We start from the raw sequence: 235,742 nt of genomic DNA, 5'->3' as shown, positions 1-235,742 counted from the left end.
GTTTGAAAAGCAAAGGAATGATAGACACAAAATTCAAGGTGGAGATTTCCTCTTACCTAGGGAGGAAGAAAGTAGATGAAAGGGGACATATGATGTTCTGGTTCTTGAGTGATTGGTGGACCCATGGGTGTCGATCATATTTTGTTTTAAGCTGCTCCAGGATTTCTGACCATCAGAAACTGTGTGAGGAAATGTTTGCTATTTTAAGGTGCTACATTTTAGGGTAACTGGTTACATAGGGTTAGAAAACTAATACATACTCTTTGACATACATAGGACATCGAATTTTAAAATAGGAGTGAGAAAACATTCAGAGGTATAAGAAGGAGGGAACGTAGCTTGGAGGCAGGCCAGTTGGAGTAGCGGACACGTGAGGTGGACACGTGAGGGGTCCACAGCCATGACATCCGGGGAACAGACATCCGGCTCCTGGAAGCCGGCAGCACTGATGAGGAGAGGAGGGCAGCCTGGGATCCTGGTGGCGCGGCTGCAGGGCCGCCCTTGCCCACACGAGGGCGCCCCACACTGCCACATCCAGCGGGGCCTGGGGGGTGGCAGGCAAGAGGGAGATGGCTCAGGGAGAGGCCCTTGGGGGGCGGGGCCGAAAGCTTACTGTGATCCAATGCTGAGATCCTCACAAGAGATTTGGAATGTGACAGGGAACCAGAGACCGCCTTCCTGCTGCTTTGGCTGCTCCCTTCTGGCAAGCAGGGTCACACAGATGGGCATCATTTCTGGCAGCGTGTCCAGTGTGTGGTCTCCACCCCTAGCAGCAGCAGTGGGACCCCTGCCTGCTCCCGGAATCACAGCCAAGTCAGTGTATCCTGAACTGAGAACTCAGGTTGCCAGTGGCAACCTCCATTTGCCCACCTTCCTCTCCTGCCCAGGACTAGGGAGCAGATCTCCAGAGACTCAGCCTTACCTCCTCCCCTCCTCCATCCAACCATCCCATAAGCATCTAGCCCCGTCTCAAGTCACTTTGCTCAAAACACCTCGAGTGGTTCCTGTTTCCTGCACTGAACTCCGGCTGATACGACCGTTGTCATCCATATTTTACAGATGGGGAAACCGAGGCACAGGGAAGCAAAGTGGTCTTCCCAGAGCTACACAGCTGGTGAGTGGTAGGGCCAGGCTTGAAACCCAGGTATTCCTGAGCCGCGAGCCCCCTGCACTATCCTGCCTGGTGAAGATGTGTTGGTGTTGCCGGGTATGGGAGGAGACGGGGTGAGCTTTCAGGCTGTGGGCTGAGCTGACTCCCATGGCCGGTCCTGAGCAGGTCCCCATGCTGTCTGTTCCCTCCTGAGAAGCACAAGCAGCTCTGGTTCCTGGGGGCCTGACCCTGAGGCTGGGGCTGACCCAGGTGGGATGTGAGGGGCAGGGAGCTGCCAAGAGCCCAACTGTCTGGGCTCCACGTCAGTCACCTCCCAGGGTTAAAGCCCATCAACAGTGTCTGGAGAAACACTTCAGTGATCAGAGCAAAATCAAAAGGTGAGGATGGTGAGGGAGGTGTCATCGGCCCGTGGTGCAGGAGGCCGACTCTGGTGGCACCACCTTGGTGAACTTGCGATGGTTTGTTCTTATCTGTCCCCCAGGGTTGAATGGAGCCTGAGAGGAGCCTGACAGACTTTTGACCATTTCACTGACTGAGGCCACAGCCCGATGTCAAGCAGGGAGTTCTATTATTATTATTATTTAATTTTTATGCTGCAAGCTTTATTTAGCAATTTATTTGTAATAAAAATGAAGTTTCAAAAAGCCTACTGGGGTAGCATTTGGATGAAGAGCTTAAGTGGAATAATTTAAGCTGTGAAAGGAAGCACAGATGGGACTGTACTTTTATTCAGTGCCTGAGGAAAAAAGAAACATGGATGGAATTAGTGGACCCTAGAGTCAGACGCGACTGAAGCGACTTAGCAGCAGCAGCAGCAGAAGGGCCTCCTAAGTAGTGCTAGTGGTAAAGAACCCACCTGCCAATGCAGGAGACCTGAGAGACACGGGTTCAATCCCTGGGTCGGGAAGATCCCCTGAAGGAGGAAATGGCAAGCCACTCCAGAGGAGCCTGGCAGGCTGCTGTCCATAGGGTTGCAAAGAGTCGGACACAACCCAAGTGACTTAGCACAGTATGGGGTTCCAAATAATAATGGTAGAAAGAAAGTAAACAAATTATACAATTAATAAAACTTACAAAGTTCTTGACTATGATTTCTGACTCTTTTGAAGAGGTCAAACTACAGAATCTCAGTATTAATCTCTTCCATATTCTTTGAGTGAAGATAATTCAAAGCCCACTAAAGGCTTAATGACCTCATCTATCTTATTGAACTCATCTACCAGGGAATCATTTCCTATCCAGAGGCATCAAAATTAAATCCAGATTTCATGACGATCAAGGGTAACCTCCATCAAGAGGTTTTCCCTGACTTGGTCAGCCTATCAACCTCTATGCTTCTAGAGCTATATGGGCCTATGTAATCTGTCCTCTGCTAGCAGGGGATTCTTGCAGTAGGGTTTCAGGCATCTGGAATGTCCTTCCAGCATGTTGAGCATTCTCAGTTTCTTTGGCTAATAGAAACTTGGGTGGGGGAGGTGAGCCACGTACTGCTGGTGGGGAGAAAAATAAACCCAAAAGAAGTGGTTGATGTTTCAGGTGTTTAAAGGACACCAGTCTTAGGCTACCTTGGAGGGCACGTAGCAGGGCAGTTTGTGTGTGAGTCCCCACCCCAGAAGATCCATCTTTTGAGTCTTCATTCACTCATTCATTGTTTTATACCTTTAGCACATACTTGAATGCTACCACAAACCCATCTTTGTCTGCATACCAGAGATGGAATCTTCAGATATTCAAAGTTGGAGCTTACACTCCTGGTGGAACACCTTTTCCTATCTTGTGTTTTCTTTTGATAAATTTTCTTTAGGCATGTAATACTGTTTTCTTCTCAATAATTTTAGATGTGCTACCTTAACCTCTGATTGCCTCTTCTATAATTGGGACCTTAATTCCTGGAGAACTGGGCTCAAGGAATAGGGGCATTCACTTCCTACTCAGTACTAACCCACCACCTTCACTCCAAAGGAGGAGGAGGTTGGGGGGATGGGTGTAGAACATAGATGCCACTTCAGCATTTCTCCAAGGCAGCCCATAGGCCCACGGGGATGTCCTCTGCCCTCATCAGACCTGGGCTTGGGAAACTCTCTGCCCTTGATTCACTTTTGAGTCCTTGGACTTTTGGGGTCCTCCTCATACTGTGATTGTAAGCACCAATTTCCTTCTCTTGCTCCCAAAGGGCAAAAAGCTTCTTATTCAGCATTCTATCTTCCTAGCCCAGCCTGGGGCCTGATGTAATGTCTGTTAACACACGGTTCCTCAATTAAGATAATTTGCAAAGTTTCAAAGTCTAGTTGGTTTATACCATTGGTCTCTCTATACCTATCTCTGTTTTTTTCTTTCCAGGAGAGATGCCATCCTTCCCCTATTTACCTACCCCAATCCAACAATTCAGGGTCAGCTGACAAGACACCTCTTCCAGGAAGCTTCCTCAACTCTCCAATCAAAAGAGGTGTCTCTTTGCTCAAGAAGTTCACACTCTGGTCTGCGTGTTGATGGTGGTTCTGAAAAGCAAGTCCGTGATAGGGGTTATTTATGACACAGGTAATGATCATAGTGAATATCAAGTATTTACACTAGGTGAAGGTCTGTGCTAAGAATTTTACTGCCATTATCTTATTTCATCCTCATAGCAAACTTCTGTGTTTGTTTGTTTGTTTTCTGGCCATGTTACGTGGCATGCAGGATCTTGGTTCCCCAGCCAGGAATAGAACTCGTGCCCCCTGCAGTGGAATTACAGAATACTAACCACTGGACCACCGGGGAAAGTCCCTAATCCTCCTAGCAAGCTTCTAAGGGAGATATGTTATTATTCCCATTTTACAGGTATAGAAACTGAGGCTTAGAGTAGTTAAATACTCTGCCTGGGGAGCCAGAGCTGGGGAGGGCCTCAGCTGGAATTTAGCATCAAAGTTCACTGCACTCTAGCCATGAGGAGACATCAGAACCCTGGGCCTAGAGGGCCTAAAGGATTATTGAGAAAAGTTGAGGAGTATATCAGTCAGGATTGCGCAGAGAACAGAATAACTAAGAGTTACATGAAATAAGCAATTTATGATAGGAATTAAACCATATGTAATTGTGGGAACTGGTGGGAATTATTCCAGGAGAATAAAACTTAAAAAAAATTTGTTTAATTTTATTGAAGTATAGTAGATTTACAATGTTGTATTATGCTGTACAGCAAAGTGATTTAATTATACATATATATATATATATATACACACACATCCTTTTTCACATTCTTTTCCATTGTGGTTTATCACAGGTTTGAATATAGCTCCCTTTGGTGGACAGTAGAACTTTGTTGTTTATCCATCCTATATATTAGTTTGCCTCTGCTAATTCCAGACTCTTAATCTATCCCTTCCCCACCCCGCTTAGCAACCACAAGTCTGTTCTCCAAGTCTGCAAGTCTGTTTCTGTTTCATAGATAAGTTCATGTGTATCATATTTAGATGCCACATATAAGTGATATCTTATGATATTTGTTTTTCTCTTTCTTATTCACTTAGTATAATCATCTCTAGGTCCATCCATACTGATGCAAATGGCATTATTTCATTCTTTTTTCTGGTTGAGTACTATCCAGAGAATAAACCTTTGCTGTCTATCTATTTACTGTTGTTTAGGTCCAGGCTCTGGGATGCTCTGTGTTCACTCATACATTTGAGGTAGCAGACAGCCTGTAAATACCCAGGCTGCTGCTGATGCTGCTAAGTCGCTTCAGTCGTTTCCGACTCTGTGCGACCCCAGAGACGGCAGCCCACCAGGCTCCCCCATCCCTGGGATTCTCCATGCAAGAACACTGGAGTGGGTTGCCATTTCCTTCTCCAATGCATGAAAGTGAAAAGTGAAAGTGAAGTCGCTCAGTCGTGTCCGACTTTTAGCGACCCCATGGACTACAGCCTACCAGGCTCCTCCATCCATGGGATTTTCCAGGCAAGAGTACTGGAGTGGGGTTCCAAATACCCAGGCTAGGCATTTACAACTGACCTCCTGTTTACATTTCTTGGGGTGAGAAAAAGATAGGCTTCAGTCTGGACACCTGCAACTAGCCTATTTGTATTTCCTAAAACAGGGGATAAGAGGGCTCCAGGTTCAATTCAGTTCAGTTCAGTTGCTCAGTCGTGTCTGACTCTTTGCGACCCCATGAATCGCAGCACGCCAGGCCTCCCTGTCCATCACCAACTCCCGGAGTTCACTCAGACTCATGTCCATCGAGTCGGTGATGCCATCCAGCCATCTCATCCTCTGTCATCCCCTTCTCCTCCTGCCCCCAATCCCTCCCAGCATCAGAGTCTTTTCCAATGAGTCAACTCTTTGCATGAGGTGGCCAAAGTACTGTAGTTTCAGCTTCAGCATCATTCTCTCCAAAGAAATCCCAGGGCTGATCTCCTTCAGAATGGACTGGTTGGATCTCCTTGCACTCCAAGGGACTCTCAAGAGTCTTCTCCAACACCACAGTTCAAAAGCATCCATTCTTCGGCACTCAGCCTTCTTCACAGTCCAACTCTCACATCCATACAGGACCACAGGAAAAACCATAGCCTTGACTAGACGGACCTTTGTTGACAAAGTAATGTCTCTGCTTTTGAATATGCTATCTAGGTTGGTCGTAACTTTCCTTCCAAGGAGTAAGCGTCTTTTAATTTCATGGCTGCAGTCGCCATCTGCAGTGATTTTAGAACCCAAAAAAATAAAGTCTGACACTATTTCCACTGTTTCCCCACCTATTTCCCATGAAATGATGGGACCATATGCCATGATCTTCGTTTTCTGAATGTTGAGCTTTAAGGCAACTTTTTCACTCTCCTCCTTCACTTTCCTCAAGAGGCTTTTTAGTTCCTCTTCACTTTCTGCCATAAGGGTGGTTTCATCTGCATATCTGAGGTTATTGATATTTCTCCTGCCAATCTTGATTCCAGCTTGTGCTTCTTCCAGCCCAGCGTTTCTCATGATGTACCCTGCATAGAAGTTAAATAAGCAGGGTGACAATATACAGCCTTGACGTACTCCTTTTCCTATTTGGAACCAGTCTGTTGTTCCATGTCCAGTTCTAACTGTTGCTTCCTGACCTGCATATAGGTTTCTCAAGAGGCAGGTCAGGTGGTCTGGTATTCCCATCTCTTTCAGAATTTTCCACAGTTTATTTTGATCCACACAGTCAAAGGCTTTGGCATAGTCAATAAAGCAGAAATAGATGTTTTTCTGGAACTCTCTTGCTTTTTCCATGATCCAGCAGATGCTGGCAATTTGATCTCTGGTTCCTCTGCCTTTTCTAAAACCAGCTTGAACATCTAGAAGTTCACGGTTCACATATTGCTGAAGCCTGGCTTGGAGGATTTTGAACATTACTTTACTAACATGTGAGATGAGTGCAATTGTGCAGTAGTTTGAGCATTCTTTGGCGTTGCCTTTCTTTGGGATTGGAGTGAAAACTGACCTTTTCCAGTCCTGTGGCCACTGCTGAGTTTTCCAAATTTGCTGGCATATTGAGTGTAGCACTTTCACAGCATCATCTTTCAGGATTTGAAATAGCTCAACTGGAATTCCATCACCTCCACTAGGCTCCGAGTTAGATATTTACAATCAGCCTCCTGTTTGTCCTCTGAAATGTTGAACAACCGACGGGGTAAAAAGCCAGGTTTTGTTTCCTGTGGACGCCTTAAGGTTACAGTCATGGCAGGAACAGAGGGGCTAAACCTTGTTTGAATAAAGGATCAGGAGGTCATGTATTTCCCATCCTTGGGGCAAGGGAGACATTTCATATGTGTCCAAAGCATCCTTGGGGGTCAAAAAGGAGAAGGCACCACTCCATAATATGTGATGCTAATATGTGACTCCAGAGCCCTCTGGCCTGGAATCCATCATGGAAAAAAGTTGCACACACATGTCAGGGAGGGCCTTAGGGTAGGTCAGGTGTGGAAAAAGAAACCAGATTAATTAAAGGTAAACAAAGACCTAAAAGAACTGTTCTATATAAGTAAATGACTCAACTGCTTCACTGCGTTCCTCCTCATTAGGGAAGATGCCCATACCCTTTCTCTCGGTGCGCACCTCTGCCGTGTGTGTGTGTGTGTGTGTGTGTGTGTGTGTGTGTACGCGCAGGGGTGCTAAGTTGTGTCCGACTCTTTGCAACCTCATGGACTGTAGCCTGCCAGGCTTCTCTGTCCATGGAATTTTCCAGGTAAGAACATTGGAGCGGATGGCCATTTCCTTCTCCATGGGATCTTTCCAACTCTGGAATCAAACCTGTGTCTCTTGCATCTCCTGCATTGGCAGGCAGATTCTTTACCACTGTGCCACCCGGGAATCTCTGCCTTGCTTCTGTCTTAACAATTTTTCTGTGTGCTATCCTGCTGTAGCCATGCATTCCGGGACACAAACTCACTCAGAAGGACAATGCAGATAGTGGAGTGCAGTTTATTACACCACAGGCCCAAGGCCTCTTAGCCAAGGACCCCGACCAGTTTTTGTGAAAACCTTATATACCCTAAGTGTCCTTGCTCAAACCCACCTCCCCAAATTCCTTGAAACTAGTCTGGACAAGGTAAAAGAGAGATACGATCAAAGTTAACCCATGATTCATGTGTCACAAGACTAGATAAACAGTGGATATTTATCAATAGGCCTGTGGTCATATGCTCAGTCGTGTCCGACTCTTTGCAACCCTATGGACTGTAGCCTACCAGGCTCCTCCCTCCATGGGATTCTCCAGGCAAGAGTACTGGAGTGGGTTGCCATTTCCTTCTCCAATATCCCGATAAACATAATGGAATTTACCACTTTGTTCTGTTACAGAGATAATTAGCATATTCTTTTAGGCAATGGAAAATCCAAGTACAAGTCCTGAGGCTATTTTATCTGGGGGTCTGGTTTTCCATTGGTATACCACTTCTATAGACACTGGGCACTAAGTTCAGAGTCCACTGGGAGGGTGACCATGCACGTAGCCTAATGTTCGCAGCCTGGCCTAAGGTGGAGTCCAGCTCTGTCTGTTTCCTCCTTCATTCCCCCCTCTTGATGCTCTTAATTCATATTATGAGCATCACTCATAGGGATATATTGCACCCTGGTTCTCCGACCGCCAATTTGGGAGAATGACATCAACCTTTGGGTTACAAAGTTCATAATACATTGTAAAATTCAGGGTCCACAAGGCAGAACTATCAAGTCAACTTATAACAATGGTGAATATAGTTTTCCACCAATCGCCCTTCACCCAAGATAGGACCGAAGTCCAGAAAGGAATCTTTTCATTTGACATTGCTTTTACCTGGTTTTTCATGTCATCTAAAGCAGTTGATACATTGCCAGATAAGTCAGGAATGCATACACAACATTCAACCTTAATTATAGCACAGGTCCCTCCTTGAGCAGCTGTGAGTATGTCCAAAGCCATTCTATTTTGAATTACCGCTTTTCTCATTTGGATTTGCTCTTCATTTAAGGCTTGGATGGCTTTTGTTCTATCTAGGAGGGCCTGTTTTGTGAAATTAGTCAAGGCCTCTACTTTAATCATAATATCTGTTGTCCTGATGCTGCTGCTGCTGCTGCTAAGTCACTTCAGTCGTGTCTGACTCTGTGCAACCCCAGAGACGGCAGCCCACCAGGCTCCCCCATCCCTGGGATTCTCTAGGCAAGAACACTGGAGTGGGTTACCATTTCCCCCTCCAATGCATGAAAGTGAAAAGTGAAAGTGAAGTCGCTCAGTCGTGTCCGACTCTTAGCGACCCCATGGACTGCAGCCTACCAGGCTCCCCCGTCCGTGGGATTTTCCAGGCAAGAGTACTGGAGTGGGGTGCCATTGCCTTATCCGGTTGTCCCTATAGAGGGTAGGAATAAGGCAGCAATATACTAATACCATTGAAACACAGATCTTGTCCACCTAGCATGTAAATAAGGTAGATTTACCGGGACTTGTTGTAGGTTAGGCTTTTGTTACACTGGCATTTATAAATGGAACCCTATGACCCGAGTCTGTTGAGTGTAGGTCTGGCTTACACCCAGAGAACAGGGAGAGATTATGATTGTGTCCCAGAAAAGAGCAGAGTGGTTTAAAATCTCCTTGGTGGAGCGGTGACAGCCACCAGGGAAGTCCATCCATCACAGACAGAGGCATAGCCCCACATACCCAACAGTTGGAGGAATTGTGGAAGTTGGCGTAGGAATGTGCACGTTGATGAGACCAAGCAGCAGGAGTTGATTATGTGGCTTCATCCTCAAGGGGCTCTGCGATCTTCTTTTCCTTCTTCTTAAGGATGGTCTTAGTCTCTCTAGGGTCAGCGGGGTCCCTCTGTGCAGTCCACTCAGGGTTTTCTGGGTCTGCGTGCTATGCTCTCTTCACCCCCGTATGATGGATCCAAGGGGCAATACCTGTAACTTTAACTGCAGTAGGGATAGTTAGAATAACAGTATAAGGGCCCTTCCACCGAGGGGCTAGTAAATCAAGTTTCCAATCTTTGACCCATACTTGGTCACCAAGCGTAAACTCATGAATCTGTTCCCCAAGGGGGAATTGCACCCTTTCTTGTCCAAACTTAGTTACCCGATTTATTACCTTACCCAGTTCCATCTGCTGCGAAATCCTATCCCCCCTTACCTGAGGCAAATTTGTTGACACCTGTTTTATTATGGGAGGGGGCCTCCCATTCACAATTTCGTATGGAGAATAGCCTTGGGACTGTGGGGTCATCCTGAGTCTGAGCAGAGCCGTAGGAAGCAAGTCCACCCAGGAGCAGTCAGTCTCTCTGATCCACTTAGAGAGTCTCTTTAATTGTCCGGTTGGTTCATTCTACCATCTCAGAACTCTGGGCCTATATGCAGTGTGCAGTTTCCATTTAAGGTTTAAAGTTTTGCTTATTTGTTGTACTAAAATCAGCTACAAAAGCTGGGCCATTGTCTGAACCAATGCAGTAGGAAATCCAAATCTGGGAACTATTTCCCTAAGCAGGCACCGGGCTACTTCTGATCCTCTTTCAGTCCAGGTAGGAAAAGCTTCTACCCCTCCTGAGAACCTACATACCATGACCAGCAGGTAACAGTAGTGTCGGTGAGGTTTCATTTCAGTGAAGTCCACTGCCAGGTGTTCAAGGGGCAGCATGCCTTTCAGCTGAATACCCAGAGGTTTTTGTCTGAATACCCAAGAGGCAGCATTAACCTGTGAGCAGGCAGCATGGCCTAGGCAGGTCGCTTGGTGTGTTTGGCTTACCAGAGTGTGTGCCAGCTCCTCCAGTACCAATAATTTGCCACTTGGCAATTCCCACCATCCCTTTTCAGTCTTGACGGCCCCTTCCGCTTTGGCTAACCTGACAGCCATTGCCCTGCTTTATCAGGCTAGTGCCATCAGTATATAGGACCCAACTAGGGTCTGGAACCTTGTGCCCTTCTTTAAAACAAACCCCGGATACCTTACCTCCTTGCAGATCTGTGCCTTCTTCTTCGACACCCAGTAACCTGCTTCCATCAGCAGCCGGAACAGTGCTTTTGTCCCTTTCCAGCATTTTTCCTTGGTCTCGGCAACCAGCAGCAGGTCATCCACGTATTGTAGGAGCCAACATCTGTACTTTTCCGGGTGGAATGAGTCCAGGTCAGAAGCCAAGGCTTCCCCAAAGATGGTTGGGGAATTCTTAAACCCTTGTGGGGGAGTCCAGGTGAGCTGTTGTTTGGTGCCCCTGACTGGATCTTCCCAATTCAAAGGCAAGGATGGGCTGTGATGCTGGGGCAAGGTGTATGCAGAAGAAGGCATCCTTGAGATCGGGAGAGGTGGGTATAGCTGGGGCGGTTCAGCTGGAGCCAGATCCTCAAAGTGTTGGCCAGAGGCTTCTGCCACCAGGATGGGAGCCTGCTGAGGTGGGGGCTCTACGACCTCCGGGAGAGCTGGTGGAGGCGCAGCGGCTGCTGCAGGAACTTCACCTGGCCCTGGATCAGGCATTAAGGCGGCCTCTGGTCCTGGTGGAATACTGGGCCAGCAGGCGCGTCATCATCCAGTATGGGGGAGGGACAGGTCATCCTCATCCAAATCCTGCCAGATCCCAGAGGGAGAAGGGGGATCGGCCTGTCTTCACCTGCCGGTCAGCAAGGCCAAACCAGAACACCACATGGTCCAAGACTGTTTCTCCCTTAAAGTCTGTTCTGTCTTAGTGGGCTTGATCAGGTGTGGATGAAAACATAGATGGGTTAAATATCCCATGTCCCAGGCCGTCTCCAGAAAAGCCAACTCATACTCACTTATGTATCCCCCTCCTTCTAGCCTGACAATTCCGAAGGTGTCAAGAATTTCACAGCAGACGGGACACCTCCTGCGGGAAGGCAGAATATGAGCATACAAGGACCAGTTTCCTATCCTAAAAATCCCCTGGCGATCGCTGGTAATAATTTTCCCTGAGATGGCGTGGACACACCTAAATGACCTTGGCAGATTCCCTTCCTAAGCCCTAGCACGCTCGTCGACCTGTGTACCAAGCAATCATTGCCTGCCTATTCCAGGCTCCTGTGGGTCCGTGCCCCTTCTAGTCCCTCCCAGAGGGTGATCAGGGCCCCTCTTCCACCCTGCTGGGTGGGTTCCTTCTCACCTGAGCGCTCAGGTCCCCTGCTGCCATCCACTACCTGCTAATGTGAAAGGTCTGGGCGTGGAGAAGCAGAATCGTTCCAGAAGGGCAAGGCACCTTCCCCCCTCTAGAAGATTCAAGCTGCAAGGCCTCGGAGTTGCCCCAAATGGGACTTGTCTCTTCAAAGTGAGGAGTTTCCCGGCCCGTGCACCCCACGTTGTAGCCATGCGTTCTGGGAAAAAAACTCACTCAGAAGGACAATGCAGATAGTGGAGTGCAGTTTATTACACCACGGGCCCAAGGCCTCTTAGCCAAGGACCCCGACCAGTTTTTGTGGAAACCTTATATACCCTAAGTGTCCTTGCTCAAACCCACCTCCCCAAATTCCTTGAAACTAGTCTGGACAAGGTAAAAGAGAGATACGATCAAAGTTAACCCATGATTCATGTGTCACAAGACTAGATAAACAGTGGATATTTATCAATAGGCCTGTGGTCATATCCTAATAAACATAATGGAATTTACCACTTTGTTCTGTTACAGAGATAATTAGCATATTCTTTTAGGCAACGGAGAGTCCAAGTGCAAATCCTGAGGCTATTTTATCTGGGGGTCTGGTTTTCCATTGGTATGCCATTTCTATAGACACCGGGCACAAAGTTCAGAGTCCACTGGGAGGGTGACCATGCTTGTAGCCTAATGTTCGCAGCCTGGCCTAAGATGGAGTCCAGCTCTGTCTGTTTCCTCCTTCAATCCCACTCGTTGTTGCTTTCTATATCTAATAATAAACTTTGTTCTTGCATTTACAGTCCTTGCCTCCATTGAGAAATGCATGTTTTACTGGGGGCAAGATCCAAGGAAAATTAGCTTCTAGCCTCTAGCCCTTGCTGGTCTGGTGAACAGGATTCATCAAGGCTACCCAGGTTCACTTCATGGGCAGGAAATTAAGATCTCGCTTCACACCACCACTAACGGCTGCCTCTCATCAGTGATGCCATCCAAACATTTCATCCTCTGTCATCCCCTTCTCCTCCAGTCTTCAATCTTTCCTAGCTTCAGGGTCTTTTCCAGTGAGTCAGTTCTTCGCATCAGGTGGCCAAAGTATTGGAGTTTCAGCTTCAGCATCAGTCCTTCCAATGAATATTCAGGACTGATTTCTTTTAGGATTGACTGGTTGGATCTCCTTGCAGTCCAAGGGACTCTCAAGAGTCTTCTCCAACACCACAGTTCAAAAAATCTTTTCAGCCAGATAAAGCACAGATGTTGAAATCAAACATCTGCATGTTTGATTTCAGAGACCAAACATGAAGATGGTCTCTCATCCAATAATAACACAGCCCTGTCCAGAGCCTGGCTGAGCCAGGAGCCAGAGAGTGGCCAGGTGTTAAGGGCAGCCAGATAAAGCACAGCCCTAAATGGAAGAGGTAAGCCTGTAATCACTTGCTGTGGTGATGTAAATAAGAAGCCACAATCCAGGAAGCAGGGGCTGCGCCATTGCATTTTCCCGAAGTTCATGTGGATCAGCACAGACATGGGGTCATAACAGTGTTGCAGGGAAGAGTCGGTTCTGACTCCAGGTGGGAACTGTTTCTTTGACTTGATTTTCATTGCCTTTGCTCTTAGAATCACACATAATGGCCCACCTCAGAGAACCCTGTCTCTCTGCCGGACTGTTAAAGTGCCTTCACTCAACTCACAGAGAGATTATCCGACCCTGCCCACCCGTAAAATGTTGCAAGAAAGAAGAGATTAACACATCACTTCCACAGGCTGGCCATCCCAGAGATGTTTTGCGAGACGCGGCTCTTTTTCCTCCACGTCCTCACTGCCTCTCCCTGTCTGTTCTGCTTTTTTATTTTAATTCCTCACCTCTTCTCGCTCTGGTTTTATAAGAGAACCTGGCCTCCAGACCCTGACAAGATGGTTATGAGACATTAATCTCAACATTTTATTGGTCAGCTTTCCAAATAGTCGTATTCCTTGCCTCAGCACCTCATCTCTCAGATTTAGTGGCCCATCACTCGGGGAGCTTGAACTCAGTATCATCACTGTTGAGGGAGCACCGAACAAAACTCTCCGGCAGTTTGATGAACTCTGGGGTTGCGGAAGGGTGAACTGTGGAAAGACCTGGATCCTGAGGACTTGAACTTGCCTTTCCCTCCCCCTAGCCGCAAGGAGGCCTGGAGTGCCTGGAGTGCCTGAAGAGGGCCTGGCCCGCCTGAGGTGTCAGAGTAGGAGACCTGGGAATGAAGCCACTGGCAAGGAATGTAACAGTGTGAAAGAGCTAAGGTTAGTTTTATTTTATCTCTCTTGTCTCTAAGTCTGCAATCTTTCCAGCATACCTTTTATCATCCACTATAGCTTCTTGAACTTTCCTTTAAACTGGATTTACTATTCTGCTAGTTTCTTCATTAAGGAGTTACATTAGTCTTTGTCACGTGTTCCTTATACATGCATATGACAGGCATATTTTAACCTTGTCATGGTTTTACTGAGACAGTAGTAGTGTTGAGGGGGGATTGGAAGTGAGGAATGAGACCCCAGGCTAGGGGTGTCCTTAGACTATCTCAAGAATCCTGCTGGGCGAGTAAGGACCTGACCCAAGACTATAGCAGGGAAAACAGGTGAGGAAGGTATGGACAGGGCAGACGCTGAAGTGGAACAACCTGTGGGTGTTGGTCAGTCAATCAGTTCAGTCACTCAGTCATGTCTGACTTTGTGACCCAGTGGACTGCAGCACGCCAGGCTTCCCTGTCCATTGCCAACTCCCCGAGTTTGCTCAAACCCATGTCCATTGAGTCAGTGATGCCATCCAACCATCTCATCCTCTGTCGTCCCCTTCTCCTCCAGTCTTCAATCTTTCCTAGCTTCAGGGTCTTTTCCAGTGAGTCAGTTCTTCGCATCAGGTGGCCAAAGTATTGGAGTTTCAGCTTCAGCATCAGTCCTTCCAATGAATATTCAGGACTGATTTCTTTTAGGATTGACTGATTGGATCTCCTTGCAGTCCAAGGGACTCTCAAGAGTCTTCTCCAACACCACAGTTCAAAGTCATCAGTTCTTTGGCTCTCAGCTTTCTTTATGGTCCAACTCTCACATCCATACATGAGTACTGGAAAAACCATAGCTTTGACTAGATGGACCTTTGTTGGAAAAGTAATGTCTCTGCTTTTTAATATGTTGTGTAAGTTGGTCATAGCTTTTCTTCCAATGTTGTAGCCATGCATTCTGGGAAACAAACTCACTCAAAAGCACAATGCAGATAGTGGGGTACAGTTTATTACACCGTGGGCCCAAGGCAGAGTCTCCTCTTAGCCAAGGACCCCGACCAGTTTTTGTGGAAACCTTATATACCCTAAGTGTCCTTGCTCAAACCCACCTCCCCAGATTCCTTGAAACTAGTCTGGACAAGGTAAAAGAGAGATACGATCAAAGTTAACCCATGATTCATGTGTCACAAGACTAAATAAACAGTGGATATTTATCAATAGGCCTGTGGTCATATCCCAATAAACATAATGGAATTTACCACTTTGTTCTGTTACAGAGATAATTAGCATATTCTTTTAGGCAATGGAGAGTCCAAGTCCTGAGGCTCTTTTATTGGGGGGTCTGGTTTTCCATTGGTATGCCATTGCTATAGACACTGGGCACAAAGTTCAGAGTCCATTGGGAGGGTGACCATGCGTATAGCCTAATGTTCACAGCCTGGCCTAAGATGGAATCTAGCTCTGTTTCCTCCTTCACCAAGGAGCAAGCATCTTTTAATTTCATGGCTGCAGTCACCATCTGCAGTGATTTTGGAGCCCCTCAAAATAAAGTCTGTCACTATTTCCATTGTTTCCCCATCTATTTCCCATGAAGTGATGGGACCAGATGCCATGATCTTAGTTTTCTGAATGTTGAGTTTTAAGCCAACTTTTTCACTCTCCTCTTTCACTTTCATCAAGAGGCTCTTCAGTTCCTCTTCACTTTCTGCTGTAAGGATGGTGTCATCTGCATATCTGAGGTTATTGATATTTCTCCGGGCAATCTTGGTTCCAGCTGGTGTTTCATCCAGTCTAGCATTTCTCATGATGTACTCTGAGTATAAGTTAAATAAGCAGGGTGACTATATACAGCCTTGACATTACTCCTTTTCTGATTTGGAACCCAGTCCGTTGTTCCATATCCAGTTCTAACTGTTGCTTCTTGACCTGCATAGGGGTTTCTCAGGAGGCAGGTCAGGTGGTGTGGTATTCCCATCTCTTGAAGAATTTTCCACAGTTTGTTGTGATCCACACAGTCAAAGGCTTTGGCATAGTCAATAAGGCAGAAGTAGACGTTTTTCTGGAACTCTCTAGCTTTTTCAGTCATCCACTGGATGTTGGCAATTTGATCTCTGGTTCCTCTGCCTTTTCTAAATCCAGCTTGAACATCTGGAAGTTCACGGTTCATGTACTATTGAAGCCTAGCTTGGAGAATTTTGAGCAGTACTTTGCTAGCATGTGAGATGAGTGCAATTGTGCAGTAGTTTGAACATTCTCTGGCATTGCCTTTCTTTGGGACTGGAATGAAAACTAACCTTTTCTAGTCCTGTGGCCACTGCTGAGTTTTCCAAATTTGCTGGCATATTGAGTGCAGCACTTTCACAGCATTATCTTTCAGGATTTGAAATAGCTCAACTGGAATTCCATCACTTCCACTAGCTTTGTTCATAGTGATGCTTCCTAAGGCCCACTTGACTTCACATTCCAAGATGTCTGGCTTTAGGTGAGTGATCACACCATCATGATTATCTGGGTCGTGAAGATCTTTTTTTGTATAGTTCTTCTGTGCATTCTTGCCACCCCTTCTTAATATCTCTTGCTTCTATTAGGTCCACATGGTTTCTGTCCTTTATTGTGCCCATCTTTGCATGAATGTTCCCTTGGTATCTCTAATTTTCTTGAAGAGATCTCTAGTCTTTCCCATTCTGTTGTTTTCCTCTATTTCTTTGCCTTGATCACTGAGAAAGGCTTTCTTATCTCTCCTTGCTATTCTTGGAAACTCTGCATTCAAATGGGAATATCTTTCCTTTTCTCCTTTGCCTTTAGCTTCTCTTCTTTTCCCAGCTATTTGTAAGGCCTCCTCAGACAAGCATTTTGCCTTTTTGCATTTCTTTTTCTTGGGGATGGTCTTGATCACTGCCTCCTGTACAATGTCATGAACCTCCATCCACAGTTTTTCAGACATTATTTTAAATTTCACATATTAGTGATATAATGTATTATCCTTCTCTTTTGGATTTCACTTAGTATGATAATCTCTAGGTCCATCTACATTACTGCAAATGTCACTATTTCATTACTTTTTTATGGCTGAGTAATATTCTACTGTGTGTGTGTGTGTGTGCATATGCTACATTTTCTTTCTCCATTTATCTGCTGTTAGATCCCTAGGCTGCTTCCATGTCTTGGCTATTGTAAATAGTGCTTCTATGAACATTGTGGTACATGCATCTTTTCAAATCAACAGTTTTCATTTTTTCCAGATATATATCCAGGAATGGGGTTGCTGGATAATATGGCGGCTCTATTTTTAGATTTTTAGGGAACCTCCATAGTGTTGTCAATAGTGGCAGTGTAACAGGAGGGAAAGGGGCAGAGCACAACTTTTGAAAGAATGACATAGCCCAAGGACACAACATAAACTGATTAGAATCAAATGGGACCAAGTTGGCAGACAAGACTAGACCTTGATCCTCAATCAACAAGTGAAATGACACACTCAGAGGTGCCTTAACAGTTTCAAAGTACTGTTAAAAGAACAAGGAGTGGGCGGTGGACCAAACCCTGGAAATCTCTGCCTCTTCCCCAAAATAGTTGGAATAATCCTCCCACTCGTTGGCATGTGAAATTACCCAGCCTATAAAAACTAACCAGGCCAAATTTCAGGGCTGTACTCGCCCTCTGCGATGGCCTGCACTCTGTCTGTGTAGTGTGCTTCTCTGTATCTGAATAAATCCACTTCTTACCTATCACTTTGTCTCTCACTGAATTTTTTCTGCGATGAGACATCAAGAACCTGAGTTTCATTAGGTCCTGAAACCAGGTACCGTGGGTTTTGGCTGGGTTTGAGTCCCAGCCACGTGGGTTCAAGTCTTAAGCAGGGTTTTGGCTCAGTTTGAGTCCCAGCCACCTGGGTCAAGTCCCAACCAGGGTTTTGGCTGGGTTTGAGTCCCAGCCATATGGGTTTGGGTCGCTTTGGCTGGGTTCAAGTCCTGGCACATGGGTTCGAGTTCCAATCTGTGGTAAATGGTTTCAGCAGCACCAACCTACATTCCCACCAACAATGCGGTAGGGTTCCCTTTTCTCCACACCCTCTCCAGCACTTATTTATAGCCTTTTTGATGATGGCTATTCTGAGAGGTGTGAGGTGATACCTCACTGCAGTTTTGATTTGCATTTCCCTGATAATCAGTGATGTTAAACATCTTTTCCTGTGCCTGTTGGCCATCTGTATATCTTCTTTGGAAAAATGTTTATCAGGTCTTTTGCCTATTTTTTGATTAGGTTGTTTGGTTTTTTGTTACTGAGTTGTATAAGCTGTTTGTATATTTTGGAAATTAAGCCCTTGTTGGTTGCATTGTTTGGAAATATTTTCTCCCATTTCATAGGTTGCCTTTTTGTTTTGTTCATGGACAATCAGGATTTTTAAATGCTGCTTTAGGTAAAACTGTTTTGATAGACTGGAATGTATTAGAATTTTTTAAAAATCCAGGTGTTCACAAAGTGACATAATAGATCAAATACAGTCATTGGGTGATAAGAAGAAACAGTGTTTCTGGTTCTGCCCTTAAATTTAATCACAGATTATGTACTCTGTTTAATGTCTGTTTTACTTTCTAGACTATAAGACTCTCTGAGGAAACATTCCTTGTGTTAGGCACTATTGTATATTCCCAAGGCTCTATACAGTGTTGGGCATGTGGTTGGCCTTCAGATATTACGTATAAGATGAATAAAGAAACACATAAAATTTTCTTAAAATGCCCCTCCAGCCTCAAATATGAAAAGCATTCAGAAGTATTGGGTGCATTTCTTCCTTTCTTTATAAGTGGGGTGGTAAGGCACAGAGAATGAAACACAGCAACAAGAGAAAAACACCCCAGGGTAAACATCTCTTGATTACACATTTGTAGACTGTCAACATAGGAAGAGACTTACTCCCAGCCCACTTCTCCCTCTGGCTTCTTAATGACTACTGGCCACCTCTTCCCATGACTCAGCCAGCAGGACCTCAGTAACGCAAGCTCTCTTAATTCTTAAAATGGTAAAGCATGGTAGGAAAGAAAGTCCGCAAATGAAGAAACCACGTTATGAATTCTGGTGCCAAGAATAAAGACTGTAAATCAGATTATGAATACACCAGAGACCAGGAATCATCTTGCTCTTTTGGTGCAGGACTTGAATGATTTCTTTGGCCACTGTTCACCCTCCAAGATTACCAAGGACTTGCCTCTTCCATTCTAGTGTTTTTTCCAGAGCTTCCATCCACTCTTGAGTCTGCACCTTCAGCTCTACTGAGGTAGCTGAGTAGAGCTTTCATGCCACTGAGCTGCCATGCTCTTTTGAGAGCAGATGATCTGCTAGGATGAAGGGTTGTGTTGTGTACTTTTTTTTCTTCACTTTCCATTGAAATTTAAAATTCATAGAAAAGTTGGCACATTGAGTTCCTATTCTCTTTACCTAGCTCTCAGATTTTTTTTTAATTTTTTAAAAGCTTTATTTTATATTGGAGTATAGTTGATTCACAGTGTTGTGTTAGTTTCAGGTATACAGCAAAGTGACTTGGTTATACATGTTTTCCTTCCTCTGATGTTAATTTCTTTCATAATCATGGCACATTGGTCATAACTAGGAAGTTAACATTGGACAATCCTATTAACTACAGACCAATTTTTCCATTAACATTCTTTTTTGGTTCTAGGACCTAATCCAAGATACTGCATGTGTTGTTTTACTTATAGCTACCTCCCTGGGGTTTTGTGGGGGTTGGATAATAAACCACATGTAGAAGGGCTTCATAGACCATGAACTTGTGTTACCAGCAGTTCTCTTCCATTATTGTTCTGGTTAACGATAAAACACACACTTCCCTCCCAGCACTGCAGGGTGTGAGTAGATTCCAATTTCATAACTAAAATGACTAAAACGATATGCTGGGCGCTTTAATCCTCACAACAATTATAGTATGCTTCTGTTATGAGACTCAAGAGTTGATATATTCTTAGGCTTCCTAGGCCCTCCAAAAGTGGAGTTAGCTGCCTTTTCATATGCTATCTCATCACAGCACTTATTGTGCCATCTTCCCCACTAGACTAGAAGCTGAGGCTGCCAGGAACTGAATTTTGTTTTGTTATCCCCTCTATCCAGCAAATAGGCACCTGTGCTGTGCTATACTCAGTCCTCAGTTGTATCCGACTCTTTGTGACCCCATGGACTGCAGCCCACCAGACACTTCTGTCCATGAAGATTCTCCAGGCAGGAATGCTAAAGTGGGTTGCCATGCTCTTTTCCAAGCCCAGGGATCAAACCCAGGTCTCCTGCGTTGCAGGAGGATTCTTTATCAGCTGAGCCACCAAGGAAGCCCAAGAACACTGGAGCGGGTAGCCTACACTTTTCCAGGGTATCTTCCTGACCCAGGAATTAAACCAGGGTAGCCTGCAGTGCAGACAGATTCTTTACCTGCTGAAATACCAGGGAGCCCCAAATAGGTACTTAATTGATGCTCAAAAAACGCTGCTTAGATAAATGAATAAATGATCTTTTACCCCTGCTCTATTCTGAAATCTGCTCTTTCCCTTTCAACTTCTTACTGTTTACTGTTTGCCTTCCCCTACCAGAAAATAAGATCCATAGAACACAGACTGCTGAGTTTCACTCCTTAATGAATTTTCAATACCTAGAACCCTGCTTAGAACTGACAACTCAGACATGGTAAATGTCAGTAATATCTGTTGAATGGATGTGTGGAAAGGTAGACTTCCTCCTCCTTTGGCCCATATCATCCTGTCTTTTTATGGTATCACCATATTTTTCTCTGATGCTGATCTCAGTAAGTTAACGTTCAACAATGCTGTGATGTGGGCGAGCACTGACAGCTCTGGTTTCCTGAGTTAAATGGTCACTTGCAGCTGGATGGTGACTGGAGGGGGAATCACAGGAATGCTGTCTCCAGGAAGGAGGCAGTGATGGTTGGCACAGGTGGCCTGTGGACTCTACACCCCACAGCTTTGTCCAGGACCAGGAGAACCATGCCTTGAGGCTATCTGTGCTCTGTGCTCTTCATAATGTTTTTTGGTTTTAATATTTTTATTTATTTGGCTGAGGCAGGTCTTAGTTGTGGCACAAGAGATCAGCATGTAGGATCTTTAGTATCTTTAGTAACAGCGTGCAAGAGCTTCAGGCGAAGCATACAAACCCTTAGTTGTGGCATGTATGATCTAGTTCCTGGCAAGGGATTGAACGTAGGCCCCCTGCATTGGGAACGCAGTCTTAGCCACTGGACCACCTGGGAAGTCCTGGTGCTCTGTGCTCGTGACTTCCATGTCACACTCACCTCCCCTTCACCAGAATGCAGCTCTTAATGATAAACAGACAATGGCTTATAATAATCACTAGCTTTATTTCCTTAGGAGGCAATTTCCTTTTGTCACAACTCTTCTATTTCAAATCTATTTTTCCTGTCACTAATGAAAAGATAACAATCACATTCCCATTAAGGAAAATGGATAGAGGGTAAAAGTCACCATTCCAACACAAGTATGGTTGGAATTTTATGTTTTCCCCTTTTCTTTTGTTCCCCCCAAGAGTATATGATATATGCTTATCTAGTTTGTGTTCTGCGTTTTTCACTTAACATTGTATCATGCTTATAACAGAATGATCTTTCCATGCTATGAGACCTCATAACCATCTATTTAAATATACTCTACACACTGAAGGATGTTCAAATACATTATTCATTTCACTGTCAGATATGCCAAACAAAGTCATCTAAAGAATTTGAAAGATAAAAACTCAAGGAACCTAAATATTTTTGACTGTTAAATGTCAAGCTTAAAAAAATAAACCTCTGGAATTCCCTGTCAGTCCAGTGCTTAGGACTCTGCACTGCGCTTCCACAGCAAGGTACAGGGGTTCATCCCCTGCTTGGGGACCTAAGATCCCACATGCCACACAGTACGACCAAAAAAAAAAAAAAAATCTCTAAAAGTATATGGAGGGCAACACATGAAAAAATGGTCAACATCATTCATGTTCAAGGAAATGTTCCCCAGTACATTCCAGCTAGACAGGGAAAGTTAAAAAGATCAGCAATGCCAAGTGCTGACAAGAATGCAGAATAGCTAGAATTTTCATACATCATTAGTGAGATTAGCAAATGGTATAGCCACTGAGAAAATAATGTGATAATTTCTTACAAAGTTAACCATGCATTTGCCATGACTTAGCAATTCCAATGCTGGGCATCTACCCAAGAGAAATGAGAGCATATGTCTGCTAGACCCCTATGTGAATATTTACAGCATCTTAACTTGTAACAGCTAAAAAGTGGAAACAGCTCAAATGTCCAACTGGTGGATGGATATACAGAGTATGGTACATCTGCACAAAGAAATGGGCTTCCTGGGTGGCTCCACGGTAGAGAATCTGCCTGCCAGTGCAGGAGACTTGGGTTCAATCCCTGGGTCAGAAAGAGCCTCTGCAGGAGGAAATGGCAACCCACTCCAGTATTCTTGCCTGAGAAATCTCATGGACATAGGAGCCTGAAGGGCTACAGTCCATGGGGTCACAAAAGAGTCAGACATGACTTAGCCACCAAACAACAAAACAACAACAAATACTCCTCAACAATAAAAAGCAAAGAATTACTGAAAAATGCAACAACAGGATGGATCATAAAACATTATGCTATTGTGAGGTCAGACACAGAAGGCTGCTCCCGACTGTTTTTACTCAAACACTTCTGACACCAAATGTGTGGGTTATTTTCACACCAACAACCACTTTGCCAATTCTCCAGACACCAAGTGGGTGTCCTACAGTTCAATTCAACTCTGACATAAAGTACCCAGAGTTAACATCAGATTCCACAGATTTAAAGGCTTAGTCTCACAAGACTGCCTTCACTTCAGATTCCATTCTCAAGTCCCAGGTTGCCACCTGTACTTGTGACCAATCAGCTATAAATGGGGAGTTCCCATGACTCATTTGTCAAGGTTGATAATTTGCTGGAATGGATCACTGAACTCAGGGAAACACTTCGTTTACATGCAGTGATTTATTATAAAGTATACATTTCAGAACAGCCAGATGGAAGAGATTCATAGGGCAAAATATGGAGGGGAGGAGTGGCAGGGAGCTTCCATGCCTTAGCTGGGCACACTACTCTCCCAGTACCTTAGGGTACTCACCAGCCAGGAAGCTCTCTGTAGTTTAGGGGGTTTCATTACATAGGTGTGATCGATTATTTTATTGGACATTAATAATTGAACTCAGTTTCCAGTCCGTCTCCCCTCCCCAGAGGTCAGGGGATGGGGCTGAAAGAGCCAACCTTCTAATCATGCCTTGGCCTTTCTAGAGACTAGACCCCATCCTGAAGTTAGGAAGGGTGTCTCCAGCCACCAGTCACTTAATTAGCGTGGAAAAGAGACTCTTATCACTCCCAAGGTTCCAAGGGTTGTAGGAGCTGTATACCAGGACCTGAGGATAAAGATCAAATATATGCTATCATGCCACAGTTACATACTATGTCATTCCATACAGACTTCCCAGGTGGCACAGTGATAAAGAATCCACCTGTCAATGCAGGAGATGTAAGAGATATGAATTGGGTGGGGAAGATCCCCTGGAGGAGGGCATGGCAACCCACTCCAGAGAATCCCATGGACATAGGAGCCTGGTGGCCTATATAGTCCATGGGATCCCAAAGAGTCGACACTGCTGAGCATTCAGGCATAGGGGAAGCAGGTACCAGGTGCTTTAGTTAAGGATAGGATTGATTGCAAAGGAGCAGAAGGGAATTATCTGGGCTGTTCGAAATATTCTACATTGTAATGGTAGTTATTTGACAAAAGAAATTTGTCAAAATTCATTATACTTTATAAAAGGAGTGTGAACAGTATATAGACATACCTTAATACATATGACTTCAAATAAAAGCTATTTCCTTCTGTCACCTTTTGCAAATGTCCTTTGCCCCTAAAAAGTGTGACTGTAAGTGGGTGTAAAGGAAGGAATAAAAGTTCCATCAGTGAACAGCTGGTCTGACTTCTACACAAGTGTCCACTGTCCATGGTAAGCACCAAGAGCAGAACATGATTCAGTAGTATTTTTCATGTATCTTTGGTCCAAAGCTTCTGTTTCTCCCTGATTTTAGCCTTGGAGTTCCTCCTCTTTGGGTCCTTCTGCTGTGCCTTTCAGTTCTGGAGACTGAGCAGCTTGAATAACTTCCTTTGGTTCCATCTCTTTACTTTCCTTTTTCTGTTTCTCTTCTGCCTTTTGTTCTTCAGCCTCAAGTCGGTAATTGAAGCCCATGCCGATGAAGAGATAGATGCCAGAGACAATAAGGATTGTGCCACATGCCCAGTACGTGTATTTATAGTCTCCATATATGTCATTGAGACGTCCTAAGGATGTCCAAAAAAAAAAGTTATGTGGGTGAACAATTATACCCTTTCCCAAATAAAGGTTAAGGATCCTTTCAAAGAGCCCATAAATGGCATATTAGTCTAAAAAGAAACTGCTCAAAATTGTATGATCTTTTGTTTATGATGTAACACTGATTTTGGGGTGTCCCTGCACATTCTGTTATCTTTAGCAACTTGAAAATAATTAAATCTTGGCAAATTTGAATTGAGAAAGTCCTGGAGATCACCTGGAATCAATTCTCTCAATATCCAATGAAAAAATTTGCTCAAAAGAGGTTTAGGAGTCTTGCCCAAGGCCACAGAGCTAATTCCAGTCTCCCAGGCCAATGCACTTTTTCTGACATCAGCATTTCCCAAAGAGTGTTCCTGGGAACACTCACCCTCTGCTAAAACATTAACTAACAGCCATACTTTCCACCATTCTAACCTCAAAACAGGAAGATTCTATCATCATTCCCACTGTATAACATAAAAACTGAAGTACAGAAACTTTAAGGAAGTCATCCAAGGTCACAAAGCTTTAAGTGAAACAAGTTGGCTTTAAACCCAGGGAGTCTGACTCTGAGGCGTGCACCCATAACCTCTTTGCTTCAGGCTACCTCCCTAACATTTGCACAGTCAAGTAAATTTGGAAATGACATATCATAGTCTTTTCTATTCAAGTTTTTATGAGGTCTGATATTAAAGAAACTTATTTAATCCTCGTTATAGTAAAATTTATTAGCAACTCATCAAACTAGTATTAAGAAATAAACTTTGGAAAACTTGACACATATAAAGGCTATCATAACCAATTCAAATATGATTCCATATGGTTTTCCAATGCAGGGCATCACTCACTCAGCAATACTTAGTTTCTATATATCAATACAGCCCTGGGTCTGCTAAGCCCTGAGTTAAGAGACAGCAAAGGCGAAAACAGTTCAGTGGAGAAGAGAAATGTTAATTCAATAACCACACAGACTGTGACAAGTGCTACAGGTGTGTTTGAAGGCAGATAATAGGGGTTTGGGGCTAGCAGGGAGGGTCAGGAAGGCTTTTTTAAAGTGTAAACTTAACCAAGACTTACAGGAGGATAAGAGTTAATCTAGGAGAAAGGAGATGGGAAAAGGATCTGGGCGGAGAACAGCCAGTGCCAAGGCAGGTGGTATGGGGAAACACCAGGCGTGAGAGGGGACGCACAGAGAGCAAACTGGGTGGTAGGAAATGAGGCTGGAGAAGGTGGGCCAGGCCATGCAGGAACCGGGAGCCACAGTAGGGAATTTCATCTTCACCCTAAGAATGCGGAAGCAACTGGAGTGTCCTAAGAGACTGGAGAACAGCTAGAGTGGATATGGGTAAAGTCAGAAGGCTACTGATAGAAGATCAGAGACCAGGATAAGAGCGGTAGTAGTGATGGAGGAAAAAATGAGCGGCTTAGAAAGAGATTTAGGAAGCAAAAAAGAACAGGATTTGGAACCTCCTTGGATACACTGGGTTGGCCAAAAAAGTTCATTTGGGTTTCTGTAAGATCTTATGGGGGAGAGAAGGTGGAAAAGTTTTGACAGGTCAGTAGTGGGTCTTTCATTCTGCGTCCTTCTTAACTTTATAGGGCATAATCTCAAAAACATGCACCACATCCAGAAATGCAAATTATTGTTGTATGTTGTATTACCGATAATTTAAAAATGTAAACTGCTTAGCACTGACTGAGAAAATAATACCTCAGGTTTTATGGTCACTTCTTAGCTATGTGATCCTGGGCAAGTTATTTCACTTTCAAAAGCCTCTATTTCTTTAAAGTGGGAACAATAATAGTCTGACATCATAGTCTTGCAATATATGACAGAATATAGAAATGATTAGGACAGTCCCTGGTATACTGTGAGCCCTCATCTGGTACCTATTGTTATTATTTTAAATATTACTTTTGAAATAAATTCCACAATTAAAAAGAAATCACCAACAGTATTTTAAAGGTGGTTATACATTTTTCTACAATAAATGTTAGGATTTTTTTAAATCAGGAAAATTATTAGAAATACTTAAATTTATAATAGCTCTTTATTCCTCTTTCAGCTTGAGGATTCACTTTAATTCAGTTCTATAAGTATTTGAGCAATTATGCTGTGCCAAGCACTGTGTCAGCCCTGAGGGTACAGAAATGAGGACTATCAAGCAGCCCTCTGACTTCTGCTTTCCATCACCTTCCCAATCTTCTCTGCCTGTTTTATGTTAATAGAACCATAGAAATTGGGAGACATACTGTACCTAAAACTGGTGGTCCCAGGAGGACAGGACAGCACTCCACAATGGTCACCAATCCCACAGCACTGGAGAATCTCTCGGCTCCCACAAGGTCCATCAGCGTTTCAAACAGTACGGCACCAAACCACCCAAAAGCAAATCCAAGGAATCCCGAGTAGACACAGAACCCTATGTAGCTGGAAGATAAAGGTACTAGCATATGACATACTCCGTTCACGGTAATAGAAGCAGCCAAAAAGTACTGAATCCGTGGTCTTACCCACTTTGTGTTGGCTACAAATCCCATACAAGGTCTGGCTACCATGTCAACAAAAGCCAGAATGGAAAGAAGGAAGGCAGCCTTCTCACCAGAGTAATGTTGACTCTTGGCGTAATTGCTAATAAAGACTAAGGGCGTAGCCACCCCAAAAGACATGATCACATTCCCAGAGAGGTACAGCAGGAAGCCTCTGTGCTTCAACAGGGATAGGTCCAAAAGTTTGTTAACTTTTTGAAAAAGTGATTGTTTCTCCTTTGGGGAGTTTCCGCCATTAACTCCTGTCTTTGGATTACCTGCCCCCTTGTTTGTATCACATTTTCCAGCTTCCTGAAGGAATTCTTTAGACTTCTCTTTCTCTGTGGTGGTTGGCTTGGGCCCTATTGGTCTCATCAGGGCTCCAGCCACACAGCAGTTTAGTAGGAGGCCCCCCAGAATTAGGAAGCTTCCTCTCCAGCCAAAGGTAGCAAAAAGAGCCTGGTTGAGGGGGGCCATGGCAGAGAGGAACACAGGGCTGCCTGCCATGGCTAGTCCACTTGCTAATGGCCGCTTCTTGTAGAAATACTTGCCAATCATGGTCAAAGCTGGATTGAAGTTGAAGGCAAGCCCAAGACCTGGAGAGAGGGGAGGAAAAAAGAATCACATACTATCAGAAACATATTTGGAAATGATTAACTAGGGAAAGAATTGACATGGAAAGAGGTCAAAATCATGAGAGGCTATTATAACTAGTGGGTCATGAAGTGGACTATTATCAAATAAATACAGACATAAAATCTCTTTATGCAGCAAATACTAGATTTATACACACACACATGCGTGTGTGTGTGTGTGTGTGTGTGGCATGCCATGTGGTTTGCAGGATCTTAGTGCCCTGAACAGGGATTGAACCCATGCCCCCTACAGTGGAAGTGTGGAATATTAACTGCTGCATCACCAGGCAAGTCCCTAAAAAATGTATATTATTAAAAACAATTCTTTTCACTTTAGCAACGAAAAGAACAATAGAGATTCTTTGTCTAATTTCATAATTACAAATGTATTAGAACTATTGGAAAAGGATAAATAATTGGTGGGCCTACCCTCACAAATAAATAAACATATTGTACAGCTACAGTAATAGAACAGAACACTTACTCAAAATTGAAAAACTGATTTCTAAAAGTGGGAAGAAAGTCCAGAAATAGAACCAAAAGATACATTTAAATTAATAGGGGAAAAATGGATTTTTCAGCTAATGGGGTTGGGACAGTAACTATGCTGATAACCTTTTAAGTGGTCTTCCAATCTTGCTTTTCTACTAGGTAAACCAGGTTAGGATGCTTGCCCATTTCCATCTCTCTAATGACTGCCTGTCCATAACTTTTCACTCTGGATTAAGAAGTCCTATGACTTGGCTCACACCTACCTCCCTGCCCTCACTTCAGTCTGTTCTTTTTGTGCAAAGTGGAACTATTACTCCAGGTTTCCACAGAGCCTTCTTCTGGCTATCATTCAGATCTCAACTCAAAATCACAATCTCCTTCCCTTTAGGGAATATTTGATCCTTCTCTATCAAATTCTGTTTTAAGTCTTTGCAAAGCACTTATTACTACCTGAATTTTTCTTATTTATTCACTTATTTGTTGGCTTGTTTATTGTCTGATTCCCTCCACTAAAGATCAGGAATTTTGCTTGTCATGTTGGTCTCCCCACAGAGCTTGAACCAGTGCCTGGCATATAGTTGGGGACTCAATGAATAGTTGCTGAGTAAATTAATGACATGAAATAATGAACAGGTTGAATAACCACATGGGAACAAATCAAGTTCTATTCCTTCTTTGTGTTATTCAGATATTCCAGATGAATTAAAATATTTAAATATTTAAGAGTTTAATGCAGTAAAAGTATAGATTTAAAAAGATCAGATCAGATTAGATAGTCGCTCAGTCATGTCCAACTCTTTGCGACCCCATGAATCGCAGCACGCCAGGCCTCCCTGTCCATCACCAACTCCTGGAGTTCACTCAGACTCACATCCATCGTGTCAGTGATGCCATCCAGCCATCTCATCCTCTGTTGTATCCTTCTCCTCTTGCCCCCAATCCCTCCCAGCATCAGAGTCTTTTCCAATGAGTCAACTCTTCGCATGAGGTGGCCAAAGTACTGGAGTTTCAGCTTTAGCATCATTCCTTCCAAAGAACACCCAGGGCTGATCTCCTTCAGAATGGACTGGTTGGATCTCCTTGCAGTCCAAGGGACTCTCAAGAGTCTTCTCCAACACCACACTTCAAAAGCATCAATTCTTCGGCGCTCAGCCTTCTTCACAGTCCAACTCTCACATCCATACATGACCACAGGAAAAACCATAGCCTTGACTAGATGGACCTTTGTTGGCAAAGTAATGTCTCTGCTTTTGAATATGCTATCTAGGTTGGTCATAACTTTCCTTCCAAGGAGTAAGCGTCTTTTAATTTCATGGCTGCAGTCACCATCTGCAGTGATTTGGGAGCCCACAAAAATAAAGTCTGACACTGTTTCCACTGTTTCCCCATCTATTTCCCATGAAGTGATGGGACCGGATGCCATGATCTTCATTTTCTGAATGTTGAGCTTTAAGGCAACTTTTTCACTCTCCACTTTCACTTTCATCAAGAGGCTTTTGTGTTCCTCTTCACTTTCTGCCCTAAGGGTGGTGTCATCTGCATATCTGAGGTTATTGATATTTCTCCCTGCAGTCTTGATTCCAGCTTGTGTTCCTTCCAGTCCAGCATTTCTCATGATGTACTCTGCATATAAGTTAAATAAACAGGGTAACAATATACAACCTTGACGTACTCCTTTTCCTATTTGGAACCAGTCTGTTGTTCCATGTCCAGTTCTAACTGTTGCTTCCTGACCTGCATACAAATTTCTCAAGGGGCAGATCAGGTGTTCTGGTATTCCCATCTCTTTCAGAATTTTCCACAGTTTATTGTGATCCACACAGTCAAAGGCTTTGGCATAGTCAATAAAGCAGAAATAGATGTTTTTCTGGAACTCGCTTGCTTTTTCCATGATCCAGTGGATTTTGGCAATTTGATCTCTGGTTCTTCTGCCTTTTCTAAAACCAGCTTGAACATCAGGAAGTTCACGGTTCACATATTGCTGAAGCCTGGCTTGGAGAATTTTAAGCATTACTTTACTAGCATGTGAGAGGAGTGCAGTTGTGTGGTAGTTTGAGCATTCTTTGGCATTGGCTTTCTTTGGGATTGGAATGAAAACTGACCTTTTCCAGTCCTGTGGCCACTGCTGAGTTTTCCAAATTTGCTGGCATGAGATTTAAAAAGATAATTACCTATTATTAGTATTATATCAGGTCCTGCAGGTGGGGCTGTAAATTATTAAAACCTTTCTAAAAGAGTACTTGACCAATCGTATCAAAAACCTTTTCTTCCCCCAGCAATTGCACTTCTACAAATTTATCGAAAGAAAATTATCCTTTTCAAAGATGCATACAGAGGCACTATCATACAAACACTGTTTATTAAGAGTGAAAATACAAACAATCTAAATGTCCTTCAATTAAAGTGAAATAAATTATAGTACATCTATCCAGTGAAAAATAATAGCTGCTAAAGTATATTTACTGAGATGGGGAAACTCTTAATATGTACATGATGTATTACTAAGTAAAAAAAAAACTGGTTACAAACATTTCACATAATCTGGTCAGTTTTCATTCCAATCCCAAAGAAGGGCAATGCCAAAGAATGTTTAAATTACCGTATAATTGTGCTCATTTCACATGCTAGCAAAATAATACTCAAAATCCTTCAAGTTAGGCTTCAGCAGTACATGAACTGAGAACTTCCAGATGTACAAGCTGGGTTTAGAAAAGGCAGAGGAACCAGAGATCAAATTGCCAACATTTATTGGATAATAGAGAAAGCAAGGGAATTCCAGTAAAACATCTATTTCTGCTTCATTGACTATGGTAAAGTCTTTGTGTAGATCACAACAAACTGGAAAATTCTTAAAGAGATGGGAATACGAGACCACCTTATCTGCCTTCTGAGAAACCTGTATGCAGGTCAAGATGCAACAATAGAACTGACATGGAACAACAGACTGGTTCAAAATTGGAAAAGGAGTATGTCAAGGCTATACACTGTCACCCTGCTTATTTAACTTACATGCAGAGTACATCATGCAAAATCCTGGGCTGGATGACTCAAAAGATTGAATCAAGATTGCTGGAAGAAATATCACAATCTCAGATATGCAGAAGATGCCATTCTAATGGCAGAAAGCAAAGAGAAACTAGAGCCTCTAGATGAGGGTCTTACACCTCATCTTTCACCTCAGCCAGAGTGAAAAAGCTGGCTTATAACCCAACATTCAAAAGACTAAGATCATGGCATCTGGTCCCATCACTTCGCAGCAAATACAAGGGGGAAAAGTGGAGACTGTGACAGATTTTATTTTCTTGGGCTCCAAAATGACTATGGAACGGTGACTGAAGCCATGAAATTAAAAGATACTTGCTTCTTGGAAGGAAAGCTATGACAAACCTAGACAGCATATCAAAAAGCAGAAACATCACTTTGCTGACAAAGGTCCGTATAGTCAAAGCTATGGTTTTCCCAGTAGTCATGTATGGATGTGAGAACTGGGCCATAAAGAAAGCTGAGTGCCAAAGAATTGGATGCCAAGGATATCAAACCAGTCAATCCTAAAGGAAATCAATCCTGAATATTCATTGGAAGGACTGATGCTGAAACTGATGCTCCAATACTTTGGCCACCTGATGCAAAGAGCCAGCTCATTGGAAAAGACCCTGATGCTGGGAAAGACTGAGGACAGGAGGAGAAAGGGGTAACAGAAGATGAGATGGTTAGATGGCATCACTGACTTAACGGACAAGAGTTTGCACAAACTCTGGTAGATAGTGAAGGATAGGGAAGCCTGGTGAGCTGCAGTCCATGGGGTCACAAAGAGCTGGACATGACTTAGTAACTGAACAACAATATCCCTTTAAAAAAATTTTACTTTTATTGGAGTATAGCTGAATTTTGTTAGTTTCAGGTGTACAGCAAAGTGATTCAGTTTTACATATACATATATTCATTCTTTTTAAGATTTTTTTCTCTTACAGGTTAGCACAGAGTACTGAGTAGAATTCCTTGTGTTATTGTCCTTGTTCATTATCTTTATTAAATATAGTAGTGTGTGTATGTTCATCCCAAGCTCCTGATTTATCCCCTACCCCTCAACATTTCCCCTTTAGTCACCATAAGTTTTTTCCAATATCTATAAGTCTGTTTCTGTAAATAAGTTCATTTGTATACTTTTTAAAAATTAGATTCCACATATAAGTGATATCATGACATTTGTCTTTGACTTACTTCACTTAATCTCATCCCTTTTTGTTCTAAAAGTTCTATGTGTATAGAAGAATTTTTAAAACAAAAATTTTTGTTTTATTTTTAGAAAGGATATAGAAAACTGTAGAAAAATCATATAGGAAAACTATAGAAAAATCAGTGGATATGGCATCAAAATGTTTTTTAAATAAATCTTATTGGAGTATAGTTGATTTACAATTTTGTGTTAGTTCCAGGTATACAGCAAAGTGAATCAGCAAAGTGAATCATTATACATGTACACACATCTACTCTTGTTTTTTTTTTTAAGATTCTTTCCCATATATGCCATTACAGAGTATTGAGTCGAGTTCCCTGTTCTATACAGCAGATTATTATAAATTATCTTCTTTACACATAGAAGTGTGCATATGTCAATCCCAATCTCCCAGTTTATCCCTCACCCCCCATGTTATCAAAATATTAATGGTAGTTTTCTCTGAACTGTAGAGCTCTGGATGTTGACAGTATTTATATTCAGCAGTTCTGTTTTTTAAATTTAGCTATTAGAAATGGAGTTTTCCCATGTGTGCCCCTTATCCTTTGAAATGTATCTGGCTTTTCTATCAGAAAACTCTTTCTGTGTATCTGACATTCTCTCTTTCTCCAATTTGAGCCAGTGTCTTCTTAGGCAGAAGGGGAAATGAGTGGTTAATGACCTCCCTTTCAACAACTTTTTACCTATCACTGCTATCTTCTTTATAAAAACAAAAAAAAAAGAAAGAAAAAGAATTCTCTTTCACTGTATTCATTCAATAAAAAATAATCACTCATTAAGTGTGATGACTTTTACACTTAATGTAAACTTTCTTTAAAGACTGCTTTTCTAATACTATTAAATTAATGTATCAACAGCTCTAAAACATGGTGACCTAGTAATTTTCTAACAAAGAACTTTCATTTTTCAAAAGAATTGGCAAATGGATGCTATAAATAGTCCACAAAGAAATTATTGCCTGAAAAGGCATTAGTACAACTCACCTACAATAACTCCGATACAAAGGTAAAGTTGCATCACAGTGCTACAGAAGGAAGCTGCAATCAAGCCACAGCCTGACAAGCAGCCACCAAGAATCATGACGGGGCGACTGCCATATTTATTCACCAGGACACTGCTGATAGGACCTACGAGAGAACAGACAGGTTAGTAACAATATAGAGGAGAAGCCCTCCCATCCACACCTGCTCATGCCATTATTGACATGACAGTGTGCTATCCCAGAAAATAAACAGATAGAAGACAGTGCTAAAGAATATTGCTTTCTATCTTTATTTCAGAGTCACAGGTTTGTCTAATGGAAAAAAATATATAGTGTTGATTATACATCTTCTATATACCTAGGACATGTTAGATGGGTTTTAACTGAAGTATGAAAGACCATAAGCTAACTCTTTTAAGGCAGAAGAGGCTGCAAGTACCCTGATTATAAGTGCTTATAGGATTCTTCATATATCTAGGATATCATCCACATATATATAGCAAGTTCGCTTATTTTAAATTTTTTTTAAAATATTTTAATTTATGTATTTGGTTGCTCGGGGTCTTAGTTGCAGCATATGAACTCTTTAAGTTGTGGCATGTGGGATCTAGTTCCCTGACCAGGGTTGAACCTGGGCCCCCTGCCCTGGGAGCATGGCGTCTTAGCCGCTGGACCACCAAGGAAGTCCTTGTTTTAAAATTTTAGATGGAATTTAAACATACACGACTGATGAGATATATGAGCTAGTCTGATCATACTTCTGACTTAAGGGCATATTTACTACAAACTACCTAAAATATTGTTTCTCATAGAAAACAACAGGCCTACAAAATAAGAATGCCTACCATCACCACTTTTCTTCAACATTATACTGGAGGTCCAAGCCAATGCAGTAAGACAGGAGGGGAAAAGGTATAAGAAAAGGAAGAAACCAAAGTATCAGTATTTGTAGAAGATTTGTTTGTCTATCTAAAATTTTTGAAAAAGAAATCTACCAATAAACTACTGGAAGTAAGAGTTTAGCAAGCTTACAGGATATATGATTAAAGTACAAACATCAATTACCTGTCTATACCCAGCAGCCAACACAAAACATATTTTTAAAGAAAGCTATCCTTTATAATGACACTGTTTTATATTATAACTGACCCAACAGAGCACACGATTGCTATGTAACTTTCATTGTTAGAATGAAAAATATGATTCTAATCACATAACTCCAACAACTAACATTTCAATTATTTTTACTGATAAAGATATCAAGAGCAAAAAGTACTTAATATAGAACTTCTGTCTACCCACTGAAAGTTAAAAGAGCAAGCCTTCATGGGTACTTACCTCCAGCATACATGACAGCAAACACGATGGAAGATAACCATGACACTTCGCTGGTGCTGGCTTTAAATATTTCTCCAATTTCTTTGTAAAATACACTAATAGATTTGCCAAATGCACAAGCGAAGCCAATGGAAATGAAAGCTCCAAGTACCACTGCCCACCCCCAGCCTCCATCTGGTGGGGTATATCCAGCCGGACCTCCATTTGATGGTGGCATTGTAAGTAAAGATGAATTCTAAAATCCAGTTCAAATTCAGATATCTAAAGGGTATGAAATAAAAACAGTACAGAACAAGCAGATTAATACCAAAGCACTTCCAGAAAATCCCTTACATTTATGAAATAAATAAATAAAGGCATATAGCCTAAATTTTCTAAATAAAAGGTCAAACATTAGATTCTCATTTAATGGGCTGGAAAGTTATCTCAGTAATGTTTATTTTTCATCCAGACGCTTAGACTTAAGTTTTTTGTTGTTTTACTATTATGTGACTAGAAACTGAAAGTGAAGTCGCTCAGTCGTGTCCGACTCTTTGCGACCCCATGGACACCAGGCTCCTCCGTCCATGGGATTTTCTAGGCAGGAGTACTGGGGTGGGTTGCCTTTTCCTTCTCCAGGGAACTTCCCGACCCAGGGATCGAACCCAGGTCTCCCACAATGTAGACAGACGCTTTACCGTCTGAACCACCAGGGAAATCTCCATATGTGACTAGAAAGATTCCTAAATGATAGCTAGCCAATACAGTTTAAATCTGCAAAATGAATCCTGATATCAGAAACTAGTAGTTTTAAACCAAAGATTTCACTTTTTCTTAAGCCCCAGCATTAGTGAAAAACATAGCTAGAAAAAGAAATTTAATATGATTATGAATTACCAGCAGGTGGGAGAAGTTGAGAGCAGATTTTACCAGTCTAGAGAAACTAAGTTCTCCTTGGATTTACTTAAACCGGATTCTATTTTATGTCAAGACTAACAACAACGATATGTTATCATACACATTTCTGGCTACCCTAACATTACCTGGAGAGATCTAGTACAGTATTGATACTGTATAATAACAATATGATATAAATGATATAAAATGGTTAACAATAACAATATCACATTTTCTATAAAACTCCTAGAGGAGAACATAGGCAAAACACTCTCTGACATACATCACAGCAGGATCCTCTATGACCCACCTCCCAGAATATTGGAAATAAAAGCAAAAATAAACAAATGGGCCCTAATTAACCTTAAAAGCTTCTGCACCTCAAAGGAAACTATTAGCAAGGTGAAAAGACAGCCTTCAGAATGGGAGAAGATAATAGCAAATGAAGCAACTGACAAACAACTAATCTCGAGAATATACAAGTAACTCCTACAGCTCAACTCCAGAAAAATAAATGACCCAATCAAAAAATGGGCCAAAGAACTAAATAGACATTTCTCCAAAGAAGACATACAGATGGCTAACAAACACATGAAAAGATGCTCAACATCACTCATTATCAGAGAAATGCAAATCAAAACCATTATGAGGTACCATTTCACACCAGTCAGAATAGCTGCGATCCAAAAGTCTACAAGTAATAAATGCTGGAGAGGGTGTAGAGAAAAGGGAACCCTCTTACACTGTTGGTGGGAATGCAAACTAGTACAGCCACTATGGAGAACAGTGTGGAGATTCCTTAAAAAACTGGAAATAGAACTGCCTTATGACCCAGCAATCCCACTGCTGGGCATACACACTGAGGAAACCAGAAGGGAAAGAGACACGTGTACCCCAATGTTCATCGCAGCACTGTTTATAATAGCCAGGACATGGAAGCAACCTAGATGTCCATCAGCAGATGAATGGATAAGAAAGCTGTGGTACATATACACAATGGAGTATTACTCAGCCATTAAAAAGAATACATTTGAATCAGTTCTAATGAGGTGGATGAAACTGGAGCCTATTATACAGAGTGAAGTAAGCCAGAAAGAAAAACACCAATACAGTATACTAACACATATATATGGAATTTAGAAAGATAGTAACAATAACCCTGTGTACGAGACAGCAAAAGAGACACTGATATATAGAACAGTCTTATGGACTCTGTGGGAGAGGGAGAGGGTGGGAAGATTTGGGAGAATGGCATTGAAACATGTAAAATATCATGTATGAAATGAGTTGACAGTCCAGGTTCGATGCACGATACTGGATGCTTGGGGCTGGTGCACTGGGAGGACCCAGAGGGATGGTATGGGGAGGGAGGAGGGAGGAGGGTTCAGGATGGGGAACACATGTATACCTGTGGCGGATTCATTTTGATATTTGGCAAAACTAATACAATTATGTAAAGTTTAAAAATAAAATTAAAAAAAAAACAATATCACATTTTACTATTCCTTTTTAATACAAATTCTACCTTCCTATCCATAGAAATTAACTTTTAAATAGCTCACATTCTAACTAAACACTTCAAATATAATTTAGAAAGTGATGCTGTAGTGATTAAAAAAAAAAAAACTCAGAAAGAGTTCTGCTTGAGGAGCTAAAAGACTAAGTTTTTAAAATAAAATTTTTATAGAAGTTTCTAAAACCTTTATAAAATTATAAAATTCCCAGAGTTTGCAAACTTTTGTTAGACTTTTTATTACTCTTATAGATAGTAGTTATAAAAAATAATTTTCTATTAGTTGCTGGTGTATAAAGACACAACTTATTTGTTTAAATAATAGCTTTACAGAGATACAATTCACATATCATAAAACTTTAAACTTTATATTTCAGTGGTTTTCAGTATATTCACAAAACTATCAACTATTATCACTAATATCAAGCATTTTTATCACCCTTGAAAGAAACCCTGTACCCATTAGCAATTTTATTGCTAAATATTATTTTTTTATGATATTGTAAATCAAATTGTTTTCTGAATATCACTTTTGGATTTTTCATTGCTAATGTCTAGAAACTGATTTTTTGATGTTAATTTTGCAGCCTCCAAATTCGCCAAACTCATTTATTAGTTCTAATAGGCTTACCTAAGTATCTGTGGATTTCTCAGGATTTTCTATTTACAAAAGCTTGTAATCTGTGATAATTTTACATCTCTTTCATTGCCTAATTCCTTGGCTAAAACCTCCAGTACATGTGGTGAAAGCAAACATTCTCATCTTATTTCTGACCTTAGAAAGAAAGCTTTCAGTATTTTACCATTAAGTATGCTGTTAGCTGTGGGTTTTTGTAGATGCCCTTTAGCTCAGATGGTAAAAATCCACCTGCAATGCAGGAGACCCAGGTTTGATCCCTGGGTCAGGAAGATCCCCTGGAGACAGAAATGGCAACCCACTCCGGTACTCTTACCTGGAGAAGTCCATGGACGGAGGAGCCTGGTGGGCTACAGTCCATGGGATCACAAAGAGTCAGACATGACTGTGTGACTAACTTTTAACTTTATTAAGTTTGGAAAGTTTCCTTTATTCCTAGTTGTTGAGTATTTTTATCAAGAAGGATGTTCAGTTCAGTTCAGTCGCTCAGTCGTGTCCGACTCTGCAACCCAAGGGACTGCAGCACCCCAGGCTTCCCTGTCCATCACCAACTCCCGGAGCTTGCTCAAACTCATGTCCATCAAGTGGGTGACGCCATCCAACCATCTCATCCTCTGTCGTCCCCTTCTCCTCCTGCCTTCAATCTTTCCCAGCATCAGGGTCTTTTCCAATGAGTCAGCTGTTTGTATCAGGTGGCCAAAGTATTGGAGCTTCAGCATCAGAAGGACATTGGACTGTGGCAAATGCTTTGTTATGCATCTATTGAGATGACCTTGTGGTTTGGGACCTTTATTCTATTAATACAGTGTGGTTTGACTGACTCTTTTAAATTTTGACCCACTTATGAATTCCTGTACTCCTGAGATAAGTCCCAGTTCGTCATGATATAGAACCCATTTTAAATGTTGTTGGATTCTGTTTGCTCATATTTTGTTGAAGATTTGTATGTCCATGTTTACAAGGGATGTGTAGTTTTCTCCTCTTGTGATGTCTGATTTTGGTTTCAGGGTAATTCTGGCTTCAAAAAACAAGTTGGGAGGTGTTCTGTTCTTTGGAACAATTTGTAAGAGTTGTATTTGTTCTTTAAATGTTTCATAGAATTCACCAGTGAAGCCATCTAGGCTTCAGGTTTTCTTTGTGGGTAGTTTTTGTGTGTGTGTGATGATTATGTGAATCTTTTTACTTTCTATAGGTATATACAGATTGTCTATATCTAACGAGTCATTTAACAGTTTGTCTTTCTATAAATGTATTCATTTCATTTAGGTTATCTAATTTGTTGGTCTGCAATTGTTCATAGTATCCCTTTATAATCCCCTTTTTATCTCTGTAAGATTAGTAGTGATATATGAAGAGTTGCTCAGTGGTAAAGAATCCACTTGCTAATGCAGGAGACATGGGTTCAATCCTTGGATCAGGAAGATCCCCTGAAGAAGGGAATGGCAACCCACTTCAGCATTCTTGTCTGGGAAATCCCATGGGCAGAGGAGCCTGGCAGGCTACAGTCCATGAGGTTGCAAGAGAGGCAGACATGACTTACAGGCTAAACAGCAACGATGCCATGAAGAGTTTCAAGAGTACTATTAGAGGGAACAGGCCTCACAAAATCGACCTCACTTCTAACACCAACTGCAAGTTTAGGCATTGGAGGTGCGGGTATGTGGTGGGAGGTGGTTTCACAATCAGGTTTTGCAATTCTACAGGATTCACAGAATTCACTGAAAGCTATTATACCCATGATTTATTACACGGGAAAGGACACAGGTTGAAATTAGCCACAGGAAGAAATGCACAGGGTAGGGTTTGGGAGAGGTTCAAGTGGAGAGGTTTTGATCATCCTCTTTCCATGAAGTCATGGAAGCATCACTTCTAGTCACAATGTGTGACAATACAGAGTACTATCAACCAGGGAAGCTCACCTAAGCTTTTAGTGTTTAGAATTTAATGGAACTTGATCACACACTGCCCACATGACTGCTGACTGTTAGTCTCCAGCTCTTTAGGAGATTGGAAAAAAGACAATATGGCTAAAAGTCCTAGCAAAGACACTCTTATCAGACAGGACTTTTTGGAGGGCTAGAGATCATATTCCAGTAGCCAAGGGCAAAGGCCAAACCTTGTTTTTCATAAGGTTAATTCTTTACTATACCTACTGTATCCTCTTGCATTTCTGACTTCAGTAATTTGAGTCTTTTCTCTTTTCTTGGTTAGTCTGGCTAAAAGTTTGTCAATTTTATTGATTTTTATCAAACAATCAAACTTGGTTTTATTGACTTTTTGTACTTTCTAGTTTATTTCTGTTCTAATCTTTATTATTTCTTTCCCTGTTTGCTTACATTTAATTTGCTCTTTTCTCCCCGCATTTCTTATGGTAAAAGTTTCAGTTATTGAGATTTTCTCTTTTTAAATATAGATGTATACAGCTATTGATTTCCTGCTAAGCACTCTTTTAGTTGTATTCCAGAACCTTTGATATTTTGTATTTGTTTTCATTCATCTCAGTGTGTTTCCTAATTGTTTTTTACAATTCATCCCTTGAACCGCCACTGGTTATTTAGGAATGTGTTGACAATTTTCACATATTTGTTCATTTCACAAATTTTCTTTTGCTATTCATTTCTGATTTTATTTCATTATAATCAGAGAACATACTCAGTCCTTTCAAATGTACTGAGACATGTTTTATGGCCTAATGGATGGTCTATCCTGGAAAATGTTCTGTATGTTACTTGAGAAGACCGTGTATTCTGCTGCTGTTAGATAAAATATTCTATGGATGTTTGTTAGATTTATTTGGTTTATACTCAGTATGTACTTGGTCGTTCAAGTCTTCCATTTCTTAGTTGATTTTCTGCCTAGTTATTTTATTGAAAAAGTGAAGTCGCTCAGTCGTGTCCAACTCTTTGCGAACCCATGAACCGTAGTCTACCAGGCTCCTCTGTCCATGGGATTTTCCAGGCAAGAGTACTGGAGTGCATTGCCATTTCCTTCTCCAAGGGATCTTCCTGACCCAGGGATCAAACCCAGGTCTCCTGCATTGCAGGCAGACGCTTTACCCTCTGAGCCACCAGGGAAGCTTATTTTATTGAAGTTCTGTTGAAATCTTCAACTATTGTTATTGAGTTGTCTATTTCTCTCTTTAATTCTGTCAGTTTTTGCTTTATGTATTTTAGGGCTCTGTGGTTAGGTGTATATATGTTTATAATTTGGAGAAGGAAATGGCAACCCACTCCAGTATTCTTGCCTGGAGAATCCCACGGACAGAGGAACCTGCCAGGCCATAGTCCATGGGGTCACAAAGAGTCAGACACCACTGAGTGACTAACAACAACAACAACATGTTTATAATTGTTATATCTTCATAGTGGATTAAGCTTTTACCATCATAAAATGTCCTTATTTATGTCTAGGTCTCTTTGGTTACTGTTTCCCCCTGCATCTGTATACTCTGAGTCAGTCTGCCTTTGAATCTATAATGTGTCTCTTGTAGATAGCATAAGGTTTGATCCAATCTTCCAATCACTGGTTTTTGATTGGAGTGTTTAATCTATTTACATTTGATTAATGATAAGGTAGGACTTGAGTCTGCTGTTTTACTATTTGTTTTCTCTGTCATGTCTTTTTTTGTTTTTCTAGTCCTCCATCACTACCTTCTTTTATGTTAGGTATCTATTTTTAGTGTGCCTCTTTAATTACCTTGCTGTTTCTTTTATTATGCTTTTGGTTATTTTCTTAGTGGTTGTCCTATGAATTACAATTAACATCTTAAAACAATCTAGTCTGGTTTAATACCAATTTAATTGTAATAGTGTACAAAAATTTTGCTCCTGTACACTATCCCCTTTTGCACTATTGTCTTACAAATGACCTCTTTATATAAGCCTATCAAAAGTTGTATAATTATTGTTTTAAAATTGGGTTGAAAACAAAAAAAAAATGAGTTTACAAAGAAAAAATATATTTTACTGTCTTACTGTATATTAACCAATGAAGTTGCCGTTACTGGTGGAGTTAACTTTTTTCCATGTAGACGCAAGTTATTGTGTAGTGTCCTTTCAATTCATTCTGAAGGACACTCTGTGGTATTTCTTGTAGAGCAAGCTTGCTGGCAAGAAATTCTCTCACTTTTTATCTGGGAATGTCCTAATCTCCCCTTCATTTTGGAAGATAGCTTTGTTGGATATAGAATTTTTGGTTGACAAGTCTTTTTCTTTCAGCACTTTGAATATTTTCTCCCATTGTCTTCTTGCTTCTAAGGCCACTAAAGAAAAATTACCTGTTATTTTATTGAGAGGATATACCCCCCACATCCAAGGTTAGGGGCGGCGGCCGAGAGGAGCTACCCCATGTCCAAGGTAAAGAGCAGCGGCTGTGCTTTGCTGGAGCAGCCGTGAAGAGATACCCATGTCCAAAGTAAGAGAAACCCAAGTACGATGATAGGCACTGAGAGAGGGCATCAGAGGCCAGACAGACTGAGACCACAATCACAGACAACTAGCCAATCTGATTATACAGATCACAACCTTGTCTAAATGAAACAAAGCCACGCTGTGTGGGGCCACCCAAGATGGACGGGTCATGGTGGAGAGGTCTGACAGAATGTGGTCCACTGGAGAAGGGAATGGCAAACCACTTCAGTATTCTTGACTTGAGAACCCCATGAACAGTATGAAAAGGCGAAATGATAGGATACTGAAAGGGGAACTCTCCAGGTCAGTAGGTACCCAATATGCTACTGGAGATCAGTGGAGAAGTAACTCCAGAAAGACTGAAGGGATGGAGCCAAAACAAAAACAACACCCAGTTGTGGATGTGACTGGTGATAGAAGCAAGGTCCGATGCTGTTATGATAGAAACCTAGAATATTAGGTCTATGAATCAAGGCATATTGGAAGTGGTCAAACAGGAGATGGCAAGAGTGAACATTGATATTCTAGGAATCAGTGAACTAAAATGGACTGGAATGGGTGAGGTTAACTAAGATGACCATTATATCTACTACTGTGGGCAGGAATCCCTTAGAAGAAATGGAGTAGCCATCATAGTCAAATCAAAATGCAGTACTTGGATGCAATCTCAAAAATGACAGAATGATCTCTGTTCATCTCCAAGGAAAACCATTCACTATCATGGTAATCCAAGTCTATGGCCCAACCAGTAACACTGAAGAAGCTGAAGTTGACTGGTTCTATGAAAACCTACAAGACCTTTTAGAACTAACACCCAAAAAAGATGTCCTTTTCATTATAGGGGACTGGAATGCAAAAGTAGGAAGTCAAGAAACACCTGGAGTAACAGGCAAATTTGGCCATGGAGTACAGAATGAAGCACAGCAAAGGCTAGTAGAGTTTTGCCAAGAAAATGCACTGGTCGTAGCAAATACCCTCTTCCAACAACACAAGAGAAGAGTCTACACATGGACATCACCAGATGGCCAATGCCGAAATCAGATTGATTATACTCTTTGCAGCCAAAGATGGAGAAGCTCTATACAGTCAGCAAAACCAAGACCAGGAGCTGACTGTGGCACAGATCACGAGCTCCTTATTGCCAAATTCAGACTTGAAGAAAGTGGGGAAAACCACTAGACCATTCAGGTATGACCTAAATCATATCCCTTATGTCTATACAGTGGAAGTGAGAAATAGATTTATGGGACTAGATCTGATAGACGGAGTGCCTGATGAACTATGGATGGAAGTTCGTGACATTGTACAGGAGGCAGTGATCAAGACCATCCCCAAGAAAAAGAAATGCACAAAGGCAAAATGGCTGTCCTAGGAAGCCTTACAAATAGCTGTGAAAAGAAGAGAAGTGAAAAGCAAAGGAAAAAAGGAAAGATATACCCATTTGAATGCGGAGTTCCAAAGAATAGCAAGGAGAGATAAGAAAGCCTTCCTCAGTGACCAATGCAAAGAAATAGAGGAAAACAACAAAATGGGAAAGATTAGAGATCTCTTCAAGAAAGTTAGAGATACCAAGGGAACATTTCATGCAAAGATGGGCTCGATAAAGGACAGAAATGGTATGGACCTAACAGAAGCAGAAGATATTAAGAAGAGATGGCAAGAATACACAGAAGAACTGTACAAAAAAAGATCTTCACAACCCAGATAATCACGATGTGATCACTCACCTAGAGCCAGACATCCTGGAATGTGAAGTCAAGTGGGCCTTAGGAAGCATCACTACGAACAAAGCTAGTGGAGGTGATGGAATTCCAGTTGAGCTATTTCAAATCCTGAAAGATGATGCTGTGAAAGTGCTGCACTCAATATGCCAGCAAATTTGGAAAACTCAGCAGTGGCCACAGGACTGGAAAAGGTCAGTTTTCATTCCAATCCCAAAGAAAGGCAATGCCAAAGAATGCTCAAACTACTGCACAATTGCATTCATCTCACATGCTAGCAAAATACTGCTTAAAATTCTCCAAGTCAGCTTCAGAAATACATGAACCATGAACTTCCTGATGTTCAAGCTGGATTTAGAAAAGGCAGAGGAACCAGAGATCAAATTGCCAACATCCGCTGGATCACTGAGAAAGAAAGAGAGTTCCAGAAAAATGTCTACTTCTGCTTTATTTACTATGCCAAAGCCTTAGACTGTGTGGATCACAATAAACTGTGGGAAATTCTGAAAGAGACAGGAATGCCAGACCACCTGACCTGCCTCTTGAGAAACCTGTATGCAAGTCAAGAAGCAACAGTCAGAACTGGACATGGAACAACAGACTGGTTCCAAATAGGAAAAGGAGTATGTCAAGGCTGTATATTGTCACCGTGCTTATTTAACTTATATGCAGAGTACATCATGCAAAATGCCAGGCTGGATGACGCACAAGCTGGAATCAAGATTTCCAGGAGAAATATCAATAACCTCAGATATACAGATGACACCACCTTTAAGGCAGAAAGTGAAAGAGGAGAGAGGACAACATTCAGAAAACTAAGATCTTGGCATCCGGTCCTATCACTTCATGGCAAATAGATGGGGAAACAATGGAAACCATGGCTGAAATTATTTTGGGGGGCTCCAAAATCACTGCAGATGGTGATTGAAGCCATAAAGTCAAAAGGCGCTTATGCCTTGGAAGGAAAGTTATTACCAACCTAGACAGCATATTAAAAAGCAGAGATATTACTTTACCAGCAAAGGTCTGTCTAGTCAAGGCTATGGTTTTTCCAGTGGTCATTAATGGATGTGAGAGTTGGACTATAAAGAAAGCTGAGTGCCGAAGAATTGATGCTTTTTAGCTGTGGTGTTGGAGGAGACTCTTGAGAGTCCCTTGGACTGCAAGGAGATCCAACCAGTCCATCCTAAAGGAGATCAGTCCTGAGTATTCATTGGAAGGACTGATGTTGAAGCTGAAACCCCAATATTTTGCCCACCTCATGCGAAGACTTGACTCATTTGAAAAGATCCTGATGCTGGCAAAGATTGAGGGCAGGAGGAGAAGGGGACGACAGAGGATGAGATGGTTGGATGGCATCACCGACTCAATGGACATGAATTTGGGTAAGCTCTGGGAGTTGGTGATGAATAGGGAGCCCTGGCATGCTGCAGTTCATGGGGTCACAAAGAGTCAGACATGACTGAGCTACTGAACTGAACTGAATCTTATTGAGGCTTGGTTTGTAATGAGTTGCTTCTCTCTTGTTGCTTTCAAGATTCTATCTTTGTCTTTGTCTCTGAGGTTCTATTCATTTTTCATTTATTTTTTTCCCCTTGGATTTGATAATTGACCGATGTTCAGGTTTACTGATTCTTCTGCCAGCTGAAGTCTGCTGTTGAGTCCCTCTTACAAATTTTTTCACTCAGTTACTATACTTTTCACCTCCAGAATTTCTATTTGACTTTTTCGTTTTTAAATAACTACTGTCTATTTGATGAGATGTTGTTCTCAAATCATTTCTTTTAGTTCTTTAGACATGGTTTTAATTCTTTAAAAAGCTTTGTAATAGCTAATTTAAAGCCCTTGTCTGCTGCTGCTGCTGCTGCTGCTGCTAAGTCGCTTCAGTCGTGTCCGACTCTGTGCGACCCCAGAGACGGCAGCCCACCAGGCTCCCCCGTCCCTGGGATTCTCCAGGCAAGAACGCTGGAGTGGGTTGCTGTTTCCTCCTCCAATGCATGAAAGTGAAAAGTGAAAGTGACGTCGCTCAGTCGTGTTCGACTCTTAGCGACCCCATGGACTGCAGCCCATCAGGCTCCTTCGTTCATGGGATTCTCCAGGCAAGAGTACTGGAGTGGGGTGTCATTGCCTTCTCCAAGCCCTTGTCTAGTAAGTCCAAATGTCTAGGCTTCCTTGGGGATAGTTTCTATTTAATGACTTTTCTGTCTACAGATCATACTTTTCTGTTTCTTTGAATATCTCACCTTTTGCTTTTGTTTTTGTTATTGTTGCAAACTGGACATTTAAAACAATACAATGTGGCCACTGTGGCCGTCTGGTTTCAGATTCCCTTCCTCCCCATGGCTAGTTGTTATTGCAGTTTGTTATTCATGTTGACACTACTACTATTGCCCTTTGTTTAATGAATTTCCTAAATAAATTGTGTGAAGTTTGTATTTTTTGTCATATGTTACTCTTGAAATCTTGCTTAGCTCAGTCATCAGCCAATGGTTGGACAAAAATTTTCTTAAAATGCCTTGAATCAGTCAGTATATCTCCCAGGCTTCACCAAAGGGTTTTATGTGCATGTTGGGGCATGCTTTCAATTATCCAGCAGGCAGCTTACAGTTCTGCCTTAGCCTTCAATTCCTGCTTGTATAGAGCTTCAAGATCAGTCAGAAGAGGGAGATTCAGGCCTTCTCAGGTCTTTCCTAAGCATGGGCCCAGTGTGCCCATGTGTATAACCTTCTAGTATCCTGGGAATATGGCAGAGCTTTTCAAAGCCCACTGTGAACATCTCACTCCCCAGCTTTTGTTTTGAAGTGCTTGGTCAGCTTTTTGTTTGCCCCAGTTGTTTTTCCAATTCAGGCATCTGAGATATTAAGTAATTGCCCCTGGTTGTTAACAAATGTCCTGGGGGAAAAACTGTTTGCACTGGGCAAGCTCTGAATCAGGTCAAAGGCAAGTTCTGGGAGTTAGAGTTTCCATGACTGTCAGACATGTTGGCTAATAATAATTCTCTAAGATTGGGGCTTTTTTGTGAGTTCCAAACAATTCTGTCCCCACAGTGATTACTACACTGATGAGGTTCAGTTGTTTCTTGATTATATTTTCTTTGGATTATTGCAAGCCTTGGGTTAATTTTGAGTTTTGAAAAGTGAGAGTTTGGGGAGTTTTTTTTGTTTGTTTGTTTGTTTGTTTTTTTGGCCAATGTTCTTATTGCTTTTATGAAAGAGGAAAGTTTCAGAAGACCTTACTTTACCATTCCAGAAGCAATTCCACTACAGTTGATTTTTGTATATAGTAAACCCACTCCAGTATGGCTCAATGGGTAGGGTCCACCTGCAATGCAGGAGACATAGGAGATGCAGTTTCAATCCCTGGGTCAAGAAGATCCCCTGGAGGAGGAAATGGCAACTCATTCCAGTACTCTTGCCTGAAAAATCCCATGGACAGAGGAGCCTGGTGGGCTACAGTCCAAAGAGTCCCAAAGAATCGGACGTGACTGAGCTACTAAGAAGTCCCCCTTTATCTGAAGTTTTGCTTTCTGCAGTTTTACTCATTGTCAAACTGCAGTCTGAAAATATTACATAGAAAATTCCAAAAACAAACAACTTAATAAGCTTTACATTGCATGCTCTTCTGAGTAGCATGATAAATCTCACACCATCCCACTACTTCTTGCCTGGGATGTGCATCATTCTTGTGCCAGCAGCTCCATGTTGCATATGCTACCAGCATATGCAATTTTCAGATTGTCATAGTATGGCACTGCTTGTGCTTAAATAACCTTAATTTTATTTATTAAATAAAATTATGTATATAGTGTCTCATCATCAAGAAAAGTATTTACTCCAAAGTTTGCCAAATATATTATCAGATTTGGGAAGTTTCATTCCTAGCTCATTAAGAACTTACTTTAAATCCAGTGACCACTGAATTCAGGTTATTTTTCTCCCATAATACCTTCACAAGGCATTTCTCCTTTTATCTGTACAAATAGTGAGTAACATTTATAGATTTTTATTTTTACATGTTAAGCCACCCCTTGCATCCCTAGAATATGTCCAACTTGGTCACAATATACATCATTTTTTAAAGTATGTTTCTAAGTTAAATTGTTATTTTGTTTGGATTTTTAAAAAATGTGTCCATAAAATATTTGGAAATATAATTTTCCCTTCTCATATTGTCCTTTTCTGACTTAAATATCACTTTTATATTAGAGTCATAAAGTAAGTTAGGAGATGTTTTCTTTTTTCCTCCTCTCAGAGAGAGATTATATAAGATTGGAATGATCTACTCCTTTTAAGTTTGGTAGAATTTACTGGTAATACTATTTGGGCACTTTATTTTTTGGGGGGAGATTTCAAATCTTATCTTCCATTTTCTCAACAATTATAGGTCTATTCATTCCTTCAGCTGCGTTTTGAGTCTATCTTTTTAGGATATTTTTTTATGGCTTCTTCCATTTGTCAAAGTTTTCAAATTACTGTCATAGAATTTTTATATTTTAATCTCTTTATGGATATAGCTATATCCTCTTTATCACTGATTCTTGTGTCTTCTTTTCCCACTTTAATCTCAGGAATTTATCTATTTTATCAGTTATCTTCAAAGAACATTCTCACAAGAACCTCTCTGTCCTGAACAGGTTTTTCCTCCAACTGCAGTATACCCATAAAAAAGAACATTCTTGGTTTATCAATATTTTATTGTACTCCTCTTACTTCATTGATTTGCTATTATTTTTACCATCATTTGTATTCTTCATATTTGGAATTTATTCTATTCCATTATTTATTTATTTTTGGCTACACTGAGTCTTCACTGCGGTACGTGGGATTTCTCTAGTTGCAACGAGTGGGAGCCACTCTCTAGTTCCGGTGCTCGGGGTTCTCACTTTGCAATGGCTTCTCCTGTTGCGGAGCACAGGCTCTAGAGTGTGAAGGTTCCGTAACTGTGACACATGGGCCCAGTAGTTGTGTGGCGCAGGCTTAGCTGCCCTGTGGCATGTGGAATCTTTCCAGACCAGGAATTGAACTCCTGTCCCTTGTACTGGATTCTTTACCACTGGACCACCAGAGAAGTCCTATTTGACTCCTTTTCAAACATAAAGGCTACTTAGCTGACTAATTTTTAGACTGATTTTTTTTCTAATATGAGCATTTAAAACTACAGATTTGCATACTATATAGTTTTATATACAGTACTCTTACTATTGTTTGTTCCAAGTGTTTTAAACATTTCCATTGTTAACCACCCCTCACCGCACCACCCCCCCCAAAAAAAAAACAAAGACTTCCCTGGCAGTCCACTAGATAAGACTCTGTGCTACCAATACAGGGGGCGTAGATCCAATCCCTGGTCAGCAAACTAAGATCCTGCATGCCATGTGCATGGCCAAAAGTAAATAAATAAAATTAAAATTTACACTGTGATTTCTTCTTTGACCCAAAGAAGGGGGTTTTTAATTCTCTAAAGGACATCTTTTGTTTGCTTTATTGACTTGTACTTAACAACACTCTGGTGAGATGATATGGTTGGTACAATTCAGTTTTTTGATCTAAGACTGGCATTTATGGACTGATTTATTAGTTTTTGAAAATATTTCATGTATGCTTAGAAAGAATATACATTTTCTAGCTGTTGGGTTGAACTATTTGTTGAATTAAACTTTTTTAAAAATTTCTAAATCTTTGCTATTTTTCTATTTTCTGCTTCATCTATTAATAATTGAAGAGAAGTATGTTGAAATCTCCTAATGACGATGTTTCTCAATTTTTCTATGTTATACTTTTGGTAATGTTTACAAGCTTAGTTGGCTGATTTTAATCTCTGAGAAACCTGAGGGCCTAAACTGAGGACACTTTCTTCCACAAAGTGGGAGATGCAAATATTTTTCTGGAAGAATCTCCCAGAAACTAGGAACTTTATGGACCCAGATGATTTTAGCCAGGATTCCTGGCTTAACATGGAAGCTATGGTTAGTTTTCCTTTGGTGCTGATCCCACACTTACATTTCAATTACTGGCCCAAGTATGCAAAAAGCACAACCCTATGAAGTTACGTACTGTTAATTTCTAAATCAGAGTTGAGCAAACTGAGGAACAGAAAGGTTAAGCACCTTAGGACATGGCATTCAAACCTAATCAGAACGGCTCCCAAGTTTGTGCTCTTAACTACTAGACCATGTTAGCTCTTACTGTTTTCAGTCTCTCCACACCAAAAAAAAAAAAAAAAGGCCACATGAAAATGGGGACTTTTTATAGTGACATAGCTCTAGTCCTTTGGCATATAATAATAGATACTCAACAAATATTTGATGAACAAATAAAAGAGGAGGCCAATATAGCCAGAAGAGGAAATGAACGCTTAAACTTGAACTACACACAAGCTGCCCTAAATAAACACTGCAAACTCAGAGCAAATCTACTCCAGCGGTTATCTTATCAGCCATGTGATGACTCAATTGCATAGTTCCAGCTACGGAGTCCAAAATCCTGGAGTCATCCTTCTCTCATGTGCCTTCATGCCCCATATTTTATCGATCTGAATAGCTCTAAATTTGTCCACCTCTCCACCCTCACTGCCACTACACCTTAGATAAGGTCACCATCTCCCATGGGTTAATGCAATAACCTAATTGTTTTCCCTACTTTCCACCTTTCGGTCTCCCCTTTTCTTTCTCCACACTGCAAGCCAAGTGATCTTCTGAAAGTAAAGTCTGGTCATTTTGCCTTTTAAACAATTCTTCTCTGGCTCCAGATACACTACCCTTGGAATAATTTATTGAAGCATTCAAAACCTGTTCTAATCTCATCCTTGTTTGCCCCTTCAACTTAAACTCTTCCTGATTTCCACTATACCCTATGCTCTAGCCTGAATAAGTACTTGAACTTCCTCAAAGTGCCATCTTCTCTCATCCTCTGCCTTTCACACACTTCTGTTTCCCTGTGCTTAGTTCTGGTTCTCCCATCACTTTGTTGTTGTTTAATCTTAAAGTCGTGTCCAACACTTTTGCAGTCCCCCATGGACTGCAGCCTTCCAAGCTCCTCTGTCCATGGGATTTCCCAGGAAAGAATACTAGAGTGGGTTGCCCTTTCTTTCTCCAGGCGATCTTCCCGGCCCAGAGATCAAACTTGCATCTCCTGCATTGCAGGCAGATGCTTTACCGCTGAGCCGCCAGGGAAGACCCTCCCATCACTTGGCTAACTGCTGTTTGTCTTTTGGGTCTCATTTTTCCTGAAATACCAAAGACAGGTTTGTCATCTCTGCTGTGAGCACTCATAGTACCCCAGTCTTCGTTCTATCAGAACACCTCTGTTGTGGTATAATCTGTTTGCCCATCTGTCCCATTAAATGCTGTATGCTCTTGTGAACAAACACCATTATCTACTGTGTTCAGCCATATACTTTCATTATCTAGAATAGGTTCTGACAGATACACGGCAATTATATTATTTGGAAAATTAAATGAAGCCCCATTTTATTGGTGAAGATGTGCTTAAAGTTGTTAAATGGTAGAGCACATATCCAAATTCAAGTGAGTCTGGTTCCACAACACATGTACTTTAATGTACAGACCCCCTTCAAAAGGGGAAGATAAAAATTCTTCTGATCATTGGGTTGATAAAATTATCTTATTTGTAATGCTACTAACATTGTAATGCCATTGCTATATTAGATACAGTACTACTAAACAATCACTGTAAACAAACATTAATTTATAATTATATAATTGTAATTTATAACTATGAATTAATGCTGTGATCAGATTAGTGCTATAACAGCAAATATGCTTATCCTATTACATACTTTTTTTCTACTTGAACTAATACTGAATTTGTTTTTACAGTGTTTAGATTATGCCATAAAATCATCTGGTCTACGTTTACCTAAACCTATTATCTACATATTAAGTATTCTTCCATATTCTTCACTAGCCTGTGTCTTTAAACCCATCCTAGTTTGTGTCTGCGTTAATTTTAATCCAATACAAATGCAAAGTACTTTCCTTTTAAAAGAATGGTCATCCTCAATATAAAAAAAGTACTTTATCTATTTTAGATCGTCAATTAAAAACAAATACAAGATATGTAAAATTCTCCTACAGAACTAGTTATCTCTAATAATATGCACACATGAACACAGATATCTAAGACTTATTTTGCAATCTCAATTAAACATACACACACACACACACACACACACACACCCCACCCCGCCAAAGCAATTGTCACACAAACAAGCTGGGGCCTGGGCAAATTTTTCAGATGCCTCCTGTTCCTTCAGGAAGATTTGAGACTTCTTCAACAATGTTCCTTAAGAAACTCTGGCCTTGCCCCAAACTTCCCCAGGGCAGTCTGTCTAGAGAAAACATAATGGAGATATGACCAGGACCAGCAAGTTCCACTAGGCTAGGCCTGTTCTACAGAAGCTCAGACAGAGATTGCTTCAAGTCCTCTAAAGTGATTTGGCAAAACAGCCCTTCTAATATTTAGATATCACCTTCTAATATTTAGAAGATTCTACGTAGCTGCTAAAGCCCAGAAATTGATGAAATCAAATCAGAACATGAAGGCACCATTATTCTAGAGTCTGGTAACAATTACAGATCCATCTCCTTCAGAGATTTCCTATTATTTTGACTATTCATCAGAATGAGTAAGATTATACCATGACATTATCAGAAATATAACTTTCCACCCACTCCCATTCATTGATGGAGACAAACAAGGATTAGTGAAAGTCCTCAAGTAAATATAGAATATGTTGTACATTTTCCCCTGTGTGTTTGGTGAAAGGAAGGAAAAAAAATCAGGCAAAATTCTTGGTTGATATAAAGTCCTAAATTATACAATTGTATCCTCTCTTAATCTCGTCGATTATAAAGTCCTAGATTATACAATTGTATCCTCTCTTAATCTCTTCGATTAAGTGTACAAGTGGCTCCCAAGTCTGTGGTATTCAATCATTTTGCCGTCCCCCTCCCCCCAAAAAAATCTGGAAACTCACACACTGACTACTAAAATGTGTTAAGTTTAATAGTTGCAAATATGTAGTTTCTGGCATATTGTACAGTGTGTTATTTGCGCATTAAATAGATTATTGTCAAAACCTTGGCACTTGAGCTCATTCAGTTTTTGGAAAATGGCCACCATATAACTGGCCAGTTCTCACTATCAGAAAAGGTGCGACCTCATTTGAATTTGAAAGGGAACAGAATATGTCACCCCAAAACATGCCATTTGGCATACTGTTTACTTTGAATTAATATTATTTAAGAAATAGCTGGTATAAGAAGAACACTCTATAACTCGCCACTCAAAAAAAAAAAAAAAAAAGAAGAACACTCTGATTTTCTGATTTCCTTTGCCCCCATGACAGCAGAACATAAGTCTCCCACTGGGAAAGTACACTCCCAGTACCAGGAGGCTAGAAGGCATCCTTATCATCATAGATAGGGAGTTTAGGACTGACAAGGCTGTATAAACATATCTTGTTACTTCTTTACTGATTTGCCACCCAAGCCCATTTTGTCAATTCTTCACAAATGTATTGTTTCCTTGTCTAGAAGGTAAAAAGCTGCCTGCTTAGGTCACTTCTTTGAGTGTCATATTTTTATGGCTCGCATATGTATGAAATTGTTTTTCTGATGTTAATCTGTCTTACATCAATTTAATTATTATTATTAATTATTAGACCAACCACAGAGCTTAGAATTGAAGAAGGGAAAAGTTTTCTTTCCCTACAAAGCAGTGAAAAACATTCCTGTTATAACCTATTCCTGTCTCCTTCCAGATTTCTCTCTCTGAGGCAATGCATTCTGGATGTTTCTCTTTGTTTGGACTGTTTGCCAAACATTTTGATAGCATGGAGCAGCACACCAAAGTAAGAACAGGGATGAGTGAGGTAGCCTTTCTTTTGTAAAGAAGGAGAAGGGAATAAACAAGGACCTACTGCACAGCAAGGGAACTATATCTTGTAATAACCTATAATGGAAAAGAACCTGAAAAAAGATATATAAATATATATATACATATATATATAATATATATGAATCACTTTGTTATATACCTGAAACACAACATCGTAAAGCAACTATACTTCAAAAAAAGGATTTTTTTTTAAAGACAAAGATGAGATTTAAGTCCTGAGGCATCCACACATCTTACAAGAGCTCATTCTAAATTCGAGGTATATTTTGCAAACTGAGGATTTGCAAAATTAGTCCTTAAAACTATACTACCATGTGAGAATGAAGATTACCTGTCCCAGAGCATTGCACCTACCTTTGCTGAAGATAGGATAATAAAATATCTCCAAGATTTCTAAAATTTCCATTTGAGTTATAGAAGCTGTCACATTACAATTCAAAGGAAACAATCTGGGTTCTGAGGTTAAATAGAAATGCTCCATGGCATAAATTTTACAGATTTTTTTCTGAAGTAAGAGTTAAAACAAAAGGATTAAATGTTAATTAATCTCAGAATACTTATGCTTAAATTTACATACACACCCAATGATGGTAGAGCTGTTTGATACAGTAAGGTTCAGTTGGAACAGCTAATATAATACTTATGTAATCCAATTAAACTTTGAGCTTAGTTGCCAGTTATGATTTCTCACAATTTTTTGTATTTATCTTATTTTTAATTTTTTTTTTTTTTTTTTTTTTGGCCACATCTTGTGGCTTACAAGATCTCAGTTACCCAACCAGGGATTGAACCATGGCCATGGCAGTGAGAGCATCAAGTCCTTACCACTAAATAACCAGGGAATTCCCACAATTTGTTTTTTATTTTTTAAGATTTATTTATTTTTGCTCCACTGGGTCTTCATTGTTGAGTGCTGTGGCGAGCGTGGGATACTCTCTAGTTGAAGGTGCAAGGATTTCTCATTGCAGTGGCTTCTCTTGTGGAACACCCACTCCTGAGCCAGGGCTTCAGTAGCTATGGCTCATGGGCTTAGTTGCCCTGTGGCATGTGGAATCTCCCCAGTCCATGGATGGAACCCATGTCCCCTGCACTGGCAGATGGGTTCTCAAGCACAAAACCACCAGGGAAGCCCCTCAATTTGTTTTTTAATGGTTACAATTTTTGGTCACCAACAACTGTCTCATCAGTCTTAACAATAACACTGCCTTGTATTAAAAAATTTATTCCACAGTGTCAAAAGTAAATTTAAAACTGCAAGTATCTTCAGGAAGAAAAAGATTCAGAGAGAAGAAAGTGAATAAAATACAAGCAGTCAAAAGAAAATTTATGGATAAAAAAATTCAAAACCCCGACATGGACTCAACACAATTCTGCCAAATTACCAAATTCCTGTCTTTGTTATTTAAAATGTCTTATTTTGGCATGATTTCTTAAATACCAATTTTCTTCACATTTTAAAAAGGACATAAAAACCTGAAGTAATAGTGAAGAAAGGCAAGTTACAGACTGTGTTCTCTGAAGTCCTTTACACCATGCAGGAGAGTTTTGTTCAGTAGAAGTCCAGATTATAATCTAGACTATAATCTATAAACGTTATTTTCTGCAGCAATCCAAAATAGACTATCCAAAACCTAAATATACTATTTTTACTTATTAATACATGACTGATTTTGTCCCAGGGTTTGAGGCACAAAGGTATTGGCACTTTAAAATAACAAACAAACAAAAATGGCGTTAGGGTTACGGTCATCTACATTACTCCTTTTGAATAGAAATGCTAGTACACCACCGCCAGTATCTACTACACACCCAATTCTTTGAGGCCGAGTTGGGAAAACAAATAATCATAAAGAAGACAGCAGAGAAATTTGTTTCTTTTCTTGAAAAAAAAAAAAAAGTATGAAGGGCTCACAGAAATACTTAACATTATAACTAGCTTCATGATTTTCAATAGTTTTATAGTTTATAGTTAGTTTTATGTAACAGTATCTCATGTGCTTAGTTGTATCCTACTCTTTGGGACCCTTTGGACTGTGGCCGGCCAGGCTCCTCTGTCAATCAGATTTTTCAGGCAAGAATACTGGAGTGGGTTGCCATTTCCTCCTCCAGGGAATCTTCCTGATCCAGGGACTGAACCCACACCTCCTGTGTCTCCTGCATTCTAGGAAGATTCTTAACATGCTGAGCCACTGGGAAAGCCCTAAAATATCTCATAGGTTTTTAAATTTTATTTATTTTTAATTAGAGGAAAATTGCTTTACAATGTTGTGTTGGTTTCTGCCATATATCAACATGAATCAGCCATAGGTACACGTATGTCCCCTCCCTCTTGAACCTCCCTCCTACTTCTCACCCCATAGCACCCCTCTAGGTTGTCACAGAGAACCAGATTTGAGCTCCCTATATCATGCAGCAAATTTCCACTGGCTAATTTTACATTCTCATAGGTAATTGATGTTGTTTTGTCGTTGTTTATTTGCTATGTCTGATGTTCAAGCTGGTTTTAGAAAAGGCAGAGGAACCAGAGATCAAATTGCCAACATCCGCTGGATCATGGAAAAAGCAAGAGAGTTCCAGAAAAACATCTATTTCTGCTTTATTGACTATGCCAAAGCCTTTGACTGTGTGGATCACAATAAACTGTGGAAAATTCTGAAAGACATGGGAATACCAGACCACCTGATCTGCCTCTTGAGAAATCTGTATGCAGGTCAGGAAGCAACAGTTAGAACTGGACATGGAACAACAGACTGGTTCCAAATAGGAAAAGGAGTACGTCAAGGCTGTATATTGTCACCCTGCTTATTTAACTTATATGCAGAGTACATCATGAGAAACGCTGGACTAGAAGAAACACAAGCTGGAATCAAGATTGCGGGGAGAAATATCAATAACCCCAAATATGTAGATGACACCACCCTTATGGCAGAAAGTGAAGAGGAACTCAAAAGCCTCTTGATGAAAGTGAAAGTGGAGAGTGAAAAAGTTGCCTTAAAGCTCAACATTCAGAAAATGAAGATCATGGCATCCGGTCCCACCACTTCCTGGGAAATAGGTGGGGAAACAGTGGAAACAGTGTCAGGCTTTATTTTTCTGGGCTCCAAAATCACTACAGATGGTGACTGCAGCCATGAAATTAAAAGACGCTTACTCCTTGAAAGGAAAGTTATGACCAACCTAGATAGCATATTCAAAAGCAGAGACATTACTTTGCCAATAAAGGTCCATCTAGTCAAGGCTATGGTTTTTCCTGTGGTCATGTATGGATGTGAGAGTTGGACTGTGAAGAAAGCTGAGTGCCGAAGAATTGATGCTTTTGAACTGTGGTGTTGGAGAAGATTCTTGAGAGTCCTTTGGACTTCAAGGAGATCCAACCAGTCCATTCTGAAGGAGATCAGCCCTGGGTGTTCTTTGGAAGGAATGATGCTAAAGCTGAAACTCCAGTACTTTGGCCAACTCATGCAAAGAGCTGACTCATTGGAAAAGACTTTGATGCTGGGAGGGATTGGAGGCAGGAGGAGAAGGGGATGACAGAGGATGAGATGGCTGGATGGCATCACTGACTTGATGGACATGAGTCTGGGTGAACTCTGGGAGTTGGTGATGGACAGGGAGGCCTGGCGTGCTGCAATTCACGGGGTCGCAAAGAGTCGGACTGATCTGATTTCATCTGATCTGATCTGATTTGCTATGTCATGTCCATCTCTTTGTGACCCCAGGGACTGTAGCCCTCAAGGCTCCATGGGATTATCCAGCAAGAATACTGGAGTGGGTTGCCATTTTCTTCTCCACGGGATCTTCCTAACGCAGGATCAAACCCCTGTCTCTGGCACTGACTGGGCTGGCAGACAGATTATCTACCGCTGAGCCACCAGGGATGACTGAAGACTAAAATTTTACCTCTACAATTTACTCATCTTTCTTAAAAGTTTTCATCTCAAATGCAAGACAATTGAATTTGTCTCTTTTTAGTTCTTTCCTGTATATGTAATTGTTTAATATCCATGACTGAGTCTGAACATCATTATAACTGTTACATCTGAGCTCATTACTTCAAAGAAGTAACAAAGTTGTTTTGTAAAGAAGCTGATAATCCACAAAAGACTAATAAATTAAGTATTGTTTGTCTAACATTACTTACACTAAGCACAGATGAATACTTATTGGCAAGGTTGTTTTAAAGGGCCTTTCTGGACACTAAAAACATATCAAAAATGAAATTTTATTATCTCAAAATACTATTATAGGTTAAACTTAAGGGTCCTTAAATGTTGACAATGTAAGTCCTAGACTATTCTATCAGTAAAACAAAAAAATCACTTTATAATACACTTACAGTAATTTCAACAATCTATTTCACTTCCCTTAAAAAAAAAAAAGACATTAAATTGCTAATCTACTCCCCTTCCGGGCTGTTTTCTATATGAAAAATATCAGCATAGTGCAATCACAACAGAGTGAGGTCAAGGGGTGCATTCCTAATTTGCATCCCAAATCTGAGTCATCAGCCTCTAGAGGGGTTACTGGCAACTGGCATGACACCAGCCTATACATTTGAGTGAATTACTGAAGATAAGGTTTGGGGCTAATTTAAATAATGTAACTGATGTTACTGGATCCACAAGAAGAGAGAATTCCATGGGTCATGATAATTAGCTGAAAAATTGCTCAAGACACACTGTTCCATTTAACTATGCTTATGGGAATTTCAAAGACAGCTACTACCTTAGAAACTCACAATAGTGGAGAGAAAGTAAAATAATACAAAATTAAAAATTCACATAAAAGGGAATTCCCAGGTGGTTCAGCGGTTAAGTATCCACCTTTCAATTCAGGAGACCTGGTTCCATCCCGGCTCTGAGAACTAAGAACCCCACATGGGGGAGGAGGGTGCAGCCACAGGGAACTATGCCAAGTAGCCACAATTACTGAGCCTGCTCCAAGCAGAAAGATCCAGCCTTAGGCAACTAAGACCCAAGGCAGTCAAATAGATAATTTAAAGAAAAATCAGTAAAGATTCTCACGTGGTGGTTTAGTCCCTTAGTCTTGTATGACTCTTTGAGACCCCATGGACTGTAGCCCGCCAGGCTCCTCTGTCCATGGGATTTCTCCAGGCAGGAATATTGGAGTGGGTAGCCATTTCCTTCTCCATGGGAATCTTCCCCACCCAGGTAGTAAACCCGGGTCTCCTGCACTGCAAGCGGATTCTTTATCGACTGAGCCACTAAGATTCCCATCAGTTCAGTTCAGTCGCTCAGTCGTGTCCAACTCTTTGTGACCCCATGAATCACAGCACGCCAGGCCTCCCTGTCCATCACCAACTCCCGGAGTTCACCCAGACTCACGTCCATCAAGTCAGTGATGCCATCCAGCCATCTCATCTTCTGTCATCCCCTTCTCCTCCTGCCCCCAATCCCTCCCAGCATCAGAGTCTTTTCCAATGAGTCAACTCTTTGCATGAGGTGGCCAAAGTACTGGGGTTTCAGCTTTAGCATCATTCCTTCCAAAGAAATCCCAGGGCTGATCTCCTTCAGAATGGACTGGTTGGATCTCCTTGCAGTCCAAGGGACTCTCAAGAATCTTCTCCAACACCACAGTTCAAAAGCATCAATTCTTTGGCGCTCAGCCTTCTTCACAGTCCAACTCTCACATCCATACATGACCACAGGAAAAACCATAGCCTTGACTAGATGGACCTTTATTGGCAAAGTAATGTCTCTGCTTTTGAATATGCTATCTAGGTTGGTCATAACTTTCCTTCCAAGGAGTAAGCGTCTTTTAATTTCATGGCTGCAGTCACTAAGCCATGCCAACAAGGTAATGTCATCAGAGTCGGACACGACTGAGCAACTGAACTAACTAGAAGAGTTTAAGGATTAGAACGTTACAGGTGGCAGGGCACGCCACGCCAGAAGAAAAACAACTCCTGCCCACCCACCCCTAGCTGAGGCACAACCCCACTCAGAGATGCTGCAGGCAAGAGATTAACCAACCCTATCAGATTTTACACCCTAGGTCACTCTACTCTTCCTGCCAAAGCATCCCCACGGGGGATGAAACGATTTCCCCCAGATCACCACCCCGGATCACTCTCCCCTAGCGGGTAGCCAGGACACCAGCCTCTCGGTGATTCACAGGCGCTGCCACCAACTAAGCCCCTGGCGGACCGCCCCCATCCCCGTCCCCAGAGACCAAGCTGTCCGCTCCCCAAGGCTCCCTCCCGCCCAGCCCAAGCCGCCAGGGCTCCCGGCTTGCAGCCAACCATCACCCAACTAACCGAAGTCCGCGGCTCCCGGCGCCGCGTGTGCGTGTGCGTGTGCGTGGGCGGGACAGACCCGGATGGCGCTGGGCAGAGCTCACCTCTGCACCACGCGCTCCGCACGCAGCCGGAGTTCTCCAGAGTTCCGCACGCACCGGTTCGCAGCGGTGGAACCGGTGGGTGCCGCCGCCTTATACCCCGCCGCCGGGCCGGAGCTGGCACGCAGTGGGCGGAGTCGGCCCTCCGGGCCACCCCCCTCCCCCCTCCCCACAGGCGCTAACTGCACTGTGGCGCCCTCTCGGCCGCGGGGCGTCGGCTCCGGCCCCTCCAGGTGTTCCTCCGCCACCTCCAGGTCCCACCGGCACACTTGCGTGACGCCAGTGTCCGCCTCTCCCTGAGTCTCTGGAGGAGAAAAGGAGAAAGCCGCCAAGGACGGATGGGGCGTGCCCCCAGGGCCCTGATTCAGGTTTGAGGGGCGATGGTGCGGGGAGGAGCGGGGGACTGATGGAAGTGGGGGACCCGGCGGAGTTTGAATGGATGCCGGTGTACCTTGGACCGCAGAAGAGGCCGAGGGCCAGAGGTTAGGAGGTGGGCTGTGACCTGGCCACTGGTGTTCAGTGACCTCAGGGAAGTCACTCAAAACCCTCAGGGCCTGTTTCCGCTCTTTAAAATGGCAACAGTAATATTGGCGACCTCATTTAGATTTTAATGGTCTTTGAGGGATGGTAGGTACATGGAGGTCGGGAAAGAAGAGCAAGTCAGAGGGTGGCAAGATTGGTCCAGAAGGGTAGGGGTGGGTGTGTGTGTGTAAGAAACATGGAGTAATGCAGAGGCCAAATTTCTGTGGACACAGTATTTAGGACATGATGTAATTATGGTTGGCAGTTTCAGGGTGGGGGGGTGGTGGTGTTGATTATATTACTAAGCACTTCACGTGAACCTTCATGACCCTGTGAAGTAGGTTCTGTTGACAGTTGACAGATAAAGAATCCGAGGCTCAGAGAGAAGCTGAGTAACTTTACAGAAGTCACTGACCTAGTAGTGGCCAACCTTTGAATTCAGACTTCAGAGGCCGATTTTCTCATAAGAGCCTTGGTTCTTAAGCAAGTCCAGATACCAAAGTGTATCTGTTAAAAGTTACATAATTTTTATTTAAGAAATACCAAAAAAGTATGTCGAAGGCCCTTGTCGTCGAAGAATTTAGAAATTCTTCGTGACTGCTGAGATACAAATCAGCCTACATTTGCTGAGCATTTGCTCATGCCAGGACCTGTCCTACTGCTCCTCTCTCTGTCTCTCTGTCTCTCTCTCAGTTCAGTTCAGTTCAGTCGCTCAGTCGTGTCCGCCTCTTTGCGACCCTATGAATCACAGCACGCCAGGCCTCCCTGTCCATCACCAACTCCCGGAGTTCACCCAGACTCACGTCCATCGAGTCAGTGATGCCATCCAGCCATCTCATCCTCTGCCGTTCCCTTCTCCTCCTGCCCCCAATCCCTCCCAGCATCAGAGTCTTTTCCAATGAGTCAACTCTTCGCATGAGGTGGCCAAAGTACTGGAGTATCAGCTTTAGCATCATTCCTTCCAAAGAACACCCAGGGCTGATCTCCTTCAGAATGGACTGGTTGGATCTCCTTGCAGTCCAAGGGACTCTCAAGAGTCTTCTCCAACACCACAGTTCAAAAGCATCGATTCTTCGGCACTCAGCTTTCTTCACAGTCCAACTCTCACATCCATACATGACCACAGGAAAAACCATAACCTTGACCAGACGAACCTTTGTTGGCAAAGTAATGTCTCTGCTTTTGAATGTGCTGTCTAGGTTGGTCATAACTTTCCTTCCAAGGAGTAAGCGTCTTTTAATCTCATGGCTGGAATCACCATCTGCAGTGATTTTGGAACCCAAAAAAATAAAGTCTGACACTGTTTCCACTGTTTCCCCATCTATTTCCCATGAAGTGATGGGACCAGATGCATGATCTTTGTTTTCTGAATGTTGAGCTTTAAGGCGACTTTTTCACTCTCCACTTTCACTTTCATCAAGAGGCTTTTAGTTCCTCTTCACTTTCTGCCCTAAGGGTGGTGTCATCTGCATATCTGAGGTTATTGATATTTCTCCCCGCAATCTTGATTCCAGCTTGTGTTCCTTCCAGTCCAGCGTTTCTCATGATGTACTCTGCATATATGTTAAATAAGCAGGGTGACAATATACAGCCTTGACGAACTCCTTTTCCTATATGGAACCAGTCTGTTGTTCCATGTCCAGTTTTAACTGTTGCTTCCTGACCTGCATACAGATTTCTCAAGAGGCAGGTCAGGTGGTCTGGTAGTCCCATCTCTTTCATAATTTTCCACAGTTTATTGTGATCCACACAGTCAAAGGCTTTGGCATAGTCAATAAAGCAGAAATAGATGTTTTTCTGGAACTCTCTTGCTTTTTCCATGATCCGGCAGATGTTGGCAATTTGATCTCTGGTTCCTCTGCCTTTTCTAAAACCAGCTTGAACATCAGGAAGTTCACGGTTCACATATTGCTGACGCCTGCCTTGGAGAATTTTGAGCATTACTTTACTAGCGTGTGAGATGAGTGCAATTGTGTGGTAGTTTGAGCATTCTTTGGCATTGCCTTTCCAATTAATTCCTACAACAACTGTTGAGAGGAGACGTTATAGTTTGTTCTGCAAATAAATAATCTGAGATTGAGAAGTGGAGTTTGTGGGGTCAGGCTTTGTGCCCTCCCCTCATCTCCTTTGCCTCTGTTCACAGCAAAGTTTTCAGTAAGAATTCAATGCTAGTAGAAGACACTGCAGAATCTATGGTCAAGTACAGCTTATGAGCAGTAATTGTTTTTTATGTTCATAAATGCAGAGAAGGAAGGCATTTCATGTCACTGGAATGGCCAGGACTTAGATCAGCAATGCTTCAGAGTTGTTAGAGTGGCGGCAGCATTCGGGGTAGGTGGTAGACAGATGAATTAGGAAGACAGTGGGAAGCTCTGGCTCAGTGTTGAATTTATAAGGGTCTGAACTACACAATGACAGTGTGAAGAGGTAGATAAGAGGTTCCCAGGAAACTTCTCAAAGGCTCATGAAGCAACAGTATGGTGAGTTCAGAATACAGACTCAGGAGGCAGACTACCTAGTTTTCAACAAAGTACCTTAAGGTTGCTAGGAGAATAAAATTAGGGTTGTGAAGCACTTGGAACAGAGGCTTGTATACAGCAAGTGCTCAATAAGTATTTTTAAAACATGAATAAATAGGAAATTAAGGAATAATTTCATTTACAACAGCATCCAAAAGAATCTCAGTCATGTCCAACTCTTTGCAACCCCATAGGCTGTAGCCCGCCAGGCTCCTCTCTCCATGGAATTCTCCAGGCAAGAGTACTGGAGTGGGTTGCCAGTCTTTTCTCCAGGGGATCTTCTCGACCCAAGAATCAAACCCTGGCTTCCTGCATTGCAGGCAGATTCTTTACCATCGGAGTCCTCAGGGAAGCCCCAAAACACCTAGGGAGTTGCCTAAACTCTTTGCAACCTCTTTAGTTAAAACACTTAGGGATAGATTTAACTAAGGAGGTTGTAAACAGTTTAGGCAACTCTACTGTTGGAAGAAACATCGCCCTATTTCAGATACCATCTGCAAGGTTGGGAGTCTCCAGGGCCGCCCTGACTTCAGACCATCTGGCCACAAATTCAAGTATTCTCATAACCTTGCTTAGACTCAATAATTTGCTACAAAGATTGGCAGAACACACTGAAAGCTATTATATACACAGTCACATTGATTACAGAGAATGGATACATTGAATTGAGGCAGTAGTAGGGCAGCATCTGGGAGGGGTCCACACTGGAAGTTCTGGTTGTCCTCTCCAGGTGGTCCTGAGTGGAGTTGTCTCCTCTCATATATGGCGTGTGAAGTGCTCTGAGAATATTGCCAGTCAGGAATGCTCAATGGTGTCCAGTGCTTGATGAGGCTTCTTTACTTGGGGAGAATTATTGTCCATGTGATTGAACTAAAATCTCTATCCACCTGCTTCCCTGAAGTTTGGGCTGTTATCTTGTGACACTCAGTCCTAACCTTCTAGTCACATTGTTGGCTTTTCTAACGTTGTCAGCTGTACCCTGAGTCATTTCATTAGCCTGACCTATGAAGGGGCCCACCCTGAGACACTTATTAGCATAAAACTATTAAAGTTGGTCTGAGGGACTCCACTATGAATTATACTCCTGTCTCTTGGGAAATTGCAGGGGTGTGGAGGTCATCTCCCTGGAGCTGGGGCAGAGGCCAGACCTCCCTTTCGATGAGGTCAGATTCCTTACTACACAAAAGTGAAAGACTTGCACGCTAAAAACTATTAAATATTGCTGAAAGATACTAAAGAATACCTAAATAAAGTGGAAAGACATCCATGTTCGTGTATTGGAAGACAATATTGTTAAGATGGCAATACTACCCAGCTTGCTCTACAGATTCAATGCAATTCTGATTAAAATCCCAATAGCCCTTTTTGCAAACGTGGAAAATACATATGGAATTGCACAGGACCCTGAATATTTAAAATATTTAAGAAGAACAAAGTTAGCGGACTCACATTTCCTTATTATAAAACTTATTACAAAGCTACAGAGATCAAAACATTGTGGTATTGGCATAAGGATAGATATATAGACAAGAGAATAGAATTAAAAGTCAGAAATAAACTTATAAATCTATGGCAAATTTATTTTTTTCTGACCATTCAATGGGAAAAGAAAAGTCTCTTCAACACGTGGTTCTGGGACAACTGAATATCTATATGCAAAAGAATGAAGGTGCACCCCTACCTTATGCCATATACAAAAATTAAAAATGGATTAACTGATAACCTAAATATAAGAACTAAATTATAAAACTCTTAGAAGAAAAATATGCATGGTAAATCTTAATGACCTTGCATCTGGCAATCAATTCTTAGATATACTACCAAAAGAAGAGTAAAGAAGAAAAAGATAAATTGGGTTTGATCAAAATTAGAAGTCTTTGTGCATCAAAGGGCATTATCAAGAAAGTGAAAAGACAACCTGTAGAATGGGAGAAAATATTTGCAAATTAGGGTCTAATGTCCAGAATACATAAATAACTTGTACAACTCAACAACAAAAAGACAACCCAATTAAAAAATGAGCAAAGGACTTGAATAGGTGTTTTCCAAAAAAGATGTGTTAGTGACCAACAAGCACATGACAAGATACTCAACATGGAGAAGTGTGGAGATTCCTTAAAAAACTGGAAATAGAACTGCCTTATGACCCAGCAATCCCACTGCTGGGCATACACACTGAGGAAACCAGAATTGAAAGAGACACGTGTACCCCAGTGTTCATCACAGAGCTGTTTATAATAGCCAGGACATGGAAGCAACCTAGATGTCCATCAGCAGATGAATGGATAAGAAAGCTGTGGTACATATACACAATGGAGTATTACTCAGCCATTAAAAAGAATACATTTGAATCAGTTCTAATGAGGTAGATGAAACTGGAGCCTATTATACAGAGTGAAGTAAGCCAGAAAGAAAAACACCAATACAGTATACTAACGCATATATATGGAATTTATAAAGATGGTAATCATAACCCTGTACACAAGACAGCAAAAGAGACACTGATGTATAGAACAGTCTTTTGGGCTCTGTGGGAGAGGAAGAGGGTGGGATGATTTGGAAGAATGGCATTGAAACATGTATAATATCATATATGAAATGAGTCGCCAGTCCAGGTTCGATGCACGATACTGGATGCTTGGGGCTGGTGCACTGGGACAACCCAGAGGGATGGAATGGGGAAGGAGGAGGGAGGAGGGTTCAGGATGGGGAACACATGTATACCTGTGGCGGATTCATGTTGATATATGGCAAAACCAATACAATATTGTAAAGTTAAAAAATAAAGAAAAAAAGATACTCAACAATATTAGTCATTAGAGAAATGTAAGTTGGAACTGCAAGATGCCACTCTGTACCCACTAGGATGGTTATAATAATAATTTTTTAAGGAAAATAAGTATTGGCAAGAATGTGGAGAGATCTGAAAATTTGTACATTGCTCATAGGGTTATAAAATGGTATAGCCACTGTGGAACAGTTTGGCAGTTCCTCAGAAGTTAAACATAATATTACCGCATGACCCAGCAATTCTACTTCTAAGTATATACCCAAAGAATTGAAAGCAGGTATTCAAACACATTTTCTATGACCAGTGCATTCTCTTGGCAGAATTCAGTTAGCTTTTGCCCTGCTTCTTTTTGTTCTCCAAGGCCAAACTTGCCTGTTACTCCACGTATCTCTTGACTTCCTACTTTTGCACCCACAAAAAAGTTCTTAATGAACCAGGTTACTACAACGGTGTGGTCAGTCACCCAGAGCCAGACATTCTGGAGAGCAAAGTCAAGTGGGCCTTAGGAAGCACTGCTGTTAATAAAGCTAGTGGGTGCAATGGAATTCCCGTAGAACTGTTCAAAACCCTAGAGGATGATGTCATCAAGGTGTTGCATTCAATATGTCAGCAAATCTGGAAGACCTAGTAGTGGCTACAGGACTGAAAAAGGTCAATCCTCATCCCAATTCCCAAGAAGGAAGTACTAAAGAATATGCTAACGATCAGACAGTTGCATTCGTCTCCCATGCTAGTACCTGGAGGAGGGCATGGCAACCCACTCCAGTGTTCTGGCCTGGAGAATTCCCATGAACAGAGGAGCCTGGCGGGCTACAGTCCATGGGGTCTCAGAGTCGGACACAACTGAGCATCTAAGCACAGCACCCATGCTAGTAAGGTCGTGCTTAAAATTTTTTGCATGCTAGGCTTCAGCATTATGCAAACCAAGAACTTCCTGATGTCCAAGCTGGGTTTAGAAAAGGAAGAGGAACCAGAGATCAAATTGCCAACATTTGCTGGATCATAGAGAAAGCTAGGGAATTCCAGAAAAACATCTACCTCTGTTTCATTGACTGCACTAAAGCCTTTGTGTGGATCATAATAAACTGTGAAAAACTCTTAAAGAGATGGGAATACCAGACCATCTTACCTGTCTCCTGAGAAACCTGTGTATGGTGGTCAAGAAGCAATAGTTAGAACCCTGTATGGAACAACTGATTGGTTCAAGATTGAGAAAGGAGTACGATAGGGCTGTCTGCTGTCTCCCTGTTTGTTTAACCTATACAGTGAGCACATCATGAGAAATGCCAGGCTGGATGAGTTACAAGCTGGAATCAAGATACGTGGGAGAAACGTCAACAGCCTCAGATATGGGGATGATACCAGTCTAATGGCAGAAATTGAAGAGGCACTAAAGAAGCCTCTTAATAAATGTGAAGGAGGAGAGTGAAAGAGCCGGCTTAAAACTAAATATTAAAAAAACTAAGATCATGGCATCCTGCCATGGAAAACTAGTACAGACAGCTTTAATGTGTATACTTCAGGTCCCACAAAACAACTTGTATCTTCTCATAGACAGTGAATATTTCATGAAGAGTAAGGCTTTGGAGTGGGAAGAAGTGAAATTGCTCAGTTGTGTCCGACTCTTTGCGACCCCATGTACTGTAGCCTACCAGGCTTCTCCATCCATGGGATTCTCCAGGCAAGAATACTGGAGTGGGTTATCATTTCCTTCTCCAGGGGATCTTCCCGACCCTGGGATTGAACCTGGGTCTCCCGCATTGGAGGCAGACACTTCAACCTCTGAGCCACCAGGGAAGCCTTGATGGCTCTTTTTCTGCAGGCAATTTGCTGAACTCTTCTAGGCTTCAGTTTCCTCACCAGGTACATTGGAGATAATACCTACAAACCTAATTTGTTGTGAGAATCAAAAGAGAAAATAATAGGTGAAACTGGGAAAGTACTCTGAGAATGTTTTTTTATCATGTTTTTATAAATTATCAGTTGTTGTTTAATTGCTAAGTCATGTCTAACTCTTGCAACCCCATGGACTGTATAGCCCACCGGACTCCTCTGTCCTTGGGATTTTACAGGCAAGAATACTGGAATGGGTTGCTGTTTCCTTCTCCATTGTATCTTCCTGACGCCAAAGGTCAAACCCATGTATCCTGCATTGGCAGGCTTATTCTTTACCACTGAGCCACCAGGGAGGACCAAATTATCAGTAAAGGGTGCTTAAGTGAAACTGAAAGTCGCTTAGTAATATCCAACTCTTTGCAATCACATGGACTGTACAGTTCATGGAATTCTCTAGGCCAGAATACTGGAGTGGATAGCCTTTCCCTTCAGAGTATCTTCCCCACCCAGGGATCGAGCCCAGGTCTCCTGTATTGCATGTGGATTCTTTACCAGCTGAGCCACAAGGGAAGCTGAAAAGGGTGCTTAAGGGGGAAAGAAAATTCAGAAATAAAGAAGGTAGGAAGAGGAAACAGTTTGAGTGAACTGGAGAAAATGATAAAATAAATCAGGTGTAATTCTTACTGTTTTTCCAGATGTCATCCTTATTTTAAGACAGTATAAGATAGGAATTTCAGGGTTGACAGTCAGTTCAGTCACTCAGTCATATCTGACTCTTTGCAACCCCACGGACTGCAATATGCCAGGCTTCCCTGTCTAGCACTAACTCCCAGAGCTTGCTCAAACTCATGTCCATTAAGTGGGTGATGCCATCCAACCATCTCATCCTCTGTTGTCCCCTTCTCCTCTTGCCCTCAGTTTTTCCAAGCATCAGGGTCTTTTTCAGTGAGTCAGTTCTTCAAATCAGGTGGCCAGATTATTGGAGCTTCAGCTTCATCATCAGTCCTTCCAATGAATATTCAGAACTGATTTCCTTTAGGATGAACTGGTTTGACCTTGCAGTCCAAGGGACTCAGGAGTCTTCTCCAACACCACAGTTCAAAAGCATCAGTTCTTTGGCACTCAGCTTTCTTTATGGTCTAAATCTCACATCCATACATGGACTACTGGACAAACCATAGCTTTGAATATACAGACCTTTGTTGGTAAAGTAATGTCTCTGTTTTTTAATATGCTGTCTAGGTTTGTCATAGCTTTTCTTCCAAGGAGCAAGCATCTTTTAATTTCATGGCCGCAGTCACCATCTGCAGATGCTTGGAGATCTTGTACCTAACCTCCCACACTATGCAGATGTGGAAGCTGAAAGCAGAGACTGGAACAGTTTCCTCAAACCTCAGCTAAGGAATGGTTTGACCACGTGAATAGACAAACTTCCTGGACTTTACTGTCTGAAGCATGATCTTGAAGATAAAAGGTATTTCGGCACAAGTATCTTTACTGCACACCAACACAAGAGAAGACTCTATACATGGACATCACCAGATGGTCAACACCGAAATCAGATTGATTATATTCTTTGCAGCCAAAGATGGAGAAGCTGTATACAGTCAGCAAAAACAAGACCAGGAGCTGACTGTGGCTCAGATCATGAACTCCTTATTGCCAAATTCAGACTTAAATTGAAGAAAGTAAGGAAAACCACTAGACCATTCAGGTATGACCTAAATCAAATCCCTTATGATTATACAGTAGAAGTGAGAAATAGACTTAAGGGCCTAGATCTGATAGATAGAGTGCCTGATGAACTATGGAATGAGGTTCGTGACATTGAACAGGAGACAGGGATCAAGACCATCCCCATGGAAAAGAAATGCAAAAAAGCAAAATGGCTGTCTGAGGAGGCCTTACAAATAGCTGTGAAAAGAAGAGAAGTGAAAAGCAAAGGAGAAAAGGAAGGATATAAGCATCTGAACTCAGAGTTCCAAAGAATAGCAAGAAGAGATAAGAAAGCCTTCTTCAGCGATCAATGCAAAGAAATAGAGGAAAACAACAGAATGGGAAAGACTAGAGATCTCTTCAAGAAAATTAGAGATACCAAGGGAACATTTCATGCAAAGATGGGCTCGATAAAGGACAGAAATGGTATGGACCTAACAGAAGCAGAAGATATTAAGAAGAGACGGCAAGAATACACAGAAGAACTGTACAAAAAAGATCTTCATGACTGAGATAATCACGATGGTGTGATCACTGACCTAGAGCCAGATATGGGCCTTAGAAAGCATCACTACGAACAAAGCTAGTTGAGGTGATGAAATTCCAGTTGAGCTATTTCAAATCCTGAAAGATGATGCTGTGAAAGTGCTGCACTCAATATGCCAGCAAATTTGGAAAACTCAGCAGTGGCCACAGGACTGGAAAAGGTCAGGTTTCATTCCAATCCCAAAGAAAGGCAATGCCAAAGAATGCTCAAACTATCTCACAACTGCACTCATCTCACACGCTAGTAAAATAATGCTCAAAATTCTCCAAGCCAGGCTTCAGCCATATGTGAACCGTGAACTTCCTGATGTTCAAGCTGGTTTTAGAAAAGGCAGAGGAACCAGAGATCAAATTGCCAACATCTGCCGGATCATGGAAAAAGCAAGAGAATTCCAGAAAAGCATTTATTTCTGCTTTATTGACTATGCCAAAGCCTTTGACTGTATGGATCACAATAAACTGTGGAAAATTCTGAAAGAGATGGGAATACCAGACCACCTGACCTGCCTCTTAAGAAATCTGTATGCAGGTCAGGAAGCAACAGTTAGAACTGGACATGGAACAACAGACTGGTTCCAAATAGGAAAAGGAGTACGTCAAGGCTGTATATTGTCACCCTGCTTATTTAACATATATGCAGAGTACATCATGAGAAATGCTGGGCTGGAAGAAACACAAGCTGGAATCAAGATTGCGGGGAGAAATATCAATAACCTCACTTATGCAGATGACACCACCCTTATGGCAGAAAGTGAAGAGGAACTCAAAAGCCTCTTGATGAAAGTGAAAGTGGAGAGTGAAAAAGTTGCCTTAAAGCTCAACATTCAGAAAACGAAGATCACGGTATCCAGTCCCATCACTTCATGGGAAATAGATGGGGAAACAGTGTCAGACTTTATTTTGGGGGGCTCCAAAATCACTGCAGATGGTGACTGCAGCCATGAAATTAAAAGACGCTTACTCCTTGGAAGGAAAGTTATGACCAACCTAGATAGCTTATTCAAAAGCAGAGACATTACTTTGCCAACAAAAGTCCGTCTAGTCAAGGCTGTGGTTTTTCCTGTGATCATGTATGGATGTGAGAGTTGGACTGTGAAGAAGGCTGAGCGACGAAGAATTGATGCTTTTGAACTGTGGTGTTGGAGAAGACTCTTGAGAGTCCCTTGGACTGCAAGGAGATCCAACCAGTCCATTCTGAAGGAGATCAGCCCTGGGATTTCTTTGGAAGGAATGATGCTGAAGCTGAAACTCCAGTACTTTGGCCACCTCATGCAAAGAGTTGACTCATTGGAAAAGACTCTGATGCTGGGAGGGATTGGGGGCAGGAGGAGAAGGGGATGACAGAGGATGAGATGGCTGGATGGCATCACTGACTCGATGGACGTGAGTCTGAGTGAACTCTGGGAGTGGGATGGACAGGGAGGCTTGGCGTGCTGCGATTCATGGGGTCGCAGAGGCGGACACGACTGAGCGACTGAACTGACTGAGAGGGGATACAGTGCCCTCTAGTGGCTTTTTATTTTATTGTACAAATCCCCATTCACATTTCTGCAGATAAGAATGGAGATGATGCAAGGTAAGGCAGAGGAACCAGAGATCAAATTGCCAACATCCACTGGATCATACAAAAAGCAAGAGATTTCCAGAAAAACATCTACTTTTGCTTTATTGACTACGCCAAAGCCTTTGACTGTGTGGATCACAACAAACTGGAAAATTATTCAAGAGATGGTAATACCAGACCACCTGACCTGCCTCTTGAGAAATCTGTATGCAGGTCAAGAGGCAACAGTTAGAACTGGACATGTAACAGCACACTGGTTCCAAATCAAGACAGGAGTACATCAAGGCTGTATATTGTCTCCCTGCTTATTTAACTTATATGCAGAGTACATCATGCGAAATGCCAGGCTGGGTGAAGCACAAGCTGGAATCAAGATTGCCGGGGGAAATATTAATAACCTCAGATATTCAGATGACACCACCCTTATGGCAGAAAGTGAAGGAAAACTAAAGAGCCTCTTGATGAAAGCAAAAGGAGAGTGAAAAAGTTGGCTTAAAACTCAACATTCCAAATACTGAGATCATGGCATCTGGTCCCATCACTTCATGGCAAATAGATGGGGAAACAGTGGAAACAGTAATAGGCTTTCTTTTGGGGGGCTCCAAAATCAGTGCATATGGTGATTGCAGCCATGAAATTAAAGACTCTTGCTCCTTGGAAGAAAAGCTGTGACAAACCTAGACAGCATTTTAAAAAGCAGAGATACTACTTTACCAACAAAGGTCTGTATAGTCAAAGGTATGGTTTGTCCAGTAGTCATGAATGGATGTGAGATTTAGACCATAAAGAAAGCTGAGTGCTGAAGAATTGATGCTTTTGAACTGTGGTGTTGGAGAAGACTCTTGAGAGCCCCTTGGACTGCAAGGAGATCAAACCAGTTAATCCTAAAGGAAGTCAGTCCTGAATATTCATTGGAAGGACTGATGATGAAGCTTAAGCTCCAGTACTTTGGCCATCTGATTCAAAGAACTGACTCATTGGAAAAGCCCCTGATGCTGGGAAAGATTGAAGGTGGGAGGAGAAGGGGATGACAGAGGATAAGAGGGTTGGATGGCATCACCGACATGATGGACATGAGTTTGAGTAAGCTCTGGGAATTGGTGATGGACAGAGAGGCCTGACGTGCTGCAGTTCATGGGGTCACAAACAGTCGGACATGACTGAGCAAGTTAATTGAAGTGAACTGAAGCTGCCTTAGAGACGTCGCTTATAGTTATTTTCAAACTCAGAAAGATTTCAAGAAATTTTTTTTCCGCTTTATTTATTTTTTAATTGAAAGATAATTGCTTTACAGAATGTTTTTGTTTTCTGTTAGACATCAACAAGAATCTGCCATAGGTACACCCGTGTCCCCTCCCTCTCAAACCTCCCTCCCATCTCCCTGCCCATCCCACCCTTCTATATTGTCACAGAGCCCCATTTGGATTCCCTACATCATACAGCAAATTCCCATTGGCTACCTATTTTATATATGGTAATGTAAGTTTCCATGTTACTCTCTCCATCACATCTCACCCTCTCTCTTCTCCACTCCTTCTGTGTCCATAGGTCTCAGGCAAGTTTTTTTTTTAATATATAATTTTATTTGTATTTTATTTTTGGCTTGCCAGGTCTTCGTTGCTGCACAGGCTTTTCTTCAGTTGCAGTGAGCATGAGCTGCTCTCTAGTTGCAGTGCGCAGGCTTCGCACCGCAGCGGCTTCTCTTGTTGTGGAGCACAGGCTCTAGGCGTGTGGGCTTCAGCAGTTGCGGCACCAGTGCTCAGCATTTGCGGCTCCTGGGCTCCTAGAGTACAGGCTCAATAGTTGTGGAGCATGGGCTTAGTTGCTCTGAGGCATGTGGGATCTTCCTGGACCAGGGATCCAACCCGTGTAGCCATCAGGGAAGCCCTCAAGCAAGGTTTTTGTTTTTTGGGTTTTTTTGCACTGTGTCTTTGTTGCTGCACACAGGCTAGTTGTAATGAGCAGAGGCTGCTCTCTAGTTGCAGTGCGCAGGCTTCTCACTGCAGCGGCTTGGTGTGGAGCAGCTCCAGTGTGGGCTCAGAAGTTGCAGCGCTCAGGCTTAATTGCCCTGAGGCCTGTGGGATCTTCCCAAACCAGGGATCGAACCCGTGTCCCCTGCATTGGCAGGTAGATTCTTAACCACTGGACCATCAGGGAAGTCCAAGCAAGTTTTAACTTGAGAAATTAGAGGCTAGGATGAGAAATACCATTAAAGGAAAGGGATAGAGGATTTAAGTGCAAAATCAGAAATGGTGGCTCAAATGGTAAAGAATCTGACTGCAATGCAGATTCTATCCCTGGGAAGATCCCCTGGAGAAGAGAATGGCCACCCATTCCAATATTCTTGTCTGGAGAATTCCATGGACAGAGGAGCCTGGCGGGTTACAGTCTGTGGGGTCGCAGAGAGTCAGACACGACTGAGTAACTAATACCTAATGGTGAATACATTGCTCAAATATTTTATCTGGAAAATAAGAAAAATAAATTTGTGTTGTGTTTTCACTGACAAACTCAGTGAAATAAAAAAGGTTCATTTATTGTTTTATTGACATATAATCCTTATAACATAAAACCCATCATTTTAAAGAATACATTTAAGTGATTTTTAGTGTATTCACCACGTTGTGCAATCATTACCACTATCTAATTGCAGAATATTTTCATCTCTCCCCACATCCCCACAACCCCCAAACAAATTAGCAGTTAATTCCAATTCCCCCCTTCTCTGGGTTTCAAAGGTGACTCAGTGGTAAAGAATCCACCTGCCAATGCAGGAGATGCAGGCAAGAGAGGCAGATTCAATCCCTGGGTTGGGAAGATCTCCTGGAGGAGGAAATGGCAACCCACTCCAGTATTCTTGCTTGGAAAAATCCCATGGACAGAGGAGCCTAGTGGGCTACAGTCCATGGGATCGCAAAGAGTTGGACACGACTGAGCAGCTGAGCACGCACTCACCCCTTCTCCCATCCCCTGGCAACTGCTAATGTACTTTCTGTCTATGTATTTGTCTGTTGTGGATATTTGATATAAGTGGAATCATACAGTATGTGAGCTTTTGTGTCTGGCTTCTTTCACTCAGCATGTTCAGTTTTCACCCATGTTATGCATGTATCAATGTTTAATTTCTTTTTCTACCAAAATACTATTCTGTTGTGTAGCTGTATCACATTGTAATTATTTGTTTATCAGTCCATTGGTATTTGCGTCGTTTACACATTTTGACTATTATGTATCGACTTAAAAAATATTCACATCCAAAAAGCTAAGAGTTGCGTTTTATTTACTGGAAATGTTTTGAACTTTAAGCCTGGGAGACAGGATCTCAAGTAACCCTGAGAGAACTGCTTCCTGGAGGTGGAGGGAGGAACCAGGTTATATAGAAGTTTTGCAACAAAAGACAGGTAGTCTGACTGTCAGAGGTTTTTTTTATAGATAGAGAAAACCAAATATCCCAAGTTAAAAATTTAGCACTTTTGTGTGTAGGGAAAGATGCAAGAATCTGGGCTCACTGAAACCTTTCCTTTGGTAGGCACCTCAGCCATCTGGGGCCAGCTTCCTGTTTTCACAGACTGAGCTTCTTTTCCTCAGGGCAGATTTTTTTCCTCTCTTTTATTTTTTATTTGTGGTAAAATACACAAAACATAAAATTTACCTTCATAACTGTTTAAGATATATAGTTCATTAATGTTAACTATATTCACATCGTGGTGCAGCCAATTTCCAAAACTCCAGCTTGCAAAACTGAAATGATGCCTGTTAAGCAACCCCCATTCTCCTCTCCCCTCGGCCACCAATCTACTTTTCTGTCTCTATGAATTTGATGATTCTAGGTTATCTCATATTAATGGGATTATGTAGTATTCGTCTTTTTGTGATTGACTTACTTCACTTAGCATAAGGTCCTCAAAGTTCATCTGTGATGTTTGCATGTGTCAACATTTCCTTTCTTTTTAAGGTTGAATAATATTCCATTGTAGGACTTCTCTAGTGATCCAGTGGTTAAGACTCCACGCTTCCACTGCAGGGGGTACAGGTTCCATCCCTAGTCAATCCACAGCTGCACAGTGTGGCAAAATAATAATAATAACAACAAAATAATAGTATTCTGTTGTGTATATATACCACATTTTATTTATTCATTTCCTTGTCGATGAACTCTTGGGTTGCCTCTACCATTTGGCTTTATGAATAACACTACTATGACTGATGCTGGGAGGGATTGGGGTCAGGAGGAGAAGGGGACGACAGAGGATGAGGTGGCTGGATGGCATCACTGACTCGATGGACGTAAGTTTGAGTGAACTCCGGGAGTTGGTGATGGACACGGAGGCCTGGCGTGCTGTGATTTATGGGGTCGCAAAGAGTTGGACATGACTGAGCGCCTGAACTGAACTATGAACATGAGTGTACAAAGATTTCTTCAAGACGCTCTTTTCCATTCTTTAAATGTACGGTTAGAAATGGAGTAGCTGCATCATATATAAATCTGTTTTTAATTGCTTGAGAAACTGCCACACTGTTTTCCATAGCGGCTGTACTATTTTACATTCCCATCAACAGTGCACAGGGGCTCCAATTTTTCCATGTATTCTAACATTTGTTTTATTTATGTATGTACTTTGGGTGTGCTGAGTCTTCATTGCAGCGCTCTGGTTTTCTCTGGTTGTGGCACACAGGAGCTTCTCTTCATGGAGCGTGGGCTCCAGAGCACACGGGCTCAGTAGGTGCAGTGTACAGTCTCTAGTTGTGGCTCACGGGCTGTAGAGCGCACGGGCTCTCTGGGGTGTGTGGGCTCAGTTGCCCTGTGGCATGTGGGATTCTAGTTTCCCAACCAGGGATCAAACATGTGTCCTCTGCATTCAAAGGCAGATTCTCAACCACTGGACCGTCAGGGACGTCCCCTCAAATGCTTGCTATTTTCTGTTCTGTTTTCTTTTTTATAATAACCATTCAGTTGGTGTGAGTTAGTATCTCACTGTGGTTACGATTTCCATTTCTCTAATGACTAATTATATTGAACATCTTTTTATGTGTTTGTTATCTATTTATTATATGTATCCTTGGAGAAATGCATTATGAATCCTTTGCCCATTTTTGAACTGGATTGTCTTTTTGTTGTTGAGTTGGATGAATTCTTTATATATTCTGGATACAAATTCTTTTTATCAAGATACATGATTTGCCAAAGGATTTATTTTAAATTGTCTTCTATTGAGGTATACTTTACATAAAGTGAAATATACAGATCTTAAGGGAGCAGCTGAATGAAGTTTGACAAATTCATACATCCCTGTAACTCTCATCCAGGGCAAGTTAAAGGACATTTTTGTCACTCCAGGTAATTCCCTTGGGATCCTTTCTGGTCAGGACCCCCATTCCTCTCTACCCAATGCAATGACTTTCTTTATTTCTGTCAATAGTAATTAGTCTTGTATGTTTTTGAAATTTATAAAACAAGTTGTAGGGACTTCCAAGAATCCACATGCTGCAACTAAGACTCGGTGCAGCCAAATAAATTTAAAAACAAAACACCCAATTGTGTAACATGGACTGCTTGTGTCTGGCTTCTTTTACTCAGCGTTACATCTGTGAGATTCATCTGTTATTATTGCATGTATTCAGTTAATACTTTTTATTGCTGAGTTTTAAATTTTGATGTAGTCAAATTTATTTACTCTTTTCTTATGTGGGGGAGGGCTATTGTTGTTTTTTACAGATAGTGCTTTTTGTGTCCTATATGAAAAATGTTTTCTGACCTCCTATTTCTGTACCCCCAAGCTACAAATATATCTTACTGTATCTTCTTCTGACAGATTTATAATTTTAGTTTTCACATTTAGGCCTGTGATGCATATCAAATTAATAATTTTTGTTTAACATGCAGTGAAGTTGAGGGGTAGTTGATGTTCATTTTTTTCTCCCACAGTTACCCAGTTGTTCCAGCACTGTTTATCGGGAAACTTTTTCTTCCTTCATTGAATTGCTTTGGTTGTTTTGTTAAAATTACTATAGGGTATGGTCTATTTTTGGACTCTCTGTTCTGTATTACTATTTGTTCATTCTATTGCCATGACTACCTTGTCTTTCAATATTATAGCTTTTTATTTAGTAAGTCTTGAAATGAGGTAAAGTTTGCCCTAGAGCTTTGCCCTTCTTTTTCAATATTGTTTTAGTTATTCTGAGTCCTATCCACTTCCGTGTATATTTTAAAATAAGTAGTTGATTTCAACCAAAAAAGCCCTCATGGGGTTTTTATTGGAATTGCCTTGAATCTATAAAAGATATGATGAGAATTGTCATCTTAACAGTATTAAGTCTTCTAATACATGAACATGGTATATCTCTTCATCTGTTTAGGTCATTTTTAGTCTTTCAGCAAATGTCTTGTTTTTAAATAGAAATTTTGCACAATTTCATTAGAATTATTCTAGATATTTTTGGTTATTTTAAAATAGCATTATTTTAATTTTTGAGTTGTTCATTGCTAGTAGAAATAAAATTTATTTTGCATATTAAATTTGTATCCTGTAACCTTCCCAAATTCACTTATATTTCATCATTAAGTTTGATGTCAGTTATAAGATTTCATATACAACCTTATTAGATAAATGAATTTCCTCTCAATTTTTAGTTTATGAAGCATTTTAATCATGAACAGGTGTTAAATTTTATGAAATGCATTCTGGATGTTTACTGAGACAATTACATGCTTTTTCTCCTTGGTAAATCACCCTATTTCTTTTTTTAAAACGTCTTTTATTATGGAAAGTTTCAAATGCATATGAAGCGAATAGAGTAAACTCCTCGGCCGCCATACCTAGCTTTCCGTATCATGTGTACCTTCATTAACCTCCACACTTAAACACCCTTTCAGGTGCTTTCCCTTGGATCTCCTCTGTCTGTCACTTTCTAATTCTTTTCATTCCCCATTTTCTCCCTCTTTCACTCTCCCTCCCACCTTGTCTTTCTGCTTCTGCCTCTTTCCTTCCTTTTTCCTCCCCTCCCATCTTTATCTTCCTCTTCTCCTCCCCTTCTCTCTTTCTCGCATCCTCCGCATCTTCCTCTTCTTCTAGTAAAGTTGACAAACTCCTCATGTTACTTAATTAAGATACATGAACTCACATAAAACTCTTTTCTTGTATTCCCTTTTGTAGACTTCAAATCAGCAAAGTTTTCTGTATGCAACGTAATCTATTAGAATCCTACCAGAATTTTATCAAGCACTGAAATATTATACATTAGTCATGATTATCAATTCCATCAGTGTAGTCTAAAATACGGAAGTGCATTAACTGGAACTTAGTTAATTGCACAGCCTTCTTTCTTTCCTAAGACATGTTAGAGCCCTGTGTCATCTTTCTATTTTGGTAAATAATCTGAAAATGAACTGCATATGGCTGTGCTTAAAAAGTTGTGATATATTGTGGAAAAATAGAAGTTACACAGAACCAAAAGACAACCTTTAAGTGTCTTATGTTTTTTGACTTGGGGCCCATGCAAGTTAAGTGAAAAATTTGAAATTTATATGGGGATTTTTGTTGTTTTTGTTGCAGGTTTTACTCTGAAGAGGATAGAATGAAAAACGAGATCAGAAATCAGCTTGTTATGAAGCACATGAGAAAAAAGCAAAAATAAGGTAATTTGGATGTTATATGAGAGAATATCTTCAGGCCTATGCTTATTTTTCAAAATTAAAAAAAATTAATAGCAAAATATAGCTGGAAGAAACAGGATAATAAGGGGTAATAAATTAATTCCCATCTTACTTTAAGAGGAATAACTTTTACTAATAGAAGTCATGTAGAATAGCCAATGAAATTAAATGTGTGAAATCAAATGAAGTGAAGCTTAATATTTTCATTATCTGGGTACTCTTAGTGGTGTTTATCTCATCAAAAGTGTTGATCTGAAGGTACTGTCACATTGTATTAGTAAGAAATTGGAAAATCATCTTTTATCAGGTAGCTTCATTTTTTATATGAAAGATCTAAAAATAGTTCTAAACATACTTGTGCTATTCCAGCCCTTAACATTGTGTGGGAAAACTTAGAGCAGTTAAATTTTGTTTTTCTGGGAGAAGATTGCATTAGCTTATCACCAAATTCCTCCAAACATTTATTTGCAGGTGCTGGTAATACATACCATTTCAAACAATATTTCCACAACAATCATCGATCACATAAACATGTACTTCCATAGCCAGATTCCAGATCCAATAAAAGCACTTGCATTTGTCCTTCTTTCTCCTCTACCCCCAAATGGGAAATAAACAACACTTCAAACTAGGGAGCTACGGGAGACAAGGTGGAGTTGGGCTGAGGGCAGGAGCTGCTGGGCACAGTGATCACATTTCTTCTCCTCCTCTCCCTTTCTCCCCTATCCATTTTAAATTGAGGTAATACAGGTAGAATTATACATATAGATCTTATGCAATCAGTTTAATGAGTGTTGACAATCTTATATTCCTTTCTAACCACCACATGAAAAAAAGGTGAGGAACATTCTGGCACCCCAGCAGGTTTCTTCATGCCCTTTCCAGTCTGTTCTCTTTCTTTCCAAGGAAACACATTCCTGATTTCTCTCTCCACAGACTTGCTGAGGCTGGTCCTGGGCCTCATATATATGGAGTCATACAGTAATGCACTATTTCATGCCTGGCTTCTTTCACTCAGCATGTTTCTAAGATTTATCCATGCCATTGCTGTGTTCAGTAGTATGTTACTTTTAGTTGCTGAGTAGTATTTCATTATATAAATATATTAATACCACATTTTTTCAACATTTTTTTTAACAGTTTTAGGTTTACAGTAAAACTGAGAGGAAGGTAAATAGATTTTCCATATACACATGCATAGCCTTCCCCACTGTCAACATTACTCACCAAAACACTAAATTTTTCCAAAAATGACCCTACCTTGATGTGTCATAATCTCCCAAAGTTGATAGTTTACCTAAGGGTTTATTCCTGGTGTTGTATGTTCTACAGTTTTCAACAAATATATCCATGTATCCATCTTTATATAATATCATACACAATGTTTTCACTGCCCTAAAAATCCTTTGTCTTCTGTCTTTTCATTTCTCCAACACCCCCCAACCCTTTCATATCCCTGACAACCATTGGTCTTTTCACTGTCTCTTTAGTTTTCTTTTCCATGATGTCATATAGTTGGAATCATATAGTATGTAGCCTTATCAGATGGGCTTCTTTTAGTAATATGTATTTAAGATTCTCCCATGTCTTTTCCGGAGAAGGCAATGGCACCTCACTCCAGTACTCTTGTCTGGAAAATCCCATGGATGGAGGAGCCTGGTGGGCTGCAGTCCATGGGGTCGCTAAGAGTCAGACACGACTGAGCGACTTCACTTTCACTTTTCACTTTTCACTTTGATGCATTGGAGAAGGAAATGGCAACCCACTCCAGTGTTCTTGCCTGGAGAATCCCAGGGACAGGGGAGCTGCCGTCTATGGCTTGATAGTTCATTTCATATTAATGCTGAATATTATCTCATTTTCTGGGTTATGTTTATGTATCTGTTCATCTACTGTAGAGCACCTTGGTTGCTTCCAAGTTTTAGCCATTATGAATAAAGCTGCTCTGAACCTCTTTGGGCAGGTTTTTAAGTGGATATAAGTTTTCAACTCTTTTGGATAAATACCAAGGAGCACAATTGCTTGATTGTTTGCTAAGAGTATATTTAGTTTTGTAAGGAACCACCAAACTGTCTTCCAAAGTGGCTGTAGCATTTTGCATTCCCACCAGTGATGAATAACAGTTCCTGTTGCTCCACATTCTCCCCAGCATTTGGGGTTGTCATGTTCTAGATTTTGACCTAATTAGGTGTGTGGTAATACCTTACTACTGTTTTAATTTGCATTTCCCTGATGATATATGATGTGGAACATCTTTTCATGTGCTCACTTGCCATTTGTATGTTGTCTTTGGCCCATTTTAAAATTCAGATTTTCTTATTATTCAGTTTTCAAAGTTCTTTGTCTATCTTAGATAATAGTCCTTTGTTAGCTGTGTCTTTTGCAAATGTTTTCTCCCAGTCTGTGGCTTCTTTTCTGATTCTCTTTATAACTTTGTTTCACAAAGCCAAGTTTTTAATTTTCATGAAATAAAGTTTATCAATTATTTCCTTCATGTTTTACACCACATTTTTAAAAAGTACTTGTTGATTTAATTATCTGGCTGCTCTGTGCCTTCACTGCTGCGTGTGGGCGCTTTCTTGTTGCGTGAATGTGGGCACTCTGGTGGTGGTGCCCGGCTCCTCACTGCCCTGGCTTCTCTGTGGCAGAGCGCGAGCTCTAGGTGCGTGGGTTTTAGTAGTTGCGGTTTGAGGGCTCTAGACCGCAGGCTCAGTAGTTGTGGTGCTTGGGTTTAGTTGCCCCACGGCATCCCAGAGCAGGGATTGAACCCATGTTCCGTGCATTTAGCAGATTCTTAACCACTGAACCTCCCGAGAAGTCCTGCACCACCACTTTTTAAACCCATCCTTCTCTGTGGTGGCTCCGAGGTTAAAGCGTCTACGTGCAACGCAGGAGATCCAGGTTCGATCCCTGGGTTGGGAAGCTCCTCTGGAGAAGGAAATGGCAACCCATTCCAGTATTCTTGCCTGGAGAGTCCCATGGAGTGAGGAGCCTAGTAGGCTATCGTCCATGGGGTCGCAAAGAGTTGGACACAACTGAGCAACTTCACTTTCACTTTCTGTGTTTGTGCTTTTAGTTCATTTCTCATTTGAGACCTCTATAACAAACACTGCTGTGACTGTTTGTGTAGTTCTCTTTGGTAGATACCTAAAAGTATAATTATTAAGTCATAGGGTAAAGGTATGTTTGAGTTCATTGGAAACTACTAAGTCCTCCAAAGTGGTTGTACTGGTTTACCAGCAATGTATGACAGGTCAACTTGTTTCATATTCTTGCTAACATTTAACATTGTTAGAGTTTTTTTTTTTTTTTTTTGACTGTGGCCATTCTGATGTGTAGGAAATGGTGCCTAATTGTGGCATTTTAAATTATATTTTCTTAGTGACTCATGAGGTTTAGTACCTTTTTGTGTGCTTGACATCATATGTATTCTTCTTTTAAACTGAAATATACTTGATGTACTGTATTATATTAGTTTCAAGTATATAATATAGTGATTCAATATTTTTATAGGTTATACTCCATTTAAGGTTATTATAAAATATTGCCTATGTTCCCTGTGCTGTACAGTATATCCTTGTAGATTATTTATTTTGTACATGGTAGCTGTACCTCTTAATTACTTACTCCTATCACTCCCCTACCTCCTTCCCTCTCCCCAGTGGCAAGCAATAGTTTGATCTCTGTATCTGTGACTCTGTTTCTCCTTTGTTGTATTTATTCATTTGTTTTATTTTTTAGATTTCTCATGTAAATGATAACATCCAATATTTGTCTTTATCTACCTGACTTATTTCACTTAGTGTAATATCCTGTATATCCATCCATGTTGCCTCAAATGGCAAGATTTCCTTTTTTTGTTTGGCTGAGTAATATTCTATTGTATGTATACACACACACACACACATATGTATATATGTTGTTGTTTAGTCACCAAGTCATGTCTGATTCTTTTGCCAACGCATAGACTAGCCCACCAGGCTCCTCTGTCTGTGGGATTTCTCAGGCAAGAATACTGAATTGGGTTGCCATTTCCTCCTTCAGAGGATCTTTTGACCCAAGGATCAAACCCATGTCTCCTGCATTTGCAGGTGGATTCTTTACCACTGAGCCACTAGGGAAGCCCACTGTATGTATATATGTACACCATATCTTCTTGTTAATTCATCTGTTGGTGGACACTTTAGTTGCTTCTATATCTCGGCTATTATAAATAGTGCTGCAGTGAATATCAGTGACTTCCCAGGTGGCTCAGTAAAGAAATGGTAAAGAATCCCTCTGCCAATGCAGGAGATCCAGGAGACTCAGGTTTGATCCTTAGGTCGGGAAGATTCCCTGGAGAAGGGCATGGCAACCCACTCCATTATTCTTGCCTGGGGAATCTCATGGGTGGAGGAGCCTGGTGGGCTATAGTCTATGGGGTCCCAAAGAGACAGACATGACCGAGTGAGTGCACATGCATGAATATCAGTGTGCATGTGTCTTTCAAAGGAAATTACAAGTATTCATAAGTTTCCCTCTTAATAGTTCAACATACTCATCACTAACTGCATGCATAACGTGCTCAATCGCTCAGTCATGTCCAACTCTTTGCAACCCCATAGACTATAGCCCACCAGGCTCCTCTATCCATGGGATTTCACAGGCAAGAATACTGGAGTGCTTTGCCATTTTCTTCTCCAGGGGATCTTCCTGACCCAAGGATCGAATCCTTGTCTCCTACATTGGCAGATGGTTTCTTTACCACTAAGCCACCTGGGAATCCCATATCACTATATTTCAATATTTGTTGATAATATTTTTTTCTTTTCAGGAAAATTTAAGTGAATATATTTTATAGTTGTAATTGGTAATATAAACTTATTATGGTCAGTGACTTTACCAGAGTGAACTTTTGGTCATTATAAGAGAAAATTTTGTAACTGGAATATTATACAATAATTTCTTCCTCCATTTTATTTTGTTTGGACAGTACTGAAATGATTGATCAAAATAAGTACTCACAGATATAGCAGATTTTTTAAATATCTCATGTAATTTTAGGAAATTAAATCCAAATTTTGTAATTTAGGTCACTCTTCAGTGACATTAATTCTAAAGCTGGAAGGAAATATATTAAACATTTTTCTTTTCAGGTTGGAATCAAATTGTATCTAATAAGAGTTCAGATTTTTTTTCATATATTTAATAGTTGGGCATAACTAATCTCAACTAATAAAAAATACTAGAAGTGTCTGTAAGTGTTCACTGATTATTATACAACTGATCATTGCAATGTGAAGAAAATTTGTTCCAAAAAAATGAACCTTATACATTTATTGTTTATTTTGTGTGGATGTCCTGTGTTATCTGCTCATGTGTAATATCGTACAATCTGGATTTTTGAGAAGGAGCTACCATCTACCTAGTCAACCACATTTCAGTTCAGTTCAGTTGCTCAGTCGTGTCCGACTCTTTGCGACCCCATGAATCGCAGCACTCCAGGCCTCCCTATCCATCACCAACTCCGGAGTTCACTCAGACTCACGTCCATCGAGTCAGTGATGCCATCCAGCCATGCAAAAAAGCAAAATGGCTGTCTGGGGAGGCCTTACAAATAGCTGTGAAAAGAAGAGAAGCAAAAAAGCAAAGGAGAAAAGGAAAGATATAAGCATCTGAATGCAGAGTTCCAAAGAATAGCAAGAAGATATAAGAAAGCCTTCCTCAGCGATCAATGCAAAGAAATAGAGGAAAACAACAGAATGGGAAAGGCTAGAGATCTCTTCAAGAAAGTTAGACATACCAAGGGAACATTTCATGCAAAGATGGGCTCAATAAAGGACAGAAATGGTATGGACCTAACAGAAGCAGAAGATATTAAGAAGAGTTGACAAGAAGACACAGAAGAACTGTACAAAAAAGATCTTCACGACCCAGATAATCACAATGGTGTGATCACTGACCTAGAGCCAGACATCCTGGAATGTGAAGTCAAGTGGGCCTTAGAAAGCATCACTACGAACAAAGCTAGTGGAGGTGATGGAATTCCAGTTGAGCTATTTCAAATCCTGAAAGATGATGCTGTGAAAGTGCTGCACTCAGTATGCCAGCAAATTTGGAAAACTCAGCAGTGGCCACAGGACTGGAAAAGGTCAGTTTTCATTCCAATCCCAAAGAAAGGCAACCACATATTAAGAAGTTTATATTAAGTATACAGCAATGCATAAGAACTCTTCAGAAAGCTGAGTTTCTGCCAAGGGAGGACCCTAGAATGCCACACTTAAAAATCAAAGGAGGTCCCTGGCAGTCAGATTCAGCTGATATAACAGATTAGTCTTTTTAATCCCTGCCTGGGAACACTCTGCTCAATACTGTCTGCTGTGGTGCAGGAAGCTTTGTGCATAAGGAGGGCGCCACCAGCCTGAGGACTGTCAGAGGCAGGGGAGCTATTGCTAGGGTAGCTGACTTTTTTTTTTGCTTCAGGGCACTAGGCTAGTTGGAATGCCTTGGAGAGTCCAGCTGGAAAAAGTCACAAAACCCATGCAAGGCATCCCAAATAACCACTCTTAAATTAAGGTAGAGGGTTGCCTCTTGAAGAGGTTTAGGACCTTCAGTCCAGGAGTGATTGGCACTTCATTCGATTTTACATGGAGGGGAAGAAAAGAGTTTTTAGGATATTTGAAAACTGCCCCAATGACCTGGTTTCATTGGAATGGGCCCTTTCCTCTTCTGAGGCAGTCATGCTGCAGTTGTGGTATGGCAAGAAGAAAAGTATTTTGGGAATAGGGAGTATGTTAGCTTGGAACATAAAACTCACAAGACCTTGAACAAGTCATATAACCTCAGTTTCCTCATCAGTAAATGGATTCTGTGGCAGGACTGCATAAAATAATCTATGTGGAAGTACCCAACACTAATTCTTAGCATATATTGCTAAATCTGAATAGTCTCCTAAGTAAAATAGATATTCCTTAACACACCAACAGATGCTCTGAGAGAAGGAAGAAAGAAAGCGGGGGTACTTTTGGGGGACTTCCTTGGTGGTCCAGTGGCTGAGACTCTGTGCTTCTAATGCAGGGGGCCCAGGTTCCATCCCTGGTCAGGGAACTAGATCCCACATGCTGCAGTGAAGATCAAAGATCCCGCATACCCCAACTAAGACCTGGCATGGCCAAAAGTAAAATACTTTTTAAAAGGAGGAAATTTTTAATCGAACTATTACAAAATAAACTAGATGGTTCATGTAATTGTAGCTATTATCACTTCACCTTTTAGAATTGAAAGAGATATGAAATATCACCTGAGATAATGCTGAGGTAAATACATGTAACTTTTGCTGTCTTGTGTACTTCTGATGAGGCTTCCCTTGTGGCTCAGCTGGTAAAGAATCTTCCTGCAATGAGGGAGATCGGGTTCGATCCCTGGCTTGGGAAGATCCCCTGGAGAAGGGACAGGCTACCTACTCCAGTATTCTGGCCTGGAGAATTCCATGGACTATACAGTCCATGGGGTCACAAAGAGTCAGACACGACTAAGTGACACTTTCACGTTCACTTCTGATGAGGCCAAGTCACAAGTTGGCCTTAAACATATACAATAGACACCTTTTATTCTTGTCCGACTAACATCCATTCCTCCTTTTTATGTTTATAGCATCTGGTTTTCCTCTGTCATGCTCAGTTCATCAGTCTTGGGGGAGAAGAGTCCGCCCCAGCTCCAGAAGTGGACTTGCCAACCAGGCTTTGCCAGTCAGAGCATTACATGTATGGCAGATCCCATTGATTGGCGACCCTAATTCCCATTCTCAATCCCCTTCTTCCCAGCCTAACTCAACTAGAGAGTCTGGAAGAGCAAAATACTTGGTTTCCACCTCCCTTGAAGGTAGGGGTAGCCTTGTGACCCACTTAGGATCAGTGGATCATAAGCAGAAGTCTGCCAGGTGCTTTTGGGAAAACTTTTGCTTTCTCCAAAGAGGGCCATTTTCTTCCCATAGCATCCTTTTTCCTGCCTAGAACCTGGATGTGGTTTTTTGGAACTGCAGCAGCCATCTTGCGATTAAAAAAAAAAGAACTATAAAAAATGTTAATCCGTTGAATCATCAGCAGTGGCTATCTACTCCACACATCTTTTAATATAAGGAAGGTGAACTTCATTTTGTTTTATCAAGTTTGCTGTTGTCTGCAGTTGAAGGCATCTCTAATTGATAGAATCTCTCCTTGGCTGTACTGATTGATTCAAGGATGGCCGTGTGACTCAAGTTAGAGCAATCAGAGCCAGTGAGACTCAGTTTTAGGACTCTCACTGAACTGTAAGAATAGAAGTTCTCTATCTGTAGTGTTGAAACTCTTTTTAACACTTTGTGACCCCATGGACTATAGCCCGTCAGGCTCCTTTGTCCATGGAATTCTCCAGGCAAGAACACTGGAGTGGGTTGCCATTCCCTTCTCCAGGGGATCTTCCTGACCCAAGAATTAACCCCAGATTTTCTGCATTGCAGACAGGTTCTTTACCATCTGAGCCACCAGGGAACCTGAAAGTAAAAAAAAGATATTAGCCTAGAATGTCTGGCAGCCAACTTGCCCCAACATGGAATCAGCAGGATGAGAATGAAGCCAGTAAAGAGGAAAATGCAGATGAGATAGTGAATTACGATGATATCTTTTGAATCCCTGATCCAGATTTGCATAAACTAAGGCTGCCTCTGGACTTTTTAAATACAGGATGCAATAAATTCCTCTTTGCTCAAACTTGTCTGAGATATGAGTTTTCTGTCACGTATGATAACCTGACTAATACTTCACAACGTATTACCTGTGCTGCTGCTAGTCCATATTTTCTCCTGCCTTCACTGCCGCAGGTAACTAAGAGCAGGGCTTAATATTGATCCCTTTTTAGTGAGTTCCTTCCTCCTTCAGTTTCTCTGTCGATGCTTTTGTGGGTCCACCCCTCCTGTCCATGTATAGGGACAGGCCTCTCCTCTGGGTGAGAAGAGAGGAAAGATCCACACATTTTAGCAGAGACTTTCCAGCACAGGGAAGAACCGTGCACATGTTTCTTCTCCAAAACTCATGAAGAAGTTGTTCAGAGAGGAAAGGGAGACTAGAAGACATTGATGGGAGGAAGGATAATTTGGTTTATTACAATTCAATTGTTTCAACTCCCCCCTCTGCTTACTGTCATGATCATACAGTAAATACGGAAAGAGGGAATTCCCTGGCAGTCCAGTGGTTAGGATTCTGTGCCTCCACTGCCCAAAGTAGAGATCAGTGTGTTTCTCTAGTCTTCAAAATTATATCTGCTGGCAAGCATTCTTTGACAATCAAAACAAAATGATGGTTGAGTCAATTTGATAGCAACAAACCAAGTGTTCAAGGCCAAGGGATAGCAATAGTCTGGTCCATTGTCAGGAGAGTCCTCACCACTGGACTGCCAGGGAAGTGCTGCTGAGTGCTGTGTGTGAATTTGCTGCCTTCAGGCTCTCACACCCACAGCTCCAACAAAACTGCCTTTGCTGATCCGTACACATTGCCAAAATTCAGGGGTCAGTTCTTGGTCTTTTTACTTCACCTGACTGACAGTATGTTGCACAGTTGTTTGGAGTTCAGGTAGTGAGGCTGTCGGGTGTGGACTCTCAAGCCAGCAAACGTTCAAAATTAGAGCTCCAACCACCACAAGCTCTGTAACCTGGATCAGTCAGTCAGTCACTTCGGTCACTCAGTCATGTCCGACTCTTTGCGACCCCATGAATCGCAGCACGCCAGGCCTCCCTGTCCATCACCAACTCCCGGAGTTCACTCAAACTCATGTCCATCGAGTCGGTGATGCCATCCAGCCATCTCATCCTCTGTCGTCCCCTTCTCCTCCTGCCCCCAATCCCTCCCAGCATCAGAGTCTTTTCCAGTGAGTCAACTCTTCGCATGAGGTGGCCAAAGTACTGGAGTTTCAGCTTCAGCATCATTCTCTCCAAAGAAATCCCAGGGCTGATCTCCTTCAGAATGGACTGGTTGGATCTCCTTGCAGTCCAAGGGACTCTCAAGAGTCTTCTCCAACACCACAGTTCAAAAGTGCCAATTCTTCTGTGCTCAGCTTTCTTCACAGTCCAACATTCACATCCACACATGACCACTGGAAAAACCATAGCCTTAACTAGAATGACCTTTGTTGGCAAAGTAATGTCTCTGCTTTTGAATATGCTATCTAGGTTGGTCATAACTTTCCTTCCAAAGAGTAAGCGTCTTTTAATTTCTAGGCTGCAGTCACCATCTGCAGTGATTTTGGAGCCCCCAAAAATAAAGTTAGCCCCTGTTTGCACTGTTTACCCATCTATTTGCCATGAAGTGATGGGACCAGATGCCAGGATCTTCGTTTTCAGAATGTTGAGCTTTAAGCCAACTTTTTCACTCTCCTCTTTCACTTTCATCAAGAGGCTTTTTAGTTCCTCTTCACTTTCTGCCATAAGAGTGGTGTCATTTGCATATCTGAGGTTATTGATATTTCTCTGGGCAATCTTGATTCCAGCTTGTGCTTCTTCCAGTCCAGCGTTTCTCATGATGTACTCTGCATAGAAGTTAAATAAGCAGGGTGACAATATACAGCCTTGATGTACTTCTTTCCTGATTTGGAACCAGTCTGTTGTTCATGTCCAGTTCTAACTGTTGCTTCCTGACCTGCATACAGATTTCTCAAGAAGCAGGTCAGGTGGTCTGGTATTCCCATCTCTTTCAGAATTTTCCACAGTTTATTGTGATCCACACAGTCAAAGGCTTTGGCATAGTCAATAAAGCAGAAATAGATGTTTTTCTGGAATTCTCTTGCTTTTTCCATGATCCAGCAGATGTTGGCAGTTTGATCTCTGGTTCCTCTGCCTTTTTGAAAACCAGCTTAAACATCTGGAAGTTCACAGTTCATGTATTGCTGAAGCCTGGCTTAGAGAATTTTGAGCATTACTTTACTAGCATGTGAGATGAGTGCAGTTGTGTGGTAGTTTGAGCATTCTTTGGCATTGCCTTTCTTTGGGATTGGAATGAAAACCGACCTTTTCCAGTTCTGTGGCCACTGCTGAGTTTTCCAAATTTGCTGGCATATTGAGTGCAGCACTTTCACAGCATCGTCTTTTAGGATTTGAAATAGCTCAACTGGGATTCCATCACCTCCACTAGCCTTCTTCGTAGTGATGCTTTCTAAGACCCACTTGACTTCACATTCCAGGATGTCTGGCTCTAGGTGAGTGATCACACCATCGTGATTATCTGGGTCGTGAAGATCTTTTTCATACAGTTCTTCTATGTATTCTTGCCAACTCTTCTTAATATCTTCTGCTTCTGTTAGGTCCATACCATTTCTGTCCTTTATCGAGCCCATCTTTGCATGAAATGTTCCCTTGGTATCTCTAATTTTCTTGAAGAGATCTCTAGTCTTTCCCATTCTGTTGTTTTCCTCTATTTCTTTGCATTGATCACTGAGGAAGGCTTTCTTATCTCTCCTTGCTATTCTTTGGAACTCTACATTCAGATGCTTATATCTTTCCTTTTCTCCTTTGCTTTTCGCTTCTCTTCTTTTCACAGCTATTTGTAAGGCCTCCTCAGACAGCCATTTTTCTTTTTTGCATTTCTTTTCCGTGGGGATGGTGTTGATCCCTGTCTCCTGTACAATGTCATGAACCTCATTCCATAGTTCATCAGGCACTCTGTCTATCAGATCTAGTCCCTTAAATCTATTTCTCACTTCCACTGTGTAATCATAAGGGATTTGAGTTAGGTCATACTTGAATGGTCTAGTGGTTTTCCCTACTTTCTTCAATTTAAATTTGAATTTGGCAATAAGGAGTTCATGATATGAGCCACAGTCAGCTCCTGGTCTTGTTTTTGCTGACTGTATAGAGCTTCTCCATCTTTGGCTGCAAAGAATATAAGCAATCTGATTTTGTTGTTGACCATCTGGTGATGTCCATGTGTAGAGTCTTCTCTTGTGTTGTTGGAAGAGGGTGTTTGCTATGACCAGTGCGTTCTCTTGGCAAAAAAAAAAAAAAAATAGCCTTTGCCCTGCTTCATTCTGTATTCCAAGGCCAAATTTGCCTGTTACTCCAGGTTTTTCTTGACTTCCTACTTTTGCATTCCAGTCCCCTATAATGAAAAGGACATCTTTTTTGGGTGTTAGTTCTAAAAGGTCTTGTAGGTCGGCATAGAACCGTTCAACTTCAGCTTCTTCAGCGTTACTGGTCGGGGCATAGGCTTGGATTACTGTGATATTGAATGGATTACCTTGGAAGCAAACAGAGATCATTCTGTCGTTTTTGAGATTGCATCCAAGTACTGCATTTCGGATTCTTTTGTTGACCATGATGGCTACTCCATTTCTCCTAAGGGATTCCTACCCACAGTAGTAGATATAATGGTCATCTGAGTTAAATTCACCCATTCCAGTCCATTTTAGGTCACTGATTCCTAGAATGTCAATGTTCACTCTTGCCATTTCCTGTTTGACCACTTCCAATTTGCCTTGATTCATGGACCTGACATTCCAGGTTCCTATGCAATATTGCTCTTTACAGCATCAGACCTTGCTTCTATCACCAGTCATATACACAACTGGGTATTGTTTTTGCTTTGGTTCCATCCCTTCATTCTTTCTGGAGTTATTTCTCCACTAATCTCCAGTAGCATATTGGGCAGCTACCGACCTGGGGAGTTCCTCTTTCAGTATCCTATCATTTCACCTTTTCGTACTATTCATGGGGTTCTCAAGGCAAGAATACTGAAGTGGTTTGCCATTCCCTTCTCCAGTGGACCACATTCTGTCAGATCTCTCCACCATGACCCGCCCTTCTTGGGTGGCCCCGCAGACATGGCTTAGTTTCATTGAGTTAGACAAGGCTGTGGTCCTAATGTGATTAGATTGACTAGTTTTCTGTGATTATGGTTTCAGTGTGTCTGCCCTCTGATGCCCTCTCGCAACACCTACCATCTTACTTGTGTTTCTCTTACCTTGGACGTGGGGTATCTCCTCACAGGCACCCCTCCTGACTTTGAACATGGAGTAGGTCCTCTAGGCCCTTCTGCACCCATGCAGCTGCCACTCCTTGGACATGGGGTTGCTTCTCTGGGTAGGGACCTTTAAACTCTGTGCCTCAAAACGTGGGGGTGATAATAATATCATCTAATTCGTAATGTTGTTGGTACAATTAAATTGTACCAAGAACAGTAGTGGAAGTAACAGTAGTAGTATACTTGCTTGACTTGGCTTCCAGAATCTCGTATTCGCTCATTTTTTTCTGACTTCACTAGCTACTTCTCCTAAACTTTTCCTGTATCCTTCTTATTCCCCTGATCTCTCAGGGTGCCTCGGAGCTCTGTCATTGTACCTCTTTAACTGCATCACTCTCTTGGTGAGCTGATCCAGCCTTATGATTTTAAATACTATCCATGGTGGACACTCTGATGGGCCATCAGATGCACCTTCAAGGAAGGACTTGTGCCCCAGCTGCTAAGGCTGTTGTCAGTGGACAGGCTTCATCTGTCAGCCCTCTCAGGGATTACCTCAGTTGACAGAACCTCCTCGCCTGAGGTCATGTTCTTCTGGAGGTGGTCAACATTTGATAACTGGTTGAGGCAAGAATATCAAGGGCTTACTATCTCAGCCTCACATAGGACAACTCTGACAGCCCATTTCAGCTCCAGAGCTGCTCATGTAGTCATCTCGGGTTGTCAGGCCTGCATCATAGCTCACCTCCCTCCTGCCTTCCAGAGATGTTGATTCCAATGACATTCTCTATTCAACATTCTAAACACAGAAGTCTGCCTTAGAATCTGCTTCCCCCAAAATCCAATGTGATGCTATTTATATGTTGATGACTCTCAAATTTTACATCAACAGTCTAATCTTCTCTGAACTCCAAATGATGTCGTTAACTGCCTCTTTGGAAATTTAACAGACATCTCAAATTTAACATACCTAAAATTGGGCTCTTTTTTTAAACTAATTTTTTGTTGAAGTCAAGGCTATGGTTTTCCTGTGGTCATGTATGGATGTGAGAGTTGGACTGTGAAGAAGGCTGAGCGCCAAAGAATTGATGCTTTTGAACTGTGGTGTGGGAGAAGACTCTTGAGAGTCCCTTGGACTGCAAGGAGATCCAACCAGTCCATTCTGAAGGAGATCAGCCCTGGGATTTCTTTGGAAGAAATGATGCTAAAGCTGAAACTCCAGTATACTTTGGCCACCTCATGCGAAGAGTTGACTCATTGGAAAAGACTACGATGCTGGGAGGGATTGGGGGCAGGAGGAGAAGGGGATGACAGAGGATGAGATGGCTGGATGGCATCACTGACTCGATGGACGTGAGTCTGTGTGAACTCCAGGAGTTGGTGATGGACAGGGAGGCCTGGCATGCTGCGATTCATGGGGTCGCAAAGAGTTGGACATGACTGAGTGACTGATCTGATCTGATCTCATCTGATAGTTGGTTCACAATGTTTCAGGTGTACAGCAAAGTGATTTAATTATGTATATGTAGATGTAGATATATGGAGAAGGCAATGGCACCCCACTCCAGTACTCTTGCCTGGAAAATCCCATGGATGGAGGAGCCTGGTAGGCTGCAGTCCATGGGGTCGCTAAGAGTCGGACACGACTGAGAGACTTCACTTTTACTTTTCACTTTCCTGCATTGGAGAAGGAAATGGCAACCCACTCCAGTGTTCTTGCCTGGAGAATCCCAGGGACAGGGGAGCCTGGTGGGCTACTGTCTATGGGGTCGCACAGAGTCGGACACGACTGAAGTGACTTAGCAGCAGATATAGATATAAGAATATATATTCCTTTTCAGATTCTTTTCCATTATAGGTTATTACAGGATATCAAATGTATTTCCATCACTGCAGGTGGTGATTGCAGCCATGAAATTAAAAGACGCTTACTCCTTGGAAGGAAAGTTATGACCAACCTAGATAGCATATTAAAAAGCAGAGACATTACTTTGCCAACAAAGGTCCGTCTAGTCAAGGCTATGGTTTTTCCAGTGGTCATGTGTGGATGTAAATGTTGGACTGTGAAGAAAGCTGAGCACCAAAGAACTGATGCTTTTGAACTGTCGTGTTGGAGAAGACTCTTGCGAGTCCCTTGAACTGCAAGGAGATCCAACCAGTCCATCCTAAAGGAGATCGGTCCTGGGTGTTCATTGGAAGAACTGATGCTAAAGCTGAAACTCCAATACTTTGGCCACCTCATGTGAAGAGTTGACTCATTGGAAAAGACCCTGATGTTGGGAGGGATTGGGGGCAAGAGGAGAAGGGGACGACAGAGGATGAGATGGCTGAATGGCATCACTGACTCAATGAGTTTGGGTAAACTCCGGGAGTTGGTGATGGACAGGGAGGCCTGGTGTGCTGCGATTCATGGAGTCACAGAGTCGGACACGACTGAGTGACTGAACTGAACTGAACTGAACTGAATAGGTCCTGTTTTTTATTTATATACAGTGTATATATGTTTATCCCAAATTCCTAATTTATCCCTCCTCCCTCTTCCCCTTTGGTAACCATCAGTTTGTTTTCTATGTCTGTGAGTCTATTTCTGTTCTGTAAATGAATTCCTTTGTATCATTATTTTGTTTTTAGATTCAAAAGTGATACATATTTGTTATTCTCTGTCTGACTTCAGTTAGTAGGATAATCTCTAGGTCCATCCATGGTGCTGCAAATGGCATTGTCTTATTCTGTTTTCTGGCTGAGTAATATTTCATTGTGTGTGTGTGTGTGTGTGTGTGTACCACATCTTCTTATCCATTTGTCTGTTGATCGACATTTAGGTTGTTTCCATGTCTTGGCTATTATAAATAGTGCTGCTGTGAACATTTGTACATGTACTTTTCGAATTTCAAGTTTTCATCTTTTCTGGATATATGCCCAGCAGTGGGATTGTTGGATCATATGATAACTCTGAGTTGAGTTTTCCTAAGCAGTCTCTGTGCTGTTCTACATAGTGAGTGTACCAACTGACATTCCCACCAACAGGGTAGGTGGGTTCCTTTTTCTCCACACCCTCTCCAGCATTTATTATTTGTAGACTTTTTGATGATGTCCATTCTGACTGGTGTGAGGTTTTGATTTGCATTTCTGTGATAATTAGCAATGTTGAACATCTTCTCATGTGCCTGTTGGACATCTGTGTGTCTTCTTTGGAGAAGTGTCTATTTAGGTCTTTTGCTCATTTTTTGGATTTAAGTTGTAAAACTGCTCTTAACTTTCTCATTTCCAAAACTTTTCTTCTTCTCCTCCCAGTAAATGACAATTCTTTCAGTTGTTGAGACCAAAAACTGGTAACAGTACTTGATTCTTCTGTTTACTTCATACAGGTGTACCCTAATTCCTGCTATCAGTAAATCCTATCTGCTCTACTATCAAAATATATTATAAACCACTTATCATTTCCATTGCTAACAGCCTAACCTACACCACAATTATCTCTGCTTTGGACTAATTTTATACTCTTCTAATTGAACTCCCTTCTTGTCTTTTCCTCTTCTACATTCTATTTAATTTATCTTTTATTGTGTGTGTGTCAAAATACAGATTTTGTTGTTGATGAGTAGTTGATTTACAATATTGTATTAGTTTCAGGTCTACAGCATAATCATTTAATATTTTTGCAGATTATGTTCCATTATGGTGTTATTGTTTAGTTGCTAAGTTGTATCCAACTCTTTGTGGCCCCATGGACTGTAGCCCTGCAAGCTCATCTGTCCATGAAATTTTCCAAACAAGGGTACTGGAGTAGGTTGCCATTTACTCCTCCAGGGAATCTTCTCTACCCAGGAATCGAACTTGCATACCCTGCATTGGCAGGCAGATTCTTTATGGATGAGCCACCAGGGAAGCACTATATTCCCTTGTAGGTTATTGCAAGGTAATGGGTATAATTCCCTGTGCTATACAATAAGTCCTTGTTGCTTATTTATTTTATATATAGTAATTTGTATCTGTTAACCCCATACCCTAATTTGCCCCTCCCCACTTCCCTCTCCCCTTTGGTAAGCACAAGTTTGCTTTATGTATCTGTAAGTCTGTTTTTCTATGTCTGTGTTTCTGATTTGTATATAAATTTAATTTGTATTTCTAGATTCCATATGTAAGTGATATCACATACATTTGTTTTTTTATCTGACTTATTTCACTAAGCATAATATTCTATAAGTCCGTCCATGTTGTGCAAATGGCAGTATTCATTATTTTTATGGCTGGGTAATATTCCATTGTGTATTTATATAATAATATTATATATATATGTATATGTATATACACACCTGCTACTGCTAAGTCACTTCAGTCGTGTCCGACTCTGTGCGACCCCTTAGACGGCAGCCCACCAGACTCCCCGTCCCTGGGATTCTCCAGGCAAGAACACTGGAGTGGGTTGCCATTTCCTTCTCCAATGCATGAAAGTGAAAGTGAAGTCGCTCAGTTGTGTCCGACCCTCAGCAACCCCATGGACTGCAGCCCACCAGGCTCCTCCGTCCATGGGATTTTCCAGGCAAGAGCACTGGAGTGGGGCATCTTCTTAATTCAGTTATTTGTGATGAGCACTTGGTTTGCTTCTGTGTCTTGGCTGCTGTAAATAGCAGTGCTAAACATTGGAGTGTGTATCTTTTCAGTTTACTGTTTTCATTTTTTCCAGATTATATACCATAGAGTGAAATTGCTGGATCATTTGGTAGTTCTGTTTTTAGCTTTTTAAAAAAAATCTTTTGGCCATGCATGTGGTGTGCGTGTTGGATCTTAGGTCCCCAGCCAGGGATCAAATCCTTGGCCCCTACAGTAGAAGCATGGAGTCTTAACCACTGGACTGTCAGGGAAGTCCCTATATTTAGCTTTTTGAGGAACCACCATACTGTTTTCCATAGTGGCTTTGCCAGTTTATGTTCCCACCAACAGTGTACAGGGATTCCCTTTCCTCCAAATCCTCTTCAACATTTGTTATTTGCAGAGTTTTTGATGGCAGTCATCCTGACAGGTGTGAGGTGATACCTCACTGTGGTTTTGAGTTGCATTTCTCTAATAATTAGCCATATCAAGTATATTTTAATAAGCCTAGTAGCCAGAATCTCTGTGTCTTCTTTGGAAAAATGTCTGTTCAGGTTTTCTGCCCAGTTTTTGATTGTGTTGTTTATTTCTTTGCTATTGAGTTGTGTGCGCTTTTGTATAGTTTGGATATTAACCTCTTGTTGGCTGCATCATTTGCAAATATTTTCTCCTACTCAGTAGGTTGTCTTTTTATATTATTGATGGTTTTTTGCTGAGCAAAAACTTTTAAGTTTAATTGGGACCCATTTGGTTTCTTTTTTTTTTTTTTTTTTGCTTTTATTTCTTTTGCTTGGGAGACTAATCTGAGAAAATATTGCTATGGTTTATGTCAAAGAGTGTTATGCCTGTGTTCTCTTCTAGGAGTTTTATGGCCTCGTGTCTTACATGTAGATCTTTAAACCATTTTGAGTTTATTTTTTATGTGGAATGAGGGAATGTTCTAATTTGAGTCTTTCACTTGTAGCTGTCCAGTTTTCCCAGCACCACGGCTGAGCTGACTGTCTTTTCTTCACTTTGTGTTCTTGCCTCCTTTTGTCATAGACAATCTATTTGACTCTAGATGTGGGAGCTTATTTTTGGGCTCTGTTCTGTTCCATTGATCTGTGTGTCCATTTTTGTGCCAATACCATGCTGTTTTTCTACATCCTATTTTAGATTGAGTAACTAGAATGATAGTACTAGGTATAAATCACATCATGTCACTCTCCAGCTCAACACCCTCCAGTGTGAGAAGAAAAAGAAAATTGGAGCCAGGACATGGAAGCAACCTAGATGTCCATCAGCAGATGAATGGATAAGAAAGCTGTGGTACATATACACAATGGAGTATTATTCAGCCATTAAAAAGAATACATTTGAATCAGTTCTAATGAGGTGGATGAAACTGGAGCCTATTATACAGAGTGAAGTAAGCCAGAAAGAAAAACACCAACACAGTATACTAACGCATATATATGGAATTTAGAAAGATGGTAACAATAACCCTGTGTACGAGACAGCAAAAGAGACACTGATGTATAGAACAGTCTTATGGACTCTGTGGGAGAGGGAGAGGGTGGGAAGATTTGGGAGAATGGCATTGAAACATGTAAAATATCATGTATGAAATGAGTTGCCAGTCCAGGTTTGATGCACGATACTGGATGCTAGGGGCTGGTGCACTGGGACGACCCAGAGGGATGGAATGGGGAGGGAGGAGGGAGGAGGGTTCAGGATGGGGAACACATGTATACCTGTGGCGGATTCATTTTGATATTTGGCAAAACTAATACAGTTATGTAAAGTTTAAAAATAAAATAAAATTAAAAAAAATTTAAAAATAAATAAATAAATAAATGGCATCACGGCTAAGTGCAATGTGAAAAAAAAAAAAAAAAAAAGAAAATTGGTAAATCTCTATCCAGACTGATAGATAAATAAAATGTAGTGTGTGTGTACACACAAACAGTGGAATATTATTCAGCCTTATAAAAGAATGAAATTCTGATTCATGCCACATCTTGGCCAAACTTTAAAAACATTTTGCTAAGTGAAGTAAGTCAGTCACAAAAGCACAAATGATGTGTGATTCTACCTATCTGAGTGGTATCCAGAATAGTCAAATTTTGTGCAGTTGCTAAGTTGTGTCCAACTCTTTTGCAGCCACATGGACTGGGGGCCACCAAGCTTCTCTGTCCATGGGATTTATCAGGCAAGAATACTGGAGTACATTGCCGTGTTCATCTCCAGGGGATCTTCCTGAGCCAGGGATTGAACCCACATCTCCTGCTTGGCAGGTGGATTCTTCACTGTGGAGTCACCAGGGAAGCCTATTTAGAAGGGAAGTCACATTTAGAAAGACATGAAGTATAATGTGGTTGCCAGGGCCTTGGGGTAGAAGGGAGTAGGAAGCTGTTGTTTAATAGGTATAGAGTTTCAGTCTTGCAAGATAGACAGTCTGGGAGATTGGTTTCCCAATGTGAATATACTTAACACTATTGAACTGTCCACTTAAAAATAATTCAATTCAATTCAGTTCAGTTCAGTCGCTCAGTCATGTCCAACTCATGACCCCAAGAACCGCAGCATGCCAGGCCTCCCTGTCCATCACCAACTCCCAGAGTTTACCCAAACTCATGTCCATTGAGTCGGTGATGCCATCCAACCATCTCATCCTCTGTCGTCCCCTTCTCCTCCTGCCTTCAATCTTTCCCAGCATCAGGGTCTTTTCAAATGAGTCAGCTCTTTGCATCAGGTGGCCAAAGTATTGGAGTTTCAGCTTCAACATCAGTCTTTCCAATGGGCACCCAGGACTAATCTTTAGGATGGACTGGTTGGATCTTCTTGCAGTCCAAGGGACTCTCGAGAGTCTTCTCCAACACCACAGTTCAAAAGCATCAATTCTTCAGCACTCAGCTTTCTTTATATTCCAACTCTCACATCCATACATGACTACTGGAAAAACCATAGCCTTGACTAGATGGACTTTTGTTGGCAAAGTAATGTCTCTGCTTTTGAATATGCTGTCTAGGTTGGCCATAACTTTCCTTCCAAGGAGTAAGTGTCTTTTAATTTCATGGCTGCAGTCACCATCTGCAGTGATTTTGGAGCCCCAAAAAATAAAGTCAGTCACTATTTCAACTGTTTCCCCATCTATTTCCCATGAAGTGATGGGACCAGATGCCAGGATCTTCGTTTTCGGAATGTTGAGCTTTAAGCCAACTTTTTCACTCTCCTCTTTCACTTTCATCAAGAGGCTCTTTAGTTCTTCACTTTCTGCCATAAGAGTGGTGTCATCTGCATATCTGAGGTTATTGATGTTTCTCCCGGCAATCTTGATTCCAGCTTGTGCTTCATCCAGCCCAGCGTTTCTCATGATGTACTCTGCATAGAAGTTAAATAAGCAGGGTGACAGTATACAGCCTTGATGTACTCCTGTCCTGATTTGGAACCAGTCTGTTGTTTCATGTCCAGTTCTAACTGTTTCTTCCTGACCCGCAAGAGGCAGGTCATTAAGATGATAAATTTAATGTTATGTGCATTTTACCACAGTTAGAAAAATATTTTAATTAAAAAAAGAGAAAAAGAAGTAGTGGAGCTAGGATTCAAATCCAGGGCACCTGATGACGGTGCATGCTCCTAACACTAGGCTACATTTGTCCTGCAGGTAATAAGACCCAGGAGAGTTAGAAAGTTGTTTATCTGGCAGCCCATCTTGCCAGAGTATGTCCCTTTGATTCCACTTATATGAGGTATCCAGAATAGGCAAATTCATAGACAAAAAGAATAGAGGTTACCAAGGGCTAGAAGGAGGAAGGAATCGGGTGTTATTGTTTAATGGGTACAGATTTTCTATTAGAATAATTAAAATGTAGCCCTCACACCATAGATCATTCTTTTCTCTTGTGACATGACATCTAATAACTGAATAGTGCAAATGGTATTGCCAGAATAAACATTTTTCTGATCACTACTTCTTGAAATTCATGCTGCTGCTGCTGCTGCCAAGTCGCTTCAGTCGTGTCCGACTCTGTGCGACCCCATAGACGGCAGCCCACCAGACTCCCCCATCCCTGGGATTCTCCAGGCAAGAACACTGGAGTGGGTTGCCATTTCATTCTCCAAATTCATGAGGGTTCTTCAATTCATATTGAGGTTATAGTTCATTTGGACCCAGACTTATCTATATTGTTCTGTTCTAATAAAGCCCAATCTGAAGATCTCTGCAGAGGTCTTTCAGGGGTTTACTTAAGCACCCACCTACTTTTCATAAATATGTGTAATTTAGTTGGTAACTTGTGTCTGACTCTTTGTGACCCCATCCTTTTGTCTGTGGGGTTTCCCAGACAAATACTGGAGTGGGTTGCCGTTTCCTTCTCCAGGGGATCTTCCCCACCCAGGGATCAAACCCCTGTTTCTTGTATTGTAGGTGGATTCTTTACTACTGAGCCACCAGGGAAGCCCCTCATGGATTCTTACTAGGACTTTAAAAGCCTTAGATTACCTTGTTATTTTATGTCCATCGAATACATAGTTAACATTTTGTTGCATTCTAAAGATGAAGTGAGCTCTAGACTGGTATCAGTCCATTTAATTTTTTAGCTAAAATATCCTACGTTTTCAAAGAAAGGTTACAATTCTGTCAAGCCAAAGCTCATTATCTAGGGCATGATTTACACCAAAAAGGAAAAGCCCTCACTTGCAGGCTTGAAAGGCTTTATGGAAGCCTTTCATTTTCCAGGCTTATTTTCAAGCCAGAGGATTCTTGGCTAGGACTCCTAATTATTGCCAGCAATGGGTCCCCAACTTTTCCGAGTTGCCACTTAACAAAGTTCTCAGTAACTCACCCTCTTCTTTGAAAACCTAAACATGACCAGGCATTGTGTGATACAGATTTTGTTATCCAATCATCTCCTTCAATCTGGAACTAACTAATTATTATAGATCTTTTTTTGTTTGTTTGTGCATGCGTGACCTGGACCTAGGCAGGCCCTTGGTGTTCTGACTGAGTTTCATAGGAATCTGACTCAATTCTGACTCAAAGCATGGAGACTAGTTGTTTAACACAGCTCCCTCTAATAATAGGTTTATAATAACTTTTTTGATGTTGATTTTTTAAACTGAGTACCTTTCAAACCCCAGTGGATTGCAAAATGCCCCTTCTTGTCCTCCTCTTCACCCTGGTCTGGGCTACCATCCACTGGGGGCCTGTCTTAGTCCTTTCAAGCTGCTGTAACAAAATCCTACCAACAAGATAAAGTTTTTATAAACAACAGAAATTTATTTCTCACAGTTCTGGAGGTTTGATGTAGAAGATCGGGGTGCTAGCACGGTCCGGTGAGGGCTCTTGTCCAGGCTGTAGGTGTCTCATTGTGTCCTCCCGTGGCTAGGGGTCTCTCTGGAGCCTCTTTTATAAGCTACTTGTCCCATTTATGAGGATCCCCCCATAACTGAAGCACCTCTCAAAGCCATTACCTATTAATACTACCACCTTTGGTGTTAAAATTTCAACACATGAATTTGTGGGGTTCACAGACATTCAGACCATAGCAGAGTCTGTCCTCATTGGCTATGAGCTAATTCTCTGTTAATCAATCATCCAGTCTCTTTCTAATTCCCTGCCAGTCTTCAAGATGATGCTGCAGAAAGACAAGAAGCCTGAGAAGTCAGCCTGAAGGTTTAATTTGAATCTGACTCATCCAATATAAGATGGATTTTTGATTCTGGAAATTTTGAACATTTTTTTGTTAGAGAAAGTTAAAGTCAATGGAAAAACTAGAAATCTTGGGGATGTCGTTCATATTGAATGCTTCAAGAATAAAATGATTTTTCCTCAGAAACAGTTCTCCAAAAGCTATTTGAAGTATTTTACCAAGAAATATCTTAAGAACAGTCTTCATGGTTGACTTTATGTGGTTGTATCTGACAGTGAGACTTATGAACTTTATTACTTCAAGATTAGTCAAGATGAGGGTGGATTTGAATCTGAGGATTAGGTAAAACTGCCCCTTACAGGGCTTTGTTTAGTAATAAAACAAATGAGGCATACAAGAAGAAGAAACATCTAGAAACAGACTTTTAGTTTATTAGTGAATAAAAAACATTGTACTCTGTTTTAAAAAAATGAGTCATCCAGGAACGCATACCTGGACTGATTTACCTGTGCTTCCGTCCACCCCATAGATTTATTGTTTCACATAACAATACTATGAAAAATCTCCAAGAGCTTTGCAAACCATACAGGCTGGACCCCATGCAAAGCCTCTGTAGAGATGAAAAAGGTAGCGCCACAGCAGTGTCACGGGAGGTCTGCTGAACATAGAATTTAAATAAAGCCCTAAGTTTTATGGCATAATGCCCAAATGTTCGTGCTTTGATAAAAAATCACTCATACCAAGAATCAGGAAAATCGCTCAATGTGAGTGAGAAAAACTAGTAATCAGATACCCATATCTAGATGGCATAGGTGTTAGAATGACTTGTCGAAGAAAGGCTTTGAAGCAACCATCATCATAATGTATCAGTGAGCCATCATGAGCACACTTGAAACCAATAAAAACAGAAAGTAAGGAATTAGAAGAGAAGGAAGGGGCAAATGGAGATTTTAGGACTTAAATATAAAATACAGTAAGTTCAAACAAAAAGTTCAGTGGATTGGCCCAATAGTAGAACTGTGGAAAGAATCCATGGACTGGAAAATAGAACAATAGAAATTACTCGATCTGAACAACAGAGATAAAAATAGGAAAAAAAGAGCATAGAATCAGGGACTTATGGAGCTGTATAAAAGATCTTAGTGTTGTGGCACCAGAATCTTGGAAAGAGGGCAGAGACTAAAAAGTACTCAAAGAAATAATGACTGAAAATTTTCCTAAGTTTCCTGAATATTTGTCCAAAAAACATAAGCTTACAAATTCATGAAACTGATGAACCCAAATATCATAAACCCCCAAACTTTATGCCAGGGCACATCATAGTCAAACGTTTGAAAACTAAAAGCAAAGAAAAAATTCTTGAAAGTAGCAAAAGAGAAAAGATGCATTATTTATAGGAGATAAACGATTTGAATGACAGCAGGTTTTCTTATCAAAATCCATGGAGGCCAGAAGGAGGTGGCATAATTTTCATGTGTTAAAAGAAATGTCCACCCAGAATTCTATATCCATCAAACATATCTTTTATGTATGAAGGAGAAACTAAGACTTTCTCAGAGGGAGGAAAATTAAGAGAACTTTCCCAGAAGACCTATCTTAAAAGAATGGCTAAAGGAAACTCTCTAAACAGAAAGAAAATAATCAAAGAAGAAATCTTGGCACATCAGGAAGGAAGAAAGTACAAGACAAAGATTAGAAGTATAGTGACAACATATTGAGATAAAGAATACTGTGAGGAACTTCCCTGGTGGTCCAGTGGTTAAGAATCCGCCTTCCAATGCAGGGGATGTGGGTTCAATCCCTGGTTGGGGAGCTAAGATCCCACATGCCACAGGACTACTGAGCCAGAGCACTCTAGAGCCTACGTACCACAACTAGAGAGAAGCCCGTGTGCCGCAAGGAAGATGCCAAGTGCTGCAACTAAGACCCAACAGCAAAATAAATAAGATAGGAGCAACCAAGATGTCCATTGACAGAAAAATGGATAAAGAAGATGTGGTACATTTCTACAAAGAAATATTACTCAGCCATTAAGGGAATGCAATCATACCATTTGCAGCAACATGGATGGACCTAGAGATTGTCATACTGAGTGAAGGAAGTCAGATAGAGAAGGAGAACTGTTGTATGACATCCCTTATATGTGGAATCTAAAAAGAAACAATACAAATGAACTTACAAAGCAGAAAGAGACAGAGAACGAACTTGTGGTTGCTGGGCAGAAGGGATCGTTAGGGAATTGGGGATGAGCATGTACACACTGCTATATTCAAAATGGATAACCAACAAGAATTTATTTTATAGCCCATGGAACTCTGCTTGATGTTATGTGGCATCCTGGATGGGAGGGGAGTTTGGGGGAGAATGGATACATGCGTATGTATGGCTGAGCCCCTTTGTTGTTCACCTGAAACTGTCACAGCATTGTTAATCGGCAATATCCTAACACAAAATAAAAAGTTAAAAAAAAGACTACTTCGAATTGCTACTATAGATGGAGAGAAGTCCCACTAACCCATATCAGAGAATTTAAATTGAGTTTTTGTAAGTCATTACCGTTTTGTTTGATACTTTCTTCTGCAGTATATCCCATTTATGCTGACTGATTAAATCATAATGAATTGTTTTAACTTTGTGATTTTAATTTTCAATTATATTTATGTTCACTATAAATCTTTAAAAAATATTAATATGAAATTTTAAATTGTCTTTAAAAAATCAATATAACTTACCTAACCCTATAGGAGTGAAATCATTATGACCGGCTCAATAAATTCAGAGAAAAATATTGTCCAAAAAAAGTAATTAAAGGAATACTCAATTAGAAAGAGAAAGTAGATCATGGGTGAATTGAATAGAATATAGACTTTTAGAGTCAGAAAGACCTACATTCAAATTATGATCATGTCATAAAATTTCCTGCAAGTTTGACTCTTCAGAGACTGTTTCTTCTTTTGTAAAATGAATTGTTTAGAAGATTAAAGGAGGTACTGCTTATCAACAAGCTGTCTACCACATAACAGGGGCTCAATACGTAACTGTTACTGATAACATTTACATAGGGTATATATACATCCTTAAAAGTCCTGTACTAGTGGAAGACATAAAAAGAGAGGATCTGTTTGGGAAAACATATGAACTAATACTTGTATTTTAAGAAGTCCCCAAAGGTTAAAATCTATACTACATAAATACCTTATTCAAAGTTATACTTTGTTTTATTCATTAAAAAAATTATTTATAAAAATTAGTAATAAATATTTTTAATTGAGAAAGAAAATCACACAAAAAATTAATAGCAAGAAATCAAGAGATGAGATGAGATGGGACAAACGAGATGAGGTTATAAGGGCCCTGCTTGAGTGCTTTTTGAATTAGCAGCAGACATTACTTCTCCCAAACCACTCATCTGTAAAATTGTCCCTGTCAACCACACTTGGGTATGACCAGTGTGGGAACAATAAAAGGCACACAAACATGAACTTTTCCTAAATGTGCTATATTATCAATCTTATATTTAATTATGTTAAGCTTTGACATGTGCAGAATTCCATCAAAATGTCTCTGTGTAATTTCATGGGAAGTATGTTTAACCAAAGCTCTCTTTGGCTGATCTTGAAGGAACCATTTTCCAAGCTTGTTTGCCCAGCTGCTGCCTGGAACCCGTGGGGCTAGGATGAAATCAGTGATGAGGTTGGCAGATGATCAGCCAGCCTTGGACAGAATATTTCAGATAATCGCCTGTATATTGCTTTTTAAGCTTCTGCAGTTTTAACTTTAATAGATTTTTAATATTTTAAACATGTTTTAAAGTTCACATATTTTTAGTTTTTGCACAAAGGCTCAGGTTGGATCCAAGTTTTTGTCCTGCTATTGCAATGAGAAGGTACAGGACTTGTTTTTAGTCCCATCGTCCTCACTGGCGCCTGTGGCCAGTCTTCCTGGGCCCTGCTAACATGGACACTGCAGCACAACTCAGAAGTTGGCCTCATTTGGTTATTTGACTGTGTCAGCTCTACACATTCCACTTAACATTGCTGACTTTTGAGTCACCCGTAGAGACATGGCTTCCTGCTTCTTCTCGGCAGCTGAGAAGACTGAACATCGTAAAGGAGCTAGACAAGGCCACATACATGCCTCTACCATTCAAATTTTGAGTCCTTTTCCGTTAACACACAGACAGCACTGACACTTGAAACATGCCACTAATTAAATGCCTAGATGTGAAGAAAAAATAAATAAGATTATGCTTAAAATAGGCCCTCAATAGATAGAAAATGAGTAAGAAGAGATAACTCATAAACAGAAAAAGAGTAGACTACTATGCACAAGTAGAAGGGAAAATGTTAATCTTTAAGAATTTTTTTTTCCAAGTGTGACAGCATTTAATTAATGAAAGAAAAAATTACATTTCCCTGTGACTTCTCTGGTAGTCCAGTGGTTAAGACTCTGCACTTTCACTGTAGGGGCATGGGTTCGATCCCTGGGCAGGAAACTAGATCTTGCATGTCACAGGGCCAATTGCGCGTGCACACACACACACCCCCACACATTACATTTCCAGCCTCAGTCTATACTTGTAGGATCTACTATTCTATTGAGATTTTCTTGGGCAGTGTGTCATCTAAGGTGATCTAAGAATAATTTTTTTGAACAATAACATCTCTTAATTATTAAAAAAAAAACTTATAAAAAATGTTTAATGAAAATGCCCAATTCTGATGAAGCTGGGGTGAAATAGACATATTCATCTAGGGCTGCAGCAGCTCAAGTTGATACCAAGTAGACTTGAAAGGCCAAAATCTCATGAAAAATAATGCAGAATAGTTTTGTATTATATTACTCCCAGAAAATATGATTAATAGTTTGATTTCCTTAACAGTAAATTAATGTGTGTGTGTGCATGTGCTCAGTCAAGGCTGACTCTTTGTGACCCCATGGACTGTAGCCCACCAGGCTCTTCCCTCCATGGAATTTTCCAGGCAAGAATACTAGAGTGAGTTGCTGTTTCTTCCTGCAGGGAATCTTCCTGACCCAGGGATCGAACCCATGTCTCAGGCATCTCCTGCATTGGCAGGCGGATTCTTTACTACTAGCATCAACTGGGAAGGACAAATTAATATGTACAGGATAACAAACTACAAAAACGTACAGGTTGGGCTTACAGCCTTTTTTGAGGTGGTCAGTTCTGAGGAGTCCAGAGAATTATCTCACCACTTCAGCTTTTCCAGCCAATCTGAGTGTCCCATATCAAATCCCTTTCTACTCAGAGTACCTAGAACACCCAGAGGGGTTTCAGTTCCTTGTGCAAAACCCTAACCACTGAATGGGTTTGATAACATAGTCCAAAGGAGCAGTGTAATAGACTCAACCGGATGAAAATAGCATTACTGTTTGCTACTGTGAGTTTCTCTCAGTTCATTTCAGTTCAGTCACTCAGCTGGGTGCGACTCTGTGAACTCATGGACCACAGCACGCCAGGCCTCCCTGTCCATCACCAACTCCCAGAGTTTACCCAAACTCATGTCCATCGAGTCAGTGATGCCATCCAGCCATCTCATCCTCTGTCGTCCCCTTCTCCTCCTGCCTTCAATCTTTCCCAGCATCAGGGTCTTTTCAAATCAGTCAGCTCTTTGCATCAGGTGGCCAAAGTATTGGAGTTTCGGCTTCAACATCAGTCTTTCCAATGAACACCTAGGACTGATCTCCTTTAGGACTGTTTGGATCTCCTTGCAGTCCAAGGGACTCTAAAGAGTCTTCTCCAGCACCACAGCTCAAAAGCATCAATTCTTCGGCACTCAGCTTTCTTTATATTCCAACTCTCACATCCATATGTGACTACTGGAAAAACCATAGCCTTGACTAGATGGATCTTTGTTGGCAAAGTAATGTCTCTGCTTTTGAATATGCTATCTAGGTTGGTCATAACTTTCCTTCCAAGGAGTAAACATCTTTTAATTTCATGGCTGCAATCACCATCTGCAGTGATTTTGGAGCCCCAAAAAATAAAGTCAGCCACTGTTTCCCCATCTATTTGCCATGAAGTGATGAGACCAGATGCCATGATCTTAGTTTTATGAATATTGAGCTTTAAGCCAACTTTTTCACTCTCCTCTTTCACTTTCATCAAGAGGCTCTTTAGTTCTTCACTTTGTGCCACAAGGGTGGTGTCATCTGCATATCTGAGGTTATTGATGTTTCTCCCAGCAATCTTGATTCCAGCTTGTGCTTCATCCAGCCCAGAGTTTCTCATGATGTACTCTGCATATAAGTTAAATAAGGAGGGTGACAATATACAGCCTTGATGTACTCCTTTTCCTATTTGGAACCAGTCTGTTGTTCCATGTCCAGTTCTAACTGTTGCTTCCTGACCTGCATACAGTTTTCTCAAGAGGTAAGTCAACCTAAATCCCTCTTAATACTAAAAAGCTTATTTACTTCTTGTTGATCCCTTGCTGAATAGCTACAATGTTGAGCTCCAAATCAAGTGTCAGGACTTAACATCTCTGCTAGAGAAAGGTGCATCTTAGGCCAGGCTGGTGGTGCCTGGGACCTAACCATGGCCCTCCCTACCCCACAGGATGGTGTTTGAAAGGCCCTCATGATGAGTCCCTGGGAGAAGTTTTGTGCAGTTGGATGATACACTTGGTCACATTAGACTCAAAGCTAACATCATCTGGTTGATACTGTGCTGCTAAGTCTATTAATACCTACAATGGATGATTAGCCATTAACAAATCATGTTATTGTTCTACTCTAACCACCTGTCATAAAATATTCAGAGCTAAAAATGAGTTTCAGTTTAAATGGTCACTAGGGCTTTAGTCTGGGCCTCCCAGGTGGCACCAGTGGTGAATAACCTGCCTGCCAGTGCAGGAGACCTAGAGATGCCGATTTGATCCCTGGGTCACTAAGATCCCCTGGAGAAGGGCATGGCAGTCCACTCCAATATTCTTTTCTGGAGAATTCCCATGGACAGAGGAGCCTGGCAGGCTACAGTCCATAGGGTCGCAAAGAGTTGGACACAACTGAAGTGACTTAGCATGTACGCATACATGCAGGCCTTTAGTCCAATTCGGTAGTGAGCTCAGGTTTTATCATATTTTTGCATAGGCTAGATGTGGACCACAAACGGAAGAGTTCCAGGAGAAGCACCAAATGGCCCACCTCACACTGAAGGTAGGGGCCTAGGTGGTGCAGGAATATGTGATGGGAGGAATGTCCAGAGCCCTCCATATGGCTAATCCTATCCCTAGCCTGACACTGACTCTGTAAGAGGTCCAGAGCCCTCCCGATGGCTAGTCCTATCCCGAGCCTGACACTGACTCTGTGAGAGGCCACCTAAGGCTTGCTTGATGGCGGATTAGAGTATCTATCCTCCCCGAGGTATTTGCACCCTTATCAAGAGAGATACTTCTGAGAGGCTTCCCTGGTGGCTCAGATGGTAAAGAATCTGCCTGCAATGCGGGAAACCCAGGTTCAATCCCTGGGTTGGGAAGATCCCCTGGAGAAGGAAATGGCAACCCACTCCAGTATTCTTGTCCTTGGAGAATCCCAAGGACAGAGGAACCTGGCAGGCTACAGTCCATGGGGTCCTAAAGAGTCAGACACGACTTCTAACATTTTCACTTTCACATGAATAAAGAAGATGAGAATAGATTTTGTTAGAGCACTGGAGGCCTTGGTTATCTTGAGTTAAAGAGGCTTCTAAGGGAGAACCTGGGTGTTCCAAATGCGAGAATTTCAGTTTTGCACAGAGCCTTCCTCATAGTTCCCCACTCATCCTCTCCTTTCCACCTACTTCCCTTATTCTCTCACCTCCTTTCCTGGCAAGTCAGTACTCGTTGTTGACAGGAAACCTCTGCCCCTTGCTATGAGAACTCTCTAGAGTCCTCCCCAAGTGTGCTTGTCATGTGGCAGCTGACTTCTCTGGAGCAAGGAATGCCAGAGAGAGAGCATGGAGGAGCCCCCTATTCTTTTTATTCCCTAATCTCTTATACACCATAATTTCTGCTACAGTCTATTTAATGGAACTGAGTTATGAGATTTAGCGTACAACCTAAAGGGAGGTGAGTTGGGCACCACCTTTGAAGGAAAGAGTATCCAAAAATCTGTGAACGTATTTTGCTTAAGCTGTGGGATGAGCCATTGACACTGCCCTTTGCAGTTCAGTCCATCAGCAGGTCCTATTGCTCTCCATTTAAAATATATCTCAAACTTGAGCACATTTTTCCATTTTATTAAGGTATGATTCATACACAGAAAAATGTACCCTTTTGTGGATACAGTGCTGCAAGTTTTGACAAACATATAAAGTCATATAATTAACACCACAATAAAGAGAACAATTCTATTAACTGTTAAATTTCCCCCATGACCCTCAGTGGGAAATCCAGGAAGGTCCTACTGGGCTTTCTGATGCTAATGGAAATAGGCAGTCTGTCTTCATGGTAGCTGAATCTTCTGGAAACTCCCTGGGTAAAGTGGGTATTGATATTTTTCAGGGGCTGTCCTTTAGGCAGATAAGATTTCTTTCTGTGTCTTTTATAGCTTAAAATTTTCACTTTACCAACTGTGAGGGGCCCAGTGGCTCCACACCTCTCACCCTCCCGAACACTTGACCGGCTTCCTTATTTAGCATGCTATCGGCTGTGTTCTGAGAGAAAGCAGAAGCTACAAGTGTCCTGAGACCGAGGCTCTGAAATACATACTGAGACAGGAGGGAAGGGGGCGGGCTACAACCCTTAAAGAATGACACAGCTGTTGAGAAAAACTGACTATGACAAAAACTGGTTAGAGCAAAGTAGTCCTAAGATGGCAGAAGATTCGATGTGCAGTGGTCCTGAGCCTCACTATAAGCTCATTGTAAAAGGTTAACATGTGCTGCAAGAACACACTCACAGGCACCGTGGCAGTTCCGAGGTATTTCATAAAAGGCCAAAAAGTGAGTGGCCCAATTCCTGGAATTCCCTGTCTCTTCCCCAGAATAGTTGTAGCAATCTTCCTGCTTGTTAGCCTAAGAAGTTACCCAGCCCTTAAAAACTAACCACCCCATGTAGTCAGGGCAGCTCTTGCCCTCTGAGATGGAACGCTTCTGCCTGTGGAATGTGTCTCTCTCTGCAGACCGGCTTTCACGGCACTGTGGCTCACTCCGGAAGCCAGGACCCTCGCTTGGTATCCATTCCAGGGACTCACTTAAGACCTAGGACATGACCATCCTCATCCCCCATTTTCCTGCAACATCTCTACAAAGGAAGAGGAAGAGTAGTAGTCCCTCTCTCCTTCCCCACTTTTCCTTTGATTATAAAAATGTAGGCAACTTAGTTCTTGAGCCCTTCTGCCTACCCGTTTCTACTATACAAGTGTAGTATATTAATAAATCTACACAAATTAGCTACTAAACCACCACCACCACTTCTTACCTATCACTTTACCCCTCACTGAATTCCTTTTGCACTGAGACATAACAAACTTGAGCTTCGTTCAGTCCTGGGACAAGTTGTGCAGTTTCCATACAGTAGCCATTCTGCTGTATTCTACTGGTCTAAGCAAGACACAAGAACAGGCCAGACTCAAAGATTGGAGAAATAGACTATACTTCTGAGGGAGGCAGAGCGAAGAATCTGTAGCCATATGTAATCTTCCACAAAGAGTTTGACTGGTATACGGAGTTGTTATTGTTGTTTATTTGCTAAGTCATGTCCGACTCTTTGCGACCCCATGGGCTGTAGCCCACCAGGCTCTCTGTCCATTGGCTTCTTCAGGCAAGAATACTGTAGTAAGTTGCCATTTCCTTCTCCAGAGGGTCTTCCTGACCCAGCTATCGAACCTGTGTCTCCTGAATTGCAGGCAAATTCTTCACCACTGAGCCACTGGGGAAGCCGGGAACATGGGTTAGGTGAAGGCAAACCATCCTTTGCCTTACTGAGCTGGAGTCTTGAAGGAGCCATAAACCTCCCTCCCTACACACTGCTCTGCTCCCTTTAGAAAGAAATCAGCAAAAGCCTGATCACTCCCAAAAATGTTCACCCAAAGCTCCCAGCATCTCTCCCTTCTCACAACCTCTCTCTGTTCTGTAGCTAAACTACAGCCAAGCTCTATGATCTTGATTTGTTTTTGTCTGTTTTTAATTTTGTTACTTGTTTTTGGCGGTGCTGGGTCTTCCTTGCTGTGCATGGGCTTTCTCTAGTTGCAGAGATTAGGAGCTATTCTCCAGTTGGGGCATGCAGGCTTTTCATTGCCGTGGCTTCTCTTGTTGCAGAGCATTGGCTTTAGGCGTGTGGGCTTCGGTAGTTGCAGCACACAAGGCGAGTACTTGTGGTTCACTGGCTCAGTTGCCCTGAGACATGGGATTTTCCTGGGCCAGGGAGCAAACCTGTGTTCCCTGTATCGGCAGGCGGACTCCCAACCACGGGGCCGCAGGGGAGTCCGCTCTGTGATCCTGGGCATGCCACTTTTCGTCTCTGGCCATCCCTCTCAGACACCCACTGCTCTCCCCAGCTTTCACAGCCTGAGAAGTCAGCTCAGAATGAGTTGAGTGGAGAATCAGGAAAGCTCTTTGAGGCTCCTTAGACCTCCCAGTCACAAAAGAAAATTTAGGATAACAAATCTGGGTGGAAAATGAATGATAGAATGGAAGGGCATGGTGGGGGCCCTCACAGGAAGTGGCATGGAAGGGAGCTAAGAACAGAAAGTCACCTTTAACTTCCATGCCTCGGAGGGGTCACATGCTGCCCTAGGCATTAACTGTAACACTTGGGGCCAGTTGTCTTGCTGAGATGATAGCAACTAATAGCCCATAATTACCCATAATGACTTCACAGGGCTCAGCTCAGGTAGGAGCCCTGGCATTTCCAGGTAATGGCTTTTATTCTCTTTTAATTTTGAGTGTGTTAGCTCCCTGTATGGATTGAAAGGCATTCATTAACACAAGTGCCTTTGATAATTAGATTGATTTTGACTCATGTGCTTTTCATTAACTACTTTAAGTCAGTATGGATTAGGGCCCCACTTCTGGGCCAGGACAACAGAGACAGAAAACTCAAAGTTTTCTCAAAAGGGGTCCTTGGTGTCCAGAGAAGACAGAGGGAGCTTCATTGCTGTGCTCCTGGGGGAAGAGGAAAAGCAGGTGGAAGACGCTTGAGGGGACAGCTGCAAGGGACAGCACCCACAGGCTGAGCCTGTTTTCTCATTGGTGAATTGAGGCTTACAATCAGGGAATTGATCAGGGATTCCTGCCTGCATTTTTATTCATGTAAGGACGAAAGGCTTCCCTGGTGGCTCAGTGGTAAAGAATCTGCCGATGTAAGAGATGCAGATTCGATCCCTGGGTCAGGAAGATCCCCTAGAGAAGGAAATGGCAACCCACCCCAGTGTTCTTGCTTGGGAGATCTCAGGGATGGAGGAGCCTGGCAGGTTACAGTCCATGGGTTTGCAAAAGAGTTGGACACAACTTAGCAACTAAAACAACAAGGAAAAATAGTGAGGTGAGACTTTGAAATTAAGTGGGAGTCCTGACGTGGACAGCTCATAGATCCAGGTAATCTCTGCCTGGTTTGTCTTTGACTGGGCTATTTTACAACCTGTAGAGGTAAAAGTTTAAATACACACGCATGCATGCATGCCTAGTCACTTCAGTCGTGTCTGAATCTTTGCGACCCTATAGGGTGTAGCCTGCCAGGCTTCTGTGTCCATGGGATTCTTCAGGCAAGAATACTGGAGTGGGTTGCCATGCCCTCCTCCAGGGGATCTTCCCGACTCAGCGATCGAACCCAAGCCCTCGTCTCTCAGTCTCCTGCATTGGTAGGCGGGTTCTTTACCACTAGTGCCAACTCATAGTAGGGCAATTAATTCATTTCTAAAGAAATGCAAACTGGCCATTTCACAATGGATGCTATTGATTCCTATGGGTATTGGCCAGTTTTGCCAGTTCTTTGAGTTTCCAACTATTTGTTTATTCATTTTGACATTCCTTATCTGACTATAAATCTGTAGTCCTTTGGCATTCTTTGGACTTGGTTGTAATACCTCAGGGCTTCCTCATTAAATAATGAGTTAAGTTTTTGACACAGGTGCATTTTGTATCTGAGTAAGAGGTGTACTCTTCACATCTTACAGAGAAGCATAAGGTGGTCCAGGGAGGGGATGGGACGTTCTCAGGATCACACAGCTTATTTGTGCCAAAGCTGTGACCATAAGCAGGTTCTTTTGACTTATCTGTGTTCGGTAATCCCTGATGTAACTCACAGAATTGTCATGAGAACCAGAAGGTGGAAGAGAAAAAATGGTGTGAAAAGTGAGACACGCTGCTGTGAAGAGGTGAGGGGTTCTTGTGTAGCAGGTCAGGGTGGGGAGTGGAGGTCCTGGGTTTCAGCCTCACCCACCAGGCATGTGAGCATGGCCAGGTCATTCCGCCTCCCTCAGTCTTATTACCTGCCCTGCTTACCTCACAGAGCCCTGGTAAAGAGGAGGTGAGGTGAGAAGGGGCACTTGCGAAAGAGTTCTGATGGTTTTTTTTAAGTGTACCCATGTATTCTGATACTCCTTTCTTCAAGAGATGGAGCCGCATTCCCCTTGCTTGCATGTGGGCTGTATTTTGTTAGATGTGACTCAATTCTGACAGGATAAAGCCGAAGTGAGGGTTTGTTATGTGTGTGACTAGGTCATGAAATAGCATGGCGGCTTCCACTTGGCTAAGCTGTCTCTTGGGTTTCTCTTGGGGGGAAAGCCAGCTGCCCTGTCGTGAGAAAACTCAGACAGGAGAGGCCCTCATGAGGAACAGAGGCCTCCAGCCAACAGCCACGTGTAGTCAGTTTGAGAGATTTCAGGGCTGATCAAGGAAAAAGATAACCAGGAGGTTGGCAGTAGCAGACAATGAGCTTTATTTGGGTTTACACTGGTAAAAGGGCTTTCAAGTCCTTTATAACATGAGACCTTCCATGGTCAGTCACTTGGGGCCATCACCGAGAAGAGGAGGGCAAGGAAACTCCTGGAGGAGAGGGAGATGGAGAGGCCCCCTCATGCCTAGATGATGTGGTCCAGCAACATGATGGGGAGTCTCGTGATGAGAGAGCCCCAAGGGGCAGCGGTAGCTTGGATTGTCAGTAGCCCCCGAGTTTACTGTATTGATGGCTTGCAGATGGGGTTCAGCGTGGGGAGGAATGCAAAGCAGGCAGGGTCCAAATGGCTAGAGATAAATTTAAAACAACTGGGGGTGTAAAAATTTGAATTTGGCACCAGTAGGCTTTTGAGCCAATGGTCTCAGCTGGCTGTGAGGGGCCATCTTTGCCTCATTAAATAACTGTGTCCGTCTTAGAAGCAGAGACTTCAATCCCAATCAAGCCTCAGGTGACTGTAGCCCCAGAAGAACTTGATTGAAATTTCGTGAGAGACTCTGAGCCACAACAACCCAGCTGCCACATTTCTAACCCTCAGACACTGTGTGAGATACAAATGCTCGTTGTCTTAAGCTACTAAGCTTTGGGATCTTTGTTCCACAGCAGTAGATAACTGATACAGATGCACAAAGCCAATAAAGTGGCAATAAAGGCTGGTTTTGTGCTCACTCCCTCTTTCTCCCAGGAGACCAGTTGTTGCTTTGGGACTGAAAAGGCACAAATCCCATTAGCAGCAGCCACTTGCTTTCTAAATTATTTAGCCCTCCTTTGCCTTCATCCACGCCCCAGATCTTTTAAAATATTAAGACTTTAAATAGGCTTGGGCTTCAGCTTGGGAACCTACCGATACATTTCTCTCCCACCCTACCACACTCTCCTCAGGCCAAAGCCAGAACGGTCTTAAAGAAAGCTGTGTCTGCCCTGATTGATCTTTCCCCTCGGCTGTGGCTCAGTGTGATTGACTCCAGCTGAGTTCTAAGTAGGGAATTGGCTTCGCCAGTCCTGGGAGCTGCATGATGGCACTGCCAAGTTGGCGGACACCTGTCCCCTTCCAGTCTCACCACCCTCAGCCTGGATGTTCTTTCAGGGCTCTGGCTTGAATCTCTCCTGATCCAGCTTAAATCTGCACCCTTCTCACTTTCTCGACAAAGGAGTTTCTTCCCAGCAAATGCAGCCTCCTGTTTGCCCCAGCTCATGGGGCTTTGTCAGAGCTGGTGGTCTGAGCAGCTCCCCTCGCTCCCGGCATGGCCCATTGACCCCCTCCCAGAAGAGGACAAAGCCCACACTGTGTGTGGCATGCTTCATCATCAGCCAACTGTCAGCTCCCTTGCTGCCCCAGGGAGGCCGGTGAAGCTTCTGGGGATCCCTGCACCCCACACAGCTGAGACCAGGAGAGGAGTCCCAAGCTCTCTTCTCAGCTCTGTCCTCTGCTCTCCTGGGGTGGCTCCCCGGACCTCCGTGTCCTCACCTGCTAGTCGAGTGGGGGGCATCTGTCTTTCTGGGCTACAGAAGCTTGAGTCTCCATTTGACCTGTAGAAAAGCCAAGACAGGCTGGGTCCCTGGGACTGGAGTTCCTGCTCGGTGCTCAGTCCCCCAGACAGCCAGGCTAGCCCTCACCTGCCACCCAGACCCTGCACTGGGGGTGGGAAAAGGGGGCCCCGGGATTCAGGGATGGTTCCCTCCTGTTTCCCAGCCTCCCCCAGGGTTCTTCCCCCATCTCCTCTGTCTAGTGAACTGGGACGCTTCCTTCTGAGCTCAGTGCAGAGGCCACCTTCTCTGATCCTTCCCTGTCCCCTCAGTGGAGGACTGGAGGACCCGGGGACCCCTCCAGCCCCTTCCCATCCTATCCCGGTGCTTAGGGGGCACTCCCAATTTACACTTATTCTCTCTCCCCCTGTTGGTTTCTCACCTCCAGCCAGGACAGGAAAGGGCCCCTGGTGCTCATGGCTGTGTCTGTATTTCAGCCCTTCCTGGTTGTTGCAGCCGTAAGTTTGAGAACCGCTTGGTGAATGCCCAGCCTCTCCAGACTAGAGTCAGCTTAACATACCCCAGCTTGGGCTACTGGAATGGAGGACGCAAGATCCGGCTCAGCCCAGGAATACCTCAGAAGGGCCCTGGAAATGTCTGACTGGAGCCAGCGGCTGACTGGGCTGCTTACAGAAGCAGTGTCCAGGCCATGGGGTGACCGTCTTACTACGCGTCGGCTCCGCTGTCTGGGGGCGGCGCGGCACCTCAGCTGTGGGTCACGTGCGCGTCCTCAGGGCTGCTGAGGGGCCGGGGCAGGGTCTACACGTCCTGTGTTCCTCACAGCCGGGCCCATCCTGGCCCCACACAGAACCTTGCGCTGTGGCTCTGCCTGGCAGGAGCTGACCGGTATGAGAAGAGCCGTCAAGCAGTCCCCACTGTGCAGGCACCGGAAGGGCCACTCTGAGATGACATGTCCTTTCACGGTCAGCGTTCCGCCAGGGCCCCATCAGCCGGGTCAGATCTAACCGCGTCGCTGTGCCGGGAGGGAGGCTGCACTAGGTGACTCCTGTAAGCTGTCAGTTGCTCGGTATGAATTCCTTTCCACCACAGTTTAATACCTGAGTAAGTAAAGTTCCTGTGGTGAGCCCTTAGGTGATAGGTGAGGAAGGTAGTTTTTGGGCAGTGGATCCAGGTCAGTGTTTCTGAAATCACTGCTCCTGGACAGTTAGTACCCTGTTCCTCTAACTGAGCTGGATCACCCCAGCCGACCTGTCCCTGAGATGTAGGAGCCAGGGTCCTGATTGGGGTGGTCTGTTTCCTCTACCCCTTCCTCTCTGCCCTCCCCTGGGAGTTCCATAGAAGGAGTGAGTAAGGAAGGGGCATCCAGAGTCAGACTATCTCTTTAATTATCATCCAGAAGTTCCAAGAGAAACCAGCTCATTCCAGTTCCCGCCACGCAGAAAAGTGAAAGTCGCTCAGTCGTGTCCGACTCTTTGCAACCCTGGGGTAGCAAGAGACTAGCCTCACCTGAGGAGGGCTCACTGGTGCTCTGAATGGAGCACCTCCCACCACGCAGAAGCCCTAAGGAAAACTTAAAATCCTGTCTCCTTTTTTTGTGGGGGGTGAAGGGTAAGCAATTAATGAGTGCTCTCTTCATAATAATGGAGATCAGAATTATGATTTGTTAGCAAGTTTTTCATTTTCTTTCACTTTCTCGAGAAGTGGCTTCAGTGCAGGAGAGGAACAAGAAAAAAGGGAACTAATGTTTAGTGAGCATTTGTTAAATGCAGCAGGATTCTTTGTTAAGGGCTCTCATGAAATTGCTACCAGTTGCACAGTTCCTGTTCCCCCTTCTTAACATATCAGGAGGAAATACGTGATTTTCCTTTGGTCAACACAAGACCTGGGTGCAAAGGTAGATATCTCCATTCAGAGCACCAGTGAGCTTTCCTCAGGGGGGGCTAGTCTCTTGCTTCCCCAGGGACACAAAAATTTATCCATGGGATATCCATGGGATATCCTGGGATCCATGAAAGCCTCTCTCACCTCCCAGGCTTCTGGGCCCCTCCACACACACACAGAGGCATATGTGGAATTTGAATATGTGAATAAGCAGGATATTATTGTATACAATGCAGTGTAAACTGGAAACAGATTGACAGCTGCCTGTTAAATGGGACATTTGTATACCCTAATACCCAGCATCTTATTGCTTATATATACATAGGGAAATGTTAGGACTGTATACCGGAACACATGTACAAAATGTCTTGGTATCATTGTTCAAAGTGAAATAGAAGTAGAAAATAGAAACAGTCCCAGCATCTATCAAAAGGTGAATGGGTGAATAAATAATGGCATATTCACTGTATCAGCTGGGATCCAGTCTGGAAAGCAGAAGTTACACTTTCAATCAGAGAAGTTAATACAGTGTGGTATTAGCAGAAGCCCCTGAGGGCTGAAAGAAGACAGAGGGAGTGCTGAGCTCGACCCTTAATAAAAGTCAGAAAGTAGCTCCCCGCTCTGGGGTGGAGAAACAAAAGGTCAGGAGAGGGTTTTATAGACTTCTCGGGAGCTTGGAGGAAGAGCTCTAAGGAAGTGGAACTCTGACCTCGGAGGACAGGGCACCACCCACTGCTGCCTCTGAGAGGAAGTGAGAGGTTTGAGAGGAGTGAAGAAAGGACTGGAGGCTGGGGTTAAGTGCCACCACTGGAGAGTCACTGGAAGGAACCAGGGATGGAGATAAACAGTAGTCTTTTCTTCACTCCTCCACCCTTTAATTTTTCTTCAGTGTTGTTAGCAGAATCTAACAGGATGCCAACTGAAAATGAGTCAAGAACCTAAATGCAAAAACTTAAAAAAAACCCAAACATTTATTTTTTATTTCTTTTTCTTTTTGGCTGTGCTGGATCATTGCTCCACCAGTTTTCTCTAGTTGCGGGGTTGGGGCGGGGGTACTACTCTTCATTACAGCGCACAGGCTTCTGGTTGTGGTGCCTTCTCTTGCTTCGGAGCGCAGGCTCTAGGACATGCAGGCTCTGGAGTTTCGCCTTGCCGGCTCTAGCGCATAGGCTCAGGCTCAGTGGTTGTGGAGCATGGGTTTAGTTGCTCCTAGGCCTGTGGAATCTTCCTGGACCAGGGATCGCACTGCTGTCCCTTGCATTGCAAGGTGGATTCTTAGCCACTGGACCACCAGGGAAGCCCCAAACTATACACTTTAAAATGGCTAATTTTAAAAGGAAAATTGGGGTAAAAAAAGGCAAGAGAAAATATGAAATTTAGGACAGTGGTTACTTCTCGTTTGGGGAGAAAGAAGGGAATGGGGATGAAGAGCAACACAAAGGAAGATGCAAGTTGTTGACATTTCACCTCTCTTGTTGGGTTGCAGCCTCATGGGTGTTAACCATATTATGTTTTATAGATAATATTTTCTTACGTATGTCTTTTAAAATGCATTGTTGTTCAGTCAGTCATGTCCAACTCTTTGCGAGCCCACAGACTGCAGCATGCCAGGTTTCCCTGTCCTTCACTATCTCCCAGAGTTTGCTCAAACTCATGTCTATTAAGTCGATGATGCCATTCAACCATCTCATCCTCTGTCGTGCCCTTCTCCTCCTGCCCTCAATCTTTCTCAGCATCAGGGTCTTTTCCATTGAGTCAGCTGTTCGTATCAGGTGGCCTAAGTATTGGAGCTTCAGCTTCAGCATCAATCCTTCCAATGAATATTCAGGGTTAATTTCCTTTTGAATTGACTGGTTTGATCTACTTGTTGTCCAAGGGTCTTCTCCAGCACCACAATTTGAAGGCATCAATTCTTCAGCAGTCTGCCTTCTTTATGGTCCAGCTCTCACACCCATACATGACTACTGGAGAAACCATAGCTTTGACTATATAGACCTGTCGACTAAAAAAAGATATACAACTTGGGAGTTGTGAGTTAAGTTTTATTGGGGGCAAAATGAGGACTGCAGCCTGGGAGGCAGCCCCTTGGATAACTCTGAGAGACTGCTCCAAAGCAGCAATGGGGGAAAGTCAATATATAAGGTTTTGGGGAAGGGGGAGTTCCATACCATGAAGATTTATTTTATAAAAAGTTTGTTGCTAGTCATGAGGACCTGATGTCACCATGAAGGGATTTAGTGCTTTTCTAGATATGAGGAGATGCAAGGATTGGATCATAAAATCTGTTCCTAAAACATCTATCTAAAGATCTGTCCCACCAGATTCCCTTGAGCACAGAGTGCCTCACTCCACCCTGAACTCCCTCAGTGGGTGTGGAAAGTCAACAGTTTTGACACTGCAGGGTTTGATCTCCGCAGAGGCAGATGGCGAATGCCCTTGTTGTTCAGTCATCGGCAGCCATCTTGGCAAGTGCCCATCTGTAGTCGACAGCCCTTTGTCAGCAAAGTGATGTCTCTGCTTTTTAACCTGTCTGTGCTTTTTTAACCTGTCTAGGTTTTAACAGCTGTCTTGGAGACCCCGGTTTGATTCCTGGGTCGGGAAGATCCGCAGCAGGAGGGATAGACTACCCACTCCAGGATTCTTGGGCTTCCGCCTGCAAGGTGAGAGACCTGAGTTTGATCCCTGGGTTGGGAAGATCCCCTGGAGAAGGGAAAGGCTACCTACTCTAGTATTCTGGCCTGGAGAATTCCATGGACTGTGTAGTCCATCGGGTCACAAAGAGTCAGACATGACTGAGCGGCTTTCACTTCACTTCACTTCTAGGTTTTAAAATGCGTAGAATTTTGAATTTTAAAATATAAGTGAGAAAACATTCAGAGGTAAAAGGAGGGAATGTAGCTTGGAGGCAGGTCAGTTGGAATAGTGGACGTGGGCAGTGCAGAGCCCTGACATATGTGGGACAGCCAGGGAGGGGCTCCCGGAGGAGGGCAGTGGGAGTGCAGGAAGAGGGCAGCCCGGGATCCTGGCGGTGGGGCTGCAGGGCCGCCCTTGCCCACACGAGGGCGCCCCACACTGCTGCATCTAAGCGGCGGTGGCGGCCGGGCATGCCAGGATGGGCTGGGGACAGGAAAGGAGAGCAGCCCGGGAGAGGCCTTCTGGGGAAAGTAGGGTGGAGGAGAGCATCCTGTCCACCTACAGACTGGCCCCTCAGGTTTCTTGTGTGGTCAAACCTTGAAGACAGTGTGAGATTCGAATGGAAACAGAGCCGGCTTTCAGGCTGGGAGGAATTCATGGGAGTCTCCATCAAGCCTGCCTGTGGGGGGCGGGGTGGGTGTTTGCTATTTATTGAGGGGTGTGTGGTATGCCTGTGCTGTGTTGGGAATGACTATCTAGGTTAGAGGGTGTGGGTGTGTGTTTTCCCCAGGAATATAGTGGAGAGTGGGAGCAGGGCGTGGAGAGGGGCTGTTCCTGCTTCCCTAGGGTCTGAGGCTTGTACAAACAGGAAGGGGAACCTGCAGCAAGATCCAGCTGGTGAGGACTCAGAACTTTTCCCCCTCAGAGGAGCCCTGGGTGTGAAAGAGGAGGGAGGAGCCTGGCTGCTGGCCTGTGGAGGACACCTCCCTCAGTCCGGCCCAGCAGGATTGTGTATCGGTGCCTTCCTCGTGGGTCTGCAGACACCCCCCTCCCCCACCAAGCCTTCTAGAGATGGCTGAGCACCCAAGGCTAGCATGCCACAGGGCTGCCAGACCCTGCATCCTGCCTCTTCCTGCTGCTCCAGGACTTGGTGTTACAACTTGTGCCCCAGGGCATAGCCCAGCAGAGGTCTGTGACCTGAGAAACCCCGCTGACCTCACTTTAGACCAGAACATTTTTTTTCTCCTAAAACCAGTGGCAGGGAGCCCAGGTTTGAGGAGGGTATGAAGAGTGGGAGAATACGCCATCTCAAATACGCCTCCAGGACAGAAGGATTATTTTGAGCTGATTATTTTCTGAAACTACAGACAAAGGAAGCTTCTGAAAAACAGTAGAAATGACTCTTTTGAGAGAGATGTGCATTTATAAAAGAAATCTCCATTTGCGAGGGTGTCTCCCTCAGTGGGTGGAGAAGTTGACTATAAATCACAGAATTATAAAAATCTGTGGAAAGGGCGTTTACTTAAATCTACATAACAAGCCTTCCCCTTGTTTACTCCGCTTTTCCGGGTAATCTCCCAGAACTGGCTTGCTCCCTGGCCCGCCCTCACCTTTGCTTCCTCTGTTTTTGGCGGAAGGTAGTGTTTAAACTGCTAGCTTAGGCCCCTTGGGAGAGTTAATTTTTTGTCCCTGGGTATCTCCCTGGTGTACAAGTATATGTGGATAAACTTCGGTTTCTTTCTTATTTATCTTTTTGTTTACAGAGGTCTCAGTTGAGAGCTCAGAAGAGTTGAGGAAAGTTACTTTTCCTCCCCTATGGGGGATGGGGGTGAAGGGGGTTGGGGGGACAGCTAGGGGGACCTGGAGGCTCCTCCCCATCCCACCAGTCACAGCTACTGCTTGTAAAAGTGCTCTGTGGGCTGTATCCTGGAGTCTCAGCCCAGAATTTGAGAGCATTATAGTGGAAATTAAGCCCAGGGTGGGAGCCTCTGGCCAGTAGGCTGAGGCCCCGGGAAGTATCCCAGAGCAGAGAAAGTTCTGCAACTCCTCAGTCAAAGGAAGAGGAGGGATAGGAAGTCACAGGTGTCCTCTGGATGAGCAGGACTTTGCGGTGCCAGGAGACACCCTGTGGGGTGGGGAGGAGAACAAGAGCGAGGCTCCAGACATCTCCCCAGTGGCCTGGCCCTGGCTCTGTCCACCTCATCTTTCTAGGCACCTCATTTCTAGGTCCAGCCAAACAACCATGAGGAAGATGTGAGAGAACAACATCCTTCTGGGATGGGACCACCCTGGGGAGTAGCGGAAACCTGGCTCGTTCAGGGAGCAAGGCTTAATGACCATGTAGTCATTAAGAAGGCATTAGTGGGCTTCCTTGGTGGTTCAGTGGTAAAGAATCTGCCAGCTAATGTAGGGGACATGGATCTGATCCCTGGTCTGGGAAGATACCACATGCCACGGGACAACTGATCCCATGCACCACAATGACTAAGCCCTCACTCTAGAGCCCATGAGAACAAAAAGAGAAGCCACTGCAATAAAAAGCCTGCAAATTGCAACTAGAGAGTAGCACCTACTTGCTGAAACTGGAGAAGTCCCATGCACAGCATTCAAGACCCAGCACAGCCATAAATAAATAAATCTTTTTAAGAAAAGGCATTAGCATCAGTCCTGGGTTGGTTGAAATTCCACTCAGCCACCTACTAGCCATGGGAACTTAAATGAGCAGATAAATTTCAGTTTCATCCTCTGCAAAATGGGGACAATAATTACATTGCAGAATTATGAAGATATAGAACTTAGGAATGTGGAATGCTGAATCAATAGTAAATGCTGTTACTATTAAAACTGACACCCCCCCAAAAAAAAAAAAAAACTGAGTTCCTCTGCTGAGTTTATGCTTAATCTCTCTATGCAAAACTTTATTCCCTTTCTTGTCCCACATGTGTTCCCTTCAGGATTGAGGATTATCAAAGAAAAAAGTGAATTGAAACCTAGCAGGGGTCTCCCAACTACAAAAAGCCTTTCCGTTTGTTTGTAGGAAAAGGCCTTAGTCTTCTAGGCCTGAGTAGATTCAAGCAGTTACTGACTAGGGAAGTGAGGGAATGCTGAAATAAAGGAAAAGCAGCCAAGAGACAATAGTTGAGTGATAAATCAGAGTCCTGATACATAGCAATCCGACATATATCTTTGAGTTGTTCTACAGGAACTGAGACCCCTACTCAGGTGGAGGTCAAACCGAGCACAAGCACACAGATCCAGACTGGTAGGAACCAGAAGGCTGGTGATTAAGATTCCCGAATTATCACCCTGTTACCTCATCACCAGCCAGTCAGAAGAAAGTCATGCACCCTGCAGCCCTTCACCCCAAATGTTGCCTGTAAAAACACTTCCATGAAAACCATCTGGGAGTTTGGATCTTTTGAGTGTTCAAGCCGCCTCTCCACCTTGCTGGGCCCTGCAGTAAACCCTGTGCCTGCCTTCATCACAATTTGGAGTTAGTAAGTTGGCTTTGCTATGCCATGAGCAAGCAGACCCAAGTTCAGTTCGGTAACACTGTCATTATTTTCCAATGCCCAGACCCACGTAGGATGGATGGCTCCAGGCCCCTCTCCTAGGCTCTGACCAAAGCCAGCCTGTAATTTGCCTGCACTACGGTACTGTGATAGTGAATCGCTAAGAAGATACTATGTTATGACAGGAGTGGATTCATGTCTCTCTGTTGAAAAGAGCCTCTGGGGAGATGCCTTGATTCCAAAGGCTGAGTCTGTTGGGTGGTGGGCCTGTCCTTTCATCAAGAATCTCACAGCAGAAGGAACATAGAACTTTCAGAGAAGGAGACCGGGGGTGGCGTCTGTCTCCACTGCCTGCCCCAATAGAAGCTGGGGGCCCAGGAGCTCTGTGTAAGGCTGTGCTGATGTCCCTTGTACCTTTCCTATCATGAGGGTCAGAGGTCAGGGGTCAAGTCCCTTTGGTGGTAGGAGGAAGATAAAATGGCCTGAACTTAGGCTTTCCTAAATTGTAACTTGTATGTACAGCTTTCCCCTTCTCTCTGCTCTGGAGTCTCTCAGACATCCGGTTAAAACTCCCTTAGGTGAGATAGGGAGATGCCTCCCTGGTTCATAGCACAAAATAGCTGGTTAATAAATGTTGCTGGAACTGAATTGCATACAGCCACTAAGGTCGATGGGAGGGAAGGGGCTTTATGTGAGTTCAGTCTACAGGCAGGAGCCTGTAGGTGGGCACCACCCAGGATCAGGTGCCAGGAGTTGATGGGGGCCCCGCCCTTCCAGGTGTGCCTGCTGCTGAGACCTGGCAGCCACCCTGGGTTTCTCCCTGTTCCCACTCCCACCTTACTCTGTCCAGTCTGCCTTGTAAACACAATTGAATCTGCTCAGCCTTTTCTGTTGTCCTCTTCTTGGCAACCCTGTTTCCAGCCCAGACTACTGTAACATCATGCCTGAGACCCTCGCTTCCAACTGATTGCACAAAATGCATCGAAGTGATATCACTGAAACCAGAATGGGAGAGCCTTCTCCCTGCTTAAACTCCACTATGTGTACCCACTGCGCTTCCCTGGTGGCTTGCCTGCCAATGCAGGAGATGTGGGTTTGATCCCCAGGTCAGGAAGATCCTCTGGAGAAGGAAATGACAACCCAGTCCAGGAAATGCCATGGACAGAGGAGCCTGGTGGGCTACAGTCTATGGGTCATGAAAGAGCTGGACACAGCAACTAGACGACAACAGTGGGCATCCCCATTGCCCACAAGATAAAGCTCAGATTCTTCCAAAAATGACATGTAAAGCTCCATGCTCCTGCTTTCTTCTCCTTTCTTATACACGCCCCACCCCACCCCCACTCTGGGCACTGGTCAGACTTAACTGTCCACTAGTGGGGAATGCCAAGCACTCTTTTTTATCTTGCAGGGTTTTGTGTATGCATATGCTTCCTCAAGGTGGAAATTAGCATAGACACACACTCACACACACTTACACACACATATATACACACACACACCACACACACACACACACCCTATTTCCTCCTGCTTAGTCTGGTTAATTTCTAGCTCTCCTTCAAGCCTCTAACTCCGCTGCTACTGGGAACTGGCACTTGCCTCTCTCCGCTCCCCGCCCCACCAGTGCTGGCCTGGGTGCCCCCTCTCTGTGCTCCCAGGCCTTTACAGAACACTTTCGCACCAACTCCTTGCCTTCGTGATCCCAGTGTTTGCTCCCCTGGACTCTTCTCACTACTTCAGGATCTGGCCCTGCCTTGTTCACTGCTGCATCTCCAGGCCCTGGCCCAGCGCTCGCACGTGGCAGGCGTGTAGCCATAACCACTGTAACATTTGCCAGAGCCCAGGACCTGGGAGGGTGCCTCCTGGCATAAATGCGGTTAATCCTCACATGGTTAAGTAGCACCCAGAATCCATTCCCACCTGTTTCTTGTCCTATAGAAGCGGAAAGCTAAAGCCTCACCTCCCAGACTCACTTCTTTGGGAGTGGTGGGTGCACACTGAGACCCTCACATGGGATTTGGAGGCTGGAAGGGAACCAGAGGCCGCCTTCCTGCTGCTTTGGCTGCTCCTTTCTGGCAAGCAGGGTCACACAGATGGGCATCATTTCTGGCAGCGTGTCCAGTGTGTGGTCCCCACCCCTAGCAGCAGCAGTGGAGCCCCTGCCTGCTCCCAGGATCACAGCCAAGTCAGTGTATCCTGAACTGAGAACTCAGGTTGCCAGTGGCAACCTCCATTTGCCCACCTTCCTCTCCTGCCCAGGACTAGGGAGCAGATCTCCAGAGACTCAACCTTACCTCCTCTCCTCCTCCATCCAACCATCCCATAAGCATCTAGCCCCGTCTCAAGTCACTTTGCTCAAAACACCTCGAGTGGTTCCTATTTCCTGCACTGAACTCCGGCTGATACGACCGTTGTCATCCATATTTTACAGATGGGGAAACCGAGGCACAGGGAAGCAAAGTGGTCTTCCCAGAGCTACACAGCTGGTGAGTGGTAGGGCCAGGCTTGAAACCCAGGTATTCCTGAGCTCCGAACTGTTAGCCCACCAGGCTCTTCTGCCCATGGTATATTCTCCAGGCAAGAATACTGGAGTAGGTTGTCATTTCCTTCTCCATGGGAACTTCTTGACCCAGATGGAACCTGCATCTTCTGCTTTGGCAGGTGGATTCTTTACCACTGAGCCATCAGGAAAGCCCTCCTGCCAGCATACCCTCTCCTGTTAGGCAACTAAGAGTATATAGGAAGCCAAAGGATTGTCCCGTGAGGAGAAAAGTAAATCAAAGCAGTTGGTTGACACTTAAATACTAATTCCTTTAGTATTTAAAGGACACCAGTCTTGCTGACGACATGTGCGGGCAGCCGCTGGGCTAGCCCCTCTCCCTGGACAGATCTTCGTCTGGAGTCTTCACTCACTTATTCATTCTTTTATAGATTCAACAAATAAGTGCTGTCACATAACAAGCATAATCAGATCTTCCATGCCTCACAGAGATGTGCCAGGGGAAACAAGTCTTTTGCATTTCGTTGTTGACTAGTCCCTCTTTCAACATCCCCTCTTTCCACAGGTGGACACCAATTAGCAATGACTCCAAGCGTGCCAGTTGCCTGTGAGACTTGGGGAGTGCTGCTGGATGCCTATGCCTGTAATGAGGATTTACATTCCTAGAGATCTGAGATAACTCGGATGTTAATTCTCCACAGCCACAGGTCTGCCAGCAGAAGTTCAGCCAAAAGGTAGGAAGGGAGGGGAGGGAGCCTAACAATGGGTGTAGAACACAGATGCTTTTTTACTCATTTCTCTGAGGCTGTGCATAGGCTTCACAGGGATCTCCTGTGTTTGTCCCTTTATCAGACCTGGGCTTGGAAACTGTTGCTGGTAATTCACTCGAGCTCCTGCAGGTCACCTTCTGGATTTTTAGGATCCTCATCACACTGCACTGTAAGCATCGATTTTCTGTTGTTGCCCTCATCAGACAGACTGGCCCTCCTCCATTATCCTGCGTTCCTAGTCTAACCCAGGGCCTTGGGCACGGTCTGCATCTCACACTTGCTTGCCAGTCGTTTCTACCTTGGTGCCACCACAGGTCTCTCTGGATGCTTTTCTCCAGGAGAAATGCTGCTTTCTCTTTCTCTACCCAGCTCAAATCAAAATGGCTCAACAACTGTGCATGTTATTCCCTCTGTCTCAAGGAACTCAGAGTCTGGTACAGGTTTAGAAAAGCAAACTGATGTGTGCCATGCACTGCAGTGCTAGGAAAAGCTGTAACAGACTTTGAAATGGGCAAAGGCTCACTGAATGTTCTTTCAGTGGAATGCTGAGTTGTCTAGGATTCCGGGCTGTCTGATCCTCTAGGGAACTAACTGCACATTTGATTGTCTTTTGCTGGGCCATTTTATAACTCTGCAGTGATGGAAAGTAACTTGTAGAGGGCTGACGATGGTGCACATGCTTCCTGTCTGATGTGCGACACAGACTGTTTCTGTTCAAGGCAATGCAAATGAGTTCTGTCCAGTAGAGAATCTGTTGTTGTTCAGTCACTGAGTCATGTCTATATCTTTGCGACCCCATGGACTGCAGCACGCCACTTCCCTCCACTGTCTCCAAGAGTTTGCTCAAATTCATGTCCATTGAGTCGGTGATGCTATCTAACCACCTCATCCTCAGTTGCCCTCCCCTCCTTTTGCCTTCAGTCTTTCCCAGCATCAGGGAGTTGGCTCTTTGCATCACGTGGCCAAAGTATTGGAGTTTCAGCATCAGACCTTGTAGTGAATATTCAGGGTTGATCTCCTTGCAGTCCAAGGGACTCTCAGGAGAGATAAGTCTCTATAAGTCCAATTCTCATTTAAAAGTTGTAAGATCTTACTGATTCTTTCCTTAATTAATAAGTTATATAATCATGTTAATTTTACTATTTCTCTATGAGAGGCTTGATTTTGCCACTTTCACTGTTTGTGACAGAGGCAGTGAAAATAGGTATTGAGTGTCTATTCTGTCTCAGGAAGTATGCTAAGGGTTTTATAGTTGTTGTATTTAATTCTCATAGCAGCCCTATAAGGTAAGTTATATTTATTAGACCCATTTTATAGATATAGGAACTGAAGCCTAGAGGTTAAGTAACTTGCTTAAGGACCGAGAGATAATCAGTGGTCTTTCTGCACTTTGAACCCAGAGACCTGGGATTTGACACTAAGATTCATGCTCTAACTGCACTGTAGACAGAAAGACACTCAAAAACAAATTGGGGCAGCCACTGTGCAAAGCAGTGTGGAGGTTTCTCAGAAAAACAAAAATAGAACTACCATGTGACCCAGCAATTCCACTCCTGGCTATATGTCTGGGGGAAAAAAAAAAAAAGTACTAATTTGAAAAGATATATGCATCCCAGTGTATATAATAATAGCATTATTTGCAACTGTCAAGATATGGTGACTTCCCAGGTAGTCTAGTGGCTGAGACTTTGAGTTTCCACTGCAGGGGGTGAGATTTCGATCCCTGATCAGGGAACTAAGATCCTACATGCCATATGGAGTGGCCAAAAAACTAAAAAAAAAAAAAAAAAGGATATGGAAGCAATCTAAGTGTCTATCAACAGATGAAAGGATAAAGAAGTGGGTATATACACATATACACACACACACACAATGGAATACTCATGGGTGGTCCTGCTCTCAGTCACTAAGTCCTGTCTGGCTCTTTGCAACCCCAGTCTATAGCCTGACAGGCTCCTCTGTCCATGGGATTATCCAAGCAAGAATACTGGAGTGGGTTGCCTTTTCTTCCTCCAGGGGATCTTCCAGACCTAGGGATTGAACCTGCATGTCTGGCATTGGCAGGCGGATTCTATACCACTGAGCCACCTGGGAAGCCCACAGTGGAATACTATTCAGTCATAAAAAAGAATGAAAATTTCCCATCTGCAGCAACATGGATGGACTTGGAGGGTGTTACACTAAGTGAAATAAGTCAGACATACTATATGTTATCATTTGTATGTAGAATCTTAAAATTACAATAAACCTGTGAATAAAACAAAAAAGCAGCCTCACAGACATACAGAACAACCTAGTCCCGCTACCTGTGGGGAGAGAGGGGCAATATAGGGGTAGGAGGAAAAAATGTTTTATTAAGAAGGGATTATATGAAATCATATGTGTGAAACTTCCGAAAATTGTAATGCGTTCATCTCCTCCTGAGAGAGCACCAAAATCACAACTAGCTGTTGAAGAACCATCAAAAGGAGGATGCTGGAACCCACTTCCAAAGACAAAGAAGAGACAGTAGGAGGGGTGCAGAAATGATAAAATCCAATCCTAGACCTGTCCGATGGGCAACCCACAAACTGGAGAACAGGAATACCGAAGAAAGTCTCCCACTGTTGTGACAGTCCTGAGCCTCATATCAGGCTTCCCAGCTTGGGGATCCAGCAAAGGGATGGGGAATCCCCTGGGAATCTGACTTTGAAGGCCAGTAAGATATGATTACAGAACTTCCACAGGACTGGGGAAAAGAGTCTCTTGGAGGACACAAACACAACCTTGTGGAAACTGGGACCCAGGGGAAAGGAGCAGTGACCCCACAGTAGACTAAGCCAGACCTGCCTGTGAATGTCTGAGGGTCTTCTGCAGAGGTGTGGGTCAAGAGTGGCCTGCTGCAGGGACAGGGGTCCTAGTAGCATCTGTCCTGGGAGGCACCTGTTGGCATAAGTCCCCTTGCTAAGTCACTTCAGTCGTGTCTGACTCTGTGCGACCCCATAGACGGCAGCCCACCAGGCTCCTCCATCCATGGGATTTTTCAGGCAAGAGTACTGGAGTGGGTTGCCATTGCCTTCTTCAAGTCCCCTTGGAGGTTGCCAATAGCCCTACCACAGAGCCTGTAGGCTCCAGGACTGGGTTGCCTCAGGACAAGCAACAGGGAGGGAGCTCAGCCCCACCCTTCAGCAGACAATTGGATTAAAGATTTACTGAGCAGGGCTCTGCCAACCCAGATTTCCCCATAGTAAGTCCCTCCCATCAGACACCTTGCACAAGCCTCTTATCCTCATCCATCAGAGGGCAGACAGAAGAAGCAAGAACTACAGTCCTCCAGAAGGAAAACCACAATCACACAAGGCTAACCAAAATTATCACATGGATGACTTGTTGTGGCAAAGGGGCCTGTGTAACTCAATGAAGCTATGACAAAATGTGGCCCACTGGAAAAGGGAATGACAAATCACTCCAGTATTCTTGCCTCAAGAATCCCATGAACAGTATGAAAAGGCAAAAAGACATGACACTGGAAGTTGAGCCCCTTGCCCCCAGGTCAGTAGGCATCCAGTATGCTACTGGGCAAGAGCAGAGAAATAGCTCCAGAAAGAGAACTGTGCCAAAGTAGAGACAAGGCTCAGTTCTGGATGTGTCTGGCAGTAAAGTCAAGTCTGACCTTATAAAGAACAATATTGCATAGAAACCTGAAATGTTAGGTCCATGAGTCAAGGTAAATTGGAGGTGGTCAAGCAGAAGATGGCAAGAGTGAACATCAACATTTTAGGAATCAGTGAACTAACATGGATGGGAATGGGAATGGGCAAATTTAATTCAGATGAGCATTACATCTACTACTGTGGGCAAGGATCCCTTAGAAGAAATGGAGTAACCCTCAGAGTCAACAAAAGAGTCCAAAATGCAGTACTTGGGTGCAACCACAAAAACAACAGAATGATCTGTTCATTTCCAAAGCAAACCATTCAAAATCACACTAATCCAAGTCTGTGCCCCAACCACTAATGCCAAAGAGTATGAAGACAAACTTCTAGACCGTCTAGAACTAACACTCAAAAGAGATGTCCTTTTTAAAATAGGGAATTGGAATGCAAAAGTAGAAACGCAAGAGATACCTGGAGTAACAGGCAAGTTTTGCCTTGGAGTACAAAATGAAGCAGGGCAAAGGCTAACAGAGCTTTGTCAAGAGAACATGCTGGTCATAGCAAACATCCTTTTCCAATAACACAAGAGACAACTCTACACATGGACATCACCAGATGGTCAATAATGAAATCAGATTGTATAGAGCTTCTCCATCTTTTATATTCTTTGCAGCCAAAGATGGAGAAGCTCTATATAGTCAGGAAAAATAAGGCCTGGTGCTGACTGTGGGTCAGTTTGTGAGCTTCCTTTGCAAAATTCAGGCTTAAATTGAAGAAAGTAGGGAGAACCACTAGGCCATTCAGGTTTGGCCTAAATCAAATCCCTTATGATTATACACTGGAGGTGATGAATAAATTCTAGGGGCTAGATCTGGTAGACAGAGTGCCTGAAGAACTATGAATGAAGGTTCATAGCATTGTATAGGAGGCAGTGACCAAAACTCTCCCAAAGAAAAAGAAATGCAAGAAGGCAAAGTGGTTGTCTGAGGAGGCCTTAAGGATAGTTAAGACACATGAAAGGCAAAGGAGAAAGGGGAAAATATACCCAAATGAATGCAGAGTTCCAGAGAATAGCAATGAGATAAGAAAGCATTCTTGTGTGAACAATGCAAAGAAATAGAGGAAAACAATTGAATGGGAAAGACTAGAGATCTCTTCAAGAAAATTGGGGACATCAAGGGAATATTTCACACAAGGATGGGCACAATAAAGGAGAGAAACAGCAAGGGCCTAACAGAAGTAGAAGAGATTAAGAAAAGGTGGCAAGAATACACAGAACTATACATAAAAGGTCGTAATGACTTGGATAACCATGATGGTGTGGTCACACACCTAGAGCCAGACATCCTGGAGTGTGAAGTCAAGTGGGCCTTAGGAAGCATTACTACAAACAAAGCTAGTGGAGGAGATGGAATTCCAGCTCAGGTATTTCAAAATCTAAAAGATGATGCTATTAAAATGCTGCACTCAATACTTCAGCAAATTTGGAAACTCAGCAGTGGCCACAGGACTGGAAAAGGTCAGTTTTCATTCCAGTCCCAAAGAGGGGCAATGCCAAACAATGTTCCAACTACTGTAAATTGTGCTCATTTCACATGCTCGCAAGGTTAATAGTCAAAATCCTTCAAGCTAGGCTTCAACAGTATGTGAACTGAAAACTTACAGATGTACAAGCTGGATTTAGAAAAGGCAGTGGAACCAGAGATCAAATTGCCAACATCCATTGGATCATAGAGAAAGCAAGGAATTCCAGAAAAATGTCTACTTCTGCTTCATTGACTGTGCTAAGGCCTTTGTGTGGATCACAACAAACTATGGAAAATTCTTAAAGGGATGGAAATAACAGACCACCTTACCTGCCTCCCGAGAAAACCCTATGCAGGTCAAGAAGCAACAGTCAGAACCAGACATGGAACAACAGAATGGTTCAAAACTGAGAAACAAGCTTGCCAAGGCTGTATATTGTCACCCTACTTATTTAACTTCTATGCAAAGTACATCATGCAAAATGCTGGGCTGGATGAAACACAAGCTGGAATCAAGACTGCCGGGAAAAACAGCAACAACCTCAGATATACAGATGATACCACTATAATGGCAGAACGCAAAGAGGAACTGAAGAGCCTCTTGATGAGGGTGAAAGATGAGAGTGAAAAAGCTGACTTAAAACTCAACATTCAAAAAACTAAAATCATGACATCCAGTCCCATTACTTCATGGCAAATAGATGAGGAAAAAGTGGAAACAGTGACAAATTTTATTTTCCTGGGCTCCAGAATCACTGTGAATGCTGACGGTAGCCATGAAATTAAAAGACACTTGCTTCTTTGAAGGAAAGCTGTGACAAACGTAGACAGTGTATTAAAAATCAGACCCATTACTTTGCCAACAAAGGTCCGTCTAGTCAAAGCTATGGTTTTTCCAGTGTCATGTATGGATGTGAGAGCTGGACACATTTGAGCACTGAAGGAGGCTAAGCACTGAAGAACTAATGCTTTTTAATTCCCTTGGACTGCAAGGAAATCAAATTACAGGATTTAAGTCCCTTGGACTGCAAGGAGATCAAATCAGTCAATCCTAAAGGAAATCAACCCTGAATATTCATTGGAAGGACTGATGCTGAAGCTGAAGTTCCAATACTTTGGCCATCTGATGCAAAGAGCTGACTCATTGGAAAAGACCCTGATGCTGGGAAAGATTGAAGACAGGAGAAGGGGTTGACTTAGGATGAGATTGTTGGATGGCATTATTGACACAATGAATTTGAGCAAACTCTGGGAGATAGTGAAGGACAGGGAGCCCTGGCATGCAGCAGTCTGTGGGGTCGCTAATAGATATATGCTTTTGCAACTGACCAACAACACACTATAGAATTTAAGGAATCCTTCATTCAGTTAAAAAAAAACAGATCAGCAGGACAAGAAAAATTATCTGGGGACTCAGATAAGGCCCCCTGTAAAAGCAGGCATGAACCAAGTTTCAGAAGTCAGATAGGAGTTGGTGCTGAGGAGAAAGGAGGAGGGGCTTCTGCCGCTCAGTCGCTCCAGTCGTGTCCGACTGTGTGTGACCCCACAGACGGCAGCCCACCAGGCTCCCCCGTCCCTGGGATTCTCCAGGCAAGAACACTGGAGTGGGTCGCCATTTCCTTCCCCAATGCATGAGTGAAAAGTGAAAGTGAAGTCGCTCAGTCATGTCTGACTCTCAGCGACCCCATGAACTGCAGCCCACCAGGCTCCTCCGTCCATGGATTTTCCAGGCAAAAGTACTGGAGTGGGGTGCCATTGCCTTCTCCGGAGGAGCTTCTAGGCATTAGCATTTAGGAAGGCAGGGGTCTGAAACAAAGTCTTAGTTAACTAAGTAATTCAGTTGGGCTGGGGAGCAGGGTGCGGGCTTAGGACTGATGCAGAAGCTAATTAAGAAGGGCCCTATGGGTCCTGCTAAGGACTTTGGACTTTATCCTCAAATTACAGGATTTAAAGCAGAGTAAGTGATTAATGAGTTTTATTATCTTTATTGCTTTGAGGTTATAAAGGCAGCTGAAAATCTGGCCTTTTTAGAAAAGTCATTTTAGCAGCAGTGTTGAGGCTGGATTGAAGGTGGTGAGAATTGACAGGGAGGCTGTTAAAAATGAAGCCTATGGCAGGGAAGAGGGCACTATAAGGAGAAACAGTAAGTAAAGTCTAAATATTTGGACAACCAAAGAGGAATGTGGAGGTGGGAATGGGGAGAGGTGTGGAAGGGGCTGCGGCGCAGATAAAGCTCACACTGCTGCAGGCCTGTTTATGCTCATTTTTTAAAGTTAACTGATTTATTTGGCTGTATCAGGTCTTAACTGTGGCACAAGAGATATTCATTGCATCATGGGGGATCTTTCCCTGTGGAACAAGGACTCCCAAGGGTTGTTTTTTTTTCTTTTGGTTTAGTTGCACCATGCATCTGGCATGTTAGTTCCCCATCCAGGGACCGAACCTATCCCTGCATCCCCTGCATTGCAAGGTGGTCCTTGTTTATGCTCATTCTTAGCATCTGAGAAACAAGATAGCACTGGGAACTTAAAAGCTTGTTACCAAAAAGCCTCTAAAGTGCCCATGCTGAAAAGTATATATAAATAAGGCCTAACACAAAAGCAGACCCCGGTTTCATTCCTGGGTCAGGAAGGTCCCTTGGAGAAGGCTTAGGATACCCACTCCAGCATTCTTGGGCTTCCCTGGTGGCTCTGATGGTAAAGAATCTACCTGCAGTGCAGGAGACCTGAGTTCGATCCGTGGGTTGGGAAGATCCCTGGAAGAGGGCACGGCAACCCACTCTAGTATTCTTGCCTGGAGAATCCCATGGACAAAGGAGCCTGGCGGGCTATAGTCCATGGGGTCACAAAGAGTCGGACACGAATGAACGAGTAAGCACAGCATAACACGAAAGCACCCAGGTGGTACTAGTGGTAAAGAACCCACCTGCCAATGCAAGAGATGCAAGAGATATGAGTTTGATCTCTGGTGGGAAAGATCTCCTGGAGAAGGAAATGGCAACCCACTCCAGTCAGTGTTCTTGCCCAAAGAATCCCACGGACAGATGAGCCTGGGGAGCCCATGAGTTGCAAAGAGTCGGACATGACTGCAGCGACTTAGCAGACACACATTTTTGTTTTGGTTTCAAAGGAAAAAAAAATAAGATAGGGAAAGATAGACCACAATGACAAGAACTATTACAAACCTTCTCTTGATAACTATGGATGTACAGATCGTCAGCAGACCACGTGATTTTTAATCACCTCCTGGCTTCTTAATGGCTGCTAGCCACTTCCTCTTGGGACCTGGCCAGAGTAAGCTCCGGAAATGCAAATTTTTAATTCTGGAATCAGTAAAGCACATTAGGAAAGGAAATCTCACAAGTAAAGAAATCACATTATGAATTCCAAAGCCAAGGAAAATGACTGTAAGTCAGATTGTGAATTCATTGGGGTCAGGACCATTGGTGCAGAGTCCAAGTGATTGGTCTCTATTCATCCTTCAAGATTACCCAGGATACAACCTTTCTCATTCTTGTGTTTCCAAACTTCCATCCAATACAACCTTCAGCTCCAGCAGCTGAGCTGTATGCAGGGGTTGGGGAGAGTGGTAAAACCCAGTTAAAGGGTGTTTTTCATTTACACCCACTGGTGGTGCAGTGGTAAAGAATCTGCCTGCCAGTGCAGGAGATGCAAGAGACAGTGGTTCAATCCTTGGGTGGGGACGATCCCCTGGAGTAGGAAATGGCAACCCACTCCTGCATTCTTGCCTGGGAAATCCTATGGACAGAGGAGCTTGGCAAGCTACAGTTCATGGGGTCACAAAGAATGGGACATGACTCAGTGACTGAGCACACACACAACACACACCCTAGGATATTGCATGAATCAGATGATATACTGGAAAGGCCTTTGTGTACTCCAGTGATTGTTCTGGTTGATGACAACTGATCCTGTTTAATTTTTAAAAACTACTATGAGCTCAACTAGTACTACTGTTCATTCAACTGTATGCAGTGTACATTCACAATGTTCACAATAATTAACCTGCCCAAGAGTATATACTTTTCTGTCCGCTTTAGGCCCTCCTGAGGTTGGGTTAGAGACTTCTCCATGTGATGTCCTGTCACAGCACTTACTGTGCAGTCTTCCCTCTGGAATAGAAGCTGTGGGTGCCAGGAACCCTGAGCATTATTATGCCTTCTATCTAGAAACCAGATAAGCACATAGATAGCACTCCAAAAATACTAGGTGAATGAATGAAGGAAGGTTTTATCTTATATCCATATTCCTGTTTTCCTTATAACTTACTCTTCACTGTCTGCTTTCCCTTACTACAAAGTAGGTAGGATGCATGCATGTGAAGACATTATTATGTTCATGGCTGGATTCTCAAAACTTAGAACAATGCTTGGGAACTAGTAGTTCAGTTAAGTCGCTCAGTCGTGTCCGACTCTGCAACCCCATGGACTGCAGCACACCAGGTTTCCTTGTCCATCACCAACTCCTGGAGTTTGCTCAAACTCATGTCCATCGAGTTGGTGATGCCATCCAACCATCTCATCCTCTGTCGTCCCCTTCTCCTCCCACCTTCAATCTTTCCCAGCATCAGGGTCTTTTCCAATAAGTCAGTTCTTCGCATCAGGTGGCCAAAGTACTGGAGTTTCAGCTTCAGCATCAGTCTTTCCAGGAAATCAGGACTGATTTCCTTTAGGATGGACTGGTTTGGTCTTGCAGTCCAGGGAACTATCAAGAGTCTTCTCCCACACCACAGTTCAAAAGCATCACTTCTTCAGCGCTCAGCTTTCTTTAACATGCTGTCTAGGTTTGTCATGGTTTTCCTTCCAAAGAGCAATCGTCTTTTAATTTCATGGCTGCAGTCACTACCTGCAGTGATTTTAGAGCCCAAGGAAATAAAGTCTGTCACTGTTTCCATTGTTTCCCCAGCTATTTGCCATGAAGTGATGGGACCGGATGCCATGATCTTAGTTTTCTGAATGTTGAGTTTTAAGCCAGCTTTTTCACTCTCCTCTTTCACTTTCATCAAGAGGATCTTTAGTTCTTCTTTGCTTTCTGCCATAAGGGTGGTGTCATCTGCATATCTGAGGTTATTGATATTTCTTCCGGCAATCTTGGTTCCAGCTTGTGCTTCTTCCAGCCCAGCATTTCGCATGACATACCCTGCATATAAGTTAAATAAGCAGCGGGACAATATACAGCCTTGACGTACTCCTTTCTCAATTTGGAACCAGTCAATTTTTCCATATCCTGTTCCAACTGTTGCTTCTTGACCTGCATACAGATTTCTCAGGAGGCAGGTCAGGTGGTCTGGTATTCTCATCTCTTTTAAGAATTTTCCAGTTTATTGTGATCCACACAGTCAAAGGCTTTTGCGTAGTCAATAAAAGCAGCAAAACTTTGCCAATATGTTGTACCAATTTATTCAGCCACCAACTGATGACAATTTATGATTTAAATCATGTTATCAATGTAGTAGGGAAAAATTCAAAGCTCATCAATCTTTCAGTTTACATTAAGAACATTTACATTTAAGAACTAGGTAGAGAGGACTTCAATCATGAGTGGCTGCTCATTATATTTCTGCTCTTTTTAGAATCAACACAAATATTGAAGGAAAAGGATTATCAGTTACTAATCAGGTGCCTCTTCCTTGCAGGGGCAGTGTCAAAGACCAAGAGCTTTGGGATTCAAACCTACCTACTTAAAGAGCACCCCTCTCTGCGGTGTTAGTTTCCATTCATTACCAAACAGGGACCATTACATTTCTAAGAGTAAAAGGAGGATAGGTCTGAAAGGAGTTTGATCATTTAGCCAAGAGTCTTACCTTTAAGAGTCACTCCCAAACTACCCTCTGTGAGGCTCCACCCACCTTGGGAATTAGAAGAGCTCAATTTTTCCCCAAGTACTACATATCTTTGATAGATATATATATATATTTTTTTTTTTTTTTTTTAAAATAGGTGCTTACACTTATTAAGCCCTTGCCTAATACAAGCTGTCACATATCAACTAAACTTCATGACAGCCCTGGGGTGACAAATGGCATTAATTATTAACACCTTTACAGAAGAAAACACCTGATGCTTAGGTTTGAGGTCACATAGCCTTTGTTTGAACCCTGGCAGTCTATACTGTTAAACAACCAGTAGGCTGTGATTTCTTTGCTAGCTGTTCCAGTGTCTTCTAGCAAGTCATAGTAAAAAGCCAGCAAAAAGTAAATCAGTGCTGTATAGCCAAGAAGAGATATTCTACTGAATGACTGTCAGAACGGCCCAGACCAAGTGGGGAAAGGATGACTGAATCTGAAATCCTAAAGCTAAAACACATTTCAGGAATGATGTATTTGAAACCGCCTTGCTGCTGCTGCTGCTAAGTCACTTCAGTTGTGTCCAACTCTGTGCGACCCCATAGATGGCAGCCCACCAGGCTCCCCCGTCCCTGGGATTCTCCAGGCAAGAACACTGGAGTGGGTTGCCATTTCCTTCTCCAATGCACAAAAGTGAAAAGTCAAAGTGAAGTCAAAAGCTCAGTCGTGTCCGACTCCCAGCGACCCCATGGACTGCAGCCTACCAGGCCCCTCTGTCCATGGGATCTTCCAGGCAAGAGTACTGGAATGGGGTGCCATTGCCTTCTCCGTGAAACCGCCTTAGATGCTTCTAATCTGAAGGAACTTGGCTTAATTGCTCACATTTGGGCAAGCCAGGCAAGCCTGGGCCATCACTTCCTTACAAGTTTTCATAGCAGCCGAAGTCTGTCATTAACCTCTTTCTTCAAGTACCTGATCTGATTATTAAAACAAGCCATGTTGCAAAGGTGGACATACACTGTTCACCTTTCCTCATCTTTCCAACGACAAGAGGGCGGGTGATGCACACCTGATAATTAAATTTATTATACTATGAACCATTTCCTAGGGAAGATGTAAAACCTGGACATTGAGGTTTTTCATATAAACCAATTCTGAATTTATCAATCTGAAATTCAATATAATAAAACAAGAATAAGATTATTCATTAGTATGATTAAATCAGGGATAAAAATACCTCCCCTGAATTTTCTATAGTTTGTTTTAGCATCATCCTTTTCTGAATACTTTTGTAGAAATTATTTTGAATAGGTTAAGATGATTTCAGTTCTCAAAAAATGACTATATAATGTGATAATATGGTCTTGTTGCCATGATCATCTGCAACTGCCCAGTCTACCAGTTTCTTAAACAATTTTTCAGCTTTGAATTGAGACTATTTCAGAGCATACTCTTGACCAGTCCCAAGCCTCTTTGGGCACAACAATCTAGACAGCTATATGTTTTGTGACTTAACAGAATGTGGGACAGAGGGAAGCAAGGACAGGCAGGCACTCTATTTTCCCAAAGCAGCCACTGAAACTCTGTCAACTGAAATAAAACTTAAGAAGTCTAGTCAGTCCTCACATGGAGCAAGGGACAAGACTGCCCAGTCAGAAAGCTCAGATGCGTCCGGTGTTGAAAACAGCACTGCAGCACGAGAGGATTAGCTGATTGTTAGCAAGGACTAGATGGCAGAGCAGGCCTATATTGGGCTTTAGTGTTGGCTCTGTTACCAAAACTGATCCTGAATAAATCCCTTAAGCCTGTGTCTTCAGCGGGAAAAAGTCAGAGTTGGATTGGGTGGTAAAAGGTTTTGTTTAGTCCAGCTTTGAGCCAGTTTTTAACCTTTTGCTTCTGAATACAGCAACCTGAGAACCCTTCCTCCTAATAAATGGTGATCATTCTGCACCAAAATTTCATCACTTCACTAACAAGTTTCAGGTAGTGGAAAAAAACTAAGCAGGGTGTTATGTATAGATGTGGCTTAATGACTGGGATGGGGGAAAATAATCTTACACTCCTGGTTTACTCCCCCACCCCACATTTTTTACTTACTCAGGGTGATCCTCACTTTTATAGAAAGGGAAACAGGCATACAGAGGTTAGGTCAGTGGAAAATGGCAGAGTCCAAACTGGAGCCAAGCCTGTCAACAATCACAGCAGGCTTCTCCCCTAAAACTCCTCCTCCATCTGCCATGATACCTGAGCACAGAAAGGGAGTTTTCATTGTGTCCTTAAGATTAACTGCTCTGCTTTCAAAACGCTTTCAGAGAAGTAGTTTTAAAAAATTTCTCTCCTGCTTGCCTGGAATAAGAGGTTAAGGAGAAAAATCAAAATAAGCCATATACACAAATTCCAATGCACATGTGCTGAATTTTTAACATTAGCAAGGGCCAGATTGAATCTTGATAATGAAAATGAAGACAGACAATATTTTCCTCAAGAAAATAAACATTTGGAAGAAGAAACATTTCTTAAAAAAAAAAAAAAAAAAAGAAAAAATTTTTATTTTAAAAAGCCAGCCTGTTAAATAAGGTTTTATGTCTATACTTCCACACTGTCAACCGCAATATTTTAAAATGCATTGAATATAATTCATTGAATGTCTAACATTATCTTCCTGCTGCAATTTAAAAGATACTAGGTTAAAAAAAATTTACAGTTTTCATTCTGGTCTGTCCCCCTCCCTATCTGTATACTAAACCCATTTCTTTACATTTCAGATAAAGTGAAAAAATCTTTAGGGTTGTGTGAAGAATAAGAATATGCCCAATAATTCTAAGCAAAACATAATTTCCTTCAAGGCCTTATCAGAAAAAGAAAAGGAGTTATTTATTGATAAGCCAAAATAGCAACTTCTCTCCCAATCTTATCCCTATTGGTTTCTGTGGGCCAAATTTCTATAGTTCTCTTTAATTAGCAAACACTACACAGACTGAGTATCTCACACTCAGTGCTAAGCTAGATATGGATATAAATGAAAACACTAGGAATCAAAGGGGTAAAATTCCAGGAAAACAGCAACAAAAAAAGATTCCAAGTCTCACAGTTTAACTGAAGTTTTGGAAAAGTTTAAGCTGAATTCAGCTGCTGTATGAAATAGCTTTCTACATTTAATTTAGTGAGGAGGCACGAATACATAGTTGTGTATTTTAATACTAATTTTTACATTGAAAAAATAGTATGTAATCTCAAAAAGGGCAATTATCTATGACTACGCAAAATGTATCTTTGGAAAGGGGAAGAAAAATAGTAATTTAATGAAATCAACTCTCAAGCACTTGACTTCTAATAAGCAACCCAAGAAAAGATACTGGAGGGTTGATGATGAGTAAATACAATGCATCCAGAAAAGCCAAGATGTTTTCAAAGTTTCATGCCTTAAATTTCCTAAATACATATCTAGCAGGCACATATGCCAAGCAACTACTGATGCTAGGAAAATATTTTAGTCAGGGTTTTATAAAACCACCAACTTTCAAATCTTCTAGTGACAATATGAAACAAAATTAATTTAAAATTTTAGATTTGCCTCAAAGCAGTTATTTTTATTTGTAACGGAACACTGAAAATGGATGAGTTAAGCAGAATAGTTTTAATAGTTAAGGCTCCCTAAAGACTAAAACTTAAGGCACGTATTATAATCTTCATGACACTGTTAAAAGCAAAGATTTAAACAAAGAAACAAACACACAAACTGACTTCCTTTTCTCATTCTTTTTCAACCACTCCCTTCCCAAGGCTAGGCATTTTTAATCCAGGCTACTGGTAAGGAGTGAAACAAAAATTCCATCAATAAACCCCTGGTATGATTCCCACAGAAATGTCCAGTATTTGCACTGAGCACCACTGGTAGATCACAGGCCAATAGAATATTTTGGGTCATGAGCTGCACCATTTACCCTTCAGTCCCACAGGTTCAAACTGGACTCTCCGCCTCTTTGGGGTCTCCTTCTGTGGCTTTATGTTCTGGAGATTCTGCTGCATCGATGACTTCTTTTGGCTTCTCGGCAACATCTACATTGGTCTCCTCATCTTTACTTTCCTTTTTCTGCTGCTTCTCAGCTTTCTGTTCTTTTTCAAGAAGTCGGTAATTGATGCCCATGCCAATGAAAAGATAGATGCCTGCAACAATAAGGATTATGCCACATGCCCAGTATGTGTATTTGTAGTCTCCATATATGTCATTGAGACGACCTGAGGAAAGTAAAAAAAAAAGTTATGAGGGTAAACAATTATACCCTTTCCCAAATAAAGTTTAAGGATCCATTCAAAGAGCTCATAAATGCCAAATTAGTGTAAAAAGAAACTGCTCAAAATTATTTGATCTTTTGTCTATGATGTCACACTGATTTGGGGTGTCCCCGCACATTCTGTTATCTTTAGCAACTTGAAAATTATTAAATCGTCGTAATTTTGAATTGCAAAGTCCTTGAGGTTACCTGGGGCTCTCTAGTGATCAGACAGTAAAGAATCTGCGTGCAATGCAGGAAACCTGTATTTGATCCCTGGGTCAAGAAGATCCCCTACAGAAGGGAATAGCAACCCACTCCAGTATTCTTGCCTGGAGAATCCCATGGACAGAGAAGCTTAGCAGGCTACAGTCCAAAGAGTTGGATACAGCTGAGGGACTAACACTTGAGATCACGTAAAATCAGTTTTCTCAATATACAATGGAAAAATTTGCTCAAAAGAGGTTTAAGAGTCTTGCCCAAGGTCACAGAGGTAATTCCAGTCTCCCAGGCCAATGCACTTTTTCTGACATCAGCATTTCCCAAAGAGCATTCCTGGGGACACTCATCCTCTGCTAAAACATTAACTAACAGCAATACTTTCCACCATTCTAACCTCACAACAGGAAGATTCTATCATCATTCCCATTGTATAACATAAAAGCTGAAGTATAGAAACTTTAAGGAAGCTCACAAAGTTTTAAGTTAAACAGGTTGGCTTTAAACCCAGCGGGTCTGACTCTGAGGCGTGCACCCATAACCTCTGTGCTTAGGCTACCTCCCTCATGTTTCCGTAGTCAAGTAAATTTGGAAATGACACACCATAGTCTTTTCTATTCATGTTTTTATGAGGTCTGATATTAAAGAAGCTTATTTAAAGAAACTTTGGAAAACTCTACACATATAACGGATATAATAACCAATTCAAATATGATTCCATATGGTTTTCCAATGCAGGGCATCACTCACTCAGCAATACTTAGTTTCTATATATCAATACAGCCCTGGGTCTGCTAAGCCCTGAGTTAAGAGTGAGCAAAGGCGGTAACAGTTCAGCAGAGAAGAGAAATGTTAATCCAATAACCACACAGACTGTGACAAGTGCTACAGAAATGTTTGAAGGCAGAAAATAGGAGGTTTGGGCCAGTAAGAAGGGTCAGGCTTTTCTTTTCTTGGTAAATATTTATTAAATGGAAAAAAAAGTTTACTAAAAAAAAATGCTGGGGGTTGGTTAAAACTCTATTAAGGAGAGGGCTTCCCTGGTGGCTTTCGCTGGTGAAGAATCCACCTTCCAAATGCAGGAGACATGGGTTTAATCCCTGGATTGGGAACATCCCTTGGAGGAGAAAATGGCAACCCATCCCAGTATTCTTGCCTGGGAAATCCCATGGATCGAGGAGCCTAGCAGGGTACAGTTCTATAATAAGCAGGCATTAAAAATATTTTTTCTCTTTAAGGAAATTGATTGAAATGTAATCAGTGCAAAGAGGTTCCAAAAGGTCATTTATGGCACTGCACACATTTTCTTTGAAAGAATATGTGCTTTTATCTGTTCCCCCAAATAGCAAATTAGCTACGTAGCAGCAATGGTCTCTGTGTGGTGGGATAACAGGTTATTATTTTATGGTTTGCCGTTTTCTGTTAAAGCCTTAAGACATGCTAACAAAATAGTTTACCCCAGTGTGAAACTCAGTACCAGGAAGGTTTTTATCTTAAAAAAAAATTTATTTGACTGCACCAGGTCTTCGTTGTGGCACAAAGGATCTTTAGTTGCGGCATGCGAACTCTTAGTTGTAGCATGTGGGATCTAGTTCCCCAACCAGGGATTAAACCCAAGCCCCCTGCACTGGGAGCAAGGAGACTTAGTCACCAGATCACCAGGGAAGTCCCAGGAAGGCTTTTCTTAAAGTGTAAACTAAACCAAGACTTACAGGATAAGAGTTAATCTAGGAGAAAGGAGACGGGAAAAGGATCCGGGCAGAGAACAGCCGGTGCAAAGACAGGTGGTAGGAGGAAGCACCAGGTGAGAGGGGACGCACAGAGAGCAAACTGGGTGGTAGGAAATGAGGCTGGAGAAGGTGGGCCAGGCCATGCAGGAACCAGGAGCCACACAGTAGGGAATTTCATCTTCACCCTAAGAACGCGGGAAGCAACTGGAGTGTCCTAAGAGACTGGAGAACAGCTAGAGTGGATATGGGTAAAGTTAGAAGACTACTGATAGAAGATATGGATAAGAGCAGTAGTTCTGATGGAGGAAAAATGGGCAGATTAGATAGATATTTAAGAAGGAAAAATGGACAGGATTTATAGTCTCCTTAGGTATAGGGAGGGCTTCCCTAGTGGCTCAGACGGTAAAGTGTCTGCCTACAATGTGGGAGACCCGGGTTCAGTTCCTGGGTTGGGAAGATCCCCTGGAGAAGGAAATGGCACCCCACTCCACTACTCTTGCCTGGAAAATCCCATGGACAGAGAAGCCTGGTCGACTACAGTCCATGGGGTCGCTAAGAGTCAGACACGACTGAGCAACTTCACTTAGGTACAGGGAGGAGAGAGAGTAGAAAAGTTTTGATGGGTCAGTAATGGGTCTTTTGTTATGTATCCTTCCTGACTTTATACTGTATAATCTGAAAAGCTGAGTCGCATCCAGAAGTTGAAATTATTGTTGTATTTTGTATTAATGATAATTTTTAAATGTAAACTGGTTAGCATTCTTGAGAGAATAATACATCAGGTTTTATAGTCACTCACGAGCTGTGTGATCCTGGGCAAGCAAGTAATTTCACTTTCAGAAGCCTCTGTTTCTTGGTTTATAAAATGAGGACAGTAATAGTCCAACATCACAGACTTGTAATATATGACAGAATATAGAAAATGATTAGTAGGACAGTCCCTGGTATACTATAGCCCTCACCTACTGTACCTATGGTACCTACTGTTATTATTAAATATTTTAATAAATATGTGTTTGAAGTAGTTTTTATTCTTCTTTCAATTTGATGATTCACCTTAATTCAAGTATTTGAGCAATTATGATATGATAAACACTATGTCAGCACTGAGGATACAGAAATGAGAAGGACTATCAAGCAGCTCACTGACTTTTGTTTCTATTACATTCCTAATCTTCTCTGCCTGTTTTATGTTAATAGAACCATAGAAATTGGGAGACATACTGTACCTAAAACTGGTGGTCCCAGGAGTACAGGACAGCACTCCACAATGGTCACCAATCCCACAGCACTGGAGAATCTCTGGGGTCCAACAAGGTCCATCAGTGTTTCAAACAATACTGAGCTGAGCCACCCAAAAGCAAATCCAAAGAATCCCGCGTAGATACAGAGCTCTATATAGGTAGAGGATAAAGGTGCTGCCAGATGACACAGTCCATTTGCAATAATAGATGCGGCAAAAAAATACTGAACTCGAGGTCTTATCCACTTTGTGTTGGCTACAAGTCCCATAGAAGGTCTGGCTACCATGTCAACAAAAGCCAGAATGGAAAGAAGGAAGGCAGCCTTCTCACTAGAGTAATGCTTACTCTTGCCATAATTGCTAAGAAAGACCAATGGTGTAAATAGTCCAAAAAACATGAGCACATTTCCAGACAGGTAAAGCAAAAAGCCTCTGTGCTTGAACAGGCTTAAGTCCAGGAATGTATTAAGTGTTTGGAAGATTGATTTTTTCTCTTCTTTGGGGTTTCCTCCAATGAGATCTGTATTTGCATCACTTGCCCCCTTTTTTGTCTCATATTTTCCAGCTTCCTGAAGGGATCCTTTAGACTTCTCTTTCTCTGCAGTGGTTGGCTTGGGCCCTATTGGTCTCATCAGAGCTCCAGCCACACAGCAGTTTAATAGTAAGCCCCCGAGAATTAGGAAGCTTCCTCTCCAGCCGTAGATCATAAAGAAAGCCTGGTTGAGGGGGGCCAGGGTAGAGAGGAACACAGGGCTGCCTGCCATGGCTAATCCATTTGCCAGCGGTCGTCTCTTATAGAAATACTTGCCAATCATGGTCAAAGCCGGATTTAAGTTGAAGGCAAGCCCAAGACCTGGGGAGAAAAAAAAAAGAATCATATATTACAATAAATGTCAGAGACATATTTTGCATTACTTAACCAGACAAAGAAATTAAAATAAGAGGTATGTAATTCAAAAGGATAAAAATAAAATGGAAAGATATTCTGTGCTCATGGACTGGAAGAATCAACACTGTCAAAATCTCCTTATTACCTAAAGAAACCTACATGTTCAGTGCAATCTCTATCAAAATCCCAAGGACATTTTCCACAGAAATAGAACAAAAAAATTCTAAAATATATATGAAACCTCAAGAGATCCACTGTTCATCACAGCATTATCCTTCCTCTGGGGATCTTCCCCACCCAGGGATCAAACACACATCTCCTTCATCTCCTGCACTGCAAGCAGATTCTTGACCACTGAACCACTGGGGAAGCCCAATTGATAAATATATGCAACTGAATACTACTCAGCCATGAAAAAGAACAGAAAAAAATTTGCTATTTGCAACAACATGGATGGACTTGGAGGGCATTATGCTGTGAAATAAGTCAGACAGAATAAGGCAAATACTGTATGTTACCAGTTATACGTGGAACCTAAACAATACAAACTAGCAAATATAACAAGAAAAAAATAAGACTCAGAGAACAACCTGGATGTTGTACCAAATAAATCGTGCTTTATGTTTAATACTCTCTGGTGCTCCAATAGATGTCTAGTCCCTGGTAAGAGGAATAGGTAATAAAATAGTAACCAGTGACCACTCTTGCAACAAACTGCAGAACACATTTTATCTACAACCATTGACTATTCTTAGGACAAGAAATAAATGATTTCTTTCAATTCATTCATTTATTCAACAATGTATACCTACGGTATGACAGCAATTTCTTTAAAAATTTGACTTTCTATTGCTCTTTAATTGCTTGTCAAAATGATAATCAGCTAATTTCTATGAGGGACTTTCATTCAAAATATCTGAAAGACCAATGTAGGTGAATACCAAATAACCAGCAATATTAATATATTGAAAATGAATCAACTCACCTCCAATGACTCCAACAGAAAAGTAAAGTTCCTGCACAGTGTTACAGAAGGAAGCAGCAATCAAGCCACTGCCTGACAAGATGCCACCAACAATCATGACTGGACGACTGCCATATTTATTCACTAGGACACTGCTGATAGGACCTAAAAGATAACCAAACGTTCAGTAGTACACAGGCACTGGTCACTGCATTAAGTGACAAGTCCTCCAAAATTAGCAGACACACAAAGGCAATGATAAGAATATTGCTACCTATAATTATTTCATAGTCTTATAGGTATGTGTGCTGGAAAATAAAGATGGTAAAAGAATCATTAACTCTGTACCTTCTCTGACTTGAAACACTGGATGGAATTTTACTAAAATATAAGACTCCAGCCTATCCTTAATCTTTCTCTTATAAGGCAGAATAGGCTGAAAACACCTTGATAACATGTTCATAGGCTTCTTGATTTATCAAGGATATGATCAACACATATTTAGTAAGTTTGCTCTATATTTTTGGACAGGCAGTCTGATGAGATAATGTGGTTTGTGTTATATTTTTTAAAAACAAGAAAAAGCAAAGGGAAAAATAATTATTTTTTCTAAGTTCAGTAGTTTTGTGATTAGGACATCTAAATTTAAAACAAAACTGTTCCTAATTACACCTATATATCTCAGGTACTGAATTGAATGCCTTTCAGCCTGGTTCTATGCTTATATTTTGTGGTATCAAAACTATGAAAAAATGTTCGTAGGAGAAGATTTAGTCAGATAATGGTCAAAACATCATCAGGTCTAACAATGCAAACAAGATTAAATTTTCTCAGCTAAAGATACGCATACCAAAAAATCAGTTTTTCTTTAACGTGAGAGAAGAAACCAAATAAATGTGTAGTGTTATAAGGATCACGAAAAGATTTTGTGCATTTTTTTCAAATACAAAAAAATCAAATGGTCTCTCTCTACTTGAAATTGTAACTCCCCTTTTAAGTCTTAATTATGTGTCTTATCCAAAGCAAAACAATGTTTCAAAAGCTGTTACACAACTTTTAAGTAGACTAACAATATTTGTTGATTACAAACTTGAATGACATTCCACATTCACTGAATTTCATTTATTACAAGAATACTTACATCCCTACTTGGTGGCTCTGGACATGACAACTTTGTTTACATGACACCTGGTTAAGGCAGATGACTACAAAAAGAAAGGGTCACTGCAAGGGTCATCAGGGAAGGGGACACAAGGAGAAGAACTGATATTTGAACTTGCAACATCACAAAGCTAGCAAGAACCAAGTTTCAAAACTATCCCGTTTTCTCTCCATTACATATGTGTTTCTGGAACTATGGTTTCAGAGTTACAAAGCAGAAGACATACAAATTCAAATCTTTCTTCCATTAGCACAGTAAATTCTTACATTATTCTGTTTATTCTATCTTAGCTCCCGAGAAGATAGTAAGTCTATTTTTAAAAACAGAATACACATATTCTGAATATCATATGTATATACCATATGTATGGGGCTTCCTTGGTGGCTCAGACAGTAAAGCGTCTGCCTGCAATGCGGGAGACCCGAGTACGATCCCTGGGTCGGGAAGATCCCCTGGAGAAGGAAATGGCAACCCACTCCAGTATTCTTGCCTGGAGAATCCCATGGATGGAGGAGCCTGGTAGGCTACAGTCCACGGGGTCACAAAGAATCGGACACGACTGAGCGACTTCACTTTCTTTTCCCTATACCATATGTGTATGTATGTATGTTCAGTTGTGTTTGACTCTGTGGGACCCCATGGACTGTAGCCTGCCAGACTCCTCTGTGGGATTTCCCAGGCAAGAATACTGGAGTGGGTTGTCATTTCCTTCTCCAGGGGATCTTTCCAACCCAGGAATCAAACCCAGTCTCTTGCATCTCCTGCATTGGCAGGCGGATTCTTTACCAGTGTGCCACTTAGGAAGCCCTATATATGTATACATACATACAATAAACACGCAAGAAGTAATTAAAGCTTTTGGTATCCTAGTATTTCAGAGGACCAATTCTCTTTAAAAGGCTGGGTCAAGAGATGGCTGCAAGAGAGACTTCAGCCTCAACCAGGGATGTGTCTAAAGAAGTTTTCATCAAACTTCTAAGTCACTTCATGAAAATATTAGGCCACAGCTGGTTTGGAAATAATTTGAATTTACAGTTTATATATGATGAAAGAATTAAATATTGAAAAAATATCATTAGTCATTAAACAGATTTTTGTATAGTCAGAGTTACGAAGCCCACAAAGACTGCCACATTGTTGACACTGTGAAGTAAAAGTAAAATGCTGTCAAGTTTGAAGTACTTTAAGTTAGGAATGTTAAGATGACATTACCGTGGAACTAAAAATATGTAAATTCATACTTTCATGTTTAAAAAGAGGAAAAAAAATCCAGCAACCCAAGAGTAGGTAACTAAGATCCTATCCTTTAAAAATATAATTTAACAAGAACCAGTATGTATCTGTGAACCAAAGCACACAAAAAGAAATTAAGAAGAGAAAAGGAAGGAAGGAGGAAGGCAGGCAGGCATGAACCCTAAACCACTCCTAAAGCAAAATGATTAGGGTTGAGGGAGTGGCCCAAATGCACAAGTTAAAGGTTAAGGCAGTTTTAAAAATAATTCTTAAAGGGGCCAACCACCTAGGAGCCAAACAAAACAAAATAACCATTTGGTAAAAATTATGCCACGAGGTTCTTGATATGCAATTCGTCTTTCAGAGTTATTTCAGGAAGGATGACCCCAATTAGCTATCATTAAAAATAGAGAAGGGTACAGTTTATAGACCTATTATAACACAAACTCAAAGAAATGTGCTAGTTATCTCTGGGTGAGAACAAAAGAAGAAACTGTTCTCCCAAAAGAAAAGTGTCATGTGCAATCAGCACTACTGACATCACTTACTTCTGATGCAAAATGCAAACACCTTTCAAGCTCTTGCTCTCAGAATTACAACATGTGAACCTGTTGTTTGTAGTCAGCTTAAAAATACTCTGAACACCTGGAGTACCTCTAGATAATATCAATTTCTTCAAGCCATCAGAGTCAAAATCTGATTAGAAATCCTAGCAGATGGAGTTCAGAGCCTCCAAAATTAATGCTTCTCAGAAGCTAGAAAATGTCCAAAATCCCTTTTAATTTCTCTGGACTCATGAAAAACAAGTAATATAATTTAAAAAAAAGTACTTAATCTTATAACAGACAAAACAGACATGCATTCAAAATTTAAAAAGCACAAAGAAACGTTCGGCAGAAAAAAAATAAATCTTCGATCTCTATTCCCACTTTATGTCCCCTTAAGGCAGCCAGCTTATCCTTTTTCTGTGCAATGAGATTAAGCACTGAACTAAATTATGACTTCAAATACTTGTTCCTGTTTCATGAGTTGTTTACATTATTGTCTCAACAGGATTACAGACTTTTCAAGGGAGAAATCAAGATCAGTGTCCTCTATAACTTAGACCTAGCCTAGTGAGGAATATGTGTGTACAGCTTGATAAATATGGGTTAAAATATACATATATATATTGGTTGAATCTGCCACCAATTTAGAAGCCTAAGGCTAAGGTTTTACAGATGAAATACAGAATCTCTTTAAAGGCCTTATGTGAAAATAATTTGAGGTACTAGTGAAAGTCGCTCAGTCATGTCCGGCAACCCCGTGGATTAATACAGTCCATAGAATTCTCCGGGCCCGAATACTGGAGTGGGTAGCATTTCCCTTCTCTCTTCTTGGGATCTTCCCAACCTAGGGATCAAACCTAGGTCTCCCGCATTGCAGGTGGATTTTTTTTTACCAGCTGAGCCACAAGGGAAGCCCAACAATATTGGAGTGGCTAGCCTAGCCCTTCTCCAGTGGATCTTTGCGACCCAGGAATCGACTGGGGTCTCCTGCATTGCAGGTGGATTCTTCACCAACTGAGCTATTGGGGAAGTTCCTCTGAGGTACTAAATTATCATTAAAAAAAAAAAAAAGCGAAAGCTTGGCTACATAATCAACATGTGAACTGTCAATCCCAGTAAATAAATACACTTAACTTTAGAATCTCTGCTAACTAAGCAACTACTTATTATTATGAGAGGTTTTGACTTTTATATGTTAAATTGTGATTTGATGTTCCAAGGCAAACAAATAACCCCAGTTATTTTAAATGATGTTGAGGTAAGCAAGTTACTCTCCACATTTCCTTCACTCCTTTACAACATGTTGAAGAAAACAGAAGGGTAAAAAATGACAAAACTTAAGCTAAGATGCAGCTGAAATGCTTTAGAACTAATTACATCACAAGGAACAAAACAAGGAAGGGATTTTTATCCAGTTCTTTAATTCTAACACCATGAAAAGATTTTACGTGAGACTTTGAACTGTGATAGTCAAGTTAGCCTGATTTACTTTAATCCTCCCAACATCAATTAAAAAGATTTACATTTATATCAAGAATCTAGCAGAAGCAATAAGCAAAATCAGTTGTGCACATGAAATTTTTCTAAGAGCTTTAAGTCCAATGATACTGAGCTGGAACAAAACCTAACAATTTCTTATTTCTGTTTTTGGAATACCATAGTGCAACAAGCAAAGCAAGAGTTGTCACTGTTAATTAAAATTTAAAACTGTGACTATTTTAAACACAAAGCTTTAAGAAATATCATTTCAAACCTCATGAATAAAACATTTTTTAAAAAGTTACCTAAAACAAAGTATCTGGTTGCTTAGTGAAAATCAAAACAACAGGCCTTAGTGGATACTCACCTCCACCATACATGACAGCCAACATGATGGAAGATATCCATGACACTTCACTGGTGGTGGCATTAAATATACCTTCTATTTCTTTGAAGAACACAGTAATAGATTTGGGGAACGCATAAGAGAAGCCGATGGAAATGAAAGCTCCAATTACCACTGCCCACCCCCAGCCTCCATCTGGGGGGGTGTATCCAACTGGACCTCCAACTGCTGGTGGCATTGTAAATGTTGATAAATTCCAAAATGCAGTTCAAATCCAAGTATCTATACAATATAAAATTTAAATGCAATGTCAGCAATAAAGCACTCCCATCTAGAACTCCCAACAGCAAAGTACACTTTACACCTAGCTCTCAAATAACAGAACTATTTTTCAATACTCTATGAAAGTTCTAGGTTTTAATGCAGGCTTTGTAAGTTTTTCCCCTTTTTCGTGTATTCTTCAATACTTACTTTCTCTTATTAATATGCTGACTTAAAAGTAATAGGAAGTAGGCACCTGACTTACTGGATACATAGCAATTTGCAAAATACAAGATCATTCTGAACACATAAGAACTGCATTTAATGAGCTGGAAAATAATTGCAAAAAGTTACCTTTTATCTATCCAATTTCTTTGGTTAAACTCCTAAACAACACATAAGTTGAACTATAAAGTCAAAAGATAGTAGTTTCAAATAAAAGATTATCCCTTTTTCTTGAAGCTACCCAATACTAATATTTAGCAAGGTTTAGACTGTTAGATTTTGAATAGTTTTGGAAAAGATGGGAGTGGGTGTTTGATAGTAGGCTTACCTGTTTTCTCATGAAGGTCTCTTTTATTTTAAGCCAGCTTCCACCCTATGTTTAACTCATCCTACAACAGTATGTGAGTATGTCCACTTCAAATTATCTTCAGTCAGACTGTATTACTACAATAAATATAGGTCATAGATGACAAGCTCACTCTTGGCTGCAGCATTCTTTAGTCTAAAACACAAATCCCTAACTTCACACTGTAGGAGCAGTATATTGGTTATCTCCTAAATACTGTTCTTTCCAATCCATCTGAACACTTCCAATCTGATTTAAGACACTGGACATTGTAGGGTAAGGAAGAAGACAGTCCCAAAGGAAGGTTTCTGTAAAGGCAAGGATATAGTTTCCTCACTTATACAACATTGCACTAAAGGTTCTAAGCCAGCTTGTGCAGGCAAGAGAAAGAAATTACAGGCATAAAGACTAGAAAGGAAGAAGTAAACCTGTCTTCATTCACAGATGAAAAATTGTCTGTGTGCATAATGCTAAGAAATAAAAAAAAGTATTAGAACTAAAAATGAACTTAACTAGATAGTTCTCAGGATATTAGACCAATAAATTGAAATCAACTCGTTAAGCCAATTTTGAGTTTTCCTTTCATCTAATTGGGCTTCCCTTGTGGCTCAGCTGGTAAAGAATCCACCTGCAATGTGGGAGACCTGGGTAGGGAGGGTTGGGACATCCCCTGGAGAAGGGAAAGGCTACCCACTTCAGTATTCTGGCCTGGAGAATTCCACGGACTAAGTCCAAGGGGTCACAAAGAGTTGGACATGACTGAGCGACCTTCACTTCACTTCACTTTCTTCATCTAATTATGAAAAAAAAAAACACTTGAATTTTTTCAATCAAAGAAGCACTAAAAGATTAATCTGCCTCAGAATGTTTACACACAAAGAAACCCACAGACAGTAGAGTCACTTAACACATCAAGCTCTGACTCGAACAGCTAATTCATGCTGGACGTGATTAAACTTTGAGCTTAGCTGCCACCTATGATTTGTCCCAGTTAGTTACAGCAGTTACAATTTTTAGTCACTAAGACTTGCCTCATCAAGTTAATAATATCTTATCCCATTGTGTAAAAATTAAGATTTAAAACTTGAAGCTTTAAAAAGATTCATTAGGAAATAAGTATAAGAAATAAGAGTATCCAAATTTTGAAAGAAAGAACACTTCAAAACCCAGACATGGATCCAACAGTTCTGCCACCACCCAAAAAATACTTGTCCTTCCTAACCTAAAAATTCTGACAGTACATAATAGAAGGTGTGTAGTATCATCTAAACAAACTATTTTCTTTCAAACTGACCAAACTTGAGCTATAAACAAAAGGGTTCATTCAAAAAGTAAAATATGTGAGCAGGCCTCCTTGTACAGTATTCGGAGCCCCAGTGAGAAGAGGGAATGCGCAAGTCCAGAGGTGAAAAGAGATTAAAGTTTTATATGTTAATCCTTACAGTGATATAATCCTTACAGTGTGCACAGTAGCCTTCTTATTAGCTATTAGTTTATGACTCTCCAGTAGTTGCCTGATAGTGATAGGAAGATTTTTTTAAGTGATAAGATAATGAGAAAGTTCTTCATCAACTGACTGGGATAGAATAGGAAACAGTAAATAATCCTAACTTTTCTTAGCAATGATGGTGGTGACAAGAACCACCTTCTAGATTTTCTGATTTCTCTCCTTTTCTCATAACTCTCAGGAATTGTGCAAGTAAACATTTGGAAATTCAAAGTTGAGCTTCCTACCCTTCATGCTCTGCCCCTACTCTAGAAGAGTTAGAAAAGCCCCTGCAAATAGTATTCATTATTTCTCTACACTTTTTCCATCAACATTTAAAACAACATTTTAAACACTTTTAGGAAATGACAATGGCCTCTATGTGAACTTAAAAGAGCAGAAAGTACCTAAAACCAATTATCGAAAAGAATTTGTTATTAAGTGTAGACCAGTTTTACATATCAAATTCACATAGAACATTCAAATTCAGAAAGGCTGATTAACTGAAGCTATTGATGCTGAAGTAGCCAATCTACTGCTCTTTATAACTGGCCCCGAGTCCAGCTTCACAGCTTTCAAAACCACTTGCCCCAAGGTAGATCGCAAGATTCAAGGTCTAGGAAACCTCCTTTGCCTTTTCTATTTTAAATGGAATACAATGAAGAAAACCAAAACAAACTTTTTTTAAAAAACTACAAACAACCAGAAGGCACCAAAGAAAATGAGACAGGAGGGAAGGGGACAGGGCATAATCTTTTTTTTTCCCCTGCAAGATCTTAGTTCCCTGGCCAGGAAAGCACCAAGCCCTACCCACTGGACTGCAAGAGAATTCCCAGGATACAACATTTAAAAGAAGGTCATAGCTGTTCAGGACAACAACTGGTTAGAACAGATCAGGCCCAAGATGGTGGAAGTTTCAACTTCATGGACCTTGAGCATCCTTACAGATTCATTATTACATATTAGCATACGCTACATGAACACACCCATACGTGCTATAACAGTTCAAGGTCAACCATAAAAGACCAAAGAGTCAGTGGTGACCCAATTTCTAAAAATCTTTGCTCCTTCCCCACAAAAAAATGGAGTAATCCTCCCCCATAGTGAAATTAGCCAGCCCATAAAAACTAACACCCCGTCCCCTGGGGCCGCTCGCACATTCTGATACAGCCCACACTCTACGGAGTGTTATCTCCCAGGGCTGCTCTTGCCTTTTGAGATGGACCACATTCTATCTATGGGGTATGTATCTCCCAGGGCATCTCACCTTCTGAGATGGCACATACTTGTCTATGGAGTGTTTATCTCCTTAATGGGCTTCCCTGATAGCTCAGTTGATAAAGAATCTGCCTGCAATGCAGGAGACCCTGGTTCAATCCCTGGGTTGGGAAGATCCCCTGGAGAAGGGAAAGGCTACCCACTCCAGTATTCGGGCCCGGGAAATTCCATGGACTGTATAGTCCATGGGGTCACAAAGTGGCGGACACTACTAAGCAGCTTTCACTTCATCTTAAATAAAACTGTTTTCCCACTTAGTTCTGGGGCAGAGCCTCTTGCCTACCAGTTTGTATCCTTCCAAGCATCCTATACTTAAATCTGTTTCTTGTCAATTGCTTTTCCTCTTGCTGAATTCCTTCTGCACTGAGACAGAAAGAACCTGAGTTTCATTACATCCTGAGACCAAGTGTGTGGTTTCAGCTGAGAGATTGTGGGATTTGTTCAGTTCAGTCGCTCAGTTGTGTCCGACTCTGTGATCGGACCGCAGCACGCCAGGCCTCCCTGTCCATCACCAACTCTTGGAGTTTACTCAAACTCATGCCCATTGAGTTGGTGATGCCATCCAACCATCTGTCGTCCCCTTCTCCTCCCGCCTTCAATCTTTCCCAGCGTCAGGGTCTTTTCAAATGAATCAGCTCTTCGCATCAGGTGGCCAAAGCGTTGGAGTTTCCGCTTCAACATCAGTCCTTCCAATGAATATTCAGGACTGATTTCCTTTAGTTTGGACTGGTTGGGTCTCCATGTAGTCCAAGGGACTCTCAAGAGTCTTCTCCAACACCAGTTCAAAAGCATCAATTCTTCGGCACTCAGCTTTCTTTATAGTCCTAAACCAGAGTTTGTGTGTTCAAGTCCCATCTGAGAGGTATGTATGGGTTCGAGGTGTGCAGTTTCAAAAGGATAAATACTACTGTAACTGATTAGGCCAACACTCAGCAGTTTTGAAATGCATGATTTTTGATCAAATGGCATATAAAAAACTTTTAAGAATCTCCCTTATCATTCAAGGTAAACCCAACCAATATTATAAGAAAATATACATAACACCCTCGAAGAGAAATGAACTATTTCCTAGCCAGAATGCTTCAGAATACATGCAAATTCATTTTAAATCTTGTTTTTAGTTTAAAACATATTTATAATTCCCAAAATGTCAACATTCATTACTAATTATTTACAGATTTAAAAATAATTTACATGATCAGATCATCCTACAAATAAGGTTTTTTATCTAAAGCAATTCTAACCAGATATGTTGTTGGAAAGGAGATTTTAATGGTCAGCTTCTTCAGATGATTGTGTATATTCTGTTACCCAAAGTTGAGAAGTGATGCCTCCTTGAGACCTCCCCTGACTTCCCAAGTGCAGGTTCAAACAGTTGCTAATCAGGAAAGGGAGAAAATGAAGAAACCATGATCAGTCAAGAAACAACAGTTCAGTTCAGTTCAGTTGCTCAGTGTGTCCAACTCTTTTCAACCCCATGGACTGCAGCATGCCGGCCTTCTCTGTCCATTACCAACTTCCGGAGCTAGCTCAATCTTATGTCCATTGAGTTCATGATGCCATCCAACCATCTCATCCTTGTCCCCTTCTCCGCCTGCCTTCAATCTTTCCCAGCATCAGGGTCTTTTCCAGTGAGTCAGTTCTTCACATCAGGTGGCCCAAGTATTGGAGTTTCAGCTTCAACATCAGTCCTTCCATGGAACACCCAGGACTGATCTCCTTTAGGATGGACTGGTTGGATCTCCTTGCAGTCCAAGGGACTCTTCAAGAGTCTTCTCCAACACCCCAGTTCAAAAGCATCAATTCTTTGGAAACAAGTGTTCAATATTAATACTGTATAGTAGCTCTTTGATATTGCTATAGTGACCCCATTTTACAAAGGTGAATCTGAATTTTCTTGTATCTTCTTTTAGAAATGAGGATAAAAGCTTTATAAGTAATATAGAAAACTGATGAAGCTGATCATGTCTGCAAATGGTCAAACATGCAAACTTAAAGGGAATGAATATATTTACATGTGTATATTTATAGTATGTAGATACTGACTTCAAAAAGAAAAACATGAAGTTCATTAGCTATTAAATATACCATCTAAGAAGAAAAATAATCTACAGTAGGAGATTAAACCCTCTTGTCTATAACAATTTCCTGTGTGCCGTGCTGTATTTCTTGCCCACTTCACTCTTGCCACTATCCAAGCACAAACTGTGGTACAACTTTATGAACTATATCATCCCAAAGAACAAGGGTTAGTTTTTATTAGTGCAATAAAAAAAGCATACTGTTTCAGAGGCAGGATTTTAGGGTCATTAGATCCCAAGAGGATCAACTGTCAATATGCTAAATCATCAAATTTCATCTGATATTGCAATTAAGACTTTCAAAATTATGAACTATATAATCATTTAAAAGTTATATTAGGATACACACCACTTTTTTGCTTTCATATAATAAAATGTGAGTGCCCCCATTGAAAAGCCGTAAACAAGACAGGCATGGTCCCTGCCATTGTAGAAATTAGATTCCAAGGAAGAAAGAAAACAAACAGGTAAACAAAGTAAGTAAACTAAATATGTTCTGCTGCTGCTGCTAAGTCATTTCATCGTGTCTAACTCTGTGCGACCCCAGAGATGGCAGCCCACCAGGCTCCTCTGTCCCTGGGATTCTCCAGGCAAGAATACTGGAGTGGGTTGCCATTTCCTTCTCCAATGCATGAAAGTGAAAAGTGAAAGTGAAGTCGCTCAGTTGTGTCTGACTCTTAGCGACCCCAAGGACTGGAGCCTACCAGGCTCCTCTGTCCATGGGATTTTCCAGGCAAGAGTACTGGAGTGGGGTGCCATTGCCTTCTCCGAAATATGTTCTAAGTATACATAAAACTTTACAATGGTTGGAGGTTGGGAAGAGGAGATAACATCCTTTTTCCACATCCTTGTTGTTTGACTTCTTCCAACGAACATACATTGCTTTATAATAAAGAAAACAGAAAGCAGCAAAGTTTTAAAAGATGACAAAGTTATATGTGCTTATGTGACTAAAAACATTAAATGTACCTGTCATTCTATCATCCTCATGTAGTGAAAAGTGAAAGTTGCTCAGTCGTGTCCGACTCTTTGCGACCCCGTGGAGTATAGAGTCCATGGAATTCTCCAGGCCAGAATACTGGAGTGGGTAGCCTTTCCTTTCTCCAGGGGATCTTCCCAACCCAGGGACTGAACTCAGGTCTCTTGCATTACAGGCAGATTCTTTACCAGCTGAGCCACCAGGGAAGCCCTGGTGTAAGCCCTCGTGTAAGTTAGTTACATTTAATGTAAATTCTAAACTTTCTAGGATAGTCATGCATAAGCATAAAAATAAACATGAGACTGTATTTCATGCTTTATAGCCTGCTTTTCCTATTCAATGTCTGAAGCATTTTTTGATACGTGCCTAGTTCTGTAACTTTTTTTGGCTACACTATGCAGCATGCAAGGTCTTAGTTCCCTGATCAGAGATTGAACCCATGCTCCTGCAGGGGAAGCATGGAGTCCTAACCACTGGGCTGCCAGGGAATTCCCTCTAACATTTTTTTAAAATAGTGTTATTCTATTCCGTGGATGTACCATACTTTAAAAAAAAAAACCACCTATTGTTGAGCACATAGATTGTTACATGGAATTTCTACAAAATTCTAACGTTTTTAATTCATATTGTAAAAAATAAAAGGAGCCTATTTTTCACTCTTTCATTGTATTTTGTGGCAAAAGACTAAGAATCACACTAATATTCAGAACTCTGAAAACAGTATGTCAAAAATGTTAAGGTTCACTTTAGACAGACAATAACATTTTTTTCTACATTAAAAAGAAGCTAGTGCTCCAATATAAAAGTCTTTGGATTTAGGGCTGAGCATGAATTAAAATCTTTGGGTAAAGGTGGACATCTACTCAAAGAAGTAGCAAATTCATTTTTTAAAAAATATTTATTTATTTTTGGCTGTGCCCTGTCTTCAGATGCTTGCAGGCTTTCTTTCTCTAGTTGTAGGCACTCTCCAGTTGCAGAGCGAGGGTTCCAAGGGCTTCTCATTTTGGTGCTTCTCTTGTTGCAGTTCATGGCTCCAGAGCATGGTCTCAGTAGTACACAGGCTGAGCTGCCCCACGGCATGTGGGATCTTCCTGGACCAGGAATCAAACTTGTGTCCCCTGCACTGGCAGGCAAATTCTTAACCAATGGATCACCAGGAAACTCCGACAAATTCATTTTTTACTTTTCACTGCAAATTCCTAACTTGCAGAACACTATCCCACCTCAGTGTGGTTAGGCATCTGGGCTACCCTCAAATGTCACAGCACAGAGAAGCTAAAGTACTATATATCTGTAATATAAGTATTTTAGAAAATAGCAGCATAATTAACTAAACAAAAAACCATGAGATCAAGTTAATTTAAGTACTCTTAACACTGGGGCTTACATATGGGGTTAAGGAGGCAAATGAAGATGTCCAAAGATTAAAAAAATAACTTCTCTGGGGGAATACCCTGGCGGTCCAGTAGTAAGGATGCTGCGCTTTTACTGGTTTAACTGCTGTGGCAGTTATTTGCTCATTAAAAAACAAAAAAGAACTCATGGATGTTTCAAAGCTTTTAAGACACAGTTGATACTCACAAGAGGCGCCAATGCTTTAGGATACCTTAAAGATCAATTCAGAAACAAAAGCAAAGACAGGAGTATAAATGTGTTCCAAATCCAGAAGCATTTACTAATTTTCAAAAGTGAAATTATTTTTCATTAACAATACCATAATTATAAGTTTATTTAATGCTAAAAGTCTGTTTCAGTCCACTAATATCATTACTGTTTTTCTGAATATACCTTGCCACGTGAAATTAATGGCCTCTATGACAACTTAACTCAATGCTTCTTGGCTGCTGCTGCTGATGCTAAGTCACATCAGTCGTATCCGACTCTGTGCGACCCCACAGACAGCAGCCCTCCAGGCTCCTCTGTCCCTGGTATTCTCCAGGCAAGAATACTGGAGTGGGTTGCCACAGCATGCTGAAAAAAACTAACAGAATAATTCCCATATTTGCTTCTTTCTTTGTAAGTAACTATTTCCCTCATTAGCTTAGGTGTGTGCTTCTAGATCTTGAATTAAAGACAGAAGCTATTGTTTCAACTTATAAAAAAGCTAAGGAACTCCCTGGCAGTCCAGTGGTTAGGATTCCATGCTTTCAGTGCCAGGGGACACGGTTTGGTTCCTACTCAAGAGATCTAAACTGGGTGCAAAGCAAAACAAACAAAAACAAAACAAAACAAAAAACACCAACTAATCCCTCCTCCAGGACCAAATGATGTTAGGATTCAAAGAACGTGACTTTCCCAGTTTTTGAGAGTGCAGGAAAAATATGAAACAAAGAACCCTCCAGTGATGTTATGCTTTCTGTTACGCTTTCTGTGTTAAGAAACACAGGCAGAAAGGTATTTTGTTTCAGCACATAGAGCTTACCTGATCAGTCTCACTTTCTGAGTTATTACTACAGCAGATTTTGTCTTCTTTAATGCTTCATTTTCACTTGATTCCAGCAGATTAAGAAAGTTGGAGGCTGTGTCCTCCAAAGGCAGGTTTTGCTTGGCAGAATTTCAGGCTATATTTTGGAATACCTTTATATGTTGTTTTCTACAGCACTACAAATATATATTCAACAAATCAATATCTATGTGGGCCATTTCAGTTTATTATTATATGACCTACCTTGTTCCAAAATCTAAAGAAGAAACATAGTGGACTGAATTAAAATTATAATTAGACATACTGTCAAAACAGTGTCATTTATGTTACACTTTGAATATAAATGAATATTTGAATACAATTAATGGTATTTCTGTTAGACTCTACTTCACTACCAGTATTCTGAAGCTTAATGGGGAAAATTACAAATTATTAACAGATAAACAACAAAGAAAGCTTTTCCTTTTCTTGCAAAAGGCTGAGTTGAACTTCTCACTCACAGTGATAATTAACACTATACTTAGTTTCACATTAAAAAAAATTTTTTGAAACCTAGAAGCAACAAAGTAATATGCGGACATTTCATTTCATAGCTTTATTTTCATCCTAAAAGTTTCAAGCCATATTTTAAAATATGTATTTCTTCATCTTTGTATACATATGTTCTTGTATACATATGTTTAGTAAATATCCTTTGAATTGAGTCTGAACTTCATTACTGTGCTACATTTGACCCTCATTATCTCAAAGAACCAAGTTCAATTTTCTTACTTGTCTTATTAGTACAAACTACATAAGAGTATTGAAACTGAGTACTCTTTGGCATTAAAGCATTATCCACCATTTTCAAATGTTTGTTTACAAAGCTTTTTAAGACTAAACACTAAAGATGTATCAAAAAAGTCAGCATTATTACCTCAAAATATACTATAATTAAACTTAAATACCCTTTTTAATTGCTGACAATATAATTTTATGTTCTAAGATAATAATCAGTTCTTTTATTAGAAATACATAATTTTCAAGTGAATGTTTTATTTTCCCAGAAACAGGTAATTGTTAAGCCATTTCTCTGCCCTCTGCTACATCAAGTAGATATACATCTAGGAGATGGAGACAGTAATTTTAAAAATATGCTTCCTGAATACAAGGGAAAATTATTCTGTCTCAATTTGTGATACTCATTTTATTCTCCCTTAGCATATTTGTTAATGTTTAGTCGAGTTAAGTCATGTCCAACTCTTTGCAACCCCATGGACTGCACAGCATGCCAGCCTTCCCTATCCTCCTCGATCTCCAGGAATGTGATCAATCTCATGTCCATTGAGTCAGTGATGCCATCCAGTCATCTCATCCTTTGTCATCCCCTTCTCTTCTTGCCCTCAATCTTTCCCAGCATCAGGGTCTTTTCCATGTGTCGGCTCTTCACATCAGGTGCCAAAGTATTGGAGCTTCAGCTCCAATGAATATGGAGCTGAATATTCATACTCCAATGAATATTCAGGACTGATTTCTTTTAGATTGACTAGCTTGATCTCCTTGCGGGCCAAGGGACTCTCAAGAGTCTTCTCTAGCACAACATTTCAAAAGCATCAGTTCTTTGGCACTAGGTCTTCTTTATAGTCTGACTCTTACATCTGTACATGACTACTGGAAAAAACCATAGCTTTGACTATATGGACCTCTGTGGGCAAAGTGATGTCTCTGCTTTTTGATACACTGTCTAGGTTGGTCAGAGCTTTTCTTCCAAGAAGCAAGCGTCTTTTAATTTCATAGCTGCAGTCCCCCTTTGATCCCTAGGTCAGGATTTATGATTTAGTACACAGAAGTCGATGGCCAAAAAATTTACTTAACTGACATCATGAGTTGTGTGCTGTGTTGCATCAGAGGTTCTGGCTAACTTCATTCTCACATCAGAAGTACAGGAGTTAGGAGCAGGAGTTCTTAGCTTTTTTGGTGCCACAGATTAAATTCTAAATTTTACATAGAGGTCAATGAAAAGTTTTTCCCCAACCAAGTTCATAGCCTCCTTGAATTCTTTCCAACATGGAGTATCAACCTGCATATCTCAGGTTAAAACCTCTGATTGGGGAATAGAAGAGAAAGTTAATAAAGTAAAAAGCTTTGGTTCTCAAAAGCTCAATAAGGCAATTTACAAAAGCTCTGTTAAGTGTCATCAGGTCTTCATTCATTCAATAATCCTCAGAAGATTTATATAAGAAGAGCAAAATCAGAGGGAAGAAATATTTTTCAGTGAATGATCAAATATGAAGCTTACACTGCCTGTATATTTTGAGGAATTTCTCCTTTATATGAAGGCTAAATCACTGTAATCAGATCAGATTCAATGTTATGAGTAGTTGTAATCAGCAATAGGGTAGTGTGGCCAACCAGAGGGGCTAGATCTCACTGTTTCTGCATAAATGGTGAGTAGCACTCTTCAGTGACTCAGCCCATGCAACCAATAACACAGTTGTGGATGTGAACTCATGTAGTTATTGTGCATAATGTACCCCTAGAAGAGAAATCACCATTTCAATAGGATTGTAACTGCTCTTTTAATCACTTCTCTGCAAGACACCACAGCTCACAAGTCACCTATTCTAGTCTTTCTGCCATAAATCCATTATGAAATGGATCCTACAACCAAAAAGAAAGAGGGGAAGCAGAAGGGGAAGAGGCATAAGAAGAGGGAGGAGGAGGAGGAGGAGAAGAAATTACAGAGGAGAAAAGAAAGGAGAAAAATTTGTCAGGGAAAATTAAAAGATGAATAACATACAACTTAAAAGGTCATGCTGCTGGTAAGTCACTTCAGTTGTGTCTGACTCTGTGTGACCCCATAGACGGCAGCCCACCAGGCCCCCCTGTCCCTGGGATTCTCCAGGCAAGAACACTGGAGTGGGTTGCCATTTCCTTCTCCAGTGCATGAAAGTGAAAAGTAAAAGTGAAGTTGCTCAATCGTGTGCGACCCTCAGCGACCCCATGGACTGCAGCCTTCCAGGCTCCTCCATCCATGGGGTTTTCCAGGCAGGAGTACTAGAGTGGGGTACCACTGCCTTCTCCTAAAAGGTCATGGTACTAATCTAATAATGACAACAGCCTAAACTAGGGGTGGGGTGGGATGGGAAAAAGTGGACATAAGAGATAACCAAAGGAAGAAGGGGTTGACACTTAAATGCATTTGGTAGGGAAGGAGCCCACTAAAGTATTAAAATGACTCAGATTTTAAGCCTGGCTACCTGGAGTAATCAATCCCTGCCCTCAAGGAATTTAAAACCTGTAATCTGGTTACAGCTAAAGGTTTAGATTTGGTAGTAAGTGATTCTACCAGAAATTCCTTCAAACCTATGGTAACAGATAAGCTCTGCAAGAAAGAACAAAGACCAAAAGAATCCCTGCCAATTTAAGAAGAGAAATTCTAAATGTTCCAAATACTAAAAGCCATTTGAAACATTAAGGACAAACGCTAAAAAACATTCTAATAAAATATGTACTGGCTTTCAAAGAAAATGTACCTTGGTACATTTAAATACATTTCTCCAAAAAGACAGTATTGCAATCATATATGATATGATATGATATTGTGCTTCCCTCGTAGCTCAGTCAGTAAAGAATCTCCCTGCCAATGCAGAAGACCTGGGTTCAAGTCCTCGTTCAGGAAGATCCCCTGGAGAAGGCAATGGCACCCCACTCCAGTACTCTTGCCTGGAAAATCCCATGGATGGAGGAGCCTGGTAGGCTACAGTCTATGGGGTCACAAAAAGTCAGACATGACTGAGCAACTTCACTCTCACTCATGATATTATATTAAGCACATAAATTTTTAACTTGCCCTTCCTATTCAAACTAACTCTTTTTTGTAGAGGTATTCTAGCTACTCAGTTAAGACAGAGGGACTTCCCTGTGGTCCAGTGGTTAGAATCTACTTTGCAATGCAGGGGACATGGACTTGATCCCTGGTCAGAGAATAAAGATCCTACATGCCTCAGAGCAACTGAGCCTGCATGCCACAACTAGAGAGCCCAAGTGCAGCAACTAAGACTCAACACAGCCAAATAAATAAATAAATATATTTCTTTTAATTAAGAAGGAATGTTAGAATTAAATTGCCATTCGCAAACCACCAATGAAATAACAGAATTAGGCCATCAAGATAGCAGTATGAGGACAAACACCATATGCCCCCCAATAGAAATACACACCATCACCTATGAATTATATTTGCCTTTTCCACCGCACCATACCTCCTCTCAGAAATCAAACCTCAATCTAGCTACCAGTTTACAGAAAATACAATAGAACATGTTAAACTAGGACATGTTAAATCTATACCAGTGGGACACATTCAACACAATCCAGAATGAGGGAAACTGCATAAAAATAACCTGGTACCTTCAACAAATAACTTAAGAGGAAAATAAGAAAAAAGGGAAGACATACCAACCAAAAGTAATGTGTGACCTCATTTGGATCTCAAATCAAACTGATCAATTATTTTGAAACAGTTTAGGAAAATGTGAATACTGCTTGGTTATTTGGTGATGTTAATATTTAAAGGCAGAACAATGGTTATGGTTGTTTCTTTAAAGCGTCATCTTGGTTTTTTTTTAAGGAAGAGTTACTTTAAAAGTTTTTTAATTTATTTTTTGTTGTGCCGAGTCTTCAGTGCTTCACGGTTTTCTCTAGTCGTGGCAAGCAGAGGCCACTGTCTAGTTGTGGTGTTCGGGCTTCTCATCGTGGTGGCTTCTCCTGTTCAGAGCACCTGGTCTAGAGCCTAACTGCTTCAGTAGTTGCGGCTCCCAGACTCTAGAGCGCAGGCTCAATAGTTGTGGTACAAGGACTTAATTGCTCTGCAGCATGTGGGATCTTCCGGAGTTCAGGGATCAAACCTGTGTCTCCTGCATTGGCAGGCAAATTCTTTATCACGGTGCCACCAGGGAAGCCCAAGAGTTATATCTTCTAGGGATATACTAAAATATTTACAGGTGAAATACCTGTATCTGTTTTGCTTCACAATAATCTAATAGGGGGCAGAAAGAAGTAAGTAGGAGTACAGATGAAACATTAATGGCTGTTTGAAACTTCAATTGGGTTTTGAAAGTTGCCATAATAAATTGTATAGAAGGGGAAAAAATCACTAACTGCAAAAAGACATTTCCAGTCTTTACAAGCTGAACAGCCCTGGGCTAGTCACATAACCTCCTAGTGTCCACATTGGGTAGATGGAGAAAAAAAAAAAAAAAACAACTCATATTTGCTCAAGCTAGAAACCTGGGAAATATTTTTAACTTCTCTGGCTTTCCCAGTCTCCCACATATGGTCTATCATTGAATCCTGTCTGTTTCCCTCTCTCTTCCATCTTCCCCCTACTGTCCATCTTGTCTATCACTGTGATCTCACAAAATTCCAAACGCCTCCAACCTGTTCTCCACTTTGTAATCAGAGTGGTATTTCTAAAATTCAGTCTGATTGTGCCCTTCCCAACCCCATTTATAACCATTAAACTTGATTCATTTAGCTTCAAGAGCACTTCCTTAAATCTTTTTACTTAGTCCCTTCTTTACTTAAAATGACTAAGGCCTTTCATTATTTGATATTGCCCATCTCTCCAACTCCCATCTTTCCGTGTTCTCTGTGCTCTATTTTTATGCTTTAGCAAAACTCTTTTAAGTTTTTCTAATGTACCCTGTATTCTGACTGCAGCTTCGGTACTCAGATCTGGAATGCTCTTTTCACTATTACTCTCTGGCTTTAGCTAACTCCTATTCATCCTTCAAGTCTCAAGTTATATCGCATTTCCTCGGAGAGGCCTACCTTTGCTTCTATACTAAGCTGGGAGTCATCTCACACCTACATAATACAGTATTTGTCCCCATAGGAACCTCTACTTCCTCTATTACGTACTCAATAGTTGTTTATAAAAAGTACATGTTCTGGTATTTATATCAATATATATTATGCTTTCCAGTTAGACTATAAACTCCAGGAATGATAGGGCTAGAACTTATTTCCCAAACAGGGATCAAACCTGGGCCTCCTGTATTGGGAGTACAGAGTCTTTTTTTTTTTTTTTTACTTTTATTTATTTATTTGGCTGCACCAGGTCTTAGTTGTGGCATGATAACTCATAGCTGCAGAATGTGGGATCTAGTTCCCTGACCAGGGATTGAACCTGGGCCCCCTACATTGGGAACATGAAGTCTTAACCACTGGACCACCAGGGAAGTTCCAGGGCTAGAACTTGTTCTTGCTGAATCCTAGGTGTCTCTGAATCCTAGTGGCTGGTAGCCAACAAATCAGGTCCCATCTTCCTAATCCTCTTCTCTAACAAAACTCCATGTAGACATTTGCAGGGACCTAAATCCTTCATAGGAAGGCATATTATGAAGTGGATGGAAAACACAGTTAGAATGAAGGTATAAGTTGGGAAGTTACTAATTATTCAAAATAACTTTTTTGGCATAAGATAATTCATATCTAGGGCTTCCCTGGTAGCTCAGATGGTAAAGAATCTGCCTGAAATGCAGAAGACTGGGATTCAATCACTGGGTCGAGAAGGTCCCCTGGAGAAGAAAATGGGCCTGGAGAATTACACAGATAAGCCTGGTGGGCTACAGTCCATGGGGTTGCAAAGAGTCAGACATGACTGAGTGATTCTCTCTCACACACACACAGACATTTCATACCTATATTTATAATTTTTAGAGAAAGTTCAGGAGTGCTGAACTCATTAAATGGGAGTCAAAAGTTACATAATTCTCACCTAACCATTAACGTTTTCAGAACTAAGAGCAGAAGTCACTTAACCTCTAACAGTTTCCTAATCTATAAAATAAGGAAAACTGACTAGCTGGTCAGTAAGATCTTTTCTGGAGTTATATGAATTAACATTTAAAAGGCCAAAAGATATGTAAACTATTTAAACACTGATCAGTTGGTTCATCCTATGGTAGCATGAATCTTTTTCCTTTTTAATCTGTTTAGGTATGTTATAGCCTATTATGTTAAGCTTACAACTAAACCTTTAAACCTATTCAGCTATAAAAATATCCCCAGACCATTAACTTGCATTTTTAACAAGGGTCAATGCAGTCCAATGAAAGAACAGCATGCAATCCCTGAATTAATTACTAAAGTTCAACTTTTGTTTAAATAATACCCAATACCTGTTTTAAGGGCTAAATGTCTTAAACTATTTATTTTCTCTATGGCAACCTGAAGGCAAAATTGTACCCTAAGGCATAAAACTTGGTCTTATGGGTATTTTTAGTGCCTAACTAAAAAACTACACTAAAATACATATTCTCTGCATCACCTCACTGGGCTGGTAGCAGCCATCAAAATTGCTTATTAATGGCTAATTCCTACTTACACTCTAAAAAACTCACAATTCAGAGTTCACCGTATCATATTCCCCTAGTAACTATACCCACATTTGTTTTATCAGGGCACTGAGGTGTCCACATTTTATTTCAAAACCAGAATAATTTTTGGAAAAACAAGTTTCAAAACTAGTTATGACAGAGCAGATGCCAAGTATAGCACACTAGGAATCTGACTCAAGTAGTACTTTTTTGGGGGTTAAGATTAATTACAAACTAATTTTGGCAACTGCCTGTCGCATTTGAGTCGTGACAAAGAAATGAAATGTTAAAACGCACGTGGGGAGAAAGTATGTATCTGGAACAAAAAGCGAGCATCATACCGAGTGTAATGCTATGCTTCAGACTCCTCTCCTCAGGGCCGCCTTAAAGTCCCAGAGTGAGGGCGCTGCGGCGGACGTTCCGCAGCCACAGGTTGAATGACAAAGAGTTCCCGTCAGCACGACTCCGGGAGTCTGCCAGTTGCAATGTTCCCTCGGCAAAGTCCACTCAAACCCTGCAGTCACGTCTTGGCTACGGGGACTGCAGTTCCCCCGAGCCACTGCCGCAAGTCACCAGGTGGGACAAGGATTGGCTGGCCGAGGAGGTTGGGGCGGGCGTGCCACGAGTCCAAAATAACTCCCGCCCTGAATCCCTACCCTCGGAGAACGCTGCCAGCAGCTTGAAGGCACCACGTGAGTCAACCTCACGTCGTCCTTTTCCCAGATCAAGCATCTCCTGAGGAGCCTACTTAAGACTAGAGGGGAAGCGACTTTCCCAAGGTCACCGGCACCACGACCCAACTCCTCGGCCAGGCCGGTGGCCCGCACCTGACAACGGGGCCGCAGCTCTGCTGAGAGGCGCTGTCCCCAGCGCTTCAAGGTCTCCTTCAACAACGCTGCGCTCCGAGGCCACGTGGCTGCGGCGGTCCTAAGCCGCCCCCACCCGGCCGTCCCCCCTCCCCTCGGAGACCAAGCCCTCCACTCCCCCACGCCTCCCTCCAAACACGCGGAGGAAGCAAGGACACCGCAGGGTCCCCGCCAAGCACGCAACCGGCCGTTAACAACTAACCGTTATACGCGACTCGCGGCGCCTAGCGTGAGCGTGACGCGGCGGCGCGGCTGGAGTTTTCGCTGGGCCCACGGTCCAGGTCGCGTCCTTTGCCGGCTGCCTAGTTCGCTCGTCCGGGCACCCACGCGCCCGGCTAGTCACGTAGCAGCTCGCCAGCACTTTGTCGGGCCCGGCCCGCGAGGCTGCCTTATAACCCGGGGCCGGAGCATGCGCACAGGGGGTGGAGTTGGCCCTCACGGCCACCGCCCCCTCCCCCCTACACTTACACCCGAACCGCGACTCGCGCCTCCACAGCTCTCAGGCGCGCGCCCGCAGAGCCGCTTTCTCTCGCTCGCGCGCGCTGGCGCCCCCCTCCCCGCCACGTGACCCGCGGCCCGGCAAGACCCGCGCGCGGCGCCCCCGCTATGCCGCAGGGACCTGGTAGCCGCGCTCCTCTGCGGAGTCTCCCCTTCGGCCCGCCGTCGGAGGACCTCGGGGTAATCTCGCATCTGGGACACCAGCGTCGATCTCACCCTTAGTCTCTGGTGGAGAAAAGGGGGAAACCGCCAAGGATAGGCGTGCAGCCTGGGGCCTGACTCAGGTGTGGGGGGCGATGGTGCGCGGAGAAGCTGGGAACTGACTGGAAGTGAGGGATTGGGCGGGGTTTGAATGGACGCGGGTGCATCTCGGACCGGGGAAGAGGCCGAAAGCCGGCAGTTTAGAGCGCGGGCTGCGGCCTCGCTTCTTGAGATCAGTGACCTCGGGGAAGTCACTCAAATCCTCAGGGCCTGCTTCCTGCTCTCTGAAATGGAAACAGTAATACAGGCGACCTCATAAGGGCTTTTGGTGATTTTGATGAGAGAATTTATGGAACTTTTTTACATTTGATGAATGGTGGGTATGAACACAGAAGACGGGAGAAAAGAGCTGGTCTGACGGTGGTGACACTGGTCTCACGAGAGGATCTGTGTGTCGGAAATATGAAGAAATGAGACTGCAGAGAGGCCAAATTTTTATGGACGCTGAGGGTTTGGAACAAAATATAGTTAAAGGTTCTGAAGGGCCGATTATATACTTAGCAGTTCACCTGAACTATCCTCAGGACCCTATGATGTTGAAGTGATCAAATTGAATAAACATGGAGTGCCTCTGATGTCCGAGACTTTTGAGAAGTACCGAAAATGTATGGATCAAGGCGCCTGACTTAAAGATTTTGGGGAGAGGTCGAGTCAGACGGAGATAAACCAACATTGACCAGCACAGGAAGCCTGCGCTCCTCTCCTCCCCTCACCCCTCCTTACTTAATTCTCTTTACAATCCCGAGTGGTTCAGCCTTTTGTTTTGCAAATGAAGAACCTAGATTGTAATGGAATGGGCCCTGAGGGATACGATTCTGAAAGTTTCCAAATTCTTTCTCCCTCTCACCCACTCCGCCTCTGTTTCATGCAAGAAAAAGTTTTCAGTAACAGTTCAACACGTTAGAAAACAGCATGGAATCTACAGCCAAGTGCTACTTATGAGCAATAATTGCTTTTTACCTTTGATAAATACAGAGAAGGAAGGCTCTTCAGGTCCTTCAGTTGGTCAGGACTTCAGCAGCACTTCAGGACTGTGACGGGTATAAGCAGCATTCAGGGTAGATGGAGGAGAGTTAGGAAGACAAACTAGGACTGGTTCAGATATGAACTGTCAGAACCTGAACGGTGGAATGTAGGAGGAGCATAGTGTGGTAGATTCACAATATGGACCCAGGATCAGATCTGAATTCGAGCTTGAATACTTGGCACTTACCACGTCTTTGTCCTTAGGTAAATCATAACCACCCCCGCCCCCACCCCGCCGCCGCTCTGAGCCTCATTCATTCTCTGTAAACAAGGACAGTGCCTTCCTCATAAGGTTGTTATAGTAATAAAATTAATATTTACTTTAGTGTCTGGCATATAGTAAGAACTAAATAAATGTAATACTAGGGGAAACTGTGACATTGAATGCTAAAGATTAATCCTAAAGGTCCCTCACTTGGTCCTAACAGTGTAGTCACAGGATCATACTTAGTGATGTATTGTACTTTTGTCTTCCTTTTCTTGAAGATGTCCACCAAAAATATATATACCACAAGCCCCATAAAATCTCGATCTGCCCCTAGTAGGCTTTCTAATGTTGTGAAAAGAATACAGGCTTTGGAATCAAAAGACTTGTTCCCAAAACTTATCCATGTTACTTTGGGCAATTAATTCACTGACCTATTCTGGGCCTGTTTTTTTTAACCAGGTAATTTGAAGATAATATCCATCAATCTGAATTGTTGTGACAGTCAGGTAAGATAGTATTTGCAAAAGTGATTGGTGGAATTTGAAAAGTGCCCTATAAATGTTTATGAATTAATATTATAATTTTTCCACAAAGTTTATAAGAGACAAAGATAAAAAGCAACTCCATTGACATATATACACTATCATGTGTAAAACAGATAGTGGGAAGCTGCTGTATAACACAGCAGGCTCAGCTTGGTGCTCTGTGATGACCTAGAGGTGCAGGATAGGGGGAGAGGGAGGGAGGTTCTAGAGAGAGAGAGAGATATGTATACTTATAGCTGACTCACATTGGTGTACAGCAGAAACTAACACAACAGTGTAAAGCAGTTATCCTCCAATTAAAAAAAAAAAGCAATTCCAAGATTCTTAGCTGAAAAAGTAAAAACTGGGGTGGGTGAGCTGGCAAAAGTGATGAAATGATACAGGTAAAATTCTTCCTTTTCTGCCAGGTTTTCTTCCTGATTAATCCATGAGACATTGAAGAGGTAAACTAGTAAGTGTAAGATCAGAAATTTAGAGCTGAGAGGAGATTGAAGATCATTTAGCATAACTCCCTAATTTTACAGAAAAGGAAATTAAGGCCCAGGGAAGCTAAAAGACTTTTCTGAGGCCACCCATCTAATAAATGGCATGATCAGAAGAACCAGATATCTAGGCTCAAGGTTATTGTACCAAGGAATTTTTAAGTTAAAAGCATTTCATCACAGGGTCTTGCAAAATCAGAGAAGGTATGGTGCTCTCTAGTGGCTTTGGGCTTTATCACAAAATTTTCCAGATAGTCTTTTCTATTTTAAAGGTTGATGGACTGTTTGCAAGCTTGTTAATAAGTGAGCAAAATCTCTGAAGATTTCAAGGTAAGAGTTATAACTTCACAAATTAGTAATAGAATGAGAAAACGCAAATTTTGAAGGTTCAAAACAACTAGTTACTATTCAGACTGAGAAAGCTACTCAATTTTTTTATCTGGAAAAGAAGAATAAAATTACTGTGTTTTTTCTGAATTCAGCTGCATACTTCACTTCCATTCCCTCAGTTATTCCATCATTTCTGTGAGATAGGAAATAACAGGAAAGCATTCTTTTAAAACACAAGAATACTTAATAGATTAAAAACGTTCCCCCATTTAAAATTTATAGTATTTCGATTGGGAATATGGGAAAAGAAATTTACAGAACTATCCAAATGGGGAATAAGAATGTTCCTTTTTGACCTGTTTATCCTCTTAATTCAATTTGATTTCAGCCAAATTGGGTGAGGCTCTTTTTTCCGAAGTCCTTTTCCCATATCGTCATTCCATTCAGTGGTCTGATGTGACTTGTCTCTTCCTTCTTGCCTCTGCCAGCACAGGCTGGTTTGGGCTGATGCACTTCATAATCTACATCACTGATTATGATCTTTCCTAGCAAGTATTTGTTTTAGGCATGGTCCTACATATTTATCAGACCTGTCTACTTTCTTGACCCTGGCTGACCCTGAGCTTGCTCCTTCCTTCTTTTTTCCTCTCTCCTTCTGTCCCTTCCTCTATTCTCACTCCCTCCCTCCCTTCTCTCTTCTAGGCAGGTGGGCTGAGAGTAGGGGAATAATAATACCAATAAATTGATGATAGCTAAGATTTAGGAGATATTTGTTATATGCCAGGCATTGATTGATCTAAGCACTTTATTCAAATTAACTCATTTACTCTTCATAAAAATGCTATGGACTGGGTACTATTATAATCCCCATTTTACAGACCTGGTGGCTCAGATAGTAAAGACTGCCTGCAATGCAGGAAACCCGCGTTTGATCCTGGGGTTGGAAAGATGCCCTGGAGAAGGAAATGGAAATCCATGCCAATATTCTTGCCTGGAAAATCCCATGGACAGAGGAGCCTAGCAGGCTATAGTCCGTGGATTCACAAAGAGCTGGACACGACTGAGTGACTAACACATTTACTTTCAAAGTTACAGAGGTAACAGATACAGAGAGGTTAAGTAACCCAAAGTCACACAATTAACATTGTCTGGAGTTAACAGAAAATAGTCATTATTTGGTTCTCAGTATACCCGCCTGCCAATGCAGGAGAGAAATAGATGCAGTTTCAATCCCTGGGTTGGGAAGTCCCCTGGAGGAGGGCACAGCAACCCACTCCAATATTCTTGCCTGGAGAATCCCATGGACCTAGGAGCCTAGCGGGTTAAGGTTCATAGGGTTGCAAAGAGTCAGACATGACTGAAGCGACTTAGCCTAGGCTATAAATACATGAGTAGAAATGGTCATTTGCGACTTATTAATACCATAGGAGACTAATCAATAGACTTTGAAGGTCATCTTAGGAAGACCATGTTCTAAGTTGCTTCTACCTCAGCTAAACAATCATTACCAAAAATCTGTTGGCCATAAAAGCTGCCTTTGTAGCTAGAAAGTTCCAAGAGAACCAACCCCTGCTTATCTGAATCTGGAATAGTTGTGAATCTCTGGGCAGCTAAATTGGGGGTGGAGATGTTAGGACATCTTTTTGAACAGCTAAATTTTAAGATCACCTATATTCCAGAAAGTTCTGTGTGTCCTGGCACCTACATTCCATGCTGTGAGATCCTTCAGTGAGAGTACCTGGACTCTTCTTATGGCCTTCATCCAACAGCAGCAGCAGGCAGTTGGAACTCCTGAACATCTGTACCTCAGACCTAGTGTGAGTCAGGAGAGGGTTGCGTGCAGGAGAGGGAAGCCTCTTAAGTCATAATGATCAGCTTTATGTGTCCACTTGGCTGGGGAGCCAGGCCTGGTTGTTCTAACTGTACCTTGATACTGCTGCACTGGTGTACAAGATGAGGCTTGAATAAAGCACAGAAATCAATCTGTGGTGAGCTCTGAGAACCCTGACTCCTCCGCAGTGCCCTGCACATACAGCACCTGTGACAGCTGTGACAGGTGAAGCCGGGGGCTCCAACACTGCTTCTGAGCTGTGTACTAATAAAGTGAAGCCTCTCCCCGCCCAGGAGTTCAGATGTCATGCCTATCGTATTTTACCCTGACAGGCCTATTTTTTGAGGTTGTAGAATAAGGCCATACTCCTTTGGATAGGGTATAAAGGTTTTCCTAAATAAGGTAAATGTTTTCATCATCAGTCGCTCAAAGAAGAGAATTCTCACACCGGACAACTTGGAACATGGAACAGGTAAGGTGGCACTTCTCGATTTACCTTCTTAAGGTTTGCACTTAGAGGAGTTAAGAAATGTTGAGGATCTGCCTCACTGATGCTGGGGAAATGGCCTCTGCCATGGAGCTTCCTAATATTAATCAGGCAAAGAGGTTTTCCTGGACACCCCAAAATGAAGGTAAATACTCATGTTTTGTTAGTCTGCTTATTGAAACATCACTGTACTTAACCTTGAACTTCAGTCATGTTTCATCTAAATCAAGGATTCAAATTGAAAAGCCCTCAAGAACTAAGAAAAGGTAATCAGCTCACTGTAAGATAGTAAAGACTTTCCTGGGTAACTCATTTGGTGAAGACTGCCTGCAATGCAGGAGACCCGGTTTCCATCCTTAAGTTGGGAAGATCCCCTGGTGAGGGAAATGGCAACCCACTCCAGTATTCTTGCCTGGGAAATCCCATGGACAGAGGGGCCTGACAGGCTACAGTCCATGGGGTCTCAAGAGATGGACACAACTGAAGTAGCTAAACCACCACGGCCACCACCAAGATAATGAAAAATGGTGAGCAGCATGGAGAAAGAGTTCATATCCATCTAGACATCCGAGTTCATGTTTTTCAAATGAAACATTTCCCCATATAGCACTAACAGTACAAGTTTACCTGAGATTTCTACATAACGTTATTCAGTAATTCAAAGAAAATAGAATTCTTTAAATTGCTAACTATTTTTAATAATAAGTGGAAAACAAAATTGTGGGGGGGGTGGCAGTTAGAAAGTGAGTAATGGGTAGGCAGATGGGGAATAGTGCAAACAAATATTGCAGCAGGCTAGTCTGCTCCAGCCTGGTCTCTGCTGAAGTATTTAAGAAGCAGGCAAAAGGGGGAGTGCTCCTTCCATGCCCCAAGGTGTCAGTGATGATTTAAGAAAGATCTTCAAGGAAAATCTTAGAACAAAAGTTTTCGTGACAAAGGTTTGACAGCCCCCTCCTTATGAGGTGAATCTCCTTCCATTATCTTTGGCAGATCAGGATTCAAGTTTAAGAGACCCTGTGGATTGCCTTATAACTTCATCCACAGTTTTCTCCTATCCCAGGTCCATGGTTCCATTTTGGTCACCATGGCCACAGTAACTGAAATGGTCTGCTTCATTCTTTGCAGTGGACAGCCTTCAGCCCTGTAGTCCAAACCAACTGCTTAAAGATGAGTTATTTTCTCCCTAGTGTCTCAAACTCATGGTCTCAGAATGAGGATTTTAATTTTATCTCAGTTTTGGAGAGCCCCCTTTAAAGGCTCCATATACCTAATGCCTCTTACTGTTTACCACTTGTAATCTAGTAGCAAAAAAGGAAGTGTAATATCTTGTAGTGAAATATCCTCTGTTCCATGATACCTACCTCCAGGATAGCTGGTCTACCAAGTGTCCCCAAACCAGAAGTATATTAACTCTTACCAAGCTCAGAGTATACAATTCCACTGCAGCTGTTTTGTTGTGTTTTTCCACCACTCCGTCATTGTTTTGTCTCAGGGATGCTTGCCATAACCACATCACCAGGAACCAGGATCTGAAGAAGTTACAATAATGAGTTTTTTGCTCCTGTTTCCAATGAAAAGATAAATTAATCTTGGAGCCTTCCAACTTCGTATGAATCCCCTCTGGTTTGCTAGTCATTTCATTGACCAGCCCAGGTGAGACATATGCATGAAACACAGCCCAAATATGCTTTAGCCATAACATGGGAATATATAATGCAGGCTATGTTGATTACCAGGCTCACTTATGGAATCTGGTGGGTGAAGTGAGGTAAGGTAACAAAGATCTTCCACCAATAATCTAGGAAAATCTCATCCCATTCCCCCAAACTTACATGTATGTTATTAAGCTATTCTTATGCTTAGTCAGAAAGTAATTTTTCACTTATAATTACTATAAGGCTCTGATGTAAACCTTAGTCTAATTCATAGCTAATTCATAGAGTCCAGCTCTTAAGTGCTGGACTATTTCATTTATTTAAAGTTTTGAGGTCATAGGGAGGGATGGGGATGAGGAAGATAAGAGGCAGGAAGGGAATAGATGGCTGTTTTATAGTCCCAACCCTGAGCCTTAGACATTGTACATGCTGTTTCTTCATGGAAAGCGCCTCCTCCATGTAGCAGGTGAGCTGTATACAGAATAACATGGAGATGAAAGAAAAGCAGATAGACTAACAAGGGAGTAGTTTTAGTATTTCTATTATATAACTCAAACTTCTGTGTAATCCAGTTTAGCTGCCACACTAATTAATGTGAATTAATAAGTCATAATTATGTTTATTCACCAGGTTCTTTCTACATAATTATTGTTTACACTTTAATAAATTGCTTAGGAAGGCCACCTCCAAATCCAAATTAAGTGTAATGTTTCGTTTCCTATTTTCTTCCCAGGGGCACATGATTATCTGGGAAAAAGCTTTGACCTGATAATTAAGTTCCGTATCTTGCTCTCCCTCCTCGGGAAGACTTAGATCTCTGCTCTCTCTTTAAAACATTACATATTTATAGGCTTTGCCTATCCAATGGAAGGACTCTTCTAGGCTGTAAGTGGCTCTCCTGAAATTTTAAGGACTTCAAACCAAAAATGCATGCAGTCTTTGCACTTTAAAATTCAGGCATTCCAAACTTCTAATGTGTTGTCTGTGATTAAGAATGCAAAAGTCACAGGATTCAGGAAATATCTTGAGAGTATTAGATAGCCATATGAACATTTTGTGATGTAATTTATACATTTTTTTAATATAGAAAGCTTTTCCTCAGGTCAGCAAAGCAAATTAAGTTTCAAAGCTGAGGGGAGGGAATGAAAGGTTATGTTTTAAGGTAGATTAAGAAAGCCTGTGGTTTCCCTTGTGGCTCAGTAGTAAAGAATCCGCCTGCCAGTGCAAGAGGTATGAGTTCAATCTTGGGCTGGGAAGATCCCAAAAAGTGAATTTTTTATTCTTATATTCAAATTATATATGGAGTTCTGATTCAGTTAAGTTTTATGACATGAGAATTGTCAAAAAGCAATACATTATTACTGTATAATTTATTTCTGTTTATTTTAAATATCAGTAATCTCTGTTTTAAGCTTGTTTGGGAAAGAATAGGCTATGAACTTTTCTCAACCTTTGATGCAGAACTCAAGCTGAACTGGCAAAGGACATTACCTCAAAGAAATTATTTTTTCTTAAACAATTTAATTTTCTTTTCTCCTTCATAGTGTATCTCTATAAACTTCTTACAACAGGGACTGTTTCTTCTCCTGGTATCATACAGATTGCTTTATATAAACCTATATGTATATGGCTAATACAAATTGGTTGATATTTCAAAGTGGTGTCAGATGGTAAATAGCAGCTAACATTTATACAACACAGCCTCTGTGCCAGGTACTGTTGTAAGCATATTGAGAGCGAGTTTGTAAATCCAGTTTGTTAGCCTAGGTCTTCAACTAATGCAATCAACTATATAGTGCTGTATTGTAATGCATTTATAATACTTTCCACACAAATAATACATAAAAGACAAACTCAAAAAATAAAACATTTTAAAATCTTATAATACAGTACCTTGAAAAGTACAGTAGTATCAGCTAGATCCCTGCTGCTTTTATGCTTGCTTCCAAACATCCTGGGCTTGAAATAAAGATACTGTGCATGTGTATTAAGTCGCTTCAGTCGTTTCTGACTCTTTGCAACCCTATGGACTGTGGCCCACCAGGCTCCTCTGTCCATTGGGACTGTCTAGGCAAGAATACTGAGGTGAGTTGCCATGCCCTCCTCCAGGGGATCTTCCCAACTTGGGGATCAAACCCGCATCCCTTATGTCTCTTGCATTGGCAGGCGGGTTATTTACCACTCGCTCCACCTGGGAAGCCCAGAAGATACTGCACTTCTGTACTATTGTACTCTATGCAATACTGCATGGCAAAGTACACAAGAGCACACCACTTGTCGAGGATGTCCACATGTGACAATGACCATGTAAGCCAGACACGTGAGCTAATTTGCATCATTTTGGACACGTGAACATTTTGGACAGGTTCACGTCTGTGAAAGTTCACAACTTAAAGGTTGATACATAGGAGTCTTACTGTATTTTTCTGGTAAAATGCTTTAAAAATTTGTGCTGCCATAAATTCCACAATTCAGCCTTCACTCCCTCAACAAGAATAACTAGAATTCCAGTGTCTTCTCTTTATTATTTTGACTCCAATAAGATGTCACTTTTTAGATCCATGCTCACCCTCAAGACTTGACCTGAGTATGCAACTGGGCTTCCCTGGTGGCTCAGATGATATAGAATCTGCCTGCAGTGCAGGAGACCTGGATTTGATCCATGGGTTGGGAAGGTTCCCTGGAGAAAGAAATGCTTACCCACTCCAGTATTCCTGTCTGGGAAATCCCATGGGCAGAGGGGCTTGGTGGGCTACAGCCCATGGGGTCAAAAAGAGTTGGACATGACTGAGTGATATCACAATGCATAATTTTTCAGAAAAATATTGGCCAGGACAATAAATATATGCCATATATATATATATATATATGACAAAGTGAAAGTGACATCGCTCAGTCATGTCCGACTCTTGGCGACCCCATGGATTGTAGCCCATGGAATTTTCCAGGCAAGAGTACTGGAGTGAATTGTCATTTCCTTCTCCAGGGGATCTTCCTGACCCAGGGATCAAACCCAAGTCTCCCACATTGCAGGCAGAGGCTTAACTGGCTCTAGAACACAGGCTCAATAGCTGTGGCTCATATGATATATATATAGATAGATAGATATAGATATATAGATATTGATATTTCTCCCGGCAATCTTGATTCCAGCTTGTGCTTCCTCCAGCCCAGCGTTTCTCATGATGTACTCTGCATATAAGTTAAATAAGCAGGGTGACACTATACAGCCTTGACGTACTCCTTTTCCTATTTGGAACCAGTCTGTTGTTCCATGTCCAGTTCTAACTGTTGCTTCCTGACCTGCATACAGGTTTCTCAAGAGGCAGGTCAGGTGGTCTGGTATTCCCATCTCTTTGAGAATTTTCCACAGTTTATTGTGATCCACACAGTCAAAGGCTTTGGCATAGTCAATAAAGCAGGAATAGATGTTTTTCTGGAACTCTCTTGCTTTTTTGATGATCCAGTGGATGTTGGCAATTTGATCTCTAGTTCCTCTGCCTTTTCTAAATCCAGCTTGAACATCTGGAAGTTCACAGTTCATGTATTGCTGAAGCCTGGCTTGGAGAATTTTGAGCATTACTTATACTAGCGTGTGAGATGAGTGCAATTGTGTGGTAGTTTGAGCATTCTTTGGCATTGCCTTTCTTTGGGATTGGAATGAAAACTGACTTTTTCCAGTCCTGTGGCCACTGCTGAGTTTTCCAAATTTGCTAGCATATTGAGTGCAGCACTTTCACAGCATCATCTTTCAGGATTTGAAATAGCTCAACTGGAATTCCATCCATGGCATCTGGTCCCATCACTTCATGGGAAATAGATGGGAAACAGTGGAAACAGTGTCGGACTTTATTTTTTGGGGCTCCAAAATCACTGCAGATGGTGATTGCAGCCATGAAATTAAAAGACGCTTACTCTTTGGAAGGAAAGTTATGATCAACCTAGATAGCATATTCAAAAGCAGAGACATTACTTTGCCAACAAAGGTCTGACTAGTCAAGGCTAGGTTTTTTCCAGTGGTCATGTATGGATGTGAGAGTTGGACTGTGAAGAAAGCTGAGCACTGAAGAACTGATGCTTTTGAAAAAAAAAAGAATTGATGCTTTTGAACTGTGGTGTTGGAGAAGATTCTTGAGAGTCCCTTGGACTGCAAGAAGATCCAACCAGTCCATCCTAAAGGAGATCGGTCCTGGGTGTTCATTGGAAGGAATGATGCTGAAGCTGAAACTCCAATATTTTGGCCACCTCATGCAAAGAGTTGACTCATTGGAAAAGACTCTGATGATGGGAGGGATTGGGGGCAGGAGGAGAAGGGGATGACAGAGGATGAGATGGCTGGATGGCATCACTGACTCAATGGACAAGAGTTTGCGTGAACTCCGGGAGTTGGTGATGGACAGGGAGGCCTGGCGTGCTGTGATTCATGGGATCTCAAAGAGTCGGACACGACTGAGCAACTGAACTGAACTGATACATACATGAAAGTTCCCTATCACTTATAATGTAATAAAGATTAATGGGTTGGTTCAATTTAGAATCTAGCAAAATGACAATAGTTTTTTTCCTTCAGTTCAGTCTTTGTTTTTCTTCTTAAAAAGCCATTTAGTTTTCATGCAGTTATGAAATTTCACCATTTAGCAGTGACAGGAAGTTTGATAAAACTGCCATTAGATAAGCTTGGGACCTGACTTTTTAATAGTGGAGTTAATGCATCTTCTTCTAGATCACAAGATGTGTTTTTTCCAATGAGTAGTAATTTCATAGATTTAGGCGGATGGAAGATAATCTAGCTTTGTTTACTTAGGAATGTTTAAAGCACTAGCCTAAAACCGGTTATAAAAATGTTGTTCTTCTATTAACCAAAGCACTTTTTTTAGCTGTTCCACACTTCTGTTGTTTCTGAAGACATTTACAGAAAGTTTGCTACCATTTAGGCACATTCATTTTAGCAATACCACTGCTATACTTATGGATTCCACAAAGCTTTAGTAATCCAAGTGCATGTTTAAGACATTTATTGTACTTAATTCATCCATTTATTCATTCCATATTTATTGAATTCCTACTAGGGAAGTCCCATAGTTTTTTTTACATATGCATATTATGGTAGCATAATGTAATATACTATTCTGTATTTCTCCTTTTTTCATTTAATAATTTCTAATTTATAAGATTTATTGTTCTTTGGGCACATTAAATTCATTTCAATATTATGACCAACACATTTCAATATTAAAGTTATAGTAAAAAGATAAGGAAGTAGAAATGACTTCCTGGTGTTCCAGTGGTTAAGAAACTACTTTACAATGCAAGACATGGGTTCTATCGCTGGTCGGGGAGCTAAGATCCCACATGCCGCAGAGCAGCCAAGCCCTTGCTCCACAACTACTAGAGGGTCCATGTATCACAATGCAAGATCCCACATGCCGCAACTAAGACCCGACACTCAAGAAAAGACTTTGAAATGATTTCCTTAAGTCAACAGGGTGCTGTTTATTACAGAATCAAACGTCTACCTTTTCTAAAAAATAAATTATAAATATACACGTGAAACAACAACCAAAAAAATTAAGAGGAAAGAGAATAAGAGTGGATATATGTTCAGGAAACGGAGAAGGCAATGGCACCCCACTCCAGTACTCTTGCCTGGAAAATCCCATGGATGGAGAAGCCTGGTAGGCTGCAGTCCATGGGGTCCCTAAGAGTTGGGCATGACTGAGCGACTTCACTTTCACTTTTCACTTTCATGGATTGGAGAAGGAAATGGTAACCCACTCCAGTATTCTTGCCTGAAGAATCCCAGGGACGGAGGAGCCTATTAGGCTACCATCTATGGGGTCGCACAGAGCCAGACACGACTGAAGCAACTTAGCAGCAGCAGCATGCTGAGGAAAGAACCTATATAGGCTCAGAAAAAGATAAAAGGGCAATAAACTATGTAAAGATGTGCTTTGTGATTCTGTACATGGTGTTACAGGTAGTTCTTTGGAATGATAAACTATCAACAATAACCTGCTCAGCCAGTAAGTCAGAGTCCAGCAAGGGGGTTCTGTGGGTTTCCATTGTTTCTAGCTTAGTGTTTTTTCTGAGGCCTCCAAGAGAGCATCACATTTGTCAGGACCACTGAAAGCCTTTCGTTTTGTCTTTCAAAAAGTTCTAATGAAATGGCTAGATGGCAGCCGCTTCCAAGGTGTTTATGTTTCTATTTACTTAGCCAGTCCACTCACATGATATGAGTCAAATTGTCAGATACCTGAATGTAATATTTCTGTTCTGCCATCATAATTTTGATCTAGTCTAGGAGGCTGTACATTTAAAAATGAATACCTGCAATGTGTATTCTTCTAGTTCATCCAAGATTGGCTTACCAATGTTTAAAAATTTATTATTGTTCAATGCAAAAAATTAATGAAGTCTTAATGTCTCATTAAGAGTATTTCATTATTAAAATATTAATGGAAAAGGTTTTTCAGGATAGGGTCTTGAAATGATTTACTGGTAGGTTTGGGATTTAAAAAGTGAAACATAATTATAAAATTATTTGTGGATAGATAAAAGGAAAACTGTAAAAGATAGAACATTAATTGAAGCTTTGGTCTGGGACCATAATTTTGGTGATTTTTGATCTTCAAAAACAACTGAGTCTTATGGTATACATACAATGGAATATTACCCAGTCATAAAGAAGAATGAAATAATGCCATTTGTGACAACATAGATAAACCTAGAGGGTCTTATGCCAAGTAAAACAAATCAGAAAAAGACAGATACTGTATGATTTCTTTTATATGTGGAACTTAAAAAAATAAACATAACAGAAATAGAGACATAAATTTAGAGAACAAATATGTGGTTCCCAGTGGGGAAGAGAGAAGTAGATGAGGGAGATTAAGAGGTACCAACTTCCAGTTGCAAAATAAAATGAGTCATGGAGATGAAATGTACAGAGTGGGAAATATTGTCAATAATAATGTAGTATTTGTATATGATGACAGGTAATAACTAGATTTATCATGTGACTATTTTGAAATGTACAGAAATATTGAATCACTATGTGGTAGAACAGGAACTAAGATAGTGTTGTAGGTCAATTATACTTCAAAAACAAACTCATAGAAAAAGAGATCAGGTTTACAGTTACCAGAGGCAGGGTGTTTGGAGAAGAGGCAGTTAGATGAAGACAGTCAAAAGGAACAAACTTCCAATTATAAGTAAGTACTAGGGATGTAATGTACAAAATGGTAAATATAATTAACACTGCTTTATTTATATATGAAAGTTCTTATGAGAGTAATCCTAAGAGTTTCATCATAAAAAAACCTGAATCTGCAGGGCACCTTCTAAAATCTACCCCATCAAAAACAATGAGGCATTTGAGAACATCTCAAAAAGAAAAGTGGTGAGTGGGAAAATGGGCAAAAGACTGGAGTAGATATTTAACCGAAAAAGAGAAATGCAAATGACCACAGAAAAATACAGAAAAGTATTGAATAATAACCAGATATGGATATCGACAAGGATTTCTCTAAATTATAAAATCCAGGTCTTTAATAAAGAGCTTTTCACAAGGCATAATGGCAAAGATGTATTTAAGTTATAACTAATTTTATAACTCTCAAAGGGAACTGGAAACCAGCACTCTCATACATTGCTAGTAGGAATAATTCTAGTTATGAGAATTTATCTTTAGGAAATAATCAAGTTTTCTTGTACAAATTTGTTCAGTATGGTGTAATTTATAATAAAGACTATAAATAACCTAGATGTTGAATAGATGAGTTAAACTGTGGTTTTTCTAGATGATGGATTACAAATGCAGCCATGAAAAACATTCATGCTTTAGAAAAATATGGAAAATATTTATGATATATTATTAAGGAATGCAGTTTTCAAAACACTAAGTACAAAGCTATCACGGTTATCTTTTTAAGTAAATATGTGTAAAAGTATGGGCACAAAAGTAATGTTAGAAAATTATAACTCAAAATGTTAAGAAAACCTTTTCCTCAGTGATGGGATAATAGGGTGGCATTTATTTAAGTCATATCATGACTACTGAAAAAAGGAATACATTCTATATAGAGAGAGCTATTTTGTTTTAAGAATCTATGGTAAGTGACTTTTTTTTTTAAATTTGAGATTGAGTAAACAAGGATGACAAAGTGGGAGAGTTTTCCTGTCAGATCAAACCATGCACTATTCAAACTGGAGGATGAGTTAGAAATAACCCAATTCCTTTTATTTCATAGATGAAAAAATAAAGCCCGAAGTTATCCTAGGGTACACAGATAGTATTTCGAATCCAAACAATAACTGGATTTTCTAATTCCTAGAATTTTATCTCATCTTTCTTCCTTTCTACTTATTGCATAATGGCAGAAAGTGAAGAGGAACTAAAAAGCCTCTTGATGAAAGTGAAAGAGGAGAGTAAAAATGTTGGCTGAAAGTTCAACATTCAGAAAACTAAGATCGTGGCATCTGGTTCCATCACTTCATGGCAAATAGATGGGGAAACAGTGGAAACAGTGTCAGACTTTATTTTTGGGGGCTCCAAAATCACTGCAGATGGTGACTGCAGCCATGAAATTAAAAGACGCTTACTCCTTGGAAGAAAAGTTATGACCAACCTAGATAGCATATTCAAAAGCAGAGACATTACTTTGCCAACAAAGGTCCGTCTAGTCAAGGCTATGGTTTTTCCAGTGGTCATGTATGGATGTGAGAGTTGGACTGTGAAGAAGGCTGAGCACTGAAGAATTGATGCTTTTGAACTGTGGTGTTGGAGAAGACTCTTGAGAGTCCCTTGGACTGCAAAGACATCCAACCAGTCCATTCTAAAGGAGATCAGTCCTGAATATTCATTGGAAGGACGGATGCTAAACCTGAAACTCCACTACTTTGGCCACCTGATGGGAAGAACTGACTCACTGGAAAAGACCCTGATGCTGGGAGAGATTGGTGGCAGGAGGAAAAGGGGATGAGATGGCTGGATGGCATCACTGACTTGATGGACATGAGTTTGGGTAAACTCCGGGAGTTGGTGATGGATGGGGAGGCCTGGTGTGCTGCGATTCATGGGGTCGCAAAGAGCTGGACATGACTGAGCTACTGAACTGAACTGAATAGTTGGCAACCGTGTTCTTTTAAGTCTGAGAAAAGAGATGGAAAAATTTTAGGATTTTGCTATATCTTAAAAACATGGTAACATATTATTTTTTAATTGTTTTCTTCCTATTTTTGAATTGTCACTTCCCTCCCCTCACCCCCCAGAATTACTCATATACTGTACTTATCTTCAGAATAGTTCATTTGAAGTAAAATCTATAAATACAACTTCATGATACTGATTTAACTATCTCTTATATCCTCCCTTTTTACCCAGCTACCTTCCTCAAGATCACAGACTGATTATAAAAGGTAACAGCATGGTCTAAGAAGCCCTGATATAACCTCACTGCTTACTTTATCCCACTCCTTTCAAAGCAAATCCATCATTCAAGTCGCTTCAAATTGGGTCTAATATCTGGTTATGAAAAGATTTCTGACACAAAATCATTTAAATGTGGCTTCCCAAAGGTAGAGCAAGCAGCCTTGGTGCTCAGAGACTGCTGTCATTTAGATGAGAACAGATTATTGTTATCATTATGTAATCTTGTTCGTTTTTTTTTTAATCTTGTTCTTTATAAAGAAAACAATTTGGCATTTATTTTACGTTGGTTTTCATAGCTGCATGAGGTAATTTGGGGAAGTAATCTGAATGACTATCTGACCCAGCATTTTTGGAAGCAAGTAACAGTTTTCAGCACAAATACTTTATGGAAATCTCTAAAGTAATATATTTTTAAATGATCAGAATATCAGAAACTTTTAAATTTTTGGAGATTGTTAGTGTGCAAACATATTTCATTTGCTGACATCTCAGTCAAATCAGGATCTTGCTGTTGAATCAAAGAAGCCAAAGCCTATAAAGGTTTTCCTCTGTTATCTCCCCTATAAATAATAGATTCTTTCTACTTTAATTTACCTGGGGAGGTATACACAATATGAAAAGACAAAGTCTTGGCCCTCTGTAGGTCTGTCTGGTCTACTAATGGGTAATGTGGTGCTTACCTGAGACCTCCATGAGTTTAGTCTCTACTCTGTCTTCGAAAGGAGAGAGAATACATTGTCCTCTGACTTATCCAAACTGGAGAAGACAGCAGCTGTATGTGACTTTGTATCTGACATGGTTCTGGCATCTGGACAGAATCTTTTTGGTAGTCTGTGCTTTGTCACTTTCTAGCAAGTACAGCAACTAGGCACCTGGGCCTAACACTTAACCACTCCATAGGACCCCAGATGTCCTTGAAGGTAGGAGAAAGGGGTTCCAGTGTTCTCAGCATTTAGTTGTCAGCCTCAAATGGACCTTAGTGTTCAGTTAATGAACAGGCGGCATGCCAGGGAGAGATACATGAGCTTAGATCTCAAAGGGTTGTGTTCTCTGAAGCTGAAATCATAAACCAGAACATCTGATGTGTGTCTCATAACACAATGAAGGCAGGAGGCCTGCTGACGGAAATGTCACAGGCAGCTGCTTTTAGCACTTGGCTCTCACCAATGAAGCTCCTCTCTCCACGACTACACCCCACCCTCTTCCTGCACGAAAACCATTTAGGGCTCATTCTCATCCTGCATAGCAAGAAAGAAGCTGCAAATTCATATCTGTTAAATCAGTCTAGTCTGTGGCTGGTTGATGTGCCTGGTGGATTATAAGAGTGACTGGCTCAGCCACTGTTTTGAATCAGGAAAGGGAGACAATTATGTGCCTTGCCCTGAAAGGTAAGGAACATAGCCTGTAATCCTAATTAACAGTGTCCTTTGAACATTGCTTAAATCGCCTTGTTCTCCTGCTGCTGCTAAGTCGCTTCAGTCGTGTCCGACTCTGTGCGACCCCATAGACGGCAGCCCACCAGGCTCCCCCGTCCCTGGGATTCTCCAGGCAAGAACACTGGAGTGGGTTGCCATTTCCTTCTCCAATGCATGAAAGTGAAAAGTGAAAGTGAAGTCGCTCAGTCGTGTCCGACTGTAGCGACCCCATGGACTGCAGCCTACCAGGCTCCTCCGTCCATGGATTTTCCAGGCAAAAGTACTGGAGTGGGGTGCCATTGCCTTCTCCTACCACTATATAATAAAGCTATATAATAAAGCATTTAATCCTGAGTGACTTCCTAGCGGGGTTGTGAAGACAAGGTATTCCCTCCATCTGAAATTCTTCCCTCACTTGTCTGATGCCAAATCCTCTTTATCCTTTGAGTTTAAGTTGAAACCTTGATTTCTTGAGAAGAGTTTCCCTAATCCTACTTTCTTACTGCTCAAAAGCAAGAAGTCCCCCAGTTCATCACTCCGTAGCACCTGGTTCTTCCCTTTTTACAACCTGTGTCATGCTTAATGATAATAATTGTTCACTGTCTGTCTTCCCTATTAGATTTTAAGTTCCATTAGAGTAGGAATCTTATCTGTCTTTTGAACCTGAATCTCCATGAAGCACTGTGCTTTGCACATATTTGGTGCTTAATAAACAGGCTGCGATTCATGGGGTCGCAAAGAGTCGGACACAACTGAGCAACTGGACTAAACTGAACTGAAACATTTGTTGGATGAATGATGAATCGCTTCTTATAATCACTTTTAGGTTCCTTTGTGAAAATCAGTGTTGAACTCTCTGCCTTCCTGACCAGGCAGGTGATACTAAGATTAGGCATTGAATCAGAGCCAAAAGGACTGTTATTTACTGTTCAGTTCCCCATGCCCGACTGCTACTCGCCTTTTCATATCACCCCAATCTGAATTCATATCATCAGGGCGAATTATTTCACACTCCCTAAGCAATCATTTTTATGAAGATTGCAGTCTGTGTTCATTTATAAGTGAAACCAAGCCTACCTGGCTTTTAGAATTGAGTGTTGTTTCCTAATATTTTGGTAAATTTAAAGAATCATTAAGCTCCTATAGAAAAGATTTCGTGTGATCTATTAATAATTACTTTGAGAATGAGTTTGCCAACTTCAAATAAATTCTTACCCAAACACCTGCTTATTGACTGCAGGTATTTTGGAAATATTAACCTGAACTTGAGTATCTAATTCTATCTAGAAACTTTTCAGAGTAGATTCAGAGTCAAAACAAGGAAAACCAATATGATATGCCACTTACTAATTCAGTGATTTATTAATTCAGTAATTATTCATGAACAGTATAAGCCAAATACTATTCTAGATATTTGGGAGTATCGGTAAATAAAACATTCTTGTCCTCAAGGAAATAGTGATAGGACTATTGTAGAATAGACTGCAGTCACCAAATATTCCTTTGCTCCTCTGCTTTTCCCAGCCTTCTTTCAGCTACGTTAGGGTCAAGTGATGTCTTCTGGCTCATATCCTGAAGGAAGTCTTGTGTCACTTTCAGGCTGAGGAAGTTATAAACCTCTGTGCCTCCTCTGACCCTTTCACCCCCTCACAGAGACCTCAGGAGTTACATGTTCCACATGTACAGCTGAAAGATTGTAGATCCTGAGTCATCTTGGTTAATTGAGTGAAGGTGTGGAATAGAACAATGCACCCTTCACTGCCTGCCAACCTGGGCTAGATATAGGGCAAAGTGTGAGATATATAATTTTACTGGTTAAGCCATTAAGAATTCAGGGTTTGACCGCTAGGATAGCTAGCATTAACTACCCTGAGCGATACAACTTCTATTATTTATTCAACACCTTTTGTGTGCTAGTACACAGTTCTAGGCTGTAAGAGTGATTTATTACTGTTACAGCCATGACAATCACTTCTCTTGCCAAAAGGGAGGCATTTTTAATACTCATCCTGAACTATTACATTCATTCTCATCAGGTGTGCTCTTTTTTTTTTTTTTTTAACGGTAACTCTTAGAATAATACGAGTCTTGAAATCTTAGAGGGAAAAAAAGAGTGTTAGGCTTATTCTGCTGCTGCTGCTGCTAAGGCGCTTCAGTCGTGTCCGACTCTGTGCGACCCCATGGACTGCAGCCCACCAGGCTTCTCCATCCATGGGATTCTCTAGGCAAGAACACTGGGGTGGGTTGCCATTTCCTTCTCGAATGCATGAAAGTGGAAAGTGAAAGTGAAGTCGCTCAGTCGTGTCCGACTCTTAGCGACCCCATGAACTGCAGCCCACCAGGCTCCTCCATCCATGGGATTTTCCGGGCAACAGTACTGGAGTGGGGTGCCATTGCCTTCTCCGAGGCTTATTCTAGATGACTAAATTTGAAGTCCTTATCCTGATCTATAGCTGGCTGAGTAGGTTATTTAATCTGCCTTGTTTTTCCCATCGATAAAACTTGATGTTAATATTTTGCTCCTAATATCACAAGGTTATTAACATGACTACAATGAGCTAACTGTATAAACTGTGGAGCATTTATACAAATATAACATGGCCATCCTCATCAAATTTAAGACACCACCGATTATAGGGCACATCATTATTTTATATACTGCCAACAAAGAAAAGAATGCCACAAGTTTATCAATGGGGCAATGCTTTCTATTCATGCGGCCCTTATTAAAGACCTTATTAAGTTTATTTGAGCATGTATTTTTATTGTATATTACACTAGTGCATTTTTCATACTGTTCATGGAGTTCTCGTGGCAAGAACACTGGAGTGGTTTGCCATTCCCTCTTCCAGTGGGCCACATTTTGTCAGAACTCTCCACTATGACTCGTCCGTCTTGGGGTGCCCTGCACCACATGGCTCATAGCTTCACTGAGTTATGCAAGCCCCTTCGCCATGACAAGGTTATGATGCACGAGAGTTGGACCATAAAGAAGACTGAGTGCCGAAGAATTGATACTTTCGAATTGTGGTGCTGGAGAAGACCCTTGAAAGTAACTTGGACTGCCTGATCAAACCAATCAATCCTAAAGGAAATCAACCCCAAATATTCATTGAAAAGACTGATGCGGAAGCTGAAACTCCAATATTTTGGCCATCTGATGCGAAGAGATGACTCATTGGAAAAGACCCTGATGCTGGGAAAGATTGAAGGCAAAAGGAGAAAGGGGTGGCAGAGGATGGATGAGATGGTTAGATTGCATCACCGATTCAAGGAACATGAAGATGAGCAAACTTCAGGAGACAGTGAAGGACGGGGAAGCCTGACGTGCTGCAGTCCTTGGGGGTCACAAATGGTTGGACACAACTTAGGGACTGAACAACAAGAAACACCAGCGCATCAATAAAAGGGAAACTAGGAGTGTTACAGTAGTTCAGTCTTTACATTCAGAGTCTGTCTTCTGCAGCGTTCCTTAAGCAGGGTTCCACCATTTTTTTCTGTAATTTTCTTCCAAGCTCCTGATATCCAATCTACAACTTTTGATGCTGGTGCTTTCTTGAACTTACCAAAAGGTGTTAAGGGAAGGTTTTCAGACAACAATTAGGATTCATATTTCTTGTGTAAACGGTGCTTAAATGGTTTTGTTTTTGTTTTATTTTATTTTTTTCTTTTTTACTAAAATGTCCATGGATTTTAGTTATCCTGTTTGTGGATGAGCGGACAATAGCAACTACATGCTGCCTCCTCCTCCTCTTCCTCCTGCTGAGAGATTAAAAAAACTGAAAAAGACCAATTGTCTCAATTTTAGAAATGTTAAAATGTGAAAATAGATGTATCTTGAAAGAGATAAAGTTGTCTTTTTTTTTTTTTAAAACAAAGCTCTGCTACCCAGGAACTCACATCAGTCTTTGATCACCATCCCATCGTTAACATTCCAGTCCAGGCCATCACAATCTTAAATTTAGGACAATGCAATAAGAACAGTCTGGAGTGTAGGGGAAAGGGAACCGGCTTTGGTGTCTGAAGATCTGAGTCTGACTCTCAGCCCTGTGGTTTTTCACATGAGCTCCTTTGGGGGTCGAGTCACTATTCTTTGGGGAAACACCTAATTCAGAAGGTTTTGGGGGGTTAATGTATACAAAAATACTTTAACTGTAAAATATATGTGCAGAGGAAAAAGAACTAATGGTTGTGGAGTGCCAGGAATGGTGCTGCTTACTTTGCTTGCATTATCTCGTTTGATCTATATAAATACTAGGGTTAGTTGCTCAGTCACGTCCGACTCTGCAATCCCATGGACTCTAGCCTTCCAGGCTCCTCTGTCCATGGAATTCTCCAGGCAAGAATTCTGGAATGGGTTGCCATTTCCTTCTCCAGAAGGAGTTTCTTGATAAGTATCTTAGTATCTTGCTAAGGTATATACTATCTTGATCATCTTGCTATCTAATCCACTTAATGCTGTATTAAGCCTTTTCCCTAAAATACCTCTTTTCTTGCCTCATACCTTAAAGCAGAAATCATATATTCTAGTGTTTGGAACATGAACAAGTTGATGACTACGAGCCGGTCATGGAGCTGCAGCCTCTTACTTGCTTTTCTTGCCTTGCAACCAGAAACACTTGAAATGAGAGACCCTTGAGCTACTACTGCCTTCTTTGCGACTCTGTCGCCAAAGCCAGCCCCCAAGGACCATGCAGAAAGTTTTAACTTATGGTAAAAGTCTAAAATGAATCTAAGATTCAGGGTGTTAATCTGAGCAAGCATTAGACAACGTGAACAGAACAGGTGTGCAAAGTTGGCATCCAAAAAAATCATAGAAAACAGAGACCCCATTGAAAAGAATATAGTTTTGGGGACTGTAGTTCTATTCATGGGAGGGGAAATTACCAGCAAGAAATCTAGTTTTGGGGATTAGAGGTATAAGGCAGGAACCTCCTTAAAACTCGATTACCTTTGAGACTGAATCTTTAGTGACTAAGTTTTCTCCTGCTCTTCTAGCAGGAAGGTTCTGAATTCTTGAGTGAAGCTTAAACTGCAGGTTAGGGTTATAGATTCAAGCTCAAAGGCTAGAGCATTAAGAAGTTAAGAGCTAAGCACATTGTTACATGAAGTATATGAAATGCTATCTCAAAATATAAATAGGTGTGAGTAAGGTGGAGTTGGGTGGGGTTTAAAGCAATAAACTTTATTATATTTCAAATGTCCACAGAATAGCTTTGTGAAGCCTCAGAGGAGTAAAGACCCACAAAAATTGGGGGTCTTGAAGGCTCATCTAAAGGCCACCATCTTAGGACACATTTTCCAATAGCAGTGCTAAAATGTTTAATTTATAAAGTGAAAGTGAACTCACTCAGTCGTGTCCGACTGTTTGTGACCCCATGGACTGTAGCCTACCAGACTTCTCCGTCCATGGGATTTTCCAGGCAAGAGTACTGGAGTGGGTTGCCATTTCGTTCTCCAGTGTAAACATTGATTAGTTTATGTGTATTCACACTGATTCTACGTTGATTTTAAGCTTGAAGGCAGTAACAACATCTTACTTTTTAAAATATTCTACGTGTGCAATACCTAGCATAATGCTATATAGTGCTAAGAAAACTTATAAATGTCACCCTTTTCCATTTGAATCTGGCAGAGATTATATCTTGCATGATCTCTATAAAAATGAGAAACTGGATTACTTTTTGGCATTCAGCACATAATTTTCTGAGAATACAGCCACTCCAGAAAATCTATCTTATTTGCAGAACTATTGCAAAATCTGACGCTTCTCTTCACTTCACTGGTATGCCCTTGTAATTGCCAAATGTGGCTTTGCCTCATGGAAATTCTATGGATTGCCAGCCCTTGCAGCTGTTGACCCTTGAAGTCTAATTCTCCTATAACATTAAATCAAACAGCATTTCTTAGTGACCTAATAAGAACAGGCACTGAGCTAGTTTCCATCAAAGGCAAAGGTACACATTATCCCTGCCCTCAAGTAGTTTTTACAAAAACAAACATGAATATTTAAATAGTGTAAAGACAAGTGATAGGAATAGGAGAAAGGATAGCAAAGGCAATGATACAGAAAAAAAATGAATTTACTGGAGGACAAAACATCTTTTTTACTTCCTTTATCTAGAAAGCCAGGATCCCAGTGTTAGAGCTGTCTATGTGTTATGTTTCTTCATGCCACTATTTGAGGTGCACTTGTGGAAGACATATGATGTCCTTGTCCTATACATGGACCTTGGGCCCTTCCTGGATTTTAGGCTCTCATCTCTTGACCTGAGGTTACTTAATGGCACTCATGGAAACCCTGCTTTGGGAAATGTTCACCTCCTCTCTTTACTTCTAATTCTCTATATTAGACTTTATACTCTTGTTGGTTTTGTTTTTAAGTTTTCTAGACCTGTGGACCTTGGGCTGGTATGTGCTCATAGGTGCTCATTCATGTCCAACTCTTGCAACCCCATGAACTGTAGCCTACCAGGCTCTTCTGTCTATGAGATTTTCCAGGAAGAAGACTGGACTGGTTGCCATTTCCTCCCCCAGGTGATCTTCCCAACTGAGGGACTGGGATGTGTCTCCTGTGTCTCCTGCATTAGCAGACAGTTTCTTTACTACTGTGCCACCTGGGAAGCCCCTTGGGCTGGTACCAGGCCACAAAGATACTCATGTTGTCACAAGACTTCCTTTCTTCCCCTAGGATGTTGGGCCAGAATATATATGATTTCTACTCTTCTTATCACTCTGCCTAGAATAAATTTCCTGGAACAGCCTTTCCTGTGGGGATGAAGAGACTGTCAAAGGCAGTGTGGTAGCCACTGCCTCCGTTCCTTCACCTCATTTTCCCTATTCCCTCCTTACCCTCTCTCCCTTGGCGACTTCGTCTGTTTCCCTAAGAGAATGAATGTTCCAAGTCTTCAATCAATGTGCTCTAAAAGGACAGAGAGCCTAAGAGTATGAGTCAACTTTATTCTTGGTACTGAACGCTGTTTGTTCTCTTGTTAGTTGCCCTGAGGAACAGGGAAGTGCAGCTTCTATTTCTTACATCTATTTTTCTTTTCCTTTCATAAAAGGGAGGTGAAGGGTAGTCAACACATTTCATTAATTTAAAAGAGATCCATTTAAAAGAAAATGATGAAACACTGAGCCCCTGTTATATACACATGCCCTGGGTGCATAGGGCATTATGAAATATTTACTTTATGGTGCTTAACATGTTACAATTGACTTTATTAACCTTAGTGTTGACTTCTTAGACAACCCCAGGAGATGAGCCGGCATCTGCCTGGTGGCCTGATAGTTGAAAATGCTCTCCTTCAACTTTTCCAGATTTGGAGAATACATCTGTTATCTGCCGTTCTGTCCTCACCTTATATTTCAGTGATTTATAGATGTACCTAGGTTTCCATCAGGCTTCCCTGGTGGTTCAGTGGTAAAGAATCCACCTGCCAATGCAGGAGATGCAGGTTCCCTGAGTTGGGAAGATCCCGTGCAAAAGGGAATGGCTACCCACCCTAGTGTTCTTGCCTGGGAAATCCCGAGGACAGAGGAGCCTGGTGGGCTACAGTCCATGGGGTCACAAATGAGTCAGACAGGACTCAGTGACTAAACAATAACAAAAAAGGCCTCCATTAGAATGTAACCCCCTGAAAGAGAGAATCTTGTTTTCTCCTTCATCTTTGTTTCCCTCCACGTCATCAAGCTGCACATTCACATTGCACGTGCCAATACTTAACAGATGTTTCTGAGTCAATCAGTTAAGCAAGCCTTGCCAAAGTGGTCGCCTGCCACTACTGCCTGGCTTTGTGGAAATCTTTCAGCCCTGAATGTTGGTTCTCAAGAGTGTTAAAAATAGCAACAATAATAATAGGTATTACCTGTGGCAACCAGGAGCAACAACTGTGAGAACCAATGATAATGAGAGAAAGGACAAGGAGTTACATTGAGAGTACAGCCAATCAGACCCTGCCTCAAACAGAGCCAGGGGACAGCTCCGAGAAATTATGTCCAGAAGGGAGCTGCTGGAGAACACCCACATTCATCACCAGTATCTATGACTTTCAGCACTCAGAAGACTGCCTCTGAGAAACGTTGCTCTGTGTCTCACACTGGGAGTGAGGAAGGGGAGCCTCTCTCTCTGGGCTCAGCCTGGAAACTTGAGTAGTCCCCTGACATGAGGATTGCTGAGAGACTGAGCAGATGCAATAGGAATGCCTGTGCTCTTCCCTGACTGCCTATTTTGGCCATCTCCCTGCTTTTAGTCTCCTCTGTGGAGGGTTCAGAGGCTTGAGCCAAGCCAAAGATACAGGAGAAAGATCTGGAATATACCTCAATGGGTAGGGCCAATTAAGACAGAGGGGAGTGTACAGAGAGGAATGTTGAGAAAACAAACTCCTTGCAAGAATCTGGAGTCATAAAGGGCCCAAGTCTTCTACTCAGTTAACCCCTGGACACTGGTGGGAGCTTCATTTTAATGTATGATTGTTGGGGAAAGGTACGTGCATGTGCTAAAGTGCTTCAGTCCTGTCTGACTCTTTGTCACCCTGTGGACTATAGCCCGCCAGGCTCCTCTGTCCAACTGATTCTCCAGGCAAGAACACCGGAGTGAGTTGCCATTTTCTTCTCCAGGGGATCTTCCTGATCCAGGGATTGAACCTGTGTCTTCTGTGTCTCCTGCATTGGCAGGGGGGCTCTTTACTAATGGCACCACCTGGGAAGCCCAAAGTTGGTATGATAAATCATGATATTTGGAGTGGGTGGACCGACAGTCTAGTCCCCTGGTTGGCCTTCAGTGGAAAGAATCAGTAGCAGTATCTTGACTTCCTGATTCACCCTGCCCCTCTCTCAGCACCATTTAGAGATCTTTCCAGGGAGAGGCTGTGGCTATTATTGAGTCTATCCAATGTCCTGTGTTTATGCACTGGAAGTTTGGGGTCTGGTAGACCCGGATTCTCCCCATCCTGCAGAACGGAACTGGAATGGTAGGCCTTGAAAGTCAGGGGTTCCCACTCTTGTACCTTCCCAATGTGGCAGCCCAGTAGTCTAGAGCTGGGAAAATACTGCACTGGCAGGACCACCTTCCTTTCCCCTGTACCCTGAAGATGTGTCAAGTCCCCACCTGCAGAAGGAGAGGAGAGGAACTTGTCCACTTTCCCCTGTCACCTGCTGTTCACAGCTGCCATGTAGCACACACTGGTAGTGAGGCATCCATTGTATGTGAAAGTGTTAGTCACTCGGTCATGTCTGACTCTTTGCAACCCCATGGACTATAGCCCACCAGGCTTCTCTATCCATGGAATTCTCCAGACAAGAATACTGGAGTAGGTTGAGGTATCCATTACTTGACTTTAAACTCTGCAGTTACCCTGGGTCCAAAGGTTCTGAGAGCAGCTTCCCTCCTTTAAGTCTTTGATTAATTTCTTTTTAATTGAAGGATAATTACGGTATTGTGTTGGTTTCTGCCATGCATCAACATGAATCAGCCATAGACATACATATATCCTCTCCTTGAGCCTCCCTCCCACCTCCCACCCCATGCCATCCCTCTGTGTTGTCACAGAGCACAGATTTGAGCTCCCTGCATCATACAGTAAACTCCCACTGGCTATCTAATTGTACATATGGTAAAGTCTGTGTTTCCATACTACTCTCTCAATCCGTCCCACCCTCTCCTTCCCCCATTGTGTCCATGAGTCTGTCCTCTATGTGTCTCCATGGCTGCCCCCAAATCGATTCATCAGTACCATCTTTTCTAGATTCCATATATATGCATTAATGTATGATGTTTGTCTCTTTCGGACTTCACTCTGTATAACAGGCTCTATGTTCATCCACATCATTAGAACAAACTAAAATACTTTCTTTTTTATGGCTGAGTAATAGTCCACTGTGTATATCTACCACAGCTTCTTTATCCAGTTACCTACTGATGGACATCTAGGCTGCTTCCATGTCCTAGCTATTGTAAATAGTGCTGCAATGAGCATGGGGTACATGTGTCCTTTTCAGTTATGGTTTTCTCCGGGTATATGCCCAGTAGTGGGATTGCTGGATCATGCCTCCTTTAAGTGCTGACTGCTCTACCCAGTAGAGCTTCCAGCCTTATCTTCACTAGTTCTGAGCATTCCATGTTGTTTTCAGCAGGAGACTCCCAGGCATTCTGGAAGCTCTGCATGGGAGTAGGAAGGCTACTGTTGATGTAGCTGCCTGGACCTACAGCAAAGAGCCAAGAAAAAACAAATCATTTAACACCGTGTGCACCCGATTCACCCAGAGCTGGCACAGCCAGTGGAGTCTGCAGAACTATGTAAATCTTCCTCCAAGCAGTCTATCTCTTCACTAGCTACAGAACACAGTGTTATCTTTTAGTTTTTAGTTATTGTTGGACTCCTTTTGACCCCATGGACTGCAGCACGCCAGGCTTCCCTGTTGTTCACTCTCTCCCAGAGATTGCTCAAATTCATCTCCATTGGGCCAGTGATGCTATCTAACCATCTCAACCTCTTTCATCCCCTTCTGCTCCTGCCTTCAATCTTGCCCAGCATCAGGGTCTTTTCCAATGAGTCAGTTCTTCAAAGGTAGCCAAAGTATTGGCCTTTCAGCTTTAGCATCAGTCCTTCCAATGAATATTCAGGGTTGATTTCCTTTAGGATTGATTGGTTTGATCTCCCTGCAGTCCAGGGAACTTTCAAGAGTCTTCTTCAACACCATGATTCGAAAGCATCAATTCTTTGGCATTCAACCTCGGACAGCAATACTGTCTTGTTTCTGAAGCTAGAAAGCCAACCCACAAGATCTTCAGAAAGGAGAAAACAGCTTTCACCAGAGGGATGGGGTCTTGTCTTTTATTGTTGCTGTCAGTACTTCTGGACCTCAGAGAGAGGACTCCCCAGCAAGAACCTGGAACTCAAGTGGCTTTTTTAGATATAAACCTTCAAATCAATGTGTAATGGACCAGCGAATTGTTGTTCAAAAACTTGGAATTCCCTGGCAGTCCAGTGGTTAGGACCATGCTTTCACTGCCCAGGGCATGGGTTCAGTCCCTGGTTGGCGAGTCACGCAGTATAGCAATACATAAATACATAGATAAATAAATATAAAAATAAAAATCTTAGTAAAAGAAGAATTATGCTGTAGCCTGAAAAAAAAATTAACCTAAAATCAGGAGAGAATTGGTCATCCCCCCTCCCACCAAAGGAAAAAAAAACACAAAACAGGAAGAAAAGGGTCTAAGAAGCCAATGCTGGTAGTGTTTATCCCAGTGTTTTTGAGTGAGAGGTTATATTGGCCTATTCAGTTCTAGAGGCAAGTAAATTACTGCTTTGGAGCTGGATGAGTTTGGTTCTATCAAACATTCATACATAAAACAGACACCCTCATATCTAATTCCATGCTCAGCAGACAGCCTGCCCTTAGAATCTGATTCTCAGGTGCTGGTTACAGGACACAAATGTTTTAGCCGTTGGCTATTCTGTTTTTATTCATAACTTTCATTGTGGATAAACTGGTCTCTGATTTTGAATACCAGTTTCTGGAAGCTTGATTATGCTCTGGGAGATAAATCCACAATCTGTAATAAATTGAATTTCTAAGCCTATAGGACTGAAGGCCAGAACCTCACCCCAGTGAATCATCAAAGTAAAACTTTGCCCTGGAGGACTTTTTTGGCTCCTGGAAGCTGCCTGACTGGTTGCTGGTCAGTATCCTTCCTATTCATACTCTTGTTAAAGTTTTAAGACCTAGTGAGGGTTTTATCAATATTCAGTGACTAGCAGGATAGAATTGTGTTTGGGATCCTGGTCTGGAGCCAGAGAGACTTATCTATCTATCTATCTATATCTTCTCTTCTATGTTTAACTTTAGCAAATTGCATAATCTTTCCATTTCAATTTTTCTCACCTGTGATCTAGGGATAACAAAAGTGTCCACTTCATATAATTGTTTGGAAAAAAAACATGAGACAGCATGTTAAGCACTTCATGCAGTGCCTAGCATAAAATAATGCTTAATAAATAGTAGTTAATTTTATTTTTATAGCTCTCACTAGATGCCAGGCACTAAGCTAAGGCATTGATATATTTGCCCCAAATCAAACAGCTGGCAAGTGGCAGAACTGGGCATTGAACCAGGTCAAAGCTAATGTATTTGACTACTAGGTTAAACTGTCTTTGATGGCTTAACAAACACAGTGAAACTTACCCTTTTGAAAAGTGTCCTCTCCTTTAAAGGAATACATTTGGAAGACTCTGTGTGTATTCCTAAGCCTATTTGTAACTCCTCTTTTGGACTTACCTAAGAAATCTGTGATATATTTTTGGAACATGTTTAATAAGGCCAAATCTTTGTTCTTGGATAGAAGATTTGATCTTCTTTTAATAACTAAAACTTAGTGCCAACCCCAGTAAATGAAGTGGAGAATTACGATGGGAAATGCCTTCCTTGGTCAAAAAACATGAGGTCTAGAAAGCAGTTCCACAGTTTTGACAGAAGCAGTAAATACTTCATCATCAAAGAGTGTTTTCTATTGTTACTTCACTCTCCTGCCACATTGGTTTTATATGGGGTGAAGTTGTAAATATGTATTGTTACTAATAAATTAGATTAATTTCAAATGGTTGAATTATTGTAACTAAAGACTAATTAGTGGATTAATATAAACATAAGGAAAGATCCCAGTGAAGGCCTTGTCCTTTTAACAGTTCAATTATTGACATGAAAATATGCTCATCAAACCTGTAAGTCAAACAAAACTGGAAATGGGTGATTTTAGAAAAGCAGGCAGAGGCAGGCAGTTGAAAATTTAACAGACTTAAATGTAAGGTGCTTTACTTCAAGCTAGAAAAAAATAACTGCATGTACAAGATAAGCAGTACAGAGTAGCAGAAGCACATGAGAAAAATGCTTGAAAGTTTGAGTATATAGGAACTCAATCTAAGTTAATAACTGCCAAGAAAAATACTGTGATATTAAGCTAAATTAGAGGAAGCATAAGACCAAATAAATCTTTCACCTTTTACTAAAAAAATAATAATAATAAAGGAAGTATAGATTCTGGACAAAGGAGGTGACCTACTCTGCTGATTAACTTTCTAGAAATGACAATACTGGGCTTCCCCTATGGCTCAACAGATAAAGAATCCATCTGTAAGGCAGGAGACGGAGGAAACTTGGGTTTGATCCCTGGGTCAGGAAGATCCTTTGGAAGAGGAAAATGGAACCCACCAACCCACTCCAGTATTCTTACTTGAATGATCCCATGGACAGAGGAGCCTGGTGGGCTACAGTCCAAAGAGTTGGAAAGAGTCAGGTAAGACAGAACAACTAAGCACAGGATCAAACTGTATTTGGAAGAGAGTAATCATGATGGTAAAATAATATAAGAAATGTTGAGTTGTCAGGAGATGTGTTCTTTGAAGGTGGAAAGACTCGGGGCGGGCATGATTGATTTCTTTAAATATTTAATGTGTCATCACATGGGGAAATAATTAAGTTCATTCCATTTTGTAGTCGTGTGGTAGGATAAGAAATATGAATGGAAGCTTCTTTGAGATAGATTTTTAGTTCAGGATGCAAAAGAAAAGTATAAAAGTGATAAAAATGAAATGAGGGCTCAGGAAAGTTTCTCCATCACTTGAAGTGCTCCCAGAAAAACAGAAACTCAACTTCTATCTTTCTCCCCAAGAGAGGACTCAAGCCCATTACATCCTATCACCACCATCCAAAAACAACCTTAAAGCACCCACATGTGTTGTGAAGCTAAAGAGAACAACCATCCTGATTTTCCGAGGACTGAGGGAGTGGTTTCTTGGTGTGCAGAACTTAAAGAATGCTAAAACTAGGAAAATTCTCAAGCAAATCTTGATGAGTTAATCACCCCAGAGGTGAAGGAATTTTAAATAAAGTAGGTCCTTTAAGGAATGGTTAAGACAAACTAAAGATATGCAATCAAACCTTCCTTGAACCCACGCATGAATAAATGAAAGCATTGTCCATTCTCTTCCATATAATAGAAATTTCTAGATATTTAACACTTACTTTTAAAATACCAACAGGGTTTTCCTGGAGGCTCAGTGGTAAGGAATCTTCCTGCCAATGCAGGAGACATGTCTTCGGTCCCTGGGTTGGGAGGATCCCACATGCCACAGAGCAACTAAGCCCATGCACCACAACCATTGAGCCTGTACTTTAGAGCCCAGGAGCCCCATTTACTGAGCCCACGTGCTGCAACTACTGAAGCCTGCACACCTTAGAACCAGTGTTCAGCAACAAGAGAAGCCATTGCAGTGAATAGCCTGAGCATTGCAACTAGAGAGTAGCCCCCACTCACCAAACCTAGAGAAAGTCCTCAAGCAGCAACGAAGACCCAGCACAGCCAAAAATAAATAAGTTTTTAAAATACCAACATATATATATGTTAGATTCATAATGTCCTAAAACATTTTAATAGTTCCCTATGCTCTTAATCAATGTGGAATATAGATTTGTCTTTTTTTGAAAATATACTAAGAAAAAATTAGGATTAGAATATACAGCAATAAAACAAAACAGGTAAGACTTAAGTTTTAAAGTCTGACAGAGGTGGGTTTGAACTTGCTTCTATTAAGTACAACATGTGAGTCTGAGTGAACTCCGGAAGTTGGTGATGGACAGGGAGACCTGGCATACTGCAATTCATGGGGTCGCAAAGAGTTGGACACGACTGAGCGACTGAACTGAACTGAACTGTCAAGTTACTTAATCTGTGCCTTGATTTTATCTGTAAATTTAACTATAAATTGGGAATGACATTTGTACCTGCTATGCAGAGCAGTACCCAGGAGACCATAATAAGCACTCAATAAGTGATAGGGACTTTACCATTACTATTAATAACCAGCAGTTATTTTCTGTGCTGAATAGCTCCAGCTGACTGCACTGTCTTCTAGATCAGCGGTTCCCAACTTTTTGGTCCCAGGGACTTGTTTCGTGGAAGACAATTTTTCCACGAATGGGAGCGGGGGGTGGGGAGCAGCAGGTGAGTGAGCAAAGCAAAGCATCTTGAACTTTGCTTTGCTCACTCCTTGCCATTCACCTCCTACTATGAGGCCTGGTTCTGGTACCACGGCCTGGGGGCTGTGGACCCCTGTTCTAGATGATCTGAACAAACTCTGCTATCTGTTCATCCTAAAGGAAGTCAGTTCTGAATGTTCATTGGAAGGACTGATGCTGAAGCTCAAACTCCAATACTTTGGCTACCTGATGTGAAAAACCAACTCATTTGAAAAGACCCTGATGCTGGGAAAGATTGAAGGCGGGAGAAGGGTACGACAGAGGATGAGATGATTGGATGGCATCACTGACTCAATGGACATGAGTTTGAACAAACTCCGGGAGTTGGTGTTGGACAGGGACGCCTGGCGTGCTGCAGTCGCAAAGAGTTGGACATGACTGAGCAACTAAACTGAACTGAACTGAACTGATGAAGGCACTTGAAACTCCTAAGGAGCAAGGTGTATGTGCTTTTTGATGGCTATTTACTCATTTATATCTATTCCCTGCACTGTTTTCCAAATACTTGGGTGTCCTGGAAATATTACCTACCTATAAGTGTGACATTACAAAAATCAATCAATTAATCTATGAATTTTACCAGCAGTTAACTTGATCATTTTCAAACAGTTTTTCAGTCTCCTTTCTTTGTCCTACCACCCATTTTGGACCAAAAAAACACCCTTTTTAATTTTTTTGGTTGTTCCCTGCATCTTGTAAAATCTTAGTTCCCCAACCAGGGATTTAACAAGAGCCATGCAAGTAAAAGCACTGAGTCCCAACCACTGAACTGCCGGGGAATTTCCCCCAGAAATCTTTATTCTTTGCTCATGGCTGCTCAAATACCAAAGAGTGACTTGGACAAAGTGTGCATTTGAACGTTATTAGTTTTCTCAGAGAAGCCTAGTTTTCTAAAGCACAAGAATGAGACTTTTAAGACAATAATTATTTTTCCTTTATAACCTTACCCTTGACCCTATACTGAAAAAGCAATATATAAACATGTTGCTGTTGTTTTAGTTGTTCAGTTGTTTACAACTCCTTGTGACCCCATGGACTGTAGCCTGCCAGGCTCCTCTGTCCATGGGATTTCCCAGGCAAGAGTACTGGAGTGGGTTGCCATTTCCTCCTCCAGGGGCTGTTCGCAGTCCAGGGATGGACTTTACCACAAGTCACCTGGGAAGCCACAGTATATAAACATACATTCAGGAATCAGAAGAAGACTGTGTATAAAGGATCATGGAGGCACACGACACAGCTGTACTGACTTTCCCTCCCCACTTCCTCTCCTCCCACCTGCAGGTCTAACCATTCCAACCCAAATCTGTGGGTCACCACTTCATCAATTGCACTCCTCACTTCACTACTGGACAGAAATTGCCCATTCAAGTTTTTCTCTTAAACCCACAGTACTGCTCTGAAATGTACCTTGGGAGAGCAAAGTCAAGTATAGTGACATCACACACGTGTCTGTTTGAAAGTCACAGAGTTGTTGTTTCTTTTTTTAATCTCTTCAGCCCAAAGTTAACCTGTTTGGAACTGACCACTGGGAGTTGGCCTCCTGTCTAAAGGTTTAGCTGTGAGTAAACAATCTAAAAAAAATTTTTAAAGACCTTATTTTTGATCAGACTGTTCAAAGGACTTTTGTGGGTAAAAGTTCACTAGGCTGAAACAATAGAAACATTGGAAAGTGGAATATGGCCTTCACTGTTAAAGCAGAGGGTCTTAGTTCACCTTTGCTGACCTCCATCATAGGAGAGTATAGATACACTTAGTTCACATTTCAGAACATTTTGCAAATTGATCTTTTTTATAAGAATATTTGTTATTTCTTGTATTTGGATATGCCAGGTCTTAGTTTAGGCACATGGGATCTAGTTCCCTAGATCCTAGCACAGGGATCAAATTGGGCCCACTGCATTGAGAGCGCTGAGTCTTAGTCACTGGACCACCAGAGAAGTCCCCAGTAGATCTTTAATATAATAATAGAATAATCCCTTAAAAGATACTGTGTTCAGCAGTTGGGCATTTATCTAGGTCTAAGAAAAATGGGGAACAGATTTCAGCAGGGTTGATCTTCACTAAGCAAATAACCTCCTGAATCATTTTTTTTTCTCCTAAATCATTTTTAATGATTAGAAAGTGAAAGGAAAAAAGTAGCAGGAACTTTCCCACTCCCTTCTCCCATATGGATCCCACTATAGATTCTCAAATTACCTCGAAAGACCACTCAGAACTGAACACATAGCCAGTCTAATGCATCCCCTTACTTAAACCTTCCTTTTTAGTTTTCAAGAGATAGTTAAAGTAACCTAATCCTTCATTAATGAGCCTTTAAGTTAGGAGAGGCCGAAACTTAGTACTATTTCAAGAATGTGAAGGTAATTACACGTCCATGAGTTTACCCATGTAGTTGTGGTGACCATATGTCCTAAATTGTCTGGGATAGTCCAGATTTCACACAACTGATCTCAGAAGTTCTTTACTTCTCAGACCATGAAGATCAGATACTTTTCAGTTTCTAAAATAAGATTATTTTAGCTAAAGCCTCATATGATCGGTTAACAGTAATGATGTACAAAGCTGTTTTAGGCTGAGGGAAAGATATTGAAGAATATAATCATCTTCCACCCCCTAATAACATCTGTCCAAGGTAATAACTCGTCAGATTGCCTATGTGAAAGAACAGGGGTTATCACAATTATTGTTAGAATTATTATGATCCTCTCCTTACTCTAATGTATGTGGAGAAGGAGAGGGAACTGGTTCATGTCCCTCTGAGTTGTTCCCCTTCTAGTTGGAATTAACACACTCTCCCAAGTCCCCACTGCATCCTAGGCTCTTCACCAGCTATTTCCTCCATCATGAGTCACCATTCAATGTAGATCACTGTCTTGAACTCCTGGATAGTTCTCTTTTCAGACTGTTGTTCCCTGTGATGGGTGCAGCATCCAAATAAAAGTGAGGCACGGCACACTTCTCTGTACAGTTTCATCCCTTTATTCTCCATACCTCCACTACACAAGGAAGTGCAGGTCTATTAGACTTAGTGATTGATGGAGTAACTTAAAGAAATCACAGTACAGGAAAGAAAAAAAAATTTTTTTAACCAATGCAAAATCTGTGATAGGCGCTCTATTTGAGCTGCCTTCGTGGAGGTCCAATCCAGACTTCGGTTTAATCTCATTAGTTAGAAAGTTAGGCAACATAGACTTGATGCTTCCAGAATGAAGTCCATATTCCACTTGCAAATCTCTCATTGCAGAAGTGGTTTTAGTCTAGTGAACCTGCAAAAAGACTGTAGAAGGGAGGCCAGCATAATTAAATGCCCTGACACCACCACCACCTCCACAAGAGGAAGTCCAGAGCTGAAGAACAAAATGAGATTTGTTATAGTTGATTGCTAGATGTTTTTTATAGATCCTAGTTTTAGGGTACCAATGGGAGTGCTGCGTAGTGACCTTTCTAATAGTCCCAGGAAAGCAAACAAGACACTAGCTACATCTTTCCTAGATGATTGACATGTAGATAACCCAGTCTATAATCTTTCTACCACACTCTCGGGTCTGAGAACCCTGTCATTTCCTAACCTCTGCTGTGTGGCTGTCCACCTACTTTGGGAAGCTCTAACCAGTGTCCAAGGACTTGGTCTCATCCCAGTAACTTTCTCTTGCTGCTCCCAGTGGTTCATTCTCTGAGTCTGAGTTATTTAGTCCAAAAAAACCAAATGCTTCAGATATCTCTCTCAGAATAGTCCTAGTGGGCACATAGGTCCTCCAAGTATGATTCCTACTTAAGTCTCCTCACCACTGTGAGTAGCAAATATGTCTCTTTATCTTTAAAATTGACCAGCCAGTTACTGCTGGAACACAGATGCATACACATATACATACCTTTCAAGGGCAAATGTTAGATCACAGAAACAACATAAAATCTAAACTAAAGCTCTTAACCTGCTTATAAAGGGAATTCATCCCACAGATATGTCTCATTAGAATGGTGTTCTGTTGTTGTTGCTGTTTTAAATAATTTCTTATGTCTTCAGAAAGTGTCAGTCACTCAGTCATGTCTGACTCTTTGCAACCCCATGGGCTGTAGCCCACCTGGCTTCTCTGTCCATGGAATTCTCCAGGCAAGAATACTGGAGTGGGTAGCCACTCCTTTCTCCAAGGGAATCTTCATGACCCAGGAATCGAACCTGGGTCTCCTGCATTGCAGGCAGATTCTTCACCATCTGAGAGCAGGCATGCAATTCCCATTTCCCCTCGTGAGGATAGAGTTTAATAATTTAAAAATTTCTTCTATCATGCCACCAAACATTTTTATTTGTTCAACAAATATTTATTGAGCCTCAACTTTAAGTCTGGAGAAGGACATGGCAACCCACTCCAGTATTCTTGCCTGGAGAAGTCCATGGACAGAGGAATCTGGCAGGCTATAGTCCATGGGGTCGCAAAGAGTCAGACACAACTGAGCGACTAACACACACACAACTTTAAGTCAGGCATACTCATACTCAGAATAGGGTAATAAGCAAAACAAAGCTCCCTGCCCTCATGAAGCTTACGTTCTAGTAAAGGAAACAATTTCAATATCCATGGTAAAGAGCCTATTGTTAATGTCTATAATACTGAAGATTTAATATACTCTGGATTTAATTCAGAATTATCTGCATGCACATTTTCCATGTAACCAGGAGATTTTATCTCAACTCATAGTAATTGCATGTTATTAAATATCCATTTAGTAAGGAAATGTTCAAATATACCCCACACACAGACTGTGGCCCCAGTCTGAAGGGCCAACTCATTGGAAAAGACCCTGACGCTGGGAAAGATTGAAGGCAGGAGGAGAAGGGGACAACAGAAGATGAGATGGTTGGATGGCATCATTGACTCAACGGACATGAGTTTGAGCAAACTCCAGGAGATGGTGAAGGACAGGGAAGCCTGGCATGCTGCAGTCCGTGGGGTTGCAAAGAGTCGGGCACAACTGAGTGACTGAACAACACCACCACCCAGTCTATGACCAGTTAACTCAATAGAGAGAGAATATTAATGCCATCAAGGTCATTATGTTTGGGCTTATTTTATGTGCAAATTAGTTAATACCCTTCAGCCTCATAGCCACAGACTACTTTGCTAACTGGTCTTTCTGCAGAGGCCTGCAGTTGGCAAGAGCAATGAAGGAACGATAAATTAGGTGTCCATTAGCACCTCTGGGAAAACAGTTTAGCATTTGCTTCCTGATGATAGTGTTCCAAGAGGCACGGCAGGACAATAGTGTCATTGTGGTAAATATGGCCCAGGGCAGTCTTCACACTGAAAGTTCTCCAGGTTCCCTTCAGTCCCCACCAGCCAGGCGAATCACGAGAGAATTCTTTTCCTTGGATGAGATTCTTGGGATGGAATTTGCAGTCCTTTCATTTCTGTGTTGCTTCTGTGGTATTGTCTTGTCTTCAAGAGAGTTTCTGAATTAAACTGCTGATGCAAATAATTTAAGAATGACAAATGAGTTGTTCTGAGAATTTAAGCTGATGCCTTCGGGTATGTTTGAAGGGCCTGGCTGCTAAGGTTCCATGTATGTGAAGTATTAGGAATGAGTTCATTAGAAGAAGCGAGAGCCCATTAAAAGGAGAGAGGTAGGGTTGGGAAAGAAGAGTGATTCTGGGCACAGACCAGATTCATATTTGAACCCTAGGGAAAGGGAACTAAAATCAAGGGCATGCAAAACCCAAGAGTCCATTCCATAAAATCTCTGTGAGCCCTTCCAGATCAGCTGTGTCACTGTGTGGAAGAAACTGAGGGTAAAGAGTGATTTTGCCAGTTGGAATTTCTGTTGTAAGAGTCTGTAATGGCCAGTATCAGGCCCCCACCTCCAAAAACAAAAAGCAGAGGCAGCACCATCCTCAATGAGCACTGGCAACGTAGCACAGACACCAGTGGTTTCAGGTGCTTTGGGGCCTGCCATCAGTGTGTGTGTACAGGTTGGCTTTAGAATGGCAGGAGATTATGCCGAAGTGAATCAGAGAATCAGGAGAGTACATGCAGGGGTGGCTAAGTGCAGTAGTCAAGACTGGTTCCACAGATTTCTCACTGCCAGAGAAGTGAGCTGTAACAGAGAAAGGGGGAAGGCTAAAATGAACCCTGCAATACTGGGCTGGAATTGGAATTATTGATAAGAGTACATTGTTTTATAAGTGTGTGTGTGTGAGAGAGAGAGAGAGAGAACAAGCGAGCCTGAGCCTGTCCTCTGAGAGAGGCTACAAGTTATGACACAGCAGTATGAAATAGTACACTTAGAACATGAACTTTTCTAAATATTTTTCTCCACTACAGAAACCAGGATTTCTTAGGTAAGTGGCTTACTTCAGGGCCCGGGCTAGGAGAATATAAGAAAAACCTGAAATATATTGTGTCATAAAGTCAGGAAGCTTAAAGAATTTTGGAGACATGTCAAAAGGACAGTTGGAAAGGACTGCTGCTGCTGCTGCTAAGTCGCTTCATTCGTGTCCGACTCTGTGCGACCTCATAGATGGCAGCCCACCAGGCTCCTCTGTCCCTGGGATTCCCCAGGCAAGAACACTGGAGTGGGTTGCCATTTCCTTCTCCAATGCATGAAAGTGAAAAGTGAAAGTGAAGTCGCTCAGTCATGTCTGACTCTTAGCGACCCCATGGACTGCAGCCCACCAGGCTCCTCTGCCCATGGGATTTTCCAGACAAGAATACTGGAGTACCACTATGCAAATCAGGGACAATTTTAGCATCATAATAGTGTCAATAACAGATACCCACTGAATAAAATAAGAATCTATGCATCATAATGGTATAAATAAATTGGCAAACAAATCATAGAGAAGAGAACATTTTTCCTTGTGGTAGAATGCCGACTAAAAAATACAGTGGGAATGATAGAATTATAAAAATCCCCATTTGGCAATAACTATAGTAACACTGACTCTGGCAAGAGTCATCAATGGGTGAGAAACAAAAAGTTTATGTAGTCTCAAAGTATCTCCCTATGAAATAATTAACTTTAAAGGAAAAATAGTAATTTTAAAATAGAGACACCTGGCAGGCTCTACCTTAACAAATCATTTAAAAAGAACAATTCAGCTCCTGATATTACATACTCAGATCACATCACTTCTGTGTTATTCCTGCTTAGAATGCATAACCTGAAGCTAATCATGAGGAAACATCCAACAACCCAAGTTGAGGAACTCTCTACAAAATAACTGACTTGTAACTCTTCAAATATTTCAAGGTCACAAAAGAAAGAATGTGGAAAATTTCTTCCGGATTAAAGGAGACTAAAGATACTTGACAACATAATGCAATGTATGATCTGTATTTTTTCTTTTACTCTAATGGACATTTTTGGAACAACTGAGCAAAATTTGAATGAATTTATAGATTAGATAATACTATTAAATCAGTATTCACTTCTTAATTTCCATAATTGCACTGTGGTTATGAAAGATATTGTCCTTGTTTTTAGGAAATATACACTGAAGTACTTAGGGGAAAAGGGTATCATGTCTATATCTTACAACAGAAAAAAATTTTCAGAAAAAATGATAAATAAGTAAATACATACACATGTACAGAGGGAGAGTGTGCAAGCCCACAGTAGGTATTTTTTTAATTACTGATTTATCTTTGGTTGTTGGGTCTTGGTTGCTGCATGTGGGCTTTCTCAGTTGCAGCGCGTGGGCTTCTCATTGCAGTGGTCTCTCTCGGGGCAGAGCACAGCTCTAGAGCTTTCAGCCTTCAGGAGTTGCAGCACAGGCTCAGTAGTTGTGGCTCATGGTCTCGGTTGCTCTGAGGCATGTGGGATCTTCCTTGGCCAGGGATCGAACCCGTGGCCCCTGCATTGGAAGTGCGGGGTCTTCACCACTGGACCACCAGGGAAGTCCCCACACAAGGTGTTGACCTAGGTTACTAAGAGAAAGAGTTGACATTAACAAACAATTTACATAAGACTACAATCAGAAATCCTGAAAACATGCCCTAAAGCCCTTTCATGGGGTACCCAGTGCCAATGTATGTTGTAAAATAAGACAGAGCCCACATGGCAGAGGTTTGAATATCAATGAGTCATTCTTTATGTTTGAGACACCTTTATAACACTCTTCTAACAGAAAATCAGTTTGATTCATCTCAACTTCTATTCACAAAATCCTCTACCGAAAATTGTTTCTTTAACTTTCATTATGTTCACGTTGAGTCACTGGAATCACAAACTCCACACAGCTCTCCTGCTTGAACAATAGAATAATTTTTTTTTTTTTTTGGCTACGCTGTGCAGCACGCAAGATCTTAAGATCCTTGACCAGGGATCGAGCTAGTGCCCCCTACAGTGAAAGTGTGGAGTTTTAACCACTGGACCACCAGGGAAGTCTCAGAATAATTTGTTTCCCCATGAATAGATTTAATACAGATGAATTAAAAACATTTATGTAATTTAGGGATAAAATATTTTGGACCCAAAACCTGATTAAAAACCAGCACAGATCACAGATTACAGAATACCGCCATCCTCTCTTTGCTGTATTATTTGTTTGCTCTCTTTGCTCTATTATTTCTATATCGCTTGTGGACAGGAAGCAGCCATATTGAAATACAAATTTGACTTGTTTCTTTAAAAAAAGAAAAACAAATAGATGGTTTATTCTAAGAACATACAGGAACTTATATTCTAAACGTCCATAAATACATTTTCTAGGGACTCTTATCATCTTAGAATGCTACTACAGCTTCTCTTTAATCTTTTTAAACATCCTGTTACATAAATTGTGACTGTATCTATAGCAGGAAGAATAATAAGATAATAATTGGTCAGACATCAAAAGCACTTGGGTGGGTCTTATAGGGACATTTAGTCTTCTCTCCCATCAACACCATGTTCTTAAAATTTTTCCCAACTACATTAATCTATTTTTTGTTTGTTTCTTCTTTTTCCTTTCCCCTAAGTAATTACTATGAATTTTTGCCAGATCAGAAATTTTTTCCAGGAAGAGACTCCAAGTATTAAGAAAGCAGACAAACAGTACCTGAAGATAAGCTATAAACTCCTTCCAGGCTCACCTTTGATTTCTTTCTCCATATTGAGTGGAATTAATTGGTGGAGTTGCACGTCCTCAGTTTTCTATGACAGAGAGGTACTACCTGATCTATGCTAAGAATTTCCTATTAACTTTCATGGGATATATTTGGAACTGTTCTTACCACCTAGTATTAAATAGTAAGAACCACATAAATTGTCATATGTAGGCTGTGAATCATATATGTATACATCCAGCAAGTATTTCTTGGTCATAAAATGTTAGGAAGAGTTTTAGAAGCCATTTAGCTTGACCTCTCTTTCATCACTTTTCTGACAAATGGTCGCCAGCTAAGACTATTGTTGTAACAAGGAGCTCCCTATGGTGTGGGGCAGCCCATTCCGTTGCTGGACAGCTCTCATTGCAACCCTTGCCTCTTGCTGTGATTATTTGCAGCCTCATAGAATATGTCTACCCCTCTTCTGTAAAACAGCCCTTTAAACATTTGGTGACTGCTAATTCATCCTAAGCTATCACCAGCTACTGATTATTATGTCCTTCGATTTGATTATTTTTCAGATCACGTTGATAAATGCATAAATATCCAAAAATTAACAATAGTTAACTCCGGAAGGCAACTTATGGTTATGTTTTCATGTTTGCTTATGTGTAAATTCTAATTTTCACAATAAATATTTATTCTAATAACAATGACAACATTAATTATTATTGAGTTTCACCTAGACACCAGGTCCTGGCATGTGTATATTATTATCCTCAGTAATCCTGAGAGATAGAAGCTATAATTATCCTCATTGTACAGATGAAGAAACTAGGGCATAGAGGAATTAAGTAATTTGCCCAAGGTCACATAGCTAAGTAAGTGGCTGAAAAGAAACTGGAAGCTACGCTTGCCTGATTCTTAACCAATTGTCGTATAACAAGAAAATACATTTCTCTTTGCGGGGGAGGGGGATATTTGTTTTATTTTTAGTATTTTATATAGAAACATACACAATATGTTAGATTTGATCTGAACAACATAAAGTACACTGCGATTATTATGTCCTTTGATTTGGACACAATGTAATCTGTTAATGTCCCTATGACTGCATTTGATTTTTCACCTGTGATGTGAGATTATTGGCTCATATAGAGCTTTCCAAAAAATCATTTGGTTCTTAATTTTTTTTTTCTCCCTTGACTTCCTTTTGCACATCCTCTGTCACCCCATCAATTCCTACCCCACAAATAACCATTTTATCAATCTAATTGTTAACAATTTTCTATATTCTCATATGATTAAGTGTAGACAAATACAAATGTACACATATTCAATATAGGGTTTTTTTGTCATTTAAAAAAAGTGATTTCTTTTTTTCTTTTTATTTTTTATTTAAAACAGTTTCTCGAGGGAGAGGGTGGGAAGATTTGGGAGAATGGCATTGAAACATGTAAAATATCATGTATGAAACGAGTTGCCAGTCCAGATTTGATGCACGATACTGGATGCTTGGGGCTGGTGCACTGGGACGACCCAGAGGGATGGTATGGGGAGGGAGGAGGGAGGAGGGTTCAGGATGGGGAACACATGTATACCTGTGGCGGATTCATTTTATATTTGGCAAAACTAATACAATTATGTAAAGTTTAAAAATAAAATAAAATTTTAAAAAAAAGGAAAAAATAATAAAAAATAAAACGTATGCAAAGTATTTTCTTGGGAGGCAGTAAATAAACATTTTTTAAATTTGAAAAAAAAAAACCAACAGTTTCTCATCTAAAATCCCTCTAAATCAATTGTCAGAGTACAAATGTATTCCTTTTAATGGATGCTTCTCTCTCTCTTTTTTAAGTACACAAACCTTTTATTTTATGTTCATTTTTTGGTTGAAACAAATGGCATGTGAGATCTTAGTTCCCCAACCAGTATTCAAACCCATGCATGCCCCGTGCTCTGGAAGTGTGGAGTCTTAGCCACTGAACCACCAGGGAAGTCCTTTAATGGATATTTCAAAATGTGGATATACTGAAAGTACCACAACATTGCTAATCAGCTATACACCAATACAAAATAAAAAGTTTAAAGTTTGAAAACCAAATGTGGATATAGTAAAATTTTTTGCAACCTTTCCCCTATTGATGGCACACATAGTATTTTTTTTTAATTTTTTTTTTTTTTTTTTGATGTGGGCCATTTTCAAAGTCTTTATTGAATTTGTTACAATATTGCTTCTGTTTTATGTTTTGATTTTCTGGCCGAGAGGCATGTGGGATCTCAGCTCCCCTACCAGAAATCAAACCCGGGCTCCCTGCATTGTAAGACAAAGTCTTAACCACTGGACAACCAGAGAAGTCCCCATCGTATTTATAATGTGTGTGTGTGTTGCCTGTTGAAACAATGCGCCAAAGTATCCTTGTACATACATATAGAACTTCGTTGTCTTTATTTCAGTAGTTTTATTGAGGGAATTGCCCGGTGGCCCAGTGGTTAGCACTTGTGCTTCCACTGCATGGGGCATAGGTTTGATCCCTGATGCGGGAACTAAGATCCCACAAGCCATCCCCAGAACTGAAATTGCTGGGTCACATTTTTGAAATAATAGCTGTTGCAGCTATTGCTTGCCAAAAAGGCTATAATAACAGCTACATGAAAATACTCTTCACTCCACATCCTGCAGCGGTATTGCAGTCTATTCAGCAACCATTCTAAGAAAACCTCTGTGAAACAAGAAATCAAAGGAAACTACTTAAACATAATAAAGATTATTTACTGCAAATTAATACCAATTATAATTCTAAGTGGCAAAATATTAAAATTCTTTCATTCAAAATTAGGAACTGCATATTGAGCTTTTAATAAAAAAGGTTTCCCACGTCTCTTTTATGATTCAATTTAAAATTGATGTATATTACACATATAAAATGTACAAATCATAAGTACACAGATCAGTGAGTTATTGCAAAATAAACACATCCATATAACCGTTGCCCAGGTCAAGAAATAGACACTAGCAGCACCTCAAAAGCCTTCTTCATCTCCCCTCATCGTTGCTCCCTTCCTCCTTCCTCAAGAGAACCAGTCCTGACTTTTAGCACCATAGAATAGTTTCCCTTGGTTTTGAAATATACAGAAATAGAATAATGCAATGTATATTCTTCTTTATGTCTCTGGTTTATTTCCCTCAATATCATCTTTGTAAAGTTTTTCATATTGCAGATAGCAGCAGTTCACTCATTTTCATTGCTGTGCAGTAATTCATTGTATGAGTAAGATATATGCTTATTCGTTCTACTTTTGATGGACTTTCAGGTGCTTTTGAACCTGAATCCTGTCATCCAATGTGTCAGCCACCAATATTCCCAGCTTTGTTTTTTTCCTCTAAAAGCAAGGCTTTATAGGGCCCTTCCAAAACAGTGGGAGGGAGAACAAACCACAGGTTTGCTTGGTTGCTGGCTTCCCTAAAGGGGAGGGAGCGAGCCTGTTCCTTATATGTGGTGAGGGTAGGGGTGTGTCTGGGGGGCTGGAAAGGTAGCTTGAAAATGTTAGTTGCTCAGTCATGTCTGGCTCTTTGCAACCCCATGAACTGTAGCCTGGAGGGGGTGGCTTAGGTGATTTCAGAACTCTCGGCTTTGTGTCATCAGAAATTCGGATGATTTCATCATCTGTGTCTACAGAAATCATTGACTTTTAACCGTTTGACAAGACCAGACAGATTTGTGTCAGCCAACTAGAGATCTCCCTTCAGGTTAACTTTGATATACTAATAAGTATTATTTGGGTAAAAATGTTTGACTAGCTGTAACTATAGCTAGCTATCTATAGTATCATTGAACATACATTTCTACACCTTATCTGATTCAAATTAACAAATATTTCTTGAAGGTCTACTGTATTCCAGGTACTGATTGGGATTGAGGATTGAATAAAACAGATCAGATCCACAGCCTTGCTGAATTTATGTTTTAGTTGGTGAGACAGATGTAAACAAGCAATCTAGATAATTTTACTTAGGTGCATGAGAAAGTGAAACAGGGCCACCAGTTAGGAAGTAACAAGGACAGTGACAGGCAGCATTAGAAGGAGGTAACTCAGGCAAGTGTGACATTTCAGGCAAGAGGAATAGCTAGCACAAAAGCCCTGAGGAGGGGATAAGCTTCAACAAACAGGAAGGTTAAATAACTTAAGTGGAAAGTAGCCTCTAAATATTGTATTAAAAAGTTTAAAGAAAAGAAGGTGGCTAGTGTATCTGAAACACATTTTCAATAGAAGCAAGTGGAAGAGAGGTAGGCAGGAACCAAACTGTTTAGGTTCTTGGTGTCTTTGTGTTCTAAATGCAGTGGTGAGATGGGTAAGGAGATGCAAACCCAGATCACTCTTCAAGGAAGGACTTGATGTCAAGACGTGAAGAGTATGGTCTGAAAACAGTCTTAAGCTGACAGCTTTTCCATGATCTGCTTCTGTTGCAGAGCCTCACTGGTTGAGAACACACCCTTCGTGGGTAGCCAGGTGGTACACTGGTAAACAATCCGACTGCCAGTGCAGGAGATGCAAGAGACACAGGTTCGATCCCTGAATCGGGAAGATCCCCTGTTCTTGCCTGGAGAATCCCATGGACAGGAACCTGGTGGGCTACAGTCCATGGGGTCAAAAAGAGTTGGACACAACCAAGTGGCTAACCTTTTCAGTTTTTTGGTTGTTGGATAACTGGTTTGTCCCAAGCATATTGATCAGTTGACTCACTGAAAACAAATTTAGTGTGTCTTTGGATTTCTTTAATTTACCTGCCCAGTAATCACTTCAAAAAAGGAAACAGCATTAGTTAGTGCCTGTGTGATACAGCCCCTAGGTTCCTGGAGAGGCTCGCTCTCGCACTCTGCCTTCTGTCTACTGCCTTCTGACCTACGGCCACCTCAGTTTGTTCTCTGTTCTTCTGCATGCCAGGTTTATTGCTGCCTCATGCCTTTTCACTTGTGGTTTTCAGATTGTCTCTGTAGCAATACTTCTTACCTAAATTCTGTTCATCTGTGGGGCTCAGATTACATGCGGCTGGCTCACAGAGAATTTCTGTAGCACTGCTCTCTTCTGCAATGAGGCTAGTTCCTCTAATCATGTTCTCACACGAATCCCTGTGTTTTCTTTCATAGCACTTATCACAAGTTGTAATTATGCTGTAATTGTTGTTATTGTTTGTTTTCTTCCCTGGAGTTCCACAAGAAGCAGAAAGGTGCTGTTTTGTTTTCTGCTTCATTTTGCTAGTGCCTTGCACAGTGACTGGGATCAAGTGGGTAGACAATAAATGTTTATTGAATAAACAACTTGTCCATAGTGGATCCAAGTTCGCACTTAAGGTCAATTCCTTTAAGTGCTCATTAAACATTTTGTAATAATCTACCCCAAATCTTCCAGGAGTCATTGAAGATTTGAAGATCATAGTTTTTAAGGTCTCATATTTTCCCATGTGAAAAACTTTGGAGGGTAAAATTTATTAATTATATAGATTTAATTTAAAAGTAGTACCAAATGTTTATAATGAAACAGGCAAACAAACCAACCTGCTCTATGCCCTAGTCTTACTCTCTAAATAGGCAACTATTTTAAACTAAGCAGGTCTGGTCAATCCTTTATTATTTTTTTTAAATTGGAGGATAATTGCTTTCCAATGTGCTAGTTTCTGCTGTACACCAGTGTGAATCAGCTGTAAGTATACATATATCCCCTCTCTCTTGAGCCTCCTTCCTACTCCAACCACCGCCCCCCCACCTCTTTAAGTCGTCACAGAGAACCAGGCTGAGCTCCCTGTTATACGGCACCTTCCCACTAGCTTTGTATTTTACACATGGTAGTGTATATATGCCCATGGGGTCGCGAAGAGTCAGACACGACTGAGCAACTTCACTTTCACTTTTCACTTTCATGCATTGGAGAAGGAAATGGGAACCCACTCCAGTGTTCTTACCTGGAGAATCCCAGGGACGGGGGAGCCTGGTGGGCTGCCGTCTATGGGGTCACACAGAGTCGGACACAACTGAAGTGACTTAGCAGCAGCAGCAGTGTATATATGTCAGTGCCACTCTTTCAGTTCACCCCACCCTCTCCTTCCTCCGCTGGGTTCACAAGTTCATTCTCTATGTCTGCATCTCTATTCTTGCCTTGAAATAGATTCATCAGTACCATTTTTCTAGATTCTGTATATATGTGTTAATATACAGTATTTGTTTTTCTCTTTCTGATTTACTTCACTCCATATGACAGACTTTAGGTTCATTCCACTCATTACAACTGACTCAAATTTGTTCCTTTTTGTGGCTGAGCAATATTCCATTGTATATATGTACGACAATTTATCTATTCATCTGTCAATGGACATCTAGATTGTATCCTCTGTCTTTAAAAGAAGCCCTTTGTCACTCTTGAAAATCAGTCCTTTACCCTCTGATACTTTTTCCATTGTCAATTTTTATAATATTTCTATTTGTGGTTTTTACAATATTAGCTATTTCTTTCACTACCTCTTGGTATCAGGATTAGAAATTTTAGTTTGTTCAACGTGGCAAAATATCTCAAATAAGCTCCCCACGGTGGTATTTCAAGTTTTTTACCTATGTTTGTCCTTCCTCTTCCAGCATGAAAATTATTATTTTTTTAATTGAGCTATAACTCACAATACAATCCACCTTTTGAAAAACATACCTTTCTTGATGAGGAGGGTGGAAAGAAAAGCAGACCTTATGTGGCTTACCAGCAGACATACGGTTGCTTTCCAGTAGTGGTCTCTTGCCTGGGAGATGACCTGAGTTCCAAAGTCAAGGTAAGGAGGGAGGACAATAGTCACACTGACTGGGGGAGGAAGGAGAGTGCACGAATAGATTGTCTAGTCAGAAAGAAGGAGGGACTTCCTTTCAACAACTTCCTCTCATAACATGTTTGTCATTCCTTATTTCACAGCAAATGGTCTTCTGTCAAATATCATAGGCAGAATTAGATACAAATTATTATATATCTTTATTATTTTTGTGTATAGTTTGGAGTTAATGCTACATAGGTCCTTTGTTTTCTATGTTGGTTGTGCTGGGTCTTTGTTGTGGTGCACAGGATTGGTTGCCCTGTAGCATGTGGGATCTTACTTCCCCAATCAGGGATGGAACCCATCTCACTTGCATTGGAAGGTGGATTCTTAACCACTGGAGTATCAGAGAAGTACCCTCAGGTCCTTTGTAAGAACCTCTTGTACTCTAGACATTGTTAGATCCTTTGTAGTATCGTGTAAACATTAAAATATCACATGCCAGGGAATTCCCTGGCAGTCCAATGGTTAGGACTCTGTGCTTCCACTGCAGGAAACACAGGTTCTATCCCTGGTCAGGGAACTAAGATCCTGAAAGCTACCAGGTCATAAATGAATAAATAAAATATCATATTCTAAATCAAATATGAAATTTTGCTATACAATTTTGATAAACTTTTGGATAATTTTTGTTTTGAAATTATTTAAACTACTATGAAAGTGAAAGAGGAGAGTGAAAAAGTTGGCTTAAAACTCAACATTCAGAAAACTAAGATCATGGCATCTGGTCCCATCACTTCATGGCAAATAGATGGGGAAACAGTGGAAACAGTGACAGACTTTATTTTTGGGGGCTCCAAAATCACTGCAGATGGTGACTGCAGCCATGAAAGTAAAAGACGCTTGCTCCGTGGAAGCAAAGTTATGACCAACCTAGATAGCGTATTAAAAAGCAGAGACATTACTTTGCCAACAAAGGTCCGTCTAGTCAAGGCTATGGTTTTTCCAGTGGTCATGTATGGATATGAGAGTTGGACTGTAAAGAAAACTGAGCGCCAAAGAGTTGATGCTTTTGATCTGTGGTGTTGGAGAAGACTTTTAAGAGTCCCTTGGACTGCAAGGAGATCCAACCAATCCATCCTAAAGGAAATCAGTCCTGAATATTCATTGGAATGACTGATGTTGAAGCCAAACCCCAATACTTTGGCTACCTGATGTGAAAAACCAACTCATTTGAAAAGACCCTGATGCTGGGAAAGATTGAAGGTGGGAGGAGAAGGGGACGACAGAAGATGAGATGGTTGGATAACATCACCAACTCAACGGACATGAGTTTGAGTAAACTCCAGGAGTTAGTGATGGACAGGGAGGCCTGGCATGATGTTGTCCATGGGGTCGCAAAGAGTTGGACACGACTGAGCGACTGAACTGAACTGAAACTATTAGAAGTAATGTTTAATTTATGTTTGCTTATCGTTCCTCAGAGATTATGCAATCTTATGAATTTATGTAGAATGAAATAAAATCTAGCCTTCACATGCCTTTCAAACATAATGCATTTATTTTGATTAATTTTATAATTGATAAACTTCACATGATACATGTGTGGACATTTGTTTTATTCATTTCAAAAAATTGTGCAGAGATATACCTTTGTTTTAAATGTTAGTATTTTAAATACATTTAAATACACTATAAATACATTTCAAAATGCATTACATAAATTCACAGAAACCCAATTAACCCAGAAAAGTATAAACAAAAAAGTAAAATCCTTTTTCCTAGCTGGCATTCCCATTTTCTAGAGTCTAGAAGCCACCACTGTTGATAGGGCCTTGTGTGTCCTTCCAGAAATTTTGCATGCATATCCCAGCATGACAATGAAAAAAATTAGTAGTCGATTTAAGAAAGAAATGGAAAACTTTGTTCAGGCCAACCTGCAGATTATTACCCAGGAGATAAAGGAAATGGCAACCTGCTCCAATATTTTTGCCTGGAGAATCCCTTGGACAGAGAAGCCTGACGGGCTACAGTCCACAGGGTTGCAAAGTGTCAGACACGACTGAAACAACTTAGCATACATGCAGCGTTCTGAGAGCTCTGAGGACTATTCTGCATCTTGAAGGTCAAAGCATATATAAATGTATAAGTTTTTGAGACAAAGGGTTATACATCAAAATAATATATTGACAGTTTACATAGTCCAACAAGGTGAGTAGTGGCTTATTGTGACCCCTTACAGGATTGAGAAAGGAATGTTATCTACTAAGGTGTTACCTGTTGGTACCAGGAGGAAATAGCTTTTTTTTGGTGAATAAGCATTCCTGTGTCTTCTAAGGGGATCTAGTTAATGTATAACGCAGGTGCACAAGGCACGCTAAAGGGGAAGGGGTGGTGGCTCAAACAGGCAGGGAGATAATTTTATGTTTAACATTTTTCTTGTCTTGTCTTAAAAATAACTTTATTTCATCAATTCTCTCTTTTGATAATTAATCAAAAGGTGATCAAATATTTGGTCCCTTGATGCTAGGATGGTTGGTTACCTCCTGTGGTATATACCATGTCCCTCGATGCTGGTTCCTAATAGCCCAGTTCTTTCTTTTCTCTTAGGGGAGTTGTACTGGTAGGATGTCTGGCAAGGACTGATAGTTAATTTCAAGTGGTCCAATAGGACTTATGCCAATTTTCCCTTGCATGTATACTGTGCATGTCCATTATTTTATAGAAAACTATAGATGTAATTAATAGTTTCAAATTGTTTGGATATTTTCTAAATGGGAGTAGGTGATACACAACATAAAGGCAAGAAACTACTATTAATATTTTTTAAGTTACACAAACTGTTATTAAAATGTAGGAGTAACTATCATTAGCAAAGATTTAAGCCAACATCCACCTGAATCAAACCATCTTCCTAACATTTCACTTAAACTGGGAAGAGGATCATTCAGAGTGGAAATTTGATTTTTCACATGTGTCATAAGGCAGGTTACATTAGAAGACTCATCAGGTATAAAAACACAACATTCACTGTGTGTGATAGTGCAAGTTGCCCCTGTAGGACTGCTTTCCTCATCATGGAAACTTCTTAACTGAACAAACTAATGACTTGGTTTCATGCGTGCGTGCTCAGTTGCTAAGTTGTGTCTTTGTGACCCCATGAACTGTAGCCCACCAGGCTCCTCTGTCCATAGAATTCCCAAGCAAGAATACTGGAGTGGGTTGTCATTTCCTTCTCCAGGGGATCTTCCCAACACAGGGATCGAATCCATGTCACCTGCTTGGCAGGCCGGAAGCCATCTGACAAGCCCAATGATGGTTACTACCATTTAAAGCTTACTGGCTGAATTTTGTTGATGCCTCTTTATAAATAATGACATATTCTATTCCAAGTGAAGGAACAAATATCATGACCAAACAATCATACCACTGAAACACTAATTGAACCAGTGTGTATATTAAGTCGCTTCAGTCACGTTCGACTCTTTGCAATCCTATGGACTGTAGCCCGTCAGGCTCCTCTGTCCATGGAATTCTCCAGGCAAGAATTCTGGGGTGGATTGCCATCCCTTCCCAACCCAGGGATCGAACCATCTTTCACGTCTCCTGTATTGGTAGGCAGGTTCTCTACCACTAGCGCCACCTGGGTAGCCCAATTGAACCTAGCAGGCCACATTAAAGACAGGTTGGCAGGGACTATTTTCAAGGCTACCCATAGGTGACCTTGAGCCTAAGGAAAACCAATTGTTCATCTTCCTAACCAACCTGGGAATAGCTAAGGCCATAAATTTGTTTCATAAATCTATTGGGTCCTGTTAGGAGCTACTCAATATATTTAATATCTAGTGAAAAGGAATATTTATAGATAGATTAAACATAAGAGTTTAATGTAAGAGTGTCCCACTTCATAAGAGTGATATCATCAGTACTTGCATGGTACCAGAATTCCTTTCTTCTAAGCTAAAATTGATAAGGGCCTTCCAATTAGAACCTTGGAGAGGAGAGATCCACCGAGGCAACCCAGAAATACTGGACATAGGTAATCAACCATAAATCTAGCAACTGGGTTGATTTTTGACATTTGCATAAGCCTGAGCTCAAGAAAGTAATGTTTGGTTCACAAGCAAAAGTATGATCAAGTCTCAAAGTAATTATTACACAGGTCTGGTTCAGCATCTTGGAAGCTGTCTACTTTGGATGTTGTCTCCTTGTCCTGGTCTGGTACTGCTGGTCTCAGTCTAAGAGGGTGTCAGAAACAGGAGTTTCAGTCCATTTAAGAGAGAAGGCCTGATATGGCCCCTTCCAACAAGGCTGTGGACAGTCCTTTATCTGATGTCTTTTCCAATGTGAATAATCTTCTGGTTGCAGGTCATGAGACATCTGATCTGTATCCAAAAATAGATTACTGTGATAAACTTCAGAAATAAATGTAGAGTATCCTTTTAATAATTCAATTAAGGGGCTTCTCTGGTGGTACAGTGGTTAAGAATCCACCTTCCAATGCAGGGCATGTGGATTTTATCCCTGGTCAGGAAACTAAGATTCTCACATACCACAGGGCAACTAAGCTCACATGCCACAACTACTGAGCCTACCTTCCACAGCTAGAGAGAACTCCACAAGCTGAAAAGAACCTGTTAGCCACGACTAAGACCTGATACAGCCAAAAATAAATAAATGTTTTAAAAAATAAGTCTTAAAAAATTCTATGAATCTTCTTGTAGATGAGGCATTTTTGCAAAGACATCAGAGTAATGTCTTAGAATGACAAAAGACTTTAAAGGTATAGCTAGCCTGGAAAATCCCGTGGATGGAGGAGCCTGCAAGCCTGCAGTCCATGGGGTCGCTGAGGGTCGGACACAACTGAACGACTTCACTTTCACTTTTCACTTTCATGCATTGGAGAAGGAAATGGCAACCCACTCCAGTGTTCTTGCCTAGAGAATCCCAGGGACGGGGGAGCCTGGTGGGCTGCCGTCTATGGGGTCCCACAGAGTCAGACATGACTGAAGTGACTTAGCAGCAGCAGCAGAGATCTGATTACAATGCAATTGACAAAAAAACTTAGTTATTGCTATGACATACATTTTAAGATCATAATTAGAATTATGACTGGTAGCATTATACCAGAACATATCCAATTTTAGAAATTTTATATAATTTATAAGAATATTTATATTAATGACATTTTATCCATACAATGCAACCTGAGAAGGTTTATCTCCACTCCACTAGGCAATGCTTCCCATATAACCCAACATACCAAAGAATCCTAATTGTTTTAATCTCTCTCTGGGATGCTTCAGGGAGCGTCTAAAGTATCCCCAAATTAGCTGGAGGCAGGAAAGAATTTTGTGTTTAAAAATGTTCTTGTCCTACAAAAAAGTTCTTGCCCTGCCTTAGAATAAAAATAATTTTATTTCATATATACATCTATAAAAATACACAAATGGTATTGCATGATGTGTAATCAGTGCATCATGATATTTTTCACTTCCACTAATTACTATGGAAGTTTTTTTTTCATACCTATGGATTTATTTCATTGTTTTCAAATGTTGTATAACATCCTGTAAGATGAACTATAATATATTGAGCTAGTGCCCTGTAAACATATCTTCTTAAAAAATGCTTGTCTTTTGGGGTATAGTGGCATTGTGGGTGACTTTTTCTGCATTATATTTACAACAATATTAAAGCATCTATGCTATTTCTATAATTTTTTTTTTGCCATGTCACTTGACTTGTGGGATCTTAGTTCCCAGAACAGGGACTGAACCAAGGCCCTCAGCAGTTAACCACTGGACCACCAGGGAATTCCCTATAATTAGCTATTTTAATTTTTTTTAAAAAAAAACATCTTTTAGGGTGTTGTTTGCAATAACAAAATTCAACAGCAGACTCTGGGATTCAGTAAAGACTGAGAAGGGGCATTTGAATCTACTCATTCAGGAATAGATAATGGCCCCTAATTACATTTTGAATAGAGGTCAAAACCAAATTATTGCAAGAGGTGAATGTAATTGCCAGGCAGATAATTTGTTAGAGGAGTTTGCCAAAGAGTGGTAAAAACAGGACAGACTCTTTAAAGAGCAGCAAAGTTGGGCAAAGGCTTTGTTCAAATTTGGAAAGGCACGGACAAAACAGGTGTAAGGTCTGCCTCCTTAGCTATTTTGATTATAAGCTTAAAGAAGACCTGATTAACAGTGGAGGGTTGATAGTGTTGCAGGAGGGGGGCCCCATCCAGGGCCCAAGAGTGGGCTCTGGTTTAACACTCAGAAATGAGTTATCTGAGGAGACTCGCATGCTGACAAAGCAAGAGGCTTTATTGGGAAGGGCGCCGGGGGTGGGGAGAGTAGGAGGGTAAGGGGTACCCAGGAGGACTGCGCTGCCACATGGGTCACAGTCTTGGGTTTTATGGTGATGGGATTAGTTTTCTTTCTGGGTTGCATCTTGCCAGTCATTCTGACTCAGGGTCCTTCCTGGTGGTGTGCACATTACTCAACCAAGATAGATTCCAGCGAGAAGGATTCTGGGAGGACATATTGACTGGTGTCTATAGTCTCTCCTTTTGAGCTTTCCCAAATTCTCGTGGGTGCTGGCTAGTTCTGTGTCCTTACCAGGGTCTCCTGTCCTACAATAGCTCATGCGAATGGTTACTGCGGTGCCTGGCCAGGGTGTGCGGTTTCCATTTCTCCTGTCAGTAGCAGCCCAAGACAATGTCCTCACCTTTTCCTTTTGTTGTTTGACTTGGTAAAAAGGGAGTGAAGGTAAAAGGTCCTCATAAATTATGCTCTTGTGAGGTCAGTAACCAGGCACTCGGAAGGGGAGGAAGGCCTAGATCATAAATCCCTCACGGTTCACCCATAAGCAAAATCTAGTTTGTGTCAAGCTGGCTTCTTGGAAAATGTGAGGAAATCTATTATATTTAAAATCCTAAACTCATATTTGCCTCGGTGAGGGTCTTTTTGTTTTGTTTTTGACGGTGCCATGCAGCATGTGGAACCTTAGGTCCCCCCTGCTGCTGCTGCTACTGCTAAGTCGCTTCAGTCGTGTCCTACTCTGTGCGACCCCATAGACAGCAGCCCACCAGGCTCCCCCGTCCCTGGGATTCTCCAGGCAAGAGCACTGGACTGGGTTGCCATTTCCTTCTCCAATGCAGGAAAGTGAAAAGTGAAAGTGAAGTCGCTTAGCCGTGTCCAACCCCCAGCGACCCCATGGACAGCAGCCTACCAGGCTCCATCGATGGGATTTTCCAGGCAGGAGTACTGGAGTGGGGTGCCATTGCCTTCTCCGTACCAGGGATCAAACCTGTACCCCCTGCTTTGGAAGCACAGAGTCTTAACCTCTGGACCTCCAGGGAAGTCCCCTTGGTGACGGTCTTTTGAAGAAGAAAATGGAGAGAACAAAATAACCAGAGAATATGAATTAGGTTGATAAACAGGAATGACTTAGGCAAAATTATGTAGTTTGAGAGTTACCCTATTCTGGTGTAGTTCTAGAAGTAATGTCCTCATCTTTATTTAATATGAGGATTAGCCCTCACTTGGGGGAATTTCCAGCTAGGTTAAAGGGGAAGGTGGTACCAGGTCAGTGAAGATATATTTAGGACAAAGCATTGGGCCTTAACACACTCCTCAAATCACATTATTTTGAACAGGAAGGGTTTCCAGCCATCCCAGTTCCAGCCACTGCAGCACTGAAGATGTGCCCTCAGGGAAATTCAGGATCAAGAAAAACAGGAAGCATTCTGTGCCTTGGATATTAGCCTTAGTTAAGATGCATATCTAAGTAATTTCAGTGAACCCAGATCCTTGCATCTCTCCAAAATAGAAGAGTGCTAAAATCATCAATTTGTAGTATCTGTTCTTTGTGATTAGCAGTAATCTTTTGATGTTTGACTACATGTTTCCAGCAAAAAACTCATATGCCCTGGGACTTCACTGGCGGTCCAGTGACTAAGACTCCACACTCTCAGTGCAGGGTGCTAGGGTGCAGTATCTGGTCAGGGAACTAGATCCCACATGCCACAACTAAAGATTCCACATGCTGCAGTGAAGATCAAAGATCCCATGTTCCACAACTAAGACCTGGTGCGGCCAAATAAATATTAAAACAAAACAGAAAAACAGAGGCTTCCCTGGTAGTTCAGTGGTAAAGAATATGCCTACAAATGCAGGAGAATATACAACTAAGCTGGTGTGTCACAACTCTTGAGCCTGGGCTCTAGAACCCAGGAGCCACAACTGCTGAAGCCCATATGCCCTAGAGCCCTTGCTCCACAGCAAGAGAAGCCACCTTGATGAGAAGCCTGAGCGCTGAAATTAGACAGTAGCCCCCCTGCTTGCTGCAACTAGAATAATGCCTTCACGGCAATGAAGACCCAACACAGCCAAAAATAAACTTAAAAAAAAAAAAATAAAAATCTCATATACCCTGGCTTTCTCTTGACCTCTTCGGAACAGTTCCTCAGTTTTCTGAGAAGTTGTCTCCCGGGCTATAGTACTCAGTTCAGTTCAGTTCAGTTGCTCAGTTGTGTCTGACTCTTTGCGACCCCATGAATCACAGCACACCAGGTCTCCCTGTCCATCAGAGTCCACCCAAACCCATGTCCATTGTGTCGGTGATGTCATCCAATCATCTCATCCTCTGTCGTCCCCTTCTCCTCCTGCCCTCAATCTTTCCCATCATCAAGGTCTTTTCAAATCAGTCAGCTCTCCGCATCAGGTGGCCAAAGTATTGGAGTTTCAGCTTCAACATCAATCCCTCCAATGAATACCCAGGACTGATCTCCTTTAGGATGGACTGGTTGGATCTCCTTGCAGTCCAAGGGACTCTCAAGAGTCTTCTCCAACACCACAGTTCAAAAGCATCAATTCTTTGGTGCTCAGCTTTCTTCACAGTCCAACTCTCACATCCATTCATGACCACTGGAAAAACCATAGCCTTGACTAGATGGACCTTTGTTGACAAAGTAATGTCTCTGCTTTTTAATATGCTATCTAGGTTGGTCATAACTTTCCTTCTAAGGAGTAAGCATCTTTTAATTTCATGGCTGCAGTCACCATCTGCAGTGATTTTGGAGCCCCAAAAAATAAAGTCAGCCGCTGTTTCCACTGTTTCCCCATGTATTTGCCATGAAGTGATGGGACTGGATGCCATGATCTTAGTTTTCTGAATGTTGAACTTGAAGCCAACTTTTTCACTCTCCTCTTTCACTCTCATCAAGGGGCTCTTTAGTTCTTCTTCACTTTCTGCCATAAGGATGGTGTCATCTGCATATCTGAGGTTATTGATATTTCTCCTGGCAATCTTGATTCCAGCTTGTGCTTCTTCCAGCCCAGCGTTTCTCATGATGTACTCTGCATATAAGTTAAATAAGCAGGGTGACAGTATACAGCCTTGACGTACTCCTTTTCCTGTTTGGAACCAGTCTGTTGTTCCATGTCCAGTTCTAATAAGATCTTTGAAGCAAACAACTCAAAAATTTTAGGTTGTGTATTGTTCTGCAGTTGATACCCTGTAAACAGTATTCTCTTCTAACACCTAGAATCCTCTGTGTTTAGGTTGAGTCAAGGCCTCTGAATACTCTCTGGTGGCCAGGCTAGCTGTGGGGAAAGGGGGAGGGGCACGGGCAGGTGAAGGACTCAGAGGAGGAGGAAAAGTGACTTTTCATGTTACCTTTTCATATTTTGAGTCTCTTGATTTTTTTTATTATGGAAGTATATCATTTCATTCAAAAATATAAGTTGTTTTAAAGACTTGATTAAGGGAGGGGTGAGAGGAAGGCTCAAGAGGGAGGTGATATGTATATACATATAGCTGATTCATGCTGTTGTACAGCAGAATGTAACACAACATTGTAAAGCAATTATACTCCAATTAAAAAAAAAAAACTTGATTAACACTGAGAAGAGAAATTTGGTTTTGTTTTCTGGTCAGCATGGGCTCCTGGATTTACTTCATTTCATTCCTACTTCTTCATTTGATCTGTAATTTCATAATGTGATGTTTTAGTTTAGGGCCCTCTCCCTGCAAACCACACCTCCAACCCAAATGAACTAAACAAGTCAGCTTATGTATTGGTCTCCTTTTCTTTCACCACATCTTTGTTTCCCATCAGCAAACAAGACATCTTGCTAAACACAGACTAACCACCTGAAGCCTGACAACTGAATTACAGGCAGACGCCAGCCCTGCCTGCTATTAGCTGCATGACCTTCAGCAGGGTGCTCATAAAACATTCTGGAATTTGGTTGCTTCATGTGGGGCTGAGGAAGGTGCACTCATGAGGTTAGAGGTCAAAGGGCCTAGACTCACTTTTTGGTTCTGCCACTTGGTTGCTCTGTAAACCTGGGCATGCTGCTTGGCCTATGAGCTTCAGGTTTTTTTTAAAAAATAGCGATGAATCTTCTGTCCAGGGAGGTTGTGAAAGTGAGATAAGAAATGTCAATGTACCTGCTGTCTAGAACAACTGGGCTCTCAAATCTTATTAGTGTCTTTTCCTTCCTCTTTACCTTATTTTCAGTTTTGTTTTAAATTGGTAAAATGAGACTTTGTGAACTTTGTAAAGCCTGCCTGTGACTCAGGCCCTCTGCCTTTCGTAGTGCTTTACAAACTGTGAAGCAGAATTTTGAGGTTGTTTTGGCACCAAGCAGACTTGGGCCCCAGGCTGTGAATTTCTCTGTCCTCTCTAAATTGTGTTTGAATTCCAGAGGAGAGCTCTGTTTTTCTAGGTGGAAATTAGGTAAACTTTTCCAGGAGCTTGCCCCAGGCATCACGCTGGGGGCTGGGAGCTCCCTCTGCTAGATCTTCCCAACGTTTTCTCTGGGCTCAGCAACGCGAAGCCACCGGAGTTGTCAGGTAGGTATTGTTCTTAGAAGCCACCTGGATGCTGGCTCAGTCTCTCACTCAGGACAAGAGAAGCTGCTTAGACCTTTGAAACATATCATTGAAAACCTATTCACACTTACGGGGAAGCCAAACTGATGAGGATGATAAGGATGATGAGGATGGTGGCAATAATAATAAGCCCTACCTGCTGTTCACTATGTATATACACTATGCTATGCGAGAAGCCAGGATGCCTTCAGCCTAGTCGCTTGAATTAATTTTTAAAGCTTTTATTGTATTTCTAGCTTTTCTGAAGTTTTCCTCCTACAGCACATGAAAGTGTAAGAACGGAGTTTTAAACTTAGCCATACTAAGATGAGGAAAGAGAGAAGACAGTTAACCCCAAAATTAGTGAAGTGAAAGTGGCTCAGTCATGTAGTTTAGAAATGAGCCAGAGCTACACATGGAAGTTTAGAAGACTACATTAAGACACTTGACAGGGAAAAGATAAAAAGAAAAATAAAAGAGACACTTGGGGGAGTTCCCTGGTGGCTTAGTGGTTAGGATTTCTGGTTTTCATTGCTGTGGCCCAGGTTCAGTCTCTGGCTGGGACACTGAGATCCTGCAAACCGCTAGGTGCAGCCAAAAAAAAGAAAGGAAGTAAGAAAAAGACACCTGGCATTGCCACTCAGAGGATTTGTAAGCTTTATTAAACAGCAACTCTCCCCGGCCCTCAGCACTTTTGTCTTAAGATGAAGGGGATTGATATCAAACCCTCCCTAGCTCTTACTTTCCTAGGCCAGATGCTTACAAAGTGAAGTTCTTTTGTTTCAACCATGTCCTTTCCCATGAGCAAGGGGGAAGAAAGGATCCCAATTTTTATATTTTATAGAGCAAATAGCCTATGCCAGGCACTGCATGAGCTATTTTGTTTACATTAATGTATACATTAACTCCTAGAACAGCATTGCTCTGTTAATTTGGCCAGTGGTCTTAAAATGGGGGTGGCAGTGGGAATGCATTGCCAGCACTACCATCGCAAGGCTCTCTTATTTCTATCTTTTCAAGAAAACAAGAAAGTAGGGACTTCCCTAGTGGTCTGTTGCAGGGAAAAGCCAATTCTGACTCCATGTTGGAATTGTTTCTTTGACTTGCTTTTTGTTCATTTTGTTATTATAATCAATCATAATGGTCTGTCTCAGAGAATTTTGCTCTTCTGCCTGACTGGTAAACTAAACTGCCTTTGTTCAGAACCCTGTCCTCCCTTTAGATGGCAAGAATGAAGAAATTAACACATTCCCTGCCTGAGGCTTGCCATTCTAGGAGATATTTGCAAGATTAATGGCCACCTCCCCCAACCATCTTCAATCTATAAAAAGAACCTGACATCCAGCTCCAGTTAAGATGGTTATTTTGAGAGTTAGTCTGCCATTTTCTTGGTCAGCCAGCTTTCTGAATAAAGTCAAATACCTTGCCTCAACACCTCCTCTCTCATTCATTGGCCAGTCCTGCAGTGAGCAGAGGGAGTTTGGAGTCAGTAACAGTTCAGTGGTTAAAAATTCTGCCTTCCAATGCTGAGGACATGGATTCGATCCCTGGTTGCCAAGATCCCACATGTCTCAAAACTAAGACCGTGCACCACAAGAGACCGTACGTGCCGCAATAAGACCCAACGCAACCAAATAAATAAATAAATATTTTTTAAAAAAAGTAATTAATAAACATAAATCGATAGACAGAAGCAGGTATATGTATGTATTTACTATAAATAACATATTTTCATGTGGTACATAATTTAAATTTTACATTGAGGTGCAAAATTAAAAAACAAAAGGAGTTGAAACTATATGCTAGACATTGGCAGTAAGATAATCACAGTTAATCTACCAAGCATATTTTATTGGGGTTAACTGAGAGTTCATAATATGTCCAAATGAAGTTTCATGTATAAATCACAGGTGAACTGTTTCCCAATCCATCCTTTCTGTCCTTTTCCCTACTTAAATTACACATGGGGAACTTATCTGACAGTTCAGTGTTTAAGAACAAGGCCAGGGGCTCTTTGATCTCAGCTGGGAGAACTAAGATCCCACAGGCTTTTTGGCCTGAACAAAAAAAAAGAAAATGTAATTCACTAAATATTCTTATTGTAAAGTAATCAAAAAGCATAGAGAAAAGACTTCTGGGCTATTCTCCTCTCTGCTCTCCTCCCCACCCCCAACCCTGAACTTACCCACTTATCTAGTCCTCTTCTCAGAGAGCCACAATTATTTAATTTTTTTTGGAGTTGGGGTGCTCTACTAGGTCTTCATTCCTGCCCAGGCTTTTCTCTAGTGGCGGCAATCAGGAGCTGATCTCTAGTTGCGCTGCTCAGGCTTCTCATTGTAGTGGCTTCTCTTGGGGTGGAACATGGGCCCTAGAGTGCTCAGGCTTCAGTAATTGCGGCTCCTAGGCTCTAGGGTGCAACTTCCCTTTCACTTTTCACTTTCATGCATTGGAGAAGGAAATGGCAACCCACTCCAGTGTTCTTGCCTGGAGAATCCCAGGGACGGAGGAGCCTGGTGGGCTGCCGTCTATGGGGTCGCACAGAGTCGGACACGACTGAAGTGACTTAGCAGCAGCAGCAGCAGCAGGCTCTAGGGCACAGGCTCAATAGTTGTGGCTATTAGGCTTAGTTGGTCTGAGGCATGTGGGATCTTCTCAGAGGGATTGAACCCAAGTCTCCTGCATTGGCAGGAGGATTCTTTACCACTGAGCCATCAGGGAAGTCCCACAATTCTCTTTTAGATGTGTATTCCAGCTCTATAAAAAGTAAAGTTTCATCATTGATATCCTTAAGTCCTTGCTTTAAGGAAAAAAAAAAGAGAGACTGGAAAGAGTAAGGGGAAAATGGGACTCAGTAACCTACAAAACTTTTTGGGCAGGATGTTTTTAAAATGCAGGTTCAGAATGGGAACTTGAACTGTGCCTGATTTCCAGCATGAGCATCTGGCTACCCCCACCTTGGTAAATACTGCTGATTGACTGTCTCTGGCACTGGCCCACCTGCCAGGGACAGTCAAACACAGGAAAGCTGACAAATTTCCAGCATCTTTCACTTTTTCATTTTTATTCTTTATATTTATCAGTCTCCCATACTCGAATGATGGCTGAGAATGGGAGTTTCTCTTACACACAGTAGCAGAGACAGTTTCTCTGTTTCTCTTTCTTTTCTAAAGGACAGTGTCAAGGACGTGTCAAAGCCAGGTCAGTAAATGTTACATCAGAGATACTGCTGCTATATTTACTCCCACTTGCCCTTCAAGCAAAGTAATTTATATGATGAAAAACAGCAGAGACAAACCGATCTGGGTATCTTCAGAGAAAGAAAGCATTGAATTTTAAAGCTGTGTGTGGTCTTGGCATTGCAGTTAATTTCTCTGTGGACTAAATTTCCTTTTTCTCTCTTTTCCCACCTTTTTAGAATTCTCTCCGAAGAAAGAGTTAAAGAGACATGGTGCTTCATCCCAGGCCTGCAGACCTGCAGTTGCTATTCAGGATTCAATTCATTCCAGGCTGTCACCATAGCCTTGAGATGAGAGAGACAGAACAGACACGAGAATGACGAGCAGAATTACCACCAGATTGGCTTCTGTTCCACTCCTACCCTGAAGCCCTCTCTGGGAGTTTTCATTCTTCAAACCTCAGTTTTCTGCTTTTTAATCAATTCTGTTTGTGTATTGTTTGGAGAATAAATATGAATAAGGTCTTGTGGGGAAAGAAAGGTTATTCAGTTTTGACTCCATTCAATAATCATTTCTTTCTTAAAAAATTGAAGTACAGTTGATGTTGGGCTTCCAGATGGCTAAGTGGTAAAGAATCCACCCACCAATGAAGGAGACATGGATTCAATCCCTGGGTCAGGAAGATACCCTGAGAAGTAAATGGCAACCCACTCAAGTATTCTTGCCTGGGAAATCCCATGGACAGAGGAGCCTGGCAGGCTACAGTCCATGGCTTAGCAAAAGAGTCAGTTACAACTTAGGGACGAAACAACAACAATAACCTGATTAGCAACTGTTTGAATCTGCCCTTTGCAACTCAGGGAAGATCGTGGAGGCTGGGGTCTTGCCTGCAAGAAATGGGAGACAGAAAGGCCTCTGTGCCTGCTCACTTTCAATCACAGACCTATCACAGACCAGAGCTGTCTGTGCTATATAGTAGGATGTAGTTTCTCCATCATATATATTAATATAATAGTTTGAATCTGCTAATCCCAATTCCTGCTCCATCCCCCCACACACTTGGCCACCACAAGTCTGTTCTCTATGTCTATGAGTCTGTTTATGTTTCATAGATAAGTTCATTTGTGCTATCTTTTAGATTCCACATGATATCATATGGTATTTGTTTTTCTTACTTCACTTACTATGATAACCTCTAGGTCCATCCATGTTACTGCAGATGGCATTATTTCCTTCTTTTTTATGGCTGAGTAATGTTGCATGTTATATATGTACCCCATCTTTTTATCCACTCATCTGTCAATGGACATTTAGGTTCTTTCCATGTTTTGACTGTTGTGAATAGTGCTGCTATGAACATAGTGGTTCATGTTCATAGTGGTTCATTTTTAATTATAGTTTTGTCCAGATACATGCCCAGGAGTGAGATTATTGGATCATATGGGAACTCTATTTTTAGCTTTTGAGGAACTTCCATACTGTACTCCATAGTGGTGGCACCAACTTATATTCTGACCAACAGTGTAAGAGAGTTCACTTTTTTCCACACCTTCTCCAGCATGTGTTATTTCAACAATCTTTTCTAAAGTACATATTAAGTGCTGGCAGAGAATACCATCCAGAGTAAAACATTGCACCTACCCTTAAGGAGTTAACAATCTAAAAAATGGAAAAAAAAATTATAAAGAACCTTAACCTCAGGCAGCAAATGATAAATTTCAAATGAGGGAATGTTGAGGAAATAGGACAGGATTAGGGGAAGTCCCTCATACTCAGTTGGTAAAGAATCTGCCTGCAATGCAGGAGACCCTGGTTCAACTCCTGGGTTGGGAAGATCTGCTGGAGAAGGGATAGGCTACCTACTCCACAGCCTTGTCTAACTCAAAGAAACGAAGCCATGCCATGTGGGGCCACCCAAGATGGGCAGGTCATGGTGGAGAGGTCTGACAGAATGTGGTCCACTGGAGAAGGGAATGGCAAACGACTTCAGTATTCTTGCCTTGAGAACCCCATGAACAATATGAAACGGCAAAATGATAGGATACTGAAAGAGGAACTCCCCTGGTCAGTAGGTGCCCAAAATGCTACTGGAGATCAGTGGAGAAATAACTCCAGAAGGAATGAAGGGATGGAGCCAAAGGAAAAGCAATACCCAGTTGTGGATGTGACTCGTGATAGAAGCAAGGTCTGATGCTGTAAAGAGCAATATTGCATAGGAACCTGGAATGTTAGGTCCATGAATCAAGGCAAATTGGAAGTAGTCAAACAGGAGATGGCAAGAGTGAACGTCGACATTCTAGGAATCAGCAAACTAA

General features: G+C 41.6%; 2 protein-coding genes, 3 long non-coding RNA genes, 1 other non-coding gene and 1 pseudogene across 16 annotated transcripts; 3 read left to right on the top strand and 4 right to left on the bottom strand.

Annotated features, from left to right (window-relative positions):
• Positions 1-22,955: 22,955 nt before the first annotated feature.
• LOC129656094 (monocarboxylate transporter 1-like) lies at positions 22,956-34,791 on the bottom strand. Of its 3 annotated transcripts, XR_008716189.1 has the most exons (5): positions 34,537-34,791; positions 33,200-33,343; positions 26,582-27,448; positions 23,817-24,310; positions 22,956-23,384 (listed from the first exon to the last, which is right to left on the bottom strand). XR_008716189.1 is itself a non-coding variant. In XM_055586872.1 (4 exons), exons 1-4 carry the CDS (start codon positions 34,751-34,753, stop codon positions 24,057-24,059), a joined length of 1,482 nt encoding a protein of 493 aa, XP_055442847.1. In that variant the 5' UTR covers positions 34,754-34,791; the 3' UTR covers positions 22,956-24,056. The 3 variants fall into 3 exon arrangements, 2 of the variants coding, with proteins under 2 accessions (XP_055442847.1, XP_055442848.1); XM_055586872.1 differs by having other exon boundaries at positions 22,956-24,310; XM_055586873.1 differs by lacking the exons at positions 22,956-23,384; positions 23,817-24,310 and having other exon boundaries at positions 26,618-26,754; positions 27,131-27,448.
• Positions 34,792-60,161: 25,370 nt separating this feature from the next.
• Positions 60,162-102,644, top strand: LOC129656093 (60S ribosomal protein L22-like 1; annotated as a pseudogene).
• Positions 102,645-113,364: 10,720 nt separating this feature from the next.
• LOC129654943 (uncharacterized) lies at positions 113,365-130,137 on the top strand. Of its 4 annotated transcripts, none has more exons than XR_008715675.1 (5): positions 113,365-113,556; positions 121,121-121,227; positions 127,782-127,950; positions 128,069-128,155; positions 130,003-130,137. It is a non-coding gene; the product is annotated as an uncharacterized LOC129654943 (long non-coding RNA). The 4 variants fall into 4 exon arrangements; XR_008715674.1 differs by lacking the exon at positions 113,365-113,556 and adding an exon at positions 113,583-113,788; XR_008715676.1 differs by lacking the exon at positions 113,365-113,556 and adding an exon at positions 113,803-114,104.
• Positions 115,160-117,549, bottom strand: LOC129654941 (uncharacterized). Its single transcript, XR_008715669.1, has 3 exons — positions 117,108-117,549; positions 116,667-116,728; positions 115,160-115,488 (listed from the first exon to the last, which is right to left on the bottom strand). It is a non-coding gene; the product is annotated as an uncharacterized LOC129654941 (long non-coding RNA).
• Positions 130,138-141,311: 11,174 nt separating the features above from the next.
• Positions 141,312-170,707, bottom strand: SLC16A1 (solute carrier family 16 member 1). Of its 4 annotated transcripts, XM_055584712.1 has the most exons (7): positions 170,553-170,704; positions 162,118-162,296; positions 153,854-153,969; positions 153,061-153,321; positions 148,293-148,436; positions 146,405-147,271; positions 141,312-143,191 (listed from the first exon to the last, which is right to left on the bottom strand). In XM_055584712.1, exons 4-7 carry the CDS (start codon positions 153,275-153,277, stop codon positions 142,914-142,916), a joined length of 1,506 nt encoding a protein of 501 aa, XP_055440687.1. In that variant the 5' UTR covers positions 153,278-153,321; positions 153,854-153,969; positions 162,118-162,296; positions 170,553-170,704; the 3' UTR covers positions 141,312-142,913. The 4 variants fall into 4 exon arrangements, with proteins under 4 accessions (XP_055440687.1, XP_055440685.1, XP_055440688.1 ...); XM_055584710.1 differs by lacking the exon at positions 153,854-153,969; XM_055584713.1 differs by lacking the exon at positions 153,854-153,969 and having other exon boundaries at positions 162,118-162,256.
• Positions 168,272-168,344, bottom strand: TRNAG-CCC (transfer RNA glycine (anticodon CCC)). The gene has a single exon. It is a non-coding gene; the product is annotated as a tRNA-Gly (tRNA).
• Positions 170,708-170,897: 190 nt separating the features above from the next.
• On the top strand, positions 170,898-233,963 carry LOC129654942 (uncharacterized). Of its 3 annotated transcripts, XR_008715670.1 has the most exons (5): positions 170,898-172,339; positions 172,803-172,849; positions 173,643-173,700; positions 175,954-176,003; positions 177,511-177,665. It is a non-coding gene; the product is annotated as an uncharacterized LOC129654942 (long non-coding RNA). The 3 variants fall into 3 exon arrangements; XR_008715672.1 differs by lacking the exons at positions 175,954-176,003; positions 177,511-177,665 and adding an exon at positions 233,667-233,963; XR_008715671.1 differs by lacking the exons at positions 175,954-176,003; positions 177,511-177,665 and adding an exon at positions 217,053-217,909.
• The last annotated feature ends 1,779 nt before the right edge of the window (positions 233,964-235,742 follow it).

The sequence above is a fragment of the Bubalus kerabau genome, chromosome 6 (assembly GCF_029407905.1).
Source record: "Bubalus kerabau isolate K-KA32 ecotype Philippines breed swamp buffalo chromosome 6, PCC_UOA_SB_1v2, whole genome shotgun sequence".
Lineage (NCBI taxonomy): Eukaryota > Metazoa > Chordata > Mammalia > Artiodactyla > Bovidae > Bubalus > Bubalus kerabau.
The sequence above is the reverse complement of the archived record's forward strand: the minus strand, read 5'-3'. Positions and strand labels throughout refer to the sequence as shown.

Coding starts and splice junctions, on each gene's coding strand:
- LOC129656094 (XM_055586872.1), bottom strand. CDS start 34,753: ATGCCACCATCAAATGGAGGTCCGGCTGGATATACCCCACCAGATGGA. Junction 33,344..34,536: donor TGCTGTCATGTATGCTGGAG/GTAAGTACCCAT, acceptor GTTCTCTCGTAG/GTCCTATCAGCAGTGTCCTG. Junction 24,311..26,581: donor CCTGGGACCACCAGTTTTAG/GTACAGTATGTC, acceptor GGACATCCTTAG/GACGTCTCAATGACATATAT.
- SLC16A1 (XM_055584711.1), bottom strand. CDS start 153,277: ATGCCACCAGCAGTTGGAGGTCCAGTTGGATACACCCCCCCAGATGGA. Junction 148,437..153,060: donor GGCTGTCATGTATGGTGGAG/GTGAGTATCCAC, acceptor GTTATCTTTTAG/GTCCTATCAGCAGTGTCCTA. Junction 147,272..148,292: donor TTCTGTTGGAGTCATTGGAG/GTGAGTTGATTC, acceptor TTTTCTCCCCAG/GTCTTGGGCTTGCCTTCAAC.